At 44.3% G+C, this 288358-nt stretch overlaps 2 protein-coding genes, 4 long non-coding RNA genes and 2 pseudogenes across 9 annotated transcripts; 7 read left to right on the plus strand and 1 right to left on the minus strand.

The window, feature by feature from the left end:
- The first annotated feature begins 8287 nt into the window (after positions 1 to 8287).
- On the plus strand, positions 8288 to 166501 carry LOC122941925 (annotated as a pseudogene).
- LOC122941689 lies at positions 15092 to 19020 on the plus strand. The gene is made up of 2 exons (XM_044299114.1): positions 15092 to 15148; positions 15245 to 19020. Exons 1-2 carry the CDS (start codon positions 15092 to 15094, stop codon positions 15815 to 15817), a joined length of 630 nt encoding a protein of 209 aa, XP_044155049.1. The 3' UTR covers positions 15818 to 19020.
- On the plus strand, positions 114751 to 129473 carry LOC122941696. 2 transcript variants are annotated; one of them, XR_006390482.1, is made up of 5 exons: positions 114758 to 114821; positions 115039 to 115080; positions 128895 to 129044; positions 129174 to 129353; positions 129436 to 129473. It is a non-coding gene; the product is annotated as an uncharacterized LOC122941696 (long non-coding RNA). The 2 variants fall into 2 exon arrangements; XR_006390483.1 differs by lacking the exon at positions 115039 to 115080 and having other exon boundaries at positions 114751 to 114821.
- Positions 139983 to 147810, plus strand: LOC122941697. Of its 3 annotated transcripts, XR_006390484.1 has the most exons (5): positions 143065 to 143125; positions 144639 to 144764; positions 147236 to 147366; positions 147496 to 147676; positions 147750 to 147810. It is a non-coding gene; the product is annotated as an uncharacterized LOC122941697 (long non-coding RNA). The 3 variants fall into 3 exon arrangements; XR_006390485.1 differs by lacking the exons at positions 143065 to 143125; positions 144639 to 144764 and adding an exon at positions 139983 to 140051; XR_006390486.1 differs by lacking the exon at positions 144639 to 144764.
- Positions 147992 to 157110, plus strand: LOC122941714. The gene is made up of 3 exons (XR_006390506.1): positions 147992 to 148051; positions 148416 to 148518; positions 156803 to 157110. It is a non-coding gene; the product is annotated as an uncharacterized LOC122941714 (long non-coding RNA).
- Positions 166502 to 174585: 8084 nt separating the features above from the next.
- On the plus strand, positions 174586 to 182180 carry LOC122941926 (annotated as a pseudogene).
- A 23286-nt stretch (positions 182181 to 205466) lies between these two features.
- LOC122941712 lies at positions 205467 to 208263 on the plus strand. The gene is made up of 3 exons (XR_006390504.1): positions 205467 to 205535; positions 207930 to 208079; positions 208206 to 208263. It is a non-coding gene; the product is annotated as an uncharacterized LOC122941712 (long non-coding RNA).
- Positions 208264 to 247079: 38816 nt separating this feature from the next.
- On the minus strand, positions 247080 to 258238 carry LOC122941927 (oocyte zinc finger protein XlCOF7.1-like). Its single transcript, XM_044299424.1, has 7 exons — positions 258180 to 258238; positions 257512 to 257661; positions 257203 to 257382; positions 256997 to 257120; positions 256857 to 256913; positions 255138 to 255197; positions 247080 to 249525 (listed from the first exon to the last, which is right to left on the minus strand). The coding sequence occupies exons 2-7, from the start codon at positions 257587 to 257589 to the stop codon at positions 247802 to 247804; spliced, it is 2223 nt and encodes a 740-aa protein (XP_044155359.1). The 5' UTR covers positions 257590 to 257661; positions 258180 to 258238; the 3' UTR covers positions 247080 to 247801.
- Between the last annotated feature and the right edge of the window lie 30120 nt (positions 258239 to 288358).

Raw genomic sequence — 288358 nt, forward strand, 5'->3', positions numbered from 1 at the left:
AGGCGGGCACTTAAGTGTGGTTTTGATGGCCTTATCTGGAGTATATAGGGCACCCCCCAAAGGTTGCTTACTATGTTTACTATTACCTCCTTAAAGCAGTGAGCGGGTCCGTGGACCAAGTATGTCATCATGGGAAAAGAGCCCTGGGAAGACAACACCATTTATCTACAACTAGGAGTATGAGCGTACAAGTTTGGACACAACTGGGTTAGGTCTGAACTTTGCTATTTTTCGGACGGCAGACATACTGAAACTGCACGTAGCACCATTTTAGTGCACTTCGGTGGGAAAAAAGCACTAGGGAGGAAGAAGGGTTCTCATATAACCCTAAGAGGAAGGGGGGGGGGGCTTGTCCTAATTGGCTCCCAGGCTGATAGACAGCCTGGATAAGCCAATCAGTGCTGCAGCAGACAGGGAGGTGCCCTAATAACAAGCAGAATGTGATTCTGTGCTGTGCTGCTTGGAAAACAATCTTAGGGAGTCAGGGATAGTGAAAAATCAATCAAGCTTGTATTATACTGCCAGGGAAAGTGAAGGGAAAGGCTAGAATTACAAAGAAGAAGACAAAGAATTGTGTGTGTAGAATAGGAAGGCAGGACAGCTGTCAACCATGGAGTGACACTGAGTCTGGCTGTACCTACTAGCAGAACTACAGCTGCTGCAAACCACAAAAGCAGCTACCTACAAGGATATCTTTTTATTTTTTTTCTCCTGTTTTCATAGAAATCCATTTTTTTTGGGGGGGGGGGGGTGGGAGGACTAAGAAGAAACTGTACAACACGTGTTCTACCATCAATCTAGTATAGCATATAGAATTCTCAGTGTCAGGTCATCGCGCATGTTTATTTTTTGTTTTTGTATATTTTTAGTTTGAAAAGCCGTAAACATCAGTAATTGTGAACTAAATACCTTTATTACCTTCATAAACATAGTTCCAATTTTTGTTTCAGGCTGGGGTCTTTGATTGTAATTAATCCAACATATATTTGATCAGTACTTCAATTTAAGCGTCAGGCATCAATCGCCCGATTCCCTTGTTTTTCCAAATGGTTGGAATTTAATATTATTTGAGACTGTTCAATTTAATAAAATCATCTTATAGGTGATCAGTACACCAATACACAGTCTAGAGCAGCAATTTACCAATGAGTATTAGGCCTCATGCACACGACCGTTGTGTTCCGTTCTGCAAAATGGGGTTCCGTGATCAGTTTCTGTTTTTGTTTCCGTGTGTCTTCCTTTATTTTTGGAGGACCACCAGACAGTAAAGTAAAAAAAAAGTCTAAGACAGGTTTGCCATGCAAATGATAGGAAAAAACAGATGCGGATGCGAATCTTGTGTGCCTCCGCGTTTTTTAGCGGTCCCATTGACTTGAATGGGTCCGCGAACCATTTTCCGCGAAAATAATAGGACAGGTTATATTTTTACTGGAACCACTGATCACGGACGCGGATGGCAAACGGTGCATCAGCTGAGTTTTCAACGGACCCATTGAAAGTCAATGGGTCCGCAGAAAATCACAAAAAACGGCACAACGGACACGGAATAAAACAACGGTCATTTGCATGAGGCCTTAAAGTGAAATTGAGCATCAGGCCTGGCCCTCAATCCTCTGTTAATTTTATATCCAAGCAATCGGAATTTTTTTTTTTTTTGGGGATTGTTCAATTTTATGAAACCAGTATATAGGTGATCAGTACAGCAATATACAGACTAAAGTAACAATTTATCTGCGAGTGCTAACGTGATATTAAGGGTCAGGCCTCAATTGTCTATATACATTCTGTCTCAATGCAGTTGGAATAAAAAAAATTTTTTTTATTAGATTATTCAATTTAACCACTTCCAGACCAGGCCTAATTTTGCAAATCTGACATGTGTCAATTTATGTGGTAATAACTTTGAAACACTTTTACATCACACAGAGACAGTTCCGCTACATACACGTCACACAGAGACAGCTCTGCTACATACACGTCACACAGACAGCTCCGCTACATACACGTCACACACAGACAGTGTCACGGAAGGTGTACAGGAAACAAGAAAATGCCAAATGAATATATGACTCACTGGATCCAAAACTAAGGAACAAAAGGGAGACCCCTGCATAAGACCTGGCACTCTCCCTGACTGCTCAGCCTATGCGAAAATCCCAATGGTGGATGATCGCATATCCACGTACCTCGACTATATACCACCTGAACACCCTACAATAGTGAGGGGACACGACCACCGGCTCCCTACACTAGACACGGAGGGAGTCAGGGTCACCTGGGATCCAGCAAACAGAAAATCACAAATAAATGTACAGCACTTATCTTGTAGAAGGCTGGAAAATAGGATGCACACACACTCCAGGAAGTTGTATAAGCCGCACACTAATGCATTATGGGGAGGAATTTAAAGGGATGCAATCAGTCCAACTACATGACAGCTGAGAGAGGCTAACGAGATGAAGAACTGAAAACCAAAACAAAGAAAGCTCAAGGAGGAGGTTCTGAAAGGCTTCTGTCAGAGCTTCTCAGCTGTCTGGTTGTGACAGTACCTCTCCCTCTACAAGTGGACTCCGGACACTCAGAGCCCACCTTCTCAGGATGGGACCTATGGAAAGCCCTGATGAGACGAGTGGCCTTAATGTCCGTCACTGGGACCCACATCCTCTCCTCAGGACCATAACCCTCCCAATGAACGAGGTACTGGAGAGACAATGTTGAATAAGCCACGGCACTCCAGAGGGATTCCAATCAATTTTCTTTATTACACCTTGTGTAGCAACGTTTCAACCTGATGGTCTTTGTCAAGCTCCCATTACACAAATGACACAGTGAACATTAAATACAATCCCCTGGCTCCGCATTGGTTACTGCTGAGCCCTACCCTTTAACCCCCTCATTACTTTTTACAAACATTTACATATTGCCCACTCCATAATCCCTAATAACATACTTTCATCCTCTGCTCCCTTGTTTCACCATGCTGCAGGAGACACCGTCCCATCCTCCTCATTACAGGTGCATATCGATGTTCTCACATTACACCACGAGGCTTCCGCGTCTCTATGTATGATCTGCGCATGCGCGAAGTCACTTCCGCCCTTCTCTGCGCATTTTCATCAGATTATGCCCCACTTCCTGGTCATGTGATCCCGTCGCTCCGATGACGCGCTATCACATGATCATACTCCGTTCTATTCAGTCTAAATGCCATCAAGTGCCAAGGCCCAGTGTTACTGTATATTTCGACACAGTTACGCAAAATTACTGATAAGGCCCCTAATTAGACGATGCGGGTTGTCTAGTATCCACCACACACTAATCGACATTTTGTCAGGCCATTGATTATGCCATTCTAATACATTACCTATCCTATGGAGGCTGTTACTATCTGGGCCACCGATACATTCATTTAATTTCTATTATATCGCCCAATCCTCAGAGTGAATATCATGGTATTTTATTCAGAGGCTATACATATAGGTTTGCCACCATTCGTCCAGTGACTGGTATATAGGGTAAGCGTTCATGGGGTGATTGACCCTCAGCACGCTAACCCATCCAGTCTCATACTATCATTCATTCCATGGGGGAGTTTAAACGGGGGAATGTAAGGCTACCCCTCCTTTGGCGGAGTCGCCCATACTCCCTCATAGTCTCCCTAAAAAAATTTTTAGGGCAAAAACCTTTTACTTCTAGATTTACCTCCAGTACCATTTCACTTAATTACTTATTAGAGAGAAGTTCTCAAGCTATGCGAATTATCGCATGAGTGGACCCTTTTAGTAACAGTCTCCATTTACTATGTATATCACTCTAAGGTTATATTATATATGGTGCAAACCTTGACAGCCCTATATCGTCATTGAAGGGTCTATATGGCTGGTTCCCCTTTTAACCTATCAACCATGGGTCTTTCACTCAAGAGGCGTCATGAAGATAAAAAGACGGTTCTCCCACAGCATGTATGTCCAAGCAGAATCTAAGACAAAAGAAGAGAAATTCTTTAGATGAACTATCATCATAAAAATGGAGATATGGGCGCAAACAGGAGTTTAGATATATTCATATATACATATGTATTAAAAAAAACTGGCTTCTTAGCCTGGTATTTGAAACATATTTACGCACAACCCGATCGGGAGTCAGAAAAGAGAACCCACCTGGAGAGAACCGCGGACAAGACGAGAATCCACAATCCTAGAGACCTGAAATTCAAGATTCCCATCAATCATAATCGGAGGAGGAGGCAAAGGCGAGAGTACAATGGGTTGAACATAAGGTTTCAATAAGGACTTATGAAAAACATTATGGATCTTCCAAGTCTGAGGAAGATCAAGACGGTAGGCAACAGGATTGATGACAGACAGGATTTTGTAAGGCCCAAAAAACCTAGGACCCAACTTCCAGGAGGGAACCTTCAATTTGATATTCTTGGTAGACAACCACACCAGATCACCAACATTCAGGTCCGGACCAGGCACACGTCTCTTATCTGCCACACGCTTATATCTCTCACTCATGCTCTTTAGATTATCCTGAATCTTTTGCCAAATAGATGACAAAGACGAGGAGAATCTGTCCTCATCAGGTAAACCAGAAGACCCCTCTCCCGAGAAAGTCCCAAACTGCGGATCAAAACCATATGCACCAAAAAATGGTGACTTATCAAAGGACTCCTGACGACGGTTTTTAAAGCAAACTCAGCAAGGGACAAAAAAGAACACCAATCCTCCTGATTCTCCGCCACAAAACAACGCAGATATGTCTCCAGATTCTGATTGACGCGCTCTGTCTGGCCATTCGACTGCGGGTGGAAAGCAGAAGAGAATGACAACCGAACCCCCAAGCGATAACAGAAAGCCTTCCAGAATCTGGAAACAAACTGCGTGCCCCTATCAGAGACTATGTCTGAAGGAATACCATGCAATTTGACAATGTGATTAATAAATGCCTGCGCCAGCGTCTTAGCATTGGGCAAACCAGGAAAAGGGATGAAATGCACCATTTTGCTAAAACGGTCCACCACCACCAGAATCACAGTCTTCCCCGAGGAACGAGGCAGGTCCGTTATGAAGTCCATGGACAGATGTGTCCAAGGACGGGAAGGAATGGGTAAGGGAAGAAGAGGACCTGATGGCCGTGAATGAGGGACTTTGGCATGAGTGCAAGTCTCGCAGGCTGCCACAAAACCCTCAACCGACTTACGAAGCGCAGGCCACCAGAATCTCCGAGCGATGAGATCCACTGTGGCTCTTGCCCCCGGGTGCCCAGCAAGGACCGTATCGTGGTGTTCCTTAAAAATCTTGTGTCTTAAAGCGAGAGGCACAAACAACCTCCCAGTAGGACAAAGATCAGGAGCCTCTGACTGGGCTGCCTGCACCTCTGCCTCCAATTCAGGAAATAGAGCAGAGACCACCACACCTTCAGCCAAAATGGGACCCGGGTCTTCAAAATTCCCACCTCCCGGAAAACAACGTGACAGGGCATCTGCCTTCACATTCTTAACCCCAGGGCGGAAGGTGACAACAAAATTAAACCTTGAAAAGAACAAAGACCATCTGGCCTGTCTCGGGTTCAGACGTGTCGGGCTGACTCCAAGTAGGCCAGATTTTTATGGTCAGTAAACACGGTAATAGGGTGTCTAGCTCCCTCTAGCCAATGGCGCCATTCCTCAAAAGCCAACTTGATGGCCAACAATTCCCTATCTCCCACATCGTAATTTCTCTCTGCGGAGGAGAGTTTCTTCGAGAAAAAGGCACACGGTCGCCATTTGGCAGGAGAGGAACCCTGAGACAAGACCGCCCCCACACCCACCTCAGAAGCATCAACCTCAACTATGAAGGGTAGAGAAATATCAGGTTGTACCAAGATGGGAGCGGAAGCAAAACTCTCCTTGATATTAGAAAAGGCCTTACGCGCCTCTACCGACCAGGAAGAAAAATCTACCCCCTTTCTGGTCATATTAGTGAGTGGTTTAACAATAGAGGAATAATTCAAAATAAACTTCCTGTAATAATTGGCAAAACCCAAAAAACCGCATCAGTGCCTTCTGATTCTCAGGAAGCTCCCACTCAAGCACAGCGCGGACCTTCTCGGGGTCCATGCGAAAACCAGAAGCGGAGAGAAGAAACCCCAGAAATTTTTCCAGTTTCGCGTATAATTTATTCTCCCGCAGGATGAGCAAGACCTGACGTAAATGTTCCTTATGAGTTTTGAAATCAGGAGAAAAAATCAAAATGTCATCCAAATACACTAATACAAATTTTCCCATTAAATGATAAAAAATGCTGTTCACGAAATGCTGAAAAACGGCTGGGGCATTCATCAAACCAAAAGGCATAACCAAATTCTCAAAATGGCTCTCAGGGGTATTGAAGGCCGTCTTCCATTCGTCTCCTTCTCTGACCCTGACCAGGTTGTATGCCCCTCTTAGATCTAACAGACAGCTCTGCTACATACACATCACACAGACACAGCTCTGCTACATACACATCACACAGACACAGCTCTGCTACATACACATCACACAGAGACAGCTCCTCTACATACACATCACACAGAGACAGCTCCGCTACATACACATCACACAGAGACAGCTCCGCTACATATACATCACACAGAGACAGCTCCGCTACATACACATCACACAGAGACAGCTCCGCTACATGCACGTCACACAGAGACAGCTCCGCTACATGCACGTCACACAGACAGCTCTGCTACATACACGTCACACAGAGACAGCTCCGCTACATACACATCACACAGAGACAGCTCCGCTACATACACGTCACACAGAGACAGCTCCGCTACATGCACGTCACACAGACAGCTCTGCTACATACACGTCACACAGAGACAGCTCCGCTACATACACATCACACAGAGACAGCTCCGCTACATACACATCACACAAAGACAGCTCCGCTACATACACGTCACACAGAGACAGCTCCGCTACATACACATCACACAGAGACAGCTCCGCTACATACACGTCACACAGAGACAGCTCCGCTACATGCACGTCACACAGACAGCTCTGCTACATACACGTCACACAGAGACAGCTCCGCTACATACACATCACACAGAGACAGCTCCGCTACATACACATCACACAAAGACAGCTCCGCTACATACACATCACACAGAGACTGCTCCGCTACATACACGTCACACAGAGACAGCTCCGCTAGATACACATCACACAGAGACAGCTCCGCTACATACACGTCACACAGAGACAGCTCTGCTACATGCACGTCACACAGACAGCTCTGCTACATACACGTCACACAGAGACAGCTCCGCTACATACACATCACACAGAGACAGCTCCGCTACATACACATCACACAGAGACAGCTCCGCTACATACACATCACACAGAGACAGCTCTGCTACATACACGTCACACAGAGACAGCTCCGCTACATACACATCACACAGAGACAGCTCCGCTACATACACGTCACACAGAGACAGCTCCGCTACATACACGTCACACAGAGACAGCTCCGCTACATACACGTCACACAGAGACAGCTCCGCTACATACACATCACACAAAGACAGCTCCGCTACATACACGTCACACAGAGACAGCTCCGCTACATACACGTCACACAGAGACAGCTCCGCTACATACACGTCACACAGAGACAGCTCCGCTACATACACGTCACACAGAGACAGCTCCGCTACATACACATCACACAGAGAAAGCTCCGCTACATACACATCACACAGAGACAGCTCCGCTACATACACGTCACACAGAGACAGCTCCGCTACATACACGTCACACAGAGACAGCTCCTCTACATACACGTCACACAGAGACAGCTCCTCTACATACACATCACACAGAGACAGCTCCGCTACATACACGTCACACAGAGACAGCTCTGCTACATACACATCACACAGAGAGCTCTGCTACATACACATCACACAGAGAGCTCTGCTACATACACTCTGTAACTACATTCTTCATACACTGTGGAGATAAGCCTATAATAGCAGTGCTTGATCATGTGACCCCCCTCACCACGCCCACACTTGATCACATGGCCATGACATGTTCACAGGTCCTTTACCTTCACCAGCAATGCAGCCCAGAGCCTGACTCCTCCGACTCATGATCACACGGTCATGACATCACCACAGGTCCTTTACCTCCTCCAGCAGCACAGCCCAGAGCCTGACTCCTCCCACACATGGTCACATGGCCATGACATCATGAAAGGTCCTTTAGCCCACTAGTCTCCCCCATCCATGTCAGTGTCCAGCGGTGCAGGTGGAGGTATGTGTCCAGTCACTGTCACTGTCTGTCAGGATTACTGGGGCAGGTAATCAGTCAGTGAGGACAGAATCCGCCTTCTCAGGACTGGAGGAAGTTTGTCCTGGCCGGTGACCCGTAGTTTCCAGCTACACTGAACTGAGTATTGAGTGGAAGCTAGGTTTAACCCTTTCAGGACCAAGCCAATTTGGACAATTACATAGTTATTTTTCTTCCATAAGCAGTACGGGGCACATTTATTAGGACCGGTGTTTTAGACGCCAGTCTTCATAAAGCCCATAGCTGGCGGTGGATCCGCTGAAGTGATGAAGAGGCGCAGGCCTCTACATAAGTTTGGTGGGTCCTCCACCAGTTCCAAATGTGAGACCGCTTCCTAGCTGTGTTACATTTAGACCTAAAACAGTCGTAGAAAACGGTAAATGAGACAGGCCCCTCCCCTTCGTTTTCACGCCCACTTTTTAGACCTGGCGCGAGCGGGGAGAAGCCGCAGACTGTGGTGCATCTAGCTGTTGCTCCACCATCTGCGCCTGAAATACGCCCAATATAGGCATATTTCAGCTTAATAAACGACCCCCAAGTCTTTTAATTTTGGTTGTCGGAGCCGTGCGGGTTTTTGGGGGGACAAGTTGAATTTCTTTTTGATGACGCCACTTAATGTTCCATCTAATGTATTGCTATACTGTAACAAAATTATTTATGTAGTGGAAGGAAAATACAAACATTACAATTACCGTGAGGTTATATTTTTATACCGTTTCCTAATGTTTTACTAGGTGTAAAGAATTCGCAATTCTGGCGTTATTTTTTGGGGGGGCGTTCACCACGCAGAATAAATGTGGTAATATTTTAATAGTTTTTGGGTAAGATAAGGTCTATAGTAAAGATGAGTGAATCAATTCTACACTAATCAGATTCATTACAAATTTCATAAAAATTTCTATGCCAAACAAATCCGAAGTTTTGGCGACTCGCTTTAGACGAATCATGTGAAAACAGTGCCCAGCTTGCTGGCCAGAGATTGCAATAACACCTGTTCTAGTGTCATAGACACCTATACAGGCAATTTTATTCTCTGAAATAGGCCTGATGCCTATAAATACTCATAAGACTTTATATATCAGTTAACTGTTAATGCATTAGATTGTGTCACAATACCATGCATAGTACTGAACATGTGCTACAATAATTACAGTAATATAGCAGTTTAATTCCACATATTGTATTATCTTTGTAAATTATCAATACCAGTGTGCAGTGTGTTTGTAGAAGGGGAGATACATTTTCTTGTGCCTTTGTCTTTAAGGTGTAGAAAAAACACTTGCAATTTTGCTACTACCGTTTAATAACCTGTGCATCAAAGCGGTGACTTTTCATTTGAAGGCCTAATGATAAAATGTCTGGTAAACAAGAGTGCAAAATGAAAGACAAATGCCTCGTCATCTGAGAGTCAGAATGTGGGTAGCAGTGCAAACAGCAGTAGCAGCACCAGCCATCTAGCCAGTAGTAGTAGTAGGCCACAGTTCTCCCTCGTTTCTGATAGGTGCCACATTATTGTTGAGGACTTGTGGATTGCATGGCTCACTCCTCCTCTGAGTCAACACAGGATGATGTTGAGGTCACCTCTGAGTCTGACACCGTGCCTTGGAGCCAGGTGCCACAGCATTCCTTCTGCTCCTCCTTCTTCAGACAAGCCTTTCAGTTGCAATTTCTCTGTCTTCACTGCCTTATCCTAGTGGGGAGCCTTCATTTTCCCTAGGAAGAGGCAAAGAAAAAACATGCCCTTCAGTAGATACTCAAGATGCACCAGCATTTGGACTGACATGAAGATGAGGTTCAGGCGGAAGTGGGGGACCCCATACATACAGTAGCTGTGTTGACAGTGGGGGAGGTATGGGTAGGGGTTTTGACAGAGGCACTCACAGAAAATACATAGTACAGAACTGGGATGGGGTTGGGTTGGCGAAACGCGCGTCGAGGTAGCAGCAGTGCGGGGGCCTCGGTCTTTGTATCCACCATGGGTAATTGATTATTATTATTATTTGTTTTTTACTAGTGCTACCCATTTGTGTGTAACTTGTTATCAGGGCTTAGCCTTGCCAATTGGCTTAACTTTTTTGCCAGTTTTGTATTTAATCCTGTTTCCTTGAAACGTTCAGGGTTCAGATGCTCACAAGTGGCTAGCGGTAAGACACTATTTCGTCTTTTCATTCTTGACAGGATTGATTTTGGCCTTCGGTGTACACAAGTATACTGTGATTTATATCTGGCCGGTACCTGTTCTCTGTGAGCCTCCGGACGTCTTTGTAGACAGAGGTTTGGGTGGGTTTGTCATCTACCCCCATTGTTTTCACCTAATATGGATTAATATATGTCTATGTTTACTAAACTTTTGTACTATATTTTATAGCTTATGTCTCGTGTATTTGTATGGGGCTATTGGTTGATTCCAGTATTGGTGTTCTGTTATTAGGTTGTTTCTGGTGACTAACCTGCATGTGCATTTGGAAGCTAAGCAGGATGTGTTTGTTGGTGAGAGTCCTACCTGGTGTAGTAGTTGCTCTAGCCCCACCAGCTGCCAATAAGCTCCGCCCCTGCCTTCTGCTTAACCCCTTCCTTACCTCAATGCTACTGTGCTGGGGAAAGTGCTTCTGGGCTCTCTGCTGAGGCTTGCAGTGCTGGTTATTAGTACAGATGGATGTGGGTGCAGTTCCCGTAGGTCTGTTTGGTTAGAATTGAGCTGTATATATATAAAAATAAAAGTCTATATATTTATATATTATTGACCCTTGGAGCTATTTGGTCTGCCTGAACCTAGTTCCCATGCCATTCTGTAGGCAGCATTTCTTTACCCAACCGCTGGATACATACGTCCTACAGCGTAAGCAGAATCCTGGCGCTACCGCCGGATACTGCACTCCCTGTAGCTTGCCCTCTTTCTATAGGCGGAGTAGTTACATTGTAGAATACCCTCCTTCCATAGGCGGAGTAAATGCACTTGCACTGGATACCGGACAGCCTGTAGCATTACCCTCCTTCCATAAAAGGCGGAGTAATTGCAATTACACTGGATGCTGTACTGCCTGTAGCATTCCCTCCTTCCATAGGAGAAGTAATTACACTGGATACTGGGCAGCTTATCGCATTACTCTACTTCCAGAGGCGGAGTAATTGCATCTACAATGGATACCGTGCAGCTTATAGCATCACCCTCCTTCCATAGGTGGAGTAATTGCACTTACACTGGATGCGGTACTGCCTGTAGTATTACCTTCTTTCATAAGGCGAAGTAATTGCTTTTGCCTGGATACCGTGCAGCTTATAGCAACACCCTCCTTCCATAGGTGGATTAATTGCACTTACACTGGATGCTGTACTGCCTGTTGCATTACACTCCTTTCATAGGCGGAGTAATTTGCATTTGCACTGGATACCGTACAGTTGGTAGCGTTACACTTCCTTCTTTGGCGGAGTACTTGCACTTCCATTGGGTTCTGTATAGCCTTCCAGTACAGTCCATTCAATTATTCTCTTTCCATAGGCGGAGTAGTCCACTAACTCTGGACACGGTACAACCGGTAGCTTTACCCTCCTCCCATGGGCAGAGTAACTGCAATTCCAGTGGGTGCCGTTCAGCCGGTAGCATTGCCCTCCTTTTTTAAAGGACAGAGTGTTTGCACATTACTTAGGCAGAGTATTGGCACCTTCCGTGGGCTCCTGTACATCAGGTAGCATTGTACTCCTTCCATAGGCGTACTATTTACACCACCACAGAAGTCCTGTAGCACTACCCTCCTACTACTCCATGGCGGAGTAGTTGCACTATCACTGGATCCTATGCTTTCGCTAGCATTTCTCCCCTTCCGTAATAGGAGTATTAGCACTTAATCCATATACTGTACATTTTGTGGTATTACTCTATTTGTATAGAGTGGTTGCTCTACTACTTGTTCCTATACAGGCTATTGCATTACCTTCCTTCATTGGGCGGGTAACTGCACTTCTGCTGGATACCATAGATTCTGTTGCATTACCCCCTCCGCAGGCGAAGTAATTGCACTAATACTGGTTGTCATCTGTCCTTTTGGATTTCCGCCTTCTATAGGTGGATTAGTAGCGCCACAATTGCATACTATAGATCTGGTAGCATTGCCCTCCTTCTATTGGTGGAGTAGTTGCACAACCAGTAGTACTTCCACCACCCGTGGACCCAATACATTGTGTCAGGTTTCCCTCTTCAATCAGCGGAGTGATTCTCTATTGCATTTTCCGTCTTTCGTAGGTGGGACGGTAGCTGACAGGCTGTGGACTCAACACGATCGACATCCATTCTCTGTCAGTAGGTGGAACAGATGCACTGCTTGTCAGTTTACTTGCTTCTCAAGTGGAAGATGGCGCTTGCACCATATTCGGGGTGTTTATTGCTGTTTGGCTTTATTCTCAGGGGGAGCCTCTCATCTGGTCCTGGAAACCTTGCACTGGCCATAGATTTTATCGCTACTCTTGTTCCGTGCCCCTACTGTGGGACTCCGTCCCAAGGGGAGTATTTCTGTTCATCGTCCCCCTTCTAGGGGTGGAACCTTCTCACTAGTTGTAGCTATGATAGTGCCTACATTTCCTTATCACAGGTGGCACTGTGCTCATCTTCTGCCATCACCGGGTGCGATAGATCCTCCAGGCCTTATATGTATGGTGTTCCTGAGGCACTGGCTGACAGGTACTCTTATTCCCTATAGTGCTGTCATCTGTCCATAACATGACAGGTTTCAGCTGGTGGGTTTGCTCACTTCTCGTGGGTATTAGTACAGCTTTCGGTGCAGGGTATAACCTGCCGATTTCTAGAGAGCGGGCTTCAAGCCTTTATAGGTAGTGCATTGCCTCTACCTTCTACTAAGGTGACAGCATCAGCGTTGCCTCCGTGTGGTTTTGGGTATGCACTTATTCAGTTTGCATATGTGTATTGTTTGCTTGGCTCCCCTCCCCGGGTAGAGCAGTCATACTGTCCTTGTTACCTCTAGATGCTGGTTTCCTACTGAGCCGCATCAGCCTTTTTTACTTCTCCACTTTCGCAGGGCGAGTAGTTGACCTTTCTCCACATACTTTTACTGCCTGATCGGCTAGTGTTCATAGCTATTGGGGGCTCATATGCCCCCTTTCTGCTGTAGGGTGCCTGCGCAGGTGGTGTTGGTACAGGTTCTCTAGCCCTGACTTGTTCTGCATGGTCCCGCTGGAGTGTTCTTCTCTTCTGGCAGTTCAGTATGGTGTGTGGGGCCTCTGCCTTCAGGCATCCCTACTTCCTCCCCCATGGGGGGGGGCAAGTTTTGTCACATCTGCAGTTCTTTGGCCCTTGATATCCAGACATCATTCTTTTTCAGCGGAATTTGGCTTCCCTTTCTGGGGTTCGGACCTTTCTGCAGGGGGTGGCGCACACCGCCCACTTACCGGCTTCCGTGGGATTCGCATCTATCTTTTCAAATGTCCTCCTTCTGGCGGACAGATTCATTATTCATCATTCCGGAGGGGCCGAGACGAGAGCTGGCTGTCTCCAAAGTTTCCAATTCCGGATGGATTTGTTTGGCCATGGTGGAAGTGTACTGCATCAGTGTCCGGGTTCCACCCTTCTGGGTTACTGCTCATTTTTCTCCAGGCAATGGTTGGGCTATACATCATGGGGCTTTGGCCCTTCAGGGGTGCAGGGTGGTTGCCTGATCGTCTGGGCACACTTTTACAAGTTTTACAGAGTGCACACCTTTGCATCTTCTGACACTTCTCTGGCGCTTAGAGTTTTGCAAAAAGTGGTCCTTGGATTGGCAGGATGGCTTCTTCATTTATGACCCACCCCGGGGACTGCTCTGGAACGTCCCAAGTGCAAGACTGTGTCCCCCAATGATACGCATGAGAAAACTAGATTTTTGTACTTACCGTAAAATCAGTTTCTCTTCCGTTCATTGGGGGACACAGCTCCCACCCTGTATGTACATTACTGGTTCTCCTAGATGGGTCCTTATGGTTCTTCAGGATGACCCATCTCCGGTTTTCTTCCTTTTTATTATTTACTGTTGGCTTCTGACTGCTCCTACTGCTTTTGTACAAACTGATTAGCTCAGTGTCTGCAGGAGGAGTATAGGAGGGAGAGGAGGAGCTAACACATTTTTCCCTTTCGCCCATGACAGCACCCTTGAGATACCGCCTCCATCCAGGACAGGAAACAGGAACTTTCGTGGAGAGCTCATAAGGAGGAGCATGGCCCCGAGACCACCAGTTCCTGTTTCCTGTCCTAGACAGAAGACGGTTCGTGGAGAAGAGGAGAGAAAGCTAGGCTGCAGGGCCCCGGAGGAATTTTTCTAAGTGGGGTTACCTGTTCCGGCATAAGTCTCCTCTAGGAGCCGCCGGCCGGAGTCTGGTGTCTGCTGCTGGGGTCTGGCTTACGCTGCGCTGGCGATACTCTGCAGTCCCAGGCTCACCGAGAGGTGTGTTCGGCACGCCGGTCCTCCTGACAGTGCTCAGGCGGGCCGGGGCCTTCTTCTCACCTCGCGCAGGGGGAACCAAAATCTCGCGATCCCAGCGAGATCCGGGTCTCGGTAGAGACTTCCGGTTTTTGGAACGCACGTAGCGTGCGTTCCGGAAGTAGGAAGTGCCTTCTCCTACTTAGGCCGCAGAGGGTTTCCAGCAGGACCCGACCGAGGAGATTGGACCCACAGGCGCACGGTCAGCAGCAGCCCAGCCAGCCAGCCTTACAGGAAGCCAGATTTCCTTTGGATCCGGGGAGTCACTCTATCCCACAGCAGTATGGAGGAGGAGAGTGCCCAACGCGCCGATCAACAGGAGGGTCATGAGATCAGACCGGTACTCCTGGTGGGGTAAGGGGGATCATTCCCCACCATTTATTTCATTTTTAGTTAGGCTAAATCTCCTTTCCCTCTTTTTTCTTTCTGCATTTAGACTACAAAAGAGGGCCCTAGAAAGGCAATTTCAAAGACCAGAGGGAAGGAGTGTGCCGTCTGTAAAAAGAAACTGGCCCCCTCTTGGTTGAAAAAGCTATGTCAAAGTTGTATTGAGAAACTAGTGGAGGAGGAGTCCCCATCCCTTCTACAGAGTATTAGGGAGATGGTGAAGACGGAGGTCTCGGATTCCCTGAAAGATTTCAAAAAGAGCTTTCCCCCTGTAGCCTCTACCTCCCTGGGAATCAGATCAAGCACGGCTAATAGATCTGACTCAGATCCTTTAGAGGATAGTGATACAGGAGAAATCCTAGATAGCCCAGACTCGTCCCAGGATGAAGAATCCACGGGCAGGCCACTTTTTTCCCCCGATGATACGGAAGCTTTACTAAAAGCAGTTCGTGCGACTATGAAAGTAGACGAACCCAAAGACCCAAGATCCGTTCAGGATATCATGTTTGGTGATCTTGGGCAGAAAAAATCTAGAGTATTTCCCGTTAACGAGAATATAAAGTTTTTAATACAGAAGGAATGGAAAAGACCCGATAAAAAATTTTTGTGCCAAAAAATGTAAAAAGGAAGTATCCCTTTGACGAGGCAGACTCAGTAAACTGGGACAGACCTCCTCAATTGGATGCACCTGTGGCAAAAATTTTAAAAAAATCGGCCCTTCCGTTTGAGGACTTGGGTTCTCTTAAAGACCCTATGGATAAGCGAGCAGAGGTTTACCTAAAAAAAAGTTTGGGAGACCTCAGCTCAAGCGTTCAAACCAAATATTGCCGCCACATCCACTGCTAGGTCTCTGAAATTATGGCTAGAAGAATTAGAATCTCACATTCAGAACAAGACCCCGAGAGATCAATTGTTAGCCGTTTTCCCCACTCTACTTAAAGCAGTAGACTTTATTTCTGACGCATCAGCAGATGCTTTAAAATTAAATGCTAGGTCAGCTGCTCTTTCAAATTCAGCCAGACGAGCTATTTGGCTAAAAGGTTGGTCGGGAGACACGGGATCTAAAAATAAGCTTTGTGCAATTCCTTGTCAGGGCGATTATCTTTTTGGATCCGTCTTAGACGACCTTTTGGATAAAGCCTCGGACAATAAAAAAGGATTCCCTGTCTCCAGACCCCCGAAAAAACAGCGGTTTTTTCGCAAAAACAAGAAGGATTTTTTTAGGGGGCAGAGGAAAGACTTCAGAGCTGACAACAAGAATAGGAAAAGCAAGGGGTTCCTCTTTAGTTCCCAATCCTCCTCAACCTCTAAACCATCACAGCAATGACGGTTTCTCTCCCGTGGGGGGCAGACTTTCTCTCTTCCTCTACGCCTGGGAAAAAATCTCCTCAAGTCCCTGGATTTTAGGCGTTATAAAGGAAGGGTTTTGTCTAGAGTTTGTCTCCCACCCACCGGACAGATTCAAAATCACGAATTTTCTAGGAAACCCGGGGAAAAATCTAGCCTTACAACAAGAGATTGCATCCCTACTTCGGAAAAATGTTCTAATTCCGGTGCCGGAGGCAGAGAAGGGCGAGGGTTTTTACTCCTCCCTTTTTCTGGTCCCCAAACCGGATGGAACATTCAGAACTATTATAAATCTAAAGGATTTAAATCAATTCCTCTCTTACAAAAAATTCAGAATGGAGTCGATCCAATCAGTTGTAAAACATCTATTCAGGGGCTGCTTCATGGCTACGATAGACGTAAGAGATGCGTACTACCACATTCCCATTCGGCTAGACTGTCAAAAATTCCTCAGAGTCGCCGTTTCTATAGGAGGTCACATCCAGCACCTACAATACACAGCCCTTCCCTTTGGGATTTCTCAAGCTCCCAGACTTTTCACGAAAGTCATGGCAGAAGTCATGGCTCATGTAAGGGAAAAATACATTTTACTAATTCCTTACCTAGACGATCTCCTGGTGGTAGCGGAGTCAAAATCCATTCTAGAAGCACACCTCAAAAAAGTAGTGCAGATCCTGGAAGACCTCGGCTGGCAAATAAACGGAGAAAAATCCCATTTAATACCTTCCCAAGTTTGTGTCTTTTTAGGGATGATACTGGACTCAAAGAAACTACTCTGCATTCTACCCCAGGACAAGATTCAGAGATTAATACAACAGGTTCAGTCCCTGATATCGACAGAGAACCCTACTATCAGACAAGCAATGGCGGTCTTGGGCAGAATGACCTCCACTATACCAGCGGTCAGTTGGAGCCATCTTCACTCCAGACCCCTACAGTGGCAAATTCTGAAGGAATGGCAGGGTTCCCTCCGCCCATTAGATACACCTTTCACACTCACCCCCCAAGTGATCCAGTCCCTTCACTGGTGGCTGAATCCCGTAAACCTGTCCCAGGGGCTCCCTTGGATCCAACAAGATTTTGTTACCCTTACCACCGACGCAAGTCCTTCCGGTTGGGGGGCCTGTTGCCAAGGGCACTTAAGACAAGGTGTTTGGGAAAGAGAGCAGAGTCTAGACTCCCAAAACATGAGGGAACTGAGGGCGGTCTTTTTCGCCTTAAAAGAGTTTCTTCCTTTACTACAGGGAAAATCTATAAAGGTTTTTTCAGACAACGCCACAGTTGTCTCCTATCTGAACAAACAAGGAGGAACCAGATCAGAAAATCTTATGCAGTTAACAACGGATATCTTTTCCCTTATAATTCCTTCTGTTCCGTCCCTTATGGCAATACATCTAAAAGGTACAGAAAACAAGGTGGCAGATTTCTTAAGTCGAAATACACTAGACCAGGGGGAATGGTGTCTGAACCAAATGGTGTTCGATCAAATAATTCGACTTTGGGGTCGTCCTCATCTGGACTTATTTGCCACCAGAGAAAACAGAAAGTGTCATCTTTTCTTTTCCCTCAGCACGAGAGATTCACCAACAGGGATAGATGCCTTCTCCCTTCCCTGGCCGAACCAGCTCCTCTACGCCTTTCCTCCATTAAGACTTCTTCCAAGATTCTTACAGAAGCTGAGACAAGAAAGAACAACAGTGATCTTAATTGCTCCTTTCTGGCCCAGAAGAACCTGGTTCACCTGGTTGAGGAAGCTATCCTTGACGGACCCTTGGATTCTCCCGGAGAGGCAAGATCTTCTATCCCAAGGACCAGTCAATCATCCGAGTGTGAAGCAGTTACACCTAACAGCATGGCTCTTGAGGGGGAAATCCTAGAAAGTAGAGGACTCTCCAAGAACATAGTTTCCACTTTACTATCCTGCAGAAAGGTTGTCACCTCCTCTATTTATCTCAGGATTTGGAACACCTTCCAGAAGTTTGCCAAGGATCCAGTGAATCCTTTAAATCCTCCACCTATGTGTAGGATTTTAGATTTTCTGCAAGCTGGACATGAAAAAAATTTGAGGCTAAGTACTCTTAAAGTACAGGTATCCGCTTTGAGTGCATTCTTTGATTCTCCCATCGCTAGCCACCCGTGGGTCCGAAGATTCTTTAAAGCCATCAGCAGGCTTAGGCCTATATCTGGACCTTCAATTCCCCCCTGGGACCTCAACTTGGTCCTCACTAGCCTCACAGAACCTCCCTTTGAGCCACTTAAACAGTTACCTATAAAGATCTTGTCTTTCAAAACAGCGTTTCTTGTGGCAATTACCTCAGCAAGGAGGGTTGGTGAGATTTCAGCCTTCTCTACCTCGCCTCCTTACACTAACATCTTAGATGATAGGGTTCTCATTAAACCAGACCCTTCCTTCTTACCGAAAGTGGTTTCTATGTTTCATAGAACGCAGGACATTATCCTTCCTTCCCTGTGCCAAGATCCGAGAAATGAAAAAGAGGAAAAACTGCACTGTTTAGATGTAATAAGATGCCTATCTCATTATCTGGAGGTTACTAGTCAGTGGAGGAAAACCTCAAAACTCTTCATTCAGTTTAGTGGGAAAAATAAGGGCCTCCCAGCCTCTTCTAAAACCCTTTCCAGATGGATCGTGAGAGCCATTAATTTGGCCTATTCTTCAGCTGGAAAGGCTCCCCCGGGGGGCTTTGGTGCTCATTCTACAAGATCAGTCTCCACCACTTGGGCAGAAAGGGCTGACGCTACCTTAGAACAGATTTGTAGAGCAGCCACATGGCAGTCACCTGGCACCTTCTTTCGTCACTACAGATTGGACCTAGGCAATAGAGAACAGCTAGCCTTCGGTAGGAAAGTCCTCCAGGCAGTAGTCCCACCCTAAGAAATAAAGGGATTTCTATTCTAGTCGTCTCTCAAGGGTGCTGTCATGGGCGAAAGGGAAATTTAAGATTACACTTACCGGTAATCACTTTTCCATAAGCCCATGACAGCACCCGGGTTTATTCCCACCCTGTATAGAATTAGAAAAAAAATAAAATATATATATATTAAAAAAATAAATAAAAATATAATAATAAAAAAAAATATATATATATATATATATATATAAAAATGGAAAAATGTGGCAGCACCAAAGCATAACAAAATGACGGGTGCTATGTCCAGGGTTATCACTGCTTACCCAACTTTTGTATGTAGAAATGGACAGCACATCCAATAGAGAATTATGTTCAAAAAATTTTATTCAGCCACAGTGGCACAAGAGGCGACGTTTCGGCTCAAAATCCTGAGCCTTTCTCAAGCATAAAGACATAGGTGAAACATATCATATAAATAAGTGACATGATTAAGGGGTGGAGTAAAACAATTCATAAAGATAATGTCATAAAAAAGAATGTGCAATCATGATTACAATAATTCATACAACCATACAGATACTACAAATAATAATACACCACTGGATGTGATACATAATCTCGCAATTATATAGTGAAATAACATAATAAGCATAAAGTGTAAATGCCGCCGATTGCCATCAGCTGTTACATATCAGCATAAATATCTTGATTTAATCAATTTTTAAAAAGAAGAGGGAAAACAGATGGGAGGAGTGACATACCGCATGTAGACCACGTATTTCCCCAAGTCCGCCATAGCCGAACCCTAGCGTCTATCGAAAAGCAATGCGCAGGCGTCAGGATGCGTCTCTGCAAAATGACGTCAGGATGCGTCTCGGCAAAATGACGTCATGCCGCATTCACGCAGTTCCAAACGGCGCATCTGAAGACCGCATCAGTCCTCCGGTGCGCATGCCCACATGAGGTCTAGTATGGAAGCGCCATTTTAGAAACTGGTAGTATGGTCCCAAAGTAGAAAAACCGTTATTGTTTATAATTCAGGCTCATATGAGGCGAAAAATAGGAGACGGGTGCCCCTGTCAGGGGGCTCCAGTATCCATATATTGGGCAAGCAATATGAACATGATCGACATTCTCATGTCAATCATGTGTGCCAAATGCCGCCCCAATCACACCTCCTTCTAAAGCCTATAAGAGAGGGATTCTCCTCACAATTATACGATCAACTCATACATTGTCTAACACTCTGTCAAGACACAGCCTAAAACCAGACCATCAGAAAAAATAATGTTCAGCTATAATGAGGCGGACATTTGGGTACGGTGTCATCCACTACGGTGCATCAGTTCCACATCCCCTTTATTCCTCTTCATTATGACATCATATCATCTATAGAAACAGATGAAAAAATATGAAAAAGGAGAGATTAGAGACATGAGTTAAAACATGTAGGAACACTTATGTCTAACAAACACCAAAAACAAAGGAAAGAAGACTAAATAATCAGACATGCAGGGACATTTGAAAGGCAAACCACTTATTTATGTATAAACCCCTAAATTATAGTCTACATTGAGACCATGGGGTCTCAAGGTATTAAGTGTATATATCCAAAAGAGTTCTTTCTTTTTTAATAACAGGTTTCTATTACCCCCTCGTCGAGGCTGTGGGATATGATCAATAATCCAACATTGAAGTTGGCTTTCTGAATGATTTTTTTCCCCAAAGTGTTTTGGAATAGGTAGATCCTTCCGTTTTTTCCTAATTGTAGAGCGGTGATTATTTAGCCGTGTTTTAAGGTCAGTGGATGTCTCGCCTACATATAAGAGTTTACAAGGGCAACTCAAGACATAAACGACAAAATTAGAATTGCAGGTAAGGTAAAAGGAAATAGGGTATTCTACTTTCGTAGTTGGGTGTATAAATACCTTGCTTTTACAAATATGTTTGCAATTGACACAGCAGAGACAAGGAAAACATCCCTTGCTCCGCTGGGTCAATGTGCTTTGTCTAGATCCAGGACCTGGGCCAATGTCCGCTCGTACTAATTGATCTCTCAAATTCCTAGATCTCCGATAGGAGAACAGGGGAGGAGATTTAAATTCCGGAATGTGCCCCAGACACCCACTTAGAATACTCCAATGTTTACCGATAACTCGGTTAATGATACGACTGTGTGCAGTATATTTCGTAATAAATGGAATCCTGCTCTGTGGAGTTTTGTTGATATTCCTTTTTAATGTTTCACTTCTATCCATGTCTTTGACTATATCAATATGAGATTGGAGTAATCTAGAGGGATAACCTCTTTGTTTGAACTTGTAAGTCATGATATCGAGTGATTTCTCCAAGTCCTCATGGTTAGAGGTAATTCTCTTAGCCCTGAGGAATTGAGAGAAAGGAAGGTGCTCAACCATATTCCGCGGGTGACTGCTCGAAAAATGCAAAAGAGTATTTTTGTCTGTGGGCTTAGTAAACAAGGTAGTGTGTATACAGCCATCCTGGATTTTAACAGTTGTGTCCAAAAATTGGATCTCTGTATCTGAATATATTAAAGTGAACTGTAAATCCTTGTTAATACTATTAAGATAGCCCTGAAAGTCCAACAGACTAGAGCTATCACCGGTCCAGATGAGGAAGATGTCGTCGATGTATCTCCACCACCTCAGAATCTTGCTGAGGTGGTGGGATGCATAGACGACATCCTCCTCAAAACACCGCATAAAAATATTGGCGTAAGTTGGGGCCACATGGGACCCCATTGCCACACCCCTAATTTGCTTGTAGAATGTATCCTGAAACAGAAAGTAATTCTGTCTCAGAATAATATTCAAAAGATCTATCACAAAATCACAAGTGTGCATAGTTAAAGATGATAACTCCAACATACGTCTAACCGCACTGACTCCAAGGTCATGGTCAATAGACGTATATAAAGACGTCACATCAAATGATGCCAGAATAATAGATTGTGTGTTCCCAAGGTCCACCTCTCCTAGTTTGCATAAAAAGTCAGTGGTATCCTGAATGTATGATCCCGCCCCACATGCATAAGTTTGTAGCATTTTGTCTAGAAAAATTGAGATATTGCTAAAAATGGACTCAGATCCTGATACAATGGGACGACCCGGAGGGTCGACCAATGATTTGTGTACCTTTGGAAGTACATATATAACCGGTGTAACCGGATAACAAATGGTACAAAAATCCACAAGATCATTATCAATAATACCGGCTTGAGCCGCACTGGTTAAACACTTGTCAATCATTCTAGCAATCTCAAATTTGGGATCCGCTTGTAATGCCAAATAAACCTCAGTGTCACTGAGCTGTCGTCTAATTTCCCCAATATATTTGGAGGTATCCAGAACCACTATCCCACCACCCTTATCAGCAGGTTTTACAGTCAGGAGGGGATCATTTCTTAGTTGTTCAATTGCCTCAATCTCTGAGGTTGTTAGATTGGGGTTCTTGAGAGTGTTCATATTACAAGATGATCTATAATGCGACAGCTCAGTTCTCACCGCGGTCATATAGGCATCTATAGCGGATACATTAATCATAGGGGAAAAATTACTCTTTAAACGTAGATCAAGGCTACCCAACGTGAGCTCACTATGTTGGGCAGTATTGGTCCACGTTTTATTATGGAACCAAGCTTTTAGCTTGATCCTACGAAAAAAAGCAATTAAATCAATGTCCAAATCAAACCAATCAAGTGTGGCGGAAGGGCAAAAAGTTAGTCCTCTGCTTAGGACACTTACTTGCATCGGAGTAAGGACCTTGGAAGATAAGTTGAAAACAATTATTTCTTTTTCGACATCTGTACTTTGCCCACCTGTGTGCGGGTCTTGTTGTTGCGCAGTTTTGGGGGTCCGTCGGTGTCTGCGGCCACCACGTCTAGTGCGGCCTCTCTTTGGTGCTGGATGGTGGTTGTACTTCCTAAAAAAGGCAAGAAAGAAGAAGAAGAAGAAGGCTGCTCTGTTCCTGATGTCTGTATATTTTTCTCTATATTTTTCTTTCTTCTTTTGTCTTTAGAGTGAGGCTGATTGTTCTCAAACTGCCAAGTATAAACCGAACCTCGTTTGTAATCCTCCAAATCTCGAATCCATTTAATGCGTTTGCCCTCTTCAAGTTCCACTTTAAATTTAGAAACATGATGAGACACACTATCCGAGTATGTTGTAAATTCCTCAGGGGATAATAATGTCTGTAGTGCCCGTTCCACATCACCTATTTCAATAGCAGTGGAAGATAATTCCTCCTGTATATATTGTATATTCAAAAGTATAAAGTCCAAGGAATATCTATTGGATAGAGATTCCAATTTTTTACAATAAACAGAATTGTGAAAAAACAAATTAGGTCGAAGATGGGACCTCATGCCTCTGGGTATCCTCTGGGCTTTATAATACTCGCCCAGCGTGGTCATATGTAGACCTAAAGAAGCCGTCTTTTTGGACAAAAATTCTAGCTGTCTTTTTAGTTCCTTAGTGGATGGGGTGTTTAAAAAAGTGGCATCTCCCCCAATGCCCTGCATGATCTGATCCGCTTCCTCCTGTGAGAAGGTGGAGCCACGTGGAAAATCATTAGCCATCATCAAAAAATAGTATGGTTAAAGTCCGTATAAAATACAGGTTGTGCTAGGCCACTAGTGAAAAATATAAAAATGGAAAAATGTGGCAGCACCAAAGCATAACAAAATGACGGGTGCTATGTCCAGGGTTATCACTGCTTACCCAACTTTTGTATGTAGAAATGGACAGCACATCCAATAGAGAATTATGTTCAAAAAATTTTATTCAGCCACAGTGGCACAAGAGGCGACGTTTCGGCTCAAAATCCTGAGCCTTTCTCAAGCATAAAGACATAGGTGAAACATATCATATAAATAAGTGACATGATTAAGGGGTGGAGTAAAACAATTCATAAAGATAATGTCATAAAAAAGAATGTGCAATCATGATTACAATAATTCATACAACCATACAGATACTACAAATAATAATACACCACTGGATGTGATACATAATCTCGCAATTATATAGTGAAATAACATAATAAGCATAAAGTGTAAATGCCGCCGATTGCCATCAGCTGTTACATATCAGCATAAATATCTTGATTTAATCAATTTTTAAAAAGAAGAGGGAAAACAGATGGGAGGAGTGACATACCGCATGTAGACCACGTATTTCCCCAAGTCCGCCATAGCCGAACCCTAGCGTCTATCGAAAAGCAATGCGCAGGCGTCAGGATGCGTCTCTGCAAAATGACGTCAGGATGCGTCTCGGCAAAATGACGTCATGCCGCATTCACGCAGTTCCAAACGGCGCATCTGAAGACCGCATCAGTCCTCCGGTGCGCATGCCCACATGAGGTCTAGTATGGAAGCGCCATTTTAGAAACTGGTAGTATGGTCCCAAAGTAGAAAAACCGTTATTGTTTATAATTCAGGCTCATATGAGGCGAAAAATAGGAGACGGGTGCCCCTGTCAGGGGGCTCCAGTATCCATATATTGGGCAAGCAATATGAACATGATCGACATTCTCATGTCAATCATGTGTGCCAAATGCCGCCCCAATCACACCTCCTTCTAAAGCCTATAAGAGAGGGATTCTCCTCACAATTATACGATCAACTCATACATTGTCTAACACTCTGTCAAGACACAGCCTAAAACCAGACCATCAGAAAAAATAATGTTCAGCTATAATGAGGCGGACATTTGGGTACGGTGTCATCCACTACGGTGCATCAGTTCCACATCCCCTTTATTCCTCTTCATTATGACATCATATCATCTATAGAAACAGATGAAAAAATATGAAAAAGGAGAGATTAGAGACATGAGTTAAAACATGTAGGAACACTTATGTCTAACAAACACCAAAAACAAAGGAAAGAAGACTAAATAATCAGACATGCAGGGACATTTGAAAGGCAAACCACTTATTTATGTATAAACCCCTAAATTATAGTCTACATTGAGACCATGGGGTCTCAAGGTATTAAGTGTATATATCCAAAAGAGTTCTTTCTTTTTTAATAACAGGTTTCTATTACCCCCTCGTCGAGGCTGTGGGATATGATCAATAATCCAACATTGAAGTTGGCTTTCTGAATGATTTTTTTCCCCAAAGTGTTTTGGAATAGGTAGATCCTTCCGTTTTTTCCTAATTGTAGAGCGGTGATTATTTAGCCGTGTTTTAAGGTCAGTGGATGTCTCGCCTACATATAAGAGTTTACAAGGGCAACTCAAGACATAAACGACAAAATTAGAATTGCAGGTAAGGTAAAAGGAAATAGGGTATTCTACTTTCGTAGTTGGGTGTATAAATACCTTGCTTTTACAAATATGTTTGCAATTGACACAGCAGAGACAAGGAAAACATCCCTTGCTCCGCTGGGTCAATGTGCTTTGTCTAGATCCAGGACCTTACCTGCAATTCTAATTTTGTCGTTTATGTCTTGAGTTGCCCTTGTAAACTCTTATATGTAGGCGAGACATCCACTGACCTTAAAACACGGCTAAATAATCACCGCTCTACAATTAGGAAAAAACGGAAGGATCTACCTATTCCAAAACACTTTGGGGAAAAAAATCATTCAGAAAGCCAACTTCAATGTTGGATTATTGATCATATCCCACAGCCTCGACGAGGGGGTAATAGAAACCTGTTATTAAAAAAGAAAGAACTCTTTTGGATATATACACTTAATACCTTGAGACCCCATGGTCTCAATGTAGACTATAATTTAGGGGTTTATACATAAATAAGTGGTTTGCCTTTCAAATGTCCCTGCATGTCTGATTATTTAGTCTTCTTTCCTTTGTTTTTGGTGTTTGTTAGACATAAGTGTTCCTACATGTTTTAACTCATGTCTCTAATCTCTCCTTTTTCATATTTTTTCATCTGTTTCTATAGATGATATGATGTCATAATGAAGAGGAATAAAGGGGATGTGGAACTGATGCACCGTAGTGGATGACACCGTACCCAAATGTCCGCCTCATTATAGCTGAACATTATTTTTTCTGATGGTCTGGTTTTAGGCTGTGTCTTGACAGAGTGTTAGACAATGTATGAGTTGATCGTATAATTGTGAGGAGAATCCCTCTCTTATAGGCTTTAGAAGGAGGTGTGATTGGGGCGGCATTTGGCACACATGATTGACATGAGAATGTCGATCATGTTCATATTGCTTGCCCAATATATGGATACTGGAGCCCCCTGACAGGGGCACCCGTCTCCTATTTTTCGCCTCATATGAGCCTGAATTATAAACAATAACGGTTTTTCTACTTTGGGACCATACTACCAGTTTCTAAAATGGCGCTTCCATACTAGACCTCATGTGGGCATGCGCACCGGAGGACTGATGCGGTCTTCAGATGCGCCGTTTGGAACTGCGTGAATGCGGCATGACGTCATTTTGCCGAGACGCATCCTGACGTCATTTTGCAGAGACGCATCCTGACGCCTGCGCATTGCTTTTCGATAGACGCTAGGGTTCGGCTATGGCGGACTTGGGGAAATACGTGGTCTACATGCGGTATGTCACTCCTCCCATCTGTTTTCCCTCTTCTTTTTAAAAATTGATTAAATCAAGATATTTATGCTGATATGTAACAGCTGATGGCAATCGGCGGCATTTACACTTTATGCTTATTATGTTATTTCACTATATAATTGCGAGATTATGTATCACATCCAGTGGTGTATTATTATTTGTAGTATCTGTATGGTTGTATGAATTATTGTAATCATGATTGCACATTCTTTTTTATGACATTATCTTTATGAATTGTTTTACTCCACCCCTTAATCATGTCACTTATTTATATGATATGTTTCACCTATGTCTTTATGCTTGAGAAAGGCTCAGGATTTTGAGCCGAAACGTCGCCTCTTGTGCCACTGTGGCTGAATAAAATTTTTTGAACATAATTCTCTATTGGATGTGCTGTCCATTTCTACATACAAAAGTTGGGTAAGCAGTGATAACCCTGGACATAGCACCCGTCATTTTGTTATGCTTTGGTGCTGCCACATTTTTCCATTTTTATATTTTTCACTAGTGGCCTAGCACAACCTGTATTTTATACGGACTTTAACCATACTATTTTTTGATGATGGCTAATGATTTTCCACGTGGCTCCACCTTCTCACAGGAGGAAGCGGATCAGATCATGCAGGGCATTGGGGGAGATGCCACTTTTTTAAACACCCCATCCACTAAGGAACTAAAAAGACAGCTAGAATTTTTGTCCAAAAAGACGGCTTCTTTAGGTCTACATATGACCACGCTGGGCGAGTATTATAAAGCCCAGAGGATACCCAGAGGCATGAGGTCCCATCTTCGACCTAATTTGTTTTTTCACAATTCTGTTTATTGTAAAAAATTGGAATCTCTATCCAATAGATATTCCTTGGACTTTATACTTTTGAATATACAATATATACAGGAGGAATTATCTTCCACTGCTATTGAAATAGGTGATGTGGAACGGGCACTACAGACATTATTATCCCCTGAGGAATTTACAACATACTCGGATAGTGTGTCTCATCATGTTTCTAAATTTAAAGTGGAACTTGAAGAGGGCAAACGCATTAAATGGATTCGAGATTTGGAGGATTACAAACGAGGTTCGGTTTATACTTGGCAGTTTGAGAACAATCAGCCTCACTCTAAAGACAAAAGAAGAAAGAAAAATATAGAGAAAAATATACAGACATCAGGAACAGAGCAGCCTTCTTCTTCTTCTTCTTTCTTGCCTTTTTTAGGAAGTACAACCACCATCCAGCACCAAAGAGAGGCCGCACTAGACGTGGTGGCCGCAGACACCGACGGACCCCCAAAACTGCGCAACAACAAGACCCGCACACAGGTGGGCAAAGTACAGATGTCGAAAAAGAAATAATTGTTTTCAACTTATCTTCCAAGGTCCTTACTCCGATGCAAGTAAGTGTCCTAAGCAGAGGACTAACTTTTTGCCCTTCCGCCACACTTGATTGGTTTGATTTGGACATTGATTTAATTGCTTTTTTTCGTAGGATCAAGCTAAAAGCTTGGTTCCATAATAAAACGTGGACCAATACTGCCCAACATAGTGAGCTCACGTTGGGTAGCCTTGATCTACGTTTAAAGAGTAATTTTTCCCCTATGATTAATGTATCCGCTATAGATGCCTATATGACCGCGGTGAGAACTGAGCTGTCGCATTATAGATCATCTTGTAATATGAACACTCTCAAGAACCCCAATCTAACAACCTCAGAGATTGAGGCAATTGAACAACTAAGAAATGATCCCCTCCTGACTGTAAAACCTGCTGATAAGGGTGGTGGGATAGTGGTTCTGGATACCTCCAAATATATTGGGGAAATTAGACGACAGCTCAGTGACACTGAGGTTTATTTGGCATTACAAGCGGATCCCAAATTTGAGATTGCTAGAATGATTGACAAGTGTTTAACCAGTGCGGCTCAAGCCGGTATTATTGATAATGATCTTGTGGATTTTTGTACCATTTGTTATCCGGTTACACCGGTTATATATGTACTTCCAAAGGTACACAAATCATTGGTCGACCCTCCTGGTCGTCCCATTGTATCAGGATCTGAGTCCATTTTTAGCAATATCTCAATTTTTCTAGACAAAATGCTACAAACTTATGCATGTGGGGCGGGATCATACATTCAGGATACCACTGACTTTTTATGCAAACTAGGAGAGGTGGACCTTGGGAACACACAATCTATTATTCTGGCATCATTTGATGTGACGTCTTTATATACGTCTATTGACCATGACCTTGGAGTCAGTGCGGTTAGACGTATGTTGGAGTTATCATCTTTAACTATGCACACTTGTGATTTTGTGATAGATCTTTTGAATATTATTCTGAGACAGAATTACTTTCTGTTTCAGGATACATTCTACAAGCAAATTAGGGGTGTGGCAATGGGGTCCCATGTGGCCCCAACTTACGCCAATATTTTTATGCGGTGTTTTGAGGAGGATGTCGTCTATGCATCCCACCACCTCAGCAAGATTCTGAGGTGGTGGAGATACATCGACGACATCTTCCTCATCTGGACCGGTGATAGCTCTAGTCTGTTGGACTTTCAGGGCTATCTTAATAGTATTAACAAGGATTTACAGTTCACTTTAATATATTCAGATACAGAGATCCAATTTTTGGACACAACTGTTAAAATCCAGGATGGCTGTATACACACTACCTTGTTTACTAAGCCCACAGACAAAAATACTCTTTTGCATTTTTCGAGCAGTCACCCGCGGAATATGGTTGAGCACCTTCCTTTCTCTCAATTCCTCAGGGCTAAGAGAATTACCTCTAACCATGAGGACTTGGAGAAATCACTCGATATCATGACTTACAAGTTCAAACAAAGAGGTTATCCCTCTAGATTACTCCAATCTCATATTGATATAGTCAAAGACATGGATAGAAGTGAAACATTAAAAAGGAATATCAACAAAACTCCACAGAGTAGGATTCCATTTATTACGAAATATACTGCACACAGTCGTATCATTAACCGAGTTATCGGTAAACATTGGAGTATTCTAAGTGGGTGTCTGGGGCACATTCCGGAATTTAAATCTCCTCCCCTGTTCTCCTATCGGAGATCTAGGAATTTGAGAGATCAATTAGTACGAGCGGACATTGGCCCAGGTCCTGGATCTAGACAAAGCACATTGACCCAGCGGAGCAAGGGATGTTTTCCTTGTCTCTGCTGTGTCAATTGCAAACATATTTGTAAAAGCAAGGTATTTATACACCCAACTACGAAAGTAGAATACCCTATTTCCTTTTACCTTACCTGCAATTCTAATTTTGTCGTTTATGTCTTGAGTTGCCCTTGTAAACTCTTATATGTAGGCGAGACATCCACTGACCTTAAAACACGGCTAAATAATCACCGCTCTACAATTAGGAAAAAACGGAAGGATCTACCTATTCCAAAACACTTTGGGGAAAAAAATCATTCAGAAAGCCAACTTCAATGTTGGATTATTGATCATATCCCACAGCCTCGACGAGGGGGTAATAGAAACCTGTTATTAAAAAAGAAAGAACTCTTTTGGATATATACACTTAATACCTTGAGACCCCATGGTCTCAATGTAGACTATAATTTAGGGGTTTATACATAAATAAGTGGTTTGCCTTTCAAATGTCCCTGCATGTCTGATTATTTAGTCTTCTTTCCTTTGTTTTTGGTGTTTGTTAGACATAAGTGTTCCTACATGTTTTAACTCATGTCTCTAATCTCTCCTTTTTCATATTTTTTCATCTGTTTCTATAGATGATATGATGTCATAACGAAGAGGAATAAAGGGGATGTGGAACTGATGCACCGTAGTGGATGACACCGTACCCAAATGTCCGCCTCATTATAGCTGAACATTATTTTTTCTGATGGTCTGGTTTTAGGCTGTGTCTTGACAGAGTGTTAGACAATGTATGAGTTGATCGTATAATTGTGAGGAGAATCCCTCTCTTATAGGCTTTAGAAGGAGGTGTGATTGGGGCGGCATTTGGCACACATGATTGACATGAGAATGTCGATCATGTTCATATTGCTTGCCCAATATATGGATACTGGAGCCCCCTGACAGGGGCACCCGTCTCCTATTTTTCGCCTCATATGAGCCTGAATTATAAACAATAACGGTTTTTCTACTTTGGGACCATACTACCAGTTTCTAAAATGGCGCTTCCATACTAGACCTCATGTGGGCATGCGCACCGGAGGACTGATGCGGTCTTCAGATGCGCCGTTTGGAACTGCGTGAATGCGGCATGACGTCATTTTGCCGAGACGCATCCTGACGTCATTTTGCAGAGACGCATCCTGACGCCTGCGCATTGCTTTTCGATAGACGCTAGGGTTCGGCTATGGCGGACTTGGGGAAATACGTGGTCTACATGCGGTATGTCACTCCTCCCATCTGTTTTCCCTCTTCTTTTTAAAAATTGATTAAATCAAGATATTTATGCTGATATGTAACAGCTGATGGCAATCGGCGGCATTTACACTTTATGCTTATTATGTTATTTCACTATATAATTGCGAGATTATGTATCACATCCAGTGGTGTATTATTATTTGTAGTATCTGTATGGTTGTATGAATTATTGTAATCATGATTGCACATTCTTTTTTATGACATTATCTTTATGAATTGTTTTACTCCACCCCTTAATCATGTCACTTATTTATATGATATGTTTCACCTATGTCTTTATGCTTGAGAAAGGCTCAGGATTTTGAGCCGAAACGTCGCCTCTTGTGCCACTGTGGCTGAATAAAATTTTTTGAACATAATTCTCTATTGGATGTGCTGTCCATTTCTACATATATATATATATATACATATATGGAAAAAAAAAAAAAAAAAAGAGAAGAGTGTGGTCTAGGACAAGTTCTTGCGATTAACTGGTGGTCTCGGGGCCATGCTCCTCCTTATGAGCTCTCCACGAAAGTTCCTGTTTCCTGTCCTGGATGGAGGCGGTCTCTCAAGGGTGCTGTCATGGGCTTATGGAAAAGTGATTACCGGTAAGTGTAATCTTAAATTTTTTGCTTAGTGTCGCCTCCTAGTGACAATAGCTATACCCAAGGTCAAGACTGTGTCCCCCAATGAACGGAAGAGAAATAGATTTTGCGGTAAGTACAAAAATCTAGTTTTTACATGGGATTTTGTAGGATTTTACATCATCTCATCTTCTTTCCTTTCAGGTTCCTACAATATAGGATCCGCTCAGTGGAGATCGTCTATATAAGATCCTTCTTCTGACTGACCCGTCAAGGATGGATAGGGACAGGGGCAAGATGGCGGAGAGTATAATAAATCTCACCCTGCAGATCCTCTTCTGGCTTACTGGAGAGGTGAGAGATTCTGATGATGTCACATTACATCATCTTCTCTATGTTACTAACAGATGGACATGACTGGAGAGATAAGGGACTCTGGAGATGTATGGAGTGATATTTATTACTGTGTCTCTCCATAACCAGGACTACACAGTAGTGAAGAAGACCTCTAGTGAGCGCTGTCAGGTCCCTGTGTCTGAAGGATGGGAAAGAACCCTGAGCTCAATGACAAGGCCTCCACCTCACCCCCCGATACATGAGGAAATCAATAGAAAGAAAATCCTAGAACTCACCAACAAGATGATTGAGCTGCTGACTGGAGAGGTGACACTGCTGGGAATGCTGGGACATTATACAGGAACGCTATGAAGGGATCTGGGTGATGACTGTATCATTGTGTTGTCAGGTTCCTATAAGGTGTCAGGATGTCACCATCTATTTCTCAATGGAGGAGTGGGAGTATTTAGAAGGACACAAAGATCTGTACAAGGACGATATGATGGAGGATCACTGGCCCCTCACATCACTAGGTAATAGACATGACTAAGTACACACGTCTTCTCATTATCTGTATATAAGGAATGAACTCAGTCACTGGATGTGTTTCCTACAGTTAAGGAAGAGAGAAGAACACCGGAGAGATGTCCCAGTCCTCTTCTTCGACAGGATGGTTCAAAAGAACATCACAATGTCCCACAGGATGATCAGGTAGATGGAGATAAGGTCTCATAAAATGTTCGCTGTGATCTGTAGAAGGCTGTGAAGATTTTGTGTTCGGTCTTGTTTTATCCACCAGTATTATATGTTTTATCCTGGTATAATGAGAAAGGTGAAGATGGCAGGATTATAGCTGACCATAGACCTTATGGGGGAATTATATTATCCAGAAATATGCCTATATTTAGTTTATTTGCACTGCAATCTGCAACTTTTCCCCGCTCCTGCCAGGTCTAAAAAAGTGTGCGTGGCATGGACGGGGGAGGGTCTGGCAGGCCTGTCTCATTTACTATTTTCTACACCTGGTTTGGGAGTAGAAAATGGTCTAAATGTAAGCCAGCAAAGAAACTGTCTTACATTCAGAAGCGGCGGTGGATCCGCCGAAGTTACGTAGAGGCCAGCACCTATACATAACTCTGGCGGATCCATCACCAGCTATACGGGATATTATGACTGGTGTATAAAATGCCGGTCTTAATAAATGACCCCCTATATGTTCTATGGATATTCTCAGTATTTTCTGGTTATGGAGACTGCTGGTTGGAATAAGGAACCAACAGGTTGGATTTATGCTGGAGACCTGCAGATATTTGGGTCAGAAAACTCCTGCTGTCTAGTCAATTTTAACAACCTTTTCTGGTCATATAAAACCTTTCACACGACTTCTCCACCCCTCTGATGACTTCTACAATATTTGTTTTGCAGGTTCAGAATCCAGGTGAAGATCTGAACATTATATATGTTACAGAAACATATATGAGGGATGATGAGCACATTACAGCGGACATTCCTACAGATAACCGCCAAGGTGAGTAGTAACCACTAAGTAAAGCAATAAAAACTCACATTTGATGTATGTTTAACCTGTTGGGGACACATGACGTCATGTGTATTTACGATCACCACCCGTGATCTGGGTGCCTGCTCAATTCAGACCTGCTGTTTGCTGCGTTTCCGGGTTATTCGGGTCTCTGGTGACCTGATAACCCGGAACAGGATGGTGATCGGTGGTGTGATAATACACCACCAATAATCATCCTGCGATCCTGAGAGGTGATGGTGACATCCCCTCTCAGGATCGCTTCTGATTGGCTGCAGGGCCGGCGGCAGGTCTAAACTTACTGCAGCTCTGTGTCCGAAGTCCGTGGAGAGCGGAGCCTGCATCGGATCTGTGCCCAGCAACCCCCATCTCTGCCCAGCAACCCCCTTCTGACCGTCCACAATGCCATTTGGCACTAAAAGGTACATAGGGAAAGGTTAGGTTAAGCAGGGATATTCAGGGAAAAGTTTAGGAAAAAAAAAAAAAAGTTTAACTGTTGAACCACCCTGAATTTTTTATTTTTGGGCGTGCGCTGACTGTGGCTGGCAATTTTAGCGTCCGGCCACTGTTAGCGCATTGCCCACCCCACCGCTGATCAGCTTCGGACGGGTGATCAGCAAGTTTGAATCTTTTTTTATTTAGTTATTTTTTTTATGTTTGGTTTAGGGCTAAGTCTGCGAACACCCGTGCCCCCACACACACGCACACTAAATAAAGTTTTCCACACACACACTGCCCTACGGCCCGCCGGATGTTCCCTATGCCCTACGCCCAGCTTGCCTCCGACTCCGAGAGCCCCAGTGAGAACGAGGATGACCCCACTTTCCTCTTGTCATCCGCGTCCTCCTCATCATCTAGCAATGATGATGAGCCCCCAAGGCGGCGGAGACGGCCCTGTGGCCCACACTAGTACGAGCAGCTCTTGGGCTCGTACTAGTTTTCCAGCCAACCAGATAAGTCCACCTGAGACCCCTACCGGTGAACTTGCATGGTTTACCCCAGAGGATTTTGAGCCTGTGATTCCTGATTTTGTTGGCCAACCAGAAATCCAGATTTCCACAGTGGCCTTCACTGAATATGACTATTTTAGTCATTTTTTCAGTGACCACTTTGTGAATCTGATGGTGGAGCAAACCAACTTGTACGCCCAACAATTCAGTGCTCAACACCCGGGCTCCTTTTTGGCTAGAGCTGGTGGCTGGACTCCGGTCAGTGCAGCCAAGATGAGGACGTTTTGGGGCCTCGTGCTGCACATGGGCCTAGTCAAAAAACCCAGTGTCAGGCTTTACTAGAGTGGGGACGTCCTCTACCAGACCCCACTTTACAGTACGGCCATGACACGCTCCAGTTTTGAGGCCATTCGGAAATGCCTGCATTATGCAGATAATGCAGCATGTCCCCCCCCCCCCCCAGGTGATCCTGCCGATGACCGCCTGTACAAAATCTGGCCGGTCATCGATCACTTTGGGGCCAAATTTTTGGAGGCCTATGTACCTGAGTCTCTCATTGCTTTCCAGGGAAGACTCATTTTCCGCCAGTATGTTCCCTCTAAGCGGGCGAGGTATTGCGTGAAGCTGTACAAACTTTGTGAGAGTACCTCAGGGTACACATACTAGTTTTGTGTGTACGAGGGGCGATATTCACGTATTCAACCCCCAGAATGTTCCCCCACTCTGGGTGTTAGCGGGAAACTTGTGTGGGACCTTATGCACCCATTGCTAGATAAGGGTTACCACCTGTACGTGGATAACTTTTATACTAGTATCCCCTTGTCCCTGTCCCTCGCTGCCAGATCCACGTCCGCTTGTGGGACCGTGCGGAAAAATAAACACGACCTCCCTACCCACCCCCTCCAGGTACCTATCCCCAGGGGTGAGACCCGTGCCCTTACCAGTGGAAACCTGTTGCTGGTCAAATATAAGGACAAGAGGGATGTCCTTGTACTGTCCACAATTCACAGTAACGGCATCACCCCTGTCCCTGTGCGAGGTACCGCGGCAAAAGTCCTCAAGCCCGATTGTATCGTCGACTACAATCGGTATATGAGAGGAGTTGATCTCTCTGATTAGGTCCTCAAGCCATATAACGGCATGCACAAAACCCGAGCTTGGTACAAAACAGTTGCGCTCTACTTGGTACAGGTTGCCTTGTACAACTCTTTTGTGCTGTCGCGGAGCGCTGGCAACACAGGGAAATTCCTCCAGTTCTATGAGGCAGTCCTTAAGGCCCTGATCTTTTCTGACCGGGAAAGAGCAGGCCAAAGTACATCGGGAACTGGAGGCGCCCGGATCGTCCCTGGCCAACACTTTCCAAGTGAGAAGGGACGGACCCAAAAAAGGTGCAGAGTGTGTCACAGGAGGGGGATACGGAAGGACACCACCACTCAGTGTGACACGTGCCCCGATCATCCGGGCCTCTGCATTATTGGTTGCTTCAGGGAGTACCACACTTCCATGGAGTACAAAATGTATAATCCTCTTCCCCAATTTTAATTTCATTTAGCCACTGAAAATCAAAAAAAAACTATGGTTCTTAGACTTGAAAAACTAAAACATAAGAATCTGCTCTATAAAAATACCCCATGATCTAACCCCTTTAGATGAACACGGTCAAAAAAATAAATAAAAATGGTGCAACAAAAAAAAAGGTATTTTTTAGTCACCTTACATCACAAATCATGTAATAGCAAGCGATCAAAAAGTCGTTACTTCTGTTGCCCATCCTGTCCAGACCTTTGACTCATTTGTGTCACGGATGGTGTTGCAGAAAACAAGAAGTAACAAATAAAGACCCGACTGACTTGATCCCAAACTAAGGAACAAATGGGTGAGCCCTATAAAAGCCCTAGAGCTCTCCCTGACTGCTCAGCCCATGCAAAGATCTTTATGATAGAAAGTTGCATGTCCACGTACCTAGACTGAGTGACACCTGCAAACCCTTTAATATTGAGGGGACACGACCACCGGATCCCTGCACTTAATACAGAGGGAGTCAGGGTCACGTAGAATCAAGCCAACAGGAAAACACCAATAAAGAAATAGACTTATCTGGGGAACCAGCAGTAGTAGCATCTAGCAGTGAACACAATACAGGAAGTAGTATAAACCGCAAAGTGAGGCAGTATGGGAGGGGATATAAAGGGAGGCAATCACTGCTAATAGATGACAGCTGGAAGAGGAAGAAGAGATGTCAAAGCGAAACCAAAACAAAAGAACATCATGCAGGAGGTACTGAAGGACGTCTGTCAGAACTTCTCAGTGATCTGGCGGTGACAATTTGTCCATGGATTTTATCACAGATTTGCCTAATTCTTCAGAAAAAAATGTTATTTTGGTGGTTGTTGATCGCTTTAGTAAGATGGCGCACTTTATAGCATTGCCAGGTCTACTTAATGCTAAAACTTTTGCACAAGTGTTTGTCGATAACATCGTGAAATTACATGGTATTTCTTCTAATGTGTCTGATAGAGGGACTCAGTTTGTTTCCAAATTCTGGAAAGCGTTCTGTACTCGTCTGAGGTACAATTGTCATTCTCTTCACTCTTTCATCCTCAGTCAAACGGACAGACTGAACGCACTAACTAGAATCTGGAGACTTATTTGAGATGTTTTGTCTCAGAGAACCAGGAGAAGTGGTCTTCATTTTTTGGCTTTAGCCGAATTTGCCATAAATAACCATAGACAGGAGTCCACTGATAAGTCGACGTTTTTTGGGGCATATGGGTTCCAACCGCAATTTGGCACATTTTCTGGTACAGAGACTTCTGGTATACCAGAAGAGGAACGATTTTCCTCTTCTTTGTCATCTATTTGGCGAAAGATTCAAAATAATATGGGCAATAAATATAAGCGTATGGCTGACAGGAGACATATGAATGGTCCGGACCTGAGAGTGGGTGATTGTGTGGCTGTCCACAAGAAACATTACATTAAAAGTACCCTCTTGGAAGTTAGGTCCAAGGTTTATTATAATATATATTATATATATAAAATCACTGCCATTGTTAACCCAGTTGCCTTTCATCTTGAGCTCCCTCAGGCTTTGAAGATTCATAATGTCTTCTATAGGTCATTGGTGAAGTGATATGTCGAACCTGTTGAACCATCCTCCTTGCCTCCCGTGCCTGTCATGGTGGACGGTAATCTAGAATTTCAAATAGCCAGCATAGTGGACTCCCGAATTCTCCGTAGATCCCTCCAGTATCTCGTTCACTGTAAGGGTTACGGACCAGAGGAGAGGATGTGGGTTCCAGCAGCCAATGTTAATGCTATTCATCTGATGAAACATAGAATGTGTCGGCAGATAAGAACCATTTGGCCCATCTCGGCTGCCCAATATACTGAATACTATGAATAGCCCCAGGCCCTATCTAATATGAAGGATGGCCTTATGCGTATCCCATGCATGCTTAAACTCCTTCACTGTATTTGCAGCTACCACTTCTGCAGGAAGGCTATTTCATGCATCCACTACTTTCTCAGTAAAGTAATACTTCCTCTATGTCCTCTTGTAGCAGTTTTTCTTCTTTTGAATATTGTCTCCTTTTTTGCCGCGTCGATTCCCTTTATGTATTTATTTAAAAGTTTCTATCATATCCCCTCTGTCTCGTCTTTCTTCCAAACTATTCATGTTAAGGTCTTTTAACCTTTCCTGGTAAGTTTTATCCTGCAATCCATGTACTAGTTTAGTAGCTCTTCTCTGAACTCTCTCCAAAGTATCAATATCCTTCTGGAGATATGGTCTCCAGTATTACTGGGCACAATACTCCAAATGAGGTCTCACTAGTGCTCTGTAGAGCGGCATGAGCACCTCCCTCTTTCTACTGGTAATGCCTCTCCCTATACCCCCAAGCATTCTGCTAGCATTTCCTGCTGCTCTATGACATTGTCTGCCTACCTTTAAGTCTTCTGAAATAATGACCCCCTAAATCCCTTTTCTCAGATACTTGGGTTAGGACTGTATCACTGATTTTATATTCTACTTTGGGGTTTTTACGCCCCAGGTGCATTATCTTGCACTTATCAACATTAAATTTTAGTTGCCAGATTTTCCTAAATCCTTTTCCATTTGGTGTATCCCTCCAGGAACATCAGCCCTGTTACAAATCTTTGTGTCATCAGCAAAAAGACACACCTTACCATCGAGGCCTTCTGAAATGTCGCTGATAAAGATGATAAACAATATGGGTCCCAGAACTGAGGTACCCCACTTATAACAAGTCAAACAAAAAAGGGTGGTAGGACAGCACCACTCGCCCACATCCCGCATGGATGCCTTATCTATTAGTGAAAAACACAAAAATACAACAAGAAGAATAAAATTTATAATCTCGATTATATATCGGGTACTGTTACTTATTACATATAAAAACCCTTACTTTTCACATCCTGTATGACGAAAAGGGAACCCACCTTGAACTCCCGATTGAGTCCCTTAGGCTCAATGGTGTCCAACTCAAAGATCCATCTGAGTTCCAGACGTTTTAATAGTCGTTCCCGATCACCACCTCTCTGAGGTGCGGGAACGCCATCAATGACCCTAAACCTCAACTGTGCAACAGTGTGCTTGAATCTGTAAAAGTGTTCCGGGACCGGGAGTTCACTCTCCAGATTTCCAGACGTGTTCTCCATTTTTGTAAACAGTTTCCGAATGGAATACCTGTGTTGGTTAATTCTCAATTTGCAGGCCTGTGTGGTCTCACCCACATAGATGAGACCACACGGGCACTGCAATGTATAAATCACAAATTCAGAAGAACACGTGTAGAAACCCTTTATATCATACCTCTTCCCACTATGTGGATGGAAAAAGGTTTGTCCCTTCTGTACATTGTTGCAATTGCAACAGTTGAGGCAGGGGTAACATCCCTTTCTGGAGATGCGTGACTTGTCAGGCCTCTGCAGAAAGGAATGCACCAACTGATCTCCAAGATTTTTAGACCTTCTGTAGGACATAAGCGGTGGTGTCTGAAACTCGGCAATGTCTGGGAAAGAACGTGTCAGGATCGACCAATTTCGTCTGAGCAAATCCGTTATTTGTTTGCTCAAAACCGAATGTGTGGACACAAAGGGTAATCTCTTATTCTCAGTTTTAATTCTAGTCGAGGTCAACAAATGGGTCCTTGTGTGTTGTCTGACTTTGTCAAGATGTCTCTGAACCAACTTTTTGGGATACCTTCTGGCTATGAACTTAGAGCTCATTGCCTGCAATCCCTCATCCACTTTTTTATCATCTGAGATGATACGCCTCACCCTAAGAAGTTGACTATATGGGAGAGAACTCAGCATATTCTTAGGGTGGGCGCTGTCGAAGCGTAACATGCTATTTCGATCCGTTGGTTTGACAAAAATGTCTGTTTGAAGACCACTTTCAGCCACATAGACTAATGTGTCTAGAAATTGTATAGAGTGCAGCGAGTCCACCCTAGTAAACTTCAGTTGTATATGGACACTATTGATGAAGTCATGAAACTCCCCTAACTCCACATCAGTCCCTGACCATATGAGGAAGATGTCGTCTATATACCTCATCCACCCGGACACACATTGGAACAGGGTGGATGGGTATATAAACGACTCCTCCACATATGTCATATAGATGTTGGCATATGTCGGGGCCATATTAGACCCCATGGCGGTCCCACGATTTTGGATGTAAAACCTCTCGTCAAAGCTGAAATAGTTACACGTCAACAGTATCTCCAACAGTGAGCTAACAAATTCGCATACTTCAGCGGGATGGTCAGTTTGTTGCAAAGCCCACTGCACCGCTTCCAAGCCTTTTTCATGTTCAATGCAGGTGTATAGACTGGTGACGTCAAAGGACACCAGTCTATCACCCGCACCGAACGTCAGCTGTTGGATCCTGCTGAGGAATTCAGTCGTGTCCCTCACATATGACTTCGCCCCCGTAGCCGCAGACCTCAACATTTTGTCGGTGAACACAGCCGCAGGGGCAAAGACGGAATCTATGCCCGCCACAATGGGACGTCCTGGCGGGTTGTATAAGTCTTTGTGTATCTTTGGTAAGACATACAGGGTGGGCGTCACTGGATGTTTCTCTATCAAATAGCTATGGAGTTTTACATCTATGATGTTATTAGCATAAGCATTATCTACCAGTATTTTTATTTTTTTCATCACACCGAATTTCGGATCTTCATTGACCTGTCTGTACACTTCTATGTTTTGCAGTTGTTTTTCAATTTCAGTGACATATTGTGTGGTATTCATAACCACAATTGCCCCTCCCTTGTCGGCTGCCTTAATCGTAAGCTCTTTACGCCGACCAAGGGAGGTCAATGCAACTCTTTCATCCTTGGTCAGGTTAGAACCGGAGACATCATCACTCTGTTGTCTCAATCTATTGACATCCGACCGGACCAAGGATATAAAAGTGTCTATTGCTTTGTGGTGTATCGGGGGTTGGAAATCACTCTTAATGTGCAGCCCCAAATCAGTCAATGTTAAAATACTGTGTTCAGTATCATCAGAGGCCCCGGGAGGTAATCCTTCCCTGGGTCTCTGAGTCTGACCATTGAAAAAAACCTTTAGCTTAATCCGCCTAAAGAAATGTAACAAATCAATTTCATTTTGAAACCAGTCAACCATGGATGTAGGGCAAAAAGACAATCCCTTATTCAATACTCTTAGTTCCACATCAGTGAGGTCATAAGAGGAAATATTTACCACCAATTGAGTCCCATTCATTGTGCCGACTTCTGTACACCTCTTCTCCCCTGTTGTGACACAGGTGTTTTGGTTCCCACCGGTGGTTTGGCTGACCGTGTTGAGCGGACATTCCTGGTTGTTCCTTCTATGTTGGTGATGTTTGCGTCCTCCCCTGCGTCCTCTCCTGTGTCCCTTAAAAGTCCCGATCGTAAAAAATCAGTCCCATTGCCACCTTCAGTGGAGGAGTCCGTATCCGTGAAGTCTGTACGCCGTCCCCTTGGTCTCTGGAATCTGCGCTTTTTCTGTGACCTGAATTTGTTGACCTCAGGTTGTATTCTTTTATAGATATTCCCCTTGGTGTAATCCTCCTCATCTCTAGACCACTTCTGCCTTTTAGTTTCCTCAATATTAAGGCGGTATTTATACAGATCTCCTTTGATTTGGTCAAGGAATTTGTCATATTCCTGTACGTTGGTAATTAATTTTAGTCGCTCCTCGTGCTCCTGGACCCTTGTATTAATCTTTATTGTGTCCTTCTGTAGGAACTCCATGTTCAATAACATAATGTCCATGGAGAACCGATTCGCTATTTCCATAAATTTATTAAGGAATTCTTGATTCTCAGGAAACAGAATTGGTCTGAGGTGGGTCCTCAGACCCCGAGGTATGCGACTCACCCTGTAATATTCTCTTAGGGTTAGGAGATGTAGTTCCGAATTGATGAGTTGTTTTCTCTCATTCACCAACCTGCGCTTGATGGAATCAGCAGTCGGTTTGTTCAGGAAGGCTCCCTCCCCCTCGTCGCCGCTCAGGATGTGATTGATTTGATCACTTGAATAAACAGAGCTGTGTGGTGTAGCCATTGTGCTTATGCCGCTCAAATCCATGAAAAAACACGACAAAACTAGTTGTTTTCAATCCATGGACAGTGTGCAAGTCCTCAGGCCCAAACGGATCAAACAAAAAAGGGTCCCGGCCTCATAGACCCCACAGATACCAGAAAAAACTAAGAAGGTCACGGCACATTGTGAGTCATTTGTGAACATGCTTGTAGCTTGAAAAAGACTATTGTCGAAACGTTGCTGCTGATTTTGTGGTGTAATAAAAACACTGAATAGCCTTTGGAGTGCCGTGACCTTCTTCGTTTTTTCTGGTATCTGTGGGGTCTATGAGGCCGGGACCTGACGTCACGAGCACCGCCGCAAAGCCCCTTGAATGTATTCAAGTAAGTGGTGCTGTCCTACCACCCTTTTTTGTTTGATCCGTTTGGGCCTGAGGACTTGCACACTGTCCATGGATTGAAAACAACTAGTTTTGTCGTGTTTTTTCATGGATTTGAGCGGCATAAGCACAATGGCTACACCACACAGCTCTGTTTATTCAAGTGATCAAATCAATCACATCCTGAGCGGCGACGAGGGGGAGGGAGCCTTCCTGAACAAACCGACTGCTGATTCCATCAAGCGCAGGTTGGTGAATGAGAGAAAACAACTCATCAATTCGGAACTACATCTCCTAACCCTAAGAGAATATTACAGGGTGAGTCGCATACCTCGGGGTCTGAGGACCCACCTCAGACCAATTCTGTTTCCTGAGAATCAAGAATTCCTTAATAAATTTATGGAAATAGCGAATCGGTTCTCCATGGACATTATGTTATTGAACATGGAGTTCCTACAGAAGGACACAATAAAGATTAATACAAGGGTCCAGGAGCACGAGGAGCGACTAAAATTAATTACCAACGTACAGGAATATGACAAATTCCTTGACCAAATCAAAGGAGATCTGTATAAATACCGCCTTAATATTGAGGAAACTAAAAGGCAGAAGTGGTCTAGAGATGAGGAGGATTACACCAAGGGGAACATCTATAAAAGAATACAACCTGAGGTCAATAAATTCAGGTCACAGAAAAAGCGCAGATTCCAGAGACCAAGGGGACGGCGTACAGACTTCACGGATACGGACTCCTCCACTGAAGGTGGCAATGGGACTGATTTTTTAGGATCGGGACTTTTAAGGGACACAGGGGAGGACGCAGGGGAGGACGCAAACATCACCAACATAGAAGGAACAACCAGGAATGTCCGCTCAACACGGTCAGCCAAACCACCGGTGGGAACCAAAACACCTGTGTCACAACAGGGGAGAAGAGGTGCACAGAAGTCGGCACAATGAATGGGACTCAATTGGTGGTAAATATTTCCTCTTATGACCTCACTGATGTGGAACTGAGAGTATTGAATAAGGGATTGTCTTTTTGCCCTACATCCACGGTTGACTGGTTCCAAAATGAAATTGATTTGTTGCATTTCTTTAGGCGGATTAAGCTAAAAGTTTTTTTCAATGGTCAGACTCAGAGACCCAGGGAAGGATTACCTCCCGGGGCCTCTGATGATACTGAACACAGTATTTTAACATTGACTGATTTGGGGCTACACATTAAGAGTGATTTCCAACCCCCGATATACCACAAAGCAATAGACACTTTTGTATCCTTGGTCCGGTCGGATGTTACTAGATTGAGACAACAGAGTAATGATGTCTCCAGATCTAACCTGACCAAGGATGAAAAAGTTGCATTGACCTCCCTAGGTCGGCGCAAAGAGCTTACGATTAAGGCAGCCGACAAGGGAGGGGCAATTGTGGTTATGAATACTACACAATATGTCACTGAAATTGAAAAACAACTGCAAGACATAGAAGTGTACAGACAGGTCAATGAAGATCCGAAATTCGGTGTGATGAAAAAAATAAAAATACTGGTAGATAATGCTTATGCTAATAACATCATAGATGTAAAACTCCATAGCTATTTGATAGAGAAACATCCAGTGACGCCCACCCTGTATGTCTTACCAAAGATACACAAAGACTTATACAACCCGCCAGGACGTCCCATTGTGGCGGGCATAGATTCCGTCTTTGCCCCTGCGGCTGTGTTCATCGACAAAATGTTGAGGTCTGCGGCTACGGGGGCGAAGTCATATGTGAGGGACACGACTGAATTCCTCAACAGGATCCAACAGTTGACGTTCGGTGCGGGTGATAGACTGGTGTCCTTTGACGTCACCAGTCTATACACCTGCATTGAACATGAAAAAGGCTTGGAAGCGGTGCAGTGGGCTTTGCAACAAACTGACCATCCCGCTGAAGTATGCGAATTTGTTAGCTCACTGTTGGAGATCCTGTTGACGTGTAACTATTTCAGCTTTGACGAGAGGTTTTACATCCAAAATCGTGGGACCGCCATGGGGTCTAATATGGCCCCGACATATGCCAACATCTATATGACATATGTGGAGGAGTCGTTTATATACCCATCCACCCTGTTCCAATGTGTGTCCGGGTGGATGAGGTATATAGACGACATCTTCCTCATATGGTCAGGGACTGATGTGGAGTTAGGGGAGTTTCATGACTTCATCAACAGTGTCCATATACAACTGAAGTTTACTAGGGTGGACTCGTTGCACTCTATACAATTTCTAGACACATTAGTCTATGTGGCTGAAAGTGGTCTTCAAACAGACATTTTTGTCAAACCAACGGATCGAAATAGTATGTTACGCTTCGACAGCGCCCACCCTAAGAACATGCTGAGTTCTCTCCCATATAGTCAACTTCTAAGGGTGAGGCGTATCATCTCAGATGATAAAAAAGTGGATGAGGGATTGCAGGCAATGAGCTCTAAGTTCATAGCCAGAAGGTATCCCAAAAAGTTGGTTCAGAGACATCTTGACAAAGTCAGACAACACACAAGGACGCATTTGTTGACCTCGACTAGAATTAAAACTGAGAATAAGAGATTACCCTTTGTGTCCACACATTCGGTTTTGAGCAAACAAATAACGGATTCGCTCAGACGAAATTGGTCGATCCTGACACGTTCTTTCCCAGACATTGCCGAGTTTCAGACACCACCGCTTATGTCCTACAGAAGGTCTAAAAATCTTGGGGATCAGTTGGTGCATTCCTTTCTGCAGAGGCCTGACAAGTCACGCATCTCCAGAAAGGGATGTTACCCCTGCCTCAACTGTTGCAATTGCAACAATGTACAGAAGGGACAGACCTTTTTCCATCCACATAGTGGGAAGAGGTATGATATAAAGGGTTTCTACACGTGTTCTTCTGAATTTGTGATTTATACATTGCAGTGCCCGTGTGGTCTCATCTATGTGGGTGAGACCACACAGGCCTGCAAATTGAGAATTAACCAACACAGGTATTCCATTCGGAAACTGTTTACGAAAATGGAGAACACGTCTGGAAATCTGGAGAGTGAACTCCCGGTCCCGGAACATTTTTACAGATTCAAGCACACCGTTGCACAGTTGAGGTTTAGGGTCATTGATGGCGTTCCCGCACCTCAGAGAGGAGGTGATCGGGAACGACTATTAAAACGTCTGGAACTCAGATGGATCTTTGAGTTGGACACCATTGAGCCTAAGGGACTCAATCGGGAGTTCAAGGTGGGTTCCCTTTTCTGAGTCGTCTAACAGGATGTGAAAAGTAAGGGTTTTTATATGTAATAAGTAACAGTACCCGATATATAATCGAGATTATAAATTTTATTCTTCTTGTTGTATTTTTGTGTTTTTCACTAATAGATAAGGCATCCATGCGGGATGTGGGCGAGAGATGGAAGCAGTGACCTGGGAGCCGTCCAGCAGGTTATTATATTATTGCACGGTTTGTGCATTAGGTTCCACTGACTGGTTGTGTGTGGCGGAAGTACATCATTCATTAAACTGACAATTTGACTAGATCCTATACTATCTATCTCGGGGGCTGATTTATGCAGGCAGATTAATTAAGATGGCTGGTGACAGAGGTTGTTTCTTATTGGAGTTTTTAGATCTATGTAGGAGACCTTGGGGGTAAGCATGGTAGGGGTCCACCTGACGCTGGGGCCCAGACCAGGCGGGGGTACACATCGGTGGTCTCTCTTTTGACAGAGGGGGACGATGGTTGTGGCCCCAGTACTCCTTGTCCAATAATAGTGGACAGTATGATTTTGAGCATATTGTACCGCTACACCCTTGGCTATAAGTCCTCGGGTGGGTCTGATTACTTTGTACCGTGTACAACACGGGATTTCAACCTATATGTTACACTTGCCATTCCCGAATAATATTTTTCCATTCAAATGGACATTAAGAGGACCGCACTGTTTGCACAGCCTTGAGTTTTCTCAGTAGGATCTTTTCTGAAATTTCTCCAGTGGGATCTTTTGTTGATCTTTTTTGGATCCTTTTTGATGTGATCGTATCTATGTGTGAGATCATGTATCTCCGCCTGACATATACACAGTTGGTGTATTGAAACACAATTTAGCTATGACTGAGGTCTTATAGATGGCCTGCTGAGATCGGTTCTCTCGTCGCTGTTTTTGTTTATTCTCTATTGTTGTTAAATGAGGCTGTCTCTCTGATGTTGCGCCCATGGTGATCGGCGTCTTTATAATTCCCAGTGTGTATCAGAAATAATATCAAAAGAAAGAGTCTACATGATAGGATAGTTTTCCCTTGTAGGACCTGTGGTTACTATGACAGCGATCAGACGCTTAGATACGTCACCAGTCAGATGACCGAGAACAGCGTCGAGGGTCATGTGACTGCCTAGATGACGTTGAGATACATGTGAATCTCGTTTGAATGTTCGCGCAGCCGCATCTGTATGCGGAAGACGCCGCTCGCCATGGATGCAATACATAGTGACAGCCACACATGTGAACGCTTGGTAAGCCTCATATTAATATGCACGATGGTTGATTAATTAATTATATGATTGTATGTACCTGAGAAGGGGTGGGATTTGTGTTAAGGCACATTCACTGGATAATTGGTATGAATTAGTACCCTTATATATTGTGAGTCATTTGTGAACATGCTTGTAGCTTGAAAAAGACTATTGTCGAAACGTTGCTGCTGATTTTGTGGTGTAATAAAAACACTGAATAGCCTTTGGAGTGCCGTGACCTTCTTCGTTTTTTCCACTTATAACAAGACCATGGTCTAAATATACTCCATTGACTACAACCCTCTGTTGTCTGTCCCTCAGCCACTGCCTAATCCAATCAACAGTATGGGAGTCCAAGCTCAAAGACTCAAATTTATTGATTAGCCTTCTATGTGGGACAGTATCAAAATCCTAACTAAAGTCTAGATAAGCGATGTCTACTGCACCTCCGCCATCTATTATTTTAGTCACCCAATCAAAAAAATCTATATTATTAGTTTGACATAATCTCCCTGAAGTAAACCCATGCTGTTTTTCATCTTTCAATCCATGGGATTTTAGATGTTCCACAATCCTCTCCTTAAGTATGGTTTCCATTAATTTCCCCACTATTGATGTCAGGCTTACTGGCCTATAGTTGCCCGATTCCTCCCTACTACATTTCTTGTGAATGGGCACATTTGCTCATTTCCAATCTTCTGGGATGACTCCTGTTACCAGTGATTGGTTAAATAAATCTGTTAATGGTTTTGCTAGTTCACCGCTCAGCTCTTTTAATAGTTTTGGGTGTATCCCATCAGGCCCCTGTGACTTATTTGTATTAATTTTAGACAGCTGACTTAGAACCTCATTCTCTGTAAAGACACATGCATCAAAATATTCATTCCTCCCGAACTGAGGTCCTTTTCCTTTATTTTCCTTTGTAAAAACTGAACAGTAGTATTCATTGAGGCAGTCAGCTAGTTCTTTATCTTCTTCCATATACCTTCCTTCTTTTGTTTTTAATTTGGTAATTCCTTGTTTTAATTTCCTTTTTTCACTTATGTATCTGAAGAATGTCTTATCACCCACCTTTTTTCACTGACTGAGCTAATTTCTCTTTTGCTTGTGCTTTAGAAGCTCTTATAACTTGCTTGGCCTCTCTCTGTTTAATCCTATAAATTTGCCTGTCATCCTCTTATTTTTATTTTTTTAATTGCTAAATGCTATCTTTAAGTTTTTAATTATTTTGGCCACTTCTGCTGAATACCACAGTGGTCTCTTCCTTTTTTTGCTTTTACTGGCAAGCCTATCTGTTGCCTTCAATAGTGCCACTTTTAAGTACCGTATTTTTCGCCCCAAATTGGGGGGGGGGGGGAATGCCCCTGCATCTTATGGGGCGAATGGTGACATTTTTACATCGCTGGCTGCGATGTACGAGCGAGCGGATAGGGACTGGGAGGAGGAGCTGGGGGCGGTGCAGTCATTGTAGTCCGGCCCCGCTGCTCCAGTGCTACACAATGCAAATATAAAATGTCTTATTCAATTACACATGCCCCCCCACTCCTAATATTACTGTACATCCTAAACGTTTCTGTAGAATGCAGGCAGGCCGGGCGGGCGGCAGCGTAACTCCCTGATGTCACGTGCCTGCGCCGCCTACTTTATGAATGAAGCAGGTGGTGCATGCAACTGACGTCAGTGAGTGACGCGCCGGCCGTCCGGCTTGCCTGCCTGCATTGTACAGAAGCTGGTAGGATGTAAGGTAATATTAGGAGTGAGGGGGCATGTTTAATCACTTTTAATTGAATAAGACATTTTATATTTGTATACTGGAGCGGCGGATCTGTGGATGACAGTTTTATGGGGAACATCCATGGATGGCACAGTTAAGGGGTGGGGGATCTGTGGATGGCACTGTTATGGGCTGGGGGGTCTGTGGATGGCACCGTTATGGGGTGGGGGGTCTGTGGATGGCACATATATAACAGTGCCATCCACAGATCCCCCCTGTAACAGTGCCAGCCACAGATCCCCCTGTAACAGTGCCAGCCACAGATCCCCCTGTAACAGTGTCAGCCACAGATCCCCCCTGTAACAGTGCAAGCCACAGATCCCCCCATAACAGTGTCCGTCATCCACGGATCCCCCATAACAGTGTCTGTCATCCACGGATCCCCCCATAACAGTGTCCGTCATCCACGGATCCCCCCATAACAGTGTCCGTCATCCACGGATCCCCCCATAACAGTGTCCGTCATCCACAGATCCCCCCATAACAGTGTCCATCATCCACAGATCCCCCCATAACAGTGTCCGCCATCCACAGATCCCCCCATAACAGTGTCTGCCATCCACACATCCCCCCCATAACAGTGTCCGTCATCCACACATCCCCCCATAACAGTGTCTGTCATCCACCGATCCCCCATAACAGTGCGTCATCCACAGATCCCCATAAGTGTCCTTCACAGATCCCCCCCATAACAGTGCCATCCACTGATCCCCAGTAATAGTACCATCCACAGACCATAAGAATAAGAACTTTTGTTCGAAACGCGTCAAGTTTGCTACACTTGTGGGTGGATGTCCTGTACATTTTGTCTACTGCCTGAATAAAAGACAAAGTTTTAGCTACCAAAATCGTAAGTGCTGGAATTCCTTGTTTTCAAGTATCGCCATCCACAGACCACCATTAGTTCCAAACCCACCAAAAGCACACCTTTTGGTTAAAACATTTTTTTTCTTATTTTCCTCCCCAAAAACCTAGGTGCGTCTTATGGGCTGGTGCGTCTTATAGGGCAAAAAATACGGTAGTCCCATTTCTCCTGGTCTCCATTAAAACTGTTCCAGTCTAATAGGGACTCGTATACCACTAATCTGATTTTAGAAAAGTCAGTTTTTCAAAAATCTAAAACTTTTGTTTGTGTGGTGTGACTTAGTCACTGTACTTATAGTAAACCACACTGACTGGTGATCATTAGATCTCAAGCTTTCCCCTACAGTAATATCAGATACCAAATTCCCATTTGTGAATACTAAATCTAAAATGGCCTCCTTCCAGGTTGGCTCCTCAACTACTTGCTGTAGAGATAATCCCAGTAGGGAATTTAGAATATCTGCACTCCTGGCAGAACTAGCTATTTTGGTTTTCCAGTTAACATCAGGAAGAATAAAGTCTCCCATATTGATAACTTCCCATTTCAATGTCATTTTAGCTATTTCCTCAACTAGTAGATCATCTAATTCTTTGACTTGGCCAGGTGGTCTATATATCACACCTACACGAGTTACCTTATGATTATCAAGCTGCAACGTAACCTAAACTGACTCTAAATGGGTCTCGCTAACTTGCATTAGATTAGATTTTATGCTATCTTTCACATACAGGGCCACCCCTCCCCCTTTCTTGCCTTCTCTGTCTACATAGAGAGAACCCTGGTATTGTTATATCCCAGTCATTACTCTCATTGAACCATGTCTCAGTAGCAGCCACTAAAGCTATATTCTCAGATGCCATTATAGACTCAAGCTAATTGATCTTATTCCCTAAACTGCGAGCATTTGTAGACAAGACTCTGAGTTCGTCATTTCTTAACCTATGTGCTACTGGCATCTGAAAGCTTTTCACAGGGCTCACCCGGATAAAGACGGTCCGGGGTGTCAGGAGGTCACCTGTAGAAGGGGGGTACTGTGTGACAGGGACTAGAAGATTGAGGAGACTGGCTGCACGTGATTGACAGCCTCTTTGGTTTCACTGTTCTGTGTTGTTGCTGGGAATGACCACACCTCTTGTCTCAGGTGTAGCTTAAGTGGTCATTCCTTCTCCTCTATTTAGTCTTGCCTCACCCATCATGCTATGCGGTTGATAGCTTCTTGTTTGTGGATGTCCTGGTGTTGGTTCTCTCCGAGTTCCTGCTCGTCTGCATACTTTTGGAAGTTAAGTTTATCTTCTTTGTTGTTTATTCTTTTTCCCCACCGTCTGATAGTAGGCCTGAGGCAAAGCAAAAGCTGACGAAAGGTGACACAATAAATCCAATCACCTGAAGAACAAAATTTTAAAAAAGCCAGAACAATGCATTGGTTCACATTTGTGTTGGAGGCTCTATTTGGTGCCTTTGTCACAGATTTAATCAAAAACAATGTAGAAAAAAGTTCTGCATAAAAATTCAACTATGTGCCCAATTACGACAACGCTCCTGCCTCGTTCTTCAGATTGTCTGCCTGGTACCCATTGTATATCGATTGGCTCTGACCCCTAGCCACATTTCTAACTATGCTCCCATCTTATCCTCTGGTCTCTCTTTATGATGACCCTTGGCTCCATTACATTGCTACTGCAACCAATCCATGATTTATCAAAGGAATTAAAGGAATGCAACCTGGGGATCTTCCTGGAGCAAAGTCCATGGGTTTTGAGGGAGAAGATAATGGGATCCTTTACAATCCACACCACTGCTAAGCTCATAACAATAGAACTTTTAAAAGTTCAAAAAATTGCACAATTAGAAAACATTGAGAATAGTGTAAACATTCAAGGGGTAAGGTCATTAATGGCAAGTATGTATAACTGAGGCTTTTAGTCTCAGAGCTGTAAGTCCCGGAAGTATTTTGTGACCAGTAATGCTAAGTGACTGGGTCTGTTGGTTAGAGCTGGATTTTGGGTCCAGGATTTATGAGTGACTGAAGAGCTTGGGTGGGAAAGTGACTACCATACTCCATCCCGGGTGTTTCCTGCCTTAGCCAGGTGCCAAACTAATTAGAAAAGGCAAACTTCCACTGAGCAGTGCGTGAGAGTAAGACTCACTAAGAAGACCACTGTGCCAAGTGGAAACTCCAGGTGATCCTAAAGCAGGTGAGTAACCTGTGTCACAACTTGTGGATACCTGACTGTAAAGATGTTTATTTTTCATGAACTTTTACTTGTTGCTGAAGCAAGCCTGTATAATTTGCCAGTTGTGACCAATAAATCCTGGACAAGGAAACTATCTTTGCCAGTCTGTGCCTGTATTGTCTGACTAAAATACTGTCTGAAAGACAGAGACATGCAATGCGACAATTAACTGCAATATAGAGTACAGAATTGCATAATAATAACAAGTGCTACACTATAAGTGCGAGATACTTGGCAAATCGTTTTGTACAAAATTATTTGAGCCCGTCCACAAACTATCTCACTCCTGGTGCCATGGCTTCAGTGAGTGAGGGGGAGCAGGCCTGACTATGTACTAACACTAATTAAAATCAGCCTATAGGGCAGACAGGGTGGTCAGGAGTGCATGACTGAGGAGGCAGCCATGGCACCAGGAGTGAGATAGTTTGTGGGCCTTGGTAGCTGTTTGGCGCCGGTGGTGTTGTGGAGTGGGCCTGCTGTGTAACCTACACTCCCTGAAGTGTATGGTAGCCGTCATGGCACCTAACAGGTAGAATTTAGCGTAGGAACCCGTCTAACAGAGATCGCCTTGACGCTCGGCAGGCGGGCTCAAATAATTTTGTACAAAACGATTTGCCAAGTATCTTGCACTTATAGTGTAGCACTTGTTATTATTATGCAATTTTGTACTCTATATTGCAGTTAATTGTCGAATTGCATGTCTCTGTCTTTCAATGTTGTTCCCTGCCCTAGCAATGTGCTCCTGCGGTTTGGTATGTGCTGACTGACCCCCTTTGTTTTTTATTTATTTATTTTTAATACTGTCTGAAAGGGTCCAGGTTTACAATAGTTATTTTCTAATATAACTTCTGACCACAAATGGTATCACTACATGACATCCCACAGTGTTGGTCAGAAGACTGTGTTTATCACATGTTCTTCCAAATCCTATACACTTTGATTCAACATTCCTTTGAAGATTGTAATGGCAGATCAAACCTCAGAGCAAGCTAAAAAGTTACAAAGTCTACCACTGAACACTAGACCCTGCCTGTCTGTCAAAATGGCAAAATTATAATGTAAATCTAAGCTCATAGCCATGACTTCATTGTAAGTGACCATACTACTTCTCCCCTCTGCCCTCATTCAGCTGTAAGGGAGTGTGTGAGACAGTAACCACTGACCATTTTACTTAGACAAGATTAGTGATAAACTCACTGAAATGTGCACTATTGAAGATACTGGCATCAAGAAAATTACTAGAGAACAGCCTAACATTATGATCTACTGGTGCTTGCCATGAAGTCTACTGTTAGATTGTGATCTGTTATACAAACCATTATCATAGTCATTTAAGAATTGAATAAATGATAATACTTTTTTTTCTTGGCAGATGACTATATCAGAAGCTCAAAGGGACTTCCGATGCCTAAAGATTTCAAAACAAATGATCATGCTCTGGTACAAGATGCTTATGAAGTATATTTCATTATCCCAGATACATCCTCATCCTTGCAAAGCAACAGTCAATCATCTGATCTTTTTCAACGAGTCCTACATTCATCACAGACTGTGAAGCAAAACAAAGAACACATAAGGGGTGAACATCTAATAACTGACACAAGAGAGAAACCGTTTTCATGTTTAGAATGTGGGAAACGGTTTACCAAAAAATCAAGTCTTATTGCACATCATAGAATTCATACAGGGGAGAAATCATTTACATGTTCGGAATGTGGGAAATCTTTTAACCAGAAATCAAATCTTGTTAAACATCAGAGAATTCACACAAGGGAGAAGCCATTTTCATGTTCAGAGTGTGAAAAATGTTTTATCCAAAAATCAGATCTTGTTAAACATCAGAGAATTCACACAAGGGAAAAGCCATTTTCATGTTCAGAATGTGGGAAATGTTTTAGCGATAAATCTAGTTTTATTTCACATGAGAAAACTCACACGGGTGAGAAGCCATTTTCATGTTTAGAATGCGAGAAAAGGTTTAGCAACAATGCAAGTCTTATTGCACATGAGAGAATTCACACAGGGGAAAAACCATTTTCATGTTCAGAATGTGGGAAATGTTTTATTCAGAAATCAGTTCTTGTTAAACATCAGAGGAGTCACACAGGGGAGAAGCCATTTTCATGTTCAGAATGTGGGAAATGTTGTATGCAGAAATCAGATCTTGTTAAACATCAGCGAATTCACACAGGGGAGAAGCTATTTTCATGTTCAGAATGTGGGAAATGTTTTAGCGATACATCAAGACTCATTATGCATGAGAAAATTCACATAGGGGAAAAACCATTTTCATGTTTAGAATGTGGAAAATGTTTTATCCACAAATCATATCTTGTTAAACATCAGCGAATTCACACTGGGGAGAAGCCATTTTTATGTTCAGAATGTGGAAAATATTTTAACCAGAAATCAAATCTTGTTAAACATCAGAGAGTTCACACAGGGAATCATTAAAATCAAAAAAACAACAAAACTTAGTTTTCCCTTAGTCCTAACAGCAGCACAGATGGGGTTAAGTCGTCGTCCCGTAACCCCCCCGCCCCCCCCCCCCCCCCCCCCCCCCGTGGACTGGTAGGACCGGCGGAATTTTAATGAGCCCAAGTAATAAACTTAATTAAACACTTAAACCTCCCCTATAAAGGAAGGAATCACCTCCAGCCCATTTTGTTATAGCAAGAAAAAAACTAGTCTTACTAGGGTGGGAAATTTGTGTGCTGCTGTTAGGACTAAGGGAAAACAAATTATCGTTAGGAATTAACGATTCCCTCTTGTCCTACCAGCAGCACAGATGGGGAGATAGCAAGAAGAACCCTTAGGGAGGGCCATCATGCCTGGCAGAACTAAGTTATAGTCTGCCCAAAGGCCGAGTACTCAGCTAATCTGGCATCTAGTCTATAATGGGAGATGAATGTTGATTCAGCGCTCCAGGAGGCAGATTTGCAAATCATGTCGAGCGGAAGAAGACTCCTCTCTGCAAAAGAAGTAGCTATAGTCCTCTTAGAATGGGCTTTTACAAACCCCAGAGGGTCTAGAGATTGGGAAACAAAGGATTCCCTAATAGCCTCCTTAATCCATCGACTGATAGATGGTTTAGATGCCTTGCTGCCTTTAAACTTACCAGCAAACAGGATTAGAAGATTTTTTTAATCCTGTTTGCCGGTAAGTTTAAAGGCAGCAAGAAAGTACGGGAGAAATCTTAAAAGGACCCGGTCTTGCAAAAAAATGGTATAGGGCTCGTGCGCTGAGAGAGCTTGAAGCTCAGAGACCCTCTTGGCCGAAGTCACTGCAAGGAGAAACACAAGTTTCCATGTGACAAACTTGAAATCTACCTCCTCCAAAGGCTCAAAGGGGGGAAATGCTAACCCCCTGATAACTACTGATAAATCCTATTGAGGAATGGGTTTCAGTACTGTAGGTTTTAATCTTTCAGCCTCTTTAAGGAACCGTTTGATGAGCAGGTCCTGAGAAAAAGACTTGTTGAGGCAAGCTGAAATGGCTGACACTTGAACCCTCAAGGTAGATGGAGCAAGGCCTTTGTCAAGCCCATCTTGCAGAAACTGAAGAATGATGGGGAGGGGCGGATCTGCAGACGCCACATCTTTTGAGGAACACCAAGAAGAGAATATCCTCATAATCTGTGAGTAGGCTCTCTTAGTAGAGTCTACTCTTGAATGAGACAGCGTTCTCAGGACCGACTATGAAAGCCCTTCTATTCTGGGAAGGGATTGATCAACCTCCTGGCTGTCAGGTTGAACCTGTGCAGATCTGAGCAGAGGTGAGTGTCACATAACACCAGGGTCTGCTGAGGGGGGAGCCTCCAAAATTGCCCTTGAATCATTTGGGTGAGCTGGGTAAACCAGGATCTCTTCGGCCAAAACGGTATGATGGCTATCACCAAGGCCTGATCCTGACGGATTTTCATCAATACCCTCGGAATCATGGAAAACGGAAGGAAGATGTAAGCCAGCCTGAGCCTCTAGGATATTGACAGAGCAGCTATCGCCAGGGGGTTGTCCTCCCTGTAAAGGGAGCAAAACCTCTCCACCTTGGAGTTGAATCTTGTTGCCATCTAGATACCGTCTAGATGAGCGCCCCAACCTACTTGGGATGCATCTGTTGTCAATATGACCCAAGTTGGCTGGGTCATAGACTTCCCATCTAAAATATGGATCCACCATCTAAATGGAATGCCGAGTTCACCAAGACAGGGAGTTCAGCCCGGCGGAGCTGCCATTCCATTTGGAAAGGACCTCCTATTGCAACGGCCGGAGGTGCCATAAAGCCCAAGGGACTGCTTCCGCAGACGCTGACATGAGCCCCAACATCTTCATGAGTGTCCGAATTGGTACTCGCCAAGGCATGGATAGGAATTCTGCCGTGTTCTGTATTCAGGATTTTCTTTCTGGAGTCAACCGGAGAGACATCCCAATGGAGTCGATTATGAAGCCTAAATATCTTACTGAAGTCGGCTTATGTTCGACTTCTGCCAGTTAATGATCCACCCAAGGTGGAACAGAAAGGAAATCGCTACATGAAGATGGTGGGTCATGACCGCAAAGGAAGAGGCTTTTAAAAGCCAATCATCCAGATAAGGAATGATGGTCAGTCCTTGGAGTCTTAGAGCCACCACCACAGAAACTACCACCTTGGTAAAAGTGTGAGAGGCAGAAGAAATGCCGAAGGGAAGGGCAATGAACTAAAAGGTGTCTGGTGACACCTGACACCTGGACCGCAATCCTGAGATATTTCCTGGAAGCAGGATGAATCGGGATCTGCAAATACTTATCCTTGAGGTCCAGGGTTGCCATCACATCTCCAGGATTGAGAACGTGAACCACTGACCTGATGGTCTCCATACGTAACCTTATTTTCCTTATGTATCAATTTAAGAATCTCAAATCGATAATCATCCGAAGATCCCCTGACGCCTTGGGAACCAGAAACACTGGTAAGTAAATCCCTAAGCTTCGTTCCCCTGCGGGAACCTCCTCCAGAGCCCCCTTGTGGATGTAATCCTGAATGTAAGCCTCCAGAACCGACTGCCTTGCGGCCTGTAGAAGTTTGGTTCAGATGAACCTGTCCGGAGGAAGAGAAAGAAGATTGAGTATCCCTCCGAGATGACATTCAGGACCCAGGGATCTGAAATCTCTCGGATCCAGATGTCCTTGAAGTGGGAGAGATGATCTCCGACGGGAAGATGAGGCAGGGGAGTGGGGAAGTCTTCTGGCAGGACGGCAGGAGTCATACAAGAGCCTCGAGGAGGCCCGTAGTCAGGAGGTGGATTTTTTTATCCTTGGCCCCTTCAAGAGAGCACCTTGAACCTCTTCGCTGCTCTCCCCAGTCCCTCCGGGCTCTTGACTGCTGGTCAGACCTACCACCGCGGTTTTGTCTGCCCTGCCCCCCAAAGGACTGTTGGGGAAGACTCTTCCCCTTTTTATCTGACAGGCCTTCCATAATCTTATCCAACTCTGAGCCGAAAAAACGGTTGGGTTCAAAGGGAAGGCTACATAAATTATATTTAGAGGAATTGTCAGCGACCCAAGGCTTAAGCCACAAAGGCCTGCGGGCCGCTGACACCAGGGCCATGGTTTTGGCCGCCAACTTCAGCTGTTGTTGCGCTGTATCAGACAGGAAATCCATCACCAGGTTGACAGTCTTGAATGCCGCCAAAATGTCGTCCCGAGACACCTTCTGATCCACATCCATTTGGATCGGGTTTAATAGAGACCGGAGGAAGGTAGAAACTTCTGTAGCAGCGATGGCTGTAGACGCGGAAGCTGCCGAATAACCTCTCCTTAGTGTACACTCTGCTCTCCTGTCGAGGGGATCCTGCAGACTCGACCCATCATCTGCAGGAACCACAGTGCACTTGGACAGTTTGGCATAGCCATGTCCACCTTGGGAATGGAACCCCATGATTCCACCAAGGGTTTAGCCATCGGAAACATAGTTTTGAATCTTTTGGTTAGAATCTGACCTTTTTCGGGTTTCTTCCACTCTGTGCGCATGACAGAGAGGAGGATCTCATCCGCTTTAAAGACACAAAGTGCCCGACTAGCGGGATCAGAGGGCTCCCCCAGGTCAACATCATGGTCCCCCGACCTGATGGATTTAAGTAACTTTTGTGTCTTATCAGGAGGAAAGAAGCATGAAGTAAGCTCCTCCTCATCCAAGGAGGAGGAACCCAAGGAGACAACGGAAGGTCTTTCTACTGGAGCCAAAGACTCCATAGGAGTCTGAGTAGGAAGCCTCTTATCCAGCAGGCTTATAACCCCTTTGATGGATCCATCAACATAGGTCTTTACCTACTGATACATATCCTGCATCGTAGGTTCGGTGGAAGGTTGGACCCTAGGACGGCAGCCGTCACACCTGGAGTAGGGACAGCTATCCTCCAAAAGCGCGCTACAATCATAGCACGATAAATGTTTCAGCTTGTAACCCGCCTTTCTGCCATTCGAATCCCGTGGAGACTACATCACTGCGGGGAAAAACTGACAAATAAACATTTGTAAACAACCAATAAATGTTTCAGAGAAAGGCGAAAGAAAGGCAGACCGGTGGAATCCGCTTTAAAGACACAAAGTGCCCGACTAGTGGGATCAGAGGGCTCCCCCAGGTCAACATCATGGTTCCCCGACCTGATGGATTTAAGTAACTTTTGTGTCTTATCAGGAGGAAAGAAGCATGAGGTAAGCTCCTCCTCATCCGAGGAGGAGGAACCCAAGGAGACAACGGAAGGTCTTTCTACTGGAGCCGAAGACTCCATAGGAGTCTGAGTAGGAAGCCTCTTATCCAGCAGGCTTATAACCCCTTTGATGGATCCATCAACATAGGTCTTTACCTACTGATACATATCCTGCATCGTAGGTTCGGTGGAAGGTGGGACCCTAGGACGGCAGCCGTCACACCTGGAGTAGGGATAGCTATCCTCCAAAAGCGCACTACAATGATAGCACGATAAATGTTTCAGCTTGTAACCCGCCTTTCTGCCATTCGAATCCCGTGGAGACGACATCACTGCAGGGGAAAATGGACAAATAAAACATTTGTAAACAACCAATAAATGTTTCAGAGAAAGGCAGACCAGTGGAAGCTGAAAATGAGGACTAGAAATAAGGCACCAATAACTGGAGGAACACCAGCTTATAGGACTCTGGGAGCTAGCTCAAAAAGCATGTGCAGCCAGAGACCGACCTGGTGCACAGTACTTCATTAAATAGGGGAGGGGATGGGCTCAGAACCAAGTCCCCGCCCCCAGAGGAGAAAACACATATCAGCAAATAAAAAGTTTCCCCCCCAGGAAGAAATGCAATAAATCCTCCAACCGGAGGAAAAATCACGAATTATATATTTAAAAAATCGCAAAAGGACACGAAATCGCATCGCAAGGAAAAACTCCGAAAGCGACGCCAGATTCCAACATTACTTCTGGAAGATGGTGGAGCCCAGCAGCCGCAAGGAAGAGGATCGAGGACGCCGAAAAACGCTCCGCAGCGAAGCGCCGCTGCGCAGCGCCAGCAGCAGGTAAGCTGCCGGACAAGCAATCTAGAAAAAAGATCCGCCCCTAAAGAGAGCGGGAATCACCGCCCAGTCCACCTGTCCGGAGGACAGAAAAAAACACAATGGGCTGAAGGTGATTCCCTCCTTTATAGGGGAGGTTTAAGTGTTTAGTTAAGTTTATTACTTGGGCTCATTAAAATTCCGCCGGTCCTACCAGTACACGGGGGGTGGTTAAAGGGGTATTCCCATCTTAATGATCACTGTTAAATCTGTTAATGATTTAACAGTGATCATTTTTCTAAATATATTTAATTAACAAATTCCCACCCCTTAGAAGAAAATAAACATATACTTACCTGACTGTTGTCTTCCGTCTCCCCTGGTTACGGCCACCGCTCTTCTCAGGTGGCGGCGCGTGTGCAGACGACTTCTTCTCTTCTCCCGGACGGCTGCGCGCTGTACTGAACGTGCACGCCGAGGCCGCGCATGCGCTATGGTGATTTCTTCCTGGCCAGTATAGTATACTTGCCAGGAAGAAGTCACCAGGGCGCATGCGCGTCCTCGGCGTGCTCGTTCAGTACAGCGCACAGCCCGGCCGGAAGAAGACATCAATCAAGATGGAGCCCGTCCCCTGCCGAGTGCCGAAACCAGGAAGTGGACAGCGCGCCGGGAGCAGGTAAGTATAAAATAGCGTGTTGATAATACCCCTTTAACCCAATCTGTGCTGCTGGTAGGACCTAAGGGAAGAAGCTATTTTCATGTTCTGAATGTGAGAAATGTTTTATCCAGAAATTAGATCTTATTAAACATCAACAAATTCACACAGGGGAGAAGCCATTTTCATGTTCAGACTTGGAAAAGTTGTAGCTTTAAACTAGAACTTGTTAGACATCAGAGAATTCACAGGGGGAAAAGCCATATTTATGTTCAGCATGTGGGAAATGTTTTTATCAGAAATTAGATCTCACCTTCAGAGAATTCATACAGGGCAGAAGCCATAATAATGTGGGAAATGTTTTAGCTACAAATAGCTTTGTTGTAAACATCAATGAATTTACACTTAGAAGTATATGTATTACAATCAAAGTAGAACAAGCATCTGTTATCCCCAAAAAACTAATACAATAAGGAAAACACAACTGTAAATGAATCGTTCAAACAATATTTCTCATGGCTATACAATGAATGGCCATTTCGTTATAGACACTTATCTAGCAAATTTTTGGAGCTCCTTCACTTAGAACTGAAGCAATTTATCGTGGCATAGATTCCACTAGGTGTTGAAATCATTCTGCAGGAATATTGGCCCATGTGGACAATATATTATATATGATCTGTCTTCATACACATTCACACAGTGTGCAGTCTGATTGAGCATAAACCATTACTGTCTTCCAAATAAGAGGACTGTTCTTTGTAGTCTAACTTGTTTATTGGTAAAACAGGATTGTTTGATTGGTAAAACTACAAGAATACAAATAGCATGTATAAGTATAAAGTATGGATAGCATGTACTATAACATTTGCATTAACACTGAAGCACATGGTAAAATGGCTGCCTGTACATAGGATTACATATCTATCTAACAGTGGTAACAACTCCCTAAGTAACAATTACAACTAGCTGAACAGTTCTGCATAACATAATATCCCTGAAACAAAGGTAGATCTCTCACCAGATATGATTTTACAAGGATGGTGGAGTTTGAGAAGGAGATATGCACAAGGACAGCTCTGCTGATGTCCAAATAGAAAATCCCAGCAGACGTGACTTGATCTTCAAGGAATTTTATTGTCACAAATCAATATGTCCCATCGTCTAGGATGCGTTTCGGCAACTGCCTTTTTCAACTCTTGTTGAAAAAGGCAGTTGCCGAAACGCGTCCTAGACGATGGGACATATTGATTTGTGACAATAAAATTCCTTGAAGATCAAGTCACGTCTGCTGTGATTTTCTATTTGGTTGCACGTGGAATCGGTCCTATCCCGCGCGTAGTGCATCTCAGCGTGTGCTGGTCGACTCACCGCTACAAGCTCTGCTGATGTGTCCTGGAGACTGGAGACTTCTGTTTCCCAGGATGCTTTGCCCTCCCACAATGCAGTAGTATTGTAACAGGAAAAAGAAAGTGTAATACCATTGAAATCCGCTAGATGGTGCTATAACCGCACTAAACACTTCAGAATTATCCTGACCCTGGCAGAATGAAATAAAATCATTATCTAACCCTGCTGGGCAGAACAATTTGGAAGCACTAATATCATCTGAACAGCCCAGTCTATCCCACCCAAGAGATGCTCTATAGCAGGGTTTCTCAACTCCGGTCCTCGGGACCCACCTACCAGTCTGGATTTGAGAATATCCCACAGAATGAATACCTGTGATAAGTCCTGATGCATTGACACTAATCATATCACTTGATCAATATTAAGGAAATCCTGAAAACATGACTGGTAGGTGGGTCCCGAGGACCGGAGTTGAGAAACCCTGCTCTATAGGATTAAGATCTGAGGACTATGAAGGCCAGTAAGCAAGAGAAACTTACTATCATGTTTCTGGAATGAATCAATGACTAAACAGTCCTCATGTCATGGTGCACTGTCCTGGTGAAAGTTTTCCTATGCTATAGGGTAAACAGCTGTCATGAAGGGATGTACTTGGTTGAATGCAATGCTTAGTTAAGCCATACTGTCCAAACGCCCATCCACAGGTATCAAAGGACCCAGAGGTTGCCAAGAAAACTTTTCCCACATCATTACTTCACGCCACCAGCATAACCTGTTAACACTTTGGAAATCTCATTCATCTGACTATGCAATGTTTTTCCCTGCTCAGTGATCTAGTTTTCTGTTCCCTTTGGAGTGAGTACTCTGCTACTCAACTATGCTAAGGAACTATAAGTTGTGCATTCGGACACATTAGTTGGAGCATCTGCACTGTATTCTACTGCAGTATACCACCTGTTTGAAGCTATTCTTGACATTCTCTGTGACCATGTTTGTCAACAACTGTTCACTTCTACACAAGATCCCCATTTGTTGGATGTGTTCCTTGATCCTACGATTTTTATTTTACTCTCGCTGTACAAGAAAACCCCACCAGGAAGTTTTTCAAATCATGGCTGCGGCTAGTCACAATAATCAAACATTTCCAGTAATATCAGATCTCAAATAATGCTTAGAAAACAACTTCATATTCATTCATAAATATCACAGTACTAATATTTCAATTTAGGAGAAGTCCATATATCACTGTTCCATCAGATTTTTAATCCCAGCTTTCGTATGTCTTGGCGTACTTGGCACCCGTCTTTCCTATTGCTTTTCGTTAACTTTATGCATCTCCTTGTGCAGAAGTTTAAGCTGTTGGGCTTTGTTTGATGGCTTATGGCCATTCATCTTCCTCTTGAACACATTCCAGAGGTTTTTAATAGAGTTCAAGTTAGAACATTGGGCTGGCAATGACATGGGTATGACCTAGTGGTCTTTAAGCCAGGCCTTGATTGACCTGGTTGTGTGACATGGGGCATTATCCCACTAAAAAAACAATTGTCAGAGCAGAGTTGAAGAAAATTGTCAGAGCAGAATAAATCATGTTTTATTCGATTATATGATATGCGGATTGATTCATGGTTCCTTTACAAAGACTGATACCAGCCTTGCGGAAACACCCCCAAATCTTAACTGATCCTGCACCAAATTTCACAGTGGGTGAGGGACACTGTAGCTTGTAGGTCTCTCCAGGTCTCTGTCTTACCATAACACAACCAGGTGCTAGATGACTTCACTCTAGTCTTCTACGGTCCAATTCCTGTGGTCTTGCAAACTTCAGTCTAGAACTTCTTTACCTCTCATTGATGATGGTCTTTTTTCAAGCTTTGCGTTACTTAAGCCCGGCCTCTCGAAACCTGTTTTGAACCGTTCTCGCTGTGCATTTCACCCCAGCTAAGACTAAGATATCTTTTTGCTGCTTGATCTTGCTCTTGTTAACTGTTGTCTTAAGGATGGAAGCAACCTAACGGACAGTGTACCTCTGCCAGTAAAACTCTTGTTCTCCTCACTCAGACCTTTTCTTTTCAAATCCTTTAGTATAGTCTGTAGTTTTTATTTTGACACTTATTTTTGGGCACCACTAGCAATGTGAATAGTGATGGCCACAAGACTTTTATACTGTTGCTCATTAACCCTTCCAGACCTGGTCATTTGCACCCTTCCTGACCAGGCCTAATTTTGCTAATCCGACTGTATGTCACTTTATGTGGTAATAACTTTAGAATGCTTTTACTTTTCCAAGCTGTTCAGAGACTGTTTTCTCGTGACACATTGTACATCATGTTAATGGTAAAGTTGAGTCAATATATTTGACCTATATTTATTTTAAAAAATCCAAAAGTTAATGAAAATTTGAAGTTTTAATCTTTAAGACAGATGGTGATACCTCATAAAATACTCATTAATTAACAGTCACCATATGTTGGCATCATTTTAGTAATGTAATTTTTATTGTTTAGAACATTAGAAGGTTTTGAATTTTAGAAGCAATTTTTTACTTTTAAAAAAAGTTCCAAAATCAATTTTTTCAAGAACCAGTTCAGATCTGAAGTCAGTTTGAGGAGCTCCACCCTCAAACTAGTTAAAACTGGTTTTAAAAATGTTGTTAACCCTTTAAGTATTCCACCGGAATTAAAGCAAAATAGAGGTGAAATTTCAAAATGTAACTTTTTCGCAGATCTTCCATTTTAATCATTTTTTTTCCTGTAACACATCAAGGGTTAACAACAAAACAAACCTCAATATTTATTACCCTAATTCTGCAGTTTACAGAAACCCCCCATATGTGGTTGTGTACCGCAAGGCAAAGAATGCCATATGGTTTTTGAAGGGCAGATTAGGGCGCTATGTTGCATTTGAAGAGACCCTGAGGTATCCCCACATTGAAAACCCCCAAAAAGTGACCACATTTTGTAAACTATACCACCCAAGAAATTTTTAAGGGGTGTAGCGAGCAAGTGTTTCATAGAATTATAACCCTTGGCTGCGAAAATGAAAAATGGTGGAAGAAAATGGTGCTTTAGGCCCATACTTTCTTTTTCACAAAATAGAATATGAGAATATCCCCCCACAATTTGCTACCCATTTTCTCCTAAATATAGTGACACCAATTGCAGTCATAAATTGTTATTTTGGGGATACACCAGGGCTCAGAAGGGAAGGAGCGGCATTTGGATTTTCTAACATGGAATTTTCTGTCATGGTTTTTAAGAACGATAACTTTTAAATTTTTTTGTTGACTGAGCTGCGTGAGGGGTTATTTTTTGCGGGACAAGCTGTAGTTTTTAATGGCACCAATTTGGGGTACATTTGGCTTTATGGCAGCTTTTTATCAAATTTTTGGGTAGGTGAACTCATAAAAAAGCTGTTTGGTGTCATTTTTCGATATAATATATTTTTTTTACACCATTCACTTGATAGGGTAAATCATGTGATATTTTTGTAGATCCGGTTGTTACGGATGCAACAATACCAAATATGTCTATTTTTATTATTTTTACACAATAACATTTTTAGAAAAAAAATCATGTTTTTGTGTTGCCATTTATTTTTTATGGCTATGGTCTTGTGTGAGGGCTTGTTTTTTCTGGGATGAGGTGACATTTTATTGCTACCCTTTTGGGCGACATACGACTTTTTGTTTGATATTATGTTTTTTGGAAGGTGCGGTGACTAAAAAAAAGCAGTTTTGGCTTAATTTTTTATAGTTTTTTTTACGCTATTCACTTGATGAGGGTAGATCACATGATATTTTTGTAGAGCCAGTTGTTACGGATGCCGCAATATCAAATATATCTATTTTTACTCTTTATGTTTTACCAATAAGATAATTTTTTTTTTAAATCATGTTTTTGTGTTGTAATTTTCTTATAGCCATATTTTTTATCATTTTTATGGCTATAGTCTTGGTCTTGCGGGATGAGGTGACGTTTTTATTGCTACTATTTTTGGGTACGTAAGAATTTTTTATCAATTAACATTATGATTTTTAGGAGGTAAGGTAACTAAAAAAGCTGTTTTGGCTAACGTTTATTTTTTTATTTGTTAAGGTGTTCACTTGATGGGGTAGATCATTTCATCATGGACACGACAATACCAAATATGTCTCTTTTATTAATATTTTTATTTTACACTTTAATATTTTTATTTTATTTATTATTTATTTTACACTTTTTGTCCCCCATAAGGTCATACAAGATCTCTAGGGGACATTTAACTTGACTTTTTTTTTTTTTTTTTTACTATTGATTTCTCCTGTAACTGGGGCAGAGATAGTAGTTACAGTGGAAATACACCCCCCAGAAATGCTGTACAGCCTCAGGGCAGGGCTAATCGTGGTCTATAGAAGACCCGGCAGCTCCTGCATTCCCCCAGCCCCGGCAGTCAAATGACCACCGGGCCGGGACAGGAAGCAGCACATTGCTTCCTGATCTGTATACACAGCGCTCATTCAGCACTGTGTATACAGTGATCTAGAAGGCAGGGACACCCAGGAACGGTCCCTGCCTTCTCTTTGGGGTGTCCTGTTGTCGCTGACAGTAGGCCCCCGACTTGGCAGCTGCACGAATAGTGTGCAGCTGCCATCTCTGAAAGGACGTTCCAGAACGTCCATTCAGAGATAAACCTGACCACCCAGGATGTTTATAGGCACTGGGCGGCTGGGAAGTGGTTCAATAATATTTGCTTTAGGTGATAACCTAATCAGCAATTCAGCACCTTAATAATTAGAATGAGGTGTGCATGTCTTGGAATTAAACAAACACTGAAATTGAATGGCTGCTACACATATGGTAATGCTGATTGGAGTGGTCTCTTAATTTTTTCTAATATACTGTATATAATCTGCTAAAAAAACAAAGGTAACACTTAAGCAACACAATCACACTTCTGTGAAATCAACCTGTCCAGTTATGAAACAACACTGAACTCAGACAACAGGTAGAAATTATGGGCAATTAGCAAAACAACCGCTATAAAGGAGTGGTTCTGCAGGTGGAGCAGATACCAGGAGACAGGCCAGTACATGAGCAGAGGTGGAGGGGGCCGTAGAAGGGCAACAACCCAGCAGCAGGACCGTTACATCCTCCTTTGTGCAAGGAGGAACAGTGCCAGAGCCCTGCAAAATGACCTCCAGCGGGCCACTTATATCCATATATCTGCTGATACTGTCAGAAAGAGACTCCATGAGGGTGGTTTGAGGGCCCGACGTCCACAAGTTGGTGTTGTGCTTACAGCCCAACACCGTGCAGGGCAAAACCAAGATTAGCAGATTTGACATTTGTGCCCTGTGCACTTCACGGATGGGATGAGCATATTTGACAGACTTGACACAGTGGAGAACGCTCTGTTGCTTGCAACATCCTTCAGCATGACTGGTTTGGCAGTGGGTCAGTAATAGTGTGGAGAAGCATTTTTTTGGAGGGCCGCACCGCCCTCTATTTGCTAGCCAGAGGTACCCTGACTGCCTCTAGGTACCGGGATGAGATCCTCAGACCCATTGTGAGACCATATTCAGGTGCAGTGGGCCTGGATTCCTTCTAAAGCATGAAAATGCTAGGCCTCATGTGGCTGAAGTGTGTCAGCAGTTTCTGCATGATAAAGGCATTGATGCAATGGACTGCCCTGCCCTTTCCCCAGACCTGAATCCAATTGAGCACATCTGGGACATCATGTCTCGTTCCATCCGCCAACGCCATGTTGCACTACAGACAATCCAGGAGTTGACTGATGCTTTAGTCCAGGTCTGGGAGGAAATCCCTCAGGAGAACATCCGCCACCTCATCAGGAGCATGCCCATGTGTTGTATGGAGGTCATACAGGCACGTGGAGGCCACACACACTACTGAGCCTCATTTCCTTGTCGTGAGGCATTTCCACTGAGGTTGGATCAGCCCGAAATTTGATTTTCCTCTTTGAGTTTGGATATCATTCCAAATCCAGACCTCCATGGGATATAAATTTAGATTTACATTGATAATTTTTATGTTTTATTGTTCTTAACACATTCCACTATGTAATGAATAAAGATTTGCAACTGGAATATTTCAATCATTGAGATCTAGGATGTGGTATTTTAGTGCTCCCTTTATTTTTTTGAACGGTGTATTTACATAAGTGCCATGTATTAACTTCCTCTACATAATAAAAGCTATTTGCTAAAGTGAGAAAACCCCTTTAAGTGGGGTTTTGGTGGCCTTACCTGGAGTATACAGAGCACATGTAATGCAGACTGCAGTGGCTGCTTGTTGAAACCTTGATGCCACCCAATGGTTGTTTACTGTATTTACCATTAGATCCTTAGAGCAGTGAGTGAATCTATGGACCAAGTATGTAATCATGGTTCAACCTTGGTTTCATCAGACCATAACACCTTTTCCCACATGCTTTTGGGAGACTTCAGATGTGTTTTTGCTAAATGTAGCCTGGCTTGGATGTTTTTCTTCATAAGAAAAGGCTTTCGTCTTGCCACTCTACCCCATAGCCCAGACATATGAAGAATACGGGAGATTGTTGTCACATGGACCACACAGCTAGTACTTGTCAGATATTCCTGCAGCTCCTTTAATGTTGCTGTAGGCCTCTTGGTAGCCTCCCAGACCAGTTTTCTTCTCGTCTTTTCATCAATTTTGGAGGGACGTCCAGTTCTTGGTATTGTCACTGTTGTGCCATATTTTTTCCACTTGATGATGACGGTCTTCACTGTGTGCAATGGTATATCTAATGCCTTGAAAATTCTTTTGTACCCTTCTCCTGACTGATACCTTTTAACAATGAGATCCCTCTGATGCTTTGGAAGCTCTCTGTGGACCATGGCTTTTGCTGTGGGATGCGACTAAGAAAATTTCAGGAAAGACCAACTAGAGCAGCTGAACTTTATTTGGGGTTAATCAGAGGCACTTTAAATGATGGCAGGTGTATGCTGACTCCGATTTAACATAATTTTGAATGTGATTGCTTAATTCAAAACACAGCTACAAGTGTGAGCACTTATACAACCACATTATTTTCGTGTTTTTTATTCAACTTAAAAGATTTCAGTTTGTTTTTCAATTGATTGGTAAAGTTTATGGGTCACATTAGAGGTGGAAAAAGTTCTGAAATGATTTATCTTTGTCTCATTTTTTTATATCACAGAAACCTGACATTTTAACATGGGTGTGTAGCCTTTTTATATCCACTGTATATGTGATTACTACACCAATACACAGGGTAGTGCACATCATTATCTGAGAGGCCCAAAAATTTCAGGGCTATGGAAGAGTTCTAAACAAAAGACCCAGAGCCAGAATATGGGTACATAGCTATCCAGCCAGAAGTAGTAGTAGGCTGCAATTGTCCCTGTTGGCTTTGGAAAGGTGCAATACTTTTGTTAAGGAAAAAGAGGATGAGATTGTGGATTGGATGGCTTACTCCTCCACTCAGTCTCAGCATGGATGATGTAGAGGTGACTTTGGAGTCTGAAAAAATTCCATGGAGACAGGGGTCACAGCATTCCTTCTGCTCCTCCTCCTTGTAGCCTCAGAGAAGGCTTTCAGTGGGGCCCTCTCAGTCTTCACTGCCCATTCCTACAGGGGCACATTCTTTTTCTTAATTAGCAAGAAAACCCCACCATGCCCTATGGAAGATAGTCACGAGAGTCTCCCTGCTGATGACTTGTGTGAGAGTCGTTACCATTTGGGTTCGACTGAGGGGGAGTTTAGGGAGGAGGCTGGGGACCCCATGCATATCTGTGTTGATGATGGTGGTAATAGTGGCTTCTGTATCCATGGTATTGGCGGTTGGGGGCATCAACAGTGGCAGTCAGGGACATTGCAGGAAAAGGGGGGGCCTAGGAGCCCACCATAATATCTTATAGTCTGATAAAAATCAAAGGGAGGGTGAAAACAACTGTATGCTGGACAGGACCTGGAAGCTGGATCAGGGTGCTTAGGAGGAGGCAACATCAGTAGAGAAGGGTGGGGCAACAGAAATCAAGAGCAGAGGCCATGTACCTCCCAAAGAATAGTGTTGATCGCAAATATTCTAACCGCAAATTTTTATTGTGAATATTGGAACTTTGAGAAATCGCGAATATCTAGAATATAGTGCTATATCTTCGTTATCGCGAATATTCAAGATTTATTTTTTCATCAGTACCCATGATCCCTCACTGCTTCTTGCTTGTGGGCCAATGAGAAGGCTGCAATATCTTTCACTTTTTCGTATAGCAAATTTTATTGCGAATTTTCCAATGAAAATAATGAGATCACGAATTCTCGAATTTGCAAATATATGACAAATATTCTCCCAAATATTTGCAAAATATTGCAAATTCGAATATTGCCCCTGCCGCTCATCACTGCCAAAGAACAGCCAGAGCTACTTTGGGATCTAGTGATGCCACTGACACTGTGGGTGGGTTAGATTCTAAATGTGCCAAAGCTTAGCCCAGCTTGGCTGCCTGTAGCTCTCTGTGAGAAACTCCCATATGGCACTTTTTCTCCCCAAGGCAGGCACCTAAAACCAGAGTGGTGTGCAAGATCTGCAGGATTAAAATAAACCGTGGCCGTTCAAACACACTCTTAGCTACCAGAGGTCTATTGCGCTACATGAAACAGCATCATGGGATTCTTTGGGAAAATACCACTGGCCAGCATTCCCCATTCTTCTCCTGCTAAGGCTCCTCCTTGACACGTTGCTAGCAGTCAGTCGCTGCAGTACCATGGTGGTAGTGCCTTGTATTCTCACGCGGCGGAGAATTCTTGAGATTCTCATTGTGTGGGAAGCTGCACTTCATGCTGCAGCAGTTACAGGCAGGGACAGTACGCCTTTCACAGCCCACTGGGTCAATGTTTTTTGTGGCAATGCTGGCGCAGCACCTATGCAACCTGGTCAGGTCCTTTTGACCCCCTCCCACCATATCATGTGGCTGGTTCCCACACCTCCTCCTCCATGGACATGGTCCCGTCCCCAGCAGCAGAGAACAGCGTAGCTCGCACTACCCCTTATTGCTATCAGATGTGTGAAGCCAAGTCTTGCTACACCGTGTTGGAGTTGATCGGCCTGGGGGCGACAGTAGCCACACCGGCGAGCATTTGCAGCTTAAAGGGGTTATCCCACTTTACGTTTTTATACTTACCTGCTGCCACCGCGCGTTCACTTCCTGGATTCTGGCTGGGGGCGGGCTTCATCCTGATTGAAGTCTTCTCCCGGCAGGGCCGCGCGCTGGACTGAACGCGCACGCCGCCGCGCATGCGCCATGGTGACTTATTTCTGGCCAGTATAGTACAGAGCCGGCGTGCGCGTTCGCAGCTCTGTACTATTCTGGCCGGGAAGAAGTCACTGTCGCGCATGCGCGGCAGCATGCGCGTTCAGGACAGCGAGCGGCCCGGCCAGGAGAAAAGAAGGAGTCTTCTGGGCAAGCGCGACCATCGGGATTTTGGAGAAGAGCGGTGGTCGTAACCAGGGGAGACCGAGACACAACAATAAGGTAAGTGGGGATGAATTTTATCCTAATCGGTGGGAATTTGTTAATAAAGTATATTTACAAAAATGATCACTGTCAAATCATTAACAGATTTAACAGTGATCATTATGATGGGATAACCCCTTTAAGTACATCAAGCAGCAAACATTCCGCTGGCTGTCACCCTGCTGACTCCAACTGGATAAGGTGATTAGTGACAATGGGCACAACATCCTGGCCACCCTGAACCTGGGGGGAAATAACACATGCTCCCTGCATGGCCTTTTGCAAAAATGCACTGGTTTGTGCAAGGTGCTAGCAATGTCCAGGAGACTGTCCCTCTTTTCAGCCATTCTCACTGGCTGGCGAGGGATGCGCTCCTGGACTTGCAGCATCTGCAGTGAACTCCAGCTACAACGCAAAATCTGCAATGTTCCAATTCGGTGGAATTCAATATTGCACATGCTCAAGCATCTGTATGAGCAGCAGAAAGTCATGAACAATTTGGTCATGCACCAGACCGCCTCAGCAGGGAGCACGTTTTGTTTACAGGTGAGGAAGTGACAGCTCATGCCATTCATGCTACAGTTGTCTCTCACCCCCTTATATGTATTTTTGACTCTGACGCTCATGCAACAGATGGTGACAAAGGAGGAAGAAGAACTTCTGATATATCTTGTTGTGCCCCCTGTAGCTGTTCGGGACCCACAATGAGAATCTCCAATGAGGGAGCAGGTGCTGCCACTTGAGGAGGAAGAGGATGATGATGACGACCTAAAGGAGGTGGATAGACCTGTAGACTTGCTTGCTTACGCAGTGACAGGCAGTTCGATGACATCAAGCAGTCTGATAATTATTGGATAGCCATGCTTTTAGACCCTCACTATCAAAGCAAAATTGAGGATTTTTTTCTTTCACAGAAAAGGAGGACAAATTACATTATTACCAGGAACACTGTGTACACAGCTTGCCACAGCTTAGGGCAAGCAAATACCTTCCACCCGCTTGTCTGAAAGGGAGGCTCCTCTCTGCCCTCCACAGAGTCACCCCCTCCCACCGCCAGGAGCAGCAGCCATTTCAATCTTCACAACATGATGCAGTATTTCCATGTGCCGCATCAGTCTGCAAGCCAATAGCTCCTACCTCAACCCCAGGTTTAGGCCTACCTGCAATCTGGCCAGTCTCTGGCATATACCCTGTTCCCCGACTCTATGGATTTCTTGGCAGGAAGACTGGAAAAGTGGCCTGAACTGGTCTAGCACACTCATCTTTTGTGCCCAGACTTGCCCCGTGTTTTCTTGGAGATGGTTTTCTGTGCCGCAGGGGATGCGGTGACTACAAGACAGATCAAGTTGTCCTCTGCCAGTTTCCAAAACGTAATTTGTGTAAAAATAAATTAAACTTGGATTGGGGAGGGTTTTCACACTCCTCTGGCTGAGGCCAATAAATAGATCTGGCCTTGCTGGAGGGGCCTCATCTTGCCACTGTTGCCTGCCTGCATCATACCACTGCTGCAGCCTGCAAACCATCATGTTCTGTACGGCTGCTGCCATCATCATGCCACTGCATTGACCTGCCAACCATCATGTTCTGTGTGGCTACTGCTGTCTCCACCATGCCACTGCCTCCTTCATCTGGCGACATGCCAACCATTATGTTCTGTATGGATGCTGCTACTGCCTCGATCATGCCACTGCCACCATTATGCTACTGCTGCGACCTGTCAACCATCATGTTCTGTATGGCTGCCGCTGTCTCTATCATGCTACCACTCCATTATGCCACTGCTCCGGACTGCCGATCATCATGTTCTGTATGGCTGCTGCTGCCTCCATCATGCTGCCACCACCATCAGGCCACTGCTGTGTCCTGCCGACCATCATCTACCATAAGGCTGCTCCTCGCTGCTAATTTCCTACTGCCACCACAATTTACACAAAGCATCTGCCACTACTACTCCTACTACTACTATTCTAGTGCCCTGGAGCAGGAGTACTTTGAATTCTGGACATTTGACTATTTCCCCTATGCTAAGTTAAAAACGTCTTATTTTATTTCACTTGAAAGGGTTAACGTGCACTGTTTAATACTGTGTAACTGCATTTAGTATGTATGTTGTAATATATATCCTGTTTATTTGCGCTGTATTTGTGAAGCTCTGTGGAAAGGGTTAATGAATACTGAGGGAATTTTGGGACTTTAAATGATTGGTGATTTTCCACTGCTGCCATAGAGTTTAAAGAAGAATATGTTTTGGAGGGAAAAAGCCAGAAGTTGTTTACCACCAAAACCAGACAGACTGACCTTTTGAATGTCTGGTTTTATCTCTGTTGTTTTTGTCTGGATAAACTGCTGTGTCACTGCCATTGAGTATCTTTGAAGCTCTAATGTAAGTCTATGCCAGACAGGAGCAGTAACTTTGTATTTGTTTGTGCTGAGTTTCTCCACTCCACCCCTCCCACTAGAAGGTTCTAGTTCAGCTAGAAATTGTATATAAGGAGAGCAGTCAGAGCCCCTAGTGTTCTGCAGTTAGGGATCAGTGCTTGGAGGGGAGACTCATGACAGAGAGGGACAGCTAGCTCAAGCCTTACCTCAGCATCAAACCCTTCTTCTGCCCTGGAGGAGACTGGAGAAGCCGGCCCTACGCCTCGCCTGTATTGTTTTGTACCTGAATTCCTCCAGTAAAGAAGCACCCTGGTTACTGCAGACCCTGACTCTCTGGACTTATTTCCCATTGGGGTGCACGACGCCTTACCATCTCTTCCAGAGAGCAGCAACACGTGGTGACACCTCAACATTGTCCGCGGGAACCCAGGATGGCATTGGGGCCACCCCATACCCAGCTACTGCACTATCCATAGACTGCCTTGTATGTTCCATGCTATGCTGCTTCTAGTGCCACTACTATTGAGGCCACTTGCCACTATATCCGTACCGTACCCTTTCCATATCCACACTTCACTGCTGCTGCTTCTCACAATTAAAAGGGAGACTTTTTTTAGGCTTGTTCACAACAAGTCACTTCGACTTCTGAAAATCAACACTTGTGCATGTCGTACGGGCAGCATTCTGACCCTGTCAAGGCATAATTTTTGGATGCTTGGTCCCCCCAAACCACTTTTGAATTTTTTTTTAATGCTATAAACAAAAAGAGATAAGTTTTCCTAAAAAGTCCTAGGAGGCTAGAGGGCAATTGAAGCAACTTTGGTTTGGCCGAAACAAATTTGAGTCTAAACTGAACTTTTTCAAATAATTCGGCAAACCTGAACTGAATCTTGAGTGGTTTGCTCATCTCTAATCCACACACACTTTTCTCTCTTCTCTTTTTCACTCCCCCTCTTCCTGCTTAGAGGATTGCATCTGAAGCTTGTCCAGCAGAGAGATATCCATCGGTCTTGGTTCATTCATCAGGCTTCCTTTAGAGGCTGCTATGACTAAAGCCATACGCTTCCTTTCCTTAGTATGAACTTGTATCTTTATGATAGTTACTGCATTTTTTAACAGGGTTACTTGTGGAACCTACTTCCACATAGGACCATAGTCCTTTACTGTCCAAAGGCTTCCCTGGAGTGTGTATATATTAACTCTCTGACCTTCAGGCATTATACATACTACAGTGTGTGCCTTCACCTCCACATCCTGTTCTGAGTAGGAGAACGGTTCTTGTGTAAGGTAATGACGATGTTTTCAGTGCAAGGACATCCTTCATGGTAATTACATAAATATTGGAAATTGGAAAAGTTGCTGCGTAAGTTTTTATAATAGCAATTTGCATATACTCCAGAATGTTATGAAGAGTGATCAGATAAATTGCATAGTCCTTCTTTGTCATGAAAATTAACTTAATCCCCCAAAAAACTTTCCACTGCATTTCATTGCTGTCATTAAAGGACCTGCTGAGATCATTTCAGTAATCGTCTTGTTAACTCAGGTGAGAATGTTGACGAGCACAAGGCTGGAGATCATTATGTCAGGCTGATTGGGTTACAATGGCAGACTTGGCCTGTTAAAAGGAGGGTGATGCTTGAAATCATTGTTCTTCCATTGTTAACCATGGTGACCCGCAAAGAAATGCATGCAGCCATCATTGCATTGCATAAAAATGGCTTCACAGGCAAGGATATTGTGGCTACTAAGATTGCACCTCAATCAACAATTCATAGGATCATCAAGAACTTCAAGGAAAGAGGTTCAATTCCTGTTAAGAAGGCTTGAGGGCGTCCAAGAAAGTCCAGCAAGCGCCAGGATCGTCTCCTAAAGAGGATTCAGCTGCGGGATCGGAGTGCCACCAGTGCAGAGCTTGCTCAGGAATGGTAGCAGGCAGGTGTGAGCGCATCTGCACGCACAGTGAGGCGAAGACTTTTGGAAGATGGCCTGGTGTCAAGAAGGACAGCAAAGAAGCCACTTATCACCAAAAAAAAACATCTGGGACAGATTGATCTTCAGCAGAAAATATGGTGAATGGACTGCTGAGGACTGGGGCAAAGTCATATTCTCCGATGAAGCCTCTTTCCGATTGTTTGGGGCATCAGGAAAAAGGCTTGTCCAGAGAAGAAAAGGTGAGCGCTACAATCAGTCCTGTGTCATGCCAACAGTAAAGCATCCTGAGACCATTCTGTTGGAGGGTGTTTTGGTACCATTCTTTATTCATGGCTGTGTTTTTGGGCAAAATTGTCAGTGAGCCCACTCCCTTGGATGAGAAGCTGGTCTTACTAAGGCAGAATATGTGCATTGTTTCAGCATGGATTTTAATGTGGAAAACCTGCAGCGTAACACAGGATCAGCAAAGTGTATGAGATTAGAAAGACCCGAGATGTTGCTTTTTTTTTGGTGCGGAAATTGACCTGCTGTGTGGATTCTGAAATCTGCACTGTGCCTATTATTGTTGGGGTTTGAAAAGGTGAGATCTGTGGAAAATATGCATAAAAAACATACAAAAATGAGTTAAATAGTGCGTTTTTGGTGTAGTTTTGGTTTAGACTTCAAGCAGATATTCTACACATAAATCTGCACCATGTACAGCCACCCTATATGGAGAGGAAGCAGTAAAAAAAGATGTATAACGCATCCAGAGCTCCCCAAGTAATATAAAAGTGACCTGGATAAAACAGGTGTCAAAAACCTATACACACACACACATCTACACCATACCTATCACACAGAGACAGCTCTGCTACATACACATCACACAGAGACAGCTCCGCTACATACACGTCACACAGACAGCTCCGCTACATACACATCACACAGAGACAGCTCTGCTACATACACGTCACACAGAGACAGCTCCGCTACATACACATCACACAGAGACAGCTCTGCTACATACACATCACACAGAGACAGCTCCGCTACATACACATCACAGAGACAGCTCCGCTACATACACATCACACAGAGACAGCTCCGCTACATACACATCACACAGAGACAGCTCTGCTACATACACATCACACAGAGACAGCTCCGCTACATACACATCACACAGAGACAGCTCTGCTACATACACGTCACACAGAGACAGCTCCGCTACATACACATCACACAGAGACAGCTCCGCTACATACACATCACACAGAGACAGCTCTGCTACATACACATCACACAGAGACAGCTCCGCTACATACACATCACAGAGACAGCTCCGCTACATACACATCACAGAGACAGCTCTGCTACATACACATCACACAGAGGCAGCTCTGCTACATACACATCACACAGAGACAGCTCCGCTACATACACATTACACAGAGACAGCTCGGCTACATACACGTCACACAGAGACAGCTCCGCTACATACACGTCACACAGAGACAGCTCCGCTACATACACATCACACAGCGACAGCTCCTCTACATACACATCACACAGAGACAGCTCTGCTACATACACATCACACAGAGACAGCTCTGCTACATACACATCACACAGAGACAGCACCGCTACATACACATTACACAGAGACAGCTCTGCTACATACACATCACACAGAGACAGCTCCGCTACATACACATCACACAGAGACAGCTCTGCTACATACACGTCACACAGAGACAGCTCAGCTACATACACATCACACAGAGACAGCTCCGCTACATACACGTCACACAGAGCCAGCTCTGCTACATACACATCACACAGACACAGCTCCGCTACATACACGTCACACAGACAGCTCCGCTACATACACGTCACACACAGACACAGCTCCGCTACATACACGTCACACAGACAGCTCCGCTACATACACGTCACACAGAGACAGCTCCGCTACATACACATCACAGAGACAGCTCCGCTACATGCACATCACACAGAGACAGCTCTGCTATATACACATCACACAGACACAGCTCCGCTACATACACATCACACAGAGACAGCTCCGCTACATACACGTCACACAGAGACAGCTCCGCTACATACACATCACACAGAGACAGCTCTGCTACATACACATCACAGAGACAGCTCCGCTACATGCACATCACACAGAGACAGCTCTGCTATATACACATCACACAGACACAGCTCCGCTACATACACATCACACAGAGACAGCTCCGCTACATACACATCACACAGAGACAGCTCCGCTACATACACATCACACAGAGACAGCTCTGCTACATACACATCACACAGAGACAGCACTGCTACATACACGTCACACAGAGACAGCTCCGCTACATACACATCACACAGAGACAGTTCTGCTACATAGATGTCACACAGAGACAGCTCTGCTACATACACATCACACAGACACAGCTCTGCTACATACACATCACACAGAGACAGCTCTACTACATACACATCACACAGAGACAGCTCAGCTACATACACTTCACACAGAGACAGCTCCGCTACATACACTTCACACAGACACAGCTCTGCTACATACACGTCACACAGAGACAGCTCTGCTACATACACGTCACACAGACACAGCTCTGCTACATACACGTCACACAGAGACAGCTCCGCTACATACACGTCACACAGAGACAGCTCTGCTACAGTCTGTAAATATATACTGCATACACACTGAGATAAGCCTGTAATACTTTGTCATGTGACCCCTGACTCCGCCTACTCTTGGTCACATGGTCATGACATCATGAAAGGTCCTTTGCCTTCCCCAGCAGCACAACCTAGTGCCTGACTCCTCCCACACATGATCACATGGTCATGACATCATCACAGGTCATTTACCTCCTTCAGCAGCACAGCCTGGAGCCTGACTCCTCCCACACATGGTCACATGGTAATGATATAATCACAGGTCCTTTACCTCCATAAGGACAGCGCAGAACCTGACTCCTCCCACACATGGCCATGACATCATGAAAGGTCCTTTAGCCCACCAGTCTCCCCCATACATGTAGTGTCCAGCGGTGCAGTCACTGTCATTGTCTGTCAGGTAATGATCGTGAACTATAACATGTCCCTGGAGACTCCTCAGTCAGTGAGGACAGAATCCGCCTTCTGAGGACTGGAGGAAGTTTGTCCTGGACGGTGACCCGTAGTTTCCAGCTACAGAGGGGTGAGCGTCTTTCCTGAGTAGAAGCTGGGGTTAACCACTTCAGGACCACACCAATCTGGTTGGATACCTTGTTGTTTTTCTTCTCTGTCTTCCATAAGTAGTAAGTCTTTCACTTTTTGGTTTTCAGGGCAGTGTTTTATTGTGGGGGAACAAGTTGTATTTTTTAATTATGTATTACAATAATGTAACAAAATTATTCATGGATTCACAGCTCCGCCATGTTAACCACCACTGCAAAAGGGGTGGCGACCTGGTATGTCACAGATACAAGGGGCACATTCAGAGATTTGCTGTGTTCCCAGTCATGTCTAGTTATGCCACTGATTGTGACCCAGCGATCAGTGGCGGCGGCGGCGGCAGCAGCACATGGCGCTCGTGATCTCCAGCAACCTATGACTTAGTGTCAGGCAAATCTAAGCATCCCTTAGATTTATTTTAATTACTGCAAATTTTGTACTACTTCTTGGCTGGAAATACTTCTTAAAATGCCAAAAAGAGTATTATTACTCTTTTAGGGAAAAATGGAGTGCTACCTCTGTTGCTGACAATTTCTGAATTACAGAATCCTTCAAGAAACTCATATTGTTCTGTACGAAGAGCCAGCCATCTTTTTTTTTGCCCAAAAAATTCTAAATTTCATAGGCTTATTGCCAGCACCCCAACGGCATAAATCCATACTGTGCATTATTAGTGAATGATTACCGTATATATTTATATACCAGTTAACCGTTAATGCATTGTATTGCATCAGGATACGGTACATCATTACTGAGCAAGATGTGCTGTAATAACTACATTAATATAGCAGTTTCATTCCGCACATTGTATTACCATTGTAAATACCAGTATGTAGTGTGTTTGTAGAAGGGGAAAATACATTTAATTGTCCCTCTGTCTTTAAATTGCAGAAAAAAAAACACTTTCAATTTTGCTAGTACCATTGAATAATCTGTGTACCAAACCCGTGACTTTTCATTTATAGGCTCGATAATAAAATATCTGGTAGACAGAAAAGTGCACAATGAAAGACCAATGCCTCATCATCCAAGAATAGGAATGCAGTGATGCAAATGACAATAGCAGCACTAGCCGACCAGCCAGCAGTAGTAGGAGGAGGTCACAGTTCTCCCTGGCCTCCGATAGATGCCACATTATCATTGAGGACAAAGAGGATGAGATTGTGGATTGGATGGCTCATACCTCCTCTCGGTCACACAGCATGATGTGGAGGTCACCTCAGAGTCTGACTCCGTGCCAGGACCCTGGAGTCACTGCATTTTTCTTGCTCCTCCTCCTTGTGGCACCAGTCAAATTTATCAGTTGTATCATCTGCATTCACTAGTGAGGCAATAAAACCCCACACACTATGGAAGATAATCAAGATAGTCCTCCTTTAGATTTTTGTATGAGAACAGTCAGCCTTTGGACTTCCATGAGGAGATTGGTAGTAGTAGTGGTAGTTGTAGCCATGGTGGGGAGGAGGGGCAGTTGTTATGACACTGGCACTCAGGGCAAATACAGAGGAGGGAAGCGAGATGGAGCTCAGGATGACATATCACATTCTGATAAAAGTGGTGGAGACAGTGAGGACTTGTCATGGTACCTTCTGTGACAGAGGTTAGAAGATCAGGGAGACTGACTGCACGTGAAGTTAACTGACAGTTTCTTCATTCTCAGTGTTGTTGTTTGGTAATGACCACACCTCTTGTCAGGTGCAGCTGGCGGTCATTACTGCTTCCCTATTTAGTTTGGTTTCCCACTTCATACAATGGAGTTGGTATGTGGACCTTGCTTGTTCCTGCTCATCCATTTTCTATAGGATAAGTTGTACTGCTCTTTTATTTGCTTGTTCCCTTGTGCTTGTTGTCACTAGGCCTCAGGGAGACGCTGGTTCATTCATCTGGGAAGGAGACAGTAGACTCATTCCCTTTCACTACCTTTTGGGCATCTCAGAGCTCCAAGGGTTTAGGTTCCGGTGTATGTATTTTCCCAACTTCAGGGTCTAATCGTCTAAACCCAAGGCAGGGCAGATAGTCGTTGTTTTGGAAGATCCTGGTCCTATCTTGTCTGAAGGGATAGTAATATCAGCCCTTTATCCTGATCTCGAAGCAGAGGTGTTGGAGGCCAAGGGAGATGCACCGGATTCTTGCCCTCCGGGAAAGTTGTTTTACTCCTTCGGAAATAACGGCACAAGGTATTTGAGAAACATCACTGTACTGTTCTTACAGGACACCCTGGGAGCAGATCCACTGTTGATCTAATCTCTCATAGATTCTAGTGGCCGGGGTTGCGTAAATGTGTGGAGAGCTATGTGTCAGCCTGTGTCTGCCTTCAAGATCTTTACTTCCGTTGTCCGTCTAGTCCAGACCTTGGACTCATTTGTCCATGGGCTTTATCACAGATTTGCCGAATTCCTTAGGAAAAACTGTGATTTTGGTGGTTGATCGCTTCAGTAAGATGTTGCACTTTATAGCATTACCAGGGCTACCTAATGCTAAAACTCTCGCACAAGTGTTTGTTGACAACATCGTGAAGCTATATGGTATTCCCTCTGATGTGGTGTCTGATAGAGGGACTCTGCTATCGGCATTCTGCTCTCGCTTGGCGATACAATTGTCCACTTCTGCCTTTCACCTTCAGTCGAACGGACACACTGAGCGCACTAACTCAGTTAATAATAGCAGAGATCTTATATGGACCAATACATCTTGGGCCCAACTTCCAAGAAGGTACTTTCAACTTAATGTTTCTTGTGGACAGCCACACAGAATCACCCACTCTCAGGTCGGGACCATTCGCACGTCTCTTTGTCAGCTATACGTTTATACTTCTTGCTCATTTTTTTAGATTATCTTGAATTTTTCCGACAAATAGATGACAAAGAAGAGGAGAATCTATCCTCTTCAGGTATACCAGAAGTCTCAGTACCAGAAAATGTGTCAAACTGCGGATGGAACCCATATGCCCCAAAAAACGGCGACTTATCAGTGGACTCCTGCCTAAGGATATTTATGGCAAACTCAGCCAAAGACAAAAAAGAAGACCACTCCTCCTGATTCTCTGAGACAAAACATCTCAGATAAGTCCACTGATAAGTCGCCGTTTTGTCTCAGAGAATCAGGAGGAGTGGTCTTCTTTTTTGTCTTTGGCTGAGTTTGCCATAAATATCCTTAGGCAGGAGTCCACTGATAAGTCGCCGTTTTTTGGGGCATATGGGTTCCATCCGCAGTTTGACACATTTTCTGGTACTGAGACTTCTGGTATACCTGAAGAGGATAGATTCTCCTCTTCTTTGTCATCTATTTGTCGGAAAAATTCAAGATAATCTAAAAAAATGGGCAAGAAGTATAAACGTATAGCTGACAAAGAGACGTGCGAATGGTCCCGACCTGAGAGTGGGTGATTCTGTGTGGCTGTCCACAAGAAACATTAAGTTGAAAGTACCTTCTTGGAAGTTGGGCCCAAGATGTATTGGTCCATATAAGATCTCTGCTATTATTAACCCGCAGACTTTAAAGATTCATAATGTGTTCCACAAATCATTACTGAAGAGATATGTCGAACCTGCTGAACCATCTTCCCTGCCACCCCCTCCTGTCATGGTGGACGGTAATCTCGAATTTCAGATCGCCAGTATAGTGCACTCTGGAATTCTCCGTAGATCTCTCCAGTATCTCGTTCACTGGAAGGGTTACAGTCCAGAGGAGATAATGTGGCTTCCAGCAGCCGACAGGGCTAATCCGGATAAGGTTGGTCCTGGGTGTCTGGAGGTCACCCGTAGAAGGGGGGGTACTGTCACGGTACCTTTTGTGACAGAGGTTAGAAGATCAGAGATTGACTGCACGTGAAGTTAACTGACAATCTCTTGATTCTCAGTGTTATTGTTTGGTAATGACCACACCTCTTGTCAGGTGCAGCTGGCGGTCATTACTCACTTCTTGGCTGCCTCTATCACCTGTATGGCAGGTTTTCTCGACAGGGCTGACACACAAAACCACAGGTCTGCAGGATTAAAATTAGCAGTGGGCATTTAAACACAAACATAGGTACCAGATCTTTATTGCAGCACATGAGGCAGTTTCACTGGATCCTGCGAAAAAATAGAGCCGGCCAGCATTCTGAATCAGAAGAAGTTAGTCTTCCTCCTCCTGGTCTTCTTTGTGGCAGCCATCCAGCACCCCCAAGTAGTACAGTGTCCCTGTCATTATCAAATGCCTCTTCTCTTACTCAGACTCCTCCTCCAGCTCGTCCCTTTATCTGTCATGAGACATCCATAACGCAATATATGGCCAAGAGAAAACTATTCTCCACCAGCAATTAGCTTCTGGCAGGCTGAACCACCATCTGGCCAAGCTGCTGGAGGTGCACTTGCTGCTGTAACATTTTGCTATGGTAAATGTAGTGCATTTCCGCATATTCACCTAAATTTTATTCTAGTGTATAGTATTACTACTTCTAGCCAGCTGTCTGGAAAATTGTCTCTTTTTAAAATGTTATACATTTCCATGCACATGGTGGGATCACCAGATCCAATGGGAAAATAAAACTGGACAGCAATCGGAACAAATCTATCCTCCTTCTCCTGGTTCTCTTTGTGGCAGCCAGCCTGCATTCTCAAGCAGTCTAGTGTCCTTGTCATCATACTGTTCTACTGCTCAAACTACTCCTCCTTCTACACTCTGTCGTCAGTCATCGACTATGAAATGTGTGGCCAGAAAACAACTCTACATGCTCAGCAATCCAGTTGGGAGGAAGCTGAACTCTCACCTGGCCAAGATGCTTATGATGCAGTTGCTGCTGAACCACTTAGTTGTGGTAATTGTGGCACAATTCCACCCGTTTTAAACAGTGGCACTTTTTCCAGATTTGTCTATAGTTGTGTATAGGGTTAATGAATTAACCAAAATGTACAATCTACAAAGTAAAATGTGTCGCAAAGATAGAATCGTGTTAAGGAGAATCTGTTATTCCGATTTTGGACACTTATCTACAGTAATACATGAGTATTACTGCAGATATGGAGTCTAGATCACTATTTTTATTTTTCCTACTGATCCCTATTCCCCTGCTGTCAGCACTCGGAGCTGAGTTGAAATAACTTATCGGGACTGCTGTACATGCGCACCCGAGTCCTCTGCTTTATTTTAGAACAGCACAGCGGTCCTGACTGTGTATTTCAGTGCAGCTCTGTATGCTGACCATGGGGGAGCTGGGGCACTAATAAAATACTAAATAGTGATCTGGACTCCTTATCTGCAGTACTACTTGTTGTATTTTACATGGGATTTTGTAGGATTTTACATCGTCTCATTTTCTCTCCATTCAGGTTCCTACAATATAGGATCTGCTCAGTGGATATCTTCTATATAAGATCCTTCTCCTCATTGACCCGTCAAGGATGGATAGGGACAGGGACAAGATGGCAGAGAGTATAATAGACCTCACCCTAGAGATCCTCTTCCGGCTTACTGGAGAGGTGAGAGATTCTAATTATGTCACATTACATCATCTTATCTATGTTACTAACAGATGGACATGACTGGAGAGGTGAGGGACTCTGGATATGTATGGAGTAATATTTATTACTGTGTCTCTCCATAACCAGGACTACACAGTAGTGAAGAAGAACTCTAGTAAGCGCCGTCAGGCCCCCGTGTCTAAAGAATGGGGAAGAACCTTGAGCCCAGTTATGGGGCCTCCACCTCACCCCCTCTTACATGAGGAAATCAATAGAGAGAAGATCCTAGAGCTCACCAACAAGATGATTGAGCTGCTGACTGGAGAGGTGACACTGCTGGGAATGCTGGGACATTATACAGGAACGCTATGAAGAGATCTGGGTGATGACTGTATCATTGTGTTGTCAGGTTCCTATAAGGTGTCAGGATGTCACAATCTATTTCTCTATGGAGGAGTGGGAGTATTTAGAAGGACACAAAGATCTGTACAAGGACGTCATGATGGAGGATCACTGGCCCCTCACACCACCAGGTAATAGACATGACTAAATACACACGTCCTCTCATTATCTGTATGTAAGAAATGAATTCAGTCACTGGATGTGTTTCTTACAGTTAAGGAAGAGAGAAGAACACCGGAGAGATGTCCCAGTCCTCTTCTTCCACAGGATGTTTCAGAAGAACATTACATTGTCCCACAGGATGATCAGGTAGATGGACGTAAGGACATCATGATGGAGGATCACTGGCCCATCACACGACCAGGTAATAGACATGACTAAATACACACGTCCTCTCATTATTTGTATGTAAGGAATGAGTTCAGTCACTGGTTGTGTTTCTTACAGTTAAGGAAGAGAAAAGAACACCGGAGAGATGTCCCAGTCCTCTTTTTCAACAGGATGGTTCAGAAGAACAGTACAATGTCACAGAGAATGATCAGGTAGATGGAGATAAGGTATCATGCAGAGATAAGTTTAGTTTAGTTCGGGCCAAACCAATGTTGCTCCAATTGCCCTGAAAGTTGGTATATAACCCTATTTAGCCTCCTAGGACTCAACTTGATATCTCTTTTCACTTATTTTTTTAATGATTTAAACAGAAGATCTGCAAATAGTTGGCTCAGATAACTGTCCAGTTATTTTAGTTGTCATGATAGTTACTGATTTTTCATCTGGTCATAGAAAACATTCCACACGACTTTTCCATCCGTCTGATGACTTTTACAATATTTATTTCACAGCTTGTGAATCCGTGTGAAGATCTGAACATTATATATGTTACAGATACATATGTGAGTGGTGATGAGCAGAGTATAGAGGACATTCCTACTGATAACCGCCCAGGTGAGTAGTAACCACTAAATAAAGCAATAAAAACTCATATTTGATCAGATAAATCATCAATGGCGCCCCCTTGTGCTTCTTTTGTAAGGATCTTTTTACATGGCATGATTTAAGGCCATAACCATCTATCAGTAGTAAAACAATTTGATTGTCACTTGTATTGTATGATCCTTTGTCCCTTGTAATTATGTTGGCAGCGAATCTTCTGTTCACAGAGATCTGCCACTGAACAGTTTGTTTGTTGGCTAATCGGGCCGATGATTGCTCGAACAAACATTTGTTCCTGGTTATTCGCCCATGTAAAACACCTTTTAAGGGGTTGTCTGCATTTTACAATTGATGAGCTATCGTCAGGATTGGTCATCAATATCAGATCGGCAGTGGGCAGGCCCCGGCACCCCTGCCAATCAGCTGTTTGAAGAGAAAGCAGCGCTTGTACGAGCACTGCCTTCTCTGCTCTGTTTACCTGCTCGCTGCAGCAAATACAGGGTGCAGCATCCTAATTCACTTCTATGGGATAGATCTGTCTGTTCATGCAATTGCTGGGGCGAGCAAGACAGGAATTGTAAAAAGCGGACCATACCTGTAAGAGTCTGTGCACGTATAACTGATGAGTTGTAGTGCCCTGGCCTGATGCAAGGGACTTTGGACTATGGACATTTGTCCCTATTGCTACTATGCAAAGTCATGAACTTGCTACTTTATTGCACTTTGAAGGCTTAACTTCCACTGTGATGTATGCTGTTGTATGCATTTATAAGGTTTCCTGTTGTTGAACTGCATGTATGTTATTGTAATATTGCATTGTTATTACACTATAGCTGCCCAGAAATGTGGGTTAGTAGAAAGCAAGCCAATACTGAGAGACTTTGACTTTCTACCTATGCAAAGTTTTGGAGGGTAAAAAACAGACACACTGACTTTCTGACTTTCTGGTTCAGCTCTGTTGTTTATGTCTGAAGGCTTGTTTTAGTCTGGAAAAGCTGCTTAGTCATTTCCATATTCTTGCATTGAAACTCTATAGTCTATGGCAGACTCAAATTGTAACAATGTTTCTGTTTGGGCTGTGCTTCTCTACTCCACTCCTTCCACTAGAAGGTTCTGGTATATAATGTGAGCAGTCAGAGCCCCTAATGGTCTGCAGAAAGGGACCAGTGTTTAGTAAGAGAGACTGAGCCTGACTGGATAAGTGACCAGAAGACGCTGAGAGGGGAGTACTCTGCCACAGATCCTTGGTCACAGAGCTGGTGACAACTGAGCCATGGACCCTGGGCCACCAGCTTTTGGTCAGGGAGCCAACCTTCTGAGAGAGAGCGTCAGCTAGCACAGGTCTTTACTCAGCACGAAACCTTGTTCTGCCAGGGAGGATACTGAAGAAGCCAGCTCAGTTCCTCGCCTCTATTGTTTTGCATTTTAGTTTCTCCAGTAAAGAAGCAAACTTTTTGGACTTATTTCCCATTGAGCACCACTCCTTACCAAGAGCAGCAACACAAGGTAACACTTCAACAGTGTCCTGAGGATCCAGAGTAGCTATGGGGCAACCCCATACCAGGCTACTGCAGATTTCAGCATTAAAATGTCCCATTTGAAAGCAAAAGACAACAAAAGGTGGCACAGTAAATCCAATCACCTGAAAAACAAAATTAAAAACCAGTCAAGCATTCACGGAAGATCAAAGGTTGCCTCCAGAACAATGCAATAATCTTTTAAAGGCATGTTCACACCTGCATTGGATGCTCCGCTCTGGGTCCTAGTCACAGATTTCATCAAATACAGTGGAAAGAAAAGTCCTGCATGCAGAACTTTTTTTTCTCCACTAAATATTGTTCTTCTGGACAGAAATAGATCCTATTAAAGTCAAATACATCTATTTGGTTACATTTGTGCCAGTTATGTGCTGATTCATGACAGTGCTTCTCTTTCGTTCTTCAGATTGTCTGCCTGGTACCCATTATACATGGCTTGGTTCTGATCCTTGGCCACATTTCTAACTATGATCCTATCTTATCTTCTGGCCTGTTGCATCCCAACTATTCTTCTTATGATAGGTCTTGGCTCCGTTCCTCGCTAGGCTAGCAATACATGAGCACTACTGTCACCAGTAATGGAATGTAACCTGAGGATATCCCTGGAGCAAAGTCCATACCACTCTGTGGGAGTTGAGGTTTAAGATCAGGGGATTCCTTAGAATACACAGCTCTATCTAGCTGACAAAAAAATAGATTATGGCTTAGAGAATCTACAAGTTCCAAAAATTGCTCAATTAGAAAACATTTAAAAAAAATATTTTCTAATATAACTTCGGACCACAATTGGTAACAGTATATGACATCCCCCAGTATTGTTTAGAATGCTCGGTTTGTCATCTGTTCTTCTGACTTCTGATTTGGCAGTGCTTGGAGTATTCTAATGGCAGATCCAACATCAGAGCAGGCTAAACAGTTACAAGGTCTATCAATGAACACTAGACCCTGCCTGCCAGTCAATAACAATATTAAGATACCCTGGCCCAACAGATTTACAATAAATTACATCAGAACCTAGCAAAATTATAATGTAAATCTATGCTAGCTTATAGCCATGACATTATTGTACGTGAGGTGACCATAATACTACTCCCCTCTGCCCTCATGTAGCTGTAAAGGAGTGTGCGAATAACAACATTGCTTTTGTTTTAGCCATCAATAGGTATCGAACCTGCTAGACGCCAAAACTCTTATTTTGTTTCTCTTAATAAGCATGATAAAACATTTTCTACTGGCTAACATGGTACCATACCTACCAAACCTTTAAATAAATATATACAGTACAGACCAAAAGTTTGGACACACCTTCTCATTCAAAGAGTTTTCTTTATTTTCATGACTATGAAAATTGTAGATTCACACTGAAGGCATCAAAACTATGAATTAACACATGTGGAATTATATACATAACAAAAAAGTGTAAAACAACTGAAAATATGTCATATTCTAGGTTCTTCAAAGTAGCCACCTTTTGCTTTGATTATTGCTTTGCACACTCTTGGCATTCTCTTGTTGAGCTTCAAGAGGTAGTCATCTGAAATGGTCTTCCAACAGTCTTGAGGGAGTTCCCAGAGATGCTTAGCACTTGTTGGCCCTTTTGCCTTCACTCTGCGGTCCAGCTCACCCCAAACCATCTCAATTGGGTTCAGGTCCGGTGACTGTGGAGGCCAGGTCATCTGGCGCAGCACCCCATCACTCTCCTTCATGGTCAAATAGCCCTTACACAGCCTGGAGGTGTGTTTGGGTCATTGTCCTGTTGAAAAATAAATGATGGTCCAACTAAACGCAAACCGGATGGAATAGCATGCCGCTGCAAGATGCTGTGGTAGCCATGCTGGTTCAGTATGCCTTCAATTTTGAATAAATCCCCAACAGTGTCACCAGCAGAGCCCCCCCACGCCATCACACCTCCTCCTCCATGCTTCACGGTGGGAACCAGGCATGTAGAGTCCATCCGTTCACCTTTTCTGCGTCGCACAAAGACACGGTGGTTGGAACCAAAGATCTCAAATTTGGACTCATCAGACCAAAGCACAGATTTCCACTGGTCTAATGTCTATTCCTTGTGTTCTTTAGCCCAAACAAGTCTTTTCTGCTTGTTGCCTGTCCTTAGCAGTGGTTTCTGAGCAGATATTCTACCATGAAGGCCTGATTCACACAGTCTCCTATTAACAGTTGTTCTAGAGATGTGTCTGCTGCTAGAACTCTGTGTGGCATTGACCTGGTCTCTAATCTGAGCTGCTGTTAACCTGCAATTTCTGAGGCTGGTGACTCGGATGAACTTATTCTCCGCAGCAGAGGTGACTCTTGGTCTTCCTTTCCTGGGGCGGTCCGCAGGTGAGCCAGTTTCTTTGTAGCGCTTGATGGTTTTTGTGACTGCACTTGGGGACACTTTTAAAGTTTTCCTAATTTTTCGGACTGACTGACCTTCATTTCTTAAAGTAATGCTGGCCACTCGTTTTTCTTTACTTAGCTGCTTTTTTCTTGCCATAATACAAATTCTAACAGTCTATTCAGTAGGACTATCAGCTGTGTATCCACCTGACTTCTCCACAACGCAACTGATGGTCCCAACCCCATTTATAAGGCAAGAAATCCCACTTATTAAACCTGACAGGGCACACCTGTGAAGTGAAAACCATTTCAGGTGACTACCTCTTGAAGCTCATCAAGAGAATGCCAAGAGTGTGCAAAGCAGTAATCAAAGCAAAAGGTGGCTACTTTGAAGAACCTAGAATATGACTTTTTTGTGTTGTTTCACACTTTTTTGTTATGTATATAATTCCACATGTGTTAATTCATAGTTTTGATGCCTTCAGTGTGAATCTACAATTTTCATAGTCATGAAAATAAAGAAAACTCTTTGAATGAGAAGGTGTGTCCAAACTTTTGGTCTGTACTGTATATATTCCACCAAATTTTTCCAACTCTAAGATGCACCGGACTATAATATGCACCTAGGTTTTGTAGGAGGAAAATAAGAAAAAAAATACATTTCATCAGACTTTAGATTAGACCCCCAAGCTCCATCAGACCTCATATTAGACCCACAGGCACCATCAGCCTCAGATCAGATCCCCACTATCAGCCTCTAATCGGATCTCCCCTAGCAGCCTCGAATCAGATATCCCCTAGCAGCCTCGAATCAGATTTCCCCTCAGCAGCCTCGGATCAGACCACCTTCCGCCTTGGATCAGATCCCCATCAGACCTTACATAAAAATAAACTTACCTCACTTGCTCCGGATGTCGCTGCCACTCTGCAAATCCACTCGCTGCTCCCTGGTCGTCTTCTGGCCTGTGCTGTACTATAGCCTGATGTTGCACAGTGCCAGGTCATAGTACCCTCCTACATGCACTACTTCCTCTTGCTGTACACCATCAGAACACAATGCAGAGTGGAGCCCAGATGAAGACTAGGGCTAGTTAGTACAGCATGTGCAGTGCTGCTTTCACCTCACTTTTGTGGGGAAAAAGTGTGTCTTAGAGTTGCATATTATAAATATAATGTTAAGATCTTTAATAAAAGATAATACCGTTTTTTTTCTTGGCAGATGACTATATCAGGAGCTCAAAGGGACTTCCACTATCCAAAGATCTCAAAGCAAATGATCATGCTATGATACAAAATACTTATGAAACATATGTTAGTATCCCAGCTACACCCTCAGCTTTGCAAAGCAACAGTCAACACAGAAGAAGTGAACCTCCAAGAGCTCTCACAGGGGAGAAGCCATTTTCATGCTTAGAATGTGGGAAATGTTATAGGATGAAATCAAGTCTTATTATACATCAAAGATCTCACACAGGGGAGAAGCCATTTTCATGTTCAGAATGTGGGAAACGGTTTACTAAAAAATCAAGTCTTATTACACATGATAGAATTCACACTGGAGAGAAACCATTTTCATGTTTAGAATGTGGAAAATGTTTTATCCAGAAATCAGATCTTGTTAAACATAATAGAATTCACACAAAGGAGAAGCCATTTTCATGTTCAGAATGTGGGAAATGTTTTAGCGATAAATCAAGTTTTATTTCACATGAGAAAACTCACACAGGGGAGAAGCCATTTTCATGTTTAGAATGCGGAAAATGGTTTAGCAAAAAATCAAGTCTTATTACACACGAGAGAATTCACACAGGGGAGAAACCATTTTCATGTTCAGAATGTGGGAAATGTTTTATCCAGAAATCAGATCTTGTTAAACATCAGAGACGTCACAGAGGGAAGAAGCCATTTTCATATTTGGAAAAGGTATAGCTTTAAATCAGAACTTTTTAGACATCGGAGAACTCGCCCAGAGGAGAGGCCATATTCATGTGCAAAATGTGGCAATTAAATTTAAACAGAACTGAGATCTTATTACACATCAAAGAATTCACACAGGGGAGAATCTGTTTTCATGTTCAGAATGTGGGAAATATTTTATAGATAGATCAAATCTCGCTAAACATCAGAGAACTCACACAGGGGAGAAAACATATAATAATGTTCAGAATTTGGGACGTTTTTTTAATTGGAAATCAGATCTTACCATCAGAGAATTCATATAGGGGAGAAGCAATAATAATGTTCTAAATGTAGAATATCTTTTAGCCACAAATAGTATTGTCTGAAACATAAATATCTTACACATGAAAGATTTTCTGTTATAGTCAAGTAAGGCTAGTTTCACACTAGCGTTCGTCGGTCCGCTCGTGAGCTCCGTTTGAAGGAGCTCACGAGCGGACCCGAACGCCTCTGTCCAGCCCTGATGCAGTCTGAATGGAGTGGATCCGCTCAGACTGCATCAGTCTGGCGGCGTTCAGCCTCCGCTCCGCTCGCCTCCGCACGGCCAGGCGGACAGCTGAACGCTGCAAGCAGCGTTCAGCTGTCCGCCTGGCCGTGCGGAGGCGAGCGGATCCGTTCAGACTTACAATGTAAGTCAATGGGAACGGATCCGCTTGAAGATGACACCATATGGCTCAATCTTCAAGCGGATCCGTCCCCCATTGACTTTACATTGAAAGTCTGAACGGATCCGCTCAGGCATCTTGCGCACTTAGAAATTTTTCTAAGTTATTAATGCAGACGGATCCGTACTGAACGGAGCCTCCGTCTGCATTAATATGATCGGATCCATTCAGAACGGATCCAATCAAGTGCTAGTGTGAAAGTAGCCTAAAGCAGTTTGGATCATTAAATGATGATTAAGAAATGTCTGTAATTACCAATAAAAATCTGTCCTGGTGTCATGGTGCCCTGTTCTGCTGAAAGTGTCCCTATGCTATAAAGTCAACAGCTGCCATGAAGGGATGAACTTGGTTGACCAAAATGCTTAGGTTAGCCCTACTGTCCCAAAGCCCATCCATAGATATGAAAGGACCCAAGCTGTCCCTAAAAAACATTTCCCACACCATTACTCAACCTCCACCAGTCTGAACTGTTGAACACTTGACAGGAAAGGGTTCATCGATTTATGCTGCTTGTGCAAAATTCTGGAAATCTGACTCGGCAATGTTTTCCACTGCTCAGTGATCCAGTTTCTGTGCTCTGCTCTCTTTGGAGTCTTGCCTTTTTGTTGGAATGGCACCTGAACTGGTCATCTGCTATTTTTGCTCATCCATACTAAGGAACTACAAGTTGTGCACTCGGAAACCTTAGTTGGGACACCAGCTTTGTATTCGACAGTTTACTTGACTGTGTACCGTCTGTTAGTCTGGCGCCATTCTGGCTATTCTTCTGTGACCGTCCACAGGATCCCCATTCACTGGATGTTTTCCTCGATCCCATGATTTCTGGTATACTCTCCAATGCACATGAAAACTCCACCAGGCAATTTTTCATATTTTGGTTCCGGCTACTCAAGCACCGATAACCATGTCCCATTTGAAGTCACCTGATTGCTTTATTTTCCCATTCTAATGTATATTCACATTGAAACTGATCCACAACAAACTTGCTCTATTAATTTTATTGCTGTACTTTGGATTCATGGGTCTGATTTCCATTCATCAAAGCTTTAATTGTGAAAGGGTAGTGTGACGAAGATATCTAATTTATGTGTTTCTTATATTCATGCTCAGCTTTTCAAAGAGTTGATGGCTGAATTCTAGTCTGCTGCCCTGTTTGACCTTCTGCTGGTTTACGGCCTCACATTATTTCTCTGACACTGGGAAAGGTGAGTGAAGAATGATGGGATTGTTAGGCTCCATCTTATCTTTGAAGAGACCGGAAATTAATCTCAAACCATTTAGCTCCAATCACCAAATGGATTTGCTGGAGGACACGACACATTTGATAACATTATCTGTTAACCATATGGTTGGGCAAAGGAAATATAGGGTGTATTTGCCAAAGGAAAGTTTTTAAACCCACCTTGATATGCTTGGTGGAGATTCTGTGTGTATGGAGCTATGCTATAACGTCGACCTACAGCTGCCTCGATAAACAATTACAAGAACCGAATGCCAAGCTTCACTGGTAGGAATACTTGAACCACATCATTTAGGGATGTGAGTTTTGCTTTTATGTAATCCCTTTTGAACCTTCCTTTGAATTGTCCTTTCAGTATCTTGTAAAATCAAAAATAATAGGGGGCGCTCCCTTGTGAAATACCTTTAGGGTTCCCAGATAAGGACTCAAGGTGAGAATACCTTACCGAATAATGTTGTGCAAATCCAGGCACAACACTAGGAAATGGAGTGGTCTCTCCTGCAGAGAGGATCGGTCAGACTGCTGCGCTTGTTCGCCAGGATCCTCCAGGTGGAGTTCAGAATACACATAGGAACATGTTCGCTCAAGAAGGAGCAGAAAAACAAAAGCATGCTACTCTGCTATCTATAAAGTTATTTATAAAAATAACCTACATAAAACATAAATAAAAGGCTATCTACACTTTTTAGTGGCGGGCCACCACCTTCATCAGGCTGTCCTGATCTACATAGCAGAGCAGTGTCCTTTTTGTTTTTATTTTTCTGCTCCTTGTTGAGTGAACATGTCCCTTCTGTATTTTGTAGGCACTGTTGTCAAATTATATTAAACCTTTAAGTCTAGTAGCTTCTGTGTTGTCCTGTTGATGTAACCTGGTTATATTTGGTATTACAATCTACTGTGCGTACAGCAATGTATTGACTTGGCTGCAGTTGCTGCACAGTAGGTGGGAATATTCTTGCATAGGTAGTCCCAGCAGGTGAGTGTGGTGATCCAATAGTACAGAATATTGCATGTGTCTTTGTATAGTCTGGGGATATCCAAAAGTGAAGAAACTTTGTCAGCAAAATCCTACGGTCTTTATTTCATACCACATAATTACAGGTATAGGGTCTTCTGTCTACGCGTTTTGAAACGCGTAAACAGAATATCATATACCTACCGTTTTTTATAATAAAAAGTAAGACAGCACTACCTGTTGAGATGTTTTCAATAAGTCCATTCAGTGGCAGAGCCAGTGGTGTCGGATCCGGACCTCTGGGTCCCCAAAGTACAAAAATAGAGGGGAAAAAAAACAGTAGCACTCCAATTTCTCAATGTAGTTTCTGTGTTTATTTCTCGCCCAGCATGCTTTTTTTTCCCTCTATTTTTGTACCTGTTTTTATGTGATATGGAATAAAGGCTGTTCGATTTTACCACTGAACTTTATTCACTTTTGGATATTTCATTGCCGTCGCAGACTGTTTCTTCAGCGTTTGAGGAACAGAAAATTATTATATGTAGAGCTTAAAGTGGTGAGCATACTTTTGGATTTTATTTCGTTTGGGGATAGCCCGCTTTTGGAGTGAGTGAAAGGTCATTTCTGGTATAGTGTGCCATGACAGGTAGGTGTCTCAAAAAATTTGGCCATTCAGTATAACTGTATCTTAACACTTGTTGGTATCACTTGTTAATAAACATTTGTATTTCAAAAAATTTGCTTGTGTTTGGGCCAATTATTCCATATCCTTGAACTTTTTACCTTAAAACCTAGGGAGATCAGGTAGGCATTTTTTTTATAAATAGTGAGAAGCTGTGGATCCCAGAATTTGTTCAAACCCTTTCGGTTTTTGAAACTAAACCATCCTATCATGAACCACTTAGGCCTCCATGTTGTACACTACGTGCAGAATTATTAGGCAAATGAGTATTTTGACCACATCATCCTCTTTATGCATGTTGTCTTACTCCAAGCTGTATAGGCTCGAAAGCCTACTACCAATTAAGCATATTAGGTGATGTGCATCTCTGTAATGAGAAGGGGTGTGGTCTAATGACATCAACACCCTTTATCAGGTGTGCATAATTATTAGGCAACTTCCTTTCCTTTGGCAAAATGGGTCAAAAGAAGGACTTGACAGGCTCAGAAAAGTCAAAAATAGTGAGATATCTTGCAGAGGGATGCAGCACTCTTAAAATTGCAAAGCTTCTGAAGCGTGATCATCGAACAATCAAGCATTTCATTCAAAATAGTCAACAGGGTCGCAAGAAGCGTGTGGAAAAACCAAGGCGCAAAATAACTGCCCATGAACTGAGAAAAGTCAAGCGTGCAGCTGCCAAGATGCCACTTGCCACCAGTTTGGCCATATTTCAGAGCTGCAACATCACTGGAGTGCCCAAAAGCACAAGGTGTGCAATACTCAGAGACATGGCCAAGGTAAGAAAGGCTGAAAGACGACCACCACTGAACAAGACACACAAGCTGAAATGTCAAGACTGGGCCAAGAAATATCTCAAGACTGATTTTTCTAAGGTTTTATGGACTGATGAAATGAGAGTGAGTCTTGATGGGCCAGATGGATGGGCCCGTGGCTGGATTGGTAAAGGGCAGAGAGCTCCAGTCCGACTCAGACGCCAGCAAGGTGGAGGTGGAGTACTGGTTTGGGCTGGTATCATCAAAGATGAGCTTGTGGGGCCTTTTTGGGTTGAGGATGGAGTCAAGCTCAACTCCCAGTCCTACTGCCAGTTTCTGGAAGACACCTTCTTCAAGCAGTAATACAGGAAGAAGTCTGCAAGGTAAGAAAAACATGATTTTCATGCAGGACAATGCTCCATCACACGCGTCCAAGTACTCCACAACGTGGCTGGCAAGAAAGGGTATAAAAGAAGAAAATCTAATGACATGGCCTCCTTGTTCACCTGATCTGAACCCCATTGAGAACCTGTGGTCCATCATCAAATGTGAGATTTACAAGGAGGGAAAACAGTACACCTCTCTGAACAGTGTCTGGGAGGCTGTGGTTGCTGCTGCACGCAATGTTGATGGTGAACAGATCAAAACACTGACAGAATCCATGGATGGCAGGCTTTTGAGTGTCCTTGCAAAGAAAGGTGGCTATATTGGTCACTGATTTGTTTTTGTTTTGTTTTTGAATGTCAGAAATTTATATTTGTGAATGTTGAGATGTTATATTGGTTTCACTGGTAAAAATAAATAATTGAAATGGGTATATATTTGTTTTTTGTTAAGTTGCCTAATAATTATGTACAGTAATAGTCACCTGCACACACAGATATCCCCCTAAAATAGATAAAACTAAAAACTACTTCCAAAAATATTCAGCTTTGATATTAATGAGTTTTTTGGGTTCATTGAGAACATGGTTGTTGTTCAATAATAAAATTAATCCTCAAAAATACAACTTGCCTAATAATTATGCACTCCCTGTACAGTAGAGATGAGTGAACCAGTTCTTACCAAACAGGGTTCTGTCCAAACTGTGCGATTTTTTATTTATTTATTTATTTATTTATTTATTTTGGATGACAGACGAACTCGAACCTTTTCAGGTTCGTCTTGGATGCATCCAGCAAAACGTCATGTAGCGCCTTTTTACTGAGTTTATCTGCGGAAAAAAAGCACTAGGGAGCAAGAAGGGTGCTCGCATGACCCTGAGAGGAAAGGGGAGGGGGGGGAGGAACGTGCTCTGATAGGCTCCCACACTGACAGACAGCCTGGGTGAGCAAATCAGTGCTGCAGCAGACAGGAAGGTAGTCTAGCAGAATGTCATTCTGTGCTGGGCTATGAATGAGGGTGGTTAGGTCTTACAGTGTCTGCCAAAAAAACTATCTTAGGGAGTCAGGGACAGTGAAAAATCAATTAAGCTTGTAGTATTTTACTGCCAGGGAGAGTGAAGGGATAGAAGTGCAAAGAAGAAGAATTGAGTGTGTAGAGTAGGAACAAGCCGGTAATCTGTCAACCAGGAAGTGAGGAGCTGAGGCTGGGTGTGCCTCCTAGCAGAACTGCAGCAGCTGCAAACCTTCAAGGCAGCCAATACTTTTATTTTTTTCCATTTTAACAGAAATTCAGTTTTTTGAGGGGTGGAATAAGTGTAAAACTGCACAACTCATGTTCTAACATCAATCTAGCACAGCATATACTAGTGTGTACTCTGTCAGGACACCTCACATAGTTAATTTCGTTTTTTTGTTTTTTATTAAGTTTGAAAAACCATATAAAATATGCAGAGTAGCGGACAAAAACGTCAGTGATTAAGAAAGTAATACTAGGGCTAAATCTGTTTATTTCTATATCTCTACACATTTTTTTTTTTCTTTAGTTTTTTTTTTTGGGGTGGGGGGTATCACTACACCACTACACAGGGTAGTGCACCAAATTATATGTGAGTGATAACGTGATATTAAGCCTCAATCATCTGTTTCCATTTATTCCTGCCTCAACACGGTTTATAATTCCGGGTGGGGGGAGGTTGTTTAGTTTAATAAAAACAGCATATAGGCGATACGTACACCAATACACAGGGTAGTGCACCAAATTATCTGTGACTGTGTGTTTAAACATCATCTGCCCCCTCATAAAGGACAATATTTGGAGGCTTTTGATATAAAAAAATAACAACATATGTAATGGCGCGGTGTGTTTTTAAACACAGTGTATGTTAATAGTGATGGACGAACATCGGCCGGGACGGTTTGCGAATGCAAACGCGATCAAATGTTCGCGAACGGGCCCCATTCACTTTAAAGGCAGGCGAACCTGGAATACCTTCAGGTCATATTTGCAGCCACCAAATACTTACTAGAAGTGCACAAAGTCCCACAACATGGACAGTGACATACCAGATGTATTATTCGAATTTGAGATCTCCATTCATTATTTTTTTCAATGCGAAATATCGGCAATGTAATTTTCGTCTATGCACATGCGCAAAATAGGCGCGGCCTACTACAGCAACTGGTTTCCACCAGACCGAAGTTGGATGCGATCAGAAAAGATGGTTGGCAACAATTTTTGCGACGTTGAGGAAGAATTTCTGATCACTGTAAGTAATTTGACATTAAAGCAGTGTATTTGGTTACATTTCACATGCATGTTATAACAATCGCTGGATATGCAGATCGAGTGTTTAAAAAAAGCACCATTTCAAAAATCCCTAATGATGCAATTTATTTTTTCGCGGTACACACAACTTCACATTTTGTAAGGTCTCATGAGATATTAGTGATTGGTGCACTAAGTATTGTTGTGAGAACTTGCCACTCTAGTACAAGCCCCACAAATTAGCCAATAGGCATTCAACTGACAGCACACAATTTTGTAGGATTCTGTAGCTGGAGGGACATTAGGCGGTCACAGGATAAAAATGTAACTGTCGGCCAGTACAGGCCCCAAAAATTTGCCAATAGGCATTACCTGACAACCAAAAACTTTGGATTCTGTGGCTGGAGGTACATTAGGCGGTCACAGGATAAATATGTAACTGTCGGCCAGTACAGGCCCCAAAAATTATCCAATAGGCATTCACCTTACAGCACAGAATTTGGGATTCTGTGGCTGGAGGTACATTAGGCGGTCATAGAATAAATATGTAACTGTTGGCCAGTACAGGCCCAAAAAATTAGCAAATAGGCATTCACCTGACAGCAAAGAACTTTGGATTGTGTGGCTGGAGGTACATTAGGCGGTCACAGGATAAATATGTAACTGTAGGCCAGTAAAGGCCCCAAAAATTTGGCATTCAACGGACATAAAAGAGCTTTTATGCCACTGTATTTACCTAAGACAGGGACCATGATTTGTTCTGGGTGGTGGCGGATATTTGTGGGTTGTCATGAGGAAATTCAATCAAACATGGTCGACTCGTCACATGTGTTGAATTCCTCTGAGATCCATGCCTCATTAATTTTTTGAAAATGTGAGGTAGTCCACACTGTTGTGAGCTAGGCGAGTGCGCTTATCGGTCAGGATCCCCCTTGCTGTGGTGAACGTCCTTTCGGACAGGACACTGGACAAGGGGCAAGCCAACAGTTCCATGGCAAATTATGCCAGCTCTGGCAACAGGTCAAGCCTGCACTCCCAGTAGTCCAGGGGTTCGACGCTTCTCAGAGCGTCCCCATCGGCTGTCGATGGGTTGGCTGCAAGAATGATCTCATATCTGAAGTGACCAACACATCTTTAAACCGCCCTCTTCTTCCATGCGCTGTTGGATTGGTACACGCAACTGTTTCTCTGTGAGTGGAAATTCCTCTGCCAGCGCCCGCAAAAGCAGAATGCAGCATTTCTCGAAGCAAGGCCTGGAAGTGCTGCATTCTGACAGCCCTCTGTGAAGGTGGTAACATTTCCGCCGGTGTGGCTCTTGGCTTCCAGGCACAACAGACGCAGCACAGCTTGGCAACGTCTCACCTGGCATGTCAAATAGGTTCTGGGGATCTTGGAGGGCGCAGCAGAAGAGACAGTAGCAGTAGAAAATGAGGAGTCAACCAAGGAGGAGAGAGAGGATGGAGTAGGAGGAGGAGAATAGGCAGGCCTGCATGCAATTGTGGCGGTAACACCAAATCTACATGGGTGCCACGGGTTGCCTGCTTGATGGCCGTCAGAAGGTTCACCCAGTGGGCAGTAAAAGTTATGTACCTTCCCTACCCGTGTTTGCTAGACCACGTGTCTGTGGTCAGATGTATCTTGACACTGTGTGCCAGAGATATATTCACTTGCCGCTGAACGTGGTCATATAGCTCTGGGATGCCCTTCTGGGAGAAGTATTTCCTTCTAGGGACCTTCCATTGCGGTGTTCCAATGGCCACAAATTTTCTAAAGGCCTCCGAGTCCACCAGTTTATATGGCAGTAGTTGGCGGGATAGCAGTTTTGACAAGCCAGTGGTCAGCCGTTGGGCAAGAGGGTTATCTGGCGTCATCTTTTTTCGCTCGAACATTTGGGTCAAGGAAGCCTGCCTTTTCCCAGATGAACGTGACAACGGCATGGTGGAAGGTGGAGTGGAGGACAAATGGGAGGAGAGAGGAGAAGGAGAAGAGGCAAGTCGGTGAGCGCCGGGAGTGTGGCTTTGTGGGTTCTGGCGGTGTTGCTCCCACTAGGCTTGGTGATGGGAAGCCAGGTGCCTTCTTAAGGCGGTCGTACCTAGGTGAGTGTTGGGATTACCGTGACTTATGTGTTGACAGCACAGGCTGCAGATGGCAACACTATTGTCAGCAGCGGACACATAAAAAAAAGCCCACACTGCGGAACCATGTGCCGTCATCCTGGGAGCGCCAGATGTGACCGTGCATGGTGGATGTTTTGTTCCAGATACATTAGCAGTCTGCGTTTTGCACCTGTGCACTGTACGTTCTGCCTGCTTCTCCTCCTTATCTGCTGCTCTGTCTCTTCCTCTGAACTCCCCTCCTCTTCCTTTCTTGTGGGCACCCACGTGACGTCCATCGACACGTCATCATCGGATTCGTCACCTTCACCACCACTGACATTAGAGATCTCGGAGTATGCAGCAACAGCGGGGACCACCCTCCCTGGGCTGATCTGGGTACTGTCGTGACTGTTGATACCTCCTCTTCCTGATCCGATGCCAATATTGGCTGCGCATCAGACTCGAGCGGAGGGGATACATTGGTGGTGTCTTTGGGGGTATAAATTCCCTATAGAAGAGCAGTATTTATGGAAGAAGGTATATCACACCCCTGCCTCAATCAGTTATTTTGGGGGCAACTGGTAAATCACACCAGTAGAAATTATTTGTTCCAATAGTGTTTGTATAACGAATACAAAAACAGCCCGTATACGCAAACCCAAAAAAAGTTCATGTGAACGAGCCCTAATGGTCAGACAGAGCAGTTTAATCAAACTGTTGAGCAGCATCTTAGTTGTCACATTGATGATCATCAATCTGAATGGTAACTTATCTGCTGTTAGCTAAATTTGTCATCAATAATTGTCATCAGGTATCTGTCAATACTTCGCCTTTTATTAGTAATTATGGTATTCATGTTCATTTTGGGTCTTTTTTCTTATCTCCCAATGTGGGGATGGAGATCATTTCAAATAAACTGTGCACAATTTGGGCGCAGGTTCAAGCAAACCTCAAGAAAAACTGTACATAAATCACTGCGAAAGGTGCACCACAATGATATGCAACTGACAACTCTGGCTAATCCCTACAGCTGATGTTCAATGCTCAGACTTTAGCCAATGTATTCCTGTCAGGAACACATCGGAGCCCTTTTGTCCGTGTGTCACACTCTGCAGAGACGAGTCGGCTGAAAGAAGTGTCTGGACCAAATGGAGAAGATGACAGAGAATGTCTACATCGGAGCAGGGGCGTAGCTAGAAATGACTGGGCCCCATAGCAAAAAAAAATTATGGGCCCCCCCTCCCGGATCTCCCACCCCCACATACCTATTGGACCTCCCACCCCTTCCAGAGCTCCCACCCAAACACCCCTCCAGGACCTCCCACCCCAACATCCCCCCCCCCAAGTGTCGTCCACAGATCCCCCCTTAAGTGTCGTCCACAGATTCCCCCCCCTTCAGTGTCGTCCACAGATCCCCCCTTAAGTGTCGTCCACAGATTCCCCCCCCTTCAGTGTCGTCCACAGATCCCCCCTTTAGTGTCGTCCACAGATCCCCCCTTTAGTGTCGTCCACAGATCCCCCCTTTAGTGTCGTCCACAGATCCCCCCTTTAGTGTCGTCCACAGATCCCCCCTTTAGTGTCGTCCACAGATCCCCCCTTTAGTGTCGTCCACAGATCCCCCCCTTCAGTGTCCTCCACAGATCCCCTCTTCAGTGTCCTCCACAGATCCCCCTTCAGTGTCCTCCACAGATCCCCCCCTTCAGTGTCCTCCACAGATCCCCCCCCTTCAGTGTCCTCCACAGATCCCCCCTTCAGTGTCCTCCACAGATCCCCCCTTCAGTGTCCTCCACAGATCCCCCCTTCAGTGTCCTCCACAGATCCCCCCCTTCAGTGTCCTCCACAGATCCCCCTTCAGTATCCTCCACAGATCCCCCCTTCAGTGTCCTCCACAGATCCCCCCTTCAGTGTCCTCCACAGATCCCCCCTTCAGTGTCCTCCACAGACCCCCCCTTCACTGACCTACCTCATCTTCTGCTCGTGCAGCAGTGCGCCTCGGGCCCGCCTACTCCAGTCCTGACCTGACTACTCCTTCCTTGGCTTCCCCCCAGCCAGGCCCGAGCCGCGGACCGCCCAAGCCCGCCCACCTGGCTGCCTGGCTGTGTAAAAAAAAAAAAAAAAAAAAATGAATGCAGTCCGGGACGGGCCCCCAGTGGCGTAGGGCCCCATAGCCACTGCTATGGTTGCTATGGCATTCCCTACGCCACTGCATCGGAGAAGACGTCACCTGGGAGGCACTGTATGTGAGAGGTATGTGCTACTGTATAGTATAGTGTATTTATGTATGTGTACCATGTATATGGTGTATTTATGTGTATGTGTGTTGGATATACTGTATATGGTGTACGTGTCGTGACGCCGCACGTCCGCCGTTGAGTAGGGAACCTGTTCTCAAAAATTTGAATCCGACCCCCCATTGTCGATCTGCCTGCTAGCACCCCCAACCTCCCCCAAAATCCCCCCCTGTTGGCAATCTGTCTGCTTAGCCCCCCCCACGCCAGCAGTCTGTTTACTATCCAAACCCTCCCCCCTCGCGTTACCGCTTGGGTCGGTCGGCAGGCTCAGTGAAGAACGTGAAGGGATATCAGCGGTGCCGCGGCGGCAGGGCGGAGCTTGATGGACGTCCCCTACGTGACTCGTCCCAGGGGGGGGTGAGACCATTTTCTACCGCACCGGGTGACACCAGCCTTAGCAACGCCACTGCACTAGACTACCTAAGGTGTGTGAATACGGTCTGAGAGGTGCTAAGATACAACTTACAGACAAGCTCCCACACACTATTCCATCTTGTGTAGGATGCCATTGTAGTGCATGTGGTCCGCTGCCATCATCCTCCATTGTATGCAGTTTTGCTGGGGATTGCCGTTAGCAACGGATCACATGCAGAGGAATTGCTCCCCCGGTTATAAACACGCCACAGTGTTGTTGTTTTTTTTTTTTTTTTTTTAGCGTTTCCTCCCATTTAGGCCACTTTATTTCAGTTATTTTTCTTGATATGTTTAGAATGTGCCATTGCGTACTGCTTGTAGCATTCTGGTGCACCTGGCGGCCTGTGTCACATGACCTGTTATAGGCGGGGCTTACAGCCTTATCATCTCTCCCACTGCCTGAGTGATCTCACTATGGAGGTATGTGGGAGCTTGGCTGTAAGTTGTATCTTAGGGCATAATAAAGGAAAGCCCTTTATTATGCCCTCCATCATGAACACTGTTTGACTCTTGTTCACAGTTTTACCACAGCCAACTAAGGATGTGACACATGGGGAGGGGGGTTCGCTTATGTTGTCACGCAATTATCTCCCAGGATACTGGGGGAGGAGTTATGTGCACATGTGTGTGTGTCAATATAGTTCAGTTTTTGGTTTACCCAGCAATAGGTCTCAGCTGATGTGTGGGATGATTTCACGCCTGACAGGATTATTTACGATCCAGGCAGTAAAAGGGGGACCCGTGATGGTGGGAGTTGACCAGACCGTCACTTTTGGTGGCAGCGATGGAAATGTCCCTTTTCCATGGCTTCATAATCTGAGGCGGGAACCGGAGCAGCTTGCATGGAAGGCTGCTACAACCAGCTCAAGCGCAACAAGTTGAAAGAACTACTGGAAGTTCGTGGAGGTAGTGGCAGCAATAAAGCCAAGCAGCTTATTATCAGCGATGCTTGGCTAGCGCTGTTCTAGCCAAATTCTTCGCCTGAGATTATTTTTTGCGTCATTGATAGTGCGAACAAAAATGCGAACAAACGGAGGGAATTACAGATCCGTCTAGTTTAGGCCCAGAAAACTACAGCGGCTATACCGAACTGTTCCCGCACTAACTACGAACCACAGGAAATTCCTTTCAAAGCATTTGATTGGCGTACCAACGAAATTAATAGATATTTGGCTGATTTCGAGAGACAATGTTCCCTGCACAAGGTAGCAGAGGGGGAATGAGTTCCAATTTTAGCTGGAAAGCTGTCTGGCAAGGCAGCTGATGCTTTCAGAGCTATCCCTGATCAGGACCTGAGTAGCTATGAGCGAGTAAAAGAGGCGCTCCTAGCCAGGTACGCAATGACCCCAGAGGCGTACCGGAGGAAATTTTGAGACTCCAGGAAAGCAGAGTCGGACTCTTACACAGAGTGGGCTTGCCAGTTGCATAGGGCAGCCACCCACTGGAGGAATTGTTACAACTGGTACTACTGGAACAATTCATCACGTTGCTCCCGCCAAATGTAAAGGAGTGGGTGAGGGACCGTAACCATCTCACCTTGCAAGAGGCGGCCAGGATGGCCGATGAATACATGGATGTCCGGAAGCCAGAACAACCTCCCCTCAAACCCCAACTACTTTGGTTCGGGTCCCCAGCGCAACGACCAGGAGGGAGCTGTCAACCACCCCAGCGACCTGCCGCAGCGGCTTATTAACCTCCACAGACTACTGGACCTTGCGGTTTTCTGTGCAAGCAAGTGGGACACTACCGAAGGGACTGCCTGCTGGAACAACCCCGACCTAACTGAAAAGGTCTGTCAGGTCCCAGCGCCAGGGCAGCAGTCCACTCACTTGATTACCCGGTTCCAACTACTGGGGAGGCACGGGAGTTATCTGGAGAAAAACCCCTGGGGTTCCGTCATGAAGCCAATCACAAACAGGATTAGGGTGTGGGGTCTGGAACAGTAAAGGTGGGGGTCATGAAGGATTTGGCTCCTCTTACGTCTGCTTTTATGTGGGAAAGAGGTAGCGGGAGACCCCACCTTACTAAAGTACTGGGAAAAATCTGTAACTGATCAAAGGGGACTAGAGGGGGAGCAGTATGTATGGGAAGGTAGCAGATTGTATAGGCTAACCGATTCTAGGACAAATGCCTCATGGCCCAAGCGGAAATGTCAGCTAGTCGTCCCCCAAAAGTATAGGCAAGAGCTGTTGAGAATTGGTCACGACATTCCCTTAGCTGGGCATTTGGGCATCCGACGGATGTCATACCAGGTGACCCAACATTTTTTCTGGCCAGGAATCTCCAATGATGTCCGACAGTATTGTCAAACTTGTGAAGTATGCCAGCGGGTGGGCAAGAGATGTGACCACCCTCGGGCCAAAATAATCCCCATGCCCATAATTGAAGAACCGTTTAGTCGGGTAGCGGTGGATTTAATAGGGCCCCTGGCTCAACCTAGCCGCTCCGGTAAACGTTACATCCTGACCATAGTGGATTACCCCACTAGGTACCCCGAAGCGGTAGCAGTGCCCAATATTGAGGCTGAAACAGTAGCAGATGCCCTGGTCAAGGTATTCTCAAGAGAAGAATTTCTCGGGGAAATTCTTCTGACCAGGGTACTCAATTCACAGCATCTGTAACACATCAGCTATGGAAGTTCTGTGGGATAAAACCCCTGATGAGCTCCCCATATCACCCCAGACTACCGGTCTCTGTGAGCGATATAATGGAATTCTGAAGCAAATGCTGAAGACGTTCATGGCCACTTAAAGAGACTGTCAACGGTTCCTGCCTCACCTCCTCTTTGCTTATAGGGAGGTGCCGCAGGAATCTACGGGATTCTCGCCCTTCGAGCTGCTATACGGGAGGAGAGTGAGGGGACCCCTAGATCTAAATAAGGAGCAAGGACCCTGGTGGTACAGTATGTGCTGGAATTGAGGGACCGAATGGAGGAATTGATGCAGATGGTACACGAGAACCTTCATGTGGCCCAGCAGTGCCAGCAGGTATGGTATGACCGGAAGGCCCGACACCGTAGTTTTCAACTGGGACAGAAGGTTATGTACTTAAACCGGTCCGGCATGAAAAACTACAGGCTGCCTGGCAGGGACCATACCAGATTATTGGGAAGATATGTGACAATACGTACACTGTTGCCAGCTGTGAGAACGAGGATGTGAAGCGCAAATTTCACATCAACATGCTAAAGGAGTACAAAGGGAGAGAGGAAGAAGTGGCGGCCGTATGTGCCCCAGCATCTGAGGATACGGATAACTTACCTTTACCTGATCTGCTAGGGAGTAAGCAGAGAGAAAGGGCCATAGAGTTGGTACACTTGGGGGAATGGCTGGGACCACAGGAGCAGACACAGGCGATGACCCTTCTGGAAGCTAAACAGGCCACGTTCTCTCAGGAGCCCGGATACATTAGACTAGCGACCCACAGGGTAGAGACCCCAGGCCAGGCTCCATTGAGGCAAACCCCCTACCGCCTCCCCGAGGCGGTCCGGGAAGGAATGTGTAAGGAAATTAAGGAGATGCTCTGTTTGGGAGTCATTGAGCATTCGAAAAGCCTTTGGGCCTCACCGGTGGTACTAGTGCCAAAGCGGGACGGTACGACCCGCTTCTGTGTAGATTACCGAAGACTAAATAATAAGATGGTTACAGACGCCTACCCAATGCCCTGGGTAGACGAACTGCTGGACCGCATCGCTAGGGGGAAGTATCTGACTATCGACTTATGCAAGGGCTACTGGCAAATTACCCTAGCCGAGGATGCTGTTCAGAAATCCGCCTTCGTCACCCCGTTCGGCCTGTATCAATTTAGGGTCATGCCGTTCGGGATGAAGAATGCCCTAGCTACATTCCAAAGAATGGTAGATCGTCTCCTAGATGGGCTCCAGGACTTTGCATGTGCCTACATGGTGACATAGCCATTTTTAGCAACTCATGGGAAGCCTACTTAGTTCACATAGGGACCCACATAGGGACCATATTGGACAGGATCAGAGCAGCTGGTTTGACTTTGAAACCTGAGAAGTGTCACATTGGTATGGCGGAAGTTCAATATCTGAGACACAGGGTAGGTTGTGGAAGACAACGACCGGAGCCGGCTAAAATTGAGGCTGTTGTCAATTGGCCCACTCCCCGTACCAAGACACAAGTTATGGCTTTTTTAGGGACAGGCGGTTACTATAGACGCTTTGTTCCTGACTATAGCGCCCTGGCTAAACCCTTGTCAGATCTGACGAAGAAAAACTCACCCCGACAGGTGCTGTGGTCCCCGGAGTGTGAGACAGCATTCCAAACCCTGCGCAAGCTCTTATAAATGCACCTGTTCTCGCCGTCCCCGATTCTAATAAACATTTTACCGTTCACACAGATGCTTCCATGTTTGGACTGGGGGCAGTGTTAAGCCAGGTCGGAGAGGACGGAGGGGAGCACCCAGTAGCCTATCTGAGCCGGAAACTATTGCTCAGGGAGGTCAGCTATGCAGCTATTGAAAAAGAGTGCCTAGTTCTCGTCTAGGCACTGAAAAGACTGACACCTTATCTCTATGGCCGTGCATTCACCGTCATCACCGACCACAATCCCCTAGTCTGGCTCAACCGGGTTGCAGGGGATAACGCCCGTCTTCTCAGGTGCAGGTTAGCCCTACAACCATACGACTTCACTATACACTACCGGCCTGGCAAGTTGAATGGGAATGCGGATGGCCTGTCTAGGCAAATGGAGTTGGTAGCTTAAGTATCTCAGGGGCTACCCAGACAGCCCCAAGTCCACCCGAAAAGGGTCCATCTGTGTCTGCCGGAGCTGTCAGCAAGGAGGGAGCAGTGTGAAGGAAAGCCCTTTATTATGCCCTCCATCATGAACACTGTTTGACTCTTGTTCAAAGTTTTACCACAGCCAACTAAGGATGTGACACATGGGGAGGGGGGTTCGCTTATGTTGTCACTCAATTATCTCCCAGGATACTGGGGGAGGAGTTATGTGCACTGTATAAACTTGATGTGTGTGTCAATAAAGTTCAGTTTATGGTTTACCCAGCAATAGGCCTCAGCTGATGTGTGGGATGATTTCATGCCTTAAGGTAGTACGCCTGACAGGATTATTTACGATCCGGGCAGGAAAAGGGGGACCCGTGACGGTGGGAGTTGACCAGACCGTCACAGTACCCCTCAGATGCCGTGTTTATACATGTGTAAAAACTGTGTAAATTTAACACTAAAAAAATTAAGTCAAACTTCCCGCCCCATTTGTTCACGACGGGCCAGCCGCTGCCATCTTGCTTGAAGTTCTGGGGTGAAATCTTGTGTGACTCGAGATTACATCATCACGCACGGTATTTCGGCCGAGATCTTCAATCAGGATGGCGGCAGCCGGCCCGTTGTGAGCAAACGGAGGAGGTAAGTATGTTGATTTTTTTTTGTTTGTTTTTTTACACTATTTAAGGTTAAATCGATTCACTACCACGAATCACGAGGAAATTCGGCTTTACAGTGCATCAAATTTATCCTGAGATTCAGATTGAATTCCACTTCAGTGGATTCAATTTGCTCATCTCTAATGTAAATGTAATGTAAAAGTTCACTGGCCTAGGAAAAGCAGCGAGAAGGCCGTGGCTGTCACCGGTTTTATCGAGAAGGTCCTTGGCATCCGTATTTTGCAGATCTGTGGTTTGCGGACTGCAAAATACATATCGCCGTATGCAGGTATCCTTACACTGATGACCTTTCCTCAGGATAGTATACAAAAAGAGGCCACGGCAGCATCTTCAGTGAGTTCTTTATTGGACAAGCTTCACAGAACGCAGACAGCAACGTTTCAGCTACATGGTAGCCTTTATCAAGCCTAGTATAGAGTGACCATATTCACCCTTTTAAAGTGCATGTGACTCCGCCCCTACAATAGGGAGCCAATAGAGAGTGTACCCCAATTAATATCATTACCAACCATGACTGTTATATAAAGGTAATTAGCATAAAGACAATTAAAAAGCAAAACCTCACATGTGCCTACTTTAAGTGTGGGCAAACGGTAGCCGCCATCCGCGCTCATCAGGACTCACCCAGCGCGTCTCCAGAACCTCAATGCGCATGTCTATGATCTCATCCGCAATTGTCCAGGATCAGGGGAGAGCGCACTCACGCGTCATCAACCTCGATCACATGACGAACATGTGATCATCACAGGGACCTCCAGGCCACTCCTTCTCATTCATTCTTACAACCTCCGATAGATATCCGTGACCTGTGAGCGTAGAACTACGCACACAATGGGCACGGAACTACAAAGGGAGGCCATAACAGGCAACGTAATTATTATGGAGGGACCCCAAAGAATGTCCTACTCCAAATGGAGACCTCTGGCAGAGTCCCGATGTCAAGGATCGGCCCATATGCTCCACATCCATATCCTGCATGATAAAAAAAATAACCCATGTTTTTTATGTAACAGTCTAAAAACTGAATAAAAACATCTAACATCCACACATACTGAATATGATCTATCACAACACTCCATAGCAATTCCACCATTAGTACACAATTATACAACACTGTTCACATTGAACTCAATGTTGAGACCATGCGGTTGCATAGATTTTAACGCAAAGATCCATTGTAATTCCTTTTTTCTGAGAATTCGTTCCCTATCCCCACCTCTTCTGAGGGTATCCACCGAGTCTATCACCCGGAATCTGAGCTGGCTGACCGAGTGCCCACACTAAAAAAAATAAAAAAAAATGTTTACCGACCGGTTTATCAACTACCATGTAGCCGAAACGCTACTGTCTGGTTTTAACTCCCAGGAACCTCGCCGATCGCCGTGGGGTGAGCGCTGCAGCTTACTGAGCACCGCACTGTACATTGCATAGCGGCTGTCCTTGGTGATACAGCTCAGCCTAGGCCATAAGATTATTAGATCAATTCTTCAATCAGCTTTAATGGTTGCTCGTGGGGAAAATCGTAAATCATGTATATTATGGCCGGAGAATAAGGGCTCATGCACAAGACCGTATGTAATTTGCGGTCCGCAAAACATGGATCCACAAACTAAGGCCTCCTGCACACGAACGTGTGATGCCCGTTGCTGTATTGCGGACCGCATTTGCAGATCCGCAATACACGGGCGCCGTTCCGTGGGCATTCCGCATCACAGGATGCGGACCAATTCACTTCAATGGGTCTGGAGATCCGGAGTGCTTCCGTGGGGTTTCGTCCCATATTTACATTCCGCAAAAGGATAGAACGTGTCCTATCTTTTTGCGGAACAGGCGGATCGCGGACCCATTAAAGTGAATTGGTCCGCAATCCGCTGTGGCTGTCCCATGGTCGGTGCACACACGTTCGTTTGCAGGAGGCTTAAAAGGATCACATCCGTGTGACGTCCCTGTTACATCCATTTTTTTGTGGATCCATTGTAACAATGCCTGTCTTTGTCCACAAAACGAACAAGAATAGGACATGTTCTATTTTTTTGGGCGGAATGGACATGCGGACATAGAGACATGGAATGCACACTGAGTCATTTCCGGGTTTTTTCAAGTGAATGGTTCTGCACACGGACCTAACTGAAATGTCAGACTGAATTTCAAAAGAGCTCTTAGGGCAAATCTTTGACTCATTTGTAGTAAAACAATAATCGGTGGGTTACATTACAGTGGAATATGACGTTATACCAGGCATTATCCTAATGAATATATTACAGGTAGTAACATAGTACATAAGGCTGAAAATAGACACCTGTCCATCCAGTTCGGCCTGTTATCCTGCAAGTTGATCAAGAGGAAGGCAAAAAATCCTGTGAGGTAGAAGCCAATTTTCCTCACTTTAGGGGAATAAAAAATTCCTTCCCGACTCCAAACAGACAGTTAGAATAACTCCCTGGATCAGCGACCCCTCTCTAGTAGCTATAGCCTGTAATATTATTACGCTCCAGAAATACATCCAGGCCCCTCTTGAATTCCTTTATTGTACTCCCCATCACCACCTCCTCAGGCAGAGAGTTCCATAGTCTCACTGCTCTTACCGTAAAGAATCCTCTTCTATGTTTGTGTTCAAACCTTCTTTCCTCTAGATGCAGAGGATGTCCCCTCGTCACCGTCACAGTCCTGGGAATGAATAGATGATGGGATAGATCTCTGTACTGTCTCCTGATATATTTATACATAGTTATTAGATCTCCCCTCAGTCATCTTTTTTCTAAAGTGAATAGCCCTAATTTTGATAATCTTTCAGGGTACTGTAGTTGCCCCATTCCAGTTATTACCGTATTTTTCGCCCCATAAGACGCTCCTAGGTTTTTGAGGAGCAAATTAATTTAAAATGGTGGGTTTTAAATTAATGGTGGTCTGTGGATGAAACTATTATGGGGGGGGGTCTGTAGATGGCACTCTTATGGAGGATCTGTGGATGGCACTGTTATGGGGGATCTGTGGATGGCACTATTATGGGGGGGATCTGTGGATGGCACTGTTATGGGGGGATCTGTGGATGACACTACTATATATGTCAAATAGATAACAGGTCGGCACTGCTTGTTTGAAGTTGCGGTGCACGCCGTGAAAGCGCCGTGGAAGCACCGTGACCGGCCACTCAGCTTGACAAAGGGCACCGAACTGGGCCCGAAACGTTGCCATAAGCAATAAATGTCATGAGATTGTACCACTGGTAAAATAAAGATTGAATACTAAGCTACTTGCTGACTCCGGTGTGCTGTCTCCAAACCACTTATATAGGATATTATATCATAGTGACGCGTTTCAGCACCAGTGTGCTTTCATCAGACCGTTTTGAGGGCTGGTCTGAGGTCTAATGGGGAGCCTTCTACGGGAGCCGAGGAGATCCAGCCTCAGGCCCGGTCTCCTAGGCAACCTGTTAGTGTATTACTCTGTGTAATACACTAAGAGGCAATGCATTACAATACAGATGTATTGTAATGCATTGCAGAGGGGATCAGATCAACAAAAGTGAACATCAGAAATAAAGAAAAAAAAGTAAAAAAAAAACATTTTTGTCACCTTGCATCACAAAAAGTGCAACACCAAGTGATCAAAAAGGCGTATGCCCCCCAAAATAGTACCAATCTAACCATCACCTCATCTTGCAAAAAATAGCCCCTACCTAGGCCAATCACCCCAAAAAAAAAAAAATATATATATATATATATATATATATATATATGGCTCAGAATATGGAGACACTAAAACATTTTTTTTTTTTGTTTCAAAAATGCTGGTATTGTGTAAAACTTAAGTAAATAAAAATAAAAAAGTATACATATTAGGTAGTGTAATAGCGAGCGATCAAACAGTCATACGCACCCCGAAATAGTGCCAAACTGTAATTTCATCCCGCAAAAATCATACCCTACTCAAGATAATCGCCCAAAAAATGAAAAAAACTATGGCTCTTAGGCTATGGAGACACTAAAACATGATTTTTTTTGGTTCAAAAATGAAATCATTGTGTAAAACTTACATAAATAAATAAACAGTATACATATTGGGTATCGCCGCGTCCGTATTAACCTGCTCTATAAAAATATCACATGACCTAACCCCTCATGTGAATACCGTTAAAAAAAAAAAAGTGTCAAAAAATAAATAAAACTATGGCTTTCAGAACGTGGAGACACTAAAGAATCATTAAAAAAAATGCTTTGTTATGTAAAACTGAAACAAATAACCAAACAAAGTTGTCATATTAGGTATTGTCGCGTCCGTGACAACCTGCTCTATAAAAATACCACATGATCTAACCGGTCAGATGAATGTTGTAAATAACAACAAAAAAAAAACTGTGCCAAAACAGCTATTTCTTGTTATCTTGCCTCACAAAAAGTGTAATATAGAGAAACCAAAAATCATATGTACCCTAAACTAGTACCAACAAAACTGCCACCCTATCCCGTAGTTTCCAAAATGGGGTCACTTTTATGGAGTTTCTACTCTAGGGGTGCATCAGGGGGGCTTCAAATGGGACATGGTGTCCAAAAAAAACAGTCCAGCAAAATCTGCCTTCCAAAAACTGTATGGTGTTCCTTTCCTTCTGCGCCCTGCTGTGTGGCCGTACAGTAGTTTACGACCACATATAGGGGTGTTTCTGTAAACTACAGAATCAGGGCCATAAATAATGAGTTTTGTATGGCTGTTAATCCCTTGCTTTGTTACTGGAAAAAATGGATTCAAATGGAAAATCTGCAAAAAATTTGAAATTTTATCTCCATTTTCCATTAATTCTTATAGAAAACACCTAAAGGGTTAACAACGTTTGTAAAATCAGTTTTGAATACCTTGAGGGGTGTAGTTTCTAGAGTGGGATGATTTTTGGGTGGTTTCTATTATGTAAGCCTCACAAAGTGACTTCAGACCTGAACTGGTCCTTAAAAATGGGTTTTAGAAATTTTCGGAAAAATTTCAAGATTTGCTTCTAAGCCTTGTAACATCCCCAAAAAATAAGATGTCATTCACAAATTGATCCAAACATGAAGTAGACATATGGAGAATGTAAAGTTATAACTATTTTTGGAGCTATTACTATGTATTATAGAAGTAAAAAAATGGAAATTTTAAATTTTTCAATTTTTTTTTATAAATTTGGTATTTTTTAATAAATAAAAATTATTATTTTTTACTCCATTTTACCAGTGTCACAAAGTACAATATGTGACGAGAAAACAATCTCAGAATGGCCTGGATAAGTCAAAGCGTTTTAAAGTTATTCACACGTAAAAAGTGACACTGGTCAGATTTGCAAGAAATTGCCTGGTCCTTAAGGTGAAATATGGCTGTGATTAAGGTCCCTGCCTAGGCCGTGTGCAATGGGGCGGCCTCCTCACGGTCAGGGCAGTCAGCTGCACATGGTATGGACCCATTAATTCTTGGCTCCAAATTTTTTCCAACATTTCTCTTCACCACCGCTCAGTCCTCTGGCCACAGTCTGTGACTGTCACCATCTCTGGATCACTAGGCCGCGCTCCTGCTGCCGACAAAGATAACAAAGCGTCGGGTGAGCTGCGGGGGTATTAGGGACAGTTTGTGCCTGCAGCTCACACTCAGACAGCACAGAACTGCGCTCCCAAGCGCATAATAATGACCTGGATATAACATACACATCTACTCCGTGTATATCACACAGAGACAGCTCTGCTACATACACTCTGTAACTACACACCTATTATAGCAGAGTGTGGTCATGTGACCCCCTGTCTTCTCCTACACTTGGTCACATGGTCATGACATCATCACAGGTCCTTTACCTCCTTCAGTAGCACAGCCTGGAGTCTGACTCCTCCCACACATGGTCACATGGCCATGACATCATGAAAGGTCCTTTACCTCCTTCAGCAGCACAGCCTGACTCCTCCCACACATGATCACGACATTATCACAGGTCCTTTACCTCCTCCAGCAGCACAGCCTGGAGTCTGACTCCTCCCACACATGGTCATGACATCATGAAAGGTCCTTTACCTCCTCCAGCAGCACAGCCTGGAGTCTGACTCCTCCCACAGATGGTCACATGGCTATGACATCATGAAAGGTCCTTTACCTCCTCCAGTTGCACAGCTTGGAGCCTGACTCCTCCCACAAATGGTCATGACATCATCACAGGTCCTTTACCTCCTCCAGCAGCACAGCCTGACTCCTCCCACACATGGTCACATGGACATGACATCATGAAAGGTCCTTTAGCCCACTAGTCTCCCCATCCATGTAGTGCCCAGCGGTGCAGGAGGAGGTCTGTGGCCAGTCACCGCCATCGTCTGTCAGGTAAGGATTGTATAACATGTCCCTGGAGACTCCTCGGTCAGTGAGGACAGAATCCGCCTTCTGAGGACTGGAGGAAGTTTGTCCTGGACGGTGACCCGTAGTTTCCAGCTACAGCGCTGTTTTTTCTCAACTCCCTGAGCAGAGGCTGGAGTTAACCCTTTCAGAACCAAACCAATTTGGTTGGTTACATTGTTGTTTTTTCTTCCCTGTCTTCCAGAAGCCAGAGCTGTTTTACTTTCCAGTTTTCAGCGCTATACAGGTATTTTGGGGAAACGAGAGTTCTTTTTTTTTTGGGGGGGTGGAGGGGGGGCAGAAGCAGAGAGGGGGCACTAATGAGGGCATTACTCTTACCGAGGGGCACTAATGGGGGCATTACTCTTACCCGGGGCACTAATGGGGGCATTACTCTTACCGGGGGCACTAATGGGGGCATTACTCTTACCGGGGGCACTAATGGGGGCATTACTCTTACCAGGGGGCATTACTATTGGAGACATTACTCTTACCAGGGGGCACTAATGGTGACATTACTCTTACCGGGGGCACTAATGTGGGAATTACTCTTACTGGGGGGGCACTAATGGGGGCATTATTCTTACCGGGGGCACTAATGGGGGAATTGCTCTTACTGGGGGGCCCTAATGGGGGCATTATTCTTACCGGGGGCACAATTGGAGGAATTACTCTTACCGGGGGGCACTAATGGGGGCATTATTCTTACCGGGGGGCATTATTCTTACCGGGGGGCACTAATGGGGGCATTATTTTTCCTAGGGGCACTAATGGCGACATTACTCTTACTGGGAGCACTAATGGCGACATTAATATTATTTCGAGTGACTTAACACCCAATGTTAAGCCATGCCCCCACAACAACACCCCCTTTGGGATGTGGCTAAACTTGGCCGGTATTTTTCTTGTTTGTCTGCTCTCATGACCGTCCTCACATGGGCACAACTTCTATATGACACCGTTCATCTTCATGTAAAATACAATCTCACTATGGCAGAGCAGATGTCCCAAGGCGGTGATTGTGACCCAGACAGCGGGTCATGGTGCTCGCGATCTAGTGTCAGACAAGTCCACGCATCCCTGCAGCGTACACCGTCTACACCTAGAGCTGATGTTTCCAGAGCTGAAGACTGAATAAAATACAGCTAAGCTCCTCTTATTATTTTGATATTATTCTTGCTACTTGTCAGTGCCTGTCACATGTACAGTACAGACCAAAAGTTTGGACACACCTTCTCATTCAAAGAGTTTTCTTTATTTTCATGACTATGAAAATTGTAGATTAACACTGAAGGCATCAAAACTATGAATGAACACATGTGGAATTATATACATAACAAAAAAGTGTGAAACAACTGAAAATATGATATATTCTAGGTTCTTCAAAGTAGCCACCTTTTGCTTTGATTACTGCTTTGCACACTCTTGGCATTCTCCTGATGAGCTTCAAGAGGTAGTCACCTGAAATGGGTTTCACTTCACAGGTGTGCCCTGTCAGGTTTAATAAGTGGGATTTCTTGCCTTATAAATGGGGTTGGGACCATCAGTTGCCTTGTAGAGAAGTCAGGTGGATACACAGCTGATAGTCCTACTGAATAGACTGTTAGAATTTGTATTATGGCAAGAAAAAAGCAGCTAAGTAAAGAAAAACAAGTGGCCACCATTACTTTAAGAAATGAAGGTCAGTCAGTCCGAAAAATTGGGAAAACTTTGAAAGTGTCCCCAAGTGCAGTCACAAAAACCATCAAGCACTACAAAGAAACTGGCTCACATGCGGACCACCCCAGGAAAGGAAGACCAAGAGTCACCTCTGCTGCGGAGAATAAGTTCATCCGAGTCACCAGCCTCAGAAATCGCAGGTTAACAGCAGCTCAAATTAGAGACCAGGTCAATGCCACACAGAGTTCTAGCAGCAGACACATCTCTAGAACAACTGTTAGGAGGAGACTGTGTGAATCAGGCCTTCATGGTAGAATATCTGCTAGGACAGGCAACAAGCAGAAGAGACTTGTTTGGGCTAAAGAACACAAGGATTGGACATTAGACCAGTGGAAATCTGTGCTTTGGTCTGATGAGTCCAAATTTGAGATCTTTGGTTCCAACCACCGTGTCTTTGTGCGACGCAGAAAAGGTGAACGGATGGACTCTACATGCCTGGTTCCCACCGTGAAGCATGGAGGAGGAGGTGTGATGGTGTGGGGGTGCTTTGCTGATGACACTGTTGGGGATTTATTCAAAATTGAAGGCATACTGAACCAGCATGGCTACCACAGCATCTTGCAGCGGCATGCTATTCCATCCGGTTTGCGTTTAGTTGGACCATCATTTATTTTTCAACAGGACAATGGCCCCAAACACACCTCCAGGCTGTGTAAGGGCTATTTGACCATGAAGGAGAGTGATGGGGTGCTGCGCCAGATGACCTGGCCTCCACAGTCACAGTCATCAAGAGAATGCCAAGAGTGTGCAAAGCAGTAATCAAAGCAAAAGGTGGCTACTTTGAAGAACCTAGAATATGACATATTTTCAGTTGTTTCACACTTTTTTGTTATGTATATAATTTCACATGTGTTAATTCATAGTTTTGATGTCATGAAAATAAAGAAAACGCTTTGAATGAGAAGGTGTGTCCAAACTTTTGGTCTGTACTGTACATCCATATAGGACTGTATGTAGGGGGGCTGAAGGGAGGGGGAATGTCAATTAGACACGTAATGGTTTCCTTTTATTAATAGCAACCTGTTAACATTATCTAGGCCTACATATTATATATTTTAATTACTTGGCTAAAAATACTTTTCAAAAATGCTAAGAGGAATATTATTACTCTTCCATAAAAAATGTAGTGTGACCTCTGTTGCTCGCAATTTCTGAATTCTATAGTATTTTTTTGTATGAAGAACCAGACAGCTTTTTTTTTTTTTTGTAAAGAAGTTTCTACAGTTCATCGGCTTATTGCCAGCCCCCCAACTGCATACATTCAGCTGCAAACGCTAAGCAATTGCTCATTTTCTTTCCTACAAACCATACTGTGCATTATTAGTGGATGTTACTGTGCTGCAGTAACAACATTCATATACCATTTGAGCGTAAATCCATTACATTAAGATTATTGTGTATTATTACCGCCAGACGCGGACATTTGTACCAGGTGTCTGCTCTTTAACCACTTAAGGACACAGCCTTATTTCACCTTAACCCCTTCCCGACCGCAAACTGTATATATACGTGATAGCTGCACATACCCCGTGCAGCTACCACGTATATAAACGTTCTGGCAGTCAGAGTGGCCCCTTGCCGGCAATCGATCCGATTGGTTAGTCTGTGCAGACTAACCAATCGGATCGCGGCAGTGAAAAAATGCCGGTTTCAGGCTCTGATCTGCGCTCTGCAGATCAGAGCCTGAAAGCAGATAGAGTTCCTCATGCCCCCCGATCTGTGCCCCTCCAAGCCCTTGGTGCCCATCTTCCCCCCCCCCCCCCCCCGATCTGTGCCCCTCTCCTGCCTCCTGCGCTCATCTCCTGCCCTGATGCGATCCGCCCCCTCTCCTCCCCATGCATTCATTTTCTAGCCGCCCCTCCTGCCCCAGCCTCCCTCAATATTGTCGGCAGTACCCCCCGCCCCCCCCCCCCCTTTCCAGCGCTGCCCCTGATCCCCCTTCTGTGTGTGATAGCGGCGGTTCCATTACTGAGCCGCAGCCATCAGCAGAGAGTGTCAGCTCTATGCTAACACTCTCCTGTAACCCCATAGATGCCGCGGCATCCATGGGGCTAACAGAGGGAGGGAGCTCCCTCTCTCCACCATTGGGGCTGCAACGCTGTGATTGCAGCACCCGATGGTTGCCATTGCAAAGGCGTCCAGTGCTGCCACCTACAGGCAATCTGGAAGTATTATACTTTGGAATGCAAGAGCAGTGCAAAGTATAGTACAACTATCAGCCCCACTGGATCTTCAAGATCCAAGAGGGAACTGATTAAAAAAAAGTGAAAATAATAAAAGTAAAAATAAATAAATAAAAATGTAAATTAAAAAAAGAAATTTCCTTTTCCTATAAAAAAAAATTAAAAAAAAATACACATATTAGGTGTCACGGCGTCCGTAACGACCGTCTCTATAAATATATCACATGATAGACCCCGTCCGATAAACGCCATAAAAATAAAATTAAAAAAACAGTGCCAAAAAGCTATTTTTGGCACCTTACATCACAAAAAGTGCAACAGCAAGCGATCAAAAAGGCTTATGACCCCCAAAATAGTACCAATCAAACCGTCACCTCGTCCTGCAAAAAATGATACCCTATTTAAGACAATCGCCCAAAAAATTAAAAAGCTATGGCTCTCAGACTATAGAGACACTAAAACATAGTTTTTTTGGTTTCAGAAATGCTATTATTGTGTAAAACTTAAATAAATAAGAAAAAGTATACATATTAGGTATTGCCACGTCCATAACGATCCTCTCTATAAAACTATCACATGACCTAACCCCTCAGATGAACGCTGTAAAAATAAATAAATTAAAACTGTTCCAAAAACAGACAATTTTTAGGTCACCTTGCCCCATAAAGTGTAATAATGAATGATCAAAATATCCTGCGTGCCCAAAAATGGTACCAATAAAAACCTCAACACTTTCTGCAAAAAACGAGCCCCTGCACAAGACGATCGGCAGAAAAATAAAAAACATATGGCGTTCAGAAAAACAATCCAGCACAATCTGCCTCCAAAAAAACGTATGGCATTCCTTTTCTTCTGCGCCCTGCCATGTGCCCGTACAGCAGTTTACGACCACATATGGGGTGTTTATGTAAACCGCGGAATCAGGGTAATAAATATTGAGTTTTGTTTGGCTGTTAACTCTCAATGTGTTAATGAAAATTTTTTATAAAATGGAAAATCTGCCAAAAAAGTGAAAATTTTTAAATTTCATCTCCATTTTCCTTTAATTATTGTGGAACGCTTAAAGGGTTAACAAAGTTTGTAAAATCAGTTTTGAGTAACTTGAGGGGTGTAGTTTCTACAATGGGGTCATTTATGGGGGTTTCCACTATGTAGGCCCTACAAAGTGACTTCCGACCTGAACTGGTCCTTAAAAAGTGGGTTTTGGAAATTTTCTTAAAAATTGTAAGAATTGCTTCTAAACTTCTAAGCCTTCTAACGTCCTAAAAAAATTAAATGACATTTCCAAAATGATGCCAACATAAAGTAGACATATGGGGAATGTTAAGTAATAAATATTTTATTAGGTATCACTTTCTGTTTTTAGAAGCAGAGAAATTGAAATTTGGAAAATTGTGGTTTAAGGTGAAATATATTGACTCAAATATATGACTATCATGAAGTACAATGTGTCACGAGAAAAGTGTTCCAAAGCTATTACCACATAAGGTGACACATGTCAGATTTGTAAATTTTGACCTGGACACTGGGGCATCAATGACCCTTGGTCATGAAAGGGTTAAGGACCAGGCCATTTTTTGCAAATCTGACCAGTGTCACTTTAAGTGCTGATAACTTTAAAACGCTTTGACTTACCCAAGCCATTCTGAGATTGTTTTTTCGTCACATATGGTACTTCATGACACTGGTAAAATGAAGTCACATTTTTTATTTATAAAAAAAATACCAAATTTACCAATTTTTTTTTTTAAATTGCAAATTTCCAAGTTTCAATTTCTCTACTTCTATAATACATAGTAATACCTACAAAAATAGTTATTATTTTACATTCCCCATATATCTACTTCATGTTTGGATCAATTTTATTTTTGGGGGACGTTACAAGGCTTAGAAGTTTAGACGCAAATCTTTAAATTTTTCAGAAATTTTTAAAAACCCACTTTTTAGGGACCAGTTCAGGTCTGAAGTCACTTTGCGAGGCTTACATAATAGAAACCAACCAAATGACCCCATTCTAGAAACTACACCCCTCAAGGTATTCAAAACTGATTTTACAAATGTTGTTAACCCTTTAGGTGTTCCACAAGAGTTAATGGCAAATGGTGATAAAATTACAGAATTTAGATTTTTGGGCAAATTTTCCATTTTAATCCATTTTACTAGTAACAAATCAAGGGTTAACAGCCAAACAAAATGCTATATTTATTGCCTCGATTCTGTAGTTTGCAGAAACACCCCATATGTGGCCGTAAACTACTGTACGGGCACACAGTAGGGCGTAGACGAAAGGTGCGCCGTATGGTTTTTGGAAGGCAGATTTTGCTGGACTGTTTTTTTTGGACACCATGTCCCATTTAAAGCCCCCCTGAAGCACCCCTAGAGTAGAAACTCCATAAAAGTGACCCCATCTAAGAAACTACACCCCTCGAGGTATTTTACCATTTTTTTTAACCCTTTAGGTTTAGCACAAGATATAATGGAAAATAGAGATACAATTTCAAAATTTCACTTTTTTCGCAGATTTTCCATTTTAATATTTTTTTTTCCAGTTACAAAGCAAGGGTTAACAGCCAATCAAAACTCATTATTTATGGCCCTGATTCTGTAGTTTACAGAAACACCCCATATGTGGTCGTAAACTGCTGTACGGGCACACGGCACGGCGCAGAAGGAAAGGAATGCCATACAGTTTTTGGAAGGCAGATTTTGCTAGACTTTTTTTTTTTTTTTTACATCATGTCCCATTTGAAGCCCCCCTGATGCATCCCTAGAGTAGAAACTCAAAAAAAGTGACCCCATTTTAGAAACTACGGGATAGGGTGGAAGTTTTGTTGGTACTAGTTTAGGGTACACATGATTTTTGGTTGCTCTAGATTACACTTTTTGTGAGGCAAGGTAACAAGAAATAGCTGTTTTGGCACCGTTTTTTATTTTTTATTTTTTTTTATTTACAACATTCATCTAACAGGTTAGATCATGTGGTATTTTTATAGAGCAGGTTGTCACTGACGCGGCGATACCTAATATGTGTACAATTCTTTTTAATTATGTAAGTTTTACACAATGATTTCATTTTTGAAACAAAAAAAATCATGTTTTAGTGTCTCCATAGTCTGAGAGCCATAGTTTTATCAGTTTTTGGGCGATTATCTTAGTTAGGGTCTAATTTTTTGTGGGATGAGATGACGGTTTGATTGGCACTATTTTGGGGGTGCTTATGACTTTTTGATCGCTTGCTATTACACTTTTTGTGACGTAAGATGACAAAAAATGGCTTTTTTTACACCATTCTTATTTTTATTTTTTTACGGTGCTCACCTGAGGGGTTAGGTCATGTGATATATTTATAGACCAGGTTGTCACAGACGCGGCGATACCTAATATGTATACTTTTTTTTTTATTTATGTAAGTTTTACACAATGATTTCATTTTTCAAACAAAAAAGATCATGTTTTAGTGTTTCCATAGTCTAAGAGCCATAGTTTTTTCAGTTTTTGGACAATTATCTTGGGTAGGGTATGATTTTTGCGGGATGAGATGACTGTTTGATTGGTACTATTTTCACGTATATGCGACTTTTTGATCACTTTTATTACCTTTTTTGGGAAGTAAGGTGGGCAAAATTAAAATTTCCTCATAGTTTTTATTTTTTTGATTTTTATGGCGTTCCCCGCGCGGGGAAAGTAACATGACCGTTTTATAGATCAGGTCGTTACAGATGTGGTGATACCTAATATGTGTAGTGTATTTTATTTTTTTAATTTCTATTCAGTGATAAATGTGTTTTTTTTTATCTTTACTTTTTTCACTTTTTTTTTTTACATTTTGTTTTGACCCAGACCCACTTGGTTCTTAAAGATCCAGTGGGTCTGATGTCTGTATAATACAGGAGTATGAAATCAGACAACTGATAACATGTAGAACACAAGGAGTTATCTATATAGCCTCCTGCCCATGCCCAAAACTGTATGTGGGTAAAACCATACAAGAGCTGAGACGCCGGATTTCTGGCCATCTAAGTACTATTGAAACAGATAAAGATACCCCTCTGGCAAGACACGTTAAATATATACATGGGAACCAGAGTTCTATATTAAGATTCTGGGGAATAGAAAAAGTATCCATGGGACCAAGAGGAGGGAATCTAGACAAAAAATTGTTACAATCTGAAGCCCGGTGGATTGATAGATTAAACACCATGAGTCCTTATGGACTGAATGAAGGCTTTTCATTCGCAGCATTCATTTAGCATAAATTCATATATATATAAAAAGGAAACCTAATATACTTTGGTATATATATATATATATCTATTTAAATAAACTAAAATATAAGGAATAAAAGGAAGCATTTTAGAAAGGAATAATGACCAATTGCCATCCAGTCTGTTGTCATACACAGGATTGCCAGTAATTAATCAATTCATGTAAAAAATATATATTAAACAAGCCTGGTGTAGGACTGTGATCACATGTGTCTGAGTTGGGACTGTGACCCTCATATATCTATTAAATAGTATGCTAGTATGTCCCTTCAAATAGAGTAGGCGAATCTTACTTTGTAGAATAATAAATTCAATAGAAATCGCATGCGCACTGAGATCGTGACTCTGAGACTGTGGACCTCGTATGTTTATCAAACAGCATGTTAGTATGTTCCTATAATTTGAGTGGGCGAATTTCCCTTGTAGAATACTAAATTCAATAGAAAAGACTGTGATTAGGATTTTCTGTAGATTTGTCAACTAAGTGTGTTGGCATGCGCAGTAGGGGTAAATTGTGAGTGAGATGTGGAGATCGGAGCGCATGCACCCAAACTTAGTATCTGGAGGGAAGCGACGTGGAGGAGTGGGCGCATGCGTCGGGACTTAGCATCGGGACGGAGAAATCACCCCTGTCAGTTACTCACCGGAACCTGAAAAGGTAGGTGGAATGATTTTGCAAGCCCACACCCAGGAATATACGCGTCATAAACATTGACGAATCCGCTTCTGACAGACAACGGATTGCAATTGGCCAGACTATATGACTATCGACCGATCGCCTGCAACTCATTGGCAATAAGGGATAGGAAAGAACCCACATGATATATAAAGGCCGATTTGCAGAGCGATCGTGTTGATAGTAGCTCCATAGCCCCTGAAGACGCCACATCCGTGGTGAAACATGTCGGGGGAGCTGCAAGTCTAGGTTTTAGATCAGTGTAGTGTGTTTGGTGATCGGCCCCTGGTGCGCTGCAGACACTGGGTTAAACCGATTATAACAGTTTACTCGTTCCTAAAGAGGAATTTAGGGATAGAGTTACATGTACTCTATTCACTCCGGTGTAGGGCTGACAGAAAGCAACATCTTGTCACAATCCTAATAGACCGGAGGAGGGAAATACAATAGGATTTATTCCTCAGGACTTAGATACACTATGGGAAAAGACTGCAAATAAAAGCAGAAACCATTAATAAAATAAGTGTATACTGTCACCTTGCACCAGAACACTGTAATTTTAAATACCTTTTCTTTTCTATCTTCCCGTTCATTTTAATGAATATCTAATAAATGTTATATTTTATAATTTGACCTTAAACGGGAAACCATTAGCCGTTTGGCTATCTGAACCCTATAAATTTAAATCCCGGGTCCAAAGGGTCCCTGAAGGGAAATATAATACAGTACAGTACACTATATAGTGTATTGTACTGTATTTTACTTACACTTTGTCTGAACAGATCTATGCCTTTAGCACAGATCTGTTCAGCACCATGGACAGCATGATGCCTGAGAAGGCGTCCTGTTGCCATTGGAACCTTCCCCGTCTGCCACAACTGAGCAGAAGGGGAAGGAGGGGGGCTCCCTCCCTCGGTGAGCCTATCCTGTCTGGGGGCTGCAAAGGCACAGCAGCCTCCCGATGGGAGAGGGAGGGAGCTGCCTGACTGTTAACCTTTTCCATACAGCGGTATGGAAAGGGTTAAACGGCTGACATCACAGCACAGATGTCAGCCATTTATACCCACTGGAAACCAATGAATATTCAAGAGGAGGCGGGCAGGGGATAGCGATCCCGCACCGCCTGCAACCCCCGCCTGCATAAAATCATTCAGGGGTGCGGTGAAAAAATCTTTATTTTGGGCATTTTAAAGTTTCTGAGCCCCGCGTTCAGGGACCGCGGGGATCAGAAACTGCAGAAAGCGCTGCAAACCGCAGGTCTGAACTGACCTGCGGTTTTCTGCAATCGCCGATATGGGGGGGGGGGGTCGCGCGTTTTAAACTCATGACGTACCGTTACGTCATAGGTTTTTAAGGACTCGGGAAACAGCAGACACCCGGCAGCCGCGGAGCCCGCTGGCTTGTGCATTTTTTAATGCCAAGATAAATTTACTGTCAGCGGTCGGGAAAAGGTTAACTTCCAAGCCTTCACACTGAGATTAGGCCACCAAGTGGGAAGAATCTGATTAGACAGAGTGACCTGAATTATAGCGATTCGGGAACAAACGGCCAAATCTAATTTTTCAGAACTCATCTCTAATGTTTATGCTTTTTATTTTTATTTTTTTTATCATGTATGTTTTATCTCTAATCATGCTATTGTTTCTGATTTAAACACATTAGTAATATGTTTCAATCATGACGTTTCACTTCTGTATTTATTCTCCTGTTGGTCCTTTTTGCTTTTAAATTTTAAGCACTGATAGGCCGAAAAATGTAGGTCGGACAGAGCCTGATTTTATGGAATATTTGATGTCTGTTCAGTAAAGCTTCAACATGTTAGAAGATTTTTTTTTTTCTCCTTTTTTGTTTTTTCGTACCACATTATTATCAAGGACAAAAAGGATGAGATTGGATGGCTCACTTCTCTTCTCAGTCACAGCAGGATGACATGGAGGTCACCTCTGAGTCTGACACCGTATCTTGGAGCCAGGTGTGATAGCGTTCCTCCTGTTCCTTCTACTATTGATTACTGGTGTGAGAAGCATCAGCATTTATACTGCCACGAAGATGAGGTTCAGGCGGAGCTGGGGCTACCCCATGTTGGTGGTAGTAGTAGTAGTAGTAGTAACACTTGTAGAGAGAAGGGAATTGGGAGGGGAGTCAAGGAACTCAGGAGGACATATCACAGTCTGATAAGTGGTGGAGACAGTGAGGACTATGATGATGATGATTATGTGCTGGAAAGGAGCTGGGAGTCAGATTGGGGTGATGAAGAGGACACATCAGATGAGGAGGGTGGTGGCCACAGCGGCAATAAGGAGCAATGTACAGCCCAAAAAAAAGACCTGGCAGTCACAGATCTGCTTGTATTGTGGTCAGCTCAGGAACTGGTGATACTGTTGATTCTATGAAAAAAATACAATGCAGCAGCACTCTGCAAACCAAATAAAGTACAATAATGCCATAGTAAAAAAAAAAATTCTGGTGCTAATGCTACGCTTATTTTGCAAATTTGAGATTCTTGGCAAATACATTTTGTACAAAATTATTTGGGCCCGTCTGCCAAACGTCAAATCCTACCTGTTATGCGCCATAACGGCCTCCATAAAATTCAGGGAGTGCAGGTTCCACATGCATGCTGGGTCCACTCTGCTTTTTAGCATTTTTGTGCCAAAATGGCCTCCATTTAATCGAGGGAATGCAGGTACCAACATGCATGCCGAGCCCACTCTATACCTCTCCTGGTGCCAAAAGGCTTCCAGTGAGTGAGGGAGAGCAGGCTACAGCTTTATACTTACACTAATTAAAATCAGTGTTGTTGCATTGTATTTTTTTCTTTGTATCTCTAGCCATAGCAACGTGCCCCTGTGCATTGGGATGTGCTGACTGACCCCCTTTTTCTTTGCAGTTTGTACTGGAGTTGTGGCTGACTCCAGTTAGTCGTGCACTCCTGACCAGCCTGTCTGCCCCATAGGCTGATTTTAATTAGTGCAAATATAAAGCTGTAGCCTACTCTCACCGCTCTCATTAGAAGCCTTTTGGCACCAGGAGAGGTATAGAGTGGACTCTCATTGCATTCATTGGAAGCCATCTGGCACCAGGAGAGGGAGGGAGGGTGCACTGCACCATAAATGATAATATAATTAACATTTAATACAGCAGCCGGGTGCGGCACCTAAGGGGTTAACTGCCGCTAATCGCAACTCCCCGCCAGCACCCGCCTCCTGGATTTGTATTAAACATTTACTTTCAATGGTGGCGCAGTGGGCTCAGCATGCATGTTGGTACCTGCTAGGGTTGTTTCGGGTATCAAATTTTTCGATACTAGGCTTTGCTATTGTGCAGTCTAGTATCAGAGAACAAGGAGCGCACTGCGGAGAGATGAGGAGAGAGGGGCGGGTGCACCGCGCCACCAATAAAAGTAAAAGTTTAATACAAATCCAGGAGGCGGGTGCTGGCGGGGAACTGTGATTAGTGGCAGTTAACCCCTCAGGTGCCGCACCCGCCTCCTGTATTAAATGTTAATTATATTATCATTGGTTGCGCAGTGCGTCCTCCCTCCATCCTCCCCGGTATTAAAATCATTGGTGGCGCAGTGCGACCCCTCCCCTCAACTCCCCCCCTAGTATTAAAATCATTGGCGGCAGTGGCCACAGGGTCCCCTCCCCTCCTCATTGGAGTGTGATCCTGGGGCTCCGATCGGTTACCATGGCAGCCAGGACGCTACTGATGCCCTGGTTGCCATAGTAAGCTCCCTGCTGCCGTGTGCACAAAGCACAGGGCAGCAGGGAGAGTGTGAAGTCCTAGTCACCCTAATAGAGATCTATCAGGGTGAATGGGACAAGGGATTAAAAGATCCCAGGTTTTGGCCCCTAAGGGGGAAAATAGTTATTAAATAAAAAGTAAAAAAATAAAAATGTTAAAAAAAACATCTAAATATTAAGTATAAATCACCCCCTTTCCCAATTTTACATATAAAATATATAAACAATAAATAAACATATTACATATTGCCACGTCTGAAAAGTACAAACTATTAAAACATTTAAAAAATGTCCTATGCGGTAAGTGCCGTAACACGATTCCATATAGATTTTTTTGATGTTCCATAAAATGCGGAATGCACGCGTTTTTTTTTGGTGTTTTATTTTTTTCGGGTGGTATCGATTGGTATCGAAACCGAATCAAAATGTTGGTATCGAAACAACCCTAGTACCTGCATTCCCTGAATTTAATGGAGGCCATTTTGGCACCAAAGATGATAAAAAGCAGAGTGGAACCTGCACTCCCTGGACTTTATGGTAGCCGTTATGGCACATAACAGGTAGAATTTAGTGTTGGGTTCCCGTCTTACAGAGATCGTCTTGACGTGTTGCAGACTGCCCCAAATAATTTTGTACAAAATGTATTTGCCAATAATCTCAAATTTACAAAATAAGCATAGCATTAGCACCAGAATATTTTCTATTACTATGGCATTATTGTACTTTGGTTTGCAGAGTGCTGCTTCATTGTATTTTTTTCTTTGTGTCTCTAGCCATGGCAGCGCGCACCTGCGCATTGGGATGTGCTGACTGACCCCCTTTTTCTTTACTGTTGATTCTGTGGGCGCAGGCTCAAAATGTGCCAGACTTATGTCAAGCTCGGTTCCCACTAGCTCTGTGCAAGTATCTCCTGTATGACGCCCTAACTCTACAAAGCCGGCACAAATTACCACAGGTCTGCAGGATTTGTCTTTGTGGAAGCCAACCTGAGTAGTAAAGGGTCCTTGTCATCGTCTTCATCGGTTACTGGTTCTCCCGCTCAGACTCCTCCTCCTCCTCCTCCTATGCACTGTCGTCAGTAATCAATGATGAAATATGTGGCCAGAAAACAACTCTACACACTCCGCAATCTAGTTGTGAGGAAGCTGACTGGCGGAGCAGATGCTGCTGTACCACTTAGTTGTGGTAAATATGATGCAGTTCTGAATTAGTTTTGAACAGTGACAATTTATCTTTTATTGGTTTTGTATACCGTATAATGTATTAACCAAAATCTACAATCAACAAAGTTAAATGTATCACAAAGAAAGAATCTCAGAATAACGTTAAGTGTAAGCATTGCTAATAATTATTACAAATAAACCTGACTATATCATTAAAGGGTTAATATTTATTTCCATATTATCTCCACTAATTGGATTTTACATGGGATTTTATAGGATTTTCCATCGTCTTGTCTTCTCTCCATTCAGGTTCCTACAATATAGGATCGGCTCAGTGGAGATCTTCTATATAAGATCCTTCTCCTCATTGACCGGTCAAGGATGGATAGGGACAGGGAGAAGATGGCAGAGAGTATAATAAATCTCACCCTAGAGATCCTCTTCCGGCTTACTGGAGAGGTGAGAGATTCTGATGATGTAACATTACATCATCTTATCTATGTTACTAACAGATGGACATGACTGGAGAGGTGAGGGACTCTGGAGATGTATGGATTGATATTTATTACTGTGTCTCTCCATAACCAGGACTACACAGTAGTGAAGAAGACCTCTAGTGAGCGCTGTCAGGCCCCTGTGTCTGAAGATTGGGGAAGAAGCCTGAGCCCAATCACAGGGCCTCCACCTCACCCCCTGATACATGAGGAAATCAATAGAGAGAAGATCCTAGAGCTCACCAACAAGATGATTGAGCTGCTGACTGGAGAGGTGACACTGCTGGGAATGCTGGGACATTATACAGGAACGCTATGAAGAAATCTGGGGGATGACTGTATCATTGTGTTGTCAGGTTCCTATAAGATGTCAGGATGTCACCATTTATTTCTCCATGGAGGAGTGGGAGTATTTAGAAGGACATAAAGATCTGTACAAGGACGTCATGATGGAGGATCACTGGCCCCTCACATCACCAGGTAATATACATGAATAAATACACATGTCCCCTCATTATCTGTATGTAGGGAATGAATTCAGTCACTGGATGTGTTTCCTACAGTTAAGGAAGAGAGAAGAACACCGGAGAGATGTCCCAGTCCTCTCTTTCCACAGGATGGTTCAGAAGAACATCACAATGTACCACAGGATGATCAGGTAGATGGAGATAATGTCTTATGAAATGTTTCCTATGATCTGTAGTAGGCTGTGAAGATCTTGTGTTCACTCTTGTTTTATCCACCAGTATTATATGTTTTATTCTTGTCTAATGAGAAAGGTGGAGATAGCAGGATTATAGCTGACCATAGACATTACATGTTTGGATCTTCTCACAGTTTTCCGGCTATTGAGACTGTTGGTTGGAATAAGGAACCAACAGGTTGGATTTGTACAGGAGACCTGCAGATATTTGGTTCAGATAAGTCCTGTTCTCTGGTCTGGTTTGGTCAGATAAGTCCTGTTCTCTGCTTGTCATCATTCTAGTTCTTTGGTCATATAAAACCTTCCACACAACTTCTCCAACCTTTTGATGACTTCTACAATATTTGTTTCACAGATTGTGAATCCAGGTGAAGATCTAAACATTATATATGTTACAGAGACATATGAGATGGATGACGAGCAGAGTATAGAGGACATTCCTACAGACAACTGCCCAGGTGAGTAGTAACCACTAAATAAATAAAAAAAACTCAGATTTGAAGTAATTTTTTTTAAATGTGCAACTACACTGGGAGGTGAAAGACCTGGTCATTGATTCAGACGGCAGATATGTCTGTACACTCTCTAATTGACAATGTACAATATGCATTATTTGGAATTTATAACCCACCCCCAGGTTCCATGCAGGTTTTACATATGGCAGCTACTTTTGCAGCCAAGTATCCACAAGCTCGGGTCATCTGCATGGGAGATCTCAACATGACGCTGGATCCCTCTCTCTTGATAGCTTTTTGGACAATGCAGATCCAATAACCGCAGGGAATCCCTCCCGGCTCAGCAGGTTTCTGATGGAATTTAGATGGTTGGACCTCTGGAGAGCTAAATAACCCACAGGGTGTACTCCTGCCACAGTAGTGGTCACAACTCCCTAACAAGTATAGACTATATGTTAGGTAATAAGATAGTGATGTTAAACCTTCGTGCAATAACATACCTACCCAGGGGGATATCAGATCACTCACCGATACAGGGCACTCTGATGCAGGGCACACCCTCAATAATGTATAGGATGAATAGACATAGATTCTGGCTGAACCTTTTGGGATCAGCGGATGGAATCCCTTACCAATTGCGAGAGTTTCTGGAACTACACACAAACAAGCCTAACTTAGCACTTGTGTGGGACACCTTAAAGGCATTTCTTCGAGGGTCCTTGCACTCCAGAATTTATTTTATAAAAAAGGATACCAATCGTTCAGAGGTGGAGCTGGAGGCCTTATGCACTACACTAGAACAGCAATATATTAATCACCCGACAGACGCCAACAGAACTACTTGGCTTCAAGCGGGCAGACAATATTTAGCAACCGTTAAAGGATAACTGTCACATTTATATATATTTTTTCAATATTGGATTTTGGTGATTAATATCACCTTGTTTGCCATGTTTTAACATTTTGGCTCTTTAGTAAATTACTCCTAAAAACCACATTTATGTCCCCAGTATATGCTATTCTTACCTAAGAATAAAATCAGGTTGCTATGTCTCATCCGTCTTCCAATGGTGCTCAGATGGAAGACGAAGGACGCACAAGGAGGCCGTCCTCCTGCTTGCGTGCGCGTTCATGTTGCTGGCCGGAACTGACAGCAAGTCTCCCCGAGTCCCGCCCGAGATCCGATGGTATATTCTAACCCCCAGGCATTCCCATGGTGACGGGGACGCTTGCCTGGGGTTAGAATATACCATCGGATCTGAGTTTTCACGATCTCAGTGAGATTGTGAAAACTCAAATCCGATGGTATATTCTAACCCCCAGGCAAGTGTCCCCGTCACCATGAGAACACCTGGGGGTTAGAATATATCATCGGATCTGAGTTTTCACGATCTCGGTGAGATCGTGAAAACTCAAATCCGATGGTATATTTTAACCCCCAGGCGTTCCCATGGTGACGGGGACGCTTGCCTGGGGGTTAGAATATACAGGGCCACGCCACTCACAGGAGTACATTTATAAACTGTAATCTGTAACTTTAACTGTAATCATCGCTCGTTTCTTTACTTGAATACTTTACTCTCAGCTCCGGTAACAGCAGGCAGTGCAGGTGGCGCTCACTTACTGATATCACTTGCCTGCTCCTCCCACTAGGCGGCGCAGGCGCGTGATGTCAGTGAGTGAGCGCCGCCCGCACTGCCTGCTGTTACCAGAGCTGAGAGTAAAGTATCCAAGTAAAGAGATGAGCGATGATTACAGTTAAAGTTACGGATTACAGTTTATAAATGTACTCCTGTGAGCGTCGGGGAGGGGGATCTGTGGATGGCACTGTTTAGGGGGGGGATCTGTGGATGGCACTGTTTAGGGGGGGGGATCTGTGGATGGCACTGTTTAGGGGGGGGGATCTGTGGAAAATCAGTTTTAGTTTTTGGTCACCATATTTTGACCCCTATAACTGTATGGGAGCTGTATGGGGGCTCTTTTTTTGCGGCACAATCACCTTTTATTAAATTTTTTATGAAGAAATGAAGTGTCCAAAAATGGCGAATGGCGTTTTTATGTTTTCCATGTGGGGAATATTTTTTTTAATATTTTTATAGTATGGGTGTTTTCGCACATTGTGACACCCATGATGTTTTTTTTATTTTCATTTTTGAAAATTGGGGGGTGATTGAACTGTATTTTTATTTTTATTTTCAACCAATAGCTTTGGAATATATAAGAAAATCACATATTTCCTATGGAGCCTATTACAGGCTATAGCTCCAAAGGAAATATTATGCAGCAGCCTGGGTTTCATTCATAGAGACCATTAGTTTTCTGTGTCAAAGCTAAATTGAGGCTCCACAATCCAGCCACTTCCTAAAGTGTATGTGATAGAAGGAGGAGGAGGGCGTGTTTAAGTGTGGAGAGCAACCATTGGTTGAGGTGCAGAAGCTAGTGCACGAGGAGCTCAATGCATTGTGGGTAGTGAGGGCAGGCGGGATTAGCCTCAGGGCTGTGGGCAGGGGCAGTCATCCTAACTGAATAGGGAAATTGCAGTTTTATGCAGACTGGTTGCTAAGAGCTGAATCTTCTGAAAGATGGGGTAAGTCTAATAGTAACTGATTCTGGAATATCATGTTATTAGTAACTGCATACAGTACAGACCAAAAGTTTGGACACACCTTCTCCTTCAAAGAGTTTTCTTTATTTTCATGACTATGAAAATTGTAGATTCACACTGAAGGCATCAAAACTATGAATTATATACATAACAAAATAGTGTGAAACAACTAGAGGTATGGCTTTACCAGACTACTATGTGTAATTTAGCAGGTCAGCTGAGGCTTATTAGAACCTGGTATACGGTGGAGGACCTACCCACTTCAGAGTACTTTCTAAAGTGTTTCCTAAATTGTCACTTAATATGGTCGGTCCTGGAAATGCCTCCTAAATTCCAGAAACCACTGTTGCCGCTGCATAGACTGGCACAAACAATCTGGAGGGAAGCGAAATCATTGACCCAGTTCACAGGGGTTGTTTCAGATATACCTCTGTGGGCCAATCAATCGCTGCCACAGGTACAAGTAGTCATGGGGTCTGGAAGATATCAAGCAGCAGAGGTTAAAACTCTTGGTGATATATACGATCAGGGAGTATTAATGACGTTTGAAGCACTCTCTCAGTACAAGCAAGGTAATAGATAAATGGAAAAGAATGATACCCACACTCACAGAAGACTCCATAACAGATTTATTGGAATCACATTTACAGGAATCGCCCGCAGTCAATAATGAAATAATACAATTGTATATTATCCACCAAACATATTTAACCCCAAACAGGCTCCACAGAATGGGTAGAGCATCATGATGTAGAGATCTGAAAGCAGACTTTTGGCACATGATATGGAGTTGCAGCCCAATTGCCACATTCTGTAGGGAGATGACCGCCTTTCTCTCCAGTCTGTTGCCGGTCCAGATAGACTGCACTCCTGAAATCTGCCTGCTGGGACTGGTAAATGAAGATAACTGGGATCATTACATGACAATATTTTTTAGAGGGTCATTGTTCATGGCCCGTAAATGTATTGCCTTGAGATGGTACGACCCCAATACACTGACCCTATCCATGTGGAAACTACAGATAAATCAAATCATACCATATCTAGTGTTGGTGTTTAAACACCGTAACAAACCTCAAAAATTTTAAAAGGTCTGGGGCTTGTGGTGCAACTCTCCAAATACATTATACTCGAGATTGCGACAGGCGTTGACAGCAGCTCAGGGAACTAGGGATCAGCCGGTATAGTGGAGTCACATCAATGCTTTAAACAAACTTCCAACAAAGGATGAGAAATTCTACAGTAGTGCAGTGGATGACTAAAATGTATTTGCAATTTAAATTTGTTGTACCTGTGTGTATTATGACAGGCAATATAATTGTATGCTGATGATGTTATTTCTCTTGTATTAATAAAAGAGTTTTAAAAAATATATGTTTTACGGGACAGAAATTGAATGGATCCTATTATAGTCAGAGATCTGTTTGGTTCCATTTCTGACAGCTATGTGCCGAATAGTGATAGAAATGTTACAAAATATCAATATATTTTTAATCTTTTATCAGGCTCATTAACAGATTCAAATTAAGAGTCTTCTAGGAATCATAACTTCATCAGGTATCACTATGCCTCATCAAGAGACCTACGTTGTTTCGAAACCTTGCTATATAACATCATAGCTTTTATTTTTTAGCCTTTTTATAGGTATCATACCTGGAAGACTCTTATTTTGTTTCTTAGTGATCATGATAAAACATTTTCTACTGGCTAATAAAGTACCTATCCTTTATAGATATATAGAATTTTTTTAATTGTTATTAAAAGATGATACCGTTTTTTTTTTTACAGATGAATATATAAAGAGCTCAAAGAGACTTCTGATACCTAAAGATCTAAAAGCAAATGATCATACCATGATACAAGATACTTATAAAGCATATGTCACTATCCCAAAATTACCCTCAGCCTTGCAAATCAACAGCCAATCATCTGATCTTTGCGTCCTGCCTTTTGATTCATCACAGACTGTTAATGAAAACAAAGAACACAGAAGGAATGAACATCCAACAGCTCACATATGCTCAGAATGTGGGAAATGTTATAGCTTTAAATCATATCTTGTTAGACATCAGAGATCTCATAGAGGAGAGAGGCCATTTTCATGTTCAGAATGTGGGAAATCTTTTGCCGATAAATCATGTCTTGTTAGACATCAGAGAAGTCACACAGGGGAGAAGCCATTTTTATGTTCAGAATGTGGGAAATGTTTTAAACAGAAATCGGATCTTGTTAAACATCAGAGAAGTCACACAGGGGAGAAGCCATTTTCATGTACAGAATGCGGGAAATTGTTTCGCAGTAAATCAAGTATTATTACACATGACAGAATTCACAGAGGGGAGAAGCCATTTTCATGTTCAGAATGTGAGAAATGTTTTATCCAGAAATCAGATCTTGTTATACATCAAAGAATTCACACAGGAGAGAAGCCATATTCATGTTTAGAATGTGGAAAATGTTTTATCCAGAAATCAAGTCTTGTTAAACATCGGAGAATTCACACAGGGGAGAAGCCATATTCATGTTCAGAATGTGGGAAATGTTTTATCCAGAAATCAAGTCTTGTTAAACATCAGGCAATTCACACAGGGGAGAAGCCATTTTCATATTCAGACTTGGAAAAGTTGTAGCTTTTAAACTAGAACTTGTTAGACGTCAGAGAATTCACACACGGGAGAAGCTATATTCATGTTCTAAATGTAGGATATGCTTTAGCCAAAAATAGCATTTCCTTAAACATCAATAAACTTACACTTTGAAGTATTTCTGTTACAATCAAAATAAAGCAGTTTGGATCATTAGATGATTAAAAAATGTCTGTAATTACCAATAAACACCTGTTATAACACAACTGTAAATTAATCACGTGCATACAATATTTCACATGACTATACACTGAATGAACACTTTGTTAGAGACGCTCATCTAATAGAGGTTTGGATCTCCTTCAGCTTCAGAACCGCAGCAGTTTATCATTACACAGATTCCACGAGGTGTTGAAATCATTTTGCAGGAATATTGGCCCATGTGGACAGGATCGAAGCACTGATATCGTCTGAGCTGTCCATTCTATCCCATCCCAGAAATCTCTTAGCAACCATCAGTGAAAAACGCATCGCACCCGCACTTGCTTGCGGATGCAATGCGTTTTTAACGCAGCCCCATTCACTTCTATGGAGCCAGGGCTGCATGAAAAACGCAGAATATAGAACATGCTGCGATTTTAAAGCATTGCAGAACTGATGCGTGAAAAACATCGCTCATGTACACAGCCCCATTGAAATGAATGGGTCAGGATTCAGTGCGGGTGCAATACGTTCACCTCCCGCATTGCACCCGCGCAGAAATCTCGCCCGTGTGAACTCAGCCTAAGGCCTCATGCACACGACAGTATTTTTTCACTGTCCGCAAAACGGGGTTCCGTTGGTCCGTGATCCGTGACCGTTTTTTCGTCCGTGGGTCTTCCTTGATTTTTGGAGGATCCACAGACATGAAAAAAAAATGTCGTTTTGGTGTTCGCCTGGCTGTGCGGAGCCAAACGGATCCGTCCTGAATTACAATGCAAGTCAATGGGGACGGATCCGTTTGACGTTGATACAATATGGTGCAATTGCAAACGGATCCGTCCCCCATTGACTTTCAATGTAAAGTCTGGAGTCTCTTTTATACCATCGGATCAGAGTTTTCTCCAATCCGATGGTATATTTTAACTTGAAGCGTCCCCATCACCATGGGAACGCCTCTATGTTAGAATTTACTGTCGGATATGAGTTACATCGTGAAAACTCATATCCGACAGTACATTCTAACACAGAGGCGTTCCCATGGTGATGGGGACGCTTCTAGTTAGAATATACTACAAACTGTGTACATGACTGCCCCCTGCTGCCTGGCAGCACCCGATCTCTTACAGGGGGCCGTGATCAGCACAATTAACCCCTCAGGTGCCGCTCCTGAAGGGGTTAATTGTGCGTATCATAGCCCCCTGTAAGAGATCAGGGCTGCCAGGCAGCAGGGGGCAGACCCCCCCACCCCAGTTTGAATATCATTGGTGGCCAGTGCGGCCCCCCCCCCCTCCCTCCCTCTCTCTATTGTAATAATAGCATTGGTGGCACAGTGTGCGCCCCCCCTCCCTCTATTGCATTAACATTGGTGGCAGTGTGCGACCCCCCCCTTCCTGCCTCTATTGTTTTAATACATTGGTGGCAGTGTGCGCCCCCCCCCCCTTCCTCCCTCTATTGTTTAAATACATTGGTGGCAGTGTGCGCCCCCCCCCCCTTCCTCCCTCTATTGTTTTAATACATTGGTGGCAGTGTGCAGCCTCCCCTCTCCCCCCGATCATTGGTGGCAGCGGAGTAGAAGCATCATACTTACCTGCTGGCTGCTGCGATGTCTGTGTCCGGCCGGGAGCTCCTCCTACTGGTAAGTGACAGGTCTGTGCGGCGCATTGCTGTCACTTACCAGTAGGAGGAGCTCCCGACCGGACACAGACATCGCAGCAGCCAGCAGGTAAGTATGATGCTTCTACTATTGCTAAGTAACCATGGCAACCAGGACTGCAGTAGCGTCCTCGTTGCCATGGTTACCGATCGGAGCCCCAGCGATTAAACTGGGACTCCGATCGGAACTCCGCTGCCACCAATGATCGGGGGGGAGAGGGGAGGCCGCACACTGCCACCAATGTATTAAAACAATAGAGGGAGGAAGGGGGGACCGGGGGGGGGGGGCGCACACTGTGCCAGGGGGCAGTCATGTACACAGTTCGTTGTATATTCTAACTAAAAGCGTCCCCATCACCATGGGAACGCCTCTGTGTTAGAATATACTGTCGGATCTGAGTTTTCACGAAGTGAAAACTCAGCTCTAAAAAAGCTTTTATGCAGACGGATCTTCGGATCCGTCTGTATGAAAGTAACCTACGGACACGGATGCCAATCTTGTGTGCATCCGTGTTCTTTCACGGACCCATTGACTTGAATGGGTCCGTGAAGCTTTGTCCGTCAAAAAAATAGGACAGGTCATATTTTTTTGACGGACAGGATACACGGATCACGGTCTCGGCTGCAAAACTGTGCATTTTCCGATTTTTTCACGGACCCATTGAAAGTCAATGGGTCCGTGAAAAAAAACGGAAAACGGAACAACGGCCACGGATGCACACAACGGTCATGTGCATGAGGCCTTAGGCTTAATTCAGTAGATACAGGTCATGCAGAAACACACTGCATTATGTCAGTATAAGGCTACATGCACACGACCATATGTGTTTTGCAGTCCGCAAATTGCGGATCCGTGGAAAAACTGATGACTTTCGTATGGCATCCGTTTTTTTTTGCGGATACATTGTAACAATACCTATCGTCCGCAAAACGAACAAAAACAGGACATGTTTTTTTTTTTGCGGGGCTACGGACATAAGGATGCGGATAGCACACGGTGTGCTGTCTGCATTTTTTGCGGACCAATTAAAATGAATGGGCCCTGATCCTATTCGCAAAAAATAAACGGAACAGTCACAGAAACAAAATACGTTCAAATACGTTTGTGTGCATGAGGCTTAATTCAGTAGATACAGATCATGCAGAGACACACAGCATTATAAATCAGTATAATTCAGTAGATACAGGTCAGGTAGAGACACACTGCATTATAAATCAGCATAATTCAGTAGATACCGGTCAGGCAGAGACACACAGCATTATAAATCAGTATAATTCAGTAGATACCGGTCAGGCAGAGACATACAGCATTATAAATCAGTATAATTCAGTAGATACCGGTCAGGCAGAGACACACAACATTATAAATCAGTATAATTCAGTAGATACAGGTCAGGCAGAGACACACTGCATTATAAATCAGTATAATTCAGTAGATACAGGTCTGGCAGAGACACACAGCATTATAAATCAGTATAATTCAGTAGATAACGATGAGGTAGAGACATACTGCAATATAAATCAGCATAATTCAGGAGATACAGTTCATGCAGAGACACACAGCATTATAAATCAGTATATTCAGTAGATACAGATCAGGCAGAGACACACAGCATTATAAATCAGTATATTCAGTAGATACAGGTCAGGCAGAGACACACTGCATTATAAATCAGTATAATTCAGTAGATACCGGTCAGGCAGAGACACACTGCATTATAAATCAGTTTCATTCAGTAGATATGGGTCAGGCAGAGACACACAGCATTATAGATCAGTATAATTCAGTAGATATGGATCAGGCAGAGACACACAGCATTATAGATCAGTATAATTCAATAGATACCGGTCAGGCAGAGACACACAGCATTATAAATCAGTATAATTCAGTAGATACAGGTCAGGCAGAGACACACAGCATTATAGATCAGTATAATGCCATGCTCTTCTGTGAAACGAGAAGTTTCCATAACAGAGGATCACGCTCACACACGGAGAGTGATGTCTGGACAGGACACGCTCATCTGAAACAGGCCTTAAGGTCCCTGCCTAGGCTGTGTGCAATGGGGCGGCCTCCTCACGGTCAGGGCAGTCAGCTGCACATGGTATAGACCCATTAATTCTTGGCTCCAAATTTTTTCCAACATTCCTCTTCACCACCGCTCAGTCCTCTGGCCACAGTCTGTGACTAACTGTCACCATCTCTGGATCACTAGGCCGCGCTCCTGCTGCCGACAAAGATAACAAAGCGTCGGGTGAGCTGCGGGGGGTATTAGGGTCAGTTTGTGCCTGGAGCTCACACTCAGACAGCACTGCGCTCCCAAGCGCATAATAATGACCTGGATATAACATACACATCTAATCCGTGTATATCACACAGAGACAGCTCTGCTATGTACACTCTGTAACTACACACCTATTATAGCAGAGTGTGGTCATGTGACCCCTTGACTTGTCCTACACTTGGTCACATGGTCATGACATCATCACAGGTCCTTTACCTCCCCCAGCAGCGCAGCCTGGAGCCTGACTCCTCCCACACATGGTCACATGGTCATGACATCATTACAGGTCCTTTACCTCCATCAGCAGCACAGCCTGACTCCTCCCACACATGATCACGACATTATCACAGGTCCTTTACCTCCTCCAGCAGCACAGTCTGGAGCCTGACTCCTCCCACATATGGTCACACGGTCATGACATCATGAAAGGTCCTTTAGCCCACTAGTCTCCCCCATAGATGTAGTGTCCAGCGGTGCAGGAGGAGGTATGTGTCCAGTCACTGTCATTGTCTGTCAGGTAATGATTGTATAACATGTCCCTGAAGACTCCTCCGTCAGTAAGGACAGAATCCGCCTTCTGAGGACTGGAGGAAGTTTGTCCTGGACGGTGACCCGTAGTTTCTAGCTACAGCTACTGGGGGGCACTAATGGGGGCATTATTCGTATTTGGGGCACCAGGGCCATCTTTAATATTGCTTGGACCCTGGGCAAAAAATGTACTTGGGCCCCCTGGATCCCGCCTTCCCACACCTTAGCAGGCAATCACGCCCTCCACCACAACACACACACAAAAAATCCACACATCTGGTAGAGTCCAGTGAATGACTGTAAATACTTCCAGTTCTGAAGACTCCAGCTGCTCAGGATCAGTGCACTGGGCTGGAAGTGGGCACCGCTCTGCAGGAAGGAGACCGGGGCTCGGCTCACCCTAGTGTTACAGTGCACCTCAGCACCCCACAGTATGCAGTATAGCACCCTATAGTATACAGCACCACACAGTATGCAGTATAGCACCCCACACTATACAGTACCCCACAGTATATAGTAGAGCAGTATAGCATCTCACAGTATACAGTAGAGCAGTATAGCACTTCACCGTGTACAGCACCCCAAACTATATAGTACAGCAGTATAGCACTCCACACTATACAGTCCCCCACACTATACAGCCCCCCCACACACTATACAGGCCCCCCCACACTATTCACCCCCACACAGTATACAGGCCCCCACACAATATGCAGCCCCCCTCCCTACACTATACAGCCCCCCATACAGTATACAGCCCCCCCCACAGTTTACAGCCCCCCTCCCACAGTATACAGACCCCCCACAGTATACAGCCCCCTCACACAGTATACAGCACCCCACTATACAGTAGTTTACAGTATATTAGCATAACAGCCCCTGTCACCTTGTAATCTTCACACAAAAAAAAAAGCTCCACAGTTAAGGCAAACTTCTCTTGCAACACTTCTGGTAGGACCTGTGATGACCTTATAGCCATGTGACCAGTAATACTGCTAGGTTACTGGTCACATGGTGATGCTGTCATCTAAGGTCCTAGATCACAGCTCTAACACAGTACGATGCCTGGACTCAGTGCCGGCAGGCATGGCAGCACCCCCTGTGTAGCTGACAGCCTGACACCCGGGGCAGTGGCTAGCAGGGCTCAAGAGGCAGCTGCCCCTTTTGCCCCTTGGTAAAGATGGCCCTGTGGGGCACTAATGGGGGCATTATTCTTACTGGGCGGCACTAATGGGGACATTACCCTTACTGGGGGGCACTAATGGGGACATTACTCTTACTGGGGGGCACTAATGGGGACATCACTCTTACCGGGGGGCACTAATGGGGACATTACTCTTACGGGGTGGCACTAATGGAGACATTACTCTTACCGAGGGGCACTAATGGCGACATTAATATTATTGGGAACGACTTAACACTCCATGTTAAGCCATGCCCCCACAACAACACCCCCTTTGGGATGTGGCTAAACTTGGCCGGTATTTTTTTTGTTGGGAAAGGTGGCAACCCTAGTCCCGCTGTCTGCTCTCATGACCGTCCTCACATGGGCACAACTTCTATATAAGACACCGGCCATCTTCATGTAAAATACGATCTCACTATGGCAGAGCAGATGTTCCAAGGCGGTGATTGTGACCCAGACAGCGGGAGGATTGTAAAAGTGTTTACATGCAGCAATCAGTGGTGACAGCAGCACATGGTGCTCGCGATCTAGTGTCAGACAAGTCCTCGCATCCCTGCAGCGTACACCGCCTACACCTAGAGCTGATGTTTCCAGAGCTATAAGGACACAATGAGGACTGAATAAAATACAGCTAAGCTCCTCTTATTATTTTGATATTATTCCTGCTACTTGTCAGTGCCTGTCACATGTGCATCCATATAGGACTGTATGTAGGGGGGCTGAAGGGAGGGGGGATGTCAATTAGATACGTAATGGTTTCCTTTCATTAATAGCAACCTGTTAACATTATTTAGGCCTACATATTATATATTGGAATTTCTTGAACTTTTGTACTCTACCTTGGCTGAAAATACTTTTCAAAAATGCTAAGAAGCATATTATATTGTAGTGTGACTTCTGTTGCTCGCAATTTCTGCATTCTATAATATTTTTTTTGTGGAAGAAGTTTCTACAGTTCATAGGCTTATTGCCAGCACCCCAACTGCATACATTCAGCTGCAAACGCTAAGCAATTGCTCATTTTCTTTCCTACAAACCATACTGTGCATTATTAGTGGATGTTACTGTGCTGCAGTAACAACAATCATATACCATTTGAGCGTAAATCCCTTACATTGCATTAAGATTATTGTGTATTGTTACCGCCAGACGCGGACGTTTGTACCAGGTGTCTGCTCTTTAAAACAGCAGGCAGCCGCGGAGCCCGCTGGCTCGTGCATTTTTCAATGCCCCTCCGCCGAGATAAATTTACTGTCAGCGGTCGGGAAAAGGTTAACTTCCAAGCCTTTACACTGAGATTAGGCCACCAAGTGGGAAGAATCTGATTAGGCAGAGTGACCAGAATTTTAGCGATTTGTGACAAATTAATTCAGAACGAATCAAATTTCTTGGTGAACTTCGGCGAAACGGCCGAATCTAATTTTTGAAAACTCATCTCTATTCTTTATGCTTTTTTTATTTTATTTTGATCATGTATGTTTTATCTCTAATCATGCTATTGTTTCTTATTTAAACACATTTGTAATATGTTTCAATTATGACGTTTCACTTCCGTATTTATTCTCCTGTTGGTCCTTTTTGCTTTTAAATTTTAAGCACTGATAGGCCGAAAAATGTAGGTTGGTCGGAGTCTGATTTTATGGAATATTTTATGTCAGTTCAATAAAGCTTCAACATTTTAGACGATTTTTCCCCTTTTTTGTTTTTTCGTACCACATTATTATCAGGGACAGCAAGGATGAGATTGTGGACTGGATGGCTCACTCCTCTTCTCAGTCACAGCAGGATGACATGGAGGTCACCTCTGAGTCTGACACCGTTGTTCTGGTTCTGATCAATGGTCAGGTAGGTTGATACACTACTCCAAATTAGATAGATAGATGTACGGCGAGAGAAATAACACTGACACTCTAAGGTCAAAGCATAACTCTAATTTATTAGGTGGGGGCTTCACATTATACACTCTCCATATTAGTGGGAGGAGTGGGCTTACATGATTGGTCTTTTAGCAAGAAGGAATGTAATCAGGAAATAAGTTTAAGGCATCAGTCTGATATGATGGAGGAATTCCTGACAGTTTCAAGTTTTTGATGCAAATAGTTTCACACTCATAGAATGTATACTGGGGGTTGTCTCTCGGACAGACACCATTTTGTAAGCGACAACCAAGTGTCTATTATATTCCATAACAGTCCCCCCTTGGATTCTTGATTGTAGAACTGTCCCTGCCTAGTGAACCCTTGGGAATACCGTTTGCAATCCTCTTCACCCACAGTGGCGACAACCTCCCCTTTTTGGATAGACTCCCGGTTAATCGAACTTATGATAGGGAAAGATGAATCCCAGGGTACTATCTCGGTACGACATCGTAATTGGTGGGGGAACTTGTGTTGAATTCTTTGGTTTCTATTTCTTCTTCACCAAATAGCAGCATGATGGGCTGTTCAGTAGTTGAAGTCACAATTTTTTCACATATTTTTCAGACACGGTACAATGCAAAATAACACTACTAACATTAAAGGGAACCTGTCACCGGGATTTTGTGTATAGGCTGAGGACAGGACTCCTATCAGGTTAATTTGCATATGTATCAAATCATTTTTTTTCTTACACAATAAAAGCACACAGAGCTATGGGGACTGGGTATTGCGGATGTGCTAGCGGCGATCTAGCAACCTATGTCCTCAGCTCTATACACAAAATTCATACCTATCTTGGTGAGGAAGGGTTTACAATTTTTGAACCCTCCAAAGTAATCATCCCATGGGTCTGTTATCCCTGAGATCCGTTTTAATTCCTCTAAGAGGTTAGTAAGCTTGATTATTGCTTCAGTTACCTTCCCTTTGGGGCCAGTGTTATCTGGGATGTAGGTGCAGCAAGTTTCCTCAATCATTTTACTAACTCCCCCAGTCTCAGCTAGGATCATATCTAGGGCCATCCTGTTCTGAAAGGCCACAGCAGAAGTAGCCTCTAACTGTTCTGCAATTCCTTTTAGGGCATCACGGGTGTAGTTTACAAATCTTTGCTGATTATAATATATGTAGTTTATCCAGTTGACCTTCTTGTTGATTGTCACTATTGGGAGTAGGGATTCAAACCCAGCTGCCACCTGATCTCTGGCCTTAAACTCATTGGGGAGACCCCCCTTGGGACTCCTATTGCATCTATATACACATGTGGGTCAAAGCTCCCCTGTGGGGAGGCCTCCCTTTTTGACCTCCCTAAATAGGTTTTTTGAGTATACCCTCTAACTGTGGGGCATCTTCTAGTATGTGAAAGGGGCATTATGGCTTTCGCTAGGGCGCATTCACCAGATCAATTGCCTTCTAACCTAATTTTTATTTTTCCGTCTCCACAGATCCAATAGATGTCCCCCAAAGATACCCTCTGATTCTGTGTTTCAGTGGACAGGATGCTGTAGGATAAGCAGTACCCCTCTGTGAATTTGCCCAAGAATCTCTGACTGCCAGGGCTGAAGTAACAGGTGTAGTTGCCAGGGTATATGGTTATACCTTCACCTGGTTTGGGGGTTTTTACTACCAGGGGGTATTTTCTCTTCCACTTTTCACAGGCAGAGTCATTCATGCTAGTGTTGGTGTATAGTGTTGGTGCTTAGCCTGAGGAAGCAGCTTTCAGTCCCAGGAGGCTATTAGGGAATAGAGAGTTCTGGGTAGGCATACTCTCTTTCCCTGTGTCCAGAGTCCAGATTCTTCTTCGAGGGCTGACTCTTTTAACCAGGTTTCCTTTTCCCTGGGAGCGGCCTGTTTCTGCATTTGTTTCAGTAGGTCCTATGTGACTTCCTCTTGCTCCAGATCTTCTTGTACTGTCAGGATCTGTTCTGTCTGGGCTCCTTCCTCTTCCATTGCTGCTCTCTTCGCTGTTTGATCAGCTAGGGTATTTCCTCTGGCCTCAGGAGTGTCAGTTCGTGTATGGGCCTTTACCTTGATCACTGCCACTTGAGTGGGCAGAAGTACTGCTACCATTAGGGCCGCTACTGCTGAGGCATTTTTGATTGGGGTTCCTGCAGCTGTGATGTAATCCCGTGCCTTCCATATTAGTCCAAAGTCATGAACCACTCCAAAGGCATATCTGGAATCCGTGTAGACATTTACAGTGAAATCTTTTGCCATGAGGCAGGCTTCAGTGAGGGCAATAGGTTCAGCCTCCTGTGCTGACTGGTCTGGGCACAATTGTTTTGCACACAGCACTTCATGCTCACTAGTGACTGCCATGCCTGTATGGAATTTCCCTTGGTCATCGGCGTACCTTGAGCCGTCCACAAAGAGAATCCAATGAGGGTTTGTCAGAGGAGTGTCTTGGACCGATGCTGGTGTCCCTACTTCAGCTTCTATCATTGTGATGCAATCATGATCCTGTTCCTGGTAAAGAGAGTCAGTTGAGGGTCATAGTTCTTCTTCCTGAAGATCTTCTTCAGCATGCAGATCAATAAAATCTTCAAAAGCTTCTCCTGAATCTCTAGTATACTTCCCCCTTGGAAGAGGAAGGAGTGCAGCAGGGTTAAGGATGTGACATTTCTTAATGATGACATTATCTGGCAGAAGCAGACTACACTGCACCCAGAGGTGGTGTTGTGCAGTGAGGTGTTTGGTTTGTGTCTGCTGGAGGATGGCAGAGATGTCATGCAGAGCCAAAATTGTAAGGGGGTGCCCAAGCACAACATCAGATGTGATGTCCAGAAGAGGGCTGGCAGCATGGACAGCTCTGACACATGAAGGGGCAGCTCTGGCTACAGGGTCAAGGTGCTTAGAGTAGTAGCCCAGCGGTCTGTTGCTTCCACCATGAGTTTGGGTAAAAACTGCAGTAGCGTGACCTTGACGTTCCATGGCATGCAGCCTAAACGGAAGGCTGTAGTTAGAAATCCCAAGGGACGGAGCGGTTGCAATTGCTGTCTTCAACTGGTCAAAGGACTCATTAGCCTCCCTTGTTAACTGGAATGGAGAGGTTGCATTCCGAGGAATACAGTCATATAGGGGCTGCATCAGCGTTCCTCCTGCTGTTGATTACTGGTGTGAGATGGATCAGCATTTATACTGCCACGAAGATGAGGTTCAGGCAGAGCTGGGGCTACCCCATATCACAGTCTGATAAAAAAAAATGGCGGAGACAGTGAAGACTATGATGATGATTATGTGTTGGAAAGGAGCTGGGAGTCAGATTGGAGTGATGAAGAGGACACATCAGATAAGGATGGTGGTGGCCACAGCGGCAAAGAGCAACGTACAACCAAAACCTCTGAAAGAACTGGCAGTCACAGATCTGCTTGTATTGTGGTCAGCTCAGGAACTGGTGATACTGTTGATTTTGTGTGCCAGACTTGTGTCAAGCTCGGTTCCCACTAGCTCTGTGCAAGTATCTCCTGTATGGCGCCTTACCTCTACAAAGCCGGTACAAATAACCATAGGTCTGCAGGATTTGTGTTTGTGGCAGCCAACCTGAGTAGTAAAGTGTCCTTGTCATGGTCTTCAAAGGTCACTGGTTCTCCCACTCAGACTCCTCCTCCTACGCACTGTCAATAATCGATGATGAAATATGTGGCCAGAAAACAACTCTACACACTCAGCAATCCAGTTGTGAGGAAGCTGAATTCTCACCTGGACCAGTTGCTGGCAGAGCAGCTTTTGCTATACCACTTAGTTGTGGTAAATATGATGCAGTTCTGAACTAGTTTTCAACAGTGACAATTTTTTTTTCTAAATTTTATATAGGTCTTGTATACCGTTAATGTATTAACCTAAATTTACAATCAACAAAGTTAAATGTATCACAAAGAAAAAAATCTCAGAATAACGTTAACTTTAAGCATTGGTAATAATTATTATGAATAAACCTGACTATCATTAAAGGGTTAATATTTTTTCCCATATTATCTCCACTAATTGGATTTTATATGGGATTTTATAGGATTTTCCATCGTCTCATCTTCTCTCCATTCAGGTTCATACAATATAGGATCCACTCTATATAAGATCCTTCTCCTCATTGACCGGTCAAAGATGGATAGGGACAAGATGGCGGAGAGTATAATAAATCTCACCCTGGAGATCCTCTTCTGGCTTACTGGAGAGGTGAGAGATTCTGATGATGTCACATTACATCATATTATCAATGTTATTAACAGATAGACATGACTGGAGAGGTGAGGGACTCTGGAGATGTATGGAGTGATATTTATTACTGTGTCTCTCCATAACCAGGACTACACAGTAGTGAAGAAGACCTCTAGTGGGCTGCTGTCAGGCCCCTGTCTCTGAAGGATGGGGAAGAACCCTGAGCCCAATCATGGGGCCTCCACCTAACCCCCTGATACATGAGCAAATCAATATAGAGAAGATTCTAGAACTCACCAACAAGATGATTGAGCTGCTGACTGGAAAGGTGACAGTGCTGGGACATTATACAGGAACGCTATGAAGGGATCTGGGTGATGACTGTATCATTGTGTTGTCAGGTTCCTATAAGGTGTCAGGATGTCACCGTCTATTTCTCCATGGAGGAGTGGGAGTATTTAGAAGAACACAAAGATCTGTACAAGGACGTAATGATGGAGGATCACTGGCCTCTCACATCACCAGGTAATAGACATGACTAAATACACACGTCCTCTCATTATCTATATGTAAGGAATGAATTCAGTTACTGGATGTGTTTCCTACAGTTAACGAAGAGAGGAGAACACCGGAGAGATGTCCCAGTCCTCTTCTTTCTGAGGATGGTTCAGAAGAACATCACAATGTCCCACAGGATGATAAGGTAGATGGAGATAATGTCTTATGAAATGTTTCCTATGATCTGTAGAAGGCTTTGAAGATCTTGTGTTTAGTCTTGTTTTATCCTTGTATAAAGAGGAATGTGGAGATGGCAGGATTACCACTGACCATAGACATTACATGTTGTCTGGATCTTCTCACAGTTTTCTGGCTATTGAGACTGTTGGTTGGAATAAGGTACCAACAGGTTGGATTTGCACAGTAGACCTGCAGATATTTGGTTCAGATAAGTCCTGTTCTCTGGTCATTTTGGTCATCATTCTAGTTACTGATCTTCTCCGGTCATATAAAACCTTCCACACAACTTCTCCAACCTTCTGATGACTTCTACAATATTTGTTTCACAGATTGTGAATCCAGGCGAACATCTGAACAATATTCATCCTACAGAGACATATGTGAGGGGTGATGAGCAGAATATAGAGGACATTCCTACAGATAACCGCACAGGTGAGTAGTAAAAACAATAAATAAAACTAAAAAAACTCAGATTTGAAGTATTTTTTTTTTTTGATTTGCAGATATAATGTATTTAGTTGATATATAAAAGTATGTCCATTCATCCGTGTTTCTGGGCTGAAATTGCAGTCTGATACAACCAGTTTTGGGGTGTGTGTTGTAACAGCGGCTGCTGTGGACCAATGTTCCCCTGCTTACCACCGCAGTCCTTGGCGCTGTGTTCAGCAGTGATCTGCTACCAGTGCTTCCCCGTTCACCGCTGCAGTCCTGGGCTTTGTCCTTGTAGGTACTGTATGTTCTGGGATCCACTCAACAGTTTCCTTTTGGCCCTGGCCACAGCATGCTTGCTGCTTGTTCCCTGCATCACTTCCGTAAGGGCTGGCACGTGTCACTTCCTGTGCTTTATGGGTTAGATCATGTCACCTCGCTGATAAATTCTTGCCCTCCTGAATATATATATAAGTGGCTTAGCCCCCTTCCTAGATGCCTGAGCGTCAAGGGCCTAGTGTTCTGCAAAGGATGCTGATATCTCTGCTTGTGTTCCTGTTTACCTGACCCGTGCACCTGCTTGATCCCTGCCTGCTTGACTTGACTCTACTGTTGCCGAACCAGATTGCCTGACCTGTTCCGCCTGCCCTGACCTGTTGCTTGTTTGACTTCACCTCTGCCTCATTCTTTGGTCCTGCACTGTTGCTCCTGGTTACGACTCGGCTTGCTGATTAAATCTGTACCTTTTTAGTACCTTGTTCAGGTACTTTCTGGTCTGTCTGGACCAGCTGCCTCATGTGCCAATCCTCCTCAAGAGTTAGCGACATGGTGTTCCACTCGGGAAAGTTTATTCCCACCATCAGGGGTACTGTGAAGAATGAGGGGTTCACTTAGACAACACCCTTAGAGGAGGTAGGACACAAGGGACAGTGGGTTCACATTGCTGGTTCGTGACCATATATATTTTAAATATAAGTACGTCCATTCATCCTTGCTTCTGGCGTGAGTTTGCCGTCTGATACAACCAGTTTTGGGGTGTGTTTATTTCATATATAAAAGTACATCCATTCATTCTTGCTTTTGGGGTGAATTTGTGGCTGATACAAACAGTTTTGGGATGCTTATTTCATTTATAAAAAAACTTCCATTCATCCTTGCTTCTGGGGTGAAATTGCAGTCTGATAGTATTGCTCTTTTATCCTTGCAGCTTTTTAATTTACAGTATGTCGGAAAGACATGTGACAGGCCCTTCTAAGGGAATGAGCAGTGGCCAAAATGTTTCTGGGGCAGGCAGAAGTAGCAGCAGAAGAAGGGGGGTGTTAGCAGCAGTCGCAGCGACAGGCTTGAGTTGCCAGTGTCATTTAGCTGTCGTGTCTTGGCCAGCAACCCAGCAGTCCAATGGTTGATTCGGTCTTCTACTTCGTTGCAAGTGACAACAGACAACCACAGTCAGGAGTCGGTGGGTTCCTCTGACACAACCCTTATTTTGCATGCCCTGGGAACAAGCTCTATGCTGCACCTGTTCTCAACCTACCTATGTCATTTTCTGTTTCCTCTGCTCTAGAAGTACTATATGACGTTGGCCTGGCTCCACTTTTCAGCGAGGACTAGATTCTAGAGAACAGTCAGTAGCTACTGCCCAGCCAAGAACTGGAGGAGAGCTCTGCTTCTTTCTCCGGTAGGCGGGCAAGTAACAACGATGACTCATGTGGGAGCTGGTGTTACGAGCGGACAGGCACATGGCCCTGTGACTGGTGAGGATGACATCAGTGATGTGCAGACAGTAGTGAACAATGATGTGGCCGATCGGGAGCAGTGTGAAGAGGTGGCTTCATCATCAGATGATGGTGGCAGCTTACGCGTGAGGCAGCGGCTGAGCCAGCAGGGTGGTAGTGTCGCCATAAGACAGCAGGGTGGCAGCAATGGGAGGTTGGAAGCCAAACGTGCTTGGGGTAGACAGCCCGCTACGCAGGAGCCTACCTGCATCACCCAGTGGCCCGCACCCATTCTCCAGCAGTCAGGGCTCCACCACCTTAGCAAAGGGAGCTGTTTTTCCTTCCCATCATCTACTGGTCCTGATGGTCCTGCTCCTCCTACTCGTCGTCACTCATTTCATCAGCAATCTATCACAGAGGCGATTCCAAAAAGACAACAGTATGTGTGCACTCATCCAACGGCGCAGAAGCTAAACATGCTTCTGGCCAAGTTGCTGGTACTGCAGTCCCTCCCTTTCCATGTGGCGGACTCTGCACCTTTCAGAGAACTGATGGCTTGGCGTGTGCCGAACCAAGGTGGAGAGTCCCAAGCCGTCATTAACTTCTCCAAAAAGGCAGTACCAGCCCTGCACACGTATGTTGAACAGAAGGTGGGCTGGTCCTTGAGCCTGTCAGTGTCTGTTAAAGTTCATGGCAGCGCCGACGTGTGGAGCTGTAACTACGGTCAAGGACAATATATTTCCTTCACAGCCCACTGGGTAAATGTGGTTCCTGCCCAGCCACACCAGCTACTTGGCCAGGTGATGGCACTGCTGCATCCATAGTCTAAAGCTGTGGATCCTGCACCAATGTCCTCCACTGTCTCCTCATCCTCCACCTTGTCCACAGCCTCCACTGCAGGCACAATGCGGAGTGCTCCTCCAGCATACCAAATGTGCAGGGTACGGCGGTGTCACACTCTTCTGCACCTAGTTTGCCTAAGAGAACGGAGTCACACTTGAGGAACTGCTCCGCGTCCTTCAAGAGTAAATTGAATCCTGGGTCTCTCCTTGCCAAATTAAAATCGATACCATAGTCTCTGACAACAGGAAGATCATTGTATCGGAGCTGCATCAAGGAGGGCTGAGCCATGTGCCCTACATGGTGCACGTCTTTAATCTGGTTGTAAAGCGGTTCCTAAAGTCTTCCACTCATCTGCAAAACATACTGAAAATGGCCAGGAAACTCCATGCATTTCAGCTACTCGTACACTGCAAAGCACACCCCTCTTGAACTGCAAAGGCAGAATAGCGTTCCCCAGCATTTGCTAATATGCAATGTTTGCACCTGTTGCAACTACACCCTCCACATGTTGTACCGACTATATGAGCAGAGGAACGCCATAAACGATATCTTGATGATGCAGGCAGACAAGAGCACTCCCCTGTGTAACTTTGACATTAGCCAGTGTCAGTTCAAGCATGACACCTGCCGTTTGCTCAGGCTTTTTGAGGAAGCCACTTTAGTTGTCAGTCGTCAGGACTACGGGATGAACAACGTCATTCCACTGCTTCATGTCCTGGAACAGATGCTGCTATATCTGGCTGGTGAGGGGACAGGAGACGCGGTGCCTACATCTCACAGACAACTGAGCCCCGTGGGGGCTGAACTGGAGGAGGAGAAGGACATTTACGCACAAGCAATGTATACAGAACTGAATGGTTTTTCTGTACAAGTTACAGGAGAGAAGGAGGAGGTAGAGGGACGATGAGAAAGATCAGACAAATGACCCTGACACACCGTGGAAGTATGCAGTGGAGGCAGGGAGTCCCTCTGATTTCCTTGCGCAAATGGCCCAATGCATGCTCAGTTGCTTGCATAGTGACAGCCGAATTGGGGTTGTTCTTGTGACGGATGAAAAGAAGGGCAAAATAAACACTGACATCAACACAAACTTGCTACTGGCCCCCTCTTAACTCTGTCATGGGGGCACTACTTGTATCAGCATGTAACACAACGTGTTCTGTAGAAATCTATGTGGAATCAGCTGATGACTGTGTAAAAGAAGTGCGCTCTTTCACTTTACAGTAGAATCTTGGGCCACTGCATGGTTCTTCATACCTGGCTCTAACATTGACCGGTAAGGCTGAGTTCACATTTGAGTTATGTGGTCAGCTTTGGCCACGTAACTGAACAAGTAAGTGATGTGTGAAGTGATTCTAAGAGTGACAACTGTCAACTCCCTGTCATACTGACTCACAGCATCGTTTCACTACTACAGCAGACTCCCTAGGCATGTTTCTACAATGCAGAGTGTTCTACACCACTATACAGGCTCTCAGCCGCCAGGAAATACCTCTTTTTTTAACATGCTACGTCACAAATAATTTTGGATCTAAACAAATCTTTTTGGGAAATTCGGCAAACGTCCGAATCAAATTTTTGAGAAATTCGCTGATCTCTAATTGTAATGTATCCTGTTCATTTGCATTATTATTACGCTAAAGCTCCACTGCACTGTGGAACGGGTTAGTGCACAGTCAGCTAATACTGAAAGACTTTATGACTTTCCGCCTATGCAAAGTTTTGGAGGGTAAAAAACAGGCACACCGAACTTGTCTGGTTCAGCTCTGTTTTTTATTTTTGAAGACTTGTTTATGTCTAGAAAATCTGCTTAGTCATTTCCATATACATACTATAGTCTATGACAGACTAATATTAGAACATTGTTTTCGTTTAAGCTGTGCTTCTCCACTCCACCCCTCCCGCTATAAGGTTCTAGTTCACTGTGTAAAAGGGAGCAGTCAGTCCCTAGTTGTCTGCAGATAGGGAAAACTGCTTAATAGGAGAGACTATGCACAACTGCATAAGTGACCAGAAGAAGGCACTGAGAGGGGGATACTCTGCCACAGATTCTGGGTCACCAGCCCTGTGACCAGGGAGCCATCCGAACAACTGAGCCACAGACCCTTCAAGAGAGGGACAGCTAGCTCAGGCTTTTCCTCAGCACAAACCTTCTGTCAGGAGCTTTGCCTGTATTGTTTTGCACTTGGGTTCCTCCAGTAAAGAAGCAAACTGGTTTACTGCAGATGCTCTAAATAACATCATGTTCATACGATACTTGTTCATACGATACTGCTTAGTGCCAGGAATGGCACTGCGGATATATGATCCCTTTAATGCCACACTTGGCATCAAATTGAGACTAAAGATATCTTACTGCCTCACGTGGTCCACGCTGTTTCCTTTAGTATAGTATGGAGCTGCATTGATATTCCTGCCAGAATTATAGACTCTCAGTGTCATCTTAAGGGAATACCATATTACCAGCACGGTACTTTGGATAGAGGTGGTAACCTTGTGGTGTGTGCCACTCCTCCTATCCTGATTCACCAATGTGTGGGCTTGTCCTATTTAGGGGGAGGAGCCACCACCTGTGATATGTCACAGGGGACTCCAGTTTAAATAGGCACAGCTATGCAGTTGAGGGACGATGATTGCAGATCATGAACCACACCGTTCTCAACTGGATTAGCTGACAGAGGGAACCTGCCCCTCAATGGTGGTGAAGCTTCCTCCTATATGAATGCTCACATTTAGCACCTGCATTCATGGCAATACTAGAGCCGGCTGCTATGCTGCCAATCCACACCACTAGTGGTTGGCGTCCTCACCTGCTGTTACTTAAATCACTGCTATCACTCTGTGTTTGCTCCTAATGACCCACATTAGTGGAGAAACGCAATGCGCATGTACAGTCAGGGCTAGTCAGTAGCAGGACAGGAATAGCAGAACTTTTTGAGCAAGTTAATATTTAGCCAATGATCTTATGTGTATGACTGACACTGATAAGTGGATGAGGACTGATTTAAATGAATGGGGATTGTTACCTGAGACTGAGTATCTGTGCGGGTGCTAGGTAACCACATCAAGAGCACAAACAAGACTCCACCTTTGGGGGCTGCGGAGCAAATTGGCTACACTGTGAGCACAATAAGACTCTCTTTTATGTAACAGCAGCTGCTGTGCGCTGCTGTTCCACTGCTTACGGCCGCAGTCGCCGTGTTCAGCAGTGATCTGCCAGTACTTCCTATTTACCGCTGCAGTCCTGGGCACTGTCTGTGTAGGTACTGTTGTTCTGGGATCCGCTCCACAATTTATTTTCAGCCCTGGCCACAGCATGCTTGCGTCTTGTTCCCTGCAGCACTTCCTTAAGGGCCGGTGCTCATCACTTCCTGTGCTTTATGGGTTAGATCATGTGACCTTGCTGACCAATCCTAGCCCTCCTGCACATATATGAGGCTCAGCCCCCTTCCCAGATGCCTCGGCGTCAAGGTCCTTGTGTCCTGCTAGGTTGCTGTTATCTCTGCTTGTGTTCCTGTGTACCTGACGTATGCTTGTGTTTCTGGACTCCGCTACCTGTTTGATTCCTATCTGCTTTTTTGCCTGACCTGTGCCACATGCCCTGACCTATTGCCTGTTTGACTTCGCCTCTGTCTCATCCTTCGGTCCTGCACTGTTGCTCCTGGTTACGACTCAGCCTGCTGACTATTTCTATGCGTGATCTTGACTAGCCAAAGGAGTGGGGGTTGCACAGTAGTTGGGAGTTGCAAATAAGTTACTGGGGGAGAGGGCCCCATTCTAAAATATGCTGTGGGCCCCAGTCATTTTTAGTTACGCCACTGGTCAGGTTCTTTGCTAAATTACGCACACATACCGATGTGCAAATTACCACAAAAATACCCATCCACATATACTTACCTAACTGACATTCATCATCACTTATACAGTCCTCCTTCCATTTTACTCTAACATGGCACTCAGCACCGGCTGTAGGTGCACCCATAATTGTGCTATTAAATAAAGCAGTGGGAGCCTGTGCTGGAATAAATTCTGTTAGGGGGAAAGAGGCAGCACTAATTTGTTAAGACATACATCTCAACTCCCTCAGGAATACATTCACCTTGAAGGAACGTGCTGCCATTCCTGCCTGCATCCTGCCTAGTACACCCGGTCCACCGGGTCAGAATTCCTTTCCCATATTTTATTGTAGATAAACAAATAAAGCATTGTGTTTTCCATAGTTTAGATTTCATGAGGCAGTAACGTAAAATGTAATTAAAATGCAAACCACAAATACTCATTTCTCCCAGTGATCTCCTAGTTTACTGCAGACCCTGACTCTCCAGACTTATTTCCCATTGGGGTGCACCATGCTTTACCGTCCATTACAGAGAGCATCAACATATGGTAACATTTGGACAGTGTTCAGAGGACACAGATTAGCGTTGGGGCCATCACATACCCGACCACTACAGATTTACCTGCTGGACAACTATGTGCAGTTCCTATTTGAATTCAACTATAGAGGCAAAGCCAAATCCATATCTTTTTTAATCTGTAAAACATTAAAATGTTCCATATGAAAGCAAAAGATGACAAAAACTGACACAATAAATCCAATCACCTGAAAAATAAATGTTAAAACAGCCAGAACAGTGCAATACTCTACTAAGGGTATGTTCACATCTGTGTTGGAGGCTCTGTTTGTAGCCTGTGTCACGGATTTCATCATATACAGTGAAGAGAAAAGTCCTTCATGCAGCGCTCCTGCTCCGTTCTTCAGATTGTCTGCCTGGTACCCATTGTACTTCGCTTGACTCTGATCCCTGGCTACATTTCTAACTATGTTCCTATCTTATCCTCTAGCCTGTTTCATACCAACCATTCTCCTTATGATGGCCCTTGCCTCCATTCCTGACTAGACTACCAAAACATGAGCACTACTGTCACCAACCCATGATTTATCAAGGAATGCAACCTGGCAATCTTCCTGGAGCAAAGCCCATACAACTGTGTGTGAGTTGAGGGTGAAGATCAGGGGATTCCTTAGAATACACACCACTGTCTAAGCCACACCAAATTTATTATGGCTTGGAGAATCTACAGGTTCCAAAAAATGCACAATTAGAAAACACTCAGAATAGTTATTTTCTAATATACCTTCTGAGCACAATGGGTAACACTATAAGACATTCCACAGTGTTCTTCAGAAGGCTGGGGTTGTCACCTGTTCATTGAGCAGAACTCAGAGGATTGTAATGGCAGAGCCAACATCAGAGCTTGCTGAACAATTACAAAGTTCACTACTGAATGTTATATCCAGGGTGCCTTTCAATAAAGATATCAGGTTATCCTGGCCCAACAGGTTTATAAAAAATTATAATGTAAATCTACTCCAGCTCATAGCTATGACTTCATTGTACATGACTATACTACTTCTCTCCTTTGTGCTAAAGTGCATGTATATCTGTAAAGAATAAATCAAGGCAACTGGACGTACTGTAGATTTCTTGAAAACGTTTCACTCGTTCTTTCAACAAGCTTTCTCAATTCTGAGTGACTGTACAAAAATTCTGGGAATAAATATGTAACTGAATCAACATCTGGTAATTATACCCAGCATTGGGTGAAAGGTGTTAATTCCATTATCCTAATTGGAGTCAGTAGGTGATGAAGCTCGTTCGAAGAACGAGTGAAACGTTTTCAAGAAATCTACAGTACGTCCAGTTGCCTTGATTTATTCTTTACAGATATACCATGACCTGGATAAATGAGAACCTTCACAGACCTAAAGTTCATGTGGCTGCAAGGGAGTGTGTGAGACAGATACCACCTAATAGCAGAGACCAACAGGTCCCTTTGTACTGACCATTTCACTAAAAAGGACCGGTGATAGACACACAGAAAACATTAACTTATGAAGATGCTGGCATCAAGACAGAAGTGGAAAACTACAAGAGAACAGATTGAAGGTCTAACATCATGATCTACTGGTCCTTGCCCTGAGGTCTACTGTTAGATCTGGTGTGATCTGTTATACAAACCACTGTCTTAGTCATTCAAGAATAGAATTTTACCATGTTCGATGTCCTTTGTATGAAAATCTAATAAATATAGAAATGTTACAAACTATCAATATATTTTTAATCTTTTATCAGGCTCATTAACCCCTTAAGGACCAGGCTCATTTTCACCTTAAGGACCAGGCCATTTTTTGCAAATCTGACCAGTGTCACTTTAAGTGCTCATAACTTTAAAACGCTTCGACTTACCCAGGCCGTTCTGAGATTGTTTTTTCGTCACATATTGTACTTCATGACACTGCTAAAATTGGGTCAAAAAAGTTAATTTTTTTGCATAAAAAAATACATTTTTTACCAAAAATTTTGAAAAATTAGCAAATTTCAAAGTTTCAGTTTCTCTACTTCTGTAATACATAGTAATACCCCCAAAAATTGTGATGACTTTACATTCCCCATATGTCTACTTCATGTTTGTAGCATTTTGGGAATGATATTTTATTTTTTGGGGATGTTACAAGGCTTAGAAGTTTAGAAGCAAATTTTGAAATTTTTGAGAAATCTTCAAAATCCCACTTTTTATGGACCAGTTCAGGTTTGCAGTCATATTGTGAGGCTTAGATAATAGAAACCTCCCAAAAATGACCCTATTCTAGAAACTACACCCCTCAAGGTATTCAAAACTGTTTTTTCAAACTTCATTAACCCTTTAGGTCTTCCACAAGAGTTGATGGCAGATGGAGAAACAATTTTGAAATTTCTATTTTTTGGAAAATTTTCCAATATAATCAATTTTTTCCAGGAGTAAAACAAGGGTTAACTGCCAAACAACACTCAAAATGGGTTGCCCTGATTCTGTAGTTTGCAGAAACACCCCATATGTGGTTGTAAACTACTGTTTGGCCGAACGGTAGCACATAGAAGGAGGGGAACACCATATGGGTTTTGGAAGGCAGATTTTGCAGGACTGGTTTTGTTTATACCATGTCCCATTTGAAGCCCCCTGTTGCACCCCTAGAATAGAAATTTCAAAAAAGTGACTCCATCTAAGAAAGTACACCCCTCAAGGTATTCAAAACTGGGTTTACAAACTTTGTTAACCCTTTAGGTGTTCCACAAGAGTTAATGGCAGATGGAGAAACAATTTTGAAATTTCTATTTTTTGGAAAATTTTCCAATATAATCAATTTTTTCCAGGAGTAAAACAAGGGTTAACTGCCAAACAACACTCAAAATGGGTTGCCCTGATTCTGTAGTTTGCAAAAACACCCCATATGTGGTCGTAAACTACTGTTTGGCCGAACGGTAGCACATAGAAGGAGGGGAACACCATATGGGTTTTGGAAGGCAGATTTTGCAGGACTGGTTTTGTTTATACCATGTCCCATTTGAAGCCCCCTGTTGCACCCCTAGAATAGAAATTTCAAAAAAGTGACTCCATCTAAGAAAGTACACCCCTCAAGGTATTCAAAACTGGGTTTACAAACTTTGTTAACCCTTTAGGTGTTCCACAAGAGTTAATGGCAGATGGAGAAACAATTTTGAAATTTCTATTTTTTGGAAAATTTTCCAATATAATCAATTTTTTCCAGGAGTAAAACAAGGGTTAACTGCCAAACAACACTCAAAATGGGTTGCCCTGATTCTGTAGTTTGCAAAAACACCCCATATGTGGTCGTAAACTACTGTTTGGCCGAACGGTAGCACATAGAAGGAGGGGAACACCATATGGGTTTTGGAAGGCAGATTTTGCAGGACTGGTTTTGTTTATACCATGTCCCATTTGAAGCCCCCTGTTGCACCCCTAGAATAGAAATTTCAAAAAAGTGACTCCATCTAAGAAAGTACACCCCTCAAGGTATTCAAAACTGGGTTTACAAACTTTGTTAACCCTTTAGGTGTTCCACAAGAGTTAATGGCAGATGGAGAAACAATTTAGAAATTTCTATTTTTTGGAAAATTTTCCAATATAATCAGTTTTTTCCAGGAGTAAAACAAGGGTTAACTGCCAAACAAAACTCAAAATGGGTTGCCCTGATTCTGTAGTTTGCAAAAACACCCCAAATGTGGTCGTAAACTACTGTTTGGCTAAACGGCAGGACATAGAAGAAGGGGAACGCCATACGGTTTTTGGAAGGCAGATTTTGCTGGACTGGTTTATTTACACCATGTACCCTTTCAAGCCCCCTGATGCACCCCTAGAGTAGAAACTCCATAAAAGTGACCCCATCTAGGAAACTACGGGATAAGGTGGTTGTTGTTTTGGGACAATTTTTGGGGTAAATTAGATTTTTGGTTGCTCTATATTACTCTTTTTTGAGGCAATGTAACAAAAAAATTTAATTCTAAAATTGTTTCTACATTCGCTATTTAGTTTTGTGGAACACCTAAAGGGTTAACATAGTTTGTAAAGTAATTTTTGAATACCTTGAGGGGTGTAGTTTCTTAGATGGGGTCACTTTTTTGGAGTTTCTAGTCTAGGCTACATCAGGGGGGGCTTCTAATGGGACATGGTGTAAAAAAAAAAAACTGTCCATCAAAATCTGCCTTCCAGAAACCGTATGGAGTTCCCTTCGTTCTATGCCCTGCCGTGCGGCTATATAGCCATTTACGACCACATATGGGGTGTTTCTGCAAACTACATAATTGGGGCAATAAATGTTTAGTTTTGTTTGGCTGTTAACCCTTGCTTTATTACCGGCAAAATGGATTTAAATTTAAATTTTGCCCAAAAATAGGTGTTTTGGCACCGTTTTTATTTTATATTTTTAACACCGTTCATCCGAGGCGTTTGGTAAAAAGTTATTTTTATAGCGACGACTTTTACGCACGCGACGATGCCCAATATGTATGGCTCTCAGACTTTGGAGACACTAAGCAGGCATCCTAAAACTGCGGCCCTCCAGATGTTGTAAAACTACAATTCCCACCATGCCCTGATGATGGCTGTAGGTTGTCTGGGCATGCTGGGAGTTATAGTTTTACAACATCTGGAGGGCCGCAGTTTGAGGATGCCTGCACTAAAACTAATATTTTTTGGGGAAAGAAAAATTGTTTTCGTGTCTCCAAAGTCTGAGAGCCATAGTGTTTTATGTTCTCTAGTGAACTGTTGGGGATTATAAAAATTTAGTACTCCATGGAAGTGTGATACTCCCTGAAGCAATCGATAATGCAGAGGCCCGGATGATCGGGGCACGTGTCACATTGAGTTGTGGTGTCCTTCCGTATCCCCCTCTTGTGACACACTCTGCACTTTTTTTGGGTTCGTCCCTTCTTTCCAGTATGGGGGACCACACCTGGAAAGTGTTGGCCAGGGACGATCCGGGCGCCTCCAGTTCCCGAGGTACTCCGGCCTGCTCTTTCCCGGTCCGAAAAGATCAGGTCTTTGAGGACTGCCTCATAGAATTGGAGGAATGTCCCTGTGCTGCCAGCGCTTCGGGATAGTACAAAAGAGTTGTACATGGCAACCTGCACCATGTAGACCGCAACTTTTTTGTACCATGCCCGGGTTTTGCGCATGGCGTTATATGGCGTGAGGACTTGATCAGAGAGATCAACTCCTCCCATATACCGATTGTAGTCGACGATACAATCGGGCTTGAGGACCGTTGCCGCGGTACCTCGCACAGGGACTGGGGTGGTGCTGTTACCGTGGATTGTGGACAGCATAAGGACATCCCTCTTGTCCTTATACCTGACCAGCAACAGGTTTCCACTGGTAAGTGCACGGGTCTCACCCCTGGGGATAGGTACCTGGAGGGGGTAGGCAGGGAGGCCGCGTTGATTTTTCCGCACGGTCCCACAAGCGAACGTGGATCTGGCGGCAAGGGACCTGAACAAGGGAATGCTGGTATAAAAGTTGTCCACGTACAAGTGGTAACCCTTATCCAGCAGTGGGTACATAAGGTCCCACACGAGTTTCCCGGTAACACCCAGAGTGGGGGGACATTCTGGTGGTTGAATCCGGGAATCTCGCCCCTCGTACACACGAAATTTGTAAGTGTACCCTGAGGTACTCTCACAAATTTTGTATAGCTTCACGCCATACCTCGCCCGCTTTGTGGGAATGTATTGGCGGAAACTGAGTCTCCCCTTGAACGCAACGAGAGACTCATCAACCGCGACCTCCCTTCCAGGTACGTAGGCCTGCTGAAATGTGGCCCCAAAGTGATCGATGACCGGCCGTATCTTGTACAGCCGGTCATAGGCAGGATCACCTCGGGGTGGACATGCTGCATTATCGGAATAATGCAGACATTTCCGGATGGCCTCAAACCGGTGACGTATCATGACCATACTGTACAGTGGGGTCTGGTACAGGACGTCCCCACTCCAGTATTGCCTGACACTGGGTTTTTGGACTAGACCCATATGCAGCACGAGGCCCCAAAATGTCCTCATTTCGGCTGCACTGACCGGCGTCCAGCCACCGGGTCTAGCCAAAACTGAGCCTGGGTTTTGAGCGACGAACTGTTGGGCGTACAGATTCGTCTGCTCCACCATCAAATTCACCAGTGGGTTACTGAAAAAAAAACTAAAAAAGTCTATTTCAGTAAACCCCACTGTGGGAATCTGGATTCCAGGATTGCCAGCGAAATCCGGAATCTCAGGCTCAAAGTCCACTGGGGGACACCAGCTAAGTTCATCGGCAGGGGGCTCCGGTGAACTTATTTGGTGGGCCGGGAAACCAGTACGAACCCCAGGGCGGCTCGTACTAGGGTGGGCCACAGGATCCCTAGCATGTGTGGCCCCTGGCTCCGCCTGGCGGCGTCTCCGCTGCCTTGGTGGCTCATCGTCATCCGATGATGATGAGGAGGATGCGGATGACAAAAGGAACGTGGGGTCATCCTCATCCTCACTGGGGCTCTCAGAGTCGGAGGCAATCTGGGCATATGCCTCCTCGGCCGAGAACACCCGGCGGGCCATGGGTGTGTGTGTGTGCGTGTGTATGTGCGTGCGTGTAAACCTTTATTCTATGTGCGTGTGTGTGGGGGCACGGGTGTTCACGTACTAAAAAGTCCAGGCAAAAAAAAGTGTTAGGAAAAAAAAAAAAAAAAAAGTTCAAACTTGCTGATCTGCGGTTCAACGCTGATCAGCGGTCGGTGGGGTGGTGGGGCGGGCGATGCGCTAACAGTGGACGGACGCTAAAAAGTGCCGGCCAGTCAGCGCACGCAGAAAAAAAAAAAAAGTGGTGGTGGGGGAAGGGTCTGGTGGTGGGGGGAGGGGGTTGGTGGGGGGGGGGGCTGGTGGTGGGGGGGGGGGGCGGGTGGTGGGGGGGATGCGGGGGGGGCAAGTGGCAGGGGGGGTCTGGGGTCTGAAAGTTGAAAAAAAAAAGTTTGGAATAAATGTGCTTTTTTTTTTTTTTTTTTTTTCTAACTTTTCCCTTCTATCCCTGCCTAAAGGTGCCTCTCCCTCACTGACCCTAACCTACCTGGGTGGCGATGGGTGCAGGAGGGTGATGGATGCCGATTTAGGGGGACACAGGAGCTGGTGCTGGACGATGCTGCACGGTCAGGGTGCTGGACAGGAAGAGGAGGGGAGAGAGGAGCGCAGGAAGTTTGAATCTCGCGCCTCTCTCCCCTGCACCAATCAGCACCCTGGACAGCGGCGTTCAGCACCAGGGCCAGCTCCGCCTCTGCAAATCCTCGGACTGCGATTGGTGGTGTAAAATTACGCCACCGATCGCAGTCTTTTTCCGGTTCATCGGGTCACAGGACACCCGAATGGACCGGAAACGCAGAAAACCGCAGGTCTGAATTGACCTGCGGTTTTCTGCGATCGCCGATACGGGGGGGTCCAATGACCCCCCCCTGCGTTGTTACGGGATGCCGGCTGAATGATTTCAGCCGAAATCCCGTTTCGATTAACCCCCGCGGCGCCGGAATTCAGATTTTAAGTCAGGACGTACCGGTACGTCCTCGGTCCTTAAGGACTCGGGAAATAGGGCGTACCGGTACGTCCTCGGTCCTTAAGGGGTTAAGAGATTCAAATTAAGAGTAATTAAGAGTCTTCCAGGAATCATAACTTCATCAGGTATCGCTATGCCTCATCAAGAGACCTAAGTTGTTTTGAAACCTTGCTATACAGGTCCTTCTAAAAAAAATAGCATATTGTGATAAAGTTCATTATTTTCAGTAATGTACTAATAAACATTAGACTTTCATATATTTTAGATTCATTACACACAACTGAAGTAGTTCAAGCCTTTTATTGTTTTAATATTGATAATTTTGGCATACAGCTCATGAAAACCCAAATTTCCTATCTAAAAAAATTAGCATATTTCATCCGACCAATAAAAGAAAAGTGTTTTTAATACAAAAAAGTCAACCTTCAAATAATTATGTTCAGTTATGCACTCAATACTTGGTCGGGAATCCTTTTGCAGAAATGACTGCTTCAATGCGGCGTGGCATGGAGGCAATCAGCCTGTGGCACTGCTGAGGTGTTATGGAGGCCCAGGATGCTTCGATAGCGGCCTTAAGCTCATCCAGAGTGTTGGGTCTTGCGTCTCTCAACTTTCTCTTCCCAATATCCCACAGATTCTCTATGGGGTTCAGGTCAGGAGAGTTGGCAGGCCAATTGAGCACAGTAATACCATGGTCAGTAAACCATTTACCAGTGGTTTTGGCACTGTGAGCAGGTGCCAGGTCGTGCTGAAAAATGAAATCTTCATCTCCATAAAGCTTTTCAGCAGATGGAAGCATGAAGTGCTCCAAAATCTCCTGATAGCTAGCTGCATTGACCATGCCCTTGATAAAACACAGTGGACCAACACCAGCAGCTGACATGGCACCCCAGACCATCACTGACTGTGGGTACTTGACACTGGACTTCAGGCATTTTGGCATTTCCCTCTCCCCAGTCTTCCTCCAGACTCTGGCACCTTGATTTCTGAATGACATGCAAAATTTGCTTTCATCCGAAAAAAGTACTTTGGACCACTGAGCAACAGTCCAGTGCTGCTTCTCTGTAGCCCAGGTCAGGCGCTTCTGCCGCTGTTTCTGGTTCAAAAGTGGCTTGACCTGGGGACTGCGGCACCTGTAGCCCATTTCCTGCACACGCCTGTACACGGTGGCTCTGGATGTTTCTACTCCAGACTCAGTCCACTGCTTCCGCAGGTCCCCCAAGGTCTGGAATCGGTCCTTCTCCACAATCTTCCTCAGGGTCCGGTCACCTCTTCTCGTTGTGCAGCGTTTTATGTCACACTTTTTCCTTCCCACAGACTTCCCACTGAGGTGCCTTGATACAGCACTCTGGGAACAGCCTATTCGTTCAGAAATTTCTTTCTGTGTCTTACCCTCTTGCTTGAGGGTGTCAATGATGGCCTTCTGGACAGCAGTCAGGTCGGCAGTCTTTTTTTTTTTTTTTTTTTTTAAATATTAGTCTTTATTCCAATTTCATAAAAAAAATCCAAAAAGGAACACGTTATTCCAACAATAGATAAAAGTCAGATATTAACAATTAGTAATTACAATTTATCTTTTTCCTTATTTTTTTCCCCCACCCTCCTCCCTCTCCCTCCCTCTCCCCCTTCTCCCCCTTCCCTCCTTAATACCCTCCCACCCATGAGGAGAGGGGAGGGGGGACGTAAAAAAAAATAAAAAAAATAATAATATATACAAAAAAAAAATAATAATAAAAAAAAAAAAATCCAACCCTAAAGTAACCAGTTTTTCCATACTTGGTCGAGATTTTGTGATTTTTTTTTTTAGCATGGTTCTTCATCACACGTTCTTCTTTAATTAAATTATCTATCAGGTCGGCAGTCTTACCCATGATTGCGGTTTTGATTAATGAACCAGGCTGGGAGTTTTTAAAAGCCTCAGGAATCTTTTGCAGGTGTTTAGAGTTAATTAGTTGATTCAGATGATTAGGTTAATAGCTCGTTTAGAGAACCTTTTCATAATATGCTAATTTTTTTAGATAGGAATTTGGGGTTTTCATGAGCTGTATGCCAAAATCATCAATATTAAAACAATAAAAGGCTTGAACTACTTCAGTTGTGTGTAATGAATCTAAAATATATGAAAGTCTAATGTTTATCAGTACATTACAGAAAATAATGAACTTTATCACAATATGCTAATTTTTTTAGAAGGACCTGTATAACATCATAGCTTTTATTTTTTAGCCTTTAATAGGTATCATACCTAGAAGACTCTTATTTTGTTTTAGTGAACATGATAAAAAAAAATTTACTGGCTAATAAAGTACCTAACCTTTATAGATATATATAATGTTAAAATTGTTATTAAAAGATAATATATATCTTTTTTTTTTTTTATCAGATGAATATATCAAGAGCTCAAAGAGACTGCTGATACCTAAAGATCTAAAAGCAAATGATCATACCATGATACAAGATACTTATAAAGCATATGTCACTATCCCAAAATTACCCTCAGCCTTGCAAAATAACAGTCAATCATCTGATCTTTGCGTCCTGCCTTTTGATTCATTACAGACTGTTAAGCAAAACAAAGAACACAGAAGAAGTGAACATCCAACAGCTCACACATGCTCAGAATGTGGGAAATGTTACAGCTTTAAATCATATCTTGTTAGACATCAGAGAAGTCACACAGGGGAGAAGCCATTTTCATGTTCAGAATGTGGGAAATATTTTAAAACTAAATCAGATCTTGGTAAACATCAGAGAACTCACACAGGGGAGAAGCCATTTTCATGTTCAGAATGTGGGAAATGTTTTAGAGAGAAATCAGATCTTGTTAGACATCAGAGAAGTCACACAGGGGAGAAGCCATATTCATGTTCAGAATGTGGGAAATTGTTTCGCAATAAATCAAGTATTATTACACATAACAGAATTCACAGAGGGGAGAAGCCATTTTCATGTTCAGAATGTGAGAAATGTTTTATCCAGAAATCAGATCTTGTTATACATCAGAGAATTCACACAGGAGAGAAGCCATATTCATGTTCAGAATGTGGGAAATGTTTTAAACAGAAATCAAGTCTTGTTAAACATCAGAGAATTCACATGGGGAGAAGCCATATCCATGTTCAGAATGTGGGAAACAATATAGCAGTAAATTAAATCTTGTTAAACATCAAGCAGTTCACACAGGAGAGAAGCCAATTTCATATTCAGACTTGGAAAGGTTATAGCTTTTAAACCAAAACTTGTTAGACATCAGAGAATTCACACATGGGAGAAGCTATATTCATGTTCAGAATGTGGAAAATGTTTTTATCTGAAACAAATCTTGAAATCAGAGAATTCACACATGGGAGAAGCAATAATGTTCTAAATGTAGGATATGCTTTATCCACAAGTAGCATATCCTTAAACATCTATAAACTTACACTTGGAAGTATTTCTGTTACAATCAAAATAAAGCAGTTTGGATCATTAGATGATTAAGAAATGTCTGTAATTACCAATAAACACCTGTTATAACACAATTGTAAATTAATCCTGCGCATACCATTTCACATGACTATACACTGAATGAACACTTTGTTAGAGACGCTCATCTAATAGAGATTTGGATCTCCTTCAGCTTCAGAACCGCAGCAGTTGATCATTACAAAGATTCCACGAGGTGTTGAAATCATTTTGCAGGAATATTGGCCCATGTGGACAGGATCGAAGCACTGATATCGTCTGAGCTGTCCATTCTATCCCATCCGAGAAATGTCCTATAGGATTAAGATCTGGGGAGTATGATGGCCAGGGATGCAAGGAAGACACACTATCAAGTTTCTGGAATCAATCCATGACTAAACAGTCCTCATATCATGGTGCACTGTCCTGCTGAAAGTGTCCCTATGCTATAGGGTAAACAGCTGTCATAAAGTTTAGCCAAACTGTCGAAATACCCATCCATAGGTATCAAAGTACTCAGGGCATGCCAAGAAAACATTTCCCTCACCATTAGTCCACCTCCGCCAGCCTGAACTATAAAAAGTCCAATTCACAGAAGCAAGACAAAAGCACGTCACTGTGCTACCATGACGTATCGGATTATACTGATTTATAATGCAGTGTGTCTCTGCCTGTCCCGTATCTACCTAATTATACAGATTTTTAATGCAGTGTGTCTTTGCCTGACCTACAGTTGTGTTTAAAATAATAGCAGTCAGACATCACTAACCTGATCAATCACTGTTTGATATTTCTACATGGCAAATAATTTACTAGCAGGTGTAGTAGAGTAATAGATACCCATAGTCATGACATGCATGCTGCTGATTCTATTGAAAGGGGCATGTTAAAAATAATAGCAGTGTGGAGTTCAATGAGTGAGGTCATTCATTCTTTGAAAAACAGGTGGCAATTATTGCCCTTATTTAAAGGGGTTCTTCACTTTTATTTAACTGATGATTTATCCTCTGGATAGATCATCAGCTTCTGATAGGCGGGGGTCCGACACCCGGGACCCCCGCCGATCAGCTGTTTGAGAAGGCAGCGGCGTTCCAGCAGCGCCGCGGCCTTCTCACTGTTTACCGCCGGGCCGCCCGCCCACTGACGTCACGACTTGTATCAACTAGAGTGGGCGCGGCTAAGCTCTGTTCACTTGAATGGAGCTTAGCCGCGCCCACTCTAGTTGATACAAGTCGTGACGTCAGTGGGCGGGCGGCCCGGCGGTAAACAGTGAGAAGGCCGCAGCGCTGCTGGAGCGCCGCTGCCTTCTCAAACAGCTGATCGGCGGGGGTCCCGGGTGTCGGACCCCCGCCGATCAGAAGCTGATGATCTATCCAGAGGATAGATCATCAGTTAAATGAAAGTGCAGAACCCCTTTAAGCAAGGAAGGCAGCAAATGTTGTAAATGCTGGTAACAGTGCATTTCTCTCTGAAATTCTGAGGAAATTGGGTTGTTCTGGACATTGTTCAGAAGAACAGCGTACCTTGATTAAAAAGTTGATTGGAGAGGGGAAAACATATAAAGAAGTGCAGAAAATGATAGGCTGCTCAGCTAAAATGATCACAAATGCTTTAAAATGGCAACCAAAACCTGAAAGACATACATAGTACATAAGGCCGAAAAAAGACATTTGTCCATCCAGTTCGGCCTGTCATCCTGCAAGTTGATCCAGAGGAAGGCAAAAAAAACCTGTGAGGTAGAAGCCAATTTTCCTCTTACCATAAAGAATCCTCTTCTATGTTTGTGTACAAACCTTTTTTCCTCCAGATGCAGAAGATGTCCCCTCGTCACAGTCACAGTCCTGGGGATAAATAGATGATGGGATAGATCTCTGTACTGACCCCTGATATATTTATACATATTAATTAGATCTCCTCTCAGTCGTCTTTTTTCTAAAGTGAATAACCCTAATTTTGATAATCTTTCAGGGTACTGTAGTTGCCCCATTCCAGTTATTACTTTAGTTGCCCTCCTCTGGACCCTCTCCAGCTCTGCTATGTCTGCTTTGTTCACTGGAGCCCAGAACTGTACACAGTACTCCATGTGTGGTCTGACTAGCGATTTGTAAAGTGGTAGGACTATGTTCTTATCACGGGCAGCTATGCCCCTTCTGATGCAACCCATTATCTTATTGGCCTTGGCAGCAGCTGCCTGACACTGGTTTTTGCAGCTTAGTTTGCTGTTTATAAAAATTCCTAGATCTTTTTCCATGTCAGTGTTACCGAGTGTTTTACCATTTAATAAGTACAGGTGACTTGCATTATTCCTTCCCATGTGCATAACTTTACATTTGTCAGTGTTAAACGTTGAAGAAAGTGAAAAACTACCATTTGAATGGATAGAAGAATAGCCAAAATGGCAAGGACTCGGCCAACAATCAGCTCCAGGAAGATCAAGGAAGGTCTAAAGTTACCTGTGAGTACTGTTAGGGTCTATTCACACGTCCGTTTTTTCTTTCCTGATCTGTTCCGTTTTTTGCTGAACAGATCTGGACCAGATCTGGACCCATTCATTTTCAATGGGTCCTGAAAAAAAATGTACAGTACAATGAGAAGACGCCTATGTGAAACCAATTTGTCTGCAAGAAGCCCCGCAAAGTCCAAGATTACAATTTCCCAAAGAGCACATTGACGGCCTAAAGACACATTTTGTGGACCGATGAAAGTAAGATTGTTCTTTTTGGGTTTAGTGGCCGGAGACAGTTTGTCAGAAGACCCCCAAACACTAAATTCAAGCCACCGTACACTGTGAAGACAGTAAAGCATGGTGGACAAGCATCATGATATGGGGATGTTTCTCATACTACGGTGTTGGGCCTATTTATTTTATACCAGGGATCATGGATCAGTTTGAATACATCAGAATTCTTGAAGAGGTCATGCTGCCTTATGCTGAAGAGGAAATGCCCTTGAAATGGGTGTTCCAACAAGACAACGACCCCAAACACACGAGTAAACGGGCAACATCTTGGTTCCAGACCCACAAGATTGACGTTATGGGGCGGCCAGCCCAATCTTAATCCAATAGAAAACTTGTGGGGTGACATCAAAAATGCAGTTTCTGAGGCAAAACCAAGAAATAGAGAAGAACTGTGGAATGTAGTCCAATCATCATGGGCTGGAATACCTGTTCACAGGGGCCAGAAGTTGGTGACTCCGAGCAACACAGACGTCCAGCAGTTCTCAGAAACAGCGGTTATACAACTAAATAGTGATTCAAAGGAAAGCAACATCTTCAAACATTTTTCAGTTTATATAGTGAGTGTTTGAGTTTGTAAAGAAGAAGACAAACACTGCTATTTTTTTTGAACAGTCTAATATTCACTTTTCTTCCATTTTTTTAGAGGAACAACACACATTTGATATATTTTTCTTCATGTTTTGATTTGGAATAGAATGTGTAGTGTTCCCAATGCATTTGTGTGTTTGGAAATAAAAGCTATTAGAAGGATTTTTAGCTTTCTTCACTTTTTTAAGCTCACTGCTATTATTTTGAACACAACTGTATATTTAATCTGACGGCGTTAGGTCAGTACCTACAGCTTTATGTAAGTATAACGCCTTATTCACACAGTGTTCAGTCAGTGATTTTACATCAGTGATTGTAAGTCAAAACCAGGTGCCGATCCTTCCCTTATACCTTGTCTGTGGAGGCTCCAATCCTGGTTTTGGCTCACAATCACTGATGGAAATCACTGACCGAACACTGATGTATGAATAAGGCTACATGCACATGACCATTGTGTGTTTTACGATCCGAAAATCGCAAATCCGCAAAATACGGATGGCGTCCGTCTGCGTGCCACAATTTGCGGAACGGCACGGACAGCCATTGATATAACTGCCTATTCTTGTCCGCAAAACGGACAAGAATAGGACAGGTTATATTTTTTTTCGCGGACTACGGAAGAGAGCAACGGATACGGACAGCACACGGAGTGTTGTCCGCATCTTTTGCGGCCCCTTTGAAGTGAATGGTTCCGCATCCAAGCTGCAAAAACTGCGGTTCGGATGCGGACCAAAACAACGGTCGTGTGCATGAGGCCTAAGGCTTAATTCAGTAGATACAGGTCATGCAGAAACACACTGCATTATGTCAGTATAAGGCTACATGCACACAACCATATGTGTTTTGCCGGTCCGCAAATTGCGGATCCGTAAAAAAAAAAAAAGGGATGATATCCGTATGGCATCCGTTTTTTTGCGGATTTATTGTAACAATTCCTATCATCCGCAAAACAGACAAGAATAGGACATGTTATATTTTTTTTGTGGGGCTACGGAACGGACATACGGATGCGGATAGCACACGGTGTGCTGTCCTCATTTTTTGCGGGCCCACTGAAATGAATGGGTCCGCATCCTAGCCGCAAAAAAAACGGAACGGACACGGAAACAAAATTTGTGTGCACGAGGTCTAATTCAGTAGATACAGGTCAGGCAGAGACACAGCATTATAAATCAGTATAATTCAGTAGATACCGGTGAGGCAGAGACACACAGCATTATAAATCAGTATAATTCAGTAGATACCGGTGAGGCAGAGACACACAGCATTATAAATCAGTATAATTCAGTAGATACCGGTGAGGCAGAGACACACAGCATTGTAAATCAGTATAATTCAGTAGATACGGGTCAGGCAGAGACACACAGCATTATAAATCAGTATAATTCAGTAGATACAGGTCAGGTAGAGACACACAGCATTATAAATCAGTATAATTCAGTAGATACTGGTCAGGCAGAGACACACAGCATTATAGATCAGTATAATTCAGTACATACAGGTCAGGCAGAGACACACAGTATTATAAATCAGTATAATTCAGTAGATACAGGTCAGGTAGACACACAGCATTATAAATCAGTATAATTCAGCAGATACAGATCAGGCAGAGACACACAGTATTATAAATCAGTCTAATTCAGTAGATACAGTTCATGCAGAGACACACAGCATTATAAATCAGTATATTCAGTAGATACAGGTCAGGCAGAGACACACAGCATTATAGATCAGTATAATGCCATGCTCTCCTGCGAAACGAGAAGTTTCCATAACAGAGGATCATGCTCACAAACGGAGAGTGATTTCTGGACAGGATACGCTCGTCTGAAACAGGCCTTAAGGTCCCTGCCTAGGCCGTGTGCAATGGGGCGGCCTCCTCACGGTCAGGGCAGTCAGCTGCACATGGTATGGACCCATTCATTCTTGGTTCCAGATTTTTTCCACCATTCCTCTTCACCACCGCTCAGTCCTCTGGCCACAGTCTGTGACTAACTGTCACCATCTCTGGATCACTAGGCCGCGCTCCTGCTGCCGACAAAGATAACAAAGCGTTGGAAGATTGTCGGGTGAGCTGCGGGGGTATTAGGGACAGTTTGTGCCTGCAGCTCACACTCAGACAGCACAGAACTGCGCTCCCAAGCGCATAATAATGACCTGGATATAACATACACATCTACTCCGTGTATATCACACAGAGACAGCTCTGCTGCATACACTCTGTAACTACACACCTATTATAGCAGAGTGTGGTCATGTGACCCCCTGACTTGTCCTACACTTGGTCACATGGTCATGACATCATCACAGGTCCTTTACCTCCTCCAGCAGCACAGCTTAAAGCTTGACTCCTCCCACACATGGTCACATGGTCATGACATCACGAAAGGTCCTTTACCTCCTCCAGCAGCACAGCCTGACTCCTCCCACACATGGTCACATGGACATGACATCATGAAAGGTCCTTTAGCCCACTAGTCTCCCCCATACATGTAGTGTCCAGCGGTGCAGGAGGAGGTATGTGTACAGTCACCGCCATCGTCTGTCAGGTAAGGATTATATAACATGTCCCTGGAGACTCCTCGGTCAGTGAGGACAGAATCCGCCTTCTGAGGACTGGAGGAAGTTTGTCCTGGACGGTGACCCGTAGTTTCCAGCTACAGAGATGTCTTTTCTCAACTCCCTGAGCAGAGGCTGGAGTTAACCCTTTCAGAACCAAAACAATTTGGTTGGTTACATTGTTGTTTTTTCTTCCCTGTCTTCCAGAAGCCAGAGCTGTTTTACTTTCCAGTTTTCAGCGCTATACAGGTATTTTGGGGAAACGTGAGTTCTTTTTGCAGAAGCAGAGAAGGGGGCACTAATGGGGGCATTATTCTTACTGGGGGGCACTAATGGGGGCATTATTCTTACTGGGGGGCACTAATGGGGGCATTATTCTTACTGGGGGGCACTAATGGCGACATTACTCTTACCGGGGGGCACTAATGGCGACATTAATATTATTTTGAGCGACTTAACACCCCATGTTAAGCCATGCCCCCACAACAACACCCCCTTTGGGATGTGGCTAAACTTGGCCGGTATTTTTTTTGTTGGGAAAGGTGGCAACCCTAGTCCCGCTGTCTGCTCTCATGACCGTCCTCACATGGGCACAACTTCTATATAAGACACTGGCCATCTTCATGCAAAATACGATCTCACTATGGCAGAGCAGATGTCCCAAGGCGGTGATTGTGACCCAGACAGCGGGAGGATTGTAAAAGTGTTTACATGCAGCAATCAGTGGTGACAGCAGCACATGGTGCTCGCGACCTAGTGTCAGACAAGTCCTCGCATCCCTGCAGCGTACACCGCCTACACCTAGAGCTGATGTTTCCAGAGCTGAGGACTGAATAAAATACAGCTAAGCTCCTCTTATTATTTTGATATTATTCCTGCTACTTGTCAGTGCCTGTCACATGTACATCCATATAGGACTGTATGTAGGGGAGCTGAAGGGAGGGGGGATGTCAATTAGACACGTAATGGTTTCCTTTCATTAATAGCAACCTGTTAACATTATCTAGGCCTACATATTATATATTTGAATTACTTGAACTTTTGTACTCTAACTTGGCTGAAAATACTTTTCAAAAATGCTAAGAGGAATATTATATTGAAGTATGACCTCTGTTGCTCGCAATTTCTGCATTCTATAATATTTTTTGGTATGAAGAGCCAGCCATTTATTTTTATTTTTTCTACAGTTCATAGGCTTATTACCAGCACCCCAACTGCATACATTCAGCTGCAAACACTAAGCAATTGCTATGTTCTAAAGGTTTTGTATACCGTTAATGTATTAACCAAAATTTACAATCAACAATGTTAAATGTATCACAAAGAAAAAATCTCAGAATAACGTTAGGTATAAGCATTGCTAATAATTATTACGAATAAACCTGACTATATAATTCAAGGGTTAATATGTTTTCCCATATTATCCCCACTAATTGGATTTTACATTGGATTTTACATGGGATTTTATAGGATTTTCCATCATCTCATTTTCTCTCTATTCAGGTTCCTACAATATAGGATCCGCTCAGTGGAGATCTTCTATATAAGATCCTTCTCCTGATTGACCAGTCAAGGATGGACAGGGACAAGATGGCGGAGAGTATAATAAGCCTCACCCTAGAGATCCTCTTCCGGCTTACTGGAGAGGTGAGAGATTCTGATGATGTCACATTACATCATCTTATCTATGTTACTAACAGATGGACATGACTGGAGAGGTGAGGGACTCTGGAGATGTATGGAGTGATATTTATTACTGTGTCTCTCCATAACCAGGACTACACAGTGGTGAAGAAGACCTCTAGTGAGCGCTATCAGGCCCCCGTGTCTGAAGGACGGGGAAGAACCCTGAGCCCAATCATGGGGCCTCCCCTGATACATGAGGAAACCAACAGAGAGAAGATCCTAGAGCTCACCAACAAGATGATTGAGCTGCTGACTGGAGAGGTGACACTTCTAGGAATGCTGGGACATTACACAGGAACACTATGAAGGGATCTGGGTGATGACTGTATCATTGTGTTGTCAGGTTCCTATAAGGTGTCAGGATGTCACTGTCTATTTCTCCATGGAGGAGTGGGAGTATTTAGAAGGGCACAAAGATCTGTACAAGGACGTCATGATGGAGGATCACCGGCCTCTCATATCACCAGGTAATAGACATGACTAAATTCACACGTCCTCTCATTATCTGTATGTAAGGAATGAACTCAGTCACTGGATGTGTTTCCAACAGTTAAGGAAGAGAGAAGAACACCGGAGAGATGTCCCAGTCCTCTTTTTCCTCAGGATGGTTCAGAAGAACATCACAATGTCCCACAGGATGATCAGGTAGATGGAGATAATGTCTTATGAAATGTTTCCTATGATCTGTAGAAGGCTGTGAAGATCTTGTGTTCAGTCTTGTTTTATCCTTGTATAATGAGAAAGGTGGAGATGGCAGGATTACCACTGACCATAGACATTACATGTTGTCTGGATCTTCTCACAGTTTTCCGGCTATTGAGACTGTTGGTTGGATTTGCATAGGAGACCTGCAGATATTTGGTTCAGATAAGTCCTGTTCTCTGGTCATTTTGGTCATCATTCTAGTTACTGATCTTCTCTGGTCATATAAATTCTTCCACACGACTTCCGTCTGATGACTTCTATAATATTTGTTTCACAGATTGTGAATCCAGGCAAAGATCTTAACAATATTAATCCTACAGAGACATATGTGAGGGGTGATGAGCAGAGTATAGAGGACAGTCCTACAGATAACCACCCAGGTGAGTAGTAACCACTAAATAAATAAATAAACTCTGATTTGACATTTTTTATAAGCAGATATAATGTATTTAGTTGATATATAAAAGTATGTCCATTCATCCATGCTTCTGGGCTGAAATTGCAGTTTGATATAACCAGTTTTGGGGTGTGTTTGTAACAGCGGCTGCTGTGTGCCGATGTTCCCTTGCTTACCGCCGCAGTCCTGGGCGCCGTTTCAGCAGTGATCTGCTGCCAGTGTTTCTCCATTCACTGCTGCAGTCCTGGGCTCTGGGCGCTCATCACTTCCTGTGCTTTATGGGTTAGATCATGTGACCTTGCTGACCAATCCTAGCCCTCCTGCACATATATGAGGCTCAGCCCCCTTCCCAGATGCCTCAGCGTCATGGTCCTTGTGTCCTGCTAGGTTGCTGTTATCGCTACTTGTGTACCTGACTCATGCTTGTGTTTCTGGACTCCGCTACCTGTTTGATTCCTGCCTGCTTTTTTGCCTGACCTGTTCCACCTGCCCTGACCTATTGCCTGTTTGACTTTGCCTCTGTTTCATCATTTAGTCCTGCACTGTTGCTCCTGGTTACGACTCAGCCTGCTGACTATTTCTGTACTCAGGTACCCCCTGGTCTGCCTGGACCAGCTGCCTTCTGTGCCAATCCTCCTCAAGAGGTAGCGACCTGGTGTTCCCCTTATGAAAGTCTATACCTACCATCAGGAGTACTGTGAAGATTAAGGGGTTCACTTAGACAATGCCCTTAGAGGAGGTAGGACACATGGCACAGTGGGTTCACACCCGCTAATTCATGACAGCTAAATTGAGAATGCAATATAAATTCTCCTCCATTTTGCAAATACCCAATTGCGCTTCATATGCTCAGGCACCCCAAAGTTTAATTGCATAACTGACTCTCAGCACAACTGGGGATGCAGAGAATCTAACAGGATCCCCCGCTAGCATTGTATGGTCATATGACTAGTCAGCAACCTATATGTTAGGTATTATGTGTTTGGGTCCGGTTCAGGGGCGTAGCTGCAAAGGAAGCGACTGCTTTGGGGCCTGAACTCAAAAGGGGCCTACTTAGGAGGAGGACTAATAGATTTTATTCTTAGGGCCCCCTCTACAGTATTATACAATGACATTATATACAGTGACACTGTAGGAAATGGACAGAGTGGCTTCCCAGAGAGGGTTTCGTTCTAAATTGTGCTGTGGGGCCCAGTCATTTTTAGTTACGCCACTGGTCAGGTTCTTTGTTAAATTCCGCAAACATACCGATGTGCAACTTACCACAAAGATACCCATCCACATATACTTACCTACCATAACTGACATTCATCATCACTTATACAGTCCTCCTTCCATTTTACTCTAACATGGCACAGCACCGGCTGTAGGTGCACCCACAATTGTGCTATTAAATAAAGCAGTGGGAGCCTGTGCTGGAATAAATTCTGTCAGGGGGAAAGAGACAGCACTAATTTGTTGAGACATACATATGTCTCAACTCCCTCAGGAATACATTCACCTTGAAGGGACGTGCTGCCATTCCTGCCTGCATCCTGCCTAGTACACCCGGTCCACCGGGTCAGAATTCCTTTCCCCTATTTTATTGTAGATAACCAAATAAAGCATTTAGTGTTTTCTATGTTAGGTATTTCATGAGGCAGTAACGTCAAATTTTATTAAAACGCAAACCACAAATACTCATTTCTCCTAGTTTACTGCAGACCCTGACTCTCCGGACTTATTTCCCATTGGGGTTCACCACGCTTTACCGTCTCTTACGGAGAGCATCAACATATGGTAACATTTGGACAGTGTTCAGAGGACACAGAGTAGCATTGGGGCCATCACAAACCCAACCACTGCAGATTTACCTGCTGGACAACCATGTGCAGTTCCTATTTGAATTCAACTATAGAGGCAAAGCCAAATCCATATTAAACATCCCTTTTAATCTGTAAAACATTAAAATGTTCCATATGAAAGCATAAGATGACAAAAACTGACACAATAAATCCAATCACCTAAAAGATACATTTTAAAACAGTCAAGGATTCATGGACGATCAAAGGTTGCTGCCAGAACAGTGCAATACTCTACTAAGGGCATGTTCACATCTGTGTTGGAGGCTCTGTTTGTAGCCTGTGTCACAGATTTCATCAAATACAGTGGAGAGAAAAGTCCTTCATGCAGGGCTTTTTCTCCACTAAAAATATTGTTTTACAGGACAGAAATTGAATGGATCCTATTATAGTCAAAAGATCTGTTTGGTTCCATTTTTGACAGCTATGTGCTGAATCATGACAGTGCTCCTGCTTCATTCTTCAGATTGTCTGCCTGGTACCCATTGTACTTCGCTTGGCTCTGATCCCTGGATACGTTTCTAACTATGCTCCTATCTTATCCTCTAGCCTGTTTCATACCAACCATTCTCCTTATGATGGCCCTTGCCTCCATTCCTGACTAGACTACCAATACATGAGCACTACTGTCACCAACCCATGATTTATCAATAAATGCAACCTGGCAATCTTCCTGGAGCAAAGCCCATACAACCGTGTGTGAGTTGAGGGTGAAGATCAGGGGATTCCTTAGAATACATACCACTGTCTAGGCCACACCAAATTGATTATGCACAATTAGAAAACATTCAGAATAGTTATTTTCTAATATACCTTATGAGCACAATGGGCAACACCATATGACGATTCACAGTGTTCTTCAGAAAGCTGGGTTTGTCACCTGTTCATTGAGCAGATCTCAGAGGATTGTAATGGCAGAGCCAACATCAGAGCTTGCTGAACAGTTACAAAGTCCACTACTGAATGTTATATCCAGGGTGCCTGTCAATAAAGATATTAAGATATCCTGGCCCAACAGGTTTATAAAAAATTGACAAACTAGTGGAAGGCTGAACAGTCAGCCTGAATTTGTGGGAGGGGCATCTTACCTTCTTAAGCTCCAGCCCCCAGCTCCTCAGGGTGCTTCTGTTCATACCTGGATAAGGAGTCGCTTGCTCTGGTACTGCAACCGTACACGTCGTGAGTTGCTTCGTCTGCTTTGTTTCGTTTTCCATACACCGTCGTTCACGTCTTCAGGAGAGGTAAATAACCTGCGATGAGGCTCCCTGCTCCACAAGGGCTCCTCCAGCGGCGGTCACACACTTCTGGCTCTCTGGGTTAGCATGCGTTCCAGCGTGGAACGCACGCCGATATACATCCCTGGTCCAAGCAATTTTCACCTCCCTCCTGAGGCAGCAAGGGGGGCAGGGTCCGGGTCCGGCCTGCGGGTTACCCCCTCCACAGGGCCTCCCCCGTCCCGTCTTTTGCTTGGGCGCCGTTGCAGCCCGGCGTGCGTTCCAGCATGGAGCGCATGTCGGAAATCCTCCGCCGGCCCTGGGCTCCTGGTCACCTATTCGGCGTGCGTTCCAGAGTGGAGCGCACGCTGGAATCTTCACTCAGGCCCGGCGGACTTAATCAACCTGGCGGCGCCAGTATAGGTAAATTCTGTCCCCACTAGGTTACAAAAGCCTCTGGCCCGGGCCCCATGTTCCAAACCTCCGGGGTCCGGATCAGTGAGGTTTTTGGAGTGAAACACATGCTGACTATTGCCCTACACCCGGTTCGCCCGCCCCACTTACTACTCAGGACGGGTGGGCCCCGTCCACCCGGTCACCCCCCTGCACATTTCCATCACAAACCATCTACTTCCGGGGCTAGATGGCGGTGCGTTCCAAGGTGGAACGCACGTCAAAACAGGCCATATACGAAGTAAATAGGGGTATCTAGCCCCTGGGCAACAACGGCCCATGTCTACAAACAGCCCAAAAAAAAAAAAAAAAACCCTCAGCAGGATTATCCAACAACCAGCCATCTAATACGCGCTCCCGCCGTGCCACGCAGCGCCAGATGGGAGGAAGACAAAGTCATCCTCGGTTCCCTCATATAGGGGGAGGGCTCCCGGGCCCCCACTGGGCTGGAAGGGAGCTAGTTTCCGTGCGGCGGCCAAAGAGAGCTGGGGGTATCACCACGAGTAGGCTAGGTCGTTATCACACGCCATGCGCGACCAGTGGTCACTAAACACTCACTGCAGTCATCTGTCCTATGGTGGCGACAGGGCCACATGATATATGTATGTGCTTTCACGTTATATGCTGTTGTCTCCCTGCTCTACTGGTTCCCCCAGGCTCTAATCTACCTCTACCTCCTGGATCGCCCAGGCTCGCAACTACCTCTGTCTCCTGGTTCGCCCAGGCTCACACCTACCTCTGCCTCCTGGTTCGCCCAGGCTCATACCTACCTCTGCCTCCTGGTTCGCCCAGGCTCATACCTACCTCTGCCTCCTGGATCGCCCAGGCTCGCACCCACCTCTGTCTCCTGGTTCACCCAGGCTCACACCTACCTCTGCCTCCTGGATTGCCCAGGCTCGCACCTACCTCTGTCTCCTGGTTCGCCCAGGCTCACTCCTACCTCTGTCTCCTGGTTCGCCCAGGCTCACTCCTACCTCTGTCTCCTGGTTCGCCCAGGCTCACTCCTACCTCTGTCTCCTGGTTCGCCCAGGCTCACTCCTACCTCTGTCTCCTGGTTCGCCCAGGCTCACTCCTACCTCTGTCTCCTGGTTCGCCCAGGCTCACTCCTACCTCTGTCTCCTGGTTCACCCAGGCTCACTCCTACCTCTGTCTCCTGGTTTGCCCAGGCTCACACCTACCTCTGTCTCCTGGTTCACCCAGGCCTGTCATCCTCCCCAGTTATGTCCTCTTTCCCTTCCGAACTTTATGGATTTGTCCTCTCAGGAATGTGTCCTGACCGTTCACTTGTACGACATTTGGACCAAGGTCAGGTGACCCAAGACATCAGTACAGGTAGTAGCCTCTAAGCCCAGGTACGTTACCCAGACCGACTCAAGCCTTCTCGTAGGCACCGGTCGTACTACGTTTCGATCACATATAGTTATTCAGGTTCCATTTTTTTCAGTGCAGGCAGTCAAAGCGGCCCTTAGGGGGATCCAGAAGTGCAGGGAAGCCCCTCCCGCCCGTAGGCAGCCTTTCTCTGGCGACATGTTTAGGAGACTGTCGTCCGCGCTGGATGGACATCCTTTTGGGCACTCTCCTAGTTTAGTTATTAATGCAGCCATGTACCTTGGGTTTTACGGGTTCCTCAAGCCAGGTGAGTTCACCAGCACCTCCCCTAAACGTCAGGGATTGCAGGTGCAGCAATTGTCCTGGGTCCATGACCATTTTGTCCCTGGCTCGTACGTAGAGATTTCCCAGGCTTTCTGTATCCTTGCTCTCTGAGAGGAATTAAAAGTTTTTTTGGACACTACTCTGCTCTCCTCGTCTATTTTTGCCCACTACTAGGCTTACCCTCGCTCCTGGCTTCCGGCACAACACAGCCAGCTAGGTCAAGGGAAGCGCTACCCCCTCATCACAGTCTAAGCCTCTGCCATAAGCAAAATTATAATGTAAATCTACTCCAGCTCATAGCTATGACTTCATTATACATGACTATACTACTTCTCCCCTTTTTGCTAAAGTGCATGTAGCTGCAAGGGAGTGTGTGAGACAGATACCACCTAATAGCAGTGACTAACAGGTCCCTTTCTACTGACCATTTAACTAAAAAGGATCGGTGATAGACACACAGAAACATGAACTTATAAAGATGCTGGCATCAAGAAAGAAGTGGAAAACTACAAGAGAACAGATTGAAGGTCTAACATCATGATCTACTGGTCCTTGACCTGAGGTCTACTGTTAGATCTGGTGTGATCTGTTATACAAACCACTGTCTTAGTCATTCAAGAATTGAATTTTACCATGTTCAATGTCATTTGTATGAAAATCTAATATAGAAATGTTACAAAATATCAATATATTTTGAATGTTTTATCAGGCTCATTAAGAGATTCAAATTAAGAGTCTTTCAGGAATCATAACTTCATCAGGTATCACTATGCCTCATCAAGAGACCTACGTGGTTTTGAAATCTTGCTATATAACATCATAGCTTTTATTTTTTAGCCTTTAACAGGTATCATACTTGGAAGACTCTTATTTTGTTTATCTCGGTGAACATGATAAAACATTTTCTACTGGCTAATAAAATACCTAACCTTTATAGATATATATAATGTTAAAATTGTTATTAAAAGACAATACAGGTTTTTTTTTTTTTGCAGATGAATATATCAAGAGCTCAAAGAGACTTATGATACCTAAAGATCTAAAAGCAAATGATCATACCATGATACAAGATACTTATAAAGCATGTGTCACTATCCCAAAATTACCCTCAGCCTTGCAAAACAACAGTCAATCATCTGATCTTTGCGTCCTGCCTTTTGATTCATCACAAACTGTTAATGAAAACAAAGAACACAGAAGGAGTGAACATTCAACAGCTCACACATGCTCAGAATGTGGGAAATGTTACAGCTTTAAATCATATCTTATTAGACATCAGAGATCTCATAGAGGAGAGAGGCCATTTTCATGTTCAGAATGTGGGAAATGTTTTGTGGATAAATCATGTCTTGTTAGACATCAGAGAAGTCACACAGGGGAGAAGCCATTTTTATGTTCAGAATGTGGAAAATGTTTTAAAGCGAAATCAGATCTTGTTAAACATCAGAGAACTCACACAGGGGAGAAGCCATTTTCATGTTCAGAATGTGGGAAATGTTTCAAAGAGAAATCAGATCTTGTTAGACATCAGAGAAGTCACACAGGGGAGAAGCCATTTTCATGTTCAGAATGCGGGAAATTGTTTCGCAATAAATCAAGTATTATTACACATGACAGAATTCACAGAGGGGAGAAGCCATTTTCATGTTCAGAATGTGAGAAATGTTTTATCCAGAAATCAGATCTTGTTATACATCAGAGAATTCACACAGGAGAAAAGCCATATTCATGTTCAGAATGTGGGAAATGTTTTAAACAGAAATCAAGTCTTGTTAAACATCAGAGAATTCACATGGGGAGAAGCCATATTCATGTTCAGAATGTGGGAAACGATATAGCAGTAAATTAAATCTTGTTAAACATCAAGCAGTTCACACAAGGGAGAAGCCATTTTTATATTCAGCCTTTAAAAAGTTATAGCTTTTAAACCAGGACTTGTTATACATCAGAGAATTCACACAGGGGAGAAGCTATATTCATGTTCAGAATGTGGAAAGTGTTTTTATCTAAAACAAATCTTGAAATCGGAGAATTCACACAGGGGGGAAGCAATAATAATGTTCTAAATGTAGGATATGCTTTATCCACAAGTAGCATATCCTTAAACATCAATAAACTTACAGTTGGAAGTATTTACAATAAAAATAAAGCAGTTTGGATCATTAGATGATTAAGAAATGTCTGTAATGTTATAACACAATTGTAAATTAATCACGTGCATACAATATTTCACATGACTATACACTGAATGAACATTTTGTTAGAGACGCTAATCTAATAGAGGTTTGGATCTCCTTCAGCTTCAGAACCGCAGCAGTTTATCACTACACAGATTCCACGAGGTGTTGAAATCATTTTGCAGGAATATTGGCCCATGTGGACAGGATAATAGATGGAAGCACTGATATCGTCTGAACTGTCCATTATATCCCATCCCAGAAATGTCCTATAGGATTAAGATCTGGGGACTATAAAGGCCAGGGATGCAAGGAAAACACACTATCAAGTTTCTGGAATCAATCCATGACAAAACAGTCCTCATCTCATGGTGCACTGTCCTACTGAAAGTTTTCCTATGCTATTGGGTAAACGGCTGTCATAAAGTTTAGCCAAACTGTCAAAATGCCCATCCATATGTATCAAAGTACTCAGGGCATGCCAAGAAAACATTTCCCTCACCATTAGTATACCTCCGCCAGCCTGAACTGTTAACACTTAACATGGAAGGGTTCATTGATTTCTGTAGCTTGTGCTAAATTCTGACTCTAATCAGTAGCAGAGCACTCTAAATATTATTAAATTTGTCTTCTTTATTCCACACATAAATATGCAAATGTCGTAGTCAAAGCATATAAAAAGTCCATATAAAAAGTCTCCTAAAAAGTCCAATTCACGGAAGCAAGACAAAAGTACATCACTGTGCTACCATGACATTTCAGATTATTCTGATTTATATTGCAGTGTGTCTCTGCCTGACCTGTATCTACTGAATTATACTGATTTATAATACAGTATTTTAATAATGCTGTGTGTTTCTGCCTGACTTGTATCTACTGAATTGTGCTAATTTATAAATTCTCTGCCTGACCTGTATCTACTGAATTATACTGATTTATAATGCTGTATGTCTCTGCCTGACCTGTATCTACTGAATTATACTGATTTATAGTGCTGTATGTCTCTGCCTGACCTGTATCTACTGAATTATACTGATTTATAATGCAGGATGTCTCTGCCTGACCTGTATCTACTGAATTATACTGATTTATAATACTGTATGTCTCTGCCTGATCTGAATCTTCTGAATTATACTGATTTATAATGCAGGATGTCTCTGCCTGACCAGTATCTACTGAATTATACTGATTTATAATGCAGTGTGTCTCTGCCTAACTTGTATCTACTGAATGATACTGATTTATAATGCAGTGTGTCACCGCCGGACCCGTATCTACTGAATTATACAGATTTATAACGCTGTATGTCTCTGCCTGACCTGTATCTACAGAATTATACTGATTTATATAATACTGTATGTCTCTGCCTGACCTGAATCTTCTGAATTAGGCCATATGCACATGACTGTGTTGTTTTTTGCGGTCCGCAAACCCGTGTTGCCTTCCGCAATTTGCAGAACGGGCGTCGGCGATAAAAAATGCCTATTCTTGTCCGCAAAGAGCACACGGAGTGCTGTCCGCAACTTTTGCGGCCCCATTGAAATGAATGGGTCCGCATCCAAGCTGCCGAAACGGCGGCTCGGATGTGGACTCAAACAATGGTCAAGTGCATGAGGCCTTATACTGATTTATAATGCTGTATGTGTCTGCCTGACCTGAATTATACTGATTTTATAATGCTGTATGTATCTGCCTGACCAGTATCTACTGAATTATACTGATTTATAAAGTCACTGCCTAACCGGTATCTACTGAATTATACTGATTTATAATGCAGTATGTCTCTGCCTGACCGGTATCTACTGAATTATACTGATTTATAATGCAGTGTGTCTCTGCCTGACCTGTATCTACTGAATTATACTGATTTATAATGCAGTGTTTCTCTGCCTGACATGTATCTTCTGAATTATACAGATTTTATAATCCTGTTTGTTTCTGCCTGACCTGTATCTACTGAATTATACTGATTTATAATGCTGTGTGTCTCTGCCTGACCTGTATCTACTGAATTATACTGATTTATGATGCTGTATGTCTCTGCCTGACCTGTATCTACTGAATTATACTGATTTATAATGCAGTGTGTCTCTTCCTGATCCGTAGCTACTGAATTATACTGATTTATAATGCTGTATGTCTCTGCCTAACCTGTATCTACTGAATTATACTAATTCATAATGCAGTATGTCTCTGTCTGACCTGTATCTACTAAATTATACTGATTTATAATGCTGTATGTCTCTGCCTAACCTGTATCTACTGAATTATACTGATTCATAATGCAGTATGTCTCTGCCTGACTTGTATCTACTGAATTATACAGATTTATAAAGTCTCTGCCTGACCTATATCTACTGAATTATACTGATTGATAATGCAGTGTGTCTCTGCCTGACCTGTATCTAGTGAATTAGGGCTTGTTCACACGACCGTGCTGAAAACCATGGATGCTGCCCGTGTGCATTCTGCAATTTGCGGAATGGAACAGACGGCCCTTTATAGAAATGCCTATTCTTGTCCACAAAACGAACAAGAATAGGACATGGTGCAAATATCTATAATCCAGTGGCTCTACTATAACTAGGCACAGTAATGGTGCTCATTTCAGTAGACACACCCTCGTTGTCTGAAGAAGAAGAATTAGTAGAAAAGAACCGATTTGGTGCTCAAAATATATGGAATCACTAGCGTAGATACAAATAAATGATTTATTCCACAAATAAATGTTCCGATATAAAATCCTCACAAATATTCTAGAAACATAATAAAATAATTATAAAAATCCCCAAAAAATTATTTAACCCCTTAGGGACACAGCCTTATTACACCTTAGGACCAGGCCATTTTTTGCAAATCTGACCACTGTCACTTTAAGTGGTGATAACTTTAAAACGCTTTGACTTATCCAGGCCATTCTGAGATTGTTTTTTCGTCACATATTGTACTTCATGACACTGGTAAAATAAAGTTAAAAAAAATATTTTTTTTTGCATAAAAAAATGTCAAATTTACCAAAAATTGGGAAAAATTAGCAAATTTCAAAGTTTCAGTTTCTCTACTTCTGTAATACATAGTAATACCCCTAAAAATTGTGATGACTTTACATTCCCCATATGTCTACTTCATGTTTGAATTATTTTGGGAATGATATTTTATTTTTTGGGGATGTTACAAGGCTTAGAAGTTTAGAAGCAATTCTTGAAATTTTTCAGAAATTTACAAAAACCCAATTTTTAGGGACCACTACAGCTCTGAAGTCACTTTGCGAGGCTTACATAATAGAAACCACCCAAAAATGACCCCATTCTATAAACTACACCCCTCAAGGTATTCAAAACTGATTTTACAAACTTTGTTAACCCTTTAGGTGTTGCACAAGAGTTATTGGCAAATGGGGATGAAATTTGAGAATTTCATTTTATTGCCTAATTTTCAATTTTAACCAATTTTTTCCACTAACAAAGCAAGGGTTAACAGCCAAACAAGACTGTATCTTTATTGCCCTGACTCTGCCGTTTACAGAAACACCCCATATGTGGCCGTAAACTACTGTACGGCCACACAGCGGGGAGTAGAGTGAAAGGTGCGCCGTTTGGTTTTTGGAAGGCATGTTTTGCTGGACTGGTTTTTTGACACCATGTCCCATTTGAAGCCCCCCTGATGCACCCCTAGAGTAGAAACTCCATAAAAGTTACCCCATCTAAGAAACTACACCCCTCAAGGTATTCAAAACTGATTTTACAAACTTTGTTAACCCTTTAGGTGTTGCACAAGATTTAATGGAAAATAGAGATACAATTTCAAAATTTCACTTTTTTGGCAGATTTTCCATTTTAATATTTTTTTTCCAGTTACAAAGCAAGGGTTAACAGCCAAACAAAACTCATTATTTATGGCCCTGATTCTGTAGTTTACAGAAACACCCCATATGTGGTCATAAACTGCTGTATGGGCACACGGCAGGGCGCAGAAGGAAAGGAATGCCATACGGTTTTTGGAAGGCAGATTTTGCTGGACTGGTTTTTTTGACACCATGTCCCTTTTGAAGCCCCCTGATGCACCCCTAGAGTAGAAACTCCAAAAAAGTGACCCCATTTTAGAAACTACGGGATAGGGTGGCAGTTTTGTTGGTACAAGTTTAGGGTACATATGATTTTTGGTTGCTCTATATTACACTTTTTGTGCGGCAAGGTAACAAGAAATTGCTTTTTTGGCACCGTTTTTTTTTTTGTTATTTACACCATTCATCTAACAGGTTAGATCATGTGCTAATTTTATAGAGCAGGTTGTCACGGACGCGGTGATACCCAATATGTATACAATTTTTTTTATTTATGTAAGTTTTACACAATAATTTCATATTTATTTTTTTTAAATGTTTTAGTGTCTCCATAGTCTAAGAGCCATAGTTTTTTTCAATTTTTGAGCGATTATCTTAAGTAGGGTCTCATTTTTTGTGGGATGAGATGACGATTTTATTGGCACTATTTTGGGGTGCACATGACTTTTTGATTGCTTGCTATTACACTTTTTGTGACGGAAGATGACAAAAAATGGCTTTTTTTACACCGTTTTTATTTTTATTTTTTTACGGTGGTCATCTGAGGGGTTAGGTCATGTGATATTTTTATAGAGCCGGTCAATACGGACGCGGGGATACCTAATATGTATACTTTTTTTTATTTATGTAAGTTTTACACAATGATTTCATTTTTGAAACAAAAGAAATCATGTTTTAGTGTTTCCATAGTCTAAGAGCCATAACTTTTTCAGTTTTTGGGCGATTATCTTGGGTAGGGTATGATTTTTGCGGGATGAGATAACGGTTTGATTGTTACAATTTTGGCGTACATGCGACTTTTTTGATCACTTTTATTACCTTTTTTGGGAAGTAAGGTGGGCAAAATTCCAATTTCATCATAGTTTTTAATTTTTTATTTTTAGGGCGTTCACCGTTCGGGTAAAGTAACATTACCGTTTTATAGATCAGGTCGTTACGGACGCGGCGATACCAAACATGTGTAGGGAATTTTATTTTTTTCATTTTTAATCAGTGATAAATGTGTTTTTTGATTTTTACTTTATTTTCACTTTTTCCACTTTTTTTTTTGACCCAGACCCACTTGGTTCTTGAAGATCCAGTGGGTCTGATGTCTGCATAATACAGTACTGTACTCTATATAGGGTACTGCACTGTATTTTACTTACACTGAACAGATCTATGCTTTCAGCACAGATCTGTTCAGAACCATGGACAGCAGGATGCCTGAGAAGGCGTCCTGTTGCCATGGGAACCTTCCCCGTCTGCTCAGTAGTTGCCAGAACTGCGCAGACGGGGAAGGGTAAGGACGGGGCTTGGGGGGGCTGCCTGGAAGCTCTCTCCCTCTCCATTCGGGGGGCTGCAAAGGCACAGCAGCCCCCCGATGGGAGAGGGAGGGAGCTCCCTGAGCTGTTAACCTTTTCCATACAGCGGTCCGTACGGACCGCTGTATGGAAAGGGTTAAACGGCTGACATCGCATCACCGATGTCAGCCGTTTATACCAGGGTGCCAGCAATGTGCTGGCACCCTGGTATACCCACTAGACGCCAACGATTATGCAATGGGAGGCGGGCGGGGGATCGCGATCCCGCCTACCGCACCGCCCGCCTCCCGCACCGCCCGCACCGCCCGCAACCCTCCCCCTGCACCTCCCACCGTGTGAAAAATAACTCAGGGGTGCAGGGGGGAGGGATACTGGAAAAAAAAAATTAATCCTAAAGTTTCTGATCCCCGCGGTCAGGGACCGCGGGGATCAGAAACTGCAGAAATCGCAGCAAACCGCAGGTCTGAATTGACCTGCGGTTTGCCGCGATCGCCGACATGGGGGGGTCACGGGACCCCCCCGCGCATTTAGCCTAGGTGCCTGCTCAATGATTTGAGCAGGCACCGGGTTCCGATCACTGCCAGCCGCACGGCAGTGATCGAAAATGCACAGGGCGTACATGTACGCCCTGTGTCCTTAAGTACCAGGGCACAAGGGCGTACCTGTACGCCCTGTGTCCTTAAGGGGTTAAAATAGAGAAATAGAGAAAAAAAAGGAAGAAAACCATGTATGATATAATAGTTGGTGGTCACCACTAGATGTCGCTATAGTACCATAGATAAATGTTCCTTGGTAAGTTTGGATAAACGTCCCCAGTGGTCGATACTCCGCAATTATTTCAGATTTTGTAAACTATTAAAGGTGTTGGAGCGTTATTCGGGCTAGTATTTTTCACATAATACTGTAACAGTCTTTAGTTGAAGAGAGACTTACACACCGTTAGTCAGGCTACACAAGTGTTGGGGGTTCACAGGCTAGTATACAAAATAATTTGCCGACTTTGTCGGTGGTTACTTTACCCCCTCCTGTCTTATGACCGGATCGAGTCGTTGCCTGCTTGGATCGGTTGAATTGAATTGATGTAATTCATACAGACCATGAATGATAATGATTTGAAATTTACAACGTACTATAGTAGAGTACAGGTGAAATTTTTACATCTAACTATAAAAATATGAAACAAAAAATAATATGCTAAACTTACCATACACCTATAACTAAAAACGGTATTTATCTCCTTTTCCAGTTGTCACCTACCCAGGTGGCTGGTTACTATCCCTACCAGTCAATTTTGCAGATTAAAAATGAACTGCACACAAGAAGTACAATTTAAGAAAGAGGCCAATAAACTCACACAACTGATTTAAAAAGACTATCCTATGGAAATAGTGGAAACATCTTTAAATAAAGTGAAAGAGATGGATAGGAAACACTTTTTTGAAGGTTCACAGAAAATAGAACATGAAGAGGAAGAAATAAGGCTTATAATACCATATCAGGCTAAATATAAAAAAGTAGAGTATATAATCAAAAAACATTGGCCAAATTTACTGGAGGATAAAATAATAGGCCCAAAATTGAAAAAAAAAGAACCTCAAATAGTCTATACTAAAGCATCGAATCTGGGTATTAAAATTGCACCAACAATTAAAGGTAACAAATATGGGAACAAAGAAAATTGGCTGACACTAAATGTTTTTTTCCGATGTGGGAAATGTGCAAATTGTCAGATTACTAATTTCCCACCAAAAACGGAAAAGATCAAATCCACTCAAAACTCAAAGAACACATGTCGTGTGCCACAACAAGTGTAATATATTTATTACAATGCAGCTGCAATAAACAGTACATAGGGAGGACCAAACGACCTTTAAAAAAAAGGATAGCTGAACATATAGCAAATATCAAAAAGGTTATGAATTACACACAGTGTCGAGACATTTCAAAGAAATGCCCAATAAAGACCCCAGCCAGATAATCTGTTTAACGGCCTTGGAGAGAATAACGAAACAATGGAGAGGGGGAAACCATATATCCAGAATGTCAAGAGCAGAGACTAAAATGATATATGAATTTAGCTCAAAGGCACCAGCTGGTTTAAATGGGGAAATTGAATTATTTGGGTTTCTTTAGGGTTGGACGACCAATGGTAACGAGGAACCGATGTGTATATAACTACCACGTCGGTTCCACCTTCCCGGACGGCCTCCACCCCAATCTCATATACAAATCAATAAAGGAAACAACAAAGTAAAAGCAAAATAAAGAAACTAATGAGATGATCATTGAATAATACGTAAATATGAATAAACCAAGGGATAATAGAAATAATATGTTTTAAATATATTTTGGGGTGAACAGGGAGACCAAATAATCATATATTTGTAAAAATAAAAAAAAACGCATTTATGGTTAAAAAAAACACCACAAAAACACAGATGCGTTTTTTAGAAAAAAAAATTGAATAAAATATCAAATGAATGTTGTTATAATACTATTTTTGCTAAATGAACAAGTGGATAATGCCTTGCATTTTGTAAAAGAAAAAAGAAGAAAAAGATGAATTTGTAATTATAACCATACAAATATTAGGGTTAAGTTGATACCAATAATTAGGGTATGTGAAAGGGAACCCTTTCCAAGCAGACTCCATGTCACGCTTTGAGTTTAATCTGATTAAGGGCGTACCTAATCTGGAGCATATGTATATAAAAAACGTAACTGCCATTATAATGTTACCACTGAGGAAGGAGACGGTGTCTCCGAAACGCGTTTGGGCAATATTAATGTGCAGCACACTGTATCAATTGAAAAGGACATCCCAGTAACCAGTTAGTGCAGGTGACTGTTTGTGTATTGCGTGGATGCATGTCCGCGATAAGCCAGAGTGCAGGTGACTGTGTATTGCAGGGATGCATGTCCGCAATAACCAGGAGTGCAGGTGACTGTTTGTGTGTAGCGGGGATGCATGTCCAGATAACCAGGACTGCAGGTGACTGTTTGTGTATCGCATGGATGCATGTCCGCGATAAGCCGGAGTGCAGGTGACTGTGTATTGCAGGGATGCATGTCCGCAATAACCAGGAGTGCAGGTGACTGTTTGTGTGTAGCGGGGATGCATGTGCGTACGAATATGTATATATATATATATATAAATTTAAAATGTATAGTGCCCCCATTGTGGTGTGTGTGTATATATATATATATATATATATACAGTACAGACCAAAAGTTTGGACACACCTTCTCATTCAAAGCGTTTTCTTTATTTTCATGACTATGAAAATTGTAGATTCACACTGAAGGCATCAAAACTATGAATTAACACTTGTGGAATTATATACATAACAAAAAAGTGTGAAACAACTGAAAATATGTTATATTCTAGGTTCTTCAAAGTAGCCACCTTTTGCTTTGATTACTGCTGTGCACACTCTTGGCATTCTCTTGATGAGCTTCAAGAGGTAGTCACCTGAAATGGTTTTCCAACAGTCTTGAAGGAGTTCCCAGAGATGCTTAGCACTTGTTGGCCCTTTTGCCTTCACTCTGCGGTCCAGCTCACCCCAAACCATCTCGATTGGGTTCAGGTCCGGTTACTGTGGAGGCCAGGTCATCTGGCGCAGCACCCCATCACTCTCCTTCATGGTCAAATAGCCCTTACACAGCCTGGAGGTGTGTTTGGGGCCATTGTCCTGTTGAAAAATAAATGATGGTCCAACTAAACGCAAACTGGATGGAATAGCATGCCGCTGCTGTGGTAGCCATGCTGGTTCAGTATGCCTTCAATTTTGAATAAATCCCCAACAGTGTCACCAGCAAAGCACCCCCACACCATCACACCTCCTCCTCCTCCATGCTTCACAGTGGGAACCAGGCATGTAGAGTCCATCCGTTCACCTTTTCTGCATCGCACAAAGACACGGTGGTTGGAACCAAAGATCTCAAATTTGGACTCATCAGACCAAAGCACAGATTTCCACTGGTCTAATGTCTATTCCTTGTGTTCTTTAGCCCAAACAAGTCTCTTCTGCTTGTTGCCTGTCCTTAGCAGTGGTATCCTAGCAGATATTCTACCATGAAGACCTGATTCACACAGTCTCCTCTTAACAGTTGTTCTAGAGATGTGTCTGCTGCTAGAACTCTGTGTGGCATCGACCTGGTCTCTAATCTGAGCTGCTGTTAACCTGCGATTTCTGAGGCTGGTGACTCGGATGAACTTATCCTCCGCAGCAGAGGTGACTCTTGGTCTTCCTTTCCTGGGGCGGTACGCATGTGAGCCAGTTTCTTTGTAGCGCTTGATGTTTTTTGTGACTGCACTTGGGGACACTTTCAAAGTTTTCCCAATTTTTCGGACTGACTGACCTTCATTTCTTAAAGTAATGATGGCCACTAGTTTTTCTTTACTTAGCTGCTTTTTTCTTGCCATAATACCAATTCTAACAGTCTATTCAGTAGGACTATCAGCTGTGTATCCACCTGACTTCTCCACAACGCAACTGATGGTCCGAACCCCATTTATAAGGCAAGAAATCCCACTTATTAAACCTGACAGGGCACACCTGTGAAGTGAAAACCATTTCAGGTGACTACCTCTTGAAGCTCATCAAGAGAATGCCAAGAGTGTGCAAAGCAGTAATCAAAGCAAAAGGTGGCTACTTTGAAGAACCTAGAATATGACATATTTTCAGTTGTTTCACACTTTTTTGTTATGTATATAATTCCACATGTGTTAATTCATAGTTTTGATGCCTTCAGTGTGAATCTACAATTTTCATAGTCATGAAAATAAAGAAAACTCTTTGAATGAGAAGGTGTGTCCAAACCTTTGGTCCGTACTGTATATGTGCCAATATCTTTTCAACTGGCACTATTCCTTATTGTGAATAGTCTCCCCATTGTGTCCATTAGAGTTATATAAATATCTTTGTAGTTTTGACAGTATTGCCATCCTAATTCGATATACACACATATATATATATATATATATAGATATCTATAAAGTCAAATTATTCAACAATGTTCTATATTGTTTCTAATATACCTAATTGAATTGAATAAGATCTAAAGGGAGCCTCTGAAGAAATCCAGCCTGTGCGATCCAAACCTCCGAACAGCTTTGAACCCGGCTGTAGGAGGTTGGATGGCTGGGAGGGGCTGTAATAGGGCGGTCAAGGCAGGTTAGAGCGAAGTGCGCCGGCGCATGCACACTTCGCTAAACGAGGCGCTCTGCCGGTAGTCCACACGGGCGCACCAGGTTATACCTAGTGCGCACGAGCGGGATCTGGCTGAAGCAAGCGGACGTTAGAGAGGCGGCGATGAACTGAGGTAGGTGGATCTAATGAAAGGGAGGGCAGCGATTTCACTTCAGAAGGTGGCGCCGGGCACCCTTCACCATAAGACATCCCCTTGGACACATTTTGAGTGACAGGTGATATAAATCTGTTTTTTATGATTATAGAGCCACACGCGGATTTGATATAGTCACTTTAGGATTCAGTGTATTACTAGGGACATCGCCATATGTTTAGGTTATAGGCCTCATTTCTGATGACAGAAGTCCTTGGTTCTGCTGTGACTTCCTGGTGTTGACTTCTGCTAGCTGGACTTTCTGCACTTATGTAAGTTAGGGACTGCTGCCCAGTTGCGGTCCATTACCTAGGACGGGTAAGTGCAAGTAGGCAGGGACAGAGGCATGGCTGGCAGTCAGGTGTGACACCCGCGTTGCTCCAGATCCCTGCATGGCCGCTGCTGCATTTCCCTGTCACTCGGATCAAAACATCCAGTGACGGGGGCACCTGGTGACGGGAGCAGCCAATAGCAGGCCGCAACGGTGATCATACCCAAGATCTCGTCCTAGTCGCAGCCTGCTCTCTCAGTCACTGGATATTTTGATCTGAGTGATGGGGAGATGCAGCGGCGGTCATGCAGGGATCCGGAGCGATGCGGGTGCCCTGAGCACGTAAGTAATCCATGCAAGGGGCCAGGGCATTGGCAGGGATATTTTCGATATCAGATAACCTCTTTATCAATATTTGTTTAAAAAAAACTAATTAGAAATTTCCTATATTCTCAAAAAGGACCTTTTCCATCCGTTATGTACTAGAAAGGATTCATACTGCAGAGGTCCTTTTCAGGGATAGGATTTAGACGACGCACTCTGAAGTGACTATTTCCCGTACCCCAAAAGGACCTTTTCCATCTATTATGTACTAGTAAGCTGTTACGCAAATTTTATAAAAAATATTGTGGCGGTGATCATGATTGTGGTTCAGAAATAAAGAAGCGACTTTTCTTTTATATGGCCTTCCAAATTGTGTTCCTTTAGAAGGGGCAGATCCTGGATGGAGCGGACACATTACAGGTGGACGGGGGCAGTGACGGCAGAATAGAAAGGCCAGTATGTAAATAGCTAACTTTGTAGGAAGGGGACAAATCTGAGGGTTATGTCGCTGTCAGAGGTAAAATCATGCGGCTGTGAGATGATGCTTTCCACATTTTCATCTCCTTCCTCTATAATGACAGCCGGCCAACAGCAGGTGGAGTCACTGGTTGATACAGGCTGGTGCCGAGTCTGGCAGTACGGCTGCTGCCATTACTGGTGGATGACGTGGATATCCTAACCAAATGTACCTCTGTTTCCTACTAAACCCCAAATTTCAGTCTATGATGCAAGAAACCCATTTCCTCTACTACAAGCAATAATTCAGTGTACTGTTTTATTTTAAATATACACATAAAAATGCAATATTGAAATCTAGGTTTTCTCAAATACACACCAAAATGGCGTCTGAAGATTATCTGCTGTATAAAAAGCAGTTTTTGCTTAAAAAAAAAAATGCCAATTTTGGCTGGTTCTGCAGTAAATACAGAATGCGCAGTCACTACAGTGTCCGTTTTCTTTTGCACATATCGATGGGGTGAGAATTTTAGAAAGTGATGCGGTCCTGTCAGTGACACACACAGCCTGTGTAAATGGATGCTGTGCCCCTGCCTGGCACACTGTGCAGAAACTGCAGTGGAAATGTCTCGTGTCTCTCCTGGTATTGACTTTGGTGCAGTTTGGTTCCTGATTTTGTGTCTGCTGGTTCCATGTGTTTTGTCTGTCCGGGCTCGTCTGTTTCCGCTTTTGGCCGATCCGTCACTAGTGAATCTGACCCCACTGTACCTTCCCTGTATAGGCCCAGCCCTTCATTAAGAAGGGACTGTGGACCAAGAAGGATCGTTAGGGTAGGGAAGCATCAGAATTGGCCCGTGACACATGCTTGAAGCATTGTACAAAGCAGGGAGTCCCCTCGTAGCAGTAGTCGCAATCTCACTCCAGGAGGAGCTTCTCTGGACAGAAGTGCCACGTTTACCTGTGACATGTGATAAATGTGGAATAAGGTACAGCACAGACTCATTCTCCTCATCATACATCCCCCCATAGTGTGCCATCGGAGACATGCACAGCTACCGGTCCCAAAGTATATAGTTATTTAAAAAAAAAAAAGGGTAATTAAAAATAAAAAATAAATTCAAGACAATTATTTGAAATGTTTACATATTTTGGCCACCTGAAACATAACATTTAACAACAAATAATGGTTACCCCTATAAAAAGAAATAAAAAAACAACTCTTTCAAACAGGACCTTTTTTTTATCTGGTCAGATGCTCCCATATTGAGAAATTCTGACTGTTCCGTGCACTGGGGACCGCAAATTGCTGTCCCCAATGCACAGGCTTGAGCAGATCTGTCCACACTGCAAAAAAAAAAAAAAAAAAGTTTTTTTGCAGTGCAGAGGCACAGACAGAAAATCCACGAAAGCGCTCCGTAGGGCGTAGGATTCAGCATCCGTGATGCAGTGCACAAACAATGAGCCCTTATTAATAGGAAAATCAGTTTCCAAGTGCTATTCTGTGCTTTACCTCCGATGCAGGAGGAAAAAGGAACCACCAAGTAGCACTGTCACACTCATGTAAGCATGCAACATAGGGGCGGTATAGTATTTATGGCGCCGAGAAGCAGTTATTAGAACAAAGCATAGCATGAGGAGGGCAGATCCGGGTTCATTCTCGCTTTTGGATAGCACTTTCACGCTCATTTGCATAATGATACTACGCATAATTTTTCTTCATTGGAACATGGGATCAGCTTGTGTCGGTGCGCAGAGCCTACCAGCCTGCGGACTTGGTGGACTCGCTGGAATCCGACTGACGGCCTTTACATTTATAAAGTGCTATAAAAGGTAAATGTTATTACTGCCAAAAACACATTCCCATTGGACCTGCACAATAATACAAATTAATACAATAAAACTAAAACTGTTGCCAACTGTACTCTCCATAAAGAGAGATGGTACCCCCAAATCCTGCCCTAGGCCTCTCACCCAGTTAAAGGGGTCCTCTCACTTCGGCACATAGCATTTAATACAAGGCCCTTCCTAATGTGCTGTGATTCTCCATGTTGCCTCCACTGCTGGCTGGATTCATTTTTCCATCACAGACAAAGCCCTTTTTTGTCTGGTATAAAGACAGGATTCTGAACATAAACTGAACGGACTCTATCATAGTCGGTGGAGTCTGTTCAGCTTCTTTCCTGTCAGTTAGGTGGGTTCAGATTAGTATCTGTAAAGAATAAATCAAAGCAACTGGACGTACTGTAGATTTCTTGAAAACGTTTCACTCGTTCTTCCATCGAGCTTTCTCAATTCTGAGTGACTGTATAAGAATTCTGGGAATAAATATGTAACTGAATCCACGTCTGGTAATTATACCCAGCATTGGGTCAAAGGTGTTGATTCCATTATCCTAATTGGAGTCAGTAGGTGATAAAGACTTCCCAGAAAAAGGTGTCAAGACAGCATTGTATGTGGCAGACAATAGATGTCTAACCCCCCCCCCCCCCCCCCACCTCTATTCAAGCTTGGCTTCTCCATTTTTACGTAGATGGCCTCCTTCACGTCTCGTTTGTACCAATTGGCCTCCTTATCCAAAACACGTACTTGACTGTCTTCAAAGGTGTGACCTGTTCCTTTTAGATGTAAGTACACGGCTGAATCTTGACCAGAGGTTTTGGCTCTTCTATGCTGAGCCATACGCTGATGTAGTTGTTGTTTTGTTTCGCCGGTATACAGTTCTGAGCATTCCTCATTGCACTGGACTGCGTACACAATGTTGTCCATCTTGTGTTTAGGCGTTGGGTCTTTGGGGTGAACCAGTTGTTGCCTCAGTGTGTTGCTGGGTTTAAAGCAAACAGGAATGTGATGTTTATTAAAAATCCTTTTGAGTTTCTCAGACACCCCAGCTACATATGGGATAACCATATTTTTGAAGAAAAATATGGACCCCCTGACGAAGGCACGCCGAAACGCGCGTTGGGTTAGCACCATCCTGGTTGGTCTTCTCCTGGTCTGTTTTTGGTGAGTCTCCATTGTTCTTCTACATCCCGGCTTCCCTCCATTTGGATTGCTACTTTGTTGCTAGGATTCTGCCTGGTGGCTAGGTGTCTACAGGCTCATGCCTGTGCGGGCTGGGAATCTTTTACTTTCAGACTCACCATTCTCATTTATAATTATCCTTTATCTGCGGCTTACTCTTTTATACTATATTATACCAGCTGATTATATACTAACATCTATGACCGGAGTGCCCCTCCCAGCGTGGCTTTTTTGTTCCCTGTCTTACTGCATTTTGTATACGCAATTTTGATGTTTTTTTATGTCTTAATAAAACATTTATAATTATTACACCTGGCTTGTTGAGCTCTATTCTCCTTCTCTTTTCTGATGTTGTGCTCGGGAGCTTGAGCCGAGTTATTTCTGAAGGGGTGTCATTTTGGGTATATTGGGTGAGCACAGGCTCTTCCCTGATTTCCTTTCCCCTTGCTTTGGCGCCCCTGGGGTCGTTTCTTTCCCTTTTCTGGCAAATAACTGTACAGCATGGAGACAAGGGATGGTATAACGATCGCTCCTCCCCATACTGTGGACAAGATGGCTGCATATAATAGGAGCCGTCTCCTCAGCAAGCGAGCAGGGGATTCCTTCCTTAGCGCCTGGAAAATCTGCCTCTGTAATACAGCCTTTACACACACTACCAACAACATACAATCCCACACAGCCCCCCACACACAAGTCACCCCCTCAGCATACACACCGCTGCCCTACCTCAGTGTACAATCCAACACAGCCCCCCACACAAGACACCCCCTCAGCATACACACAGCCCCCTTCACATACAACCGACAGGCAGCACCTTCCAACACAACCCCCCATCTCAGTACAATCCCTCACAGACACCTCCCTAAAACACAGACCCCCTCCATCACATCATAAAATGCAACATAGCCCCCCTATACAACCAGATAACCCCTCCATCAGAATCCACAACCACCCTCTACCATCTCAGTGTACAATCCCTCACAGGCCCCCTCACATACAGCCTACAGACATCACCCTACTACACAGCCCTCATATACAATCCAGACACCTTAGAACACAGCCCTCCCCATTTAACCAGATACCCCCTCCCTCACCCATAACCACCATCTCAGTGTACAATCCCACACAGTCCCCCTCACATACAACCCAGACACTACCCTACTACACAGTCCCCCCCTCTCAGCATACACACGTAGCCGCCGCCCCCCCCCCCCCCCCAAAGCATAAAATCAAACACAGCCCTCCCCATACAGACAGATACCCCCTCCCTCAGCATCCAAAACCACCCCGCCACCATCTCAGTGTACAATCCCTCACAGCCCCCCTCACATACAACCTACAGACACCACCCTACTACACAGCCTCCCCTCTCAGCATACACACGTAGCCGCCCCCCCAAAGCATACAATCAAACACAGCCCTCCCCATTCAAAACCACCCCCTACCATCTCAGTGTACAATCCCTCACATAAAACCCACAGATGCCACCCTACTACAAAACCCCCGCCACAAAAAAAATAAAAAAATAAAAAAATACAACCAGTTACCCCCTATCACACCAAACAAGTGCACGTGTGCTACACAGCGCGCCATTTTCCTAACCAGGACAATCACACGGCAGCCCCCCACTTCTCAGTGTACAGTCCATCAGTACAAAAAAAGTTACTGAATTATTAGGGTTCCGCCTACTTCTACTGCGCTGCAGGGGTTTTTGGTTCACTCCCCCATGTAAAAAAAAACTTCACTCTTGGAAAAAGCGCGCGGCTCTCCTGTTTCCGATCCACGTGATCTGGGAGTGCCACGTGATGTTGTGACGTCAGTAGGTCCTTGCCATGTATAGTATTTAGCCATTACCCTATATGTTAAAGGTGACTGTGGGAGGGAGTCATTATTTACATGGGACTGAATGCTGAGGGGTAATGCTATTTACATGGGACTGTATGTTGGAGGTGGCTGGGGAGGCAGTGATTTTATTTACTTGGGATTGTATATTGAAGGTGTCTGGGGGAGGGAGTCATTATTTACATGGGACTGAATATTGAGGGGGGGGGGGGTGTTATTTACATGGGACCGTATATTGCAAAGGGCAGGAGAGATGGTATGATGTTATTTACATGGGTCTGTATATTGGAGGGGGCTGGAGAGATGGTGTGATGGTATTTACATGGGACTGTATGGTGGAGGGGCTGAGGAATTATAATTTCTGAGGACAGTAAACAGAAGAATATTGGTTGACTTAGAGAATTGGGCCATATTCATTGGGGCTTGGGCTCCAGATTTTTTGAGACCCTAGCAACACCCCTGCCTCCAGTCATGTCCCAGTAACTATATATGATGTACTGGTGCGTAGTCCTCCTCCTGTCATGTCCCAGTAACTATATATGATGTACTGGTGCGTAGTCCTCCTCCTGTCATGTCCCAGTAACTATATATGATGTACTGGTGCGTAGTCCTCCTCCTGTCATGTCCCAGTAACTATATATGATGTACTGGTGCGTAGTCCTCCTCCTGTCATGTCCCAGTAACTATATATGATGTACTGGTGTGCACTCCTACTCCAGTCACTTTGTATGCTGAGACTCATTTGTATTGGCTGCACGATATAGGAATTTTGCACGATTGAGATTAAAAATTGCGATAACGATATGCGATGCAATATTTTAAGGGAATTGTGCTAGAGGTCTATTTGCACTGTTATGGGAGGGGATCTGTGTATAATCTCACACAGCTGCGCCCAGTATATAATCTCACACGGCATCCTCCTCCCACCAGTATATAATCTCACACAGCCCCCCTCCCCCTATATATAATCTCATACGGCAGCCCCCCTCGCCAAGTATATAATCTCACATGACAGCCCCCACCTCCCGATACACAATCACAAATGGCCGCCCCCTCTCCCGGTACACTATCACACACGGCCGCCCCCTCTCCCGGTACACAATCACACATGGCCGCCCCCTCTCCCGGTACACAATCACACACAGCAGCCCCCCTACCCCCAGTATATAATCTCACACAGCCGTCCTCCTCTCAGTATATAATCTCACAAGGCAGGCCCTCTCCCCCCAGTATATGATCTCACACAGCCGCTCCCACTATATAATCTCACACAGCAACCCTCCTCCACCCAGTATATAATCTCACACAGCCCCCCTCCCCCCCAGTATATAATCTCACACAGAAGTCCCCCTCCCCCAGTATATAATCTCACACAGCCCCCCTCCCCCTATATATAATCTTACACGGCAGCCCCCTTCCTACAGTATATAATCTCACACGGCAGCCCCCCTCCTCCAGTATATAATCTCACATGACAGCCCCCCTCCCCCCAGTATATAATCTCACATGACAGCCCCCTCCCCCCAGTATATAATCTCACTTGTAACCTACATAGACAAATGCCAGACCGCTGGTACTCATTACATTCTTTATTACAAAAAACATTATAATTTAATTACATACATGATTAAAAGAATCGGTGCAGGAGATAAAAAGCAACATCACTGGAGGAAACGTACAGTGGACACTAGTCCCTATCCCTTCAACATGATTGTTCACAAGATGCATATATGGAAATTCATTAGAAGCAGGAAATAGGACAATTACCCCTACTGTGTCCTCCTCCAGTGATGTTGCTTTTTATCTCCTGCACCGATTCTTTTAATCATGTATGTAATTAAATTATAATGTTTTTTGTAATAAAGAATGTAATGAGTACCAGCGGTCTGGCATTTGTCTATGTAGGTTATGTATTTATTGTATTGCCAAAGGCTTGGTCATTACTTGAATAAGTAATTATCCCATGGTTGGGGTATATATTTTTTTCGGATGGTATAATCTCACGCGGCAGCCCCTCTCCCCCAATATATAATCTCACACGGCAGCCCCTCTCCCCCCAGTATATAATCTCACACGGTAGCCCCCCTCCCCCCAGTATATAATCTCACACGGCAGCCCCCCTCCCTGCTGTATATAATCTCACACAACCCCCCTCCCCTAGTATATAATCCCACAGGGCAGCCCCTCTCCCCTAGTATATAATCCCACAGGGCAGCCCCTCTCCCCCCAGTATATAATCTCACATGGCAGCCCCTCTCCCCCATTATATAATCTCACACGGCAGCCACCCAGTATATAATCTCACACAGGGGACCTCCTCCCAGTATATAATCTCACACAGCCCCCCTCCCCCAGTGTATAATCTCAAAAGGCAGCCCACCTCCCCCCAGTATATAATCTCACACGGCAGCCCCTCTGCCCCAGAATAAAATCTCACACGGCAGCCCCACTCCCCCCAGTATATAATCTCACACAGCCCCCCTCCCCCCAGTATATAATCTCACACGGTAGCCCCTCTCCCCACAGTATATAATCTCACACAGCCCCACTCCCCCCAGTATAAAATCTCACACAGCCCCACTCCCCCCAGTATAAAATCTCACACAGCCCCACTCCCCCCAGTATATAATCTCACACAGCCGCCCTCCACCCAGTAAATAATCTCACATGGCAGCAGCCCCCCTCCCCCAGTATGTAATCTCACACAGCCCCACTCCCCCCAGTATATAATCTCACACAGCCGCCCTCCACCCAGTAAATAATCTCACATGGCAGCAGCCCCCCTCCCCCAGTATATAATCTCACACAGCCCCCCTCCCCCCAGTATATAATCTTACACGGCAGCACCCCTCCCCCCAGTATATAATCTTACACGGCAACCCACCTCCCCCAGTATATAATCTCACACAGCCGCCCCCCAGTATGCAATCTCACACGGCAGCCCCCCCAGTATATAATCTCACACGGCAGCCGCCCAGTATATAATCTCACACGGCAGCCCCCCAGTATATAATCTCACACGGCAGCCCCCCTCCCCCCAGTATATAATCTCACACGGCAGCCCCCCCTCCCCCCAGTATATAATCTCACACGGCAGCCCCTCTCCCTACTGTATATAATCTCACATAGCCCCCCCTCCCCCAGTATATAATCTCACATGGCAGCCCCCCTCTCCCCAGTATATAATCTCACACGGCAGCCCCCCTCCCCCATTATATAATCTCACACGGCAGCCACCCAGTATATAATCTCACACAGGGGTCCTCCTCCCAGTATATAATCTCACACAGCACCCCTCCACCCAGTATATAATCTCACACAGCCGCCCTCCCCCCAGTGTATAATCTTACAAGGAAGCCCCCCTCCCCCAGTATATAATTTCACACTGCAGCCCCCTTCCCCCAGTATATAATCTCACACAGCCGTCCCCAGTATATAATCTCACACAGCCCCCCTCTCCCCAGTATATAATCTCACACGGACGCCCTTCCCCCCAGTAAAAATTCTCACCGCAGCCCCTCTCCCCCCGTATATAATCTCAACCCCCCAGTACATGTCACACAGCCGCCACCAGTACATAATGTCACACAGCCCCCCTCTCCCCAGTATATAATCTCACACGGACGCCCTTCCCCCCAGTAAAAATTCTCACCGCAGCCCCTCTCCCCCCGTATATAATCTCAACCCCCCAGTACATGTCACACAGCCGCCACCAGTACATAATGTCACACAGCCCCCCTCCCCTAGTATATAATCTCACATGGCAGCCCCCCTCCCCCCAGCATATAATCTCACACAGCCCCCCTGTGCCCAGTATATAATCTCACACAGCCCCCCTACCCCCAGTGTATAATCTCACACAGCCCCCCCTCCCCAGTGTATAATCTCACACAGCCCCCCCCTCCCCAGTGTATAATCTCACACAGCCCCCCCCCTCCCCAGTGTATAATCTCACACAGCCCCCCCCCTCCCCCCAGTGTATAATCTCACACAGCCCCTCCCCAGTGTATAATCTCACACAGCCCCTCCTCCAGTGTATAATCTCACACAGCCCTCCCCCCCAGTGAATTATCTCACACAGCCCCCCCCTCCCCCCAGTGTATTATCTCACACAGCCCCCCCCTCCCCCCAATGTATTCTCACACAGCCCCCCTCCCCCCAATGTATTATCTCACACAGCCCCCCCCCTCCCCCAATGTATAATCTCACACAGCCCCTCTCCCCCAGTGTATAATCTCACACAGCTGCGCCCAGTTTATAATCTCACACAGACGCCCACAGTATATAGTCTCATACGGCAGCCTCTCTCCCCACAGTATATAATCTCACACAGCCCCCCCGCCCCAGTATATAATCTCACACAGCCCCCCGCCCCAGTATATAATCTCACACAGCCCCCCACCCCACAGTATATAATCTCACACCCCAGTATATATTCTCACACAGCCCCCCCCCAGTATTTAATGTCACACAGCTGCCCCCCAGTACATAATGTCACACAGCCCCCCTCCCCCAAGTATATAATCTCACTCGGCAGCCCCCCACCCCACAGTATATAATCTCACACAGCCCCCCTCCCCACAGTATATAATCTCACACAGCAACCCCCCTCCCCACCAGAATATAATCTCACACAGCCCCCCTCCCCCCGATACACAATCACACACGGCCGCCCTCTCCACCTGGTACACAATCACACACAGCATCCCCCCTCCCCCCAGTATATAATCTTACATAGCAGTAACCCTCCCCCCAGTATATACTCTCACACGGAAGCCACCCAGTATATAGTCTCACACAGCCATCTTCCTACCAGTATATAATCTCACACAGCCCCCCTCCCCCAGTATATAATCTCACACAGCAGCCCCCCTCCCCGCTAGAATATAATCTCACACAGCCCCCCTCCCCCTGGTACACAATCACACACAGCAGCCCCCCTCCTCCCAGTATATAATCTCACATGGCAGCACCCCTCCCCCAGTATATAATCTTACATGGCAGCACCACTCCCCCCCAGTATATAATCTCACACGGCAGCCCCTCTCCCCCCAGTTTATAATCTCACAGGGCAGCCCCCCTCACCCCAATATATATTCTCACACAGCAGCCACCCAGTATATAATCTCACACAGCCGTCCTCCTCCCAGTATATAATATCACACAGCCGTCTTCCTCCCAGTATATAATCTCACACAGCCCCCCAGTATATAATCTTACAAGGCAGCCCCCCTCCCCAATGTATAATCTCACACAGAAGCCCCTCTCCCCCCAGTATATAATCTCACACGGCAGCCCCTCTCCCCCCAGTATAAAATCTCACACGGCAGCCCCACTCCCCCCAGTATATAATCTCACACGGCCACCCCCAGTATATAATCTCACACAGTCCCCCTCCCCCAGTATATAATCTCACACAGCCCCCCTCCCCCAGTATATAATCTCACACAGCCCCCCTCCCCCCAGTATATAATCTCACAAGGCAGCCCCCCTCCCCAGTTTATAATCTCACACGGCAGCCCCTCTCCCTCCAGTATATAATCTCACACGGCAGCCCCTCTCCCTCCAGTATATAATCTCACACAGCCGCCCCTCTCCCTCCAGTATATAATCTCACACAGCCTCTACCCCAGTATAAAATCTCACACGGCAGTCCCCCTCCCCCCAGTATATAATCTCACACAGCCCCCCTCCCCCCAGTATATAATCTCACACAGCCACCCCCAGTATATAATCTTACAGAGTCCCCCTCCCCCCAGTATATAATCTCACAAGGCAGCCCCCCTCCCCAGTTTATAATCTCACACGGCAGCCCCTCTCCCTCCAGTATATAATCTCACACGGCAGCCCCTCTCCCTCCAGTATATAATCTCACACAGCCGCCCCTCTCCCTCCAGTATATAATCTCACACAGCCTCTACCCCAGTATAAAATCTCACACGGCAGTCCCCCTCCCCCCAGTATATAATCTCACACAGCCCCCCTCCCCCCAGTATATAATCTCACACAGCCACCCCCAGTATATAATCTTACAGAGTCCCCCTCCCCCAGTATATAATCTCACACAGCAGCCCCCCTCCCCAGTATACAATCTCACACGATTAGAATCCCCCCCCCTCTCCCGCATACAATTATCAGCCCCTCCCCAGTATACAATTAGCCCCTCCCGCATACAAGTATCAGCCCCTCCCCAGTGGTCACATGCTCCTGCTCTGTCAGACTCCCCTCTCAGTGCCACAGACGCTGCTGAGCAGCCACCCCGGACCTTCCGTCTCTGCAAACAGTGGCCAATACCAGTGCAAGGAGGAGCGCGCCGGCTGCCGTCCCACGTGACCTAGGTAGGTCACATGATCTTGTGACGTCAGGAGGTCCTTAAGAGTTCAGTATTTATTCTTTACCTCTCCCTCATGGCATGTAGTGTCCAGCGGTGCAGGAGGAGGTCTGTGGCCAGTCACCGCCATCGTCTGTCAGGTAAGGATTGTATAACATGTCCCTGGAGAGACAGACTCCTCGGTCAGCGAGGACAGAATCTGCCTTCTGAGGACTGGAGGAAGTTTGTCCTGGACGGTGACCCGTACCTTGGGTTCTACCATAGATGCAAATGTGTCTTGAACTTGCTGAGTAGCGCGTAGCAGCTGGGGTTAACCATTTCAGGACCAAACCAATTTAAGTTGTTATGTTTTGTCTTTCGTCCTCTTCTACCGAGAGACTTTATTGCTGTATGTGTTTTTTGTGGAAAGAGATTTATTTTTTTAACCTGTTAATGACCCAATGATTGACTTCACTCCACACGTGTTATGAAGGGGCTAGTGGTGGGTGCGCTTGTGTCTTATAGTGGTGGTGGGTGCGCTTGTGTCTTATAGTGGTGGTGGGTGCGCTTGTGGTTTAAGTTCGGTGTTTAAAGTCTTGGGTTCGGGTTATTGAAGTATCCGGTTATGGATTCTCAATTCAGTGATGGTCCGTGGTAGCGGAATCCATAACGGGACACTTCAATAACCCGAACTTAAAACACAAGCTCGCTCAACACTAGAAGGGGCCGCTTATGTCTGGATGGTGAACTGCGAAATCCTGGTTGCTGCTTGTGTTTGTCGGCGGATCAAATGATCCTTTATACTGGTGTTCTGCCTGGGCCATCCCCATGTGTGCCCCCTCCAAAAGAACAGACTAGGTGGCTGGCAATTTGTCAAAACAACCATCCTGCTTCTTAAAGTCTGTGTATTGGGCAAAATGTCTTTGAGTGCGTCATAGAGGCATGTCTAGCAGTCAATGGTCTCTCACCAAGATGTAAACTACCCAAAAGTAGCCCCTGAGAGCCTTTTTATAGTATGGGGAGAAGATCAGAGGCTGGGGAAGGGGGGCAGATCAGAGGCTGGGGAAGGGGGGCAGATCAGAGGCTGGGGAAGGGGGGCAGATCAGAGGCTGGGGAAGGGGGGCAGATCAGAGGCTGGGGAAGGGGGGCAGATCAGAGGCTGGGGAAGGGGGGCAGATCAGAGGCTGGGGAAGGGGGGCAGATCAGAGGCTGGGGAAGGGGGGCAGATCAGAGGCTGGGGAAGGGGGGCAGATCAGAGGCTGGGGAAGGGGGGCAGATCAGAGGCTGCCGCCATGGTCAGCTCCCTGCTGTTGTGTGCACTATGCACAGGGCAGCAGGGAGAGTGTAAAGTCCTATTCACCCTAATAGAGCTCTATTAGGGTGAATATGACAAGGGTTCTAGCCCTTAAGGAGGCCAATAGTTAATAAATAAAAAGTAAAAAATAAATAAAATTTAAACACCCCCCCCCCCCCAATATAGAAAACAATATATCGCAATATATATCGCATATCGCACATGCTTAAAATTATATCGCAATATAGATTTTAGGCCATATCGCCCACCCCTAGTGTAAACCAGACTTCTGCACTTTTGGATTACCATTAAAGGGGTATTCTCCTCTGAGACAATGCGGGCGTATCTCTAGGGTACACCTCTATTGTTTGATAGGTGTGGGTCCCAGCAGTGAGAACAATGGGCGCATATCCTAGTGATGGGAATACACCTTTAATGGGGGCATATCACTAGGATATGCGTCCATTGTCTGATAGGTGGAGTTCTCACCACTGGGACCCACACCCTGTCAAACAATAGGGGTGTATCCTAGAGATACGCCCGCATTGTCTCAGATGAGAATACCCCTTTAATGGTAATCCAAAAGTGTAGAAGTCTGGTTTACACTTCTGTCCATCCCTTGGCTAAACTTGATGGACATGTCTTATTTCAACTGTACTATGTAATTTATTGAACAGTAGGCTTGTCGCGGGTATCGAAATATCGATACCCAATCGATAATTTTTGTCCTGGAATCGATACAATACTGGAAATTGACATTTATTGATACTAGGCTGCCTTACTGCGCAGCCTATCATCAGAGAACATGGAGCGCGCCTATGTTCCCTCAGCTGCACAGGGGAGAAGGAGCCAAAAATAAAAAAATATATTTATTTTTTTTGTTGCCAACTTTTGTCCCAGAATTTGACATCTATCGATACTAGGCAGCTCCCGTGCACCTGAGGGAACATAAGCGTGCTCCATGTTCTCTGATGCTAGGCTGAGAAGGAGTCGCTCTCCACCCCCCCCCCCCCCCCCCCTTACTTTTTCGGATGTTTTTTATAGTTTGTAAATTTTATATCTAAAATTGGTTAAGTGGGCAATTTAAACTTTTTTAGTTGTTTGGTGTGTGTGTATATATATATATATATATATATATATATATATATATATATATATATATATATATATATATATATATATATATATATATATATATATATATATATATATATATAATTTATATTTTTGGATCTTACATTCTCCTCTTCTCTCCATTCAGGTTCCTACAATATAGGATCTGCTCAGTGGAGATCTTCTATATAAGATCCTTCTCCTGATTGACCCGTCAAGGATGGATAGGAACAGGGACAAGATGGCGGAGAGTATGATAAATCTCACCCTAGAGATCCTCTTCTGGCTTACTGGAGAGGTAAGAGATTCTGAGGTCGCATTACATCATCTTATCTATGTTACTAACAGATGGACATGACTGGAGAGGTGAGGGTCTCTGGAAATGTATGGAGTGATATTTATTACTGTGTCTCTCCATAACCAGGACTACATAGTCGTGAAGAAGACATCTAGTGAGCGCTGTCAGGACCCTGTGTCTGAAGGATGGGGAAGAACCCTGAGCCCAATCATGGGGCCTCCGTCTCACCCCCTGATACATGAGGAAATCAATAGAGAAAAGATCCTAGAACTCACCAACAAGATGATTGAGCTGCTGACTGGAGAGGTGACACTGCTGGGAATGCTGGGACATTATACAGGAACGCTATAAAGGGATCTGGGTAATGACTGTATCATTGTGTTGTCAGGTTCCTATAAGGTGTCAGGATGTCGCCGTCTATTTCTCCATGGAGGAGTGGGAGTATTTAGAAGGACACAAAGATCTGTACAAGGACGTCATGATGGAGGATCACCGGCCCCTCACACCACCAGGTAATAGACATGACTAAAGCCACACGTCCTCATTATTCGTATGTAAGGAATGAACTCCGTCACTAAATGTGTTTCCTACAGTTAAGGAAGAGAGAAGAACACCAGAGAGATGTCCCAGTCCTCTTCTTCGACAGGATGAGTCAGAAGAACATCACAATGTCCCACAGAATGCTCAGGTAGATGGAGACAAGGACATCATGATGGAGAGTCACCTGCCCCTCAAATCACCAGGTAATAGACATTTACTGAATACACACGTCCTCTCATTATCTGTATGTAAGGAATGAACTCAAGTCACTAAATTTATTTGTTTCCTACAGTTAAGGAAGAGAGAATAACACCGGAGAGATGTCACAGTCCTTTTCTCCCAAAGGATGGTTCAGAAAAACATCACAATGTCCAACAGAATGATCAGGTAGATGGAGATAAGGTCTCATAAAATGTTCCCTACGACCTGTAGATGGCTGTGAAGATCTTGGTTTTTAGTCTTGTTTTTTTTTCCACCAGTATTTTACCAGGTGATTCAAAAAAAATGGTGCATAATTATAGCCCCATAGTTATTCACAACTGAGAGAATATAACAACTTTATTAACAGGAAAATACACTGTGTCCAAGTTTTATCTATACACTGGTGACATGGCAACGGTCCATTCTGTCCACATGCTTGCCAGCATATCCTTAGATCTGGACTCCACTTTTTCAATAGTGCGTTGTCTCAGGTTGTTCAGATCTTGTGACTGGGGAGGGGAAGAAATGCTGAGTTCTTAATGTAGCCCCACAGAAAGAAGTAGCAGAGTGTTAGATCTGGTAATCGTGGAAGCCAGCGCAATATTGGTTAATTTATTCAGGCATGGGAGATCCAAACGTTCCAGTACAGTGTCATTCAGGTGTTGGCAAGCATCTAACTGAAAATGAGGAGGAGCACCATCCTGCTGATGCCCCATACCCTTATTTCCAGGTAGGAGTGGCCAGCGACGGTATTCTCAGCAAAAAGAAGGAACTGTACACTTTGAGCATGCTTATTGCACAGAATACGTTTGCTGTGGGTGAGGCCCTCAAGTACTTGATAAGGGCAAGTGGGTTTCCTGAGCCCCAGATTCTAACATTTGTGGCAATGAACCATCTCACGGAGGTGAAGGGTAGCCTTATCACTGAACACCGGCATGTCACCAAATTCGTCCTCTTCCAATCAGCCCTACAAGTCAATCCAAAAGTCACAGCATTTCAGGTTGTCACAGTACTCCTGATGGCGGGGATAGACTATGTATCCTTGTGGCTAATGTAATCAGGTCATTCAGAGTAGACAGATGGTCGTGACTAGCTAATTCATCCTGAGACTGAGGGGAAACTGTGGAGCAGATCCCAGAACAACAATACCTACACAAACAGCCCAGAACTGCAGGGGTAAATGGGAAGTACTGGTAGCAGATCAATGCTGAACACAGTGCCTGGGACCGTGGCAGTAAGCAGTAGAACAGCGGCACACAGCAGCTGCTGTTACAATGGTTTAGGACGCAGATGTTTTTAGAAGGTGTCATACCGTGGTGTGTGATTTCTAAGTCAACCTGGTCGACTTTCTAGGACTTTGCTTGTACATGGCTCAAATCCTCTTTACTTTTTCTTGCTGCAATGTCACTATTTTTTTAAACTTGCCCCTTTTGTGTAGAGGTTTAAAGGGATTCTGTCACCACGTTTTAGCTTATAGAGCTGCGGACATGCACGGCTAGATCGCCGCTAGCATGTCCGCAATATACCTGTCCCATAAAGCTGTTGCTGAAATCTCTCGATGCGCAGTTCCTTCCCTGAGGCTGATGCCAGCACAGGAACACTATACCGCCACTGCGCATGCACGAGGCTCGCGCATCATGAGATTACGGCAATCTAACTGAGCAAGGAGGAGATTCAGAGGACGCAGGCGGTGCTGGGCTCCAAGAAGGTTAGCACAGCCCCTTGGGCTCCTTACCAGGGTCATTTAAATATCTATAAAATCACTTTTTAAACACGATAAAAGGACACGGCTTTATGGGACAGGTATATTGGGGACATGCTAGCGGCGATCTAGCCTTGCATGTCCGCAGCTCTATAAGCTAAAACGAGGTGACAGTTTAAAGGGATTCTAACTAAAGGGGCAGGTTCATGAAAACTGTCTTTCTTGTACACAACACTGATTTATTTTCTCAAGAGCTCAATTTGTTTACTTTAACTACAGGGATTTACTTTTGCACCATCATTTTTGTATTGCCCTGTATGTTTGATCCTTGTATAAGGAGTAAGGTGGAGATGGCAGGATTACAGCTGACCATAGACATTACATGTTGTCAGAGTAAGGAACCAACGGGTTGGATTTATACAGGAAACCTGCAGATATTTGGATCAGATATCCCCTGCTGTCTGGTTATTTTTTGATCATCTTGATAATCTTCTCTGGTCATATAAAACCTTCCACTCGACTTCTCCAACTGTCTGACTTCTATAATATTTCCTTCACAGCTTGTGAATCCGGGTGAAGATCGGAACAATATTAATCCTACAGAGACATATGTGAGGGGCGATGAGCAGAGTACAGAGGACATTCCTACAGATAACCGCCCAGGTGAGTAGTAACTACAGAATAAAGCCTCCTGAACACGACCATATTATATATATTTTTATAAGACAGTGTATACAGTGCAGGAAGCGCTATGGAGAGTGCAGGAGCTGTCGGGTCTTTCACAGACCTCGATCAGCCCTGCACTGAGGCTGTATACTGCTGTACAGCTTCTCTGGGGGGTGTATTTCTCCTGTAACTGGGGCTACTATGTCAGCCCCAGTTACAGCAGAAATCAATAGTGAAAATAAAAATGAAGTTAAATGTACCCCCGAGGTCTTGTATTATCTTATGGGGGACGAAAATAAAAAGTTTCAAATGTGAAAAAAATAAAAATGTTATAATAAAAAAATCTACAGAAGCCTGAACTTCAGTGAAAAAGTTCGGGTCTGGGTACCACATTGAGGTTTTTTTTTTTTCTTTTCTCGCACGCGTGCAAAACGCATTACACTCGCGCGGAAAAAACAGCACCAATCGCAGTCAAAAATGACTGAAATTGCGTACCTACTCGCATGATTTTCCCTAAACGCACCCGCATCGCATCTGGCCCTCACCCATGTTAAAGAGGCCTTAATGTTCCTAACTGCTGATTTGTATAAATAGAAAAAAAATATTTCTATGTAGCAGTTCACCATGCAGACAAAAGAAAGGTATCATTTTACTCCGCATGTCACCTATTCATTTTAATGGGGCCGCAAAAGATGCGGACAGCACACTGTGTGCTATCCGCTTCCGAATTTCCATTCCACGCACCAAAAAAAAAAACAGAACATGTTCTATTTTTGTCTGTTTTACGGACAAGGATAGGACTGCTCCTATAGAAGGCAGAATGTTCTGTTCCACAAAATACGCCAGTATCTGTGTTTTTGAAGATCCACAATTTGCACAAAAAACAGCTACTGTCATGTGTACAAGCCCTTAAGAGAAAAATGACTAGTCTCATAGACATGATACCTTTTTTTTATTTGTGGTCTGTTGGTCAGGCACACTATGTCTAGCTGTGTAATATTGTTTTTTATTTTTGTTAGCTATTAAAGGGTATCGGACTGGCAAGACTGATTTGTTTCTCTTAATAAGCATGATGATTTTCTATTGGATAACAATACCGGACCTATATAGATATAATGTGAACATAGGTATTAAACAATAATACAGTGAATTTCTTTCTTGGCAGATGATTGTACCAGGAGTCCAAACAGACATCGGATATCTCCCGTTTTTAAAGTAGAGGATTATGGTACCATACAAGTTACTGATCAAAAGACTGTCCCCTCAGCCTTTGAAAGCAATAATCAATCATTGGATCTTTCTCAATGCGGCCTACCTTTTGATTCCTCACAGACTGTTAAGCCAAAAAAAGAACACGGAAGAGGTGAACATCATACAACTTGCACTGGGGAGAAGCCATTTTCATGTTTAGAATGTGGAAAATGTTTTACTCAGGACCTTTTGGAAGGGATGGAGGAGGAGAGGGCACCGCCTGTCAGTACCCCAGTGACATCTCTTCCAACTGGTGCAGGAGGTTGCAGCCACAGAACCCCCGCACCTAGTCAGACCCAGGCGTCAGCTAGGGGACAGCGGAGGCAGGTCAGGGGCTCCAAGTTCCTCATTCCACCACTGCTCGACCTTTGGTTTGACAATGCAGGTGATGAAGAGAAGGATGCCGAAGAATGGGTGCCACCTCCCTTGTCAGGTGATAGCAGTACTGATGAGGAAGGTAGGTACCCGAGGAAAATGGTGCGCCAGGTCACCAGGGAGCCCAATGGCAGGGACTCCACTGGTAATGGTGGCAGGAGGCGGCAGCAGGTTCCGCCTCCACCTGTGCGCACAGAGCCCGAACAGGCACAAGCCAGCACCACCCAATCTGACAGGAGGTTTGGGCGCAAGTCACCTGTTTGGGCTTACTTCAACCTGGCAGAAGATGATCACACAATTGCCATCTGTCAGCTATGCCATGTCAGGGTGAGGAGAGGGAGGTCAGTTGCTCGGCTTGGTACGACTGCCCTTACCCAGCACCTGAGAGGCAACCACTGGCGTGTGTGGGACCAGATGAAGGGTGGTCGCAGCAGCGCCAGTAGCAGTGAGCAGGGAACAGCAGCTCCTGCCACTGTCCTGCACCCACCCCACCCCTTTCCAACAATGCAATCTCACTCCCCTACCCCCTCCCCTGGTGGTACTGGTAGCGGCAGCCAGACCTCTGCACCCTCCACCGCCGTCCAACGCCAGCCGTCGGTCGCAGACGCATGTGAGTGCACCGTGGCCTACGCACCTGAGGACCGCCGGGTGCGTTCACTCAATGGGCTCCTGGCAAGGGTTATCGCCCAACATCTGCTGCCCTTCAATATTGTGGACTGCAATCCATTCCGGCAGATGTTGGAACAGGCCCAACCCAGATGGCATGTCCCCAGCCGCCATTTCTTTGCCAGGACCGCCGTCCCTGCCCTACACCAGCACATTGTGCAGAATGTATCTCTGTCGCTGGATCATGCTGTCAGCAACAGGGTGCATCTCACAATGGATGCCTGGACCAGCAGACATGGGCAAGGACGTTATCTCAGCTTCACAGCCCATTGGGTGTCCCTCCGAGGCGCCGGGGAGGGATCAACAGATGTGGCGGCATCTCAGCTTGTGGTGCCGCCCCGGGGTGTCCAGGGGAGAACTGTTACTCTCCCTCAAGCCACTGTCTCCACCACTGCTGAGCCCCCCAGCAAGCGTCCCCGTAGCTACACAAGTGTGGGGCATGTCCGCTGCCAGGCCATGCTCCAGCTTGTGAGCTTAGGGGAACAGGGACACACTGGACCTGATGTCCTGGCCGCCCTCCAGGCTCAGGTCCACAAGTGGCTGACACCCCGACGACTCCAAGTAGGTACGGTTATCTGTGACGACGGCAGCAACCTCCTCGCCGCTGTCCATGCTGGCAGTCTCCCACATGTGCCCTGCATAGCACATGTCCTCAACCTTGTTGTACAGAAGTTCCTGCGCACATACCCAAGTTTGAGCGACATCGTGCAAAGGGTACGGAGGATTGCCAGCCACTTCCGACACTCCCCAACTGCCACCGCAACACTGTCCAAACTGCAGCAGGACAACAGCCTGCCACCTCATAGGCTGATGTTGGACAGTGTGACGCGGTGGAACTCCACCCTCCATATGCTAGAGAGGTTGTGGGAGCAGCGACGGGTGGTGAAGGAGTACCTGCAGGACCTAGGCACTCCGGGGTCGTCACACCCACTTCCCTACATCACCAATGAGGAGTGGGGGCAGATATACCAGGTCTGCCACGTGTTGGCCCCCTTCGAGCAGGCCACCAAGCTGGTTAGCGGGGAGCATGTCGGCCTCAATGATGTGCTCCCCATAGTGTTCCTGCTGGATAGGACACTAGAACGCCTGCTCGATGCTGGGGAGAGTGCCTTGGTGGAGCAAGAAGATACAACACTGCTCCACCAAGACCAGGAGGAAGAATGTTTTGAGGAGGTTGTGGATGTCCAGGAGTCTGGGTCTGATCAGGAGGGAGAGCTGGTGCCAGGGGTGCCGTTAGTACGTGGGTGGGACGACTCCCAGAGGCAGCAGGAGGAGGACCGAGACCTCATGATCACGGGCAGCCAAGAAGAGTCACAGCGGGCTGTCCTCTTCCCCATGGCTGCCCATATGCTGCACTGTCTCCGGAGGGACCCCTGGATCAGGCAAATGAAGGAGAGGGATGATTTTTGGGTGGCCACTCTGTTAGACCCTCGCTGCAAGGGGAAACTGGAACAGTTCCTCCCAGCCAGCCAGCAGGATGCTCGTATGAAACAACTGCGGGCCAGTCTGCTCCGCCGGCTGGAGGAGGCCAACCCTCTGCCTAATGCTCCAGTTCTCCCCACTCGTCTTACCCAGCAGGTTGCTGGCTCCAGCCGAGCAGGAGATCTTATGGGTGAGATGAGGCAGTTCTACCAGCCTGCACGACCCAGTAGCAGCAGCAGTCACCACCAGCGGCTGGCCTCCATGGTGGCTGACTACATGGGGTCAGTCGGTGCTTCTGACAGCATGAGCACCGACGACCCCATGGAGTACTGGGTTGCCAGGCTGGACACCTGCCGTGAGCTCGCTCAGTATGCGCTGGAGGTACTGTCTTGCCCCCCCTCCAGTGTACTATCTGAGCAGACATTCAGTGCGGCAGGTGGGGTGGTCACCGACAAGCGGACCCTTCTGTCCACAGACTCCATGGATAGACTGACCTTCATAAAAATGAATGGGTCCTGGATCAGCGGTGACTTCTTGGCCCCCGCCATCAGTTCAGGGCGCTTTGTTTTTTAACTTTTGTATATATTTATTATTAGTGTTGAATATTGTGAATATTCGCAAATTTTTATCGCAAATTTTGGCAGTTCAAGAATTCACAGAGGTCTAGAATATAGTGCTATATCTTTGTAATTGCAAATATAATCATTTTTTTTACTTATTGTATATATATATTTTTATTTTTACATATGATTAATAAACTTTTATAAGTATTTTCATGATTTATTTTTATAGCTGCTATATTTTTTAAATGTCATTACATACAATAGGCAACATATAACAGATAATCGCACAAAGGCTGTATGCCAAAAGCCAGGTACAATGGCAGCCTTGTGTGCAGAGATTCAAGACCAGCTCTCATCTGACTGCGACCCAGTGAGCCTCAAAGTAGCTTGATCTTTGTTGGATGGCTTGGGGGACCTGCGCACCTAGATCCATTTCTTCTGCCAGCTAACTCTTCTTTCACTGCTTAGGAGGGCTGCACAAACATTTTCAGTTTTCTAATTGTCCTAACATTTATATTCAATAACCTTTCTATACTGTTTTGTCGTGTAAACTAATTTGCATAAACATGGGCATATGGGAAAGACATGCAAATAATGTTTCAGCTGCAAAACAAGGCGGGTTCTGCTAATTTGCATGTCTTTCCCATATGACCATGTTTATGTAAATGGGTTTACATGACAAAACAATATAGAAAGGTTATTGAATATAAATGTTAGGACAATTAGAAAACTGAAAATGTTTGTGCAGCCCTCCTAAGCAGTGAAAAGAGTTAGGCGAGATTTCCGCGCAGGTGCAATGCGTGAGGTGAACGCATTGCAGCCACACTGAATCCGGACCCATTTATTTCTACGGGGCTGTGCACATGAGCGGTGATTTTCACACATCACTTGTGCGTTGTGTGAAAATTACAGCATGCTCTATTTTGTTTTTCACGCAACGCAGGCCCTATAGAAGTGAATGGGGCTGCTTGAAAATCGCAAGCAAGTGCGGATGCAGGTTTTTTTTTTTTGTTTTTTTTTTCCACGCACGGTTGCTAGGAGACGATTGTGATGGGGACCCGATTATTATTATTATCCCTTATAACATGGTTATAAGGGAAAATAATAGCTTAATACAGAATGCATAGTACAATAGGGCTGGAGGGGTTAAAAAAAATAATAATAATTTAACTCTCCTTAATCCACTTGTTCGCGCAGCCCGGCTTTTCTTCTGTCTTCATCTTTGCTGTGCACAGGACAGGAACTGTGGTGATGTCACTGTGCTCATCGCATGGTCTGTCACATGATCCGTCACATTATAAAAGATCATGTGATGAGCGCAGTGATGTCATCTAAGGTCCTATTCCTACTTCTGTGAAGTTCAGGTTTGGGTACGCATTACAATGTTTTGCACTCGCGCGGAAAAATCGCACATTTTCCCGCAACACAGCCGCATCTTATCCGTCCCTAAAACATGACTCTCATGTGAGATACAGCCCAGGGCTGTATCTCGAAAACTCCTTTTGTAGGGCTTCAAAAACTTGTTCCCAATACCTTTTTTATTTTGCTACATTCCCAGAGTATATGCCTAAAATCCGCATTCACATACCCACATTCTGGGAAAATTTTGCTTGGGTTTTTGGTGTATAGTACAAGCGATGGAGGATCTTAAATTGGATTAATCTGTGAGCATTAGAGAATGTAGCCTTTATCACCTTCCTGTAAATACTAGGCAATTGCAATGGTGAGGGTGAGCAATGCAACGCTTGCTCCCATTTACTTGTACTTTTATATAGAGTTACAGTTGCGAGTGCTGTTCGCAATTTACTATATAGGCTAGCTATCTTAACCCTCCCTCCTATCTGGGAATGACAATAATCAAAGAATACATTCTGCCATGGACAAATACAATCCTTATTCCTAGAGGCCTCATAGGCGTGTTTTTTAAACGTGCATCCATAAACACATCTATCAATGTATTATCTGAGTTATACAAAAAAATAAAAAATTTGTGTCCCTGTACAAAGAGGTGACACAAATTAACCACCCCCCTACGTGACCAGTAAACATGATCAGTGATTTTAACAAATTCCGGCAGATTCCTGTTCTCCCACACACGGGTGAATGCAAAAGGGGGAGAAACTTTCAAAGTCCTCTTAAGCTTATTCCAGACCATTTGTAAGGACCAAGGAATCGATAAGGACTTAGCCAGATTCCAAACATGAAAAAAAAAAAAATTCTATTGGTTTCCCCAAAACATGCGTCGGATATTGTGCTAATAAACTATCCGTGAATCTACAACACCGCTGAATCTGTGCACACAAATAATATCCCTGAAAGAAAGGGAGTGATAGCCCACCATCTAATGCTGACAGCCATAAATATTTGTTTTATTCAAACCCTCTTTCTCCCCCATATTAGGTCATTAATAAGGGACTCTAATCTATAGAAAAAAAAAATATCAATCCATACTGGGGAAGCACACATCGGGTACAACACAATGGGGAGGGCAACCATCTTAATGAGTGCTATTCGATCCGTCTACGCCATAATCGATTTCTGCCAGGCACATATTTTGGTCTTTACTTTATTCAGTACCGGGCTTAAATTAAGCTCATAAAACCTTTTTATAGGGAGACCTATCTTAATCCCCAAATACTCTAAGGTATCATTCAGAGCAAGAACCTTTACTCCACTCATCTACGGCCTTACAGTTAAGCGGGAGGAGCGATGACTTGGACCAATTAGCCCGATAGTCTACCAAAATCCTCTATTACTGTCATCACATAAGGGAGAATTTTCCATCCTCGGTCCAGAAACAAAATGACATCATCAGCATACAGGCTTATTTTATCACTCACTCCTGCCACCCCAAAGCTGTCTATACTATTGTCAGAACGGATCTTACACGCCAATGGTTCAATGAATAAAGCAGGGGAGAGAGAGGACATCCCTGTGTCATCCCCCGCTGCATCGTAATAGGGGAGGAACAAATGCTGTTGATGTTTAGCCGAGCTGGTTAACGGCTGGTCATATAGCATTTGGGTCATCTCTATAAATACGGTCCCCAATCCAAAATGAGACATAGTAGCCCAAAGGAAAGACCACTCCATCCTGTCAAACGCCTTTGCGGCGTCCAAGGACAGGATGGAGTGGTCTATATACCCCCCCCCAACCGAAAGATTCAAATATACCCTATACAAGCTCGTCTGAATTTGTCGGCCCGGAATGAATCCCGTCTGATTACTATGTACCAGAGAGGCTATGACCCTTTTCAGTTGATTAGCCAGTATTTTGGCAAAGATCTTATAGTCTGTGTTTAAAAGCGATATGGGTCTATATGAACCCATATCGCATGCATCTTTATCCTTTTTCAACACCAAGGTAATCACTGCCTCTCTGAATGATGGAGGTAAAACACCAAAACCGCAGGATTCATTCAGGACCTGCAAAAAAATTGGGAGGAGTGATTTAGCATGGTACCTATAGAGTTCGAACGGCAAGCCATCGGGGCCAGGGGATGAATTATATTTCAGTAGTGGAAGAATCAATCTCAACTCCTCAGGGTCAATAGGACGCTCCAACATTTCCCTATCCTGTAGTGCTAACTGGGGAAGTCCTAATTGTTGTAGATATTGCTCCATAACATCCCGTCTAAGCATAGTATCCGACTGATAGAGCCCAGAGTAGTATTTCACTAATTCTTACCTAATCAACGGTGAAGATCTCACCCTATTGCCTTCTGAGTTCCTGATCTCGCTTATAGTAGTCGCCACTCTCTGGTTAGCAATCAACCGTGCCAAGAACCTTTCTGTTTTACCCGATTCACAAAACCGATTTTGGCCCTGGAAAAGAAGCTTATGTTGAGCTTTACTATACAACAGTATCTTTAACTGTGCATTAACCTCTTTTAACTGGGTTATGTTTTGTTCGTTATAGTTAACGTTCAATACGTCCTGTAATCTCCTAATTCTCTCTTTCAACTGTTGTTCCCTTTGCCGAAGTTCAAATCTATGCCGGTTAATTTTGGAGAAATATATACCCCTTATATGGGCCTTCAATGCGTCCCACACATAATGAATATGCGTCGAGCCTACATTGAATCCCCAAAATTCCTGTATTTTAAGATCTACCTGGCCCTGCTCTCCTATCACATCCAACCAATGCGCATTCAATTTGAAGGTTCTACCTGTAGGTGGAGGATCCAACTCTCTGAGCAAAATCAGGACTGGATAATGATCTGATATTCCATGAGGGTCATACTTCATTTTCAAAATTCGTTGACACAAATCTTGACTTGCGAAGGCCAAATCAATACGGGACATTGACCCATAGAACTGACTAAAACAAGAGTAGATTATCTTGTTGCCATAGAAGTGGCGCCAGATATTAACCAGCGCCAGCATATGGCAAATCAAACTCAAAGTAGAACCAGTCCGACTTTGCCCAGAAGAGGAGAAACGGTCCAACGTAGGGTCAAGTACAGAGTTAAAATCTCCAGCTACTAATAGCGGGCAGTTTTTTTTGTAGCCAAATATTTAACTAATAGAGAGAGAACGGTTGATTTATATGGTGGAGGGATATAAACAAATGCCATTATGATATTCTGTCCTTTCCAGTACCCATGCAAGAAGACGAATCTCCCCTCCTTTATCAATCACGCTATCCACCGGTAGAAATTCCATACCACCATGGAATCACTGACCCCTCTTGAATAAGAGGAGAAGTAAGCGTGATATTCAAAAGAGGCCCATTTTCTATTTAATGTATAGAGCCTGTCCAATGTTGCATGGGTTTCTAACAATACGACAATTGCAGGTAAATGGCGGGCCACCTGATCGAACACCACTGTCCTCTTCACCCTGTCTCCCAACCCTCTCACATTCCAAAATAAAATGTTACCTGGTCTCCCGTCTAGGAGAGAGACCCACAAGTCCTTCAAGCGAGTGACGACAGCCAATCCCTCCCCAATACCCACCCCCAAAATACCCCATCCATGGTTGATAAGGAAAACCGCTTTACCCATCAACCTCTTCCAAACCTCCCCCCAAACCACTTTCCCCCCCTAACCTCCCTCTTCCCACAACCTTATTTTCTTAAAAGCCCTACCGTGTCCAGCCACTTGAGCTGCCTCTGCCTGTGTAGAAAAGAACTGAACCGTATCCTCATATACTACCCTTAACTTAGCTGAGTACATCATTGAGTACTTAACCTTAGCTGCAGCTAATCTTTTTTTGACATCCAAAAAAGATCTTCTTTTAATTTGGGTCTCTCGTGAGAAGTCAGGATATATCGATATCAAATTACCGTTAAAATATGTTCCATTACTTCTCTTTTCCGTCTAAGCACCCAATCCCGGGCTTTTTAAAGGGAATTCTATGAGCCCATTCCACACAGAAACTGGAAGCATCTTGATCCGTCCCCAAGTTTTCCAGCAACCATTTTTGGATTTTAGTTTGAGGGATTATCCTGTTCTGTCCCTTCTGGAAAGCCTACTAGTCGCAAGTTATTTCTGAGGGATCTATCTTCCAAATCTACCAGTTTCCCTCTAAGCCAGGATCGATCTGCATCTACCTCCTCCAATCTCTTTTTTTAATAAACTGGCCTCTGAAGTGGCCAAATCCACTGAAGATTCCAGCTCCTTCACCTTCACTATTAATTTTGCCATCTCATCTCTAATTATCACAATGTCACCTTGTACTGCCGAGAGGGATAAAGCCATCTTTGCAACCGAGGTGTTAGTAACATTTACTACTCCCAAAATATCAGTTTTTTATTAATTCTTTCAAGACCTTCACTCTGGGACATATTAACCTTTGTGATGCCTAACTCTGGCCGATCCGTGTTACCCACTCCCTGCTCAACCTGTGAAACAGATCTCTGTGTACCTCCCCTAGTTTTAAGTGGCGGGGACTTCAGAAATGTATCTAAACGGGCCTGGGGGCTTCCCCCCTGACCACCTTTCGGCGAGGCCGTCCCATCTGACTTACGGAACTTAGGCAGCATTTTATCGGGCCCCGTACAGAAAATTCCCACAAAAAACCTGAGATATAATACCAGTATTAGAACCTAAAGTTATACATACATAGCAATTTCCAGTGCCTGATCCCCTAATAATCTGGATCCGGACCGGGAAATGCCCGTCATCAAATGTAGAGTCCAGAGGACCTACTTCACAGTCGTAAAGAAGTTAATGACCCCTACTTAAATTAAATATGGATAGATATTGGTCCGAACTTCAGAAAAAACAGCTGAGAATAAATCAAGAATAGTATAGAGACAGGGCACATACTAAAGTAGATCCAAGATCCAAAATCCAGCCTAAATGGATATAATTAAATATAATGGGTTAGAGGTTTTGTCCATGCCCAACTTAGTCCACCAATATATTTATTACCAGTCTGCATATTGTAGGGCTAACTAGGAGTTGCCAGTGAGGTTCGAGGACTGGGGGTCTCCTCCTTCAGGAGCCGCCCCTGGGCACAGGACCTAGCTTTAGTATTATTATTAGGGTCATCTATTCCCCAATTCATCATTTTGGTGGACATCTCTATGCATGGACACTATAGGACTTATTGTGTGTTGTATGAATACTAATAAAGATTATTTACTATTAAGGGTTATACTGTAGCTGCACATACTAAAGTAGGGCAACGGCATACAAATATTCTGCTAACACCAACCGACCGGTATCCCAGCTTAGGGGCACATTATACAAACACAAGCTCCTTTTGGCTCTAAATCAAGATCTAGTTCAGCTGACCCAGGAAACATACAACCAAAGTTACTATAGGGCCAAAAAAATAATAAACTTGCTTCGTACATAACTTATAAGTCTTATAAGGGTGAAATATAGTGCATAAGTCCTCTGTAGAAAATCCAGTAGATGCCTCCTCAGACCACACGAACCTGTCTGACCGTTAAAGTCCCCAGATGGGCCTGGTCCACCCAGGAGACAGTCCCCAGACAGATAACAAGGTACACAGCCATAATCCTTTCAGCACCTGCCATTTAAACGGAGGGCCATCCAGCCTGGTATCTCTGCATACACAGCTGACCGTTACCGATGGTACCGCCGTTTGCAGCAAATAATTACCAGTGGTCTTCAACCCTCACAAGCAAGCCACACAGCGCATCCAGGAGGGGCCCCACTCCACAGATCAGCAGGATCCAGCCTCCGCTCACGGACCCACCGACGTCCACGGCCAGGCACCACCGCTCACTAGCATCAACCGCCGGTTTCGGAAATAAAAAAGTGCAGCATCCACCGCAGGTCAGCAGGGCAAACACAAGGCATCCACCACAGGGTCAGGACAGAGCGAGGCACACAGCCTCCACCACAGCAGGGCCAGGACGGGACGAAGTGCCACAGCGCCCACACTTCAACTCCAGAGAGGCCCCGTCAACTCCCGACGCCTACCCAAAGTAAGAAGACTGTACCTCAGCCGTTCCACACCGCAGGATCTATCCCTTTTGCAGGTAAGGACAGGAGTATAGCCACGTCCGCTTAGAGAAATCAGAGCGTTGTCCTCAGGGTTTGTCAGGTCCAGCTTCAAAGTCAGCAGCTGCCCCCGGCTTAACACAGGCGCATGCTTCCGGCAGGATCACCACCAGGGCTCCATGTACCACATCAGAACGGGAGGCATGGAGAGAGGGGGCGGTGGCGAGGGGAGGAGCGCGGCACGCACCCCTACGTCATGCCGCTAGATATTATGCTTGCTAATTGTAACTAATGAGTGCTTCCATTGTGGGAAAGTACCCTTAGCTGGCATACAAAAAAAAAAAATGTTTTTATTTTTGTCACCCTAATGATGATGATGATCTAGGTACACAGGTCCCCCAAGCCATCCAACAAAAATCAAGGAACTTTGAGGCTCACTGGCTCTCAGGTCTGTGTGGACGGAGAGCTTGTCTTGAATGTCTAATAATGCAAACTCCACCGGCTAGCCTGACCGAGGAAGCGGCTTACAACTTACAACAAAGGCAGAGAGGGAGCGGAGGCCTTTTTCACGGTGTGCAATGATCGGGATCATGTCCTCTCTATGAGCACCCGCTCACTGGAGGCAAAGATTTTTCAACTAGCCGACAGGGAGGTTCGTTTGTTCTGGACCATCAAGTCCCTCACTTCCTATAAAGAGAGTAACCGCATACCTCGCGGCTTAAGAATATATAAGGAGATACATCAATATGAGAATTTGTGGAGGCATGGGAACAAATGTATGCCGATTTTTGCATACAAATACTTAACTCAGTATTATTACGTAATAAAAAAGAGTACAAGCAGATCAGCCATGATCTGGAAAAGGCACACGCAGAACTTAAGATACGTATGACAGAGTTGCAGTATACGAACTTTGAAAAAAGGCTGAATAAGAAGCTAACTGTGACGCAAAGTGAAATTAAGGAAAGGAAGAGAGATAAGTTTCTCCGCGATAAGAACGACTATGAAAGTGACAGAGTGTTTGATTGGAACAAGAATCGTGGCCGTGTTCATCGCAACCCACGCCGCGCTCGTAGAGACTTTTGGACGACTGACTCCAATTCCAGTCTATCTGAAAATGGAGCAGCTGCCCCTCCCCCTTTGGGAAAAGAACCAGAAGGGGTTGAGGAGGGCGCAAGAGGAAGAAATCCCCAGGTCCGCAAGTCCACGAGGAGACGGCGACATGTGACGTGGAAACAGTAGAGGAACACCAAGCACCCCCGTTTATACAGGACCGTCCTAGCCATATCATCAATTTGACTACCTATGTGTTACCCCCGAGCTGTATCTCACTCCTCCAACGAGGACTGGGATACAGTTGGGTGGAATCATTTAACCCAGTTGACTTCGAGGTGGACTTATATAAGGCAATACGCAAATTGTTTCTGAGGAAGATGTTCTCAGAACGCAGTCCAACTCACCCCCAGCTGTTGCGGGGCGAGATCCCAGCACAAATGACATGCACCGATTTTCACCTCCAGCACCGCTTTCATACTGAGGAAATCTCATGTATTCAGTTCCTAGCGGGTCTTGACAGTGAAAGTGTCCAGCTTTTGGAGCCTCCAGCATCCTTTTCAGGTGGCATCAGGTCCACCTTTCTTCCCCCCATGCCGGTGGGCTCGGCCATTGACCTCTTTCACAAAAGAGTAATTAGGGACGTACGTGCACTGATTTACCCGGTTGCACCCCCTAATATTACCAGAGAGGAAAAAGCAGCGTTACGCTGGCTTACAGGCCTTCAAGATATAGTGATTAAGCCCGCCGACAAGGGGGGAAACGTGGTCCTGATGACCAAGGCCTTCTACTTGGAGGAAGCTTCCAGGCAGCTGGGAGACACCAACGTATACGAGAAATTAGGCGACAACCCAGTCCCACAGATACTTACTAGGCTACGATCCCTCCTCTCCAAATACGTAGAGATACAATTTCTCCCTGCCAGTATCCTGGACAAGTTAGTCCCCAAGTTTCCTAAGAACCCAGTCTGGTATTTTGTGCCCAAGGTGCACAAATCGCTGTCCCATCCTCCGGGACGACCTATCGTCTCCGGCATGGGATCAGCCACTGAACCACTTTCGGGATACGTGGACTGGTTACTGAGGCCCCTTTTAAAAGGCACTCCCACGTATCTAAAGGACACCGGGGACTTCCTCCGTGCCCTTAATTCCGTTGAGTGGCAGGAGGAATTCCACCTTGTGTCCTTAGATGTGGAGAGCCTATATACTAGAATTCCACATGATGCAGGCCTTAAAGCTATAGCAACAGTCCTTAGTAGCTCCAACAAAGGCAACATTTTTTCACAGTTCATTCAGGAGTCCCTAGACCTGATACTATCCAACAACGTCTTCCAATTCGAAAGTCAGTGGTACGACTTGTACAGTGTCGTGCACCTTCGCTAACCTGTATCTGGCGGTATTCGAAGAGACCTATGTCTTCTCCATGCAGAACCCCTTTCTCAGATATGTCCACCTCTACTTGCGGTATGTGGACGACGTGTTTCTGGTCTGGTTGGGCAGCGAAACTCAGTGTGTACAGTTTGTGGAATACATCAACGAGATCAATCATATGAATATGAAATTCACCCTCAACTTCGGAGGCAATAGTCTAGAATTTCTGGACGTTAAGGTCACCGTTGTTGATGGTACTTTGCAGACCATGGGCTTCCGCAAGCCCACAGCCACCAATTCACTGCTCCACCAGACCAGTTTTCATCCCCCTGCGGTTAAGGAAGCCGTCCCGTATGGGCAGTTTATATGCCTCCGCAGGATTAACAGCACAGAGGGGGACTATTTTAGGCAGGCCCACCAACTCAAAGACAGGCTGCTTGAGAGGGGTTATTCTAAGAGAGACGTCACTGACCTGATGTATCGAGCAGCTCTCCACCCCAGACATAGTCTACTCAGCGATCAGGTCCATAAAGATAACGAAGATAGATTCACCTTTATCTTTAAATTCAGTCCAGCGGCAGACATTGTAAAACAAGCAGTGCTCAATAACTGGGATCTCTTGAAGGGTGACCCAGTTCTGGGGGACTTCGTTTCCCAGCGACCTTTAATCGTCTTTAGGAAATGTCACACCTTAAGGGATAGGTTAGTCCACAGTGTATTAGGGTGGACCAAACAGCCCAATTGGCTCCAGAGCAGGAGACCCCAAGGTAACTTCAAATGTGGGATGTGTTCGTTCTGCCCCAATAATTCACAGGGGAAGTCCTTGTCTCTAGGGGGCGTCACACATAGAGTCAATGATTTCATCACATGCCGCACTACCCATGTGGTTTATGTCATATCATGTACCTGCAATAGGTTCTTTATTGGCAAAACCATTAGGCCCCTGTTTGAGCGTATACGGGAACATCTTGGCTCCATCAGGACGGGACATGGTTCTCCGCGCCTTGTTGACGATGTACGCTCAACCCACAATGTGTCATGGTCTTACCTTCTTACTGTTCTCCTTCGTTTGACATGTGCTGGCGGCCATCTTGGTTTCTGGGTTTCTTGTAGCCTCCCACCCTGCAGCTTCTCCTTCCCACTGGGAGGAGCTGGATGCCTAGCTCATATATAAAGGAGGTCTGTGGCTTCAGTTCCTTGCTTGGTCCTCCTGTGTGCACATGCTTCTAAGACTGCTGCTGCTTCTGGTTCCTGATCCTGGCCTCGTCTGACTACCCTTCTGGTTCCTGATCCTGGCTTCGTCTGACTACCCTTCTGGTTCCTGATCCTGGCTTCGTCTGACTACCCTTCTGGTTCCTGACCTCTGGCTTCGCAAGACCCTGCTCCGGTTTAGCCATCCGTTTGGACTTTTGCTTACAGCTTGATTTGCAATAAAGCCTTCTTATTTCCACGTATCTCTTGTTGTACGGCTGGTTCATGGTTCCTTGACACAATGGTGATCCATCTATCCTCTCTTTCGCTGGGATAGAAGCGGTGGGCCCCATCCCACGGGGCGGGGACCACCACAGTCTTTTGTTACAGCGAGAGGCTCGATGGATCATCAAAACGGGAGCCATGGGACCACACGGTCTGAATGACAAAAACGACATGGCTGTCTTCCTTTAAAGTCCCTTTTCCCCAGTCATTGTAACAATATATCCAAGGACTTGTTAGTCTTCTGCGCCCATACCAAAACCTGACTATCTGCATTTCCAGACATCTATTCCCCACCTCCTCCATTTGTGCTTTATTTCCCCCATGCACTATACAGCAATAGGGAACTAGCTTTCATGTTATAACTCCAATGTATATATCCCCTCCTCTTTGCTAGTGTAACTTGTCTCCTCCTTTGATGTGACGTTGTGTTACAAAATGTCACGCTGCAGAGCTTTGCAGCGAGTGTGTGTAACAATGTAATGATCCCTTTCTGTATTATTCACAGTGCGCACCTGGGGAGCGTCCACGGTCGTCATGGGGATGACCTGGGTCTGCCCTTAAAAAGCACGCTTGTACGCCTGCACGTTAGCAGCGGTCCGAGGAAGCGCGATTCAGCGCGAAACGGCCATCACCGCCTAACCATACCTGGGCCTGTCCGCTCCCCAGCCTGTGCACCCCACGCTATCTTGCTGAACGGCAATATATGAAGCATCGACCGTGGTGAGTGCCGCGTGTCTATTATCTACATTCCTGGCTTTGTATTACTTTCACCACGCTGAGCACTACAGTATCTGGGTCCCTCGACACAGCCGCAAGTTCAGGAGTTCCGGATCGCAGGAGGTGGGAGCAGGGCCGGTGCAAGGATTTTTGCCAACACAAGCGAAGCTACATTTTGGCGCCCCCCCCCCCCCCCCCACGCTTCTCCTCTCTGTGGTCCTGGTATCTTCTCTCTGCTTCGGACAATGGCTGGTTTAAGGACCATATTTTTCGCCCTTTAAGACACACCTAGGTTTTAGAGGAAGATAATAAGAAAAAAATATTTTCCATTACACCTCAGGTCAGACCAGCAATCAGACCCCCAATGTCCCCAATGTTAATCAGACCTCAGCTCACAGCCCCAATCAGACCCCCAATGTTAATCAGACCTCAGATCAGAACCCCATGTCAGACATCATCCCCCAGCCATCAGCCCCCAATGTCAGCCATCAGACCCCCATGTCACATTTCTCCCCCTCCATGTCACATTTTTCCGCCCTCCCCCAGGGTGCGCCCTAAGGCGACCGCTTGGTCTGCCTTATGGTAGCACCGGCCCTGGGTGGGAGTGTCTTCCATATAGGAGCAGTGCCGCTGCTTTTCCTTACTTACCTCCTCACCATTCATTTAATAATGCACAAGGCTGCCATTGTAAGGTATGCTGACTGTACCTGTCTCATGGATAGGATGTTGGCTTTCACATACCCAGCTTTTGGTATACAGCCTTTGTGTGATTGTTTGTTATAGATAATGAAATTGCGCGTGCAATACATGCATATCACATTGCCGATTTTTTGCAATTGCAAATTATTGAATTTATGGCGAATATTCAGCAAAAAATTAGCAAAATATTGCGAATTTGAATATTGCCTATGCCACTCATCGCTATCTATGAATTTATTTATGTACTGTATTTTTTGCTTTATAAGACGCACCATGGTTTTTGAGGAAAATAGTTGTGCTTTTGGTAGGTTTTGAACTATTGGTGGTCTGCGGATGACACTGTTATGGGGATCTGTGGATGATACACTGCTACGGGGATATCTGTGGATGACGCTGTTATGGGGGGGGGGGGATCTGTGGATGACACATATCGGTATAAAGCATTTTATGCTGGTCCCCTCTGTGTCTTCTTATGTCCCTGTGTAAATAGTGACCCCCATTACACCGGGCCCCGCTCGTGTAGTACTTCCTGCACACAACTCCAATAAAACTTTTCAATAAAGGGGTGTTTTTTGTAGTATTTGATAATCCGCCATCTGAACCAGAAAATGTATAATCCTTCACTTGTTCCCAGCACACCACTCTAATATAACTGAGAAATTTTCAATAAAGGCGTGTTTCTTGTGGTATCTGATAATCTGGCATCTCATGATCTAGAATATATTATTCCTTCACTTGTTCCCGGCGCACCCTTCTTAATATTTAGCAAAAGAGAAAAAGAATATCGAAACAGGAGCCGCACATCTACAAAATATACAAATTTATTTAGGTAACAGACACAGCATAAAAAAGTTTAAAATCGTTGTATACAACAAATCCGTGTATCGGCGCATGCCCATCTGAATCACCACAATTTCATGTGTGAACCCCCACATCCATCAGCATATAATAATATAAAGTGCATGAAATCCATCAACAATGAATAAGAGTTAATAAATACTTATCATGGTATTGGCATGATGGGGGGTATCTGTGGCGGTCAGAAAGAAAGCCCAACGCGTATCGCCAGACTTGCTGGCTTCCTCAGGAGTGCCCTTCTTAATATTTATTACCCTGATTCTGTAGATTACAGAAACACCCGATTTATGATCGTAAACTGCTGTACGGGCACATGGCAGGGCGCAGAAGGAAAGGAATGCCATATGGTTTTTGGAGGATCATGTTACATTTGAAGACCCTCTGATGCACCCCTATAGTAGAAACGTAAAAAAATGACCCCATTTTGGAAACCACGGGATAAGGTGGCAGTTTTTTTTTGTACTATTTTAGGGTATATATGATTTTTGGTTGCTCTATTTAACACTTTTTGTGAGGCAAGGTAACAAAAATAGCTGTTTTGGCAACATTTTTATTTTTTGTTACTTACAATGTTTATCTGACAGGTTAGATCATGTGGTATTTTATAGAGCAGGTTGTCACGGTAAATGATATCTTTTTTTTTTTTTGTGTCTCCATATTCTGAAAGCCATATTTGTATTTTTTATTTTTGGACTACTGTTATGTAGGGTCTCATTTTTTGCAGGATGAGATGACTGTTTTATTGGTACAATTTTGGAATGTGTGACTTTTTGATCGCTTGGTATTACACTTTTTGTGATGTAAGGTGACAAAAAACGGCTCTTTGATACAGTTTTTTTTTTTTACGGTGTTCACCTGATAGGTTAGATCATGTGATATTTTTATACAGAAGGTGATAACGGACACGGTGATGCCTAATATGTATACTTTTTTTTATTTATTAAAGTTTTACACAATAACAGCATTTTGAAACAAAGAAAATAATGTTTTAGTGTCTCCATATTCTGAGGGCCATAGTTTTAATTTTTTTATTTTTTGGCCGATTGTCTTAGGATCTCATTATTTGTGGGATGAGATGACGGTTTGATTGGTATGACTATATGGGGTGCGTATAAATTTTTGATCGTTTGTTATTACACGTTTTGTGATGTAAGGTGACAAAAAAATTGGCTTTTTTTACACCGTTTTTATTTTATTTTTTAAATGGGTCATGTGATATTTTTATACAGCAGTTTATTATGGACGCGGCAATACCTAATAAGTCAACTTTTTTTAGTTAAAGTTTTATACACTAATATTTTTTAAACCCCCAATTTTTTTTTTGTAGTGTCTCCATAATCTGAGAGCCATCGTTTTTTTATTTTTTGGGTGATTGTTTTAAGTTGGGGCTCATTTTTTGCAGGATGAGGTGACTGTTAGATTGGTACTATTTTGGGGGGCATATGCCTTTTTGATCGCTTGGTGTTGCACTTTTAGTGATGTAAGGTGATAAAAAAAAAGTTATTTTTTTTTAGCAGTTTTTATTTAAGTTTTTTGACAGTGTTCACCTGAGGGGTTAAGTCATGTGATATTTTTATAGAGCTGGTCTATATGGACGCGGCGATATGTAATATACATATATATTTTTTTTCACTTTTATTTTACTTTTTATATTTGTCCCACTGTGGGACTTCATCTTTAAAGGGTTTGATCCATGTTATAATTCAGTACAATACATTCTGTATTGAACTATCAGCGTCTCACACAGTGAGACACTGATAGTTGCCTAGGAGACCCAGCGCTCAGGTTGGATCTCCTGGGCTTTCGTAGGCTGGTAGCTCCAAAGCGGGTACCTAACGGGTCTCCTGGCACCCCGACCGGGTACCTCAGTCGATGGATGCTCCTAGGGCTTCCAGAGGACTCCAAGCACTCCACTTGACACCGTAAGCGCTGCAGACCCCACGAACCGCCGAAGCTTGGTTAAGGTCTCACTGTCTCCTACCCACCCTGGACCTACGACAAGGCTCCAGGCTCCAGTGGGTGAACCTCTCCTAAATCCAGAGAGCAGGAACAGCTCTTACAAGAGCTAGGAGTTATAGCCAGGGGAGTATACAGCGTATAGCAATCCCCATCCCCATACACATGAGTCGAGGCTCTATGTTTAATGTAAAACAGGAACTTTTTATTGAACACACAGCATTGACTTATATACACATGACATACTGAGGACATGACATAGCAGCCAATCCTGTACAGTTTAAACACAAAACTAACCCTATTCAACAAACACAATGGCATTGTCTGTGACGCAATTAACAAACACACTGGCATTGTCTGTTACGCAATTAACAAACACACTGGCATTGTCAACTGGCAATCAACAATGAACATGCAAACAGATTGTCACGAGGGTATCGAGAACCACGCCTGACTCCGTTATACCCGGGGTCAGGAAGTCGCAGCGGTTGGCTGCACGCTCTATTTAAGATAGGGCTGTTTTCCTTATGGTAGCTTTCTGGGTTTGCTTTGCAAACCCTTTTGGCTCACTCAGGGATCCGTAGCTCCTTCTCCTCAGCTGTTCCTTGTCCAGCACTCCCAAACCTCTTTATATTCCTCTCTCACACTTCTCTGGTTGCCAGAGATAGAGCTTCCTGCCTGGACATCTATTCTGACCCACTGGAGCTGTGTTGCTGCGTTCTCGGATTGTTGATTCAGAACGCTACCCTCCGGATCCCTGTTGGACCTTTGTGGACTGCTGTGGTCGCCCACCTGGGTGTATGTGTTTGTCTGTATTTGTCTGTCCTCTCCCTGGTGTTTCCCTCTTAGCGTCAGTGGTGCGGACTAGCGATCCCACCGGCCCGTTCACTATCTAGGGCTCATTTCAGGGAAAGCCAGGGTTTAGGCACGTGATCGCCGCACGGGTGAGGAACCCGTCTAAGGACGTCAGGGCAGTCAGGTGCCAGCCGCAAGGTGAGTTAGGGGTCACCACCTTTCCCTCTCCCTTGGGCAGGGCTTTCCCTGTTTTCCTCCCTGTGCGTGACGTCGGTCATTACATTATCTCTGGCCCTTATTTTGTGTAGGTAAAAAAAAAATATATTTTTTTTTTACCCACTTAGAATCCAGTATGGATCAAATTGCTGCTCTGTCCAAACAATTTCATGGCCTGTCTTTGGAGGTGGTAGGATTGAAGGCGTCGGTCCTCCAGCAACAGCAGCAATTACAACTGACCGCAAGCCCAGCGGTTGCTACTGGTAACCAGGTTGTTGCGGAACCCAAGGTTCCTCTCCCTGACAGATTTTCTGGGGGAAGGGACAAGTTTTTGACATTCCGTGAGGCCTGTAAATTATATTTTAAGCTGCGCCCTTACTCCTCTGGTAATGAAGAACAGCGGGTGGGGGTTGTTATTTCCCTGCTGCAGGGGGACCCGCAGTCCTGGGCGTTCTCTTTACCTACTGATTCCCAGGCTCTTCGGTCAGTGGATGAGTTTTTCGGGGCCTTGGGTCTCATATATGACGACCCTGACCGTGTAGCACTGGCTGAATCAAGATTACGGAGACTCTTACAAGGAGAGCGGCCGGTAGAGGAGTATTGCTCTGAATTCCGTAGGTGGGCTACGGATACCCAATGGAACGACCCGGCTCTCAGGAGTCAGTTCTGCTTTGGGTTATCCGAAAGGGTTAAGGATGCGCTTGCATTATATGAGACCCCCTTTTCCCTTGATGCGGTTATGTCCCGTATAGAGAGACGCCTTAGGGACAGGTTGAAAGAACCGGAGAAATTGGTAACCCCTCCCAAGCAGCAGTTAGTCTGTACGGACTTAGACGAGCCTAGGCAACTAGGAGGAACTACTCGTCAGGTCCGTCCTCCTGAGGCTCGCCGTAGGCGTGGGGTTTGTTTTTTTTGTGGGGAGAGGGGTCATTTCATTAATGTCTGTCCTTCTTTCCTCAGAAACAAAAGACCGTCGGAAAAACTACTAACCCCAGGCTGTGTGGAGGATGTCAGCCGGGGGGTATACGTCTCCTCCATACGTACATCGCAATTTGTGTTGCCAGCGGTTATTATTTTTGGTGATAAGACGGAGACTATTTCTTTCTTTCTAGACAGTGGAGCAGGGGTAAATTTGATAGATGCCCATTTTGCCCGCACTTTGGGTTTGTCTCTCTGTACGTTACAGAGACCCATTCCTATATTCGCTATTGATTCTGCTCCCCTGTCTCAGAGAAACCTCACCCACATTGTTCATAATTTACACCTTCGGGTAGGGGACCACCATAACGAGATGCTTTCAGGTTATGTTCTGGAGGGGCTTCCCACTCCGGTAGTGCTGGGCCTTCCCTGGTTGGTAGCGCACAATCCAGTAGTGGATTGTCAGGCCAGGGAGATATTGGAGTGGAGTGAGCAGTGCAGAGAAAATTGCTTAAATAGCAATTGCTTAGTCGCCTCCATAACTACCCTACCTACATTTATTTCGGATTTTGAGGATGTTTTTTCTGAAAAGGGTTGTCAGAAGTTACCACCTCATCGTCCTTATGATTGCCCGGTTAACCTTATTCCCGGCGCAAAATTACCCAAGACCAGGTTATATAATCTTTCGGGTCCAGAGAGACAAGCCATGAAAGATTATATCTCCGAGAGCTTGGCTAAGGGACACATCAGACCCTCTTCTCCACCCGTGGCTGCAGGGTTTTTCTTCGTTAAAAAGAAAGATGGGGGCCTGCGTCCTTGCCTAGATTTTCGCTAATTAAATCGGATAACCATCCGAGACCCATACCCTCTTCCTCTCATTCCTGACCTGTTTAACCAGATTGCGGGTGCTAGGTGGTTCTCCAAACTTGATCTTAGGGGGTCCTACAATCTGATTCGTATTAAGGAGGGGGATGAGTGGAAGACAGCGTTTAACACCCCTGAGGGGCATTATGAAAATCTAGTTATGCCTTTCGGCCTGACCAATGCTCCTGCCGTCTTTCAACATTTCGTTAATGACATTTTTAGTCATCTAATCGGCAGGTTTGTGGTAATATACCTAGATGATATTTTAATTTATTCGTCTGATCTGAAAACACATGAGGTGCATGTCAGACAAGTACTGCAGGTCCTACGGACGAATGAATTATATGCTAAGATTGAAAAATGTGTTTTCGCCGTTCAGGAGATACAATTCCTGTTTTTTTTTTTATCTTCTTCAGGTTTCCGTATGGATCCTAGGAAGGTCCAGGCAATTTTAGATTGGGATCTTCCTGAGAACCTCAAAGCACTACAACGGTTCTTGGGCTTCGCGAATTTCTATAGGAAATTCATTAAAAATTATTCACTTATTGTAAAACCGCTTACTGACATGACTAGGAAGGGGACTGATTTTTCTAAATGGTCTTACGCCGCTAAAGTTGCTTTTTCCTCTCTAAAAGAGAGGTTTACCTCAGCACCTGTACTAGTCCAACCTGATGTCTCTCAGCCTTTTATTGTTGAAGTCGATGCGTCAGAGGTGGGAGTGGGGGCGGTGCTGTCTCAGGGTCCGTCTCCTGGCAAATGGCGTCCTTGTGCTTTCTTTTCTAAAAAACTATCAGCAGCAGAAAAGAACTACGATATTGGCAATAGGGAACTATTAGCTATTAAACTTGCGTTTGAGGAGTGGCGTCACTTCTTAGAGGGGGCAGTCCACCCCGTCACTGTGATTACGGACCACAAAAATCTCCTGTACCTTGAATCAGCTAAGCGTCTCACCCCTAGACAGGCTAGGTGGTCGCTATTTTTTACCAGGTTTAACTTTGTGATTACCTATCGTCCTGGGGCAAAGAACACCAAGGCTGATGCACTATCTCGTTGTTTCCCTGGAGGGGGTAATGTGAGTGATCCGGTGCCCATTCTACAAAGAGGAGTGGTTGTCTCTGCGGTACACTCTGTTTTGGAGGGGAAGGTGTTAGAGGCCCAGGGGGACGCCCCGGTCTCTTGCCCCTCAGAGAAATTGTTTGTACCGTTGAACCTACGTTTCGAATTATTAAAGGAACATCATAATTCGGCACTTGCTGGGCACCCGGGTAGTAAAGCAACCTTGGAGCTATTGTCTCGTCGTTTTTGGTGGCCAAGGTTGCGTCAGGATGTATTGGACTTTGTGTCTTCTTGTTCTACCTGTGCGCGTGCAAAAGTTTCACTGCACGTCCTGCAGGGTCTCTATTACCACTCGTCATTCCCAATAGACCGTGGACACATCTGTCAATGGATTTTATCACTGACTTACCTTTGTCTGCGGGTAAAACAGTTATTTTGGTAGTAGTGGACAGGTTTAGCAAAATGGTACACTTCATTGCGTTACCCGCACTACCTAATGCTAAGACTCAGGTATTCATCAGTGAAATCGTGAAGCTTCACGGGGTCCCTTCCGATGTTGTTTTGGATCGGGGTACCCAGTTTATTTCTAAATTTTGGAAAGCTTTTTGTTCCCGTTTGGGGGTACACTTGTCGTTTTCATCAGCTTTCCATCCTCAGTCGAATGGACAGACTGAGCGTACCAACCAAAACCTTGAGACATATCTAAGATGTTTTGTGTCTGAAAACCAAGAGTTGTGGTCATCATATTTACCGTTAGCTGAGTTTGCCATAAATAATCGTCGTCAGGAATCCACTGGCAAGTCACCATTTCTTGGTGCATATGGTTTTCATCCCCAATTCTGTACTTTCAAAGAGGGGGGGTCTTCTGGGGTTCCCGAAGAGGAACGTTTTTCGTCATCTCTTTCATCGGTATGGCAGAAGGTGCAAGCTAACTTGAAAAATATGGGAGGTAAATACAAATGCATGGCTGATAAGAGACGGTCGCCAGGTCCGGACCTAGGAGTGAATGACTATGTGTGGTTGTCTACTAGGAATATTAAATTGAAGGTTCCCTCTTGGAAACTGGGTCCTAGGTTTATTGGCCCTTACAAAATTGTAGCCATCATCAACCCCGTGGCTTTTCGCCTGGAGTTACCTCAGACTTTTAAAATTCATAATGTTTTTCATAAGTCGTTACTCATAAAATATGTTCCACCTCTAGAACCATCACCGCTGCTCCTGTTGTCGTGGATGGTAATCTAGAATTTCAGATATCCAAAATTGTTAATTCTCGTCGGGTCCGCCGCTCTCTTCAATATCTGGTGCATTGGAGAGGTTACGGTCCCGAGGAAAGAATGTGGGTTCCTGCGTCTGAGGTAAACGCCGACAGGTTAGTTCGGGCTTTTCATGCCTCTCATCCTGAGAGACCTGGTCCTGAGTGTCCGGAGGCCCCTCGTAGAGAGGGGGGTACTGTCACGAGGGTATCGAGAACCACGCCTGACTCCGTTATACCCGGGGTCAGGAAGTCGCAGCGGTTGGCTGCACGCTCTATTTAAGATAGGGCTGTTTTCCTTATGGTAGCTTTCTGGGTTTGCTTTGCAAACCCTTTTGGCTCACTCAGGGATCCGTAGCTCCTTCTCCTCAGCTGTTCCTTGTCCAGCACTCCCAAACCTCTTATATTCCTCTCTCACACTTCTCTGGTTGCCAGAGATAGAGCTTCCTGCCTGGACATCTATTCTGACCCACTGGAGCTGTGTTGCTGCGTTCTCGGATTGTTGATTCAGAACGCTACCCTCCGGATCCCTGTTGGACCTTTGTGGACTGCTGTGGTCGCCCACCTGGGTGTATGTGTTTGTCTGTATTTGTCTGTCCTCTCCCTGGTGTTTCCCTCTTAGCGTCAGTGGTGCGGACTAGCGATCCCACCGGCCCGTTCACTATCTAGGGCTCATTTCAGGGAAAGCCAGGGTTTAGGCACGTGATCGCCGCACGGGTGAGGAACCCGTCTAGGGACGTCAGGGCAGTCAGGTGCCAGCCGCAAGGTGAGTTAGGGGTCACCACCTTTCCCTCTCCCTTGGGCAGGGCTTTCCCTGTTTTCCTCCCTGTGCGTGACGTCGGTCATTACACAGATATCTTCACCCCCTCCATAATGAATGAATGGGAAGAGGAGGCACATGTGATGGGATTATCTCCTGAGTGTATCATAGGAGTCGGCTGCTATTATAATCAACTATCTTAATCCCATCACTAACACAATCAGTGGGAGTCTCAGTGCAGAGTTAACCCTTTTTGTGTTGCTGAATCCACACCATGCCTTTTTAATGGGCACTAGGAAATATGTGGCATATGAATTACACACATAAATCATGGTTCAAAGTTCCTTGTAACCCCAAAAGGTCTGAGGGGGGTCTTCATAGTTCTCGGTCCATAGTCTGTAGGAAGGGCGGAGTCTGGCAGCCGAGCCGGATGCAGGCTGTGTGAAGAGCTCTGCTGCTGACCGAGCCCTTATGAGCATATTACAGCGATTTTCATAGCTTAAAATGGGAACAATCGGCAAGGATAAGCCTAAAGAAACACCTGGGAAGCTGAGGGCTGCTTCAAATCAAAGCGATCTGGACAGATTTGTGAGGAAGACCGAAGTAAGGTCAGAATCCAAGATGGCGACCGCGCGCCGAGCGGCACTGACTGCAGGTAAAGACGCTGACTCAGAGGGGGAGAGAGACAGCGATACAGAGGAGACAACTTCTGCAGATGACTTACCTCTATCCAGAGTCTTTATGAGAGACCTCCTGCATGACGCTTTAGAGCCCCTCAGACAGGATCTATCTGAAATTAAACAAGATATGCATCAGCTCAGTGCCAGAGTGGAAGCACTTGAATCTGGGCAGCAATCCCTCATTGAGTTTGGGGAGCAAGTGGCAACTAATATGGACAATGCTCAAGCCCATGTTAACTACCTATATGCCCTAGTAGAGGACCAAGGCAACAGGGGAAGAAGGAACAATATAAGACTCAAAGGGGTCCCGGAGTCTGTTTCAATTGAATCCCTGAAGCATGAGGTGGTGCAGTTTTTCTCCCGCCTTGTACCAGAGTGTCCTCTAGAAAAACTAGAGATGGACAGGATCCATAGGGCATTACGGCCTATTCCGAAACCACAAGACCCTCCTAGGGATGTCATTTGCCGCATGACCAGCTTCCTAGCAAAGGAGCAAATCCTCGCTGTAGCGAGAAATAACAAAACAGCGGACATTGAAGGTTCCGTCATTACACTTTACCAGGATCTTTCACCCATGACTCTCAGGAAGAGGCGGTATCTGAAGCCTCTCCTGGACATTTTACAGCAAAAGAAACTGACATATCGTTGGCTTCACCCTTTCTGATTACTAATCAATACACCGATTAGAAAACAAGTTATCCGGTCGCATGCTGATCTACAGAGGGTGTGTGAGGTTCTGGACATTAAAGACCTGGATTTTCAGGACTGGTGCCCTGCACAGAATTTGGCCTCATTACCTTCGCTGCCCATCAGAGATTCCTGGCAGGAAGGAACAAATAGACGGCAGAAATCGAAGAAAGCCCAGGGGCGACTGCTCAGCCGAAGACGGTTCAACATGGACGGTTCTGGAACGCCGTCTACACAATATATATCTGGTGACCTATTTATGTTAGGTCACATTTTCTCTTGTTAAGTGTGCAGCAGAAATATATGTTATGTTGCGGTCAAGACCGGTTATAGAAGGTTTCTGTGCCACTATACTTGATTTACCTCTATCTCTAGCCTAAGTTCTATATATTTAATGTTCTTTAGGGCTTTTACAAATTTTGCCCACCTTAACAGATAATGTTTCTTTCACAATTTGAAAGTTTACTTCTATGTGGAATTGCACTGGTTAAAAACTGTGGTATACTGTCTTTTGATCAAAGGGTGACACCTAGTGCCAATGGAAATGATTACGACGGTTTCATAGCAAGTCACCCTGTATGCCATAAAGGTTTCCTAGGTTGCTCTATTTAGTTGACTATAATTCCCATGTCAGCTAGCTCAAGTGGGGACTCAGTCCACCAACGGTAGATCCACTCCCAAACTCAGATGTCTCGTATATGGAGACTCTATGTTAATTGTTTTATTGTAACTAACTGTTACTACTGTTTTTTCTCTTTTTTTTGTTATAGGTCCTCCCTCCTTTACCCTCCTCCTTCCCTTCCCCCCTCCTACTGTTGTAAGCGCTACTGGTATTGGACTAAGGTAGGGTCTACAGTTCACGTCCTACATATAATTGTGTATGGCTAGCCTACAGATCTATACGTACAATGTCAGGGGCTTAAATGCACCCTCTAAAAGGAGCCAAGTATGTCAGTATCTGCATAAAATGAGAGTACAAGTAGCTTTGCTACAGGAAACCCATTTTCGCTCAAACCATGTACCTAAGCTGTCCCATTTGCTTTATAGCCAGTGGTTCCATAGCACCTCTCCGTCCACGGCCACCAAGGGGGTCAGTATTGCCATCCATAAAAATACTCCATTTATTCTTCAAGACACTTTGGTGGATAGGGACGGGAGATATATATATGTGAAGGGTTTCATAGGGCCTCAATTATTCACTTTCTGTAACATATATATACCTAACACTGCGCAAACTACGTGGTTTTTAGACAACATAAAAAAACTTGAGAACTTTGCTGAAGGCATTGTCGTGCTAGGCGGCGACTTTAATGTCGCATTAGTCCCCAGCCTGGATTCATCCACTGGATCCTCTTCCATGTCTAAAACTTCGCTTTGCAGGATACAACAAGCACTCTCTCAACAGGGTCTGATAGACGTCTGGAGAGTGATGCATGCTAGTGAGAAGGACTATACCTATTTTTCTTCTGCTCACCGCTCTTACCAGAGGTTAGATTATATCTTCCTTAGTATGCAAGCACTCCAATACTGTGCCTCGTCCAAGATTGGGAATATTCTTCTGTCAGATCATGCCCCAGTTTTCCTCGCATGTTCCATTCCCAACATGCCTAAAACGGAATATAGGTGGAGGTTAAATGAAACCTTATTGAACAGCTCCAGTGTCCCAAAATTAGCAGATCTGATAGAGGAATATTTCACCTTGAATGATTCAGCAGATATAACAAAAGCGGTATTATGGGAGGCCCATAAATCTGTTATAAGGGGTCATCTGATTGCCTTGGGGGCCCACGTGAAAAAACAAAAATTAAAGAAAATACAGGAACTCACCTCAGATATTTCCAGATTGGAGTCGCAGCATAGGTGTACATTAAAAGAAAATACTTTGGCACACCTGGACACCCTAAGATCAGAATTAAAAAATATACTGAATGCTAACACTGCAAAGCTGTTCCTATCCACTCAATATAAATATTACGCGCATGGAAACAAGGCCACAAAAGTCCTCATGTCTCAAATTAAAAAACGGAAAATGAAGTCCTACATTTCTCATATTAAATCCCAGAACTCGCAGGAAGTCTATAAAACGGAATTGATTGCTGAACAGTTCTGCAAATACTATAGTGAGTTATATAACCTACAGGCAAATCCAACCCCGTCCCAAATTAGTGAGAAGACAATACTAATTCAAAAATGGTTAGAAACCCTTAAACTCCCTACTTTAACTGAAGAACAAACTGCAAAACTATCCTCCCCTTACACTTTAGCTGAATTGAACATGGCACTAAAGAATTCTCCACTGAACAAGAGCCCTGGGCCAGATGGCCTTTCAATCTTTTATTACTCCACTTTTAAGGAAGTCCTACTTCCGCGACTATTGGCTGTTTGCAATGAAGCAGGGGAGGGGAAACCATTCACCAGAGATATGTTGGCTGCGCAAATATCCATCATCCCTAAACCTAACAAGGACCACTCTCTTTGCTCCAATTACAGGCCAATTTCGCTCCTCAATAATGATCTGAAATTGTATGCAAAAATGCTTGCTAACAGATTAAAACTCTACTTACCGGACCTTATCTCGGCTGAGCAGGTGGGATTTATTCCTGGGAGAGAGGGGAAAAATAACATAGTCAGGGTCATAAATCTTATACAACTAGCCACCAAATCCAATTCTCCATTAGTTATTTTAAGTATGGACGCTGAGAAAGCGTTTGACAGGGTGGATTGGCTCTTTATGACTCAAACGTGGTCAAAATTTGGAATCCCGGATATATTCATACGGGGGGTTATGGCAATGTACTGCAATCCCACAGCGCGCATCTTGGTGAATGGTACCCTATCCCCTGTATTCGCAATCTCTAATGGCACGCGCCAAGGATGCCCCCTTTCTCCTTTATTGTTCGTATTGGTCATAGAAACGCTTCTTCAATCATTCAGACAAAATGCTGAAATAGAAGGAATGAAGGTGGGTACGGTTATCCACCAATCGGCTGCCTTTGCTGATGATGTTCTCTTACTCATCACCAACCCAATCCGAGCCTTTCCAGCAATTATGTCTACTCTTCAAACTTACCATTTGCTGTCCAACTTCTCTGTGAATTTATCTAAATCCACAGTGCTAAATGTGACCCTGAAGGCGAAAACTATGGCCTCATTACAGAAAACCACCCCGTTTCAGTGGACCAATGAATCCATAGTTTTCTTGGGGATAACTTTGACCCCAAATTTTTCGAACTTGTTTCGGGATAACTTCCAGCCACTGCCAAAACATTTAGAGGACCTTTTGGGTTCTTGGGATATCCCATTTGTTTCATGGTTCGGGCGAAGAACACTGATTAAAACAATACTGTTACCCACTGTTCTTTACTACCTACAAGCATTGCCGATCCCAATCCCCAAAACGTATTTTGTAAAACTGCAGGGAATTCTGTCTAAATTCCTCTGGGGTGGGCAGAGATCTAGGCTACCTCTCACTCTCATGGTGCAACACCCTAGGAATGGGGGATTGGGTATCCCAGATCTGTATACATATCACAAAGCAGTGATTGCACTTAGATGCCTAGAGTGGTTGAGACCCTATTCAGAACGATTAGATCTAAATACAGAAGATAATATGTTAAATCTCCCACTTTTTTTTGGATCAATCCCCAAAACACGCCAGACTACAAACGTGTAGCATCATCACTAAGTATGCTTTGGACATGTGGAAAGACTCCAAATGGACACAGCACCTATTATCTAATTACCTCACCCTAATGCAGGTTCGGGATGTACTTTGCCACTCCTCGACCCAGTTCTGGGAAACCGTATCGGACAGAGCCAAAGCTATTACCACCCCGGTTTTAGCGTTATGCCCAGACAATGATGTTCCAACTTTTGAAGATCTAGGAAAACACCCTACAGTAGCGTGCCTGTCAGACTTCCAAAAAGCACATTTTCTTCACTCTATGAAGTCCCATCTTAAAAGTCTGAGTGTCCCTTTAGAAAATTCCATTTTTGAAAAAATGGCTCTGCAATTAAAAGACTCAAAGGGTAAGGTGTCTAAATTATATAGCCTGCTATTGGCCCTATCCCGCCCAGACAAGTTTCCTTTCATATCTAAATGGGAGAGTGAGTTAAGTATTCAGTTTTCAGCGAAAGAAATACATAGTGTATTGAAGGCTCCTCATGGGGTGTCCAGGTGTGTCAAACTACAAGAGAATAGTTATAAGGTACTCACTCAATGGTACTATACGCCACAAAGAATTAACCGCATGTTCCCTGAATGCAGCCCAAACTGTTGGAGATGTGAACAGGATATAGGCAATCACAGCCATTTATGGTGGAAGTGTACTAAGATTTCTCCTTACTGGCAAAAAATATGTAAAGTCTTGTCTGAGATCTGTAAGATGCCATTCGGTCTCTCCGAAGGTGTGTCTCTTTGGGGTGTTCGGGGATCTCAGGTGCCCTAGAGATACGCAAAAGTTGAGTCAGATTTTACTGGCAGCTTCCAGAATACTCATTGCAGTTTACTGGAAAAAGACGGAGATTCCCCCATTAAAACAATGGATCACTAGATGTGATCAATTGTACTGCCTGGAGCAGATAGCTCACTGGGAAGCCCGAACACCACACAGATTTGAGGCGATATGGAAACCTTGGAAAGACTATAGAGGTTTTTCGATCTGACTTGTACAGCTTTAGGGATCTCGTGAACATCAAAGGTAGCACGGCAACAACTTTATGGTACTAGTCCTACCTTTTGGCAACATTAGGGAGTTTTCTCTTTCCCCCCCCCCCCCATCCCTTTCCTCCCCTCAGACCTTCCTACGTTTTTATCTCCCTCTTTTTATTTGTTATTATGTGATATGCATTTTCTCAAACGACTGTACTACTTCAGATGCATTCTTGTATTCGCACCCATGAAGGGCAAGCAAAGATTGTACGTCCTACTGCTGTAAAACCAATAAAAACAATTTTAAAACAAACAGTCTGTAGGAAGGAGGCTGGCCCTCAGGCTTCTCCAGCAGCCCCAGTGACGGTTCAGTCCATCACATTTCTCCCCTCCCAACAGTAGACTAACCAGGTACCTGACCTCCTGTCGGTTGGTGCCTGAGTTAGTCGAGTAGCCCACCCATAAACAAACACTGGTCCTGTTGAACTCTGGGGCCTGGCTCTGTTCTGTATGTCCCCAGCTGTTGAGTGGGCATTTGCTACTCCTTGCTTCATTGTTGTTCTCTAGCTTGGAGCTGTAGGTACTTGGTGGGCCGAGGCAGACTGCGCTCTGTCCAGATGCCAGCTCTTCCGCTGGGGTAGCCAGTGGGGAGTCAGGCTCTGGAAAAGAGGATAGGGGAGGGCAGAGGCCGACTGCGCTCTGACCAGATGCCAGCTCTTCCACTGGGGTAGCCAGTAGGGAGTCAGGCTCTGGACAAGAGGATAGGGGAGGGCAGAGGCCAACTACGCTCTGCCCAGATGCCAGCTCTTCCGCTGGGGTAGCCTGTGGGGAGTCATTCTCTGGAGAAGACAATAGGGGAGGGCAGAGGCCAACTGCGCTCTGCCCAGATGCCAGCTCTTCCGCTAGGATGGGGTCAGGGAATCCTGCCCCCAGGACCTTGTTGCGGATCAGAGGGATCATTTACCCTCTCCTCCTGGCATTCCTGCGGGGTTGGTGGGGGATCCATACCGGCCGTCCAGCATCCTGGTAAGCCTGGTGCAGAGACTGCGGTCCCATCTGCACCATCGGAGTTAGGGGTGCTGTTCCCCTGTGGTTCAGGAGAGAGACCGATTGTATCCTCTCCCTTCAAGGTACACTGCCGCTGGGGAATGGAGACGATGCTCTCCTCTCCCTGCAAAACATACTGCCGCTGGGGAGCAGGACCGACTGTCCCTACTCCCTGAAACTCCAGCTGCCGTTGGGGATCTAGGCCGACTGCCCAGCATCCCTGTAGGGCCGGTGGAGAGATCTCGGTCGCATCTCCAACTGCCATATGAGGTTCCCCCAGTAGCTGGTACTGAAGCAGGGGATACTTCAGTCAGGTCTTCCCAGTAAATCTCCACAATATCCTCCCAGCTGAAGGGCTCTGGACCTGGGTCTGACACTCTGCTCTCTCGCTGAGCCCTCTCACTGGAGTGGAACAGCTGCTGGTAGTCCTGTTCCAGCTTCATCTCCCGGGTCACCAGGTGGACCAGGTCTTGCTCAATTTTGTGAGTGTCGTTCCAGTCATACCTGCTCTCCCGCCACTCAAAGAGGTCCCTGAACCGGGCTTGTGTAGGGCTCCCAAACTCCAGCTCTGAAAAAGTCTCCCATAACAAGCCAGGACCATCAAACTCCTCTCCCTCTGGCTTGTCATGCTCAGCTGTCCTGGATAGGTACTGTGCCCCATAACACCAGAGCGCCTGGTAAGCATCTTCCAGACACAGCTCCTGCCATGCTAGGTGTTCCAATTTCTTTACCCATTCCTCCCGGAGCTGCTCTACCAGTTAGGGCATCCGCAGGGCTACTCACTTCTGGTCTTCTGTGGGGAGTCTCTCGTCCCGCAGATACTCCACAATACCCAGTGCATGGTACCAGATGCCTTTGCGGGCTGTATCTCAGTCATCCATGACAACCTCATCGTACTCCACTGCTGTTTCCATTCTGCTGTAGCAAGGGGCGCTGTATACTAGCATTGCCCTCAATATGTTCCACGAACGGTGTCTCCGAGCAGCTTGAGAAAGCGACCGCGAAACCCGTGTTGGGATCCAGGACTGCTTGGTCTGTATTTACCTGTATTGCATGTATTTTGCCTGTGTCATTTTGTATTTGAGGCACTATGCACTTTATATATATTGACTGAGGGCTGTGATTGTTTATTGTACTGCACAGTTAGGGATTTTTTAATTGCAAAACTATATGTAGTATAATGGAATAGACCTGTGGAGATCATACTGTGTGATGTAATGCTGCTTATATATATGGACTTCTATGTTTTATACAAGTGTATGTCCAATAAAAGATTTAGTATTTTGATAATTTAAGCTGTTCTGAGTTTGGTTTTGGTTTATATTTACTAACTAATATAATACTTTCAAACTCCATCATGCATTCATCTACCAATCGTAGCTCACCTTCAGCATTCAGGATCTAACACCCTCTTTCTGCTGGTGCATACATCAAATTATATATGCTACAGTCCTTCTACACCCAATAGCAGGGATCAGCAACCTTCGGCACTCCAGCTGTGGTGAAACTACAACTCCCAGCATGCACAGCTCCTTGGCTGTTCTCAGGACTCCCAGAGAAGTGAATGGAGCATGCTGGGAGTCATAGTTTGACAACAGCTGGAGCCGGAGGTTGCTGATCCCTGCCCTATAGTGCCTCTCTCCACCCTGCTGTAGTTATTGACTCTATAGTCCCTATGCCCTTAGGGACATTTACACTATGGATTAGAATCAATTTGCTTTTTATATCATAAGTACATTGTCCTGTGGGGGCTGTATTTGATTTTTATGCACGCTCATCTGTATTGAGATATATATATGTTATTCTTTTTATTTTAGTGGTTTGCCTTGGTGGTATCGATATGTTTATATATGTTATCTTGTATTATCTTTTATTTTTATGTCACTGTATTACCATGGTGCTCTTACAGTAGAGATACTATTATATATTAATAAATATTGTATGGACACTTCTAGTTTTATCATCCACTTCGTGTATATCATAATTGCTTTTATTCTAGCAGATGACCATTTTACACCATAGCTTTTTTTGATGTTACAATTTTCTATATATATATATATATATATATATATATATATATATATGATATTCATTATTCTACACATATCTATAAATATATTTTTTATTTTATATATATTTTATATATTTATATCTTTATACCTATCACTATATATTTGTTACATATTTTTATAGGTAAGCACACATCTTGTGTTTATTCTACATGTGTCTTTTTATCAACCATCATTTTAGACTTGATAAAGGGGTCTCTAGTACCCCAAAACGCGTTGTCTTTCGAATAAACTGAAAACTGCTGAAACTGAAACATTGCCTATGACCGGTTGTGTTAGTGCACCCTCTATGGTCCATACGCTCGACGTAAAGTTCAGCGTCTCTTCCTTCACTCTAGCACATGTCAAGGCCCGTTTAAAGTTTGCCAATGACCATCTGGATGATCCAGAGGAGGCATGGGAGGTCAGATGAGACCAAAATAAAACTTTTTTGGATCAACTCCACTCGCCGTGTTTGCAAGAAGAAGACCCAAGAAAACCCAAGAACACCATCCCAACCGTGAAGCTTGGGGGTGGAAATATCATACTTTGGGGGGTGCTTTTTTGCACAGGGGACAGGACGACTGCACTGTATTGAAGGGAGGAGGATGGATGGGGCCATGTATCGCGAGTACCTACGATATAAATTACAGACCTCCCCATTCTTTGTAGGTGGGAAAACTTGCAAAATCGCAGATGTATCAAATACTTATTTTCCCCACTGTATTTTTTTTGCTCTTTTATTGAGTGTGAACAGGTTCCTGCAGCTCTTACAGAGTGTGAATGGGTTCCTGCAGCACCTACTGTGTATGAACAAGTTCCTGTGTCCATCTGCAGGGGTTCCTGATCTGTTCGCCTGTCACTGCTCTGTGTTTTGTGCCATACCTGTTTCTCTGGTGTTTTCATCAGTGTCTCTGACCTCAGTAGTTCAGCTGCCAACTACACCGGGACCATCCCAGGAGGTAGCGGTCTGGTTGCTAACTCGCAGCAAGTCCACATCCCTTTACAGTGGTTCCACAACCATTGCCCGTACACATATCTGTAACACCTAGGTTGTAAAGTATAAAATGAGAGGCCCAAACGCAAGGATATACATTTTAAAAGTAAGGGTTTATTAATGATTGACAACAAGTTTTGCAATGCAGTTATATATAGTCATGTGACATATTCTCTGCACATGGTTAGTGTTATGTGAATTCTATTTGTTTTTTTGGATAACAGACATTTATTGGAAATTACATACATTTCATTATTATTTAATGCTGTAAAATGCTTTCTCCTTCTCTTCTACAACATGCAATTTTATTTTGACTCTAAGGCCTCATGCACACGACCGTTCCATTTTTTTGCGGTCCGCAAACCGTGGATCCGCAAAAAACAAAAGCCATCCGTGTGCCTTCCGCAATTTGCGGAACGGAACAGGCAGCCAATTGTACAACTGCCTATTTATGTCTGCAAAACGGACAAGAATAGGACATGTTCTATTTTTTTTGCGGGGCCACGGAACGGAGCAACGGATGTGGACAGCACATGGAGTGCTGTCCGCATCTTTTGCGGCCCTATTGAAGTGAATGGGTCCGCATCCAAGCCGCAAAAACGGCGGCTCGGATTTGGTCCCCAAACAACGGCCGTGTGCATGAGGCCTAAGAAGTATATTTTTTATACTGCTTGTTGATGAAGTTAAAACTAGCTACTTTCTGATGTGAGATCCTTGATTTTTAAGAGGATGCCCTTTGTGGGCTAAAACATTTCCCACATCCCACATTAATAAAAAAAAGAAAATGTTTTTTTCTTTCAGATCATTGATGTTCAATTAGAGCTGACTTTCGGTTAAAACACTTTCCGCATCTGGGACATCAAAATTGTTTCTACCTATGTGACTCCTTTGATGTTTAACCAGATCTGATCTCTGAGAACAACATTTGCCACATTCTGGACATGAAAATGGCTTCTCCCCTGTATGAGTTTTTAGATGTCTAACGAGATGTGATTTATCTGAGAAACATTTCCCACATTCTGAACAGGAATATGGCTTCTCCCCTGTGTGAGTTTTTTGATGGTCAATAAGATTTGATTTCCAAGTAAAACATTTTCCACATGCTAGGCATGAAAATGGTTTCTCCCCGGTGTGTAATCTCTGATGTGTAACAAGAGCTGATTTCTTGTTAAAAAATTTCCCACATTCTGTACATGAAAATGGCTTCTCCCCTGTGTGAGTTCTTTGATGGTTGACAAGGGTTGCTTTCTGCGTAAAACATTTCCCACATTCTGGGCATGGATATGGTTTCTCCCCTGTGTGAGTTATTTGATGCCTAACAAGATCAGATTTCTGGTTAAAATATTTTCCACATTCTGAACACGGAAATGGTCTTGAGCCACTGTGACTCCTCTCATGTCGAACAAGATGCGATTTATCTGAAAAAGACTTACTGCATATTGAACATGAATAAGGCTTCACACCTGTGTGAGTTTTCTGGTGGTCATCAAGATTTGATTTCCGAGTAAAACATTTCTTACATTCTGGGCATGAATATAGCTTTTCCCCTGTGTGAATTCTCTGATGCATTACAAGATTTGATTTAACTCTGTAACATTTCCCACATTCTAAACATGAAAATGGCTTAATATCTGTGTGGATTCTCTGATGTGTAAAAAGATTTGATTTATGGTTAAAACATTTCCCACATTCTGAACATGAATACGGCTTCTCCCCTGTATGAGTTCTTTGATGAGTAACAAGAGTTTTTTTGAACGCAAAACATTTCCCACATTCTGAACATGAAAACGGCTTCTCCCCTGTGTGAATTTTTTGATGTTTAACAAGATCTGATTTATAATTAAAACGTTTTTCACACTGTGAACATGGAAATGGTTTCACTCCTGTGTGAATTTTCACATGTTTAACAAGATCTGATCTATGATTAAAACACTTAACACATTCTGAACATGAAAATGGCTTCTCCCCTGTGTGAGTTCTTTCATGGGTAATAAGATCTTTTTTTAAACCAAAACATTTGCCACAAATTAAACAAGGAAATGGCTTCACCCCTGTGTGAATTCTCTCATGTTTAACAAGATCTGATTTCTGGATAAAACGTTTTCCACATTGTGAACAAGAAAATGGCTTCTCCCCGGTGTGAATTTTTTGATGTGTAACAAGAGTTTTTTTGAAAGCAAAACTTTTCCCACATTCTGAACACGAATACGGCTTCTCCCCTGTGTGACTTCTTTCATGTTTCAGAAGATCTGATTCATGATTAAAACAGTTTCCACATTCTGAACATGAAAAAGCTTTCTCCCCTGTATGAGCTGTTGGATGTTCACCAGAACTGTAACTTTTATTTAGTGTTACCATCTGTGATGAATCAGAAGACAAAACCTGTTTTAAAGGATCAGATGATAAATTTTTGCTGTGAAGGTCTAAGGGTATATATGGGATAATGACATGCTCTTCATATGTATCTTGTGTAAAAGCGTCATCTTCTGCTTTAAAATCGGAAGATATCAGCTCTCCCTCAGAGCTCCTGGTACAGTCATCTGCCAAGAAAATAAAAATTATTTTTGAATAATTTAACCTTAATATTGTTTTTGATTTATTTTGGCACTTCTAGAAGATGTGCAATAAAATATTATTAATTTGGGGGCATTTTTTTATTATCGCATTGTACTCATTATAAGCTAAAAAAATCTTTTTTTTTTTCCGATTGGTTTTTATTAAAAATATGGAGTTCTGAGATGCTCTACTAGCAAGATCTGAATTTTCTCTCTGCTCTGTTAGACAGGGAGCTGACAGGCTCCTTATCTCTGCTCTCTGACTTTATAAACACTTGGCAAAGCTCAATCCTTATCTTACTGGCTTTAATAAGTGTTTATGACCTCTTAGTAATTTAGAGATAAGGATTAATAGATGACCAGCACAAAGTGAAAGTACAATGCACACAGCTAGAAAAACAGTTACCCCTTTGTTACAGAACAGCTCAATATTTTCTAATAAAGACCAATTGAAAAAATTATTTTTAGCCCCAAATGAGTAAAATGCAATCATAAAAATAAAATTGTCCCCAAATGTGTACATACAGCAGCCTTTAACTAAGAAATTGGTGGCAAAACAAATCCCAATTTCACAGTATCTCTCAATTATCAGAAATATGAAAATATAATTAGCAAAAATACATTAAATTCATTAACTTTATATAATCCCAGGATTGGAGATGCATTTAGTTATCTTCATAAAAAGACACAACACTGGATCTCTGTTCCAGGCATCATTACTTTATTAAAGTCAGAACAGAAATTGGACTTGCAAAGCCTTATATAATCCTATCACCAATGGTTACATTGGGGTGCAGAATCTAAGGAATTCCCTGATCTTCACCCATAACCCTAGCAAGGGGGTATGGATTTTGCCTCAGGAGTATCCCCAGGTCACATACCCCGAAACTGTCACAGTTAGGTTGCTATAGCCCCAATACAATAGTGGTATAGTCAGGAACAGAGTCAATAGTCGCCACCATAAGGTTAGGAAGCGACAGGCTGAAGGACAATAACAGAGCATATTGTAACTGGTGTAGGTGGTTGTTCACAAGACCACAGAACTGGACACCTTTTCCCAAGTGCTAAGAGTGTCTCTTGGTACTCATATACCCCCAGGACTTACAGTATGGCTGAACTGCACAACTTGATAGTCAGAAGAAGCATAAATGAAGCACATATCATAAATGGAAGACAACAAGGACAAAGGACTGAGTTACGAAACTTGCAGATGGAGGAGATGGGAGTCTAGCAATGAAGTGGATGGAAATTTGTATAGTATACAGCAGGGCTCAGCAACTTTCGGCACTCCAGCTGCTGTGAAACTACAATTCTTAGCATGGTCCATTTATTTCTATGGGAGTTTGGAGAAGAGCAGAGTAAATATGCATGCTAGGAGTTGTAGCTTCACCACAGCTGGAATGTCGGAGGTGGCCTACCCCTGGTATACAGGTTAATAGCAGATTAATGGTAAAGCAAGACAGCCAAGATAAATACACTCCCCAACAAACCTAAATGTACAACAACAAAAAGACCATTGGACTACAGATCCCAGAATAAACTGATAATTCATGAGACTAGATCAAGTACAATCTGGAAAGAAATGCAAGTAGCATAAACTATCCCAGCAACAGAATTGAATAATGCTCAGACATATAAAGTCTCAGCAATCAACAACTTCATCCTAACTAACCAGGCCAAGCTAGGTGATAACCAAACCCTGATTTAAATGCAAGGCAACTGCGCCAACAAAGTAACTAGGTGAAGATGAAGCAGTAAGGAAATCCCTGTAGTTTGAAACAGATATGAACAAAGTCAAGGGTCGTAGCCAAAAGACGTACAACCGCTACCAGTCATATAATCTGAAGGACAAGGCAGCAGAATGGTCAGAAACAAAGTCGAGGTCAGGATCAAACACAGTAGTCTATAGAAACAAAGGCAAGGAAAGGAATACAGAGTTGCAATCAGCAGTATTCAGCCCCCTTTGCAAATTATATTCATTAGGGACATTTACAAACGTTCAGCAGTTTGCAATAAACCAAACAAGAACTATTTAAATAGCTCAACACAACTAATATAGCGAGTAGTTTCTCCAAATTCAACGCAAAATGCCACTTTCAATGACTACTGCAGTTGCAAAATTATTCAAGCCCTTTATGACAAGCGTCTGCTTCCTGATAAATTTTAGCCCATTTCTCATAAGTAATGGCCTCCTGCTCACTAATATTCTTCAAATCCCAACAATTACTTTCTATGAGGTTCAAGTAAAGCCACTGTGACGACCACTCTAGAATCTTCCAGGACTTCTTCTGAAACCAAGCTTTGAGTTATCATTGTCCTGATGGAAGTTCCTATGAGGTAAAAGCTTCCTCAAAGAGAGCAAGAATTTTCTTTCTCCTGGCCCTCCATATGCTTCTGGTTTCCAATGCCAGAGGAAAATAACAGCCCCAGAGGGTCACTGAGCCACGCCATGTTTCACTGTGGCAAGGTCTTCTTTTTAGTGTATATTGTTGCATTCCTCCTCCTTCAGAAATACCGCTGATCCATAGTCCAGAAAAGTTCTAGTTTTGTTTTATTGTTCCACGGAACAGAATCCGAAAACTTCTGTTTTTTTTATGGTTTAGAGCCTATCAGAGCTGACCTTTTTGTGCTTTGGTCTTTAGAGATGTATATCTTCATTCTTTAGAGATGTATATCTTAGAGCCCTAGCATGGAGACCTTCAGCCTTTAGTATGCGCGTTACAGTGCAAACTGAAACCTCAGTGCCTACTGCCACCAACTCTAGCTGTAGGGTTTTTGTAGTCAAAGGGTTTTTGGCCACCTGCAGCTGGTGATAGCTTCCTCTTTCAGCCATATAGTGCAGCCGGTATTCCTTTAAACTTGCAAACTAGGCTTCCGACTGTATCTCTAGGAACATTCAGTGCCTTTGCTACCTTCTTATATCCATTTCCTGTTTTTTGCAATGCAAAATTTTAGGCACAAGGGTGTTTTTTCCCCGCCCTCCCCTTCCCGAGAAAGGGGACGTGATGAGAAGGAGGTAAGTGGGGCCGACAGTTAGCCTATTTTACGTCAGTTTGCTTTGAGTCGGCGTAGGCTTCGCTTTAGGTGCACGGACTGACGGAGGATGTATCTAAAAAGTTGGCAGCGCTGGGGATATCGTAGACAGGTGTAAAATGCTGGTCTATGATAAATCTCCCACAAAGTGCCCTACTATAAATATTAATAAACAGGACCACACATAAAATTGCACCATAGAACCAGTGTCACTCAAAGTGCTCCATATAAAGCCCTGCTATAAATTGTGTCCAATCAAAGGGCTCATGCACGCGGCTGTAGCTCGGCCGTTCTGTGCATTCGGGACCGAAATTTGCTGTCCTCAATGTACATGGAACATCCATGCGGATTCCGCAGATGGATCCAGACCAATTTACCTTGAATGGGTCCGTGATCTGTCAACATGTTCTATTTTTTGCGGTGTGGAGGCACGGAGAGAAACCCCAGAGAAGCACTCCACGGGGTTCCGTGCCTCTGTTCCATAATTGAATGGGTTCACATCCATGATGCGCTGCACAAAAGACCGGGCCCCGTACATTGCGGACCCACTGTTTGCAGCCCGCTATACGAGCACGGCTGGGGAACGGCCTTGTGCATGAGCCCCTAAGGCTGTGTCATATAGAGAGGGTCCCAATACACTGTTCAGTTCATATCACTTAGCCGTCCCCATTCCCACAAGGCTTCCAGCCCCGCAATAGGAGGTAACTTTTCAGTAGCCATTATCAGTATCACCACAGGTAGAAGTACAATGACAAGTAGCACCTCCGTATAGATAACACAAGTTCTACCATTCACAATAGGTGGTATCTCAGCTTATCTCTGTTCCCTCCTGACCTCTGCACAGAAAGTCCTCTCCTGTCAGAAATTCTTAACATATTTTAGGCCTGGTGGCCAGTGTGAAAATTGCAGGAAACTATACAATATATATATTTTTGAGAAATGAAAAAAAAAAAAAACTTTACCAAAAATTCTAAAAAAAATGTTTAACATAAAAATGTGATTAAAACAATAGATCCTTTTCTGATGCCACATTCCCTTTAGGATCCATTCACATGTCCGCAAAACGGGTCCGCATCCGTTCCGCAATATTGCGGAACGGATGCGGACCCATTAATTTTCAATGGGCCGCAAAAGATGCGGACAGCACACATTGTGCTGTCCGCAGCCGCACTTCCGTTCCGCAGCCCCGCAAAAAATTATAACATCCTAGTCTTGTCCGCAGCCATGGACAAGAAAAGGCATTTCTATTACAGTGCCGGCCATGTGCGGTCCACAAAATGCAGAGCGCACATGTCCGGTGTCCGTGTTTTGCGGATCCGCAATTTGCGAACCATATAACAGTTGCGGATGTGTGAATGGACCCTTAAAGGGGTGCTCTGACTTCAGCAGATGGCATTGATCATGTAGAGAAAGTTCATACATTTCCATTGCTGGCTGGTTTTCATTTCTCCATCACTTTATACACTGCTCGTTTCCATGGTTACGACCACCCTACAATCCAGCAGTGGTGGTTGTGCTTGCACACCGTACAAAAAAGCACCAGCCTATGTGAGCTCTGCCGGTCCTGGCCACCAGAGAGACTGACACTTTTTCCTATAGTGTGAGAGCACAGGGTGGTCGTAACCATGGAAACGAGCAGTGTATAATGTGATGGAAAAATAAATCCAGCCAGCAAAGGAATCAATATGGACAATCACAAGACATCAGTAAGGGCCTTGTATTAACTTTCTCCACATGATAAATGCCACTTGCTGAAGTGACACAACCTCTTTAAAGGGGTTATGTCATGAAACATATTCTAAATGTTGAAAACCAGCACCTGGATCTGAATACTTTTGTAATTGCATGTAATTAAAATGTAGTATAGCCAGTGAGTTATTCAATAAAATGTATCTGTATAGCGCCACCTGCTGTTTGTCCTTTTCCTTATTTTTAGTCCGTCTCACAGTGCTGGTCGCACATGCTCAGTTTAAATCTTCAACTGCCCCCAGCCATATGTTCCTTTAGAAGCTGTGGTAGTTACAGGGAGAGAGCTGAAGCAGAAAGGACATGCCCTCCTGAGCTACCTGGCTGAAGATAATCTAGCTGAGCAATTGGAGCAGTGAAGGTGGAGATCTCTGGACCTATCTGTGATACAGGGCTGGTTCTAACTGTATTACAAATTTATTGTCATTTACTATATAATGTTTTCATTTTTTACATCAGTCATGGCATAACCCCTTTAACTCTTTGGATAAATCTCAGCCAAAGATGTCTAATTTGAGAGGTGACACTCGTCTTTCATGCTTACTATATGGTTTGTTAGGTGTTAATGAAGGTTTCTTCCTCCAAAACCCTGGAGACCATTATCCCTGACACTCATAGCTCTGATCTTCCATCCTCCTCCTCTTATTTGTGTGTATGTCTCCATGTTCTGCACACAGGAACTTGATAGGAGTCTAAAAGGAGCTAATGGTTCCTCAGTCCCAAAGTTGATATCACATTTTCTTCCATATTTGGTTTGCATTGTGATTGAATGGGTGACTATAAAAATCAAACTGCTTTATTTAGTGGTCACTACTCACCTGGGCGGTTATCTGTAGGAATGTCCTCTATACTCTGCTCATCATCCCTCACATATGTCTCTGTAACATATATAATGTTCAGATCTTCACCCGGATTCACAAGCTGCGAGACAAATAATGTAGAAGTCATCAGACGGTTGGAGAAGTCAGTGTGGAAGGTTTTATATGACCAGAGAAGATCAGTAATTAGAATGACGACCAAACATGACCAGACAACAGGAGTTATCTGACCCAAATATCTGCAGGTCTCCTGTATATATCCAATCTGTTGGTTCCTTACCCCAACCAGCTCTCTGTATGACCCCTTCTTATGTGTGCATTTCAACGTATTGTCGTAGTCAGTGTTGCGTGCCTTAGGTTGCTCTACATTGTTTGTTCACCTGTTTGGCATTGCAAAGATCTGGCCAGCTCCTATCAATGGCTGCAACACCAGACCCTGCCAGTATCACAGCAGGAGGTACCAGAAGTTAACCACATAGTGGTGAACACTAGGGTTGGACCTCCGCAAATCAGACATGTCCCTCTGCTCCTGGATAGGAAATAAGAGGACAACCCTTTGAAAAGTCCGCCCATTATAGCACCACGGCTCCTGTTCCCACCGCAGCACTAGGCAAGGGTTGGGGGAAGCAGTACAAACATACTTCATTGTCTGCTCCTCAAGTGCACTAGAGGTGGAGTGAAATTCTGGTTGCGAGAGGAGGGGTTGTGAAGCAGCTCCATGTAGAGTGCACTCCACAGAGAAGCTCCGCCTCCAGTGCACTTGCAAGACCAGAATACAGCAGTAAAAGAGATCAGATTCACGGTACGACTGATATTCAAAAGATAAGGTTGTCCTGTTCTCCCCAGCCCCTACATAGTGCTGACCAACTCCCTGTAAACCATTTACCATTCTTATTTTGAGGCTGGAAAACCCCTTTAAACCTGTTATCTCCACCTTTCTCAATATAAAACATACATTGATGCTGGAAAGTTTGTGAACCCCTCAGAATTCCATATCTTTCTTAATGAAATTCAGCTAAAACTACAACAGATTTTCAGACAAGTACTAAAAGAAATAAAAAGTAAGCAAATCAAACAAATGAGTCAAAAATATTAGACTCCTATTTAGCCCATTCCTCCGTACAGAACAGCTTCAGCTTTGTTATGTTTGTGGCTCTTTATTATCTTAAAGGGGTTTTCTGAGATTTTGATACTGTATGACCTATGCTCATGATAGGTCATCAGTATCTGATTGGTTGGGGTCTGACACCCGGGACACCCGTTAATCAGCTGTTTGAGAAGGCACCAGGAGCTCCTCTGAGCTTACCAAGCACAGCGCCTGTACATTGTATAGGGGTAGAGCTTGGTATTGCGCTCAGTCCTATAGAAGCGAGACTGCGCAGAATTTGAATGAATGACCATGCCGTGTTGTAGTACTTTAAAGGTTCACCTACTTTTGACACTCATAGACATGTGATGTTGGATCATTTTCTTCATAAATAAGTAACCAAGTGTAATATTTTTGAATCATTTGTTTGATTTTCTTATCGTTATCTACTTTTAGTTTTAGATATTTTTGCAGAAATAAAGAAAGGTTTACAAACTTTCAAGTACCAGTTGGGTAAAACAAGACTGAACACAAGATCTTCACAGCCTTCTACAGATCATAGCGGACATTTCAGGAGACCTTATCTCCATCTACCTGATAATCCTGTGGGACATTGTGATGTTCTTCTGAACCATCCTGTGAAAGAAGAGGGCTGGGACATCTCTCCGGTGTTCTTCTCTCGTCCTTAACTGTAGGAAACACATCCAGTGACTGAGTTCATTCCTTACATACAGATAATGAGAGGACATGTGTATTTAGTCATGTCTATTACCTGGTGATGTGAGGGTCCGGTGATCGTCCATCATGATATTGTTGTACTGATCTTTGTGTTCTTCTAAATACTCCCACTCCTCCATGGAGAAATAGATGGTGACATCTTGACACCTTATAGGAACCTGACAACACAATGATACAGTCATCACCCCGATCCCTTCATTGCGTTCCTGTATAATGTCCCAGCATTCCCAGCAGTGTCACCTCTCCAGTCAGCAGCTCAATCATCTTGTTGGTGAGTTCTAGGATCTTCTCTCTATTGATTTCCTCATGTATCAGGGGGTGAGGTGGAGGCCCTGTGATTGGGCTCAGGGTTCTTCTCCATCCTTCAGACACTGGGTCCTGACAGCGCTCACTAGAGGTCTTCTTCACTACTGTGTAGTCCTGGTTATGGAGAGACACAGTAATAACTATCACTCCATACATCTCCAGAGCCCCTCACCTCTCCAGTCATGTCCATCTGTTAGTAACATAGATAAGATGATGTAATGTGACATCATCAGAATCTCTCACCTCTCCAGTAAGCCGGAAGAGGATCTCTAGGGTGAGATTTATTATACTCTCCGCCATCTTGTCCCTGTTCCTATACATCCTTGATGGGTCAATCAGCAGAAGGATCTTATATAGAAGATCTCCACTGAGCAGATCCTATATTGTAGGAACCTGAATGGAGAGAAGATGAGACGGTGGAAAATCCTACAAAATCCCATGCAAAATACAATAACTGGAGATATTAAGAGGAGACATCGGAGGAGATAATAAAATGTAGATGTTGTGTTCTCTCTTTCTCCATTAACTGTGACACAGGTGAAGGCAGTTCCTCCATGTTTGGGGTTGTTGAAGTTTTAAAGCATGTCGGCCCTTTATATGCAAATACAGATCATCATGGATCTAATCACTAACGTAAGGAACTTAAGGAGCAAACCTATCAGGCTTTTTTTTTAATTATCTATTATATTGAACTTAAAGCCAATGTAAAATCCTCAAAATCCCATGTAAGATACAATTACAGGAGATACTAAGAGGAGACATCAGAGGCAGGGGAGTAAGACTGTTATGGGCCCCAGTGCAAACCTTGGATCGGGCCTCCCCCCCATTTTTACAAAGAGGCGGCATTTTTTTTTTACACTAAGCCCAATGCATGGCTACACTCACCCAGTCCTAATAAAATCTGGTCCTACCTCATCCAGGGTGTCGCTGGCATCGGCGTGATGTCCACTGGATCCAAAACAAGGTCCCTGTGGTTATAGAGAAAAAGAATAATAACATAAGGAAGGGATGGTGACTGCCCCTGTGAAATCACCAGCAGGGGGCGCTGAGCTGGCCTGTAAGACTGAGCCATGCCAATGTATAGCAGGGTAATCTAGGACATTTGCCCTAAGTGCAACCACACACGACTAACAAAAGTTATGTCCTTCTTGTGGCCCCTCACAGCAGTTATGCCCACCTTTGTTCCTGTCACAGTAGTTATAGCCAGATATGTGCCCCCTCACAGTAGTTATACCAGATATGTGCCCCCTTACAGTAGTTATGCCAGATATGTTCCCCCTCACAGTAGTTATGACAGATATGTGCCCCCTCACAGTAGTTATGCCAGATATGTGCCCCCTCACAGTAGTTATGCCAGATATGTGCCCCCTCACAGTAGTTATGCCAGATATATGCCCCCTCACAGTGGTTATGGCAGATATGTGCCCCCTCACAGTAGTTATGCAAGATATGTGCCCCCTCACAGTAGTTATGCAAGATATGTGCCCCCTCACAGTAGTAATGCCCAGATATGTGCCCCCTCACAATAGTTATGCCAGATATGTGCCCCTCACAGTAGTTATGCCAGATATGTGCCGCCTCACAGTAGTTATACCAGATATGTGCCCCCTTACAGTAGTTATGCCAGATATGTGCCCCCTCACAGTAGTTATGCCAGATATGTGCCCCCTCACAGTGGTTATAGACAGATATGTGCCGCCTCACAGTGGTTATAGCCAGATATGTGCCCCCTCACAGTAGTTATGCCAGATATGTGCCCCCTCACAGTGGTTATAGCCAGATATGTGCCCCCTCACAGTAGTTATGCCAGATATGTGCTCCCTTACAGTAGTTATGCCAGATATGTGCCCCCTCACAGTAGTTATGCCAGATATGTGCCCCCTCACAGTAGTTATGCCAGATATGTGCCCCCTCACAGTGGTTATGGCAGATATGTGCCCCCTCACAGTAGTTATGCCAGATATGTGCCCCCTCACAGTAGTTATGCAAGATATGTGCCCCCTCACAGTAGTAATGCCCAGATATGTGCCCCCTCACAATAGTTATGCCAGATATGTGCCCCTCACAGTAGTTATGCCAGATATGTGCCGCCTCACAGTAGTTATACCAGATATGTGCCCCCTTACAGAAGTTATGCCAGATATGTGCCCCCTCACAGTAGTTATGCCAGATATGTGCCCCCTCACAGTGGTTATAGACAGATATGTGCCGCCTCACAGTGGTTATAGCCAGATATGTGCCCCCTCACAGTAGTTATGCCAGATATGTGCCCCCTCACAGTGGTTATAGCCAGATATGTGCCCCTCACAGTAGTTATGCCAGATATGTGCTCCCTTACAGTAGTTATGCCAGATATGTGCCCCCTCACAGTAGTTATGCCAGATATGTGCCCCCTCACAGTAGTTATGCCAGATATATGCCCCCTCACAGTGGTTATGGCAGATATGTGCCCCCTCACAGTAGTTATGCAAGATATGTGCCCCCTCACAGTAGTAATGCCCAGATATGTGCCCCCTCACAATAGTTATGCCAGATATGTGCCCCCTCACAGTAGTTATGCCAGATATGTGCCGCCTCACAGTAGTTATACCAGATATGTGCCCCCTTACAGTAGATATGCCAGATATGTGCCCCCTCACAGTAGTTATGCCAGATATGTGCCCCCTCACAGTGGTTATAGACAGATATGTGCCCCCTCACAGTAGTAATGCCCAGATATGTGCCCCCTTACAATAGTTATATCCAGATATGTGCCCCCTCACAGTGGTTATAGACAGATATGTGCCCCCTCACAGTGGTTATAGCCAGATATGTGCCGCCTCACAGTAGTTATGCCAGATATGTGCCCCCTCAGTAGTTATGCCAGATATGTGCCCCCTCACAGTAGTTATGCCAGATATGTGCCCCCTCACAGTAGTTATGCCAGATATGTGCTCCCTCACAATAGTTATGCCAGATATGTGCCCCCTCACAGTGGTTAAAGCCAGATATGTGCCCCCTCACAGTGGTTATAGCCAGATAGGTGCCCCTTCACAGTAGTTATACCAGATTATGTGCCCCCTCACAGTATTTATGACAGATTATGTTCCCCCTCACAGTAGTTATGCCAGATTAAGTGCCCCCTCAAAATAGTTATAGCAGTCAGGGCTGGTGCAATGAATTTTGCCACCCCAGGCAAAAGCAAATTTTGCCGCCCCCTTGACTCCACCCATTGAACCGCCCCTTTTTTGTCGGGCACCTATTAAATGATTGTTGCATGCAACATTTTACTTGACCAGCTAATTTTAGACAGCAGTCCCGTTACAATCCCCCCTCCCACAATCAGCCTTTCAACCAAATAATAAAAATAGTAAAATAGAACGTTTAATTAAAACATTTTAATTGTAAACATTTTCTCATATGCAAAACATAAAATAGTAGCATTGCACATATACAGCAGCACGTACCTCTCACATTCAGGGCCTCCAGGTGACGTCTTCTCCAATGTAGATCTTCACTGTCATCATCTTCTCCATTCGGTCCAGACACTTCTCTCAGCCGCCTCGTCTCTGCAGAGTGTGACACACGGACATCTTAGTGTCCTCACTTTTCTATCATCATCCTCCAAAGTGTTATCCTGCTGCTCGCTGTTCCCCGGCTCCAATACCACAAATACTATCCTGAAAAAATAATAGTGCCCCCATAGTAATAGTACTCCTCATAGGCCCACCAATAGTAATTCCCTTCTAGAATGCCCTCATTAGCAATACTGCCCTCCACACTGCCTCACATTAGGTAAGTTGCCGCCCACACTGCCCCACATTAAGTAATTTGTAGGGGTGCACCGAAATTTCGGCGGCCGAAAATATCGGCCGAAAATGCACCTAATCTGTTTGTGCCGATATTTTTACATATCGGCCGGAAATAGCGGGGAGGAACTGGGGGCCGGTGCGTTCACTGTGCTCCGGCCCCCAGCTCCAGTAGTTATAAAATGTTGTACAATTAATAAGCATTCTATTCACGAGGCCCCCCTCTGCAGTATTACATTCAATACAGCCACTTCCTACTCACAGGGCTGTGCTGGCCGGCCGGGCAGACGAGCGGCAGCATCACGACTGACGTCACATGCCTGCGCCGCCTCCTTCATTCAGAAAGTAGGCCGGGCACATGACGTCAGTCGTGATGCTGCCGCTCCTCTGCCCGGCCGGCCAGCACAGCCCTGTGAGTAGGAAGTGGCTGTATTGAATGTAATACTGCAGAGGGGGGCCTCGTGAATAGAATTAATTGTACAACATTTTATAACTACTGGAGCTGGGGGCCGGAGCACAGTGAACGCACCGGCCCCCAGCTTCTCCTCCCAGTCCCTCCCCGCTATTTTCTATTAATTGTACAATGGGGGGGGGTCTGTGGATGGCACTGTTATGGGGTGGGGGGGGGTCTGTGGATGGCACTGTTATGGGGTGGGTGGGGGTCTGTGGATGGCACTGTTATGGGGTGGGTGGGGGTCTGTGGATGGCACTGTTATGAGGTGGGGGGGTCTGTGGATGGCACTGTTATGGGGTGGGGGGTCTTTTAAAAGTATTTGGGCAAAACGGCAGTTTCGGTTTCGGTTTCGGTCTCGGTCAAGGGGTATCCTGAATTTTCGGTTTCGGTTTCGGACCAGAATTTTCATTTCGGTGCACCCCTAGTAATTTGCCCCCCACACCGCCCCACATTAAGTAATTTTCCCCTACACTGCCTCACATTATGTAATTTGCCCCCACACTGCCTCACATTATGTAATTTGCCCCCCACACTGCTCTACATTAAGTAATTTGCCCCCCACACTGCCTCATATTAAGTAATTTGCCCCCACACTGCCCCACATTATGTAATTTGCCCCCCATACTGCCTCACATAAATATTCACCCCACAATATGTTGTTTGCCCCCCATTATGTAATTTGCCACCGACTAAGTAATTTTGCCCCCACACTGCCCTCCATTATGCAATTTTCCCCCCACTAAGTAATTTTGCCCCCACACAAGTTAATTTTGCCCCCAGACTGCCCTCCATTATATCGTTTGCCCCCCACCCCCACCCCATACTTGTATCGCTGATCCTGTACAGTCTGTACTTGTCTGCTGCGCGAGCATGAGTTCAGTTAAGTTCAGTGTCTTCAGCGCGCAATCCCGTCCTGCGGCGCGTGATCCCGCGAGACCCACCGCAGGAGGCAGTATTGCAAGCCGAAGTGACCGAACTCATGCCCGCGCAGCTGTCAAGTACAGGATCAGATCAGCGACACAAGTACAAGGGGGCGGGTGCTAGTGGTGTTGGGAACTTGGGTCCAGTGGTTGACACCCCTATCAGACTGGTGTCACCCGGTGCGGCCCGCACCCGCCTCGCAACGCCACTGGCGGCCAGACTCCGGAGCGGTGGCGCCCCCAGCAAGAGAGGCAATCTACGCGGTGGCCTACTCTTCGTATGGGTGGCGCCGGCCCTGCCCTCAGTAGAGATGCCCACCATCATCATCAATGCCAGGAAGTGAGCCACACACTGCACAGGGTGCACCATCATCATCATCAGCGCCAGGAAGGGAGCCACACACTGCACAGGGGGCACCATCATCAACATCAGTGCCAGGAAGGGAACCACACACTGCACAGGGTGCACCATCATCATCAGTGCCAGGAAGGGAGCCACACACTGCACAGGGTGCACCATCATCATCATCAGCGCCAGGAAGGGAGCCACACACTGCACAGGGGGCACCATCATCAACATCAGTGCCAGGAAGGGAACCACACACTGCACAGGGGGCACCATCATCATCAGTGCCAGGGAGTCACACACTGCACAGGGGGCATCATCATCATCAGTACGCGCGCCCCCCACCCCCTTGCCTCTGCTCCAACCCCCCCGCCTTCCCTTGCCTCATATTATACAGTACATGTTTGAAGAGCACTCTGACAGGGCCCGGCATTGTCACTGTACTTCATGCCAGGCCCCATGAGTCAGGGCTTTACTCTGTCTCTCCTGGGGGACAATTGCGACCGCTGCGACCCCTATAGCTACACCACTGATTAGAGGACATAGTAAAGTGTAGATGTATCTTCTTGGATGTAAAAAAGCAATGAAGGGGTACACTCAAAAGGGCTCACTTGAATAAGCAATGATAGACACTGTATTTAACCTAAAAATATACATAAAATATAGTCTGAATACAAATATATGACCTCTATACATATAGGATTGAGTCCCGTGTATCAGTACACCCATCCCAGGGTGATTTCTGTAGCAAGTATGTCGGCTGAGACCCTTACTAATCGATAGAAAAGTGGTGCATATATGCCAGCTATATATCACTCAAATGTGGCACGTGTGTCTTAGAGAGAGATTGAAAATTCCTGAGCAATTGGTAACCTCTCCCAAGCAGCAGTTAGTCTGTACTGACCTAGACGAGCCAATGCAGCTAGGAGGAACTACTCATCAGGTCCATCCTCCTGAGGCTCGCCGTAGGCGTGGGTCTTGTTTTTTCTGTGGGGAAAGGGGTCATTTCATTAATGTCTGTCCTTCCTTTCTCAAAAACAAAAGACCGTCGGAACCACTAACCCCAGGCTGTGCGGAGGATGTCAGCCGGGGGGTATACGTTTCCTCCATACGAACATCTCAATTTGTGTTGCCAGCGGTTATTGTTTTTGGTGTTAAGACGGAGACTATTTCTTTCTTTTTAGACAGTGGAGCAGGGGTAAATTTGATAGATGCCCATTTTGCCCGCACTATGGGTTTGTGTCTCTGTACGCTGCAGAGACCTATTCCCATATTCGCTATTGATTCTCCTCCTCTGTCTCAGAGAAACCTCACTCACATTGTCCATAATTTACACCTTCGGGTAGGGGACCACCATAATGAGTGTCTTTCATGTTACGTTCTGGAGGGCCTTCCCTCTCCTGTGGTATTGGGTCTTCCCTGGTTGGTAGCGCACAATCCTGTGGTGGATTGGCAGGCCAGGGAGATATTGGAGTGGAGTGAGCAGTGCAGAGAAAATTGTTTAAATAACAATTGCTTAGTCGCCTCCATAGCTACCCTACCTACATTTATTTCGGACTTTGAGGACGTTTTTTCTGAAAAGGGTTGTCAGAAGTTACCACCTCACCGTCCTTATGATTGCCCGGTTAACCTGATTCCTGGTGCAAAATTACCCAAGACCAGGTTGTATAATCTTTCGGGTCCCGAGAGACAAGCCATGAAAGATTATATCTCCGAGAGTCTGGCTAAGGGACACATCAGGCCCTCTTCTTCACCCGTGGCTGCAGGGTTTTTCTTTGTTAAAAAGAAAGATGGGGGCCTGCGTCCTTGCATAGATTTTCGCGAGCTAAACCGGATAACCATCCGAGACCCATACCCTCTTCCTCTCATTCCTGACCTTTTTAATCAGATTGCGGGTGCTAGGTGGTTCTCCAAACTTGATCTTAGGGGGGCCTACAATCTGATTTGTATCAAGGAAGGGGATGAGTGGAAGACAGCTTTTAACACCCCTGAGGGGCATTATGAAAATTTAGTCATGCCTTTCGGTCTGACCAATGCTCCTGCTGTCTTCCAACATTTCGTTAATGATATTTTTATTCATCTTATCGGCAGGTTTGTGGTGATATACCTAGATGATATCTTAATTTATTCGGCTGATCTGAAAACACATGAAGTACATGTCAGACAGGTACTGCAGGTCCTACGAACAAATAAATTATATGCTAAAATTGAAAAGTGTGTCTTCGCGGTTCAGGAAATACAGTTCCTAGGATATCTATTATCTGCTTCAGGTTTCCGTATGGATCCTAGGAAGGTCCAGGCAATTTTGGATTGGGATCTTCCTGAGAACCTTAAAGGGAACCTGTCACCGGGATTTTGTGTATAGAGCTGAGAATATGGGTTGCTAGATGACCGCTAGCACATCTGCAATACCCAGTCCCCATAGCTCTGTGTGCTTTTATTGTGTCAAAAAAACGATTTGATACATATGCAAATTAACCTGAGATGAGTTCTGTCCCTGACTCATCTCACGTACAGGACTCCTCTCAGGTTAATTTGCATATGTATCAAATCGTTTTTTTTACACAATAAAAGCACACAGAGCTATGGGGACTGGATATTGCAGATGTGCTAGTGGTCATCTAGCAACCCATGTCCTCAGGTCTATACCCAAAATCCAGGTGACAGGTTCCCTTTAAAGCTCTACAACGGTTTTTGGGTTTCGCAAATTTCTATAGAAAGTTCATAAAAAATTATTCAGTGATCGTTAAACCCCTTACTGACATGACTAGGAAGGGGACTGATTTTTCTAAATGGTCTGACGCCGCTAAAATTGCATTTTCCTCTCTAAAAGAGAGATTTACTTCGGCACCTGTTCTAATTCAACCCGATGTCTCCCAGCCTTTTATTGTTGAAGTAGATGCGTCAGAGGTGGGAGTGGGGGCTGTATTGTCTCAGGGTCCGTCTCCTGGCAAATGGCGTCCTTGCGCTTTCTTTTCCCAAAAATTATCTACAGCTGAGAAAAACTATGATATTGGAAATAGGGAACTATTAGCTACTAAACTAGCGTTTGAAGAATAGTGTCACTTCTTAGAGGGAGCAATCCACCCCGTCACGGTGATTACGGATCACAAAAACCTTCTGTACCTCGAATCGGCTAAGCGTCTCACCCCTAGACCAGCTAGGTGGTCGCTATTTTTTACCAGTTTTAACTTTGTCATCACCTATCGTCCTGGGGCAAAAAATACCAAGGCAGACGCATTATCTCGTAGTTTCCCTGGAGGGGGTAATGTTAGTGATCCGGTACCCATTCTACAAAGAGGAGTGGTTGTCTCTGCGGTACACTCTGCTCTGGAGGGGAAGGTGTTAGAGGCCCAGGGGGACGCCCCGGTCTCTTGCCCCTCAGAGAAATTGTTTGTACCGTTAAACCTGCGTCTCGAATTATTAAAGGAACATCATAATTCGGCACTTGCTGGGCACCCGGGTAGTAAAGCAACCTTGGAGCTATCGTCTCGTCGTTTTTGGTGGCCAAGGTTGCGTCAGGATGTAATGGATTTTGTGTCTACTTGTGCACGCGCGAAAGTCTCTCATACACGTCCTGCAGGGTCTTTATTGCCACTTGTCATTCCCAATAGGCCATGGACACATCTGTCAATGGATTTCATCACTGACTTACCTTTGTCTGCAGGTAAAACAGTTATTTTGGTAGTAGTGGACAGGTTTAGCAAAATGGTACACTTCATTGCATTACCCGCACTTCCTAATGCTAAGACTCTTGCTCAGGTGTTCATCAGTGAAATCGTGAAGCTTCACGGGGTCCCTTCAGATGTGGTTTCGGATCGGGGAACCCAATTTATTTTGGAAGGCTTTTTGTTCCCGTTTGGGGGTACACTTATCTTTTTCCTCAGCTTTCCATCCTCAGTCGAATGGACAGACTGAGCGTACCAACCAAAACCATGAGACATATCTAAGGTGATTTGTGTCTGAAAATCAAGAGGTGTGGTCATCATATTTACCGTTAGCCGAGTTTGCCATAAATAATCGCCGTCAGGAATCCACGGGCAAGTCACCATTTCTTGGTGCATATGGTTTTTATCCCCAATTCTGTACTTTCAAAGAGGGGGGGTCTTCTGGGGTTCCCGAAGAGGAACGGTTTTCTTCATCTCTTTCATCGGTATGGCAGAAGGTGCAAGCTAACTTGAAAAATATGGGAGGTAAATACAAATGCATGGCTGATAAGAGACGGTCGCCAGGTCCGGACCTAGGAGTGAATGACTATGTGTGGTTGTCTACTAGGAATATTAAGTTGAAGGTTCCCTCTTGGAAACTGGGTCCTAGGTTCATTGGTCCTTACAAAATAGTAGCCGTCATTAACCCCGTGGCTTTTCGCCTGGAGCTACCTCAGACTTTTAAGATCCATAACGTCTTCCATAAGTCGTTACTCAAGAAGTATGTTCCACCTCTAGAACCATCACCACTGCCACCCCCCTCCTGTTATTGTGGATGGTAATCTGGAGTTTCAAATATCCAAAATTGTTGATTCTCGTCTGGTCCGTCGCTCTCTTCAATATCTGGTGCATTGGAGGGGTTACGACCCCAAGGAAAGAATGTGGGTTCCAGCGTCAGAGGTAAACACCAACAGGTTAGTTCAGGCTTTCCATGCCTCTCATCCTGAGAGACCTGGTCCTGAGTGTCCGGAGGCCCCTCGTAGAAAGGGGGGGTACTGTCACGAGGATGTCAAGAGCCACGTCTGACTCTGTTATACCCGGGGTCAGGAAGTCGCAGCGGGTGGCTGCACGCTCTATGTCTAAAGATAACGCTGTTTCTTAATGATAGTTTTCTGTGTTTGCCTTACTATCCTTTTTGTCTCACTCAGGGATCGGTAGCTTCTCCTCCTCAGCTGTTTCTTGTCTGTCACTCCCAATCTCCTTATATTCTCCTCTCTCACTTCTCTGGTTGCCAGATATAGAGCTTCCTGCCTGGACTTCTATACTGACCCACTGGAGCTGTGAATCCTGGTTGTTGTTCCAGAATGTTACCCTCCGGATCCCTGTTGGTCTTTTTGTTGTCTCCTGTTGTCGCACACCTGGGATTATATGTTGTCTGTATTGTCTGTCCTCCCCTTGGTGTTTTCCTTTAGCGTTAGTGGTGCGGACTAGTGTTCCCACCGCCCTGTTCACTATCTAGGGCTCATCTTAGGGAAAGCCAGGGTTTTAGGCACGCGATCGGCGTACGGGTGAGGAACCCGTCTAGGGACGTCAGGGCAGCCAGGTGCCAGCCTCAAGGTGAGATAGGGGTCACCACCTTTCCCTCTCCCTTGGACAGAGCCTCCCCTTTTCCCTCCCTTTGTGTCACGTATGTGATAGGCACGCCGGTCGTGATAGTAGATCAATGGACGTGCAGCACCTGTATAGGTGTAATGATAAGGGCTGGATAGCACTAAATGCCAATAACGTCTGATCGTTCTCAGTCAAAGTCCAATTGATATAAGCGGCAACACTCACAGTTGATAACACCGCCAAAAGTCACTTAGTGCATTCACAATGCCACAATGGATGATCCCCAGGAGCTGGGTCTTACCCGTCTTCACTGCCTCTGATGCAGCGCTGTTATCAACTGTGAGTGTTGCCGCTTATATCAATTGGACTTTGACTGAGAACGATCAGACGTTATTGGCATTTAGTGCTATCCAGCCCTTATCATTACACCTATACAGGTGCTGCACGTCCATTGATCTACAGTTGGTTGCGGTATACTGACACACGTGCCACATTTGAGTGATATATAGCTGGCATATATGCACCACTTTTCTATCGATTAGTGAGGGTCTCAGCCGACATACTTGCTACAGGAATCACCCTGGGACGCGTGTACTGATACACGGGACTCAATCCTATATGTATAGAGGTCATATATTTGTATTCAGACTATATTTTATGTATATTTTTAGGGGATATATTTTTAGGTTAAATACAGTGTCTATCATTGCTTATTCAAATGAGCCCTTTTGAGTGTACCCCTCCATTGCTTTTTTACATCCACGTTTCATTTTGGTCCTTAGGGTGGGACTTGTAGGTGAGCACCTTATCTCATACGGTGAGAGGTTGAGCCGCTGAGCTTTCTGGTTGTAGATGTATCTTCTTCTTTAGATACCTGGTGAAGACGTCACCACGAGTAAAGTTGATATTTTCATCAAGGATTGTTACCTCCAGACTTTTAATACTAGGCCATATTTTCTTGATCTTCGGATCTTCAAATTATGCATTATACTGCCAACTGACCAACGACATGGCTAGAAACCTGGAGATCTGCCTTTCAACTTGTGGCTATGTTCTGAGTGACTACTGGAGTTGTGTCCATACTTTGCACATCTGGATCAGCTGAGAGTCCATCTTATCCATTTTACTTTGTTCTCCTAACCACTATACTTAGGGGGTCATTTATTAAAACCAGCATTTTTGACACCGGTCTTAATAACCGCTATATCTGTCGGCCTCTACATAACTTCGGTGGATCCACCTCTGTTTCTAAATGTGAGACCGCTTCCTTGCTGTCTTACATTTTGACCATTTTCTACGCCTAAAATAGGCGTAGAGAATGGTAAATGAGCGAGAATGGCAAATGAGCGGGACCTGCTGGCCCGTCCCCTTCCCCACCCACACCACACCCACTTTTTTACATCTGGAATGAGCGGGGAGAAGTCGCAAATTGTGGTGCAACTAACCTTTTTGCAGCAATCTGCGCCAGAAATACGCCTAATATTACTTGTATAAAGGAATAGAAGTGGGGCACACTCAAAAAGTAGAGGGATCTTTATTGAAACACATAAAAATATAATCACAATAATAACAGCTAGTGAATAATAATATCAGCATTAAAATATCAGCAATATGAGCAATAAAATATCAACAATAAAAGAGCAGATTAATTATTCAATACAGTATAGATGGTGTTAATAGTTAAAATGATACAAATAGTGAGATGGTAAAATGATGAGAAAAAAGAAATGGGTAAAAATATATTAAATTTGAAAGTGTCGGTATAAATAGGATCCCAATAAATGTAAGGAGTTAGTATTCAATGTTATTCCTCCATATACTGAAGCTCACTCCGGTACCAGTCCTTAACACAAATATTTGAAAGGTCAGGGTCCCAAGCGTATACAGCTATGTCAGTTTGTTTAGACAATGTGTTTGCTGTTTATACGCACAGCGGCGTCCCGCTGTATTGAAGGCGATCGCTTAGGCTGGGCTATGCAAGTTCTTACCCGAGGACTTTTAATGCTGGATAATGACCCCTCGACTTGGCGTGTTGTTTGCAATCTCCAGTCTCAAGGGGTAATGTTCAAGTTTGAAATTGGCGCCAGTGAGTTGTTTGTTCCACGTGGTTGCGGATCGTCTCACGTGTAATGGCGCATATATTTGCACGTGAGACGGTCCGCAACCACGTGGAACAAACAATTCACTGGCGCCAAATTCAAACTTGAACATTACCCCTTGAGACTGGAGATTGCATACAACATGCCAAGTGGAGGGGTCATCATCCAGCACTAAAAGCCCTCGGGTAAGAACTTGCATAGCCCAGCCTAAGCGATCGCTTTCAATACAGCGGGACGCCGCTGTGCGTATAAACAGCAAATACATTGTCTAAACAAACTGACATAGCTGTATACGCTTGGGACCCTGACCTTTCAATATTTGTATTAAGGACTGGTACCGGAGTGAGCCTCAGCACACGGAGGAATAACATTGAGGACTAACTCCTATATTTATTGGGATCCTATTTTTATCAAACACTTTCAAAATTTAATGTATTTTTACCCATTCCTTTTTCTCATCATTTTACTATTGGTACTATTCTATTATTAACACCATCTATACTGATTAATTAATCTGCTCTTTTATTGTTGATATTTTATTGCTCATATTGCTGATATTTTAATGCTGATATTATTATTCACTAGCTGTTATTATTGTGATTATATTTTTATGTGTTTCAATAAAGATCCCTCTACTTTTTGAGTGTGCCCCACTTCTATTCCTTTATACAAATTTTATACCAGACTGGGTGTTGTCTGCTAGTGGGTGCACCTCTATTGGATCCATATCTCAATCTAGTGCGACATTTCCTATATTTATTAAGCCTAATATTACTTATTGTAAATGACCACCTTAGTGTCTGCACTTTTTCCTGCATCCTGGAAAGATATGTTCTTGTAAATCCAACTGCTACTGCCTGTTTTGCTGAGTTCAAGAAAGACGCTCGTTTTCCACGGGGAATCCTCCCGACCAAAGGTTCACAGCTGAAGAGGGTTTTTGTCCGTCCGATTCTCGCCATATTTGCCAGATCTCCACATTATAGGTCAGTGATGGCTAACCTTGGCACTCCAGCTGTGGTAAAACTACAACTCCCAAGGTGCCCCCCTTGCTTGGCTGCTCTCAGAACTCTGTAGAAATAAATGGAGCATGCTGGGAGTCGTAGTTTCACCACAGCTGGAGTGCCAAGGTTAGCCATCACTGTTATAGGGCCGGACAGTAACGCTGTAGCTTCTGGCGAAGTACCAATGCGAACGCGCCGTACACACAAGTTTAGACGTATCATATAGAAAACAGGCCGACCCAAATTAGGGAACCCGTTTTGGTCTCCGTTTACACATTTTAAAACAATAAGAACAATAATTCTGTTTCCGAAAATAACAAAAAAAAACAAAAAAACACATTCCTACAAAGCCCCATGTGTCATAAAAAAGTGCCACAAAACTAGAAACAGTAGGACTAGTGTCGAGCGAAGCGAGTTTCGGATGCTACATCCGAAGTCGCTTCGTTCAAAACTTCGGAATAATACTGTACGGAGATCTATCTCTGTACAGTATTAGAATGTATGGGCTCCTATGAGCCGAAGTAAGTTATTCACTAAAACTTGAAACCGAACTCCGAAGTTTGGAACGAAGCGACTTTGGTGGCTCGACAGCTGTTATCAGGAAAATAACATTTTTTTACCAAATTTCTATGGCTATAAAAAACACACACATTACCAATATATTCCACAAAAAAGGCGAAAACCAGCGCGAACCTCACACGATCCATGAAACACATAGAAAGCTCGATCACGGGGATCAGCAAACTTCGGCGCTCCGGTTGTTCTGAAACTACAACTCCCAGAATCCACATCTGTACCTGACAGGACTGTGAAAACTTCTTCGCTCACTAAGGGTTAAACACCTGAGGGAATAAGGGGTTACTGAGTCCTCGGAGTGTTTAGTCAGATCTTTCCATTCTACCTTATTTACTCCAATCACTAAGAGCCTCAGAACCCTGAATGCTACACCGACCTCAGTCACATGACCTCAGGGGAGCCCGTACATTCTAAGCATGACCCTGATACAAATCACTGAACAAACACTGACTGTGTGAACGAGGCCTAATCCTGACAGACAGAGAGTAAATGTACACATACCTCCACTGGAGACGGGAGAGCCTAGTGAGCTAAAGGACCTGCGGTGATGTCATGACCATGTGATCATGTGTGGGAGGATTCAGGCTCCAGGCTGTGCCTCTGGAGGAGGTAAAGGACCTGTGATGATGTAATAGCCATGTGACCATATGTGGGAGGAGTCACGCTTTAGGTTGTGCTGCTGGAGGAGCTAAAGGACCTGCGGTGATGTCATGACCATGCGATCATGTGTGGGAGGAGTCAAGGATCACATGACCTGGTGCTGCTGTGTTGGTTGTGATTGGTGACAGATGACCAAGCTTATGTGTGGCATCAGGATGGAATTACAGTGTGTATGTAACGGAACTGTCTGGGTGATGTGTATGTAGCGGAGCTGTCTCTGTGTAATGTGTATGTAGCGGTGCTGTCTCTGTGTGATGTGTATGTAGCAGAGCTGTCTCTGTGTGATGTGTATGTAGCAGAGCTGTCTCTGTGTGATGTGTATAAAGCGTAGCTGTCTCTGTGTGATGTGTATGTAGCAGAGCTGTCTGTGTGTGATGTGTATGTAGCGGAGCTGTCTCTGTGTGATGTGTATGTAGCAGAGCTGTCTCTGTGCGATGTGTATGTAGCAGAGCTGTCTCTGTGTGACGTGTATGTAGCAGAGCTGTCTCTGTGTGACGTGTATGTAGCAGAGCTGTCTCTGTGTGATGTGTATGTAGCAGAGCTGTCTCTGTGTGATGTGTATGTAGTAGAGCTGTCTCTGTGTGACGTGTATGTAGCAGAGCTGTCTCTGTGTGACGTGTATGTAGCAGAGCTGTCTCTGTGTGATGTGTATGTAGCAGAGCTGCCTCTGTGTGATGTGTATGTAGCGGAGCTGCCTCTGTGTGATGTGTATGTAGCGGAGCTGCCTCTGTGTGATGTGTATGTAGCGGAGCTGTCTCTGTGTGTGATGTGTATGTAGCGGAGCTGTCTCTGTGTGATGTGTATGTAGCAGAGCTGTCTCTGTGTGACGTGTATGTAGCGGAGCTGTCTCTGTGTGATGTGTATGTAACGGAACTGTCTGGGTGATGTGTATGTAGCGGAGCTGTCTCTGTGTAATGTGTATGTAGCGGTGCTGTCTCTGTGTGATGTGTATGTAGCAGAGCTGTCTCTGTGTGATGTGTATGTAGCAGAGCTGTCTCTGTGTGATGTGTATAAAGCGTAGCTGTCTCTGTGTGATGTGTATGTAGCAGAGCTGTCTGTGTGTGATGTGTATGTAGCGGAGCTGTCTCTGTGTGACGTGTATGTAGCAGAGCTGTCTCTGTGTGACGTGTATGTAGCAGAGCTGTCTCTGTGTGATGTGTATGTAGCAGAGCTGTCTCTGTGTGATGTGTATGTAGCAGAGCTGTCACTGTGTGATGTGTATGTAGCGGAGCTGTCTCTGTGTGATGTGTATGTAGCGGAGCTGTCTTTGTGTGATGTGTGTGTAGCGGAGCTGTCTCTGTGTGACGTGTATGTAGAGGAGCTGTCTCTGTGTGATGTGTATGTAGCGGAGCTGTCTCTGTTATGTGTATGTAGCAGAGCTGTCTCTGTGTGATGTGTATGTAGCAGAGCTGCCTCTGTGTGATGTGTATGTAGCGGAGCTATCTCTGTGTGACGTGTATGTAGCAGAGCTGTCTCTGTGTGATGTGTATGTAGCGGAGCTGTGTCTGTGTGATGTGTATGTAGCAGAGCTGTCTCTGTGTGATGTGTATGTAATGGAACTGTCTGGGTGATGTGTATGTAGCGGAGCTGTCTCTGTGTAATGTGTATGTAGCGGAGCTGTCTCTGTGTAATGTGTATGTAGCAGAGCTGCCTCTGTGTGATGTGTATGTAGCGGAGCTGTCACTGTGTGATGTGTATGTAGCGGAGCTGTCTCTGTGTGATGTGTATGTAGCGGAGCTGTCTTTGTGTGATGTGTGTGTAGCGGAGCTGTCTCTGTGTGACGTGTATGTAGAGGAGCTGTCTCTGTGTGATGTGTATGTAGCGGAGCTGTCTCTGTGTGATGTGTATGTAGCAGAGCTGTCTCTGTGTGACGTGTATGTAGCGGAGCTGTCTCTGTGTGACGTGTATGTAACAGAGCTGTCTCTGTGTGACGTGTATGTAGCGGAGCTGTCTCTGTTATGTGTATGTAGCAGAGCTGTCTCTGTGTGATGTGTATGTAGCAGAGCTGCCTCTGTGTGATGTGTATGTAGCGGAGCTATCTCTGTGTGACGTGTATGTAGCAGAGCTGTCTCTGTGTGATGTGTATGTAGCGGAGCTGTGTCTGTGTGATGTGTATGTAGCAGAGCTGTCTCTGTGTGATGTGTATGTAACGGAACTGTCTGGGTGATGTGTATGTAGCGGAGCTGTCTCTGTGTAATGTGTATGTAGCGGTGCTGTCTCTGTGTGATGTGTATGTAGCAGAGCTGTCTCTGTGTGATGTGTATGTAGCAGAGCTGTCTCTGTGTGATGTGTATAAAGCGTAGCTGTCTCTGTGTGATGTGTATGTAGCAGAGCTGTCTGTGTGATGTGTATGTAGCGGAGCTGTCTCTGTGTGATGTGTATGTAGCAGAGCTGTCTCTGTGTGATGTGTATGTAGCAGAGCTGTCTCTGTGTGACGTGTATGTAGCAGAGCTGTCTCTGTGTGACGTGTATGTAGCAGAGCTGTCTCTGTGTGATGTGTATGTAGCAGAGCTGTCTCTGTGTGATGTGTATGTAGCAGAGCTGTCTCTGTGTGACGTGTATGTAGCAGAGCTGTCTCTGTGTGATGTGTATGTAGCGAGCTGTCTCTGTGTGATGTGTATGTAGCGGAGCTGTCTCTGTGTGACGTGTATGTAGCAGAGCTGTCTCTGTGTGACGTGTATGTAGCAGAGCTGTCTCTGTGTGATGTGTATGTAGCGGAGCTGTCTCTGTGTGATGTGTATGTAGCAGAGCTGTCTCTGTGTGATGTGTATGTAGAGGAGCTGTCTCTGTGTGATGTGTATGTAGCAGGAGCTGTCTCTGTGTGATGTGTATGTAGCAGAGCTGTCTCTTGTGTGATGTGTATGTAGCGGAGCTGTCTCTGTGTGATGTGTATGTAGCAGAGCTGTCTCTGTGTGATGTTATGTAGAGGTAGCTGTCTCTGTGTGATGTGTATGTAGCAGAGCTGTCTCTGTGTGATGTGTAGTAGCAGAGCTGTCTCTGTGTGATGTGTATGTAGCAGAGCTGTCTCTGTGTGATGTGTATGTAGCGGAGCTGTCTCTGTGTGACATAGTATGTAGCGAGCTGTCTCTGTGTGATGTGTATGTAGCAGAGCTGTCTCTGTGTGACGTGTATGTAGCGGAGCTGTCTCTGTGTGATGTGTATGTAGCAGAGCTGTCTCTGTGTGATGTGTATGTAGCGGAGCTGTCTCTGTGTGATGTGTATGTAGCGGAGCTGTCTGTGTGATGTGTATGTAGCAGAGCTGTCTCTGTGTGATGTGTATGTAGCGGAGCTGTCTCTGTGTGATGTGTATGTAGCAGAGCTGTCTCTGTGTGATGTGTATGTAGCGGAGCTGTCTCTGTGTGATGTGTATGTAGCGGAGCTGTCCTCTGTGTGATGTGTATTTAGCAGAGCTGTCTCTGTGTGGATGTGTATGTAGCAGAGCTGTCTCTGTGTGATGTGTATGTAGCGGAGCTGTCTCTGTGTGATGTGTATGTAGCAGAGCTGTCTCTGTGTGATGTGTATGTAGCGGAGCTGTCTCTGTGTGATGTGTATGTAGCGGAGCTGTCTGTGTGATGTGTATGTAGCGGAGCTGTCTCTGTGTGATGTGTATGTAGCAGAGCTGCCTCTGTGTGATGTGTATGTAGCGGAGCTGTCTCTGTGTGATGTGTATGTAGAAGAGCTGTCTCTGTGTGACGTGTATGTAGCGGAGTTGTCTCTGTGTGATGTGTATGTAGAGGAGCTGTCTCTGTGTGATGTGCATGTAGCGGAGCTGTCACTGTGTGATGTGTATGTAGCAGAGCTGTCTCTGTGTGATGTGTATGTAGCGGAGCTGTGTCTGTGTGACGTGTATGTAGCGGAGCTGTCTGTGTGATGTGTATGTAGCGGAGCTGTCTCTGTGTAATGTGTATGTAGCAGAGCTGCCTCTGTGTGATGTGTATGTAGCGGAGCTGTCACTGTGTGATGTGTATGTAGCGGAGCTGTCTCTGTGTGATGTGTATGTAGCGGAGCTGTCCTTGTGGTGATGTGTATGTAGCGGAGCTGTCTCTGTGTGACGTGTATGTAGAGGAGCTGTCTCTGTGTGATGTGTATGTAGCGGAGCTGTCTCTGTTATGTGTATGTAGCAGAGCTGTCTCTGTGTGATGTGTATGTAGCAGAGCTGCCTCTGTGTGATGTGTATGTAGCGGAGCTATCTCTGTGTGATGTGTATGTAGCAGAGCTGTCTTTGTGTGATGTGTATGTAGCGGAGGTGTCTCTGTGTGATGTGTATGTAGCAGAGCTGTCTCTGTGTGATGTGTATGTAGCAGAGCTGTCACTGTGTGATGTGTATGTAGCGGAGCTGTCTTTGTGTGATGTGTGTGTAGCGGAGCTGTCTCTGTGTGATGTGTATGTAGCGGAGCTGTCTCTGTGTGATGTGTATGTAGCAGAGCTGTCTCTGTGTGACGTGTATGTAGCGGAGCTGTCTTTGTGTGATGTGTATGTAGCGGAGCTGTCTTTGTGTGATGTGTATGTAGCGGAGCTGTCTCTGTGATGTGTATGTAGCAGAGCTGTCTCTGTGTGATGTGTATGTAGCAGAGCTGTCTCTGTGTGACGTGTATGTAGCGGAGCTGTCTCTGTGTGATGTGTATGTAGCAGAGCTGTCTCTGTGTGACGTGTATGTAGCGGAGCTGTCTCTGTGTGATGTGTATGTAGCAGAGCTGTCTCTGTGTGACGTGTATGTAGCGGAGCTGTCTCTGTGTGACGTGTATGTAGCGGAGCTGTCTCTGTGTGACGTGTATGTAGCGGAGCTGTCTCTGTGTGATGTGTATGTAGTGGAGCTGCCTCTGTGTGATGTGTATGTAGCGGAGCTGTCTCTGTGTGATGTGTATGTAGCAGAGCTGTCTTTGTGTGATGTGTGTGTAGCGGAGCTGTCTCTGTGTGATGTGTATGTAGCGGAGCTGTCTCTGTGTGATGTGTATGTAGCAGAGCTGTCTCTGTGTGACGTGTATGTAGCGGAGCTGTCTCTGTGTGACGTGTATGTAGCGGAGCTGTCTCTGTGTGATGTGTATGTAGCGGAGCTGTCTCTGTGACGTGTATGTAGCGGAGCTGTCTCTGTGTGACGTGTATGTAGCGGAGCTGTCTCTGTGTGATGTGTATGTGGGCCCACTGTGTTACTTCATACTTCATCAGATTTGACTTTAGGCTATTCCTAAGGTTACCTAAGTCGTCAACCCCCACCCCCACCCCCCGGTATTCACCATTTAACCTCTGTACAAGGATCTGGAATCTGGTGCAGGGGAACTAGTAGGCCACTACCTCTCAGAGTAGTTTCTGTTTAACTGACAGCTGACCCTCAAGGATCAAGAAACTCTGGTTTAGAGCATCAAGGGATAAGGCAAAAAACAGAGTCATTGACAGGCTGAGGGCAGGCAGAGTTCGTGTGATCCGATAAACAGTCCAAGGTCAGGGCGGGCAGATTAGGTCAGCAGCAAACAAATCCAGGAAACAGGCAGAAGTCAGTACATGGGCAGATGAATGTAGAAGTAGCACAATTTAGCGGGACACTAGTGAACTAGAACTGTTGCTCAGGCAAAGGATATGCCTTAAGTACAGAACAGACAGGGCAGAAAAACAAAGGGGCAGATTTGGGACACTTAAGGGGTTATTGTTAAATGAATCCTAAATGTTCATTGTGAGAGGTACATACCTTATGGGAATAAAAGAGTTAAAGGCTACTTATACCTTTGGAGTAAAATTTTTTTTATGATTGCCTAAAAATCCTATTTTCAATTGGCCTTTATTAAAAATATTGATCCGATCTGTCACAAAGGGTTAACTGTTTTTCTAACTGTGTGACTGGTATTTTTCTCTTTGTGCCGGTCATCCAATAACCCTTATCTCTAAATTACTGGGAGGTCATAAATACTTATTTAAGCCACATTCTTATGAGTAAGCTAAGGATTGAGCCTTAATGAGTGTTTATGATGTGAGAGAGCAGAGATAAGGAGTCCGTCAGCTCCACAGATGACGGAAAAGACAAGAAAATACACAGGCAGCCAGTGGAGCATCTCAGCTCTGTACAGAAAAAAAGGATTACATAATGTTAATAAAGAACAATTGTAAAAAGATTTTTAGGTCAAAATAAGTATAATGCAATAATAATAAAAAAAAAAATGCCTCTAAAGCCCAGGGAATGAGGATTAATAATAATAATGTAAAGAGGCAATAAATGGGGTTAAAGAAGCACTAAAAACTAGAAGAAAAGGTGACAGAGAGGCCTATTGCCAAAGAGTAAAACTAACCTGAAAATGCCATTCATTTTAATAAATGGTATAAGATAAAAGTATTGAGCCTACAAAAAGTCACAGGGGTAGAACTGTAGAGGGTGAGGAGTGGAAAACAAATTTACTGTATTCACAAAGAAAAACCAAAAATGTCAGGTGAAATGCAGAAGAGAGAAACTCTCCCAAGGTGATAGACAAAGCCCCTATTTTCAATGTGTAAGGACTCTATAACGACAGGACTGGTCCATGGCAAATACGGTGCGAACTAGGCTTGAGCGACTCGAGCTTCGGATGATAGATCCGATGTTGATTCGTTCAAAAAGTTTGTTAGAAATACTGTTTCAGTACAGCGGTAAAATTTCTTGGCCCAAAGTTGAGCGAGACTTCGGTGAAAGACTTCGGTGTTCCTATCGGCTTATTTAAAAACATTTTAAACAGAGCCTCCAACATAGATGGGAACAAGCGCAGGCCTACGTATTATGTATTTGTATCACAGCAACTTTCGTACTCCTCCGTAAAATTGTAGTGTGACCTATGTGTGCAAGAGAGTTAACTATTGTCCGTCAAGGTTATCTTGGGATTCTGGTTTATTGTGGATCTCGGAATTGGCCACTCGAAGCTCCGAAATGATAACAGATAAATAAGATGTACTCAGTGACCATTTTAGATTGTATATTCTGGCTAAATTCCAGTAGGGGGTGAAGATCTTTGGTTAAAAAAGTATAAAAGCTGGGCCGTTTCAGCAAGCTGTTGGAGGTTCACCTATGAGGGAGACATCCCCTGTGTAGGAAAATCTGCTGACACTTTTGCTGTTTCCATGGGTCCTCCCTTACTTATTCTCCCGCTGTAGACACTACACATTTGGCCAAGGATTTGATTGAGTATTGCACCCCCAACATTTCTATGCTCATTGGCGCCATTCAGTGTGAGTTCTGTAATGGAAAAACTGCCAGCTAACATTATCTTGGGTTATGCCATGGCTCCAACTACATAATCCTGTTATTAAATGGGTTGTCCGGATTCACAGCTCTCCATGGGTAAGCTAGGCGGAGGCTTCTGCCAAGCAATGAGCCCAGTGACGTCACAAGCACTAATGGGTATGCTTTAGTGCTGCCCTAGCCTAGCCAGGCTTGGGCAGTGCTAAATACTGCCCATTAGAGCCAGTGACGTCACCGGGAACACTGCTAGGCGGAAGCCTCTGTCTTGCAGTGTCAAAAGGTAAACAAACAGTAAAAAGCTCTGATGCTCCATTCATTCATTGTGCCCGGGTTCAATTCTGAGCCCGGACAACCCCTTTAACTGGACTTCTGGAGAGTTGTGGGACCCAAATGTTTCAGTACCTGTCAATGTTTTTTTCTTGTCTTGCTGTAGAGATGGAGCTTGTCCATGAACTTATTAGGAACGTTGGTGATGTTTTTTTTTTTGCTAAATCTGGCTCTGACTCCCATCTGCCAAATAGGTCAATATAATTGGGCCATTGAGGGTCTATAATCTCTGTGGTGAAGAATAGCAGGCCAGGAGGAACTATGTCTACTAAAGGGTCATATTCACCTTCTGTGTCACCTATGTGAGATGGTTTCTTTTTTGTTAGTAAAAAAAAGATGGTGGACTCAGACCCTGTATGGATTATAGGAAGCGGAACAGAATTATAGTGAAGAGTGTTATATTTTGCCACTGATTCCGGACTTATTTAACCAGGTTCTGGGGGCACAATGGTTTACAATGCTTGACCTCAGGGGTGCTTATGTTAGGTGGAGGAGTGGAAAACAGCATTTAATACCCCTAAGGGTCATTTTTAATTAGCTGGCCATGTCTTTTGTTCTGAGTAATGCATCAGAAGTCTTTCAGAATCTGCTGAAAGATATTTTCAGGGAATATATTGGGAGATTTGTTGTCATATCTCTCTGTAATAACCAACTGTATGTAAAACTTAAAAAGTGTGTGTTTGCAGTTCAAGAGATACCTTTTCTCGGCTATATTCATCTCGGTCTTTTTGCGTTTGTCTCTACCTTGGTTGTGGTGTCACTCTCTGCTTTTGACTTGTGCTTGTTTTCGGTTTTGCACTTTGATACTTACTTTGTCTTTGTTGTGTCTATCTGGTTGCTGACTTGGTCTGTCTGGCTACCCCTTTATCCTCCAGGCTAGGTCTTTTGTACTTAGCCAGTTTAGGGACAGTTGCCCAGTTGGAGGCCACTATTTAGGGTAGGGAGGTAGGTAGGGACAGTGGTGTAGGTGGAGTTTAGAACTGCACTGTTCCCTACCTAACATGACACAAATATCTGCAGATAAGAGAGTAGTAACCAAAATAGGGTGAGAAAATTGTTGATGTCATGCATTACTACAGTTTGTATTTAGTTTGTGGGACAATTCCTTTAAAAGCTATGGGCACATTAAGAGACATTTTTTATTTTGGGTTTACATATATTTTGGGCTAAAACATTTTTGTTAAAGGCTTTTATTAAACATTTGTTTGGCATCAGCAGCTTCTATGTTTCACGGCGTAGTGCAGGTAGAGAAATCTTTCTGTGATAGAGACATCAGATAGCTCTTCTGACAGCACGGTCTTAAGCCCCTCTATGACCACTCCTGGTAAAGTTGTTAGCAGCTCTAACAGCAACATTAGCAAAAGGGAATTGGACAATTCTGCTTCTTTACACACTACTCACAAAAAATATTTGTCTTTCGAGTGAAATTTATGGAAAACATAATCATGAAAGTTGGGCACTTAAATAGAAGCAGCAATGATGATTTCCTAAATTTTAAACAATTTATTGAAACAAAAGCCAACACCAGTGGTGGGTATACCCCCACAAAAAATGTAAGTGTCTCAATAATTTGTCATGTGGCCTTGAACATCAATTCCAGCTTAACAACGACATCTCATGCTGTTCACAAGTCGACATTATCTGCTGAGACATGGCATCCCACTCTTCTTGAAGGGCGGCCCTCAGGTTATTGAAGTTCTGTGGTACAGAGTTAAGAGCCTCTACACGGCAACTCAGCTGATCTCATAGGTTTTCAATTGGATTCAGGTCTGGAGAAAGTGCAGACCACCCATTTGAGGTACACCCAGTCTCCAGCAGCCGTTCCCTAATGAAGCGACCTCGAAGAGCTGGCACATTGTCCTCCATGAAGATGAAATTAGGCCTGTGTTGTTCATGCAGAGGCAGAATGACTGGGTTAATGATGTTCCTCAAGTAGTATGGGCTTGTCACTGGACCATTCACAAACTGTAGGGCAGTTCTGTATTGACTAGACACACCTGCCCACACTGCAACACTACCACCACCTCTCCCTGACATCTCGAACATTGTAGAAGGCCATCATTTCCGCTTAGTGTGAATCGACTTTCATCAGTGACCAGCACTGAGGCCCACTGGTCCCTAATCCAGTGTAGATGCTCCTTAGCCCATGCAAGATGATGACACCTGTGGTCAGGTACCTTTGCAGGTTGTCTAGCATGCAGACCAATCTGATGTAAATGGTTTTGAATGGTCTGGCTTGACACTTGGGTGCCTCTCATCTCCCTTAAATGTGCCTGCAGTTGTGTGGCATTCATCATCTGGTTCCGCAGGGCATTGTTCACTATGAAGCGGTCACCAGTGTGCGATGTGGCCAAAGGACGTCCACTTCTATGCCTTTCTGTGACTCTTCCAGTCTCTCTGTATCTCTGTTGCAACCTGCTGCTGACACTGTGACACTTTAAGCTCAGTAGCCACTTCCATCTGAGAACATCCTGCTTGAAGCCTCACAATGGCGAGGTAGTGTTGATCAATTGTTATGTGTCATCTTGGTCTCATAATGTCAAAATGTGAACAGCATGATGAGGAGGACTGTTTAAATACCAACTCTAATTGAACTAGGAAATTTATTGGGCGATTCTTGGATCAAACTCCTGGTGGGAATTTTGCCATTAAGCTCCTTGTTAGAGAACGACAAGTTGTGCAAAAAATACTGAAACATTGAACAGTTAGACATGTGCATTCAAAAGTTTAGAGAAGGTCACATTAAGTTCACCTGTAAAGATTAGAATACATTTTAGGTTCATCCTGAAATTTCACCCACAAGCCAAACTCTTTGTGAGTAGAGTATTTTATGTAATCAAATAAATTGTTCAACAGCCCAGAAGGAAGGAACACTATAAAAGACAAAATGATAAATGTTTAACTGCCTTCACTCTGTGTGGTTTTCACATCCGTAAGTCTGATCCACATAAAGATAGAATGTGTCCTATACAGCAAAATGCGGATGCAACATGGATACAGTCATGTGCATGAGGCCTTATGTACAAACCGGATTCCAAAAAAGTTGGGACACTATACAAATCGTGAATAAAAACTGAATGCAATGATGTGGAGGTGCCAACTTCTAATATTTTATTCAGAATAGAACATAAATCACGGAACAAAAGTTTAAACTAAGAAAAATGTACCATTTTAAGGGAAAAATATGTTGAATCAGAATTTCATGGTGTCAACAAATCCCCAAAAAGTTGGGACAAGGCCATTGTGTGGCATCTCCCCTTCTTCTTACAACACTCAACAGACGTCTGGGGACCGAGGAGACCAGTTTCTCAAGTTTAGAAATAGGAATGCTCTCCCATTCTTGTCTAATACAGGCCTCTAACTGTTCAATCGTCTTGGGCCTTCTTTGTTGCACCTTCCTCTTTATGATGCGCCAAATGTTCTCTATAGGTGAAAGATCTGGACTGCAGACTGGCCATTTCAGTACCCGGATCCTTCTCCTACGCAGCCATGATGTTGTGATTGATGCAGAATGTGGTCTGGCATTATCTTGTTTAAAAATGCAGGGTCTTCCCTGAAAGAGATGACGTCTGGATGGGAGCATATGTTGTTCTAGTACCTGAATATATTTTTCTGCATTGATGGTGCCTTTCCAGACATGCAAGCTGCCCATGCCACACGCACTCATGCACCCCATACCATCAGAGATGCAGGCTTCTGAACTGAGCGTTGATAACAACTTGGGTTGTCCTTGTCCTCTTTGGTCCGGATGACATGGCGTCCCAGATTTCCAAAAAGAACTTTGAATCGTGACTCGTCTGACCACAGAACAGTCTTCCATTTTGCCACACTCCATTTTAAATGATCCCTGGCCCAGTGAAAACGCCTGAGCTTGTGGATCTTGCTTAGAAATGGCTTCTTCTTTGCACTGTAGAGTTTCAGCTGGCAACGGCGGATGGCACGGTGGATTGTGTTTACTGACAATGGTTTCTGGAAGTATTCCTGAGCCCATTCTGTGATTTCCTTTACAGTAGCATTCCTGTTTGTGTTCTCTGAATCTTTGGATGATGTTATGCACAGTTGATGATAGATGCAAAGTCTTTGCAATTTTTCGCTGGGTAACACCTTTCTGATATTGCTCCACTATCTTTCTGCGCAACATTGTGGGAATTGGTGATCCTCTACCCATCTTGGCTTCTGAGAGACACTGCCACTCTGAGAAGCTCTTTTTATACCCAATCATGTTGCTAATTGACCTAATTAGTGTTAATTGGTCTTCCAGCTCTTCGTTATGCTCAAATTTACTTTTTCCAGCCTCTTATTGCTACTTGTTGACACCATGAAAATTTGAATCAATGTATTTTTCCTTTAAAATGATACATTTACTCGGATTAAACGTTTGATCTGTCATCTACATTCTATTACAAATAAAATATTGACATTTGCCATCTCCACATCATTGCATTCAGTTTTTATTTACAATTTGTTTAGTGTCCCAACTTTTTTGAATCCGGTTTGTAAGATCACAGTCAAGAACAAATACCCTCTTCCTCTTATTCCCGTATTGTTTGACTGCCTCAGAGGAGCTAAAATCTTCTCCAAATTAGATCTGCGTGGGGCCTACAACTTGATCCGAATTCGTCAAGGGGACGAGTGGAAGACTGCCTTTAACAATTTGTGACGGTCACTATGAATATCTGGTGATGCCCTTCAGGCTAAGCAATGCCCCTGTGGTATTTCAAGAATTCATGAATTATATCTTCAGAGACTTACTCTATTCCAGTTTTGTGGTCTATCTTGACGATATTCTAATCTTCTCTCCCGATTCTGCTACTCACTGGAGGCAGGTTCATCTGGTTCTTCAAAGGCTAAGAGAGAATAATCTGTACGCCAAATTAGAAAAATGTATCTTTGAACAATCCTCACTTCCATTTCTGAGGTACATAATATCTGATACTGGCCTGCAGATGGATCTTGAGAAGCTGTCTGTGATTTTGAAGTGGCCTTGTCCCTGTGGTTTAAAGGCAATTTAACGTTTCCTGAGGTTCGCCAACTACTACCGCCAGTTTGTGCCACACTTCTCTTCTTTGACAGCTCCCATCTCAGCCTTGACATGCAAAGGGGAGAATCCAAAAAGTTGGACTGCTGATGTGGGAGAAAAGAATCCATTTTGTATCTCTAAACCAGAGTTCAATGAGAGGACAGCTATGTGCAGCTGCGGGGGAGCAGTTGACCCCCACCTTCTCTATTCTCGGAATAGAGAAACTTCTGCTCTTTAGCTTCATATCCTTTTCTGATAAGAAACTGTCTTGTTTCTTTGTCTTTGTGGTTTTCGCTCAAGTTATGTGATGCCCACTGCTGTTGAACGTCTGCCAGTAAAATTCTGATATAAGATTGTATTCTTCAAACAATAAACCGATTACTTGATTCAGCCATTGTGTCTGTGTCAGTTTTCTCTGTGTGCACATAAAACTCACAGAAGCAGTTTAATTTGGACTCCGGCAATCATAGAGAAGCGCCCAACGTGGGGCTCGACTAGTGGATCCTTCTGGATTGCATGCAGGGATTATCTTTGGAGGTAGCCGACCTCCGTACTTCAGTTGCACAGTTTTGTAATTCTCAGGCGTCTGGTTCCGTCAGTGGGAGCCAGGGCAGCCTTGAACCTAAAGTAGCCCTCCCAGATAGGTTTTCTGGGGGGAGTGATAATTTTGTTCGGTTCAGAGATTCTTGTAAACTGTATTTTCGCCTGCGTCCGCTCTCCTCTGGGGACGAAAATCAAAGAGTGGGGATTATTATTTCTCTGCTGAAAGATGATGCTCAGTCCTGAGCCTTTTCTCTACCAATAGATTCCCAATCCCTCCGATCGGTGGATGAATTTTTCAGAGCCCTGGGCCTTTTTTAGGATGACCCAGACCGGGTTTCTCTGGCCGAATCTAAGCTGCGTAGTTTGAGTCAGGGAGAACGTTCTGCAGAGTCATATTGCTATGAATTTAGGAGATGGGTGACTGATTCGGAGTGGAATGACCGAGCACTCCATAGTCAATTCTGTCAAGGGCTGTCTGAGAGACTAAAAGACACCCTGGCATTCCATGAAAACCCTGATTCTTTGGAGGCGGCTATGTCCCTGACCGTACGGATTGATAGACGCCTGAGAGAGAGGTGCAAGGTTCCCCTCACTTGGGATGCACTACAATATGGGGAAACGGCCTCCTCTTCATGCCCTGGTAATAGGAACTTCAGGGTTCAGAGAAGACTTTGTTTCTTCTGTGGTAAAGAAGGACATTTTATTAACGTATGTCCTTATATTAAACCTCTTACTCTTTGCAGAGTGGGTAGGGAATCAGAGAAGGTATTTTTGTTTTTTACCGGCAGTACCCGATTTCTCCTGCCTGCCATTGTGGCACTAGACTCTGAAAATATTGAATTGGAAGTATTTGTTGACAGTGGGGCAGGGGTTAACCTTGTGGACTATCAGTTCGTTCAGAGTCATGGTTTTAAAACAAGCGCATTAAACAAGGGAATATCTGTGTTTGCTATTGATTCAACCCCTCTCTCGCAAAAGTGGCTGACTCATATGGTGCATGATATTCATTTGAGCGTGGATGATTACCATGTTGAGTCCATTTCTTGTTTTGTACTGAAGGGTTTTCCTGCCCCTCTAGTGCTAAGTTTACCATGGTTGACCAGACATAATCCTAAAATAGATTGGAAAGCAAGACAGATTAGTAATTGGAGTGATTTCTGTATAGATAACTGTCTCGGCGTGTCACTTTCTGTGGTATCCACTAAGGTGTTACCCCTGTTTCTTTCAGATTTTTCAGATGTATTCTCTGAGGGTGGAGATCAGGAGTTACCCCTCACCGAGAGTATGATTGTCCGGTCAACCTTATTCCCGGGGCTAAATTACCAAAGTCTCAGTTGTATAATCTTTCCCAACCGGAAAGAGTAGCTAGTATTACTGAGAGTTTGGCAAACGGACATATTAGACCATCTGCCGTCTTCTTTTTTGTTAAAAAAAAAGATGGGACCCTTAGACGGTGTTTAGACTTCCGAGAGCTAAATCGTATCACTGTCCGTGATCCTTATCCCCTTCCCTTGATCCCAGATTTATTTGATCAGATTGTCAGAGCCAAGGTGTTTTCCAAGTTGGATTTAAGAGGGGCTTATAATCTGATAAGAATCAGGAAAGGGGACGAATGGAAGGCTGCCTTTAATACCCCTGAGGGCCACTTCGAGAACTTGGTCATGCCCTTTAGTGTTGACTAATGCCCCGGCGGTCTTTCAGCACTTTATCAATGACATTTTTCATAATTTGGTGGGGAGGTTTGTTGTTATTTATCTTGATCACATACAAATTTACTCACCCGACATGGAAACTCATCAGGATCATTTAAGACAAGTATTACTGATCCTCCGGGAGAATAAGTTATATGCTAAGTTAGAAAAATGTGTGTATGTTGTTCAGGAGCTGCAGTTCCTGAGTTACCTGCTTTCTTCCTCAGGTTTTCGTATGGATCCCAAAAAGGTCCGTGCAGTATTGGACTAGGATCGACCTGAGAATCAGAATGCGCTGATGCGTGTTTTTTTTTTATAATTTTTTTATTGAAGTGGAAGATTACATACAATATACATGCTAGTACAAGACATAGATTGATGACAGTTTTGGCAGGTACTATTGCACAAGCAAACATCTTTGGCCATCTCTCAAATTCACAACTCCACATCATTTTTAATTTTTCCCAGGGAGTTCCCAGGGAACTCGCCTGTGCTTTACAATAGCTTTTAATCTGTTGATAGGGAAGATAGTGTGCGTCTTGCACGTCATATTTTCTTTTAAACTGTTCCCATGATAGCCATTGGACAGTGTTATCCTGCAATAGGTCACTGAGTCTGGTGATATTTTTGTCCCTCCATCCCTGAAATAAAATATTCTCCCTGCCCTGGGGAAAAGCAGGGAGCGACCACAGTGGCATCCTAGGAGAAATGTAGTAAGGGAGCCCGTAAATCTTTCTGATAGCCTTCCACGCCACTATGGTGTCCTTTAATAGGACGGCTTGCCTAATTGACGTTGGGATATCACTTAATTTGGAATGTAGTAGGGCCTCTAAGTTCTCCCTTCCAGCTAGTTCTTTCTCAAACGAAATCGCCGAGTAGAATCCAGTACCCCATACCCAATCTCGTGCGTGCCTGAATAACGCCGCCAGATTATAGTGATGAATATTTGGAAGTTGTAACCCCCCTTCGTCCTTTAGCATCGTCAATTTGGCATAGGCAATACGCGGTCGTTTGGTTTTCCACAGGAAGCGATTAAACGCTCGCTGCATCCTCACAACATCCGCGTGTTTCAATAACAGAGGAATCATTTGAAGTGGGTAAAGTAGTTTCGGGAAGCTCATAATTTTGACTAAGTGGGCTCTACCACACAAGGACAGGTCAGATCTCGCCATTTTTCCAACTCAGTTTCTATTTTCGAGAAAAGAGGGG

The sequence above is a fragment of the Bufo gargarizans genome, chromosome 6, assembly GCF_014858855.1.
Source record: "Bufo gargarizans isolate SCDJY-AF-19 chromosome 6, ASM1485885v1, whole genome shotgun sequence".
NCBI classification, from domain to species: domain Eukaryota; kingdom Metazoa; phylum Chordata; class Amphibia; order Anura; family Bufonidae; genus Bufo; species Bufo gargarizans.

Coding starts and splice junctions, on each gene's coding strand:
- LOC122941689 (XM_044299114.1), top strand. CDS start 15,092: ATGGAGGAGGAGAGTGCCCAACGCGCCGATCAACAGGAGGGTCATGAG. Junction 15,149..15,244: donor AGGGTCATGAGATCAGACCG/GTACTCCTGGTG, acceptor TTCTGCATTTAG/ACTACAAAAGAGGGCCCTAG.
- LOC122941927 (XM_044299424.1), bottom strand. CDS start 257,589: ATGTATAGGAACAGGGACAAGATGGCGGAGAGTATAATAAATCTCACC. Junction 257,383..257,511: donor TCTTCCGGCTTACTGGAGAG/GTGAGAGATTCT, acceptor CTCCATAACCAG/GACTACACAGTAGTGAAGAA. Junction 256,914..256,996: donor CCGGACCCTCACATCACCAG/GTAATAGACATG, acceptor TGTTTCCTACAG/TTAAGGACGAGAGAAGAACA.